At 44.9% G+C, this 279539-nt stretch overlaps 3 protein-coding genes across 7 annotated transcripts; 2 read left to right on the forward strand and 1 right to left on the reverse strand.

Moving 5' to 3' along the window:
• Window positions 1–48368: 48368 nt before the first annotated feature.
• On the forward strand, window positions 48369–97318 carry TOM1L1 (target of myb1 like 1 membrane trafficking protein). Of its 3 annotated transcripts, XM_044422060.1 has the most exons (15): window positions 48369–48746; window positions 51079–51163; window positions 57928–58006; window positions 74451–74600; window positions 76439–76558; window positions 81620–81688; window positions 83208–83324; window positions 84835–84968; window positions 88026–88086; window positions 88938–89058; window positions 92090–92189; window positions 92494–92554; window positions 94883–94961; window positions 95844–95925; window positions 96863–97318. In XM_044422060.1, exons 1-15 carry the CDS (start codon window positions 48689–48691, stop codon window positions 96927–96929), a joined length of 1383 nt encoding a protein of 460 aa, XP_044277995.1. In that variant the 5' UTR covers window positions 48369–48688; the 3' UTR covers window positions 96930–97318. The 3 variants fall into 3 exon arrangements, with proteins under 3 accessions (XP_044277995.1, XP_044277996.1, XP_044277997.1); XM_044422061.1 differs by lacking the exons at window positions 48369–48746; window positions 57928–58006; XM_044422062.1 differs by lacking the exons at window positions 48369–48746; window positions 51079–51163; window positions 57928–58006 and adding an exon at window positions 64788–64805.
• A 1996-nt stretch (window positions 97319–99314) lies between these two features.
• On the reverse strand, window positions 99315–106014 carry LOC123019279 (cytochrome c oxidase assembly protein COX11, mitochondrial). The gene is made up of 4 exons (XM_044422063.1): window positions 105725–106014; window positions 101625–101780; window positions 100470–100595; window positions 99315–99828 (listed from the first exon to the last, which is right to left on the reverse strand). Exons 1-4 carry the CDS (start codon window positions 105806–105808, stop codon window positions 99649–99651), a joined length of 546 nt encoding a protein of 181 aa, XP_044277998.1. The 5' UTR covers window positions 105809–106014; the 3' UTR covers window positions 99315–99648.
• A 92-nt stretch (window positions 106015–106106) lies between these two features.
• STXBP4 (syntaxin binding protein 4) lies at window positions 106107–242859 on the forward strand. Of its 3 annotated transcripts, none has more exons than XM_044422058.1 (21): window positions 106116–106193; window positions 110964–111108; window positions 111714–111783; window positions 113372–113446; window positions 116892–116977; window positions 118367–118499; window positions 120512–120644; window positions 125094–125200; window positions 126154–126337; window positions 129045–129123; window positions 134161–134255; window positions 139793–139889; window positions 143277–143389; window positions 144614–144703; window positions 148909–148974; window positions 160458–160634; window positions 167477–167593; window positions 170169–170218; window positions 174176–174309; window positions 210418–210475; window positions 240748–242859. In XM_044422058.1, the coding sequence occupies exons 4-21, from the start codon at window positions 113391–113393 to the stop codon at window positions 240860–240862; spliced, it is 1890 nt and encodes a 629-aa protein (XP_044277993.1). In that variant the 5' UTR covers window positions 106116–106193; window positions 110964–111108; window positions 111714–111783; window positions 113372–113390; the 3' UTR covers window positions 240863–242859. The 3 variants fall into 3 exon arrangements, with proteins under 3 accessions (XP_044277994.1, XP_044277993.1, XP_044277992.1); XM_044422057.1 differs by having other exon boundaries at window positions 110964–111059; XM_044422059.1 differs by lacking the exons at window positions 110964–111108; window positions 111714–111783; window positions 113372–113446 and having other exon boundaries at window positions 106107–106193.
• The last annotated feature ends 36680 nt before the right edge of the window (window positions 242860–279539 follow it).

The following is a 279539-nucleotide window of genomic DNA, read 5'->3' on the forward strand; positions in this document are numbered from 1 at the left end:
CTCCTCCTTATCTAGCCCTGCTTCCTTTATTATTAAGCACTTACTTCTCGTCTGCACTGCAGCCGGGCTGGGTGGATCAGGGGCACCTAATGACCTCCTTTCAGGAAAGTTGCCTGATTGTGACCTCTGTAGCTTGGCTGCTCCATAATGCTGTTGTGCCATGCCCGTTCTTCTGCGAGCGGGAATGATTATTTGAGGCCTTGAATGCTACAGTCGGGTCAAAAGCACTTGGAGGTGTACTGGCTGGCATTCGTTCTTACAAACAGCTGAGGATCTGCAGTGGCATGATCCTGCTCGCATATTAAAAATTATACCTGGTTAAAGAATCCCAGGAGGAGATGCAGGAGGATCCCATTGGTGTTTGCCAACCAGGTGATTGTGCCCTGTTTGTAACGGAGAGTGCAAGCTGGAAAGCTTTCTCTGGGAAAAGCTCACATTTTCTGGAACTCGAAAAATGTACTTCTTTAAAAAATGTGCATTCCCCCCCCCCGCCAAATGTACATTTTCCTGCTTTTTCTGTGGATTGGGGTAGGGGGAGTGCACTCCATTACACATTTTCTCTGCTTGAAATGCATCTGTTTCCGATTTTGACAAAATGAAAAGAGTGCAAGTTGAACATGGTGAACAAGGAAAGCCGAGCTTCAAGCCGGCGTTCCGAGAATATGAGCAACTGCAGAACCGCCTGTCCGCCCAACGCTAGCTACAGATGGGTGTGCTTCTGCATCTGCGGGATGCATAGAAACAGAATCCTTCTTGGGCATTTGACTCCTACATGCAAGTAGAAACATAGGCAAGGGAAGCATGCCAGCTCAACTCCCTCCTTCATTGCAAGTCAGAAGCTGATGCCTCCAATGAGAAGCCTGCCCTATTAGGGTCGCCTCCTTCCATGATTTGGACTCTGGTCTTCCAGAGCTCGAAAGCACACAGGGGGCCCGTGCAAGGGCAGCAGGTTCCCACGACGAACATCGCCCTCAACTCATGGAAGGCAGTGGCGACAGGAGCCAAGATGCCAACAGAGAAAGTGGACAGAGTGCATGGCTCCCTGCTCTCTCTTGCATGATTTTATGGGTGTGGAGGGAGGAGATTAGAATGCCCCAATGGTCCTTGCGGGCTGGGCATAATAGGAACTGAAGTACAACCAATCTGGAGGGCAACCAGTTGGGAAGTCTAGCATAGAAAAATACAAAAATTTGCTATTTAAGTGCAATGTGCAGCTGGCACTATGAAGTCCAGTATGCTTTGTTGGGGCGGAGTTTAAAGAGAAGACATCCACTCTCATATCTATGGAGACAGCAGCAGAAGTATTCGCAGTGATCCTGGGAGACCCGGCAAGCCCAGGCTGTGCTGTGATGCAGCTCTCTTGCTGTGGGAGCCCTGCCTACAGGGAGAGGCAGGAGGAGGCGGTGGCAGGGAAGCGTTTGCCGTTCTTTGCATAATTGTTTGAACAGAAGCTCAGTCTGTGTGTCCATCTTGGACATCCACAATAGGAAAGTTTTAAACTGAACTAGAGAGGAGTCATAAAGTCTTCTGGACAGCATTGTGCATTTGTCTTTGGTTGTTGACTTCATCAGTGTCACACAGCAAAGTGAATACTCTATTGACCATGTTCCCGTGATTGACAATGCCATTGGAATGGCTCTATCAGCAATTAAGTCAGTGTATCACGTGTCTTGCAGAGAGTTTTATTTTTCTAAAAATTGCCAAGCTGAATCATTAAACAAATCCAGAGATACTCTTGCAGAACCGGCTGTCTCAATGTTCCATAGTGCTATGGCTGACCCATACCAGCTTGGGATACTTTCTCTCTGCTGTAAGAATATAAGAGCATGAGGAAAGCCAGGCTGGATCTGACCCAAGGTCCACCCAGTCCAGCACTCTGCATGCACAGTGGCCAAGCAGCTGCCCACGGGATCTGCCAAGCTGGATGGGTGCCAGGCCTCCTCCTGCCCAGCCCCTCAGCAACTGGTGCGTGCAGGCAGGCAGGCCAGCTCTGGTCGAGGAGATGCACATAGCCAGCAAGGCCACTGAGAGTCCCTCCTCCATGCATTTGCCAAGCCACTTGCAAAGCAATCTGAATTGGTAGCCATCACCACTTCCTGTGGCAATAAAATCCATAGTTTAAATATGTGTGGTGCGAAGTAGTGCTTCCTTTTAGCCATCATAAGTCTCCCACCATTTAGATCCATGGGATGACTCCGGGTCCTGGTATTCTGGGAGAGGGAGCCAAATGTCTCCCTCTCCACTTTCCCCACACCATCAGACTTTTAAACACTTCTTTCATGCTGTCTTGCCCTGCTTCCTAAACTATGAGATCCCAGCTGTTGTAACTGCCCAAAGCCCTTCCGCATTTCCATTGCCCTTCTCTGCACTTTTCCCCAAGTCATCAGAGGTGGGGGGTTTTTGCCACTAAATGCATTGTTGTACCTCTGCTTACACTGAACCACATTTGCCATTTGATGCCCAGCTCCCAACTTGGAGCAATCCCTCTGGAGCGCCTCACAATCCCTCCTGGTTTTGACCATCCTAAATAGTTTAATGTCATCAGCAAACTCAGCCACTTCACTGCTTACTCCTAATTTCAAATCATTTATGAATTGGTTGAAAAGCTTTGCTGTAGATCCTGGCATTATTCATCTAAACAAGACTGTTGTCCTGAAAACAGTTAAGGCACCTTTTAAAAGATACTGAGTCAAATCTCAGAAGCCAAAACATTAGGTCCTGCCATTTGGAAAATATGTTACTTCAGGTTTAATACAGAAAGGCCCTATACAGTTGTACATTTAAAAGCCACCTGGTAAATAAGAAGATATAATGCCATTTCTTAGCATTATATAATAGCTAGAATAGCTATCACAAACACCCAGAGAGTTTCAAGTAGCAGGCAGTATAGAAGTTAATAACCAAATATTAATAAGCATAAAGTAAATAAGACATTGTACATATTGACCTCTGTCTTCTTTTCTCCCTGCTCCAGCAGAAATCCGCAGGAACTGTGTGCCGTTCCAGAAGTAACGGTGTCCCAGGGCTGCCTTGGATATTCCAGGGTGAATATCACTCATCCTTTCTTTTTTCTTTACTTAAAAAAATGAAATAATAGAACATCTGAAATTTAGGGGGAGCTGTCTAAATACGTACTTTGTTCCTGATGCTCACATGGTTATTTTTAATTATCCTTTAAAAGAAAAATTGGTGTTTATTTCCAAGTAAGTGTGCCTAGGGAGGAGGGAAGCAAACGTCATCTGATATCTAAAGTCATCAATTTATGGAAGCTTTAAAAATGCAAAACCAACTTGCTGAGAGTGCTACTTTCTTCATCAGGGTTTGCAAATGGCATTGCTGTCTCTTAAAATGATGTCGTAAGGCATAGAATGGTCGGGAGGGAAGGAAGGGGGAAAAAAGCTTACTTCTGTGCATCACAACTATTACATTATTTAGTACCTTTCCAATATTTGTATATGTATTATATTTCTATCCTGCCTTTTTCCTGTAAAGAATTCAAGCAGGTTACAGAATCCCCCTTCCTCTTCTTTCCTCCTCCTCCTCCTCTTGCTGCTGTTTATATTTCTATACCACCCCATTGCCAAAGCTCTCTGAGCAGTTAACAAAAAAATTATCCTTCTAACTGTCCTGTTCTCAGTTAAGAAAAATAAAATGACATTTTAAAACACGGATAACTTTATAAAATGCAATATTGGAAAGACTAAAATACAATATATGCTCAAATTATATACATGGACATCTAAAGCGGACCCCATAAAAACATCTAGTGCAAGGTCTGGCTATGCAACTTTTCTCTTTCTTTTTCTTTTATTTAGTTATTTATTTTTTGTGGTCATGGGAAGGCACATTTGCAAAACAGGGGATTAGGATTTGGGTTTAGATTAAGATGAACGTTTATCCTCTTCTGCATTTCTCTGTTTGAAAGGCCATCAGAGATTTCCTTCTATTTAGAAAGCATCTTCTGTTTAAAATTTATGTCCAGCTTATGGGCTGTCCGTAAAGTCCAAGATGAAGGACAATCAGAAGGAAGAGTCGAGTCCTGAAGCTGCCCACTGCCCAGCGAGTGCTCTGGGATGGCAGACTGAGCAGGTCAGCCCACACAGCTCATCTGGCCACCGTCCCCCGCCATATACTGAGATTTATTTTTATTATTATTGCTACCATTTTCATTTCTATACCACCAGTAGCCAATGTTCTCTGGGCAGTTTACCACAACATATAAAAATAATAAAATGCAATAGATAGACACATTAAACAAGATTTAAAATAATTTAAAATAGCATAAAAACATTAACATTGAACCATGTGTTGTGTTCTGTTTCAAACCATTCTAAATTTGCACCCCCTTATATACATTAGCGATGCAGGTGGCACAGTGGTTTAAACCGCTGTGCTGATGGCTGGTTGATCGAAAGGTCGCCGGTTCGAACCTGCACAATGGGGTGAGTTCCCATTGCTTCGTCCCAGCTCCTGCCAACCTTGCAGTTCAAAAGCATGCAAATGCAAGTAGATAAAAAGGTACCACTTCAGTGGGCAGGTAAAAGTGTTCTGTGCACTTCGGTGTTTAGTCATGCCGGCCACATGACCACGGAGACTGTCTGAGGACAAACGCTGGCTCCCTCAGCTAGGAAACAGAGATGAGCACCACCCCCTAGAATCAGGCATGACTGGACTTAACGTCAAGGGGAAACCTTTACCTTTACCTTTATATACATTAGCAGGTGCTAATTGTATACAGATTGCTCTCCTTTTTCTGTGATTCACAAGTGCCCACTCCAGTTCAGATATGGAGCCCTGGGAAAAGGGGTCATTGCTCCTTTGGAAAGCACTCTGTTCCAGTTCACAAGGGAAAGCCAGCTACGACAAGACCTGCATGAAAAGAGGGACATGGTTTCCCAGGCAAACTCTTTCATTAACGCAGCTGTCTTTAAAAGAGTCACCTCTTGGCCGGGCTGGGCTGACTGCCAGCTGCTTTCTAGACTTTGAAGAGGATGGAGGCTGAGGCAAGTGCCATGTGCCTTTGACATCTTCCCAGATGTTCATTTCACAGATTCATGAGGGTGGGCCACTCCTTCACCAAAGGAGAAGCAAAAGAGGACTCAGCCCTACGTAAAGAGTGCTACTGGGTGGTATAAAAATGTAATTAATCGATCCCCTGATGGATTAATCAGGAAAGTGTGCTTATGCTAATCTACAGGTATAGATGCAGATTCAGCAAAAATGGAAACAGAAGAGTAAGCGATGCCTCTTGCTATGACTGAAAAGTCTGTGATGGGGGGACTGGTACGGTTTCTCCATTGGCTTTCAACTCTTCAATCCGAATTCATCCCCTCATCTCCCCTTCTGTTTCCTTCCCTAGTACCTTCTGGTGCCAATATCACATCTTCAATCACCTGTGTTTGAAATCAATTAATCAGAAACTCAGGTCACCTCACTCCCATTCTCAATTATGACCTCTTTTTTCCCCAGCTCCAATGCAGAAAGTACATGGTTTGATTTGAATGTAATCAAAATGTAAGAATGCTTTGCCCACACAGCTTCAAGTATTTCTCCACCACTAGGCGGGCTAGAAACTTTTCACTGAAATGGAAGTGGAAGTTAGGAAAGAAAATTCCGTGCCTCATGCTACCTCCCTTGGCATTCCCACAGACCTGCAGCATCCATACATCCAGGTGTAAATATTTGGAATGTCACATCCAAACACACACACACCCTACACACACCCTACAAAACACACACCCTACAAAACACACACCCTACACAGCTCAAATTATTCTTCCCCCATCACATCTCTCATCCCACCCACCTCTGCATGCAAGTGAACGTTGACTGTGTCACGCAGAACAAACTTTGCTTCATGTGGCCAGCAACCTAGTTTGGTGTGTGTTATCCCCCCAAATTGGGTACGAGTGCAAAATAATGAGTTGGCTGGATGCACTGCCCTTTCTCCCTTCTGAATGGACTTCTAAATCAAGCCCAGATAGCACTGACTGAAAATCATTCAGGGGCTGACTGCTCAAAAGGTCACAGTATGAAATAGTGTAAGATAATTTTGCCCTAGTTTATAGAAGAACAGGCTCCATTACAAGGAGACCACAAGAAGAAGTGCCATTAAATTCAGCTTGTCCAACTGCTTCAGGGTCTGGGAAGGCAATGGGAGGAAGGGAAGCCAAGGAGGGCTGCCTCCAAGATGAATGTTTTGAATATAGACAGTAATGGCATATAAATATGCTTGGAGAAGGCTTGCCTCTCATGAAACTGTTCTTCAAACAAGCAAGCCGCATCCTTGAAGGTCTGCCAAGAATGTCTTAATTTGCTGGCAGTTGGGTTTTTGGACCATCCATTGACTCTCTGGAGGCCCAGGAGCTTGTGTGGGGGAATTTGGCCTGGTCCAGGAGCTTGTGTGGGGGAATTTGGCCTGCACTCCACTGAAACTTGTGTGTCCGCTCGTGGGGTTACAGAGGAGTTCAGGCCGGCTGGCTCTCCTGCCACATGTACTTGGCTCTTGTGTGCTCATTGACATTACCTGGCACCTTGGCTCAAGGAAATGGCATGTTCCAGAGGAAATCACAGAGCAGCAGGCATGGAAGCCTGCCACAACTCAGTGCCCAAGATGGTTGGACAGGGGCCAAAGTAATCATGCTTCTAGCCCTCCAGATGTTTTGGCCTGTAGATCCCATGCTTCCTCATCCACCATGGGCAAAACTGGCTTGGACCAATGGGCATGATAAACCAAAACCTGTGGAGGGCCACAAGTTGCCTTTCCTTGGATTAAAGGAAGTTGTTTCCATGAAATTATTGAAACCTGTGTATTATGGACATAGTGAAATTATGGAAACCTGACTGCTGAGTCACTGCCCAGCCACCTAGCCCTCAAGAGTGTCTTTAAATTGGCCAGTCCAGAGCCTTGAGAGGAAATATGGTCCAGCCCAGAAGTGTTCCCCCTTTGTTTTGATCCTGAACGATGCTTGATCTGCATAGTGCTGTCTCCACTCAGGCCTGCTGCCAGAGGCCTGCTAGCCTTCCTTGGCCACCACGGACCATAACATTCCCACCTATGGATACATTTATTTATTATTTATTTATTTATTAAAACATTTTTATGCCGCCCCATTCGCCGAAGCCTCGGGGTGGCTTACAAACAATAAATAAAGGCAATTATAAAATAAATTACAACACATATAAACATTAAAAATCCAAAAAATACAATATATAATAAGCCGCCCTGGCCAGATAAGATCAAATAATATTAACAGTTAAAATACATCTGGAAACTCAGTGCAGGCAGCATCCGTCAGTAGTTTTCAGTTCTCCATCTTACTTCCAGGGGTGCTGATTGTTGCTTCTCTCCAAGTGGGGTGGGTATTCCCAGACCCAATTCCGGCGGCAATCTGAGCTAGCTTCCTTAGCTATTTCTCCCTACGGCTGTTTCACAGCTTGTGGTTTGCTACATTCAGCACCAAGTCTGCAACTCTCCCAGCCTCTTGGGTGTGGAAAGGGCAGTGGCAGTGGTGATGACTCCACAACCAGTACCTGTACAAAGCCCCACACTGCTGGGATTTTTTGTGTATCCCCCGTTTCTTCTTACCCACACATGCCTATCTGTATGGATTTCCAGTCGGAAATTGTGCTTGCTTCCACATTTGTTCTGGGAGGGAAAAACCGGGTCATGCTGGATAAAAATGAGAGCCACCCCCTCTCCCCCACGTTGGGCCTGAGTCAAAAAAATCAGGGCCTGGATCTCTAGTCTCAGAAAGTACTAAGGCTTGCTTGGCATGCATAGAAATGCTGTCCTGGCATTACCTCTTGCTTCACTCACTAGGGGTTGTTTTCCAGAGGCCCTGGGAGAGAGGGCCCAAGGACTAAACACGTAGCTGCATTTGGCCTGGGATCCCACCTTATCAGGCCAGTTAATGAGCTTCTGCTTGGTGTTATGATTAGCTCAACGAGCTCATGCTTTGTTCTGCAGTCGGTTAATTGGCTTATGCTATGGTATGTTATGAGAATCCTGACTGACATTGATGGAGAGCCTCAGGTGCCATGACTTGTGGCTGGCTAAGAAGGATGGAAAACTGCAGCTCCCATACAGGCTGCCTTGAGCAGACCTGTGGGGCTTGCTGGAGAGATCAACAGGCCATTGCTGCTCCTTGATCCACAGCCAGCCGCTCCCCATGAGTGACCCTTTTCCCTTCGGTGGGATTGTTCAGACACTACACGCCCTCCAGGGTCATCTCTGACGGCCCATTCCAGCTGTTTGGAGTCTCTTAGCCATCAGGTTCACACTGAGCATTGTAAATGCCTTGTTTGCTAAGCACTGAGATGCCAGCCTTTTGGAGTAATTTGCTTGTCTTTTCAAAAAAGAAGAGAGCCACTTTGGCGTAGTGGTGAAGAGCGTGGGACTGGGACTCAGGCGATCTGGGTTCGAGTCCCCGCTCGGCCATGGAGCCCACTGGGTGACTTTGGGCCAGTCACAGACTCTCAGTCCAACCCACCTCACAGGGTTGTTGTTGTGGGGATAAGATGGAGGAGGAGAATGATGTAAGCTGCCTTGAGCCCTTGTAGGAAAAAGGCAGGATATAAATTTTTTAAAAAAGGCCTTCCTATGAGGAAATCTGAACTGAGCTAACTGAGTACTTGAGTTCACTCAAACCTGCAGCTCAAATTCGGGCCAAAATCCACCCCCCACCCACCCACCCACACACACACACACGCACACTTTGTCACCTGTCCCTATGTTGTGTTGATTTGATTGGGTTTACTGGTAAGGCCAGGGGAGTCTATCTAAATGGAGGTTTAGAGGAAATGCTGAAGCTAACAACAATAGCATCGTGACCCATGGTGCTTCTCACTAGCAGGACAGAAGACATTAAACGTCTCCCATCCTTAATTGCACAGGAACATTAGAAGCTGCCTTGTACTGCATTGGACCATTGTTTCATCCAGCCCAGTCTTGGGGTTTGGAGGCAGAGTGCTTTCCTCGCCCTCCCTGGAGATGCACAGGCAGAATCTGGGGCCTTCTGCAACGCAGATGCTCTCCTTCTGAGCTATGCCTTCCCCCTCATTTCCCCTAAGTCATGTGCCTAATAATATGGATGCAGTCCAGGGGATGCTAACTTACAGCTCAGAAGTAAAGGATCTTGCTGTCAGCCATTCTACATTATGATATTAAGTTCAGGATCTAAATCTGGCTTTTGTTCCAGTAGAGGGCTTAGGGGATTGTGGATAATTTCCAGCATATTTAGGAGAGTACACTGAGCCTTCCCTGAAGACCGATTCTGTTAATTGCTTGGGAGTGTGGCTGACCACATAATCCTGTCCTCAAATTACAGAGTGCTGAAGCTGAGCCATTTCCCCCATTTATGCAGAAGAGCGATGAAAACACCCTGATGGTGTTATTGACACAGTGTTCCTCTGCAAAGTTCAATGCCGTTGCAGAAAGGGATCTATTTATTATAATGTGAACATGCATTTGATCCCTGGGCTTCACCTTAATCTCAGTTAAATAGCAGTATTATTTCGTAAGTAATTCCAAGTACTGACGGAGTACTAACATCCCAGGGGGGAAACCAGGCCCGGGCATTGCCTAACATATTATGAAGCTAATATAAGAAGGATTTGCCACAATTAGGAGAAGAGATTAGAAGGGATACATGAGAAGTGTTTGACTGAGAATGTTTTTCTGGGCTTTTGTTTTGTTTTGTTTTGTTTGGGGGGGGGGGCTTTTTTGCAGATTCCAGCCATGCGAAGTAGCCATTTTGTTCCTTCTGGGCTGTTTCTGCTGTTCTCATTGTATGAGTAATACTACTAAGCATGTCCTCAGAGAAAAGCCAGAGTATTTTGAAATACACAAAATTTGTCAAAGAATTTATACTGAAATTTTGATTGTCTCTCTGGATTCAAATTCCAAATGCACTGTTTGTGTTTAAATTATAACTTTGAATGTAGAAGGCTGAGATTTGTGTGAAACAGAATTGGTGAGGTAAATTAGCCCCTGAACTTAATGGAAGGATGTATACATTTTGTTTACATTTATCTGTATTTCATGGATTTTCAGGCATCTCATTCTATAATCCACTCATTGGTGGAACTGGATTTTTCTCTTTCCCTTTGGAAAATTATGCAAAAACTTCCACCACAATTTATGCCACTTTTGCTGGCACATCACATTTTGTGCTTTTGTATTAGCTCAGTGTACAGTAAGCAGGGCACATAAAAAGAGTGCATCACAATGGAGGCTGAAGAGAGATCACCGTATATAGTATGTGTGCTTGTACATGTGAGTCATTAAAGTGGCACATATGTTCCAGTAACATAAGGCCATATCATTAAATTTATGTGCAATTCCACATAGCCAAATATCTGTGCAACTTGCAAGAAGACACTCAGCTGCAAAATCCACTGGTTGAATGGATAGAAATCCAACACCATTTGCATCCATCTCTGGCGTTCTCTGAGATTTCTATTTAGGCTACAATCCTATACTGATATCCAAATATGAGATGGGTGGATTTCATAAAGGAAGCCACGGCCTTGAATTTGCAAGAGCTGAGTAGGAATGTCATGGATAAGACATTCTGGAGGACTTCCATTAATAGAGTTGCCATATGTTGGAGACAACTTGATGGCATATAACAACCACCTATACGTCCTAAAGCCCCGTCCCCCCCAAAAAATCCCAGAATTCCCAATACTCTCCACACCAGCTGGGGAATGCTGGGAGATATGAAGCTTTTTTCTCTCTACATATGCACAGGATCCCATCCTTCATGGTCCTGCAGTGGTGCAAGGACTGCAGGCAGTTCAGAACTTCCGTTCCGAAAGCATCATTAACATTTCTCTATGCACCCATCCACCAGTCTGTGGTTTACAATTGCTTCTCTGTTCCACAGCAGCAAAACCATTTGTCAACTCTGATTTTTTAAAAATGCTCTGATCATGTACAGTTTAGCATATTAAACTCCCTCAAAGCATCTCACTGCAGACAGAAAGCAGTGTTTACACCCTCATCAGATGGGGAGTGCTCCTTTGAGGCCCTGGACCTTGGCCCCCATGCCCAGCCTTAGGTGCTCCACTAAACATAAACTTGTTCACACCTAGTTAGACGCAAATCCTCTTACATTCAATGATACTTACCCCCATGTAAGCATAGGATCGTGGCCCTAAACCTGCAGACATCTCCCGTGTTTTGACTTTGGCAGGTGTCAGGAGATGTAATCTGATAAACTGTCAGCCGCCAAAGACTGTCAGGTTTTTAATTTCATTGCATGTCAGCTACCAAGTAGTGGCATGTACTAATTGCCTGTCAATCAGCAAGTACAGTTAAATGCTGGCAAATGTCAAATACTGATTGAAGGCCTCAGACATAGCTATCAAATCTTTGGTGAAATAGACACTGCCAGGAGAATATTTGAAATCAAAAATCACACCAGAGAATTCAGGAAAGACATATTTTATTCAGCTCTCACTCTAAATGGGAAGGTTTTACTGGTTCTTTATTTCTTTATTTGTTGTTTAAAAGCTAAAAAGTGGCATCCTGCACTTTGTCAGCAAGCAATCCCAGAGCATTTTGCAATATAGACATGCAACAGAACACAACAAAATCACCATAGTATCAAAAACAAAATACAAAAGATGGGAGAGTCAGAAAAACTCAGAGTAATGTTACATTATTTGTAACAGGAGGAGGGCACAAACTTACAACAATGCAAAAGCCTAGCAACATAGAAAAAGTCCTGACTAGTTACCAGATGGCAATCAAGAAGCATTTCTAAGGACCTAGTCCTCAGTGAGACTGTACATCTGGACCTGAGTTATGTATGAAGAAATATTCTTATCAAGAGGCTTTCTTAGAAAGAATGTTCCTTTTTATAAAGATTTTTTAAATGCTGTGTGCACAGAGAAAACTGGCAGGAATGGAATATCACTGAGTTATAGAACAGGGAATTTTTCATCTGCAGAAACATTTCTCATACAACCCCCATGTGTAACATGTAGCTAAGGATCACCTCTTCTTTTTCTTCTTCTACTCTAGAGGAAGCAGGTATGGTGCTGATTCAGATCAGCACCATTGTGCATCGACCTTCCTCCACAACACATACACAGCCTTTGCTTGCTGAATCGTCACACACACGGACATGGGGTTGTTCTCTAAAAAGAAAAAAGAAAGGAACTCTATGGGTGTCCATGCAGTCTTTCCCCCCACTTTTTAAGCCCCTAAATTGGAAGGGAGATTTGGGGAAGCGAATCCTCCCACTGTGCAGTCATTCTGAGGCAAATCAAACCCACACATAACTGCAGAGTTGTTGTTGTTAAGGTCTCAGCTACATAGCAAACCATGAATGTGGATGCAGTTTGTCCCTTTGTCTGGTTTTATTCTCCTCCCAGCAATTCAGCTACCTGACATGCTGGAAGGTACAACAGACACACCCCAGGCCCCCAGCTGCCCAAGCCTCTGGACACCTGCAACCACACTGTGGCCTCTTTTGCACACTGGTGCCACGTGCCTGCTCCCTCCCATTGCTGGTGTGATTGCTCCTCCCCGGGGTCTCACCTCGGGAGATGACGTGTTTGGCATTCTGCTCCTGGCCCACAGGCTGCCTGATGTGTTTATCTCTGTGCATCATCTGTTAGGAATGAAAGAACCCAGTGGGGATGAATATGGTTCACCTGCCGCCGCACGGTGGGCTAGCAGATGGGAACAGCCGAAGAGTCTTCACCCTGTGCTGAATTCTAGCAAAGAATGGCAATTTTGCCTGTCTCCCTGCTCCTGCCCTCCATCCCAAGTTTCAATGCCCCCTGTGGCTTTAATCATGGGAGCGAACGTTTAACTATAAATTGATTGTTACAGCTGATAAGCAGTCGAGTGAAAGTCAAACTGTGACTACAGACCATCCTTGAGTGTTCTCTGTTCTAAAAAACCAGCCTTCATTTAAGCTTTAAAACCAGGCTGTCAATACAACCTGCTAGCTTGGAATAGGCCTCCCAAGGAAGGGACTTGAGGACCGGAGTCACACTCTTGACTGAAGCAAGCTGCACCAGAATTATGCAGGGCTCAGCAGACTGCAACCATGCTTTGGTGCAAATGTGAGGAAAACACAGATTTTTAAACAAGCCATCTCAAATGTGCACTTTGAAATGAGTGGGGGGTGGAAGGGTGAAGGTGCACTTCAGTCAGTGGAGGGGAAGTGCACACCTTTGAAAGGTGAACAGAGAACTATGCAGTTTTCTCAACTGTGATGGAAAGCAGAATGAAAATGCTAGTGGGAATGAGACAAAATGAACTTCAGTCTGAACTTCAGAATTTTGAGAAGTTTGAGAATTTTGAGAATTTTGAGAAGTTTGAATATTGGTTCTCCCATCCCTACATGTTAATCTTTCTGGTATGCAAATTTGTCCTTACTTTTTCCCTTCCTTCCTTCCTTCCTTCCTTCCTTCCTTCCTTCCTTCCTTCCTTCTATCTTGCTACATTTGTATCCCATCCATTGGCAAGGTTGCCTTTAAAAGTTGCAAAGTAGGCAGGATTTTAAAAAGTGCCGCATTTCCCAAGACAGAGATGCAGTGATGATAAAAGCCACTCTGGTGATGTTCTTGCCTCTTGTGCAATTTTTAATCATCACAAGAAGGCAAGATGCCCTGGAGAAGGCAATCATGCCAGGGAAAGTCAAAGGCAGAAGATGGAAGGGAAGACCAACTATGAGACGAATCCATTCCAGAAAGGAAGCACAGCATCCAATTTAGAATTTGGTTCAGGAGGGATGTCACCTACAGAACACTCTGGAGGGCTTTCACTGGTAGGGTCACCATAAGTCAGAGATTACTTGATGGCACATAATGATGATGACGATGACTGAATTTGGACAAGTGTTTTGTTTGGTTCACTTTTACTATAAACAGGAAAGAATGAACCTGAGGTGGTTGCAGGAAAAGGAGGTGGGAGAAACCGGAACTGACTCATTCATCCATCCCTTCATGGGGCATGACTTGATTCTTTATGACCCTTTGCAGTATCAGCTCTTCAGTCAGCCACTCCTCCTTCCTTTCCCTCTTCCACTCTCTCCCAATCTTCTCTCCCAATCACCAGAAGCACATGATGACACCACAGTGCAGGGAAAGTGTGACTCAGGCTGCAAGTAAACCCCACTGAGTGCAGTGGAACTTACTTCTGAGTAGACATACCTAGAATTGCACTGTGAATCCCACCTTCATGTTTGCAGGCTCTCACAGCTTCCAGCAGGGAACACTGAAAGTTCAGTATGTTGTGACTCGCTGGGATTTTCCAGTGGGACCATATAACCACTGAAGTTTGAAATAACTCAGCCTCAGCATCATAAAATTCCCACAGTGATAGCAGGTTGCAGGTTGCCCTGCATGATGAAGGGGTTGAGGTCTGTCTACTCTCACTGCAGGTCAGTGGAGCTAATGTGCACAGCTGATGTACCTGTGTCCAGATAGCAGAGTACTTTAGTTAGAACGTCTCACTAAAGTACATGTTGGGATCGGTCCTAATTCCACAAAATTTGGATGTTGCCCAAATTACTTGGGCAATGGTAAAGAATTTTTCCTCCCGCACCTCATTTTTTATTTCTACTGCAAAAGATTCCTTCACACCCTCCCTTTCTCACACGTGCACACAGCAAACTCTTCATTGCAAGCTGCACAATGAAGTGGGCATCACAGTGGGGAAGAATGTTCTTGCTCGGTATCAGTCCTCTGATCCGCTTTAAACAAAGGCCTGCCAATCCTTATGGTGACCTTTAATCTAAAGTTCAGCTGAGTTCTGCCTATGCCCCCTTATTCATTTGGAATGCAGCTCCGGACAGTCATGTTGGGGGATTTCCACTGGGAAAATGGCAGGGATGATTTTCCACCCCATCCTTTGGCGGACGGGATTTGTAGCTTTTATGCCTAAGGCAACACTGGGAGAGTTGATTGCTGCTCTCCCATGTTGTAGATTGGGTCCAGCTCTGTTGTTGCACCCCAGAATAGGTACTGGTGGCAAAATGGGACATCTCCATCCTTTCCTTTCCCTGCCCACCTAATCTGCTCCAAATGGTTAGGAGACCCTCCAGAGGAGAACTGGAGTGTGTGCTGGGGGTTATATGTGGGGGGAGGTCTTGGAAATCCTGTGCCCCCAGAGGTACTCATTCCATGGGTACAGCAACAACCTGGATTCAGCCCAATATCTAATTCAGTCCTTACCCTAACAATATTTTCCATATGAGCAAATGTAGTGTCAGAAAATGATTGTTTAGTAACTTGGAGAGCAAAAGCCATGTTGCAGTGAAAACAAGAACTCACTGCAAGAATTTTGCACTTTAAGAGTGGCTACATAGAAACATAGAAACAGAGCAAGTCAGAAGGGGTCTCCCGGGCCACCTAGTCTGACCTCCGGCACCAGCCGGCTCCGCTCACGACATGCCCACCATGTGGACGTCCAGTCTATCCTTCAACACCCGCACCGATGGGGCCTCAACGACCTCTCGACCATTCCACACCCTCAGGGTCCTGACTGTCAGGAAGTGCTTCCTGGCATCCAAATGGAACCTTGGCTCCCTGAGCTTTGCTGCATTGGAGTGTGTCCTGCCTTCCTCTGCAGGGGAGAACAGGTCTCTACCCATCTCCATGTGACACCCCCTCACATACCTGTATGTCACCAATATATCCCCCCTGAGTCTCCTCTTCTCCACGCTGAAGAGACCCAGTTCCCTCAGTCTCGCCTCATATCCCATCCCCTGCAAACCGGCCACCAACCTTGTGGCCCTATGCTGCACTGACTCCAACCTGGCTATATCCTTTCTGTAATGAGGGGCCCAAAACTGAGCACAATACTCCAGTTGCGGGCACACCAGAGTCGTGTAGAGTGGTAGTAATACGTCTCTCGATCTAGAAGCCACACTTCTGGCTATGCAACCAAGGGTGGCGTTCACCCTCTTGACCACCGCATCACACTGCTGACTCATGTTTAGCCTGCAGTCAACCAGCACCCTGAGGTCCCTTTCACAAGTGCTGCTCTCCAGCCGCTTATCACCTAACCTGTACTTATGCCAGCTATTCCTATGCCCCAAGTGCAAGACCTTGCACTTATCCACATTGAATGCCATCCTTTTGTCTCCTGCCCACTTCCATAGTCTGTCCAGATCCTTTTGGATCTGGAGTACCTGCTCCTCAGTTGTAGCCACTGCTCCAGTTTTAGTATCGTCTGCGAATTTGATCAGCAGACTGTTCACCCCTTCTTCCATGTCATTGATGAAAAGATTAAACAGGATCGGCCCCAGGACAGAGCCCTGGGGGACCCCGCTTGTCACTGGCCGCCATCCTGATGATTCGCCACTAGTGGTTACCCTCTGCTTTCGGTCAGTCAACCATGCCCTAATCCACCAGACAGTGCTTTGGTGTATCCCAAAACCCCTCAGTTTCTCCACCCGGATATCATGGGGCACTTTGTCAAAGGCCTTGCTGAAATCCAGGTATACCACATCCACTGCATCCCCTCCATCTAGCCGTCTCGAAACCTTGTCATAGAATTGCACAAGGTTTGTCTGGCTACCAAATGTATGAGGCCATAAACTCACATGGATTAGATCAGATCCTTCAGTATCAACATATACTTATGGGTGCTGAGAGAGAAATGTAAACTCTGAGGTCAAATGGAAATGAAATGCGAAGACACACAATTTGAGGCAATCGTGTTAAGACTAAAATGAACATGAAATAAACACAGCACCATTAGGTGGCCATGTGTCCTCTTGCAGAGGGGCTGCCAGAAGATCATTCCAGGTGTAAAGGGCTGCCAACCAACCACCAGACTGCTGTCCATCAACTGTGAGCACGGGAACCAAAATCTGAGCAGACCGGCACACAAGTCACCTGGTCGCGACCTTCCCCACTAAGATAAGAAGCACCATATTCCCATATAAAGTATAATAATAATTTCTTCATTTTATGCAAATCAATATCCTCTTTGGGGACAATTCAGAACAGTTGTGAATGGCCACTCAGGCACCAATATTTAAGCAGTTTGCTTCCTGTTTGATGTGCCCCAGAGGATATGTCTCCTGCCTGGAAACATGTTTCCTATCCTGATTCTCATGAAAATGGGGCACATACAGAACTTTGGTTTGCCTGCCCTAGAGCCTTTCCTCCCCTTTCTCCACCCTCGAGTGCCACCCCTCTTTTTCAGCACGTATTAAATGTTATGAAGGGCCTTTTCTGCAGTGGCCCCCTGACTCTGGATCAAGTTCCCTAGAGAGGTCCACCTGGCGCCTTCTTTATAGTCTTTTAGGCACCAAGCAAAAACCTTTTTACTTTGAGTGTTTTAGGTGCTAACTTGTTTTAAGTAGCATTTTAACTGCAGGTATGTCATTCCTGTGGTGCATCTTATATTGGTTTTAATGTTTTTAATTTGTAATTGTAGCTTTAGATTGTATTTTCATCTGTATTTTATTTTGTTTTGTTTTTTATTTTGTGTTTTATTGCTGTAACCCACCCAAGGAGCCACGGGGCATGTGAGAAATTTAAATAAATAGGTAAATCTAATTGAAGGAAGCAACTTCACCAGTACTGCCCCACCGTGTGTGTGTGCACACGTTTTGTTCTGCATGCACATGAGTGTGCACACACAGAAATAACGGCTGGTTTTTGTGTTTTTCTCTTTTTTTTAAGGATGTGATGGGGCAGTGACTGCAATTGAGCAGCTGCATGTCTTCCCTTGCCTGAAGGTTATCAGCTCTGACAGGAGGCTTGGATGTCCAGTGAACCATAAGCCTCACTCTGAGAGTACTTGGCGCTTTGCTGAGTTGTCTGCCAAGGCGATTCATGAGCAGTTTGCATGGGGAGAGCTAAGACAGCAGTGCCGAGGAGGGCACACGGCAATAAAAACCGGTATTAGGCAATGCAAACTCATCAAAATAGGCCATGAAACAGCCCATAAAAGAGATGAAACAATATGAGAGGCATCATAATGGAAATAAGTACAGTATCATTTGCACCTCTCAGGCATATCTCGTTGGCTGGCTCCCAGGCTGAGGATCTCTCCGCCAGTTCTCCAAGCATCCTCCAGTACAAATGGAGCATGACAGAACACGCGCTTGTCCCTGGCATCTCTCTCTCGTCGCAAGGGATACAGCAACGACGCCAGGCCCCGGGGAGAGCTGCCCCACTAAGCCAGCCCCAGCTTCTCCGCTCAGGGGCAAGGGAAGCATGGAGGCTGGAAGGGGTGCCTCCAGCCAGCCGCTGCTGTCCCTGACTGGGGACCGCTTAGACACAGGGAGCCCTGCCCTGGGAACGCCATGTCTTGACTCCGCTCTCATGCTGCAGGGGGGCCGCCCTCACGCGCCGTCTGGAAGCCGCAGGTGGCACAGAAAGCAGCAGGGCACTTGGTGCGAGGTGTGACTCATCGCTGCCGTGTGATCCCATCGTGACAGAATGATGCCCGTTTTCTTCCAAGCCAGAGCTGAGGTTTTGTTATGAACCTAAAAGTCCCTAAACCTAGGACCAGGGCACTTGGGCACAAAGAAAGTCATCCCTTATGCCTTATAAAGCCCTAAATGGCCTAGGGCCTGGGTATTTGAAGGAGTGTTTCCTTCCATACATACCTGCCTACCCCCTAAGATCTGGGTCAGGGGCCCTTCATTGGGAGCCCTCTCTGAAGGAGAGTGGCTACCTGAAGAAGGGCCTTCTCTGCAGTGGCACCCCAGTTACGGAGCATGCTCTCCAGAGAGGAGCACCTGGCACCGACACTTTTTTTATTTTGGCTCCAGGCCAAAATGTTTTTATTTTCCCAATATTTTAAGTGTCAAAGTGTTTTAAGGTGGGGTTTTATTTGAATTTTGTCCTCTGGAGCTGTACTTTTATTTCATTGTACTACCATCTTGGTTCTTTTTAGTGAAGGACAGTATACAAAAGTTTTAAATAAGTACATAAATAAATAAAAAATATACCTGCCCAGACAGTGCAGCCATCAACAGAAAGCCTCCTCGTTGTATCACAATTTGCATATGTCAGCCTCGCAACAACCAGGACGAAATGAGATGCCTGCCAACTCCTATCCAGTTCAAGCATATGCTAATGACTTTCTTACCCACCTTGACTTTGGATGACCCATCATGCCTTTTTGCTTGATTTTCTGCTTGTCCATTTTCTGATGGCTCCTGGCCATGCCTTGCTTATGTTGTATATTGGTATTTGTAAAGATGTGTTACATTAGTTATGTGTTACATGGCAGACGATGCAGAAATAGTTTAATAAAGAATTCGGAATGCATCTTGCAGTTGTTAACCAACACATCTAGTTGGCATCCAGTAGGTAAGGCTGTTCTAATCTGCCTGGAATGCAGAAGGAGGAGGACAGGAAGGAAGAGAACTTAATAGGAGTGTCAAGATGGACATAATGCACATGGCCACGTCAAGCTCCCACATTCACCAGCTGAATATGAGTCAGCAATGCAACATGACTGCAAAAAAGGGCAGATGTGATTTTATGCTGCATTAATACAAGTATCACACGCAAGATACTAGTTCCTCTTTACTCAGCACTGGGTAGGCCTCATTTGGAGCACTGTGCCCAGTTCTGGGCCTCACTGATGCAGACGAGCAGGGAAGGGTTCACAGGAGGCCAACAAGGATGATCTGGGACTGGAAGCAAAGCCCTGTGAGGAGAGATTGTGAGAACTGGACACTTTTAGCCTCAAGAAGAGAAGACTGAGGGGAGATGAGATCATACTCTGCAAGTCCGTGAAAGGCTGTCACGAAGAAGCAGGGCAGGTTCTCTTCAGAGTGCAGGACATGGACTAAGGGGCTCAAGTTACAGGAAGCCAGACTCTGGCTAGATATCAGGAGAAATTTCCTGTTTGAGCAGTATGACAATTACCCCAGGAGGCTGTGGGCTCTCACACCCTGGAGGCATTAAAGACGCAACTGGACAGCTATCTGAGAAGCATGGTTTAACTTGGAGTCCTGCCCTGAGCAGGGGATGGGACCTAATGGCCCTCTGGCCCCTTCCAACTCTACTCTTCTATGATTCTATCTGCTTCGCAAGAAAACCATTAAGGGCTGGTGCTAAAGTTTCCCAGGGGCACCACTGGTGTCAGCTGATTGGGGCCTGCAGGATTTGGACACGGGCATTCAGCAAATCCTCCTGACTAGAAAGGTGGGCATGTGCAAATCTGGGCTCCCCTCACCTTCTTGCACTCTCTGTGCAAAGCAAAATGAGAGTGGTGAGAGTCTTGGGGTGGTGGCCCCTTCGCCAGGCTTGAGACACGGGCAAACACCCCCACCGTCTGGAGACAGCCCTGTCGCTTGTCCCAAAGCATGGTTAACATCTTGCTAACATTTCAGGGGTTACACACTGCAGGGGCCATGCATTCTTATTCCTGTTTTCCATACACACGAGTGGAGGAGTGCTCTCTCTCTCTCTCTCTCGCTCTCTCTCTCTCTCTCTCTCTCTCTCTCGCATACACGCACACACACACACACACACACACACACACACACACACAGGAATCCATATTACCACCACTGTCTGCTGAGGGCATGACTGGTGGGACCTTTGACCCCGTAATGAGGCACAGCCCGGTCCGTGTGAGCCCTGCTGCATCACCTTGACCCTAACAATTAGCCTCTAGTTATTTCATAAGCCTTTATTGCTATTCACCAACATCCATTTAGCAAACTGCATTCCAGAATTCCTATCTTGATACAGATGGTGTTCATTCAGTCTGAATGCTGGTTAAAATCCAGCTGAACAGCCAGGCATACCAAGGATATCCCAAGGAGGGGATAGACCTGACCTTTCCTGGTAGTGTAGTTTATTTTGCCTGAGGATGTTTAGTGTCTTAATATACTAAGTACTCTAGAAAATCTCTAGATTTGTGAGGTTTTTTCTGTTTTTTCACTGTGGAAGTACAGTATCTTTCACTGGTTTGCACAATGAGCTTTTCTATATGAGGCATTTATTTGGCGTTTATCATTCCTTATTCACACTTGTTCACACATTCTTTACACCTGGAATTGTTTGAGCTCATTAAATTGTTTTAGGTTTTGTAGTTTGAATCTTTAGGCTGAATAGGCTGTGTCTGCTGTTTTGAATTCGATGAATTCTGCTCAGAGACCTTCAGCTACTGAGCTATAGAAAGGTGAAATAAATAAATAGGCAGATGATGTTTTGACCTTTCTGTTTCACATCTGGTGTGTGTCTGCTTTTTTTAAAGAAAACTTTCTTGCATCTTTTTAGATTAAGGTAAATGCAATATTATTTTTTAAAGACAAACAAAATGTGTTTCCTTGCTTGTATAATTGTGCTATTCCACTATACAACAGTGCACCCTAGACATCATGTTTCAGAAAAGCAGGGAGAGAAGAGTTCTTTGTTTCTTAGGATCAGGACTGCTCCAGAACCGGGACATTTACCTCAGTATTCACAGAATCATCCCAGGCCCAGCCTCATGGAGATTATCAGTGGGGAGCCTTGTGAGAAGAGCTAGATAGGAGCAAGTTATTCCCTTCAGAGTGGGCCTCAGCAGCACAGGTCTTCTTGGTTGCCACATCTTGCTGGACTCATGCCGTGTATTCAGTCTTGCCACGTTACTTCAGCAACACAGGTTTCTCTGCTAGCTGTGGGTCTGTTCCTACTTCTTTCCTTGCTGTGTCCTGCCTTGCTGTGAATCCTGCCTCACCGTGTTGCTTCAGTGATGCAGGTCCTCCTGCTAGCAGCGGTTCAGCTCCTGCCTCTTGCCTGGCCCTTGCTGTGTGCCCTGCCCTGCCCTGCCCTGCCCTGCCGCCTCATTGTGTCTTGCCATGCCTTGCCCCACCTCACCACTGTCAGGATCAGGGCCTGAATGACCCTGCAAGCGCTCACAGAACCAGCAGTGCCTCTGTGAGCACTTGCAAGGAACACCTGTGGGGCAATTATGCAGTGCAGCTGGAGACCCTGAAGACCAGCACAAAAGGCTTCCCTGCACGGCTGCTCCTTGCCACAGCGACGCAGGTGTCCCGGTGACTTCTTGTGCTCCGGCCCCTGCTTCGCTATGTCTTGTTCCAGTTCATCCCTGCCTCACTTCAGCCTGCACCCTTCCTGTCTTTCCTCTGAGTAGACCCTGCCTTGCTGCAGCCAGCTACAACCCTTGCAGCAATGTCTCTCGGGTAAACGGACTTTGGAACAGTGCTTTGACTCTCTGTGTGTGTACGCGCATGCGCGCACACCAGACTCTGAGTGCCCTCATTCTTGCCTTTGACCTGGGCCTGCTGCCTTGCCCCTAGTCTCTGGCCATAGTGAGCTCTGGACTCAGCTTGATTCTGCCCCCTTCTTGCTGCCACGCACGGCACGGCCCACACAACCACCTTGCTTGCCATAGTGTTGTTCCTCCTGAAGCCCGCTTGGTTCTCTTGTCTCAGGGCACCCACACCTCTGTCTGTCCTCCTGCCTCTCAACCCTTGCCTTGCTCACGATCATGTCTTTGTCCTGCTCTGATGTGCACTGCTGGTTCCTGACTTTGGCCTGTTCTGTGACTACAACTTGTCTTGTGATTGAGCCTTGCTACTGGACTGTTTATTTTGTCTATTTAATTTAAATTCGAACTGTTCGGACTCTGTCTTGTACTGTCTGTTGCCCTGTTCCCAATACCTCTGTCTTGTCTTCTGTCTTCACCTCCCAACCCCTGACATCGCACCGAGTCCAAGTCTCAATTCTGTGACAAAACCTAAAGTGTATTGAGGCAACGGCAGCCTTTTCTTTCCTTTATGAAGCTCTGTGTTGCATCCATTAGAATCGCATCCTTGCTCCAGCCCTTCTTCCAGGGAGCAGGCCATCCCCTTTTATCCCCACAGAATTGAGTGTTGAGTGTTAGTGACCGGCCCAAAGTGACCCTGTAGAGATCTTGACTGAGCAGGGCCTTGAACCAGGGCCCCTGCAGTTGAATATGAACACTCCAGCCCAATGGGAGGCAAACCGGCGCCTTCCAGATATTTAGGTCTGCGACTCAGACTGATCCCCTGGAGGACACCGGCTTGCCTTCCCTTGCCGGCTCCCACTCAATTGTCTACTGCTGTGAACCGAAGCAGAGTGAGTCCACGCATGCAGCCCCCTTTGCTGCTTCTGAACACCCATCCCTCTGCTCCCTGTCTGTGGAACTGATTGAGTGCACTTCTAGAGAAGGCTTTTGCCATGCAACTGCCCTGCCTCCTTCATGGAGGTTTGCCAGGGTGGGGGTAGGCAGTGCCAGTCTCCACTTACAGCCCTCCCTCAGTTTCCCGCTGCAACTTTGGGCTTTCTTCTTTGAGTTAAAAAATCTGTTCGGGAGGAAAAGAAGGAAGAGCTGCACAATGTCTTTTGGTCAACCATACTGGGAGTGGCTCCTTGGGGACTCCCCATATATATACACCAGAGAATAAAGTAGCAGAAAAAGCAGGGGTGATATTTTGAACATTACACCATATAAACAAACAAAGCCCTCCGCAAATAGTAAATGAGCCCTTCAGACATGGAAGTTTAGCACAAAAGCTTTCTCCCGGATGTGCTAGCTTACTAAATGCATGGAGCTTTCTGTATGGTTAAGGGGTGTGTGTGTGTGTGTGTGTGTAAATATTATTTATTTCATTCCTGTACTACCCAATATCTAAAGTTTTCTGAGGAGCTCTCTTATTCTCTCCCTCTCTTTTTTCTCCAACCTACAGCCTTTAGAGCTTATAGTCCAGAATTCTAGCACCTCATTCTGTCACTTCGTTCCTCATAACATGTAAAAGAATTGCTTTGTTTTCCCTCTCTCTCGACACAAGGGTCAGCGATCACACATTAGCAAACAAACATTCCTTAAAGATAAAAGAGAACTGCTGGTAGCACGAGTTACATTCATGTACAAGTTCTCTTCTTTTAAGGAGATAGATATTAAAGGATAAGAGAATTCTGGCTGAGTTGTAGCAGTATGGGTTATGAATAACAGAATGAATAAGTAAACATACCGCTATTTGGCTGGTTCAGATATGGACTGAATTCTTTCACAAATGGATAAATCAGAGGCCCAGATGAAACAAGAGATAGAGCTGGCCCTATTTTGCAAAAGAACTGCAGAAACAAAACATACATTTAAGCTATTAATTTTCTTCAGGCAATCCTGAGCCACCTCTGCTGTTCCAGATGATAAAAATGAGCAACAGCATTGTCATAGTGGTCCCTCAGGTACCGAACTCCATAATGCCTACTGGCAGCTCTTTCCCCACCGACTTCCCCAGTTGGCACCCAGTGCAGATGCTCAGGAGTTTTGGAAGGTGTGGTTCTAAAGCATTAGTGCATTCCTGCCTCCTCCAAAAAGGATGTATTTTCATCAATGAGATACAGTGAACTTTCTCCTGGCTGGCCTGGGAACAGCGTCCTTAAGGCTGCTTCAAAGGTCTCCCAAACCTCCCATCACTGCTCTCTAAAGGTTCCATTCCTCTTCAGAATCCCAGTCCTGCTGACCCTGAGATATCCAGCAAGAGTGGCAGTCAGCTTCACCCACTACACTCTGAACCTTCCTCAGACGAAGCACTCAGAGAAGAACCTCTGATGCCAGGTTCATGCCAGAAGAAGCCCTCCATGTGTAATATTGTTTAGTTTCAATTTGTATATCACTTCTTTCTGTGATGAATCATAGCCAAACTGCTGATAAAATAAAAATATTTAACCAGCACAAACAAATGAAAATACAATCCTGGCAATGAAAACAAGAGCAAAGAAACTCTATCACAGCAGTCATATAAATATGGGAAGCCACTGTATCCCAACTCAGATTGCTGGCCCATCTACCTTAAGCATCAGAAACCAAATCTAGATTCAAGTATAATCTGGGGCTTGAAGCCTATTTCCAAAACAGAAATACAATTCACACAACAAAAATAAGCCTGAAGACATATATACTTCTCAAAACTGCTTGCGAACATTGCATACCTTTCAAAATGCACACAGTTGATGCATTCACTGGGAGAAATGGCCATGGAGATGTGCATGGGGTTTTGTGAAAAATCCCCCAGCAATCCTTTTCGCTCAATAGGGATACCTCTCAGTGACTTCCCGCATGGAAACTGGAGAAAGCCAACAAGTTGTGTTCTGCAAGTACACATACCTCTGCCTGGGACCTTCTGGGTTACAAGCAGACACAGGCCATGTGAGATGTCTGCTAGGACATCCCACACAGAAAAGATGGGTGAGTTGACAGCCCATTGCCTTGGGGTAGTGGCTAGGGAGAAACAGGGGGCCTCAAGAATGAGGCTGCCACACACACGCGGAAGATCCTCACCATGCCTGACCACAGAACATTTGGAAAGAACTTGAAAAGGGAACTGTGCTGAACGATGCATACCACTGTGTGAATTGCTTGACGCCGCTGAGTCAGAGCATCTACGGAAAGGCTTTATGCACAGTCCTTTGGGAAATACTGACATGCTCAGGCACTGGTTCACTTGGACCTTGGTATGTCATGAAGGGGACACCTCCATAAATCTTCATTAAGACAATTCGGCTTGAATCTATTAGCCGCGACTGTTTGGAAATCACCCAGGCAACAGGCAACAGTACCAACCAGCAGCAGCAATGGCAAGGGACAGATCAAGTTGGAGAGTGTCTTGATGATGTGAACAATATCAGCCTCCACCTCTCCATGCGTGCTGATGGCTGATTCAGCTGTCACCATCTATCATGAGGTAGGAAGGAACCACAGCAAGCGACTAAGCTCTTTGGCTGTGCAAGAAATAGGAGGTTGTATCACTACAGAGCTGGGCTGTCAACAAAGTACTATACACGCTTTAGTCAAACCTTTGTTCACTTTAAGTTATCATATTTACAGTTGGTTAAATGTGTTGTCCTCTCCATTTAAAGTATTGTTGTTTAAGGTGTTACAGGGAGGTGGGGTACATTGCAGATTTTAACTTTTTATGTATGCTATATAAATATTAAAAATTCATATTTTTTATGAATGTGCCATCCATAAATTCTTTAAATAACAAATAATAAAGGAGGGGTGTGTCAAACCTGGATTTGGCCTTGCTGCACAACCCAAATTTCCACCCTTTGCAAGATTCCTAATGACATTTCTGTGCTTCCTATCACTTCTTGTGCATGTTGCTAATGCAAAAAAGTGAAGGGTTTTTTGGCTGGATGGAGTTATGGACACTGTTATGAAGCTATTTGAGTTTCCTGCAGATGGTATTTTCTCCTGCCCTCCTCCTGATTGTCAGGCCACTACCAAACATGTGGTAGGGGGAAGATCTGTTTGTGTAAATACGAGACTTCCATTTCTGAAATGGTGGCTCGAAGGACCTCCTCCCTCCCTCATGAGGGAGCCGGAATGGAGGGAAGAACAAGTGATCCATTTGGAGTTCTCACCTCAGAAGTCCAACATTCTCGGTGATCAAAAACAGTAGTATATACAAGGAGCCCTGCTGGACCAAAAGTCCCGTTCAGAATTCTGTTCCTACAGTGGCCAACCAGCTGCTCATAGGAAATCCACAAGCGTCACATGAGTACAGCAGTAGCCCCCTGCCTAAGCTCCCCAGCAACTGGTATACATAGCCACACTGTCTCTGATATTGGAGGCAGCATAAAGCCATCAGGACTAGTTAGCCTTAATCTCCATGAATTTGTCCAATCCCCTGTTAAAGTCACCCAAATTGGGGACCAAATTACATTTGTGAAGTCAATTCCATAGTTTAACGACATGCTGTGTGAAGAAGTACTTCACCCTCCAGCTTAGCTTCTGTATCTAAAGCATGCTTCAGGCAAATGTTGTTTGTTTACAGCAGAGAAAATCAGTATTTATTTGTAAAAGCTTTTTTCACTTAGATGTTTGCACTGTTCTGCTATGGCACAGTGCCACCTAGAGGTTTTCTAGCAGACATGCAAGAAAGAAATTTACATAGTGTTTGAATCTCAGTTTTACAACAAAAATGAAAATAGATAAAATGGATTATCAGGCTTATGTATCTAACTGTGAATAATCAGATGAATTAGAGCGTAATTCTCTTTGGGACTAAGAAGTGAATCATCTGCCTTTCTACTGTAAGCTACTTTGGGTGCCATTTTAGGCCAGGAACTGTGGTATAAATACTAATGAGTAGTAAAATGTGGAGTGGGAAAGACAAATGCCAAACTTCTCCTCTTTCTCTCACAGTGCCATTGTAAGTCACTTCAGCATAGCAGCCTGGTTGCCATGTTCTTCATTGATTTCTCATCTCGTGATGGGAATCGATTCTCATCTCGTATATGGATGTCCCTTCAACCAGTAGGGGAGTGACCCTCATCTCCAGACTCTCACGCTCTTGTACCAGGAAGGCCTCATTCAGCCTTCCCAGTTCTCCATGTACAGCTGCACTGTCAGAGGAGAGAAGAATTTTTCTACATGAGATATAATCTGTGTGTATATAATTTCTTACTCATATCTGTTTACAGTGACATTTGACAATGTTCTACCCTCCCCCCACCAGCTGTTTTAAAGAGCAGTTTCTTGGGGAGTTTTGGACCGAAGGAAAGGAGCTATTATTTCTGGAAATTAAAGAAAATGCTTTCCTTATTTATATAGTTGCTATATTCTACTATTCCACATTGCCACCTAGAGATGATGTAGCAGAAAAGCAGGAAGGAAACTCTCTTTGTGCAAAGTTCAGATTTCAATTCTGCAACAAAACCAAAAGTAGATTCAATGGAATAATACCCTCACGTAGAAAAGTTCTGAAAATAATATACAAGGGAAAGAATATTGATGTTTCTTCCCTTATTATGGGTTCTGTTTTTTTTTTTAGTTCACTCTCTGTAAGCTGCCCAGAGACTTTTTTTTAGTAATGGGACAGCATACAAAAACCATAAATAAATTTTAAAAAATTAATTATTTATTTCATTTCTATACCACCCCACAGCCAAAGCTCCCTGGGCGGTTACACTCCATTGCTACAGGTGGTACTACTGAGTTGTGGGAAGACAATAAAAACTCCCCATGATACAGCAAACTGCCCCAGGACAGGACAAAACAAAGGCAAAGCAAAAAAAGCCCACCTTCTCTCAAGCCATCCCACACATCGGTAGTAGTTAGTGTTCCTTCTGACCCAGGAACTCCAGCTTGCCTTCCACTCAACAAGGCAGAGTTGCAACCACAAACAAACCCTCAGTTCCGACTTTGGTTTATGTGTGAGGCGAGGATGAATAAGGCTTTTTCTGGCAGCACTAGCCTTTCATGTGCAGAATGAGGTTGCTATATCCAACCCAATGCATGTGAGTACCAAAATCCAGCTTTTCTAAGCACAAAGCTAGGGCTCAGGATTTTAAGATAGACCAATGGTCTGGCTCAGCATATGAAAGCAAATATGTTCACACAGGTGGGTGAACCTGCCAGTTATGTTTTCTTTCAAAATAACAAAATTATTATTTTTTGGTTCTTTCTTTCCTGAATATGTAAACTTGCGTGAATTTTCATACATTCTTATCAAAAGGAAATTGGAACAAAGTGCCCATCCATACCAGCCAAATTCAGCAGTGTGGAGAGGTCCACCATTGGAGAGGACCACCCTGTGTTATGTGGGTGTTGGGAATTGCTTTATGTTAAGTTTTTCTTATTGTCTTATGTTAGCTTTGTTTTTATTTTAGGTTAAGTTTATGATGTTTGTGTGTTTTTGACTTTTGTTAACCACCAAGAGAACCTTGGCTATTGGGCAGTATAAAAATAAAATAAGATAAAATAAAATAATGAGAAGGCTATTGGGGAAAATGAATGCATGCAGGAATTCAAACCCAGACTTAAAGACTTAACCCAGACTTATCCCTAACCCATACCCTGAGTCTAGATGGACACATTTGTCTATTTCAGTTTCTTCCACATTTGATTCTTTTAAATCTCAAGCCCTTTTGTCCTGAATATAGAGTACTTTGGGAATTTTAGTCAATTCTTTGCAAAACCAAGCAGAAACAAATTCCCCACCCTTCCCTTGTGCAATCAAATTAAAGCACCCACATGCTCTTCAGAGATGCGCCCCAGGCTTGTGATGGGCACTCCCGACCCACTAACCCTCCCTCCTTTAGTGCCCCCTCTATGCATGCTCCATGTCGTAAGCAAGCAGAAGGGTGGAAAATAACATTGGTGCTTCCATGAAAAGTACTTGCCTTTCCATTTGCAGCAACCATCTCAAAACATCTGTCTTTTTTTCCTTTAATAACTCCATAATTAAAATCCAGCTGGAAGATCTGTTGAGACTTCTGGGTAATTAGGATAGGACAGAGGCATGGAAATGCCAAGGCATTTGCCCAGAAGGAGAAACCATTGCTCAATGGGAGAGCGCATGCTTTGCGTACAAGGGATCCCGGGTTCTTTCTCTACTATCTGCACTTCAATAACCAGGGGGCTTGGTGTTGATCTTTAGCCTGGGAACAGCTAATAGGAAAGTCCCATCCCTGGCAGAGAGCCCAAACAGCAGTGGTCGGTCAGAGTCGGGCAGAGCTGGACCAGATGGAAAAATAACTGGATCCAGTAGAAAGCAGCTACTTATCCTTCAAGATGGTGGGGATGAACCTTGTTCATCTTAAGAGTGGGATTTGATTTCAGAGATGTTCTCAGGGGGCAGGGCAGAGGGCCAAAGGCAAAAATGAGAGGCCCAACTACCAAAAATTCCAGCCTCTTTTATCTTAAATCTCTTACTGCTAGGAAATAAGGCTGAGGAGGGCCATTTCAAGATTTCAGAATGGGGGAACTCCAAAAAAACTGGGCAAGCACCAAACAATCAGAAGTCCAAGCAAGTGGGCAAGGCCTGCTGGGGAGCACCAGAGGACTGGATTTGACCTCTGGGTCTGAGGTTCAGGTGCCTCAAATACTCATAATTCATGCCCAGTGCAATCCTATGTATGACTGCATGTCTACTTAGGAGAATGCCTTGTCATATTCAATTGGATTTACTTCTAAGATGGTAGCCCAAACTAAAGGGTGGAACAGCAGCTATTTCAGTCCTCGGGTATAAAACTCCAAACAGCTGTCCGCCTGAGATGATGACCACTCTCACGTACCGCTCGCATGTCATGTTCCTCCACAGGAGTAGGACGTTTTTGGGTGGAAGGGATGAGGGAACCAAGATCTGGGGAAACAGAAGAGAGCCTCTAATGGGGCAAGCGTGCCCCCACTTGCTTTCCTCATTCATCCCTCTGCCTGTTGTCAATGAATAGACTTTATCCCCACTTCCACTGAAAAAGGGACTGGTTTGAGAAAGCCCAGTTTAGAGCAAAAGGTAGCTGCGCCTTTCAGAGCAAACCAACCTGATCCCCACTCCCAGACAGAGCTTCAAGTTTTGCACCTCTCCAAATTTTGCAAAGCACTTCTTGGTTCAAAGATACACAGCAAAATAATCTAAGAATGCAAATTTTAGGATAAAATATATTTAGAAAGGCATACTTTGAGAGGAAGTGCATTTAGAAATGCATAGTTTGGAGAAATACATACAAAAATGCATGTTTAGGTATCACTTTAATGAGAAATTTTAAAAAATGTAGACTAATGCGGAAAAGGGATAAAAGATAGATATGACCATATGCAAAACTCACCTGTACTCAAAATAGACTGATTCCTTTATCCCTACTTGATGCCACCATGCCAAGCTTCTACCATATACATAAGTCATCTTACAGCTCAGTCCTAAACATGTTTACCCAGAAGTTAATCACATTAAGTTCTTATTCCTAGGTAGAGATGTCAGAGAAATCTTCAATGAATGCAAGTGAGTGTTGGCTTCTGTGTGTCTGACCTTCAGATTTCTTCAGTCATGTGGATTTCATGAACTTGCAAACTGGGTTTGTTTGTTTGTTTGTTTGTTTAACTTGGGGTGGAGAGCGTTTGCACAAGTGTGCACTTGTACAAATACAGATTAGTGCAAGTGTGCATTTGCAAACGAGAATGGCGTTCTCCTACATTCCTTTACAAGAACTGATTCTACCAATGAGCAGGTGATGACTCACTGTCTCACAAGACGCCTGACAATCTGTGAAGTTCATGCAGGGCAGATTAAACACATCTGCACATCTTTATCCCAGTTTAAGTATGTATTGGTTTGCAGCCTCTTGTCAGCTATCTGGTTCCACTTTGGAAGGAAGCTACGTTTTTTAAAAACATGGTCTATCATCATCTCCCAGGACTAAGGTATGGCCAGAGGCTTTTGCCTATATGAATGTATTCATGGCTTTGAGTCAAACAGGTGGCTGAACCTTTTGCATTTGGCAGTGTTGCCCTGCAAGGCTAGCAATCTCATTCTGAGAGATGTGAATTGCGAGCAAAAAAAAAAAACCGGCATCTTAAAAGCTGGCAGAAATATCATTGGCAACCAACGAAGTCAGTCCTTCAGCAGTAATCATGTCTCTGGAGACTGTTTTCTATCCTTGTGAATGAAGGAAGATGCTAAGTCAATCATACAAGCATTAAGCCAGCGGTTGTCTATGCACAAAAACTCTAGCAGCTTCTGTGGGCTTCCCGAGTCTCTGCTAAGCCAGCAATTCAAGGAGGCATGGACCAAAGGATGGACCACAGCCAGGCCAAGACATTTTGCTGCCTGAAGCAGAGTGGCAGATGGACTCCCCACCCTCCCAAGTCAAGGTGCAAATTCCCCAAAGCCAGGAAAATGATTTTGGTACCTGAGGCAGAAAAATTCCTCAAGCACCTCTTCCCATCTCTGCCCATAAAAGCAAAATGTAATAGCACCAAATTTATTTGGTTTTGTGCATGACACCCCAGGTCTGCTGCCTGAGATGGCTACCTTACTCACCCAATGGGAGGGCAGACCCTCCAAAACCTCACCCCAAGACTTTTCTTGTTATGCCAGGCTTCCACAGAACTGTCTGCACCAAGTTCTGTCCGGAGAGCTCGTCTCTGGCCAAGCATAACCCGTAATGAAATGTGTGCCTCTTATAACAGACTGCCTCTTTAAGCCTGCCCGTGAGCAGTGAGGAAATTTTTTACAGAGGTCAAGATGGGCAATAGCAGGGATTCCCTTTATAAATGTTTCATGGCATTGATAAGGAGATTAAACCACTCTTGTAAACAAAGCACAATCCATGTAATGAAGAATTCTGGGGAATTTCTAAGAGCAGCCCAATGGACTCCCTTTAGATGTGGAATGATCAAAGCTGGTTTTAAGGCTGGATGTGTTTCTGTTAAAGAATAAGAATGTCTTTGAAATGGTCAATTAATTGATTAATTTTAATAGTAGTAGCAGCAGCAGTAATAAACTATGATAAATACTGAGAAAATTTTCTGGAGAATAGCGCTGAACACAAAAATGCTCAGCTCCTGCACATTCATTGCAGTGGATACAATTGATAGCAGCTTTGGTGAGTTTATTCAAGGGCATCCAAAGGTCAATTAGCTGAGTATTTCATGACGTTTTTCTTTTAACCACTGGGCAGAGTGATAAAGGGCATCTTAGGCTGCCTCTGCTAGAGACACATTTTCCAACTGTCCCTGTTGGGAGACAACTTTTCCTAGCAGTGCAATCTTATGTCTGTCTGACCAGACGTAAGCCTCATTGAGTCCAATTGGACTTAATTCTCTTGTAAGTGGGCACAGTATTTGCAGCACAAACCACCTTTAAATCTTTCTGTAAAAACTACCAGAGTTCACCTGTCAGGGGTGTATCTGAGTTTGAAAGAAATGCAGTATCTTAGCAAATCAAAGGGAAATGCCTGCTGAAGCTATTTGAGGTTTGTGGACCTTTCTGGCCAGTGGCGTCTCACTTATGGAGCTGCCTGCCCAGACAGCCTTCCCAGCTGCTGCCTTTATGGTCTTTCTGAGTCCCATTCTGGGACTGGGGCAGGCAGGTGAAGACCTCTTTTATGGTCTAGAGCCCATGTTTTAAGGGCTGGGCCCCTTGGCTCTAAATATTTGTGTGTGTGTTTTCACTGTTTTCAGTTTTAAATTGTATTGTTCAAGATTGTGTTTTAACAGTTTTATTCGAGCTGCCCAGAGAATCTGTGCTATGGGGCAGTTTCACATCTTCAGTAAATTAATGATAGATAAATCTGAGTATTACCCTCGAAGGCAATAAGCATGTTCTCACATCATAGTAGTCCTAAAACACTTCGCTTACTTTATTTGCTGAGTTTCCTAGATTCTCAAGATCGGCTAAGCAGAGCCATGAGCAAATAAGCACAGTTCCTCTAAGCAGATTCTGAGTCCAGAGCTTCAGCTATTGGATGGTACAGAAATATTATTCTTCTTATTAATAATAATAACTGGAATGAACTGTGCTGCGCCACTTAAATCCTGGTTATTGCAAACGTTCTTCATTTCAGCAGCCTAATTTCGGTGGGAAACGTCATATTGTTTCTGCTATTTGTTACGCCACTGGGAGTCAGAAATCCTTGCTGATCTACAAAACCCTCCCAGAAATCTACCACTAGGTCCCGGTCTATTTTCCCCGTCCCTGTCCTGGGATTACACCAGCCCTAGTGAAAGCTTTTGGAGCGAAGCCCAGGGACTTTCATCTTCCTACGCTGAATCGAGATCTCTCCGCTGTGTTTCGCGATTCCATTCCAACATGGGCGAGACGCAGCTCTCCTCTGACCCCCCCAGCAGAGTACATGACTCGGCAGCTTTCTTGAATTGTTAGCCAACACTGCCCTCTGCTGCTCCGACCAGCAGCATCGATTTGATCACCTTTGCAGGGTGCGAGGGAGGGAGGGAGGGAGGGAACGCTCTGGCATTGAAAATTAAACACGCAGTTCATTAGAGCATGTGTGACTTTTAGTACACACATCAACACACTCCCAAAACCTGAGCGGGGCCCCGCAGAGCCTGGGTCCCAAAAGCAGTCAGACAAAGCCACCTCTTGTCCTGAAACATAATGAGCTAACGGGGATTATGCAGAAGGAATTTTCTCCAGACCTCTTTAGCTGTTTGTCAGAGTTCAGCTGCCAGCGCAGACCTGATCCAGCGCCTTGTCTAATGACCTGCAGAGAGATTCTGCTGATTTTGTCTTTGCAGCACAGGGATAATGAGCAAGAAGGAAATAGGACAGAGACAGACTTTCAATGAAGGCAGGCGGCCATAAACACAGCCCTCTGGGGGGGCGGGGGGGAGGCAGGGGAATATCTTGTTCCCCCCACCAAAGTCTATTTCCAAACTATCTAGAATGATCATTATACGACCTGTCTTTTGTCATCTGTGCCAGGAATGGCCACTCAAGCAGCATTTGGGCTTTTTACTCAGCTGTGGGCAGATGGATGGACATGCGCTGGAGGATTAAGTGTTACAAGGCTCTTCTTGCTAATTTATTTGAAAATGAGGGCTATAATACTTTGAACTTCTGTGTCAGCTCCTTTCACTCAGGAATATCAAAGCGTCTCACCAGGCAATTAGTTAATGAGTCAGCCAGCCTCACAGCACCTCTGGGGTATTAGAGTCAGGTTGGTTTCAAAACTGGAGAAGCAAAGGGGAGTGATGGGAGCAGAATCCACACAGGACAGCCTGGAGTGAGCCCTCCAGAGGGCAACCAGACTCGCTCCCAGGTCGGTGTGCATAGAAATGGAGCAGGACAGTCTGACCCAGTGGGTAGCTCCTGTCTATTAATATTCCAGACACTAGTGCAAGGAAGCAAACATCCCCTTTTGCACTAGAATAGACCCCCAATCCATTCTGCATAGCAAAAGCTGCCTCTGTTTCTGCCTCGGCCGTTCCTCCAAGGCCTCCTGTCGCTTGATTGTACGTGCTGAATAAGATGAGTTTTCCCTCTAGGACTGCAAAGGTGAGAAGGCAAGAAAAGAGGCACACAGCTTGGATCCAGACCCCAGGGGCAGTCTTACCACTGGTGATTTCTCCAGGAAAGTAGCCTCGGTTTGTTCCACAAGTGTTCCTGGATATTCCCCCACCCTCTCTTATCTCATTGGGAAGGCAAGTTTAAAAGGGCTGGAGAAGAGCTGCAAAGAACATGAGGGCCAGTGTGATGTAGTGGTTAAGAGTGTGAGAACTCAGGCAATCTGGGTTCGAGTCCCCGCTCAGCCATGGAGCCAGCTGGGTGACTTTGGGCCAGTCACAGACTCTCAGCCCAACCTGCCTCACAGGGTTGTTGTTGTGGGGATAAGATTGAAAGCCGGAGGAGGAGAAAGATGTAAGCTGCCTTGAGCGCTTTAAAAAAGAAAAAAAGTGGGCTATAAAGCTCACTGGATAACTTTGGGCCAGTTACTCATGCTCAGCCTAACCTACCTCATGGGGTTGTTGTTGTAGCTATGTAGGCTGCCTTGGGTTCCTCACAAGAGGTCAAAAGATGGGATATAAGTGCAAGATGATGATGATGATATCAGAAGAGACAAATACTTTCCTCAGGCAGTGGGGAAGAATCACTGCTCAATGGAAGAGCACATGATTGTCCTGAAGGGCTCAGGTTCACTGTCTGATATCTCCAGGCAGGCTCTGGCGGGTCACTGCTGGTCAGCATGAACAGCACTGAGCTCAATGGACCCATGGCCTTCCTCACGCAGCTTTGCATGGCCCCTGAAGCCGTTCCTGGGGGTAGGAAGGGGCCGGTAGGATGGAAGCTTCCCAAGTGAAAGGTGGCAAGTTCCACCACACTCTCAAGCCCTTCTCTTCCCTCTGGGCTTCTGGCAAAGCATCCTGGAAGGAAAACATGGACAAATAAATTGGTGAAGAGACGGCCAACCATTAGAGTGAAGAGTGAGGTCATATGTGGCCCCAGGCAGAGCAGTGAGACTTCTACAATAGATTATGTTGACGCATGCCTGTAAGTCGAATGTAAAACAGTTATGTGAATGAGGAATGGAACCTAGAGAGGTCATTAGCAACGTGTTTACATATCATGAGAAAGCTAGTTCTGCATCTGGGTGGCCAGACTTGCTCAACAGAAGAGCCACATACAGGAAATCTCAAATGTCTGAGAGCTGCACGAGGGTGTCCATGGGCAGCGGCAGTGAGTGGCAAACCGGAAGATTAATTCAAAGAACCTTGTGCAGTTCCCAAGCCTTGGTTTGGCCACCCCTGTTCTATCTAATACAGTTGTCACTGTATAGGGCAGGTGCTTTGGTCTTCAGTTTTCTTCAGACCCAGCCAACATGATGGGGACTGATGGATGTTGTACTTCAAACAGCTGAAGGGCACCAGGCTGGGGAAAGTGGTATGAAGTTTTTAAAGATGTAACAATTAAACAATGATCTACATCCATCCATGTTGTTGTGACTGATTGCATTCATGGGACATATCCCATGGGGAATTTCTTCTGCCAATGAATGAAATAAATTGCAAGGCAGAATAATAGTTTTCAGTAAGCTGCAAGTTGTAAACAGCCCTGAATTCACGACTGTAAGGGGTGTACATGTGTCACCTCTGAGCAAGAGTGGGGTCTTCTGGAAGAATGCCAGGAACATTATTAAGTGTACAGAACTTTTCTGGTGTCCAAAAGGCAGGATAGTTTCTTGGAGCCATGCCAAGGTCTAATGGCCTTCAGCTTGCTAGGAAGATCACCAGAAAAACTTGTCTTGGAGCTGCCTTCTCTGATCTTTCCATAGAGGAGGTCTGCTTTTGCTGGGAGAATGAAGCTGTGCCCTGCTGGAGCAGTTTTGCTTCCAGGAAGCGGGGAGGAGTTGTGAGTGCTCACTGAGAGACTCTTCAATAGTGGGAGAGGCAAACTTTATCAAATCCATGGCACGGAATCCGGGTACATTTACCCCATGAATGGTTCTAGCTCAGTATATCCAGGGGTTTGTCCTTAGCACCCCTCTAGGGGTGTTTTATGCCTACATGTCCCAGAACACTCTTCCTTATACTGTTCTTTGTGACTAAGAATTAGCCACAAACAAGCATCCAGACCTGCTATGTTCTGGGTGGTTTGCTGACATATCTGTTCCCAACCAAATTCCAGCCTACCAACTTGATGAAGGGCTGCAGCTGGACCTGCTACAGGTAAGGGATAGATCTGCTATCTGTGAAGCGCTCCACCCTAAATATTTCAAGAAGTGAGGAGGTGCGCTGCACACCTGATGTTTGTTCCATTGCTCAAATGAACTCTCTGAGGAAGTGACTCCCTGGAGGACTAATTAGCAGTGACTCTGGTGCATTGTTGTGCAGATTGCACCAGCCGTTCCAAAGAAATAGGAACACAGGCTCTGCGAACCCCCAGAAAGACAGCTTGCTCCCCCACATCCCTTCAGGAATGCAGAGATCAGACAAGTCCTCTCCCCCAGAACCTCTGAGCCTTCCGTTAGGACAGGGTGCAGCACTTCAAGCTCAGGAGCGAGATCCCACCTGCATGGGCTTCAGTCCTGCCCTCCAGAGCTTCCCAAAGTCCTTCTCTGGCCCTAACCATTTCCCCCCCCCCCATGATCAGTCACATGTGCAGCACCTGTGGGTGCGTGCGTGCACCTTTTTCCCTCCTCCGGCTTAACTACTGGCAATAAGTATTTTAAGCTAAAACATGCTGTTTTTAGTATTCAACCCCACTGGAACCCAAGAGCTTCTCTAAGTCTGAGTTCAGCCCATGAAATGAGAGAAGGTTCTGCCCTCCAGAATTAGGGCACTTAGACCAGACACTAACCACCCCCTGGCCATGCGGGGCAAGCTGCTGAAGCAACATTCCTTCTTCCTGCCATGTCAAGGCATGTGAAAAGATCACTGGTAGCCTCACACTGCTTCCTCCATCCATCAGCACCAGCCATGTGGGGTTGATTTATGTGCTGCAGTGGGGCAGTGTAGGCTTCTCCCGCAGGAATAAACCTCCTCAAGCTACTTGCAGATGAAAAAGGAAAGCGCAGCTCAGCTCCCGAACTTGACAGAGTAGCACAAAAACTTAGAACTGGTTTCATCAGTGGCTGCCCCAGGACTTAACTAGTGTCAAAATTTCACTTCCGTCTATCCACTTGTGTGATTATATTTGATTCTGTTTGGCAAAATGAGTGAATGCATTTTTTGATGATCAGCTCAGGCTGAAAGCACTTTTTAAAAAGCCCCCCTCCCCCTCTTCCATGTTATCTAGACAAATTTGTGAGATAGGAAAGGTTGGGACAAGTTCTTTGATGTGTTTCGTCTTGAAGTGGAGATTCGAGACTGGACCTCCTTAGCTTAGGGTGCTTCCATATCAGTGGTGGACAAAATGCGATTCACAGGCTGCCCTTCAAATGGGCACAAAATGTTTTTTTTGCAAGCTCCTTTTTTTACCCTTTGGGCGTTCTGCAGCACGACAGATGCCGCTGTTATCTTCTTTTCAGTGCTGCAGAGTGTACATTTGTCTGCATTGCCCATGAGAGATTTGAGGGCCTCCTGCAGTTGCCCACCCTGTTCCAGATGGACAACCCATAGTGCAGCCAATCCCAACATATGTACCAAGTTCATGTGTCACAGGGGTGGTAAATAAGTCATGGGGACTTATTAACCACCTACATGTGTGCTGACTGATTTCTCTCATTTCCTTTGCCGGGTTCATCTTGATGTCTGGACCTAACAAGGGTAAGTAGCTGGGGTAGTTTGCAAACCACAGAACCCACAGTTTGTTCCAGGCTTGTTGGGTGGTTTGTCAGCCACCTCAGCCACCTATCCTTGCTGGGTTTAGACATCACAACAACCTGTGCCCAGCCAGGAGAATTAGGGAAATCAGCTGGCATGTGATTGGCATATGCAGGGGTGATTAACTAGCCACCAAGCCATATTACCCACCTCATGTTGTGTGAGCTGGGCCGTTTTGCCTCCTCCCTTCTTAATGTGTGTGTTTTTTTTTTTTTTTTTTTTTTGTGCTTAGCAAAAAGGTAGAAAGAGCAGTGGGAAAACATGGGAAGATGTGTAATCTGGGCACCCCATATGCTTCTCTGTATAAGGAAGTGTGACTGTATGATAAAATTACTGATTGCCTCATCCAGAAGCAACTGTAGTCCAGCATGCAAATACTGGCTCTCCTTCCATTCTGCACCCTTCCTTCACCTCTGATGTCCTTCCCACTGTCAGCCTTTGGAAATGAAAGCTTCTCAGGAGCAGGATACTGCCTCTCTTGCTGAGCAAACTCTCAGCAACATGCATGCTGATAGCACTTCATAAACAAACGGCAACAATGAAGCCACCTTGCTGAAGCGAAACTGTCTCTGATGAGCACCCAGCCTCTTAGGGAACTGTCTACCAGGAATTACAGGTGAGTTCCTGCGGTGCTGTTGAGAAGGTGCATGGAATGCAAAAGCACATGGATTCCTTCCTGGCCAGCTGGATTCTTTGTCATCTCACAGGTTTTAGAATATAAATAAGTCTGTACAGGGCAACTCACCATTACCTGCTGTGAGCTTCCTGTCAGAAGAATGGAATATAATAAATACGCTTGTGTATACCTCATCTGTTTCTCCAGCCTGCCTGTAAATGTCAACCAGCAGATGGAGTCGCGGTGTTATGAAAAACACCTAAGTTCCCATGGGTAGGTCTGCCAAAGCCCTTGTAGGAAGCCAAGCTGCTTTTTCTTACTGCATGCCTTGGTGAGGATAAAGGGAAGGGCTGCAGTCCAGAGCTGAAAATAGGCCAAGCATCCCATCCTTCTCTTCTGTCTGTGCATGTGAAGAAATTCTTTCTGGCAGAATGAACTGGGAAGCTTCTGCAGTGGTGGGTTCTGAGAATCCAGCACACAATACCGACCCGTTGATTCGCAGCCATTTGTGTTGACATGTCTTTGATACGGAAACTGGGCTTTGGGTGAATCAAAGAGCTCTTTATTGCTGTGCATTCCTATACATGCCCATACATGAGTCGCACTGAATTCAGGGAGGCCTCTTTACAGGACAAATGAGCATTGGATTGCAGGCTGGTGGTTTAATTCTGATGCATGTTTTGTCTATATGCATTTCTGTACGTGCAATTGCATGAGGAATGTAGAGCTTTGGATGGGGGTAGCTTTACAGAGAGCTAGTAGTAAGACCAAAGAATGATGGCCAAAAGAGAGATTGGACGAAACTAATATCAAACAGTACATCTGTGACATCTTTTTACTCTAAAGTAGGTTCAGCAGCCTCAAAAGTTCTTCACTACCCTCATATTAGGGTTCTGATTTGGACTGGAGCCAAACACCTACTCTGGAATAAAAAGATATGGATGCCAGATAAAGGTTTAAAATAATGTTGGCTTTGGCCCTGAGCTCTAGATTCAGGGAGTCTCACCTCTGAACTGCACTTGAATTTACTGGTTAGCCTAAGGGTCTATTCCCTCAACCTTAGCTGCTCATCTACAGTATGGCAAAGACAATACTGTCCCACCTTACAGGGTCGTTGTATGATTTCAACAAGAGAATCACCCAAAAGGCTTTGAATGCTCTAGAAGCACAATGCAGACATGATGAACAATATTGTTTGTTTGGTCAGATCCTGAGGTAGCTTTGGGCTTGAATAAAGATTTGATGGTAGGGACAGGGTGGGGAGTAACGAGCCAGATAGGTGCAGTGGTTCTAATTACGCAGTTCCAGCCTTCTTAGGACTCAGACGTTCTCTGGTTGCTAAATGGCTAACATGCTCTTCAGCTCATTAGGTGAACCTGGCTGTCTTTTTAGAAAAGCTATTAGTGCTGAGAGCTCTCCAGGTTTCACTTGCTTCCAGATGCACTTCCTCCTTGCTGGCACAATCCACAAACCACCTCTTCAGGAGCTGATCCAAACTTCTGGGCTGCAGCAAGCAGAGATGGTCCAAGCAGCAGTTAAAGCAGAAGTGCCGCCCTCTTCTGACTGGAGGGTCAAATTCAGTTTTGAAGACGCTATCCAGAACCACATTCCAGTGCCAGATGCAATGCTGGCATATTTCAGCTTAAACTTCTTGAAACCAAGGCATTCCAATGTGTAAGAATGGGAGGATAATCCATGCAACAGCCAGGGCAGCACTCACGATCGGCAGGTGGAAAAAGAAGGTGGAGCACAGGGAGGTGGGTCCCCAGGAAACCCTGGAGGCCAGATTGGGGGCTTTTGGCTTCTCATCCTGGGGCTCTGCCCCTCTGAATCAAAGGCTCTCCGCAAGCAGCAGGAGTAGGGTGGAGCCTCTGAACTGACAGTGCCTGAGGCCAAAACAAGACTCTAAATTGTGCCCCCATGGTAGTAAAAGCACAGCCATAAACGAAATGGCTGTGGAAAACTGCTGCCTGGGGCAGGTTGCTTCACCCTGCTGCTGGATGGTTGGGCCAGCTTTAAACCCTTTCACAAATCCCTGGAGAACAGCAACCGGTCACGTAAGCCAGGCTGTGACAGATGAATCAGTAGCCCCAAGTACTAAACGGTAGTCACTGATGATTCTGGAAGGCAATGTTTGTCTTCCAAAACCGAGAACATTCCAAAGTCTGACACCACAAAGCAATTAACATGGCTTTTATAGGTAAACAGCTTTGTCTAATTGTCCACCCAATTACTCCATCGAGAAACCCTAAGATTACGGCTTGAAAGCCGCTGTTAAAAGAGGGACACTATTATTTGTCTGCACACAAAGCAGGCACACACAACAAGATGCAGTTGACCCAACCGGCCACTAAGCATCCAATCAGCATATGCTTACAGTGTAATTATAGATCACACCTGTTTTGACAGTGGGAGGAAAGTTGGAAGAGCTGCCCTACTGTGCAGTCCCACGGTGCCCCATATTCTTCCAGAAGAACAAGGAAGCCGAACAAGTCTCACATGCTGCATGGAAGGATAAAAAGGACAGGACAGCCTTCATTAAGTTTGGATCATCTCAAACATTTGGCCTTGAAGTGGTACATTCAGTCTTTGGATCCCTTGCTCTCGTTCAGATTTCTGTCCCACTGAACCCTTTTGGGGTGAATCCAGCCTCAGTTCTGCCAACAAGCTTTTTCAGTCTGAGGGCCAAAACAGATGTGACTTTCTTTACAAGTCTGCCTAACAGCGTAGTCATTTGCTTCTCTTTTTTCTGATTTGGTCTAGAAGAGTCGCAAGAGCCCCAATCCAGATGGTAAAAGCCATGCTCTTCCCCACCCTGGAGTCCTGATCTGGCTCTGAGTCCCTGAGCCTACTCCAGAGCAGGGGTCCTCAAACTTTTTCAACAGTGGGCCAGTTGACAGGTGCCAGCGGTGTGCGCGGGCCGCCAAGGCAGTGCCGGTGGGGGGGGGTGCGGGCAGGTAAGGGGGTGGGGTGCACACACGAGGTGAGGCGCCGACTTGCTTGCGAGGAGATCATTTTCTCCGAGCAAGTCATTTTCTGCGCACGTACATGGCTAGTGCAAAACCTCTAGGGCGGGACAGTTAAATGGGCATGGCAGGCCGAATCCAGCCCGTGGGCCTTAGTTGGAGGACCCATGTTCTAGAGGGAAAAATATTCTTTCTTGTATTAAAGGTGCAGTGGCAAGATATACATTGACGCCACTGCTGTTGCGGTAAAGGTTGACATGCAGGCACTCAGTGTGGCAATTCCCAAAGCCATTCCCCCCCCCCCCCGCAAGAAAAGTGCAAAATTGCCCATAGCTGTGTTGATCACATCAATAAACCAGCTCTAGCAGTTTTTAGTTCCTTTGGGAGCAAGTCTCTTTAAAAAAGAAAAGAAAAGGCACTTGTGGCTCCGCTAATAAAACAGTGCCAGCTCTGCATCCCTGCTAGCCTTGGCTTTTCTACACCACTGTTTTGGCCTCACGTGTGCAGAGCACTTCCCTAAGCCAGAACTATCCAGAGACGACAGACCACGGCTCCCATGACCTGGCTGGACTGAGGTTAACCTCTTCCTTGTGTTTGCGTCAGTGTGCAGAGATCCACACATTGGCTTGACTTACCCACCATGGTGATCATTCTTTCCCCCCATGAAAACCACTGCAAATCCGCCCCCCTTCTGAGCATCACCAACATTCAACACAGCCAAGCGCCTCACCAAGAAAATAAGCCCCTGGTCTCATACTGCACTTCAGAGGGATGGCGAGCACATCTGCAGCCGAGCACCACTTCTGGGATGTACCTCGCCTGTCTCCTGCCATGGGAGCCACAGGTTGAGATAAGGGGCTGCCTCTGACCTCAGGCTGCATCTTGGAAGTGCTCCGAGCCTCTCCAAAGCTCAGTGTGATGCAAGAACACCCACCCTTCTCTCACTGTGATATCGAGACAAGACTGCTTCCCTCCCTGTTTCAGGACCTCCCCCTGTTTCAGGACCTCCAGCTCTGCAGGACCACTTTAGGCCAGCGAGATGACAGATTGGACAAGGAAAGGAAGCCCAGGCAGGGGGAGGCAAGCCGTGTAGCAGTGAATGGAGGCTCTTAGACGTCACACGTCATGACAAGCCATCCCTGCCATGGCTTGCTGTCATGTGTGAATACAGCCGCTGACAAGCAACATTGGCTCTGCAGGACTTCCTAGACTGAGCTCTGCCTACTCCTGCCTGGAGATGTCAGAGTTTGCACCTGGGACCTTCTACATGCAAAACAGGTGCTGTGCCACTGAGCTGTGAGGCTCCTCCTCCCTTAGCTGGGTGAGGGGAAGGACACGCCGCCTTCCCAAAGACTGACGGCTTCCACACCCCAAGCTTCCCACACTATCTGCTGTAACATCAAGGAAGCATCTCATAAAAAGAAACTAATGTTCAGGATTTCCTGAACATCCCATGCCATTAATATTCAATCCTACCCCACTTCCACACAGAGGGAGACAGGATGGGGCTGGCACAGCCTAGCCAGCATTCAGAACAATATCAATGCCCTCAGTATGAGAAGCAGTGGAAGCTCCAATTTCTCAGACATCTGGTCCTTGGCGGACCTTCAAGCCTCTCCATCATTCAAAGAGGTGGAATGAGGAGTACAGAATACACTCTTTTTGGCTTTTTGAGACAGCATTCCAGAGACGGTACCCCTCTTTTTTGGTGCTAATTTTAGTGGCTTGGCAGATCCTATGGGTAACTTGCGTGGGTGGCAGACATGTTTGGGTCACGTATGGGGAGTCTCTAATTTCCCAAGGCAGGCTGGTCACATTCTCAAGTGCCATCAGGGTCAACTGGAGCGTTCCGCACAGCCAGGGACTGAGAAATCTCCCGCCAGAGCTCCCAGCCCAACGCCCAGGTAGCCCAGCCTCTCAGGTAAGCACAGGAACCCGCTGAATTCCCAAGCATCAATCAGCCCTCAGTGGAAATTTTAATCCAATAGGCAGCTGTCGGCACTGCCTTGTCAGCAAAGGTATAAAAGGCAACTCTGCCATGCACTCTGGGTGGATTGCCATTTTGCCGTGATCCAACTTATTCTTGAGAATAAGTCAGTTTTGCTGCTGTCATCCTTGTCATAATTAATTGGGTGGAATGTGCCAATTCCAGACTCCTTGTGTTCTTCAACCAAGTCACAGTCACACAGCTCCAGAAGCCTCACACTTTGGGAATGGTGCTAGTTCTGTGGGGCAGGGAAATGCCATGTTAACATTACATCAAGAGGTTGTATGTAATATTAGTCCTCCTAGAATAGAAATCAGTAAGGTTTAAGTTAGATTGATATTAGATACAAGCCCAGACTCTTAGGATCCAATGCAATGATAGAATAACTTACATCCCATGTAATTCCAAGGATCTAATTTCAGTGGGGCTAATATTGGATATAACCTTCTACCTTAAAAATCATCTTATTGTAGTAAGTTGTTTCTTGCTTGTATATCAGCCATGAGCACTTGGCTTGATGGCATATAAACCAAGATCAAGAATATGATCAAATCTTCACAGCCTTCAGGAAGGCCAGGCCTGTAAGGATGCAGGCAAATGGTGGGCACCCCATTTCTTAAAGTCATCTTGCCTCTTTCAACTTCAGGAAGGCCTGGCCTTCAATCATGCAAATCAAGCCATACAATATTGAAGCCCAAACATGTTTACTAACTTCCAAGTTTAACTGAATTGCTCCCTAGTACAGCCTCCCCTGCCCCAGATGTCTGGGACCTCAGCTCACAGAATTCCTAATTTTACCCATGCTGGCTGGATCTGATGTGAGCTAAGATGCAAAACTTTTACAGAGCACCAAGTTGGGGCCGGCTTTCCCCGTATCTGTGTATGAGATTGCAAGCTTAATGATCCTGTTTTTGGTTTTGTCCTTCACTTGTCCCACATATTAAATCTGTCCAAGCTACAGATTAAGTTGTGATTTAGTGACACCACAGTGTCTATCTGTCATGCCCACATCCAGCTGAAGAAGGCAATCACGCTTTATGGCACAAAGCTTCAGCAAGGTGAATAGCACTGTTCATAAGCATGGCTGGAGCTATTTCGTTAATAGCCTTCCTGAAATTCTGTAACAGCTGCTCAAATGGCAGCATATACACGTGCATGTTTACGTTAAATATAGTGCAGTTAATTGTAGCATGTCTGCTTGGGAAAATTCATGGCGATCATTTGTAGGATGATGGATGTATAGAATATAGCATATATCGATGGATGTATAGCATCCCTTGCCATAGTGTAGAATGAATCCAAGTTATGTTTTCTCTGGGGGCTGAAAAGGGCCAAACGTGGATCAGCAATGCTCGCCGCAGGTTTTGCACTACAACCTTTGCTGTGCAGATTACCATGATGGCTTGTCGTTATTCTGGAGTTAGAGAACATCATTTCTCATCATGGTTTAGCTGTGGGTACTACCACTGCAGTTTGGTGGAAGGTGATTGTTCATGTTCACTTACATATCTGGCCAGCTTCCCTCTTTTGCACCTTTGCACAATCACTGTTATAAACCATTAAGCAAGTCTGTATACTGCGGGAATGCCAAAAGCAAGACAAACCCCTTTGCTTTGCAAAAATGATGACTGCAGTATGCTACACACTGTTATAATGTACTATAGAAAATATCATTTTTAAATGGTTTGTGTTTTTCCTGAAATATATTCAACAACGGACCTTAATGTTGCTGAAATCTGAAGAGGTATTCCTGTGCTTTGTCCCAAACTGGTTGGGTACAATACTGCAGTTGCTTGCCCGGGCTCATCAAGGTCAAAGTCCTAAGTCTTGTATACAAAATAGCCTTATAACAGAGCCTTGAATGATGACTTAACTGTTGTCTAAGGGTTGTCATCTGGCTTGGAAGTGAACAACAACACTCCTGCCCTTTCTTCCCCTTTAGTAAAGGCATGATATGCATCTGATAGGCCTACATGTTCTTGCATCACATCACTCAGTGGAAAAGTGCTCAGTATTTATATCAGACCATAATTCCCCTTTGGGGAAAGCTGCAGCTGCTAAACAGCTGGGAAGGAGGGCCATCGCTTAGGGATAGAATATATGGCATTGCATGATAAAAGCTCCCAGGTCTGATCTTCTGGCTAGAAATTAGTGGGCAAACTGACCTGGTACAAAGCAGCTTCTTCTGTTGGTGTAAAACTGGAATTTGTCTGTAATGTAGATATCCTTTTTATCTCATCTTAGTTAGTTTCACCTGAGCATACTGATGTGAGACAATGATCAGGAGTTCAATGTTTGTTTTTAACTTTGTGTATTTTTTTTCCTGAAAAGCACAATGACTAATTCAAATGAGTCCCTTTTCGCCTTATGCCACCAGTCCTCACACTGGTCCCACAGCATTCACAGCTCAGATGGAACTGCTGAAAGCAAATGAAAACATCCAAGAATGTTGACATCCAAGGAAAAAGTGCTGGGCAGGGAAGGAAGGGCAGAAGCTGTGTTAAGAAGGCGTAACAGTCAACAAAAGAACACCAGATGGTTTCATCATATATTATCTCACATCTATTTTTCTTTCTACAGAACGACATAGTGGATGATTATAAGAATCAACAAATAGTCTAAGCTTCTCTCTCTCTCTCTAACAATAATGTCTCATGATAACACAGTGGTAAAATCAGACTAGTAGAACTGAGGTGCCATAATCCAGTTCTTGGTCTCAGTGTGACACAAGAAGGACACGGGCAGCCAGCAGAAAAACGGTTCTAGGTGACTCAAGAGCATTGGCAGAGCGAGTTGTTTCAAGGAGCTGAATATAAACATCAGGCCACATTCTAAAGGTCCTCCAGAGAGGAATTTAGGCTACAGTGCTACATACACTTACCTGGGACAAATTCCCATCAAGTGCAATTAGAATTACTCCTGAGTAGCCAGGTCCAGGATTCCAGCTTTAACCAGGAAGTGACAGATAAGCCATCAAGCTCTGACATACTGGAGGTTTCTCAGAGTCCTGCAAAGAACAATTTCCCTTGGCCACTAAATGGCAACTAATGTGGGTTTGTAAGTTGTCCTGAGATGCTGTCATGAAGGACAGGATAGAAATGTTTTAAATAAATAAATACTGCATGAAGATATTTGCAGTAAAAAATGGTTGTACAAAATCTTGACTAGTTTCTTGACTCCTTTTGCAGGAATTCTGCCTGTGTAAGAAATAATATCATATGGCCATTTCATAAACCATTTTTCATCCAGATGCACCAGTACCACAGCCTGTGTGATAGAAGCAGGGCAATCCAAAGACCAGGACTCTGCCATTATTTATTTAAATGAATTAAGAAAAATCCCATCCACACAATCCAAATTCTGTGCCCAGAATTTATACAACCTGTAATTTATACAGATTGAATTAATTATGCAACCTGTATAAATTATAGAAAGACGTATTATTTCTCTTGTTTTGAATACTTTATTATGTTTTTCGTTTTCTAATGGGCATAATCTTTATGGCTTTGAAAGAACTCAAGGGTCTAAGTGGGCCACCAATCCCATACCTGACTAACAGAAACTTTCTTTAGTGACCTCTGACTTTGGTGATTTTATTAGGCATTGCCTGCATACTCTCAGTTATTATCTCTGTGTCCATAAGGTCTAGAAACTTGGATTTTTTTTTCTTCATTCGTTTGTTCTAAAGTGGGGAAAGTAGAAAACGGCAAGTTTAGTTCTGTGCCAAAAGGACAGCATCCAATGCTAGGTCTACATACGGTAGACCCTCTGAAATTAATGAGTAATACTGGCTACCAGCCGATATCATATTCTGATCCTTCCCACACTGCTCTCACGACTACTGTGATAAGCTGCATTACGCGATGCACCGCGAATACGCAAAAGAAATGCAAGGCGGTTGCAACGCTTTTTTTTAACTCCCAAATGTCACTTGATTCAAATGGAGGAACGACAGTCCACGAAAAAGGAGCAAGCACCCGGTTCCACTCCGAAACATACGCACTTCGGGGGCAGTAAGGCGCACCACGCCCCTGAATTTTCCGGACTAACTTCCGAGTCAAACCTCTTTAGGATCGGATGGCTGTCCTAAGCCTGCCCGCCCCGTCAAGCCCCGCGTTTACTATGGAGATGAAGTCCCGCCTTTCTGAGCTCCACAGCGGACAACCCGCCCCCCGCTTCTTTTTTCGGAATACTTCGTATTGGCGCGGGTGCGCCCTGCGTCCCGGGGCTGGGAAGCCGCTGCGCTGCGGGAGCTGCAGCCGCGCCTCGCCACCGCAGGGGGACCGCTCAGAGAAGCCCAGCCCGGGGGTGCAGCAGGGCGCTCTGCCCCCCGCACGCCTCGGGAGGAGCAAAACCGCGGCGGCGGCGGCGGCTCTTTGTCCGCCGCGCCCGCGCACCGCTTTCGTTTCCACGCCGAGGAAGGTCTGTTAGATCGCGGCGCGGCAGCACGTGATCCCCGCCGAGGAGCCCGTGGGAGCACCTGGGAAGGCGCCGGGCTCCTCCTCTCCGGATCGGGAAGGTGGTTCAGAAGCAACAGGATAAGAGAGGTCGCCGCCGCTGCCCGAACCCCGGGGAAGTTTGGCCGCGCTCTGACCGACTGGGGCGGGCAAAGCGGAGACTCTGGGCCAAGCATGGCTTTTGGAAAGAGCCAGAAGGACCCCTTCGGGACGCCCCTGGGCCACCTCATAGGTAAGCGGTGCCCGCCGAGCGTCGCGTCCCCTGCCCTGGCGCTGCCAAGCGAAGCAAGAGTCGGGCCGTGGCTCAGTCGGTGTCCGAGCACGTGCTTCGCGTGCAGGCGGTGGGGGATTGCGAGGGAGGCCCACCCTGTCCGAGCCCCTGGTGCGCTGCTGCCGGTCAGTGTCTGGGAGACCGGAGTGAGCTGGGGGGGGTGTCAGTGACCCGAAGCGGTAGCTTCGGTGGGTGCATTTTGGCCTCTTCAAACCATAGGTTTAATGATGCCTTTAGACGGCACTGTGTATTGAAAATGTGGTAAGCCGCCTTTGCCGCTTTTTTGGGGGGGGGGTCTGAATGGAGCCTTGGCTGGCAGCCCCCTTTCTGTTAATACATGTGCATAGAGGCGCTCTCTTGGTTTTTCCTAGCACTTTCCAGGAAACTGGCACGTCTGGAGGGCAGTGATAATAAATTGTTTCCTGGGTTCATCAGGCTGGTGATAGAAACCTAACAGCAGCTGCAGCAACTATAGTTGCCATTCTGGAGGTTATGGTCACCTGTTTTGCTCTCAAGCAAGAGTGGCCATTTGCTATGAGGGCATCGTCAAGGGTTTTCAGTAACTCCTGCACTTTAAACAGCTGTCTCCTGAGCAAACATTAAATAGTTGCAGTGCTCTCCACCTTTCTTTCTTTTCTGCTGACACATTCTCAGTGACCTTGCCTGGGAAAGCTGGTACCCTTATCTCATTATTATTATTATTATTATTACATGGAATTTATATCCTGCCTATTTTTCCTCTTGGAAGGAACCCAAGGCAGCTTACATAGCTCCATTTTCTCCTCACAACAACAACCCTGTGAGGTAGGATGGACTGAGAGTCTGGTTGGCCCAATGGCTCCTAGTGAGCTTCATGCCCAAGTGGAGACTAGAACCTGGATCTCCCATGTCCCCAGTGCACCACTTACCCACCACAGTGGTTCTCTGTACACTTAGCACATGACTATGTGCCCAACCCATCTGGGGCTCACCAGAATGTGAAAGGCTGATGCAGGAAATCAAAGTTCATTACAAATAATTTTTTGAGCAGCCAAAGATCTGAAGGTCACTCTCTTTAGCAGTGCTGAATTTGGATCCTGCAGAACAAAGGCTTGGTTGCATTGCTCCAATTTGAGAGTGCAACATCAATGTTTCTTGCTCAATCCAGTCTCAGAATAATGATGTGCTTTTGGTCTGTGGTGCTTTTAGTGTGGAGTCTGAGCAATGTACCTGGTTTCTAGCAATTATTGCATGCAGTGCCCTTCCTTCAGAATCCCTCTTTCCTTTTCTGGTGTGTCCCAGTCCTGCAGCTTAGAACAGAATCAAGAACAAGGCGATCTGCTGTCTGCATACTTTAAAGATGACTTCTAGTTTATAGTCTGTTAAAGGTCAGGAGCCGTTTGCATTGAACTGGCAGTGGAGAGAAATGTCTCTGGAGTTAAGTGATTGTGGTCAGTTTGCAATTCCTCCAATACTCCATCATCACAAGTGACGGACCACAGGCAAGGCAAAGCAGAGAGGGTCAGTTCCTTCTGGATTTGTCCAAGAGAGGGAGTATCAGCAGCCACAGCTCTTCTTATCCTTGTCCTGAGAAACAGCACCTATAAAAAAAGAAAACTATCCTTTGCACAACCGTTATTAATAAAGCTATAGAAGTGTGGTCTTCCTTTGTTTTTGGTCACCCTAGTCCAGGGATGAGAGCCTCTGGCTGGCTGGAGTTCCCCTTTCATCTGGCCCACCCCCTTTCTTAGACCGCACCACTTTTCCCCAATCACCAGTTATTTCCCTGCTTGCCTGCCTTTTGTGCATGTTTCCCACCATTCTAAAAAGTTGAAATGCTTCTGCTGAGCCCCAGTTGCTAGCAGTAAGAGGTTTAAGCTAAACTATCCTGGCCTTGGCGGTCCCTCCCCTTTTGCCTTTGGCCCCACTATCACTGGAATGCCACCCCTTCTTCAAAACGAAATTCAGCGCTTGGGCTGAAAGAGATTCTGTATCTCTGCCTTAATCCCAGGTACTTGTTTGCTGAAAGCTAGTGATGTGCTAGCTTTCTAAAGTTTTATGGAGCCTTGGTGAGGATCTTGCCATTCCCTCTTGGTAACATCATGTTGCAACTCCATCAAATTCAGCCTTCTGCATCCAGTTGAATTTCTTAGGCTTAAACCTTTCATGACAGATGCCCATCTGATCCCCCACCTCAGAGTTTCTTTACAAAATGCCCTCTTGAATTATCTCAGTCATTCAAAGCTAGATCTCTGGTTGGTCCTTTGTTGTATGTGTGCAATACATACTTTAATTGACATCTTTTTTATTGCAGAAAAGGCTACTTTTGGAGCACTGCAGACAGAAGAGTGGGGCCAGTTTATGCACATTTGTGACCTTATCAACACTAGTGAGGATGGGTAAGCTGATTAACATTCTTTACAGAATCGTTTTCCATGGGACATGGTTTTCCTGCTAAGCCTTAAAAGCTGGAGTTTCTTTGAACTGAGATCAAGGCTTTCTTTTATGTAAACATTTTGGTATATCCTTATTTGCTGCTTTTGTACAGCTAATCTTACAGTTCAGTAATCAAGGAACCTTTATTTAAAGCACACCTGCTGCTACCCTTACACTGTGGGAAATTCCTGTTTCCACTGATGTTGGAGTTGCCAACTTTCAGCCGCCCACTTTGGCTGTGCCTGATAGCAAGCAAATAGCATGTGATACCATTTATCTACATGCTGGCAAAAGCTTGGTTTGTAAATTCCTTGTTAGAGTTGCTGCTGCAGAGCCTGGCTTTAAAAGTTGGCAACCATCTTGCACGCACATGAGCTACAGCCACTCCCAGCTTCTTTCCCCTCTGAAAACACGTCTTCATTGTGCATTTTTGTAGATTTCCACATAAATGTAAATGTGCGACTGTAAAACTTAACATGCAAAGCAACCCTGGAGAATATGGTTCATCATTGAGTACTGCAGGTCATGTGTTTTGAGTGGTTTCTGACACCTGAATGGCTTTAACAGGCTAAGGAATGTGGTTTATCCCTAAATATCGATGCAAACAATGTCTAAGGGCCCATCTGCAGGAGGCATTTACTGTGCACCTGTGACCTCTCCCTCATGGAGCTTTGTGGGGCCTTCCCATGATGTCATCCTCCTCCGGGGCCTCTCCCATTTCTGTGGCATTTTTTAGATTAAGGAGAGTCAGCTATTGAATTTCAATCCAGAACAAAAATGTATTTATGCATATTGTCATAAATATGCTTCCCTAAAACTGTATTGCTGTTGCAGTCTTCTGCTTGGTTAATAGAATATGTAGAAAGGCAGAGAAATAGAAACCTGTATTAAAATGCAAGAAAACCCAGGTAAAGGATGCTGTCTATCTCCTGCGGTGAAAATGGGAGAAGCAGCTTCAGTGAAGTGGGCATCTGATTCCCAGCTGGCCAATGGACTTGGCTTTGTAAAATCTGGATTCATCTTTGGTTTTCTGTGATGAAGCCTTCAAGCCAACTTACATAGCTGTTAGGGTTGAATATGTTTGCCTGTCCTGCTTGAGTGAAAGCATGACTATAACATACTTAGGCAAGGACTCTGCCATAGTGTATCCCTGTAACTCCCTAAGTTGGTGATGGTGAACCTTTTAGTGCCCAAACTGCAACCCAAAACCCTCTTATTTATCGCAAAGTGCCAACACTGCAATTAAACCTGAATATGATGCTGCAGATTCAAATATGCCAGGGGGACAGCACAACATTAAAAGATTCTCAGTCTCTTAATTAGAACATCTGCTTGCTAAATCTTAGATATTAATTTTCATTTTTTCATAAGAAAACTCAAAGCTAAAATCTTGTGTTAATAAAAATGAATGTATTAAAACTCACAGCCAGTCCAAGCATATATATATATATATATTTATATCCTTGGCAGAGCACTGACCGGCCATGCGAAAGCTCAGATGAGTCACAACTAATGATTCGCGGCTCGTGACATCATAGCCTGGCGCCACTACTCCTTTCTGAGCGTGTGCATGGCCCCTATGTTCACTGTTATCTGAAGCTCGCCTGCTGGGGTGATGCTGGGGCGACTTGGCTCGCGTGCCGACAGAGAGGGCTCTGCATGCCCACTGAGGCACGCGTGCCATAGTTTCACCACCGCTGCCCTAAGGGATGGTCTGCCCACTCTATTCTTCTGAGGAGACTGGGGTCAAATGTTTACCTTTGTTCCCTGGCCTACTACTTTTCCCTGACTTCAAACTATATCACTGATGCGTTGGTTCAGGAAGCCTTCCACTGGTGGCTGAAGATGTTACTGTGGGTTTGAACCACATCAACATATTTAAATTAATTAAAACTTTGTTGTTATATGCCATCAAGTTGTCTCTAACTTATGGCAAGCCTATGAACGAAAGTCCTCCAAAATTTCCTATTTATGAATTCAGCTCTTCCAAGTTCAAGGCTGTGGCTGCCTTTATTCAGTCTATCCCATTTTTGGTCTTCTCTTTTGTCTTCTGCCTTCAACTTTCCATAACGTAATTGTCTTCTTCAGGTAGTCTTGCCTTCTCATGATGAGTCCAACGTATGGCAGCTTCAGTTTTTGTCATCTTTGCTTCTAGAGAAAGCTCCGTCTTGATTTGATCTAGGACAAACGTGTTTATCTTTTTGTTGATCCAGGATATTCACAGAACTTTTCTCCAGCGTGATGCATCAGTTTTCATCCTGTTGTTTTTGTTTACTGTCCAGCGTTCATACCGTTACATTGCGTTCGGGAATACAGTGGCCTGGGTGACCTTGACCTTGGTCTCTAATGAAACATCCTTACATTTGATCTTTTCTAATTCCTTCATTGCTACTCTTCCTAGTATCATTCTTCTTTGGATTTCTTAGCTGCAGTCTCCTTTCAAGTTGATGACTCAGTCAAGGTATGCAAATTTTCCAGTTTCAGTTTCTTCATTATTAACAGTAAAGTGCTACAATTCTTCTGTGGACATGTTTTTTATTTTCTTAATATCCAGCTGCAGTTCTGCTTTTGTTTTTTCTTATCTCACTTTTATTAGGAGTTGTTTCATTACTGCTTTCTGCTGGTACTTGCATTTCTAAATATACATTACACTGTGATCCCAATGAGGTTTTAAGTCCAAAATAACCCCAAAGTGCACCCTGCAACCCCTAGTATGCATGCCATGTTTCTGGGGTCCAGATTTTTACAATTAAAAAAATTCCAGAATGATTGAGGAAAAACATTTCCCCAAAACTTGCAGAAAATAGCAATAATCCAGTTAAATGCAAGAATGATGCTTTTGCCATCAACACAGCCATGTTTAAATCTTTGTTCTAACAATTGATCTGCAACCATTTGATACTCTTTGAAACAATACTTAAGTCATTTATTGAGTAAATGATATTATCAAAGAGGAATTTCAGTTATTATTCTGAAAGAGAAAATGTTTTCTAAGATAGCCTTCTCCAGCCTAGGTCCCTCCATATGTTCAGGACTACAGCTCCCATCATGCCTTATCATTGGCCTTGATGCTGGGACTGACAGAAGTTCTAACAAAAATCTTGAGGAACCCAAGTTGGTGAAGATGGATCATGTTCCACTTTAGAGCCAGTGGCAGGAGCTCTATTGTGCTGACTATTCCAAGCTTTTTTAATGATTACAGATTTGTGAGCAGGAAAAGGAAAGGATTTGTTGTAGCTTTTGTTGCTGTAGACATGGGTTGGCAGAGTGGAACGGGGCTAGTGAGCCCTTTTCCACCTGAGTTTGTGAGTTAGCCCAGGGGAGCAGCCCATATGGCTAGCCCTTGCTCTTCTCAACCAAACCCTGTGAAAGGTTATTTTCAGTTCAGTTTCTGACATGGAATTGAAACCCACTTAGACCAGCCTTGGACTTCCTCCAAAAGATACCAGAAATGACACAGGTGATCCCATTGCAGCGACACTTGCCTTGCAGTTGACATAGCCGAGCACTTGTGTCTAAGTGGTTGGTGTGGCCAAACCACAGAAGGTGTTGTGCAAGCTTCCTGCTGGCCCAGAGAGCTCTCAGGCTTAGCCTCTTCCTCCAGGACTTAGAGCAGTTCAGTTCCAGGAAATCTGGAATCTGGTGCAGGATTTGGGCTTGCCTTTCATCTTCTTTATATATTACCAGGAAGTATGTGTCTTTTGCTACTCATAGCTACCCAGAAAGCCATTCATGTAGGGTAATGTTCCCCAGTCAGGTGCCCTCAGATCCTTGGGACTGCAGCTCCCATCAGCTCCAGCCAGCACAACCAAAAGTCAGGAATCCTGGGAGCTGCCATCCATAATATCTGAAGGACTTCAGGTTTGGAAAGCCTGAGCTCGGCTGTTGATTAAGCTGCAGAGCAGGCTCCAGTCCACAAAAGCATCAGCCACAATAATGACAGCAGGTTTTAAGGTCCTACAACACTCTTTGATGAGAACATACTTGACTCACACACAAAGAGACCCACCGGACCCCACTGATGGGAGGTCTGGCAGGGCGGACAGACTCATAGCGTACCTGCCCCCCACGTGCTACCTGAGAGCACTGGCCGCTGTTGAGGAGAAGATGCAGCTGATGCAGTTTGTTCAGCTGTTTGCACAAGAGACAAACTCTCCATGGACTGCAGTCAACTTCCAGTCGCTTAATAGCACGCCATGTATTTTCCTCTTCGACAGACTGAGCTAGAATGGCCCTGCTGCCTAGGAATGATGGGAGGTGTGGTACAGTCCCTCTGCAGGGTGCCAGGCTGAGGGGGGCTGGCACAGGCAATGGGAGGGTGGATGGGTGCATGGCAGGTACGATTTTGTTTTCTCAGCAGTGACAGAGTGCCTTTCTGCCAGGTCAGAGAAATGATGTAGCCAAAGGCTGGCCAATGTGCAGCAAAACCTCTGAGTTTGGGTGTTGCTTAATTGAGATGGGCAGCCAAGATTGCAACCACAAGCCACCAGCAGCCTCAGAACGGGCTGGTTTGAATTGCAGCGAAAAGCCAAAGCTCTCCCGTAGAGCATGGGCAGGGAATTCCACACCTGGGGCCAAAACCAGCCCCGCTTGGCTCCTGACTTGCCCTTCTGGGGGTTCTCAGATGGCCACCCCCCTTTCCGCAGCCTCTGATTATTTGGGATGTTCTGGCCTTGGTGCCATTTCGTCCCAGTATAAAAGGTTCCAGTGCCTTTCTTAAGGTGCATTTACTGGCCGCAAGACCTTTTAAATGCAAACAGGCTGGCTTTTTGTACTCTGTTCCCATGCCCTTTTCTTTTAGTCTTTGCCATGCCCCAACTACTGGACCGCAGCACCTGAGAGTGTCTCTGAAATTGCATTGCCTTAGAGCAATCTCAACCTTGCTAGCAGGGACTCCTTGTCACCAGGATGTTGTTCCTCTTCTCCACCTACCTGACCATCTGCAGCTCTTCCCACCTGCTCAGCTCAAGCTCCGCCCTGCTCAGCTCAAGCTGAATTGAGCCTTAATTTCCACTGTCATTGAAAAGGTGTTAGTCCGATCTAGGATACACAAACCATTCAAATGAATAGGACTTAAATTAGTCCTGCCTCAGATACACTCTTAATACCTCAAAATACCCAGCACTGGAGGCAGACATCAGGCAGATGCCACTGACCTGCCTATAGGCTTCCTGAAAAGCATGTGGCTACCTGTGGTTAATGAGAACACTGCTGGATTAGACTGCCATGTGATTTTTTCCAGAGCTGGAAAAACCAGAGAGAGGGAGTTGTGTGGGCTACGGCCCACTCCTTTGACTCAACATTTGCTTTTGTTGCACAACATTTTTTAAAAATAGGCTGCATATTCATGTGCTTAGCAATAAATAAATAACATATCCATGTATTTAGAAAATGTGCACTTCCTTTCCACTGTAAGATTCTTAAAGTGAAGAACAAAAGTTTCTCTTTGTTTCTACCACACCCTTTACAGAAGTATATAAATAAATGCAAAGTGTCCTTGGAAGAACATCCACCCTCCATCTCTGCAGCCATCTCCGAGGTGGAGTGCACTTGTTTGTCTGCTAGCATGCAGGGGAATTATCCAGATTGTCTTGAAGCATCCTGTAATTATACTGGAAGAGAGCCAGGATAATGATGTTAACACCCGAACCATTGTGTAACTTGCCACAAAATTTTTGATAGGGTTAATCAAATGTTGTCAGCATTTGGTCTTGGAGAGTGGGAGTGATAATTTAGGCAATGGTTCTTCTTGTAAACCCACTTGATCTGCTGTGAATGCAAAAGCAGAGATGAATATAATAAACTCATCTTCTTGGCGAGGGTGGTTCTTCCACGCAATACTTAAATACTCAGTGTTGCTACTGCTGAATTTACATGTAAATAGAACATGTTGAAGGGCTGCCTGTGGAAGAGAGCGCTTCTCGTTCTGCTGTGCAAGGCTCTACCAAGAGGCTTACAAGTTGCAAAAAAACAAGGCAAAAACACCGAACATAGATACATGACCTCTCACAATCTCCGTATTATTTGCATCAGGATAAGTTCATTCGCAGTGGTTCTGCCCTACTCCAGGATGACCAAGTGAGAGATTCCAGGGTTATTGGTTATGCTGATTAGGGGTTGAGCAGGCTGGATTTGCCAAGGTTTGGAAGGAATATGGGAGGTTTCTTAGCAAAGAGAGAAGGGTTAAAGCTCACCCCAGTGTGTCACTGGCTATATGGTCCTACTTTCTTCCATATAAATGCAATGGCTGCTTTCAGGCCTGTAGGGCAGAAGTGGCAATCCATGGCTCTGCAAATGTTGGACTTCAGTGCCCATCATCTTTGCCAATTGGTCACATTATTGATGAACTTTGGAGCCCAGGACATACAGAGGGTCGCACAGGTTCTCCTGCTGTAGGGAGAAGCATCCCTTTGTCGTTGGGGATATTACCGAGAGAATATCCTCACCTGACTGTGTGTGGCCTGCTCTTCAGAAGCGGGGATGCAGCGCACCCATCTACACAACTCCTTCCATGTGCACAATCCACCCATCATAATGATGGTAATCTTGCGCTACTATAATATAATGTAGTATTCCAGTCTTATTTAGATTTTCCTTTTCTGGGATTTCAGCAAGAAATGAACATAGTGACACATCTGATCCCATAGCTCTGGTTACTTTTCCCTACGTAAATAACATGTTAAATAATTAGTGTTCTCTGTTTGTTTGCTTTTCCTTATTATCACAGGCCCAAGGATGCCATTAGAGCATTACGAAAAAGGCTTTCCAAAAACTGCAATTGTGTCGAGATTCGTTTTACCCTGTCCGTAAGTACAGTGCTCTCAATCCTTACAGGAGAGTCCACACAGCACCTCTAGTGCCGAAGGGGATATTCAGGATTTTTTTTGGATCAGATCGTGGGGTACAGGGGGACCCTCTTTGAGAAGAAATGATCATAATGCATTTCTGGGACATCCAAGAGTAACTTCCTGGGATGGAGATAGCCTTTGCTGGATCATTTGGTGGAACTGGATCCTCACAGCTCTGGTAAACAGAGGTGGATAGAGGTCCACTCATAGACAGAGAGCAAAAGTATTACTTCTGCCTTCCATATCTTGGGAGTGGTAGTTGAAGAAGGGAAGCAGGTTCACATGCAGTGAAGTCATGAGGCAGAGCTTTTGGTCCTCTTTGAGTTTCCCCATTGGGCAGGCACTGCCAGGAGCTGTAGTAGGATCACTGTCCCTTACAAGGCAGAAACAATGAATTGCTGCAACCTGGGCAGGCCATTGTTGGGTCCTGGAAGCTTGTTCTGAATCTGGATGCCCTGCTGCATGGAATCATCACAGCCTCTGCATAATATGGTGCTTAACAACTTAGGAAAAAATTGCTCTCTCCCACACCCCACTTCTCACATTAATCTGTGACGATAAAGACTGGCAAGGAAGGGGCAGAGTGCCAGGTACTGTTGTGCCAAAGGGCATTTCTCCTGCATAGCCTTCCACTTAAAGAGTGCCATAGCATCATGCCTAGTGTGATCCATTGTCAGGAACTGCAAACAACAAATATTCTTAATGATGTCAAAGCACTGACAGCTGTGAACTGCAAATGCATAGGTCAAGGAGAGTGTGAAGTCATAATGGGAAGCTTCCCGAAGTATTAGATCTGTGATATGGCAGTAAAAAATGTAAAGCATTTGTAAATGTATCTCTATCCTGCCTTTTCACCAAACTCCAGGCAAAAAGGAGAAGTAGGGTGCAGGGAGAAATGCTGTATTAGGAAGCAGTGGATTAACGTTTTAGAGTACAATCCTGTGCATGTTTAGACAGAAAAGAAGCCCTACAGCTTTCAGTAGGCCTCAAGCAGCAGTGCACACTGCCTGTTCTTTGATCAACTTTTGTTAAAATGCTTGATGCAAGTTTTAGATTTGTATACATCTCTTCATCTGGTTGGTTATTCAAGTGAAATGAACTAAGAAAGATGTTTCCAAATCAGCTCATGGTATTTTGGCTATAATCCTATCTGGAGTATTGTATTGAAGGAACAAGTTGGGACAGACCCTTAATTAGATAGGGATTAAAATGGAACAAAACAAAATGTGCTGTCTGGGAATACCACCATCTCAAAAAGAATACAGGCAATCTCTGAGTTACAAACATCTGTAATTATGAACAAACTGCCATAAAGCCTATTAATAATTTCCAGCAGTATTTTAACAAATATATATCACCAGAGAGAGAGATCAAAGCGGGGCGGCGGGGGGGGCGCTCCAAAGCAGGCCTGCCTGCTTTGCCCATCCAGAGAGGAAAATTCCTCCAGCATTTCCTAGCTGTAAAAAGGAGGCACCAGTGAATTTGGGCTATGGGAGGCTGGAGATTTTTGTGTTTTTTCCACTTCCACCGGGATCCTGTGCCTAATTCCCAAAAGTGTGGAGGACGGACTATATGTGATCCAGCTTACTTACAAATTCAACTTAAAGATGAATTTCCAGTTTCTCAGGAGTGGAACTCATTCGTAACCTGGGGACTGCCTGTATAGGAAAGCAGAAGTGCAATTAAAAGAACCAAGGGGACAGATTGCATTTATCTTACCAGAAAAGGGTTGTATCTGATGCAGGTTACTGGCTAAAGGAATGGAAACTGTTGGTGGAATGCATTTCCCCATGCACACCATGAATCTGTTTTGGAGAGTTGGGGAGCCTTCCAGACCAGGGAAGAGGAGAGCAAGAGGATGTCCCACTGCACACGTGGAAGTCCACTTGCTGAGAGTCAGAACTGAAAGGATTTAACACAAAGAGCCCTCCATTGGTTTGTATAATAAGAGAATGCAGAGTAGAGCAAGGAAGTGTACAGAATAAAGAACAGTTGCTTGCTTTCAGAATGTAAGAACTGAAGATGATCTTCTGAAACAGCTCAAGGGTGCTTTTAAGAGCTGAGGGACAAATTTCATTATACAACAGGAAGTTAACCTGTATCATCCCATGCCTACCACATAGCACAACATCTAGGATGCTGTGATAAATAGCACACCGTTTTAAATACCATCTTGAGAGGCCCGTTTTCAGAGGCATGTTTGGTGCTGATGTGAGAGGGGACCCGTTGGTCGCTACTCCCAGGCTGTGGAACTCTCTCCAGCAGGCTGATTGCTCTTGCCACTGCTGTCCTTCCAGTGACTGGCACAGACCACCTCATTCAAGAAGGTTTTTGGCCTGCAAGGCGGTTTCCAGGTTGGGTTTTCAGTCTTAACTGTGAGATTTTTTTTTTGTTTTTAGTCTATTTTAGTGCTGTAGTCCATTTTAATTGTCTCTGTAAAATGTCTTGAGTGTCATTTTGGATGGAAAGTTGGGAATCTAAATAAAATAAAGATCTGCTACATGGCTAGTCATGGAGCACAAGCACACCGGTAGCCTTCTGAGCTAACAGTGCCAGCTGCAGGCCATCAGTCACATGGGGGGGAAATAATAAGAGATGGTGTTCACTGCCAGCTGTTGGTAATGAGCTCTTGCCCTGGAATAAGATGTCTGGCGCAGATGGATTGTTGTCCTTGTCCAGCATGCTTCTTTTTTATTTTTTGGTGAGTGTTTCCTGCCCTTCCTGCCCAGGTTCACAACTAGGCCAGTGCTGTCAAATGGTTTTATGGGATCAACAGTTTGGTGCAATGTGATCCAGCCCATCAGTTTAAAACTACATAACTGGAATGCTAGAAATGTGTGGCTCCTTTTGTTTTGCTTTGCTTTTAAAATGCGCAGACCCACAAGTTGTGGCCAAAATGACTTGTCAGTTCATTAATTGAACAAGGAGGTACCTCATTGTTCATAATCTGTTATGCTGCTGAATGGAATTTGTGGAATTTGTTTTGCAAAAGCAAGATTACCATACATTAGGAAGCAGTTTGGGCAACTTGGTGACTGACAGTATTCTGCGGTGAGAGAAGTTACAAGACTGAATTTGCCCCCTAGTTTTGGTGATCTGTTCTTCCAGAAGTTACAGAACTCAGTTGATTAATTGATGAACTGAGTCTGGCTCCAAATGAATGTATTGGTTAATTCTTGCTTTGCCAATTAATTCTTACACTTTCTGAAGGCATGTTAAGTTTTCAAGGAAGAGCTTAAAGTTCTTGCAGTCAGTAAATGCACCTTAAGAAAGGCACTGGAACCTTTTATACTGGGACAAAATGGCACCAAGGCCAGAACATCCCAAATAATCAGAGGTTGTGGAAAGGGGGGGTGGCCATCTGAGAACCCCCAGAAGGGCAAGTCAGGAGCCAAGCAGGGCTGGATTTGGCCCCAGGTGTGACATTCCCTTCCCCTGCTCTACGGGAGAGCTTTGGCTTTTTACTGCAATTCAAACCAGCCCGTTCTGAGGCTGCTGGTTTGAATTGGCTGCTGGTTGCAATCTTTGCTGCCCATCTCGCTAAGGAACACCCAGACTTTGCTGCTCAGTAGCTGCCTTTGGCTACATCATTTCTTTGACCTAGCAGAAAGGTGCTTTCTGCCATTGCTGAGAAAAAAGTATCACACCTGCTATCCACCCATCCGTCCATCCAACCCATGGCCTGAGCCAGCTCCCCGCAGCCTGGCACCCTGCAGAGGGACTGTACCACACCTCCCATCATTCCTAGGCAGCAGGGCCATTCTAGCTCAGTCTGTCGAAGAGGCAAATGCATGGTGTGCTGTTAAGCGACTGTGGAAGTTGACTGCGGTCCACGGAGAGTTGTAGTCGCACGGATCTGGAGGGTACCTGGTTGGGAAAAGCTGGCCTATACAAATAGCTTTCTTGGTAACTAAAAGGAACTGAAAACATGTTTCTTGGTAATAAGTGAAGAAGAAGAAGAACAAGAAAGGCCAAGCCCAAATTCTTTGCAGATTCCAGAATGCCTGTTACTACTCAGCTCTTTGCAGCTCTGAGTACTGTAGGAAGCAGGGTGAGTCCATTAACTCTCTGGGCCAGCAGAAGATTGCCCCGTGTGTTCTGCATTTTGGCAGCATCTGCCACTCAGATACAAACGCTATCTATGGCTTTGTCATTTGCCAAGCATGCAGGACTGCCGCTGCTCATTGCTTATTCTGTGTGGCTTCCGGAATCTTACTGAGCAAGGCCATTATCAAGAGCAGGAAGATAATTAAGGTTGGTCAACGTCCAGTTCCAATCAGGCATACATTTCAGTGCCCCAGTGTGACACACTGTTTTGGGGGCACATGTCAAGTTTCCTGAATACATCAATTACGTTTCTTCTTGCCTCACCCTCCTCTCAGTGATTCAGAGTTGTTTGTATAGATTTGTTTACATGTTTGCACAGAAGAACCTGTTCCGGCTTGGCTTCCGCTTGGCAAGCAGCCGCTGAATCCGCTTGGCTTTTGTTCTGTTTATCTTCCCTGCATCCAGTCGGTCAGAGTGGTGATAACAGGCCCTAGTGCATGGAGATGTTTTATCTGAGCATTTGTTGTGCAAACAAACTTAACCTTTTTCCACAGTGAGGTGTTTAGTGGGGAAAAGTCTCCGTGTATGCTTCCTCTTCTATGTGCTGAGGAGCTGGAAACAGCTTCTTTGGACTCCTGGCATAAGAGCAGAACCTGCTCTCTTCCGAGCTGTTGTTTTCCTTTTATATTTACATACGAGTATCATGGCTCTGTTGAAATGGAGAAACTGGGGCAGGCAGCTGGATTATATTCTTACTCCATTAGAGGAGGAGGCAAATTCTATGGCTGGGTGAGTGAAGACAAGGACTTAAGCCTGAGGAAACAGTTCTGTATCAGAACAAGACCTAGGAAAGGGAGAGGAAGGGGCAGTCCAGAGGCAGCCGAATGGAGGAAAGTCTCCTTCCATAGACCCACCCTTACAGATGGCCCTGGAGGAACTGGAGGTAGATTTCTAGCCTTCGCTGGCCAATGGAGTCTTCTAGTTTAAAGATCCCCTGACCTGGAGGGATTCCAGTCAAGGAAGAGGGAAGGCAAGAAGCCACAAAAGGCCAGTGATGGAAGTTTTTCTTGTACCATTGGACAGGGTTCTTCTGTGATACCACATGTGAGGTAGAAGTTGATCAAAATAATGACAGATCATCCAGTATAGACCAGGGCAGTCGTTAAAGAATCAGAGACCCTTTTCCAGATACTTCTGTCTTCAAAGGTGAAGGATATGATGAGATAGGATGGAGTCTTCCCAACAGTGGTGCCTTCTATTATGAGGTGCTTTGATCATCAGGATACTGGCAGGCAGTCTTCACTTTTACTTCTAAGAGATTGTAAGTTGCTCTTGCCCCTTTATAGAACATGGCTTTACTATTTGATTCCTTTAATGGGAGTATAAGTTCTTCTCATAGTTTTATATTCTCTCTGTCAGCTAATTTTGAGACATGTTTTATGTTTATTTTTTCCTTGCCTTGGAAATCCTCTTAAAAACCAGAAAGGAATGGTAAATATACTAAATAAAGGAAAATATACTAAGGAATGGTAAATATATTAAAGGAAAATATACTAAATAAATACCACCGTGTGATGATCACAGACAAGGGGTTTCTTCCTGGCAAGTACCATTGGCTGTCTCTGTCCTGGTCTAAACTAAGTTCTGGTGCTTTGCTAAGCAGACACAGGGACATATACAATATGGTGGTCAGTTTAGCAGGCAAATGGTCAAGCGCAATTTTACTAGGCACATGGTGGTTTTTCCAAAGCAGCCAGAATCAAAGCCAAGATATAAACCAAGTAAAAAGTCAGGTAGCCTCCCAGAGGTCAGTAGCATGGGAGTCCGAGCACATGACCACATCAGAGCTGAAGACCAGACATTGCTTCCAGAAGCTCTCAAGTTACAAGAGAGAGCTGATAATAGCTAGAGCTATTAGACACCCAGGGTTCAGATGTGTAATGCTGCAACCTTTCTCCCAAGGATTGCCTCGCTCCTGAAGAGCCCTTTCTGATAGCCAAGCACTTCTTCATAAAGAGCTCTCCCGACCTGCCTCTTCTAGCAATAATGTTCTCCAGGATTAGCATCCTTGTCTACCACAGAATCTGAGATTCCTGCCTTTTGAGGAGGCAGATCCGACGATCAGCCATGAAGGCCCAAGAGTACCTTGGGCAGGGCCAGGCACTGCTGAGGCAACCTGTTCCCTAGAGATATTTGTCTCTGAATATTCATGTTCATCCTCCGAAGAGGAATCCCCCAAGCATGGAAAAAGTCTGTGTACAGGGCATCATCATGTGTTGCTTTCACCTGTGACACTTTGCCATGAGGATATGTGGGTCTAGTCCTGTGGCTTGTCTTATCTGATATAATGTACAGTTACCACAGACTTATGGAGCCCTGCTGGATCAGACCAAGTGTCCATCTAGTCCAGCATTTTGTTCGAACAATAGCCAACAAACTGCCCAGAGGGTGTGAGCGCAGCAGCTTCATGTTCCCCAGCACTTGATGTACTTACGTTTACTTCAGTCTGTTGATACTGAAGACCACATGAAGTGAACTTCTGATGGCCTTCTCTATTTTTTTTTTTCTTTTTAGTTGTCCTTGGAAGCTCTCCAGCTTGGAGGACCATCGCTAAAACCTTTGGAAGTGATTTCCATAGTTTAACTAAGAGCTGTGTGAAGAAGTACCTCCTTTTATTTGAACTGAATCTCCCACCAATCAACTTCATAGGGTGATCTTCTTGTATTAGAACAGCAGGCGAAAAGGGTCTCCCTGGCCACTTTCTCCACCCCTTGTTTCATTTTGTACATTTCTGTGATGTCTCCCTCTTCTCACCTTTTTTCCACACTAAGCAATCCCAGATGTTGAAACCTTTCCTCAGAGAAAGGTTTCTGCAACCCTTGATCACTTGAGTTGTCTTTTCTGCACCTTTGTCAACTCAACAGTATCCTTTTAGTTAAGTGTGAAGACCACAACTCCGCACAGTATTTAAAGTGTGGTCTCACCATTTGGGAAGTACAATCTTTGTGGTTTTACTTTCAGTTCCTAAAATCTAATGATGCCTAACATGGAAATGTTGCTTGTTATAGCAGCTGTACACTGAGTTGACATCTGGAGGGTCACATGTTGCCTGTCTCTGATTTCAGGAATTGTCTCCTGAATTGCCTTTTAACAGTTTCTCCAGGCTCTGGAATGGTTTTATACCAAGTGGGAAGGAATGCAGCCTTCAGCAGACAGCCAAGATGGTACTAACCTCCTTTGGTATTAATTGACTCTGAGTGTGTTGAAACTGGTATCACCTATAAATAAAATGTCTGTTGGGTTTATTGGAGCTTTACAACTTATCTGGACCTTGGCCAGTGGCTTCGTACAATATCTGCTTGCAGTTGAAATGCAGGTTTTAATTAAAGGATTCTGGTGTTCCTGGACATCATAAAGATGTTTGTAGGAGTTAAGCATCTGCCCAAGCAGACCAAATTTCAGAGGTGCAGGTAGCAGAGATATTGCTGTTGACTTTCCCAAGAAAGATGATACAATTCCCATAATGAATGAGTAGGCTGGCCAAATTACGTGGATTTCTGTTTTAGAGCCACCAAGGCAGAATTGCAAATTAGGTTACTTGTAAATCTAAGTTCATCCCACTCTGGGGAGACTCAGAGTAGGGCTTAAAGTTGAAGGTACAGGATAAGCACAAATATCCACCAATAAACCTCATTGTCTTCTTTTTTATTAAGCAACATTTTACAGAACCCAGGCGTGCCTGGATTTTATCCGGACATAAGTTATGGGATCTAAGTAGCTTAGGAAGTAATGCTGTGGCCTAGGCATTGCCCAAGAAGCCATAACATAGGGCTTTTGGGATTCCCAGTTCTGAGATGGGAAGCAGTACTCCTACCTCAGAGCTGGGAATCAGAGCTCATCCCCTCACAGCTGGCGTGGACAGAACCGTACCACTGATCCCTGAGTTCGGAAAAGTAGGCTCAGAGAGGACTAAAAGAAGAGGGGAAGAGACTGGGGAGGCAAAGTATCCTGAATGTCTGCCTGTTTCCTTCAATCCCTCTGACTTCTCCCAGCAGGATGGACAAAAAGTTCATCCAGCAGCGATGCAGAGTGGCAGTATGGAGAGATGTAGGTTGCCTCTGCTGGTCCTCCTGCTCTGGATTGGATGTCTGCAAGCTTCTGAGTTTGGGGGCTTACAGGGACCCTGAGAAGTTCATTCCCTTTCCTTCATCAGTCTACTCCAGCTCTTAAATTCATTGGGCAGGTTTTGAGTGCTCCGTGAACTCTCCTCCCTCACGTCTCTCTCTGGTCCAGTTTACATGTAATGGGTTTTTTGTTTTTTTTTTTAAGCGTTTCCATAACACTCGAGCTCAGGAGGATGGATTCCAGCCTAGGCCAGCATCCTAACATTTTTATCCACCTATGAAGTGGGGCAGCAGGGAGGAATTTGCAGTATGGGGAATGTTGGTGTGTGCTGCTTAATCACTCCCGCTTTGCTCATCCTGCCAGTAGGAATAGTTAAACAAGTCCCGTACTGTCTAACCTTGATTTGTTCTGCATGATGTCCAAAATGGAATCCTGAAACTGAGGGTCTTTTTAGTAAGGAAATTCATAAGGCAGGATTTGTTCTTCCAGAATTCCTGCTGCAGGTGCCACACTGCAGAAACTCCAGGTGGAGAGTCCCAGGCACATTTAGCCCCTCCCCCTAGTGGGAGGAGCCATGAGGGAGAAGCTGAGCAGTGTGTGAGCATGCAAACTCTGCCCCCCTGGGCCCATTCACATAGGAAAGAGGTAGTATAGCAGCCTTTTTCCTGACTTCCTGCTTGCTATACACATTGATCTCCCCCTCCACCCTTCAAGGAAGAAAATCACTGGTTGCCTGAAGCACTCCAGTTCAGGGACAGCAGTTTTATCGCATGATCCGCTGTGTGGATTGATTGAGCTTGTGTCTTTGTTTCTTTGTTGACCTCCACCTTTTCTTGTGAGATGCTTTGGAATGGATGTTGCATCCACAGTACCAGCAAAGGGATATGTGGCATGTGCGGTGTTGCATCCCTGCAACAACCGCCACTTTCAGCTGGCAAGGGATAAAGGTATTTAGGGATCAGTATTCAAAGAGGCAGGAGGGCACGATGGGAATAATCTGCTGCCAGCCTCATGGTATCAGAGAGGCATTTCAGCCATTCTGGATCCTGTTCCATTGCGTCACCACTGGGTGCTTTAGAACAGTGCTTTGTAATAGGGAGCAGAGAAGGATAAGCAACCTATTTTCTAGGTAAATGAGATGACTTGACCCCTTCTATTTCCTATCTGACCAAGGGGTGCAGCATCTCTTGCCTGTGGACCAAGCCTGCCTGCCTGGATCCCATTCTGGCCTTTTGGGGTTTCCCAGAAGGCTGTGCCCTTTCCCTCAGCCAGCTAGCGTTCTAAACATTTGACATGCCTTTTCTGAGGCTTTGTTACTCGCCTGAAAAGCTTGAAGCTGAATATTCTGGCATTCTTGACCACATCTGTTTTGTCTTTGTCCCCCTCCATCACTGGAATGCGCCCCCCAAGAACATCTTCAAAATGGAAACCAGACTTTGGGCTGAAAGATGTTTAATAGTTCTGTTGAGAGCACAGTTCTTTTAATTCTTTGGAATACTGTCAGCATAGCAATACCGTCTAATAACCAAACAGGCAGGGGGCGAACCTTTGGATGGTCAGAACGGTGTACTTTAGTCTCCCAGGAAATGGCTACATTTGGTCAGCTCAGCTTGATGCACCGTGCTCTCATTTCTTGGACTGCTTTGTAATGCAACAGTATCCTTCCAGCGAGTTACTTCTCCCACACCTAATATTTTAATTAATAAATAAAAATGTATCAGCCATTAATTCTGTTTGCAATACATCACAGGTGGGGTGCTTTAGTTGGTCAACTGGCTCTGTTTTTATTTGAATATGTGAGACTTTTTGCATATGTTGTGAAACAAATGCAGTATGAATCAAAATGGGAATGCCACAAAACAGTTGGCCAAGGAACAGGTTGTCCCAGGAAGATGTGGACTTGCCTCCTTTGGTGGATGCAGTAATAAACCCACTGTTGGGTTTGACGTCAGCTAAATTGTGCAAATACAATAACTCGTGCCCCATTGCAAGCTCTTATTTATTAACCCAGCCAATTGCTTCTGACTTTTCTGAATTGTGGCAATGCAAGCCTAATTGCTTTTGCCTTTACATGTTGACCTGCAGGCAAAATGCTCTCCTGCTTTTCTGGCAATGGTAGATAGGCTTCCTCAGGTTTCAGCAAGTGGGTTGCATGTTTGCAGACTCTGCTTCCTTCCTGGTTGGTGGAGAATCTCCATTCCTCATAATCTGGGCTTTCATTTTGCCTACGGCACAGAAACTGCACCATTTCTTTCTAACTGCGCAAGATGCTGTTGCGCTATCCCTACGATACCGAGGGAAATGGGAGAATATTTACTTTAAAAGATGAGTTGTTTTGATAGCATGAGCAATTGCCATAACTTCAGTCAAGTATCTTGCTTTTTTGGCAAGGGATAAAGCAAAAATCAATAATTAGCCATGCCTACGTTTGCCATCTTTGGAATTCTTTCCCCCTTCTTTTCTTCCTTGATTTTACTAATGTTTTCTAAACAAAGAATGTACATGCACACCTATATATATATACACACACTAGATACACTAATGGCAAATGGATTCATCTTTGCATGGTGGGAAGAGCTGTTGTGTTGGTACAGTGAAGGCTGCATACACACTGATGATGCTGGCAGATTAGAAACAATTGTGTGCCAACCCATGCGCGTGCGCGTGTGCGCACACACACACACACCATCTTAGCAAAGCCAGACCTGCTGGCATACCAAGGCATAGCCCCTGCCAGGCATCCTTGTAGCCCTCTGAGGGAGGGATCTGTCTGCTCTATTCCCCTGAATGGGAGCTTTCCCACAGCAGCAGAGCGGGAGCAGAGCTATAACACAGCCCCTTAGCTTACTAATTTCCCCAGCCTTCAAACTGTATGGAATGCAAACCTTTGTGCTGCTTAGAGAATTCTGCTCTTAGTGGCTGAAGATGTTCTGCAGATGTACTTCATTTACAGGGACAATATGGAGGAGACAGTAAAATCAATGGGGGGGGGTTAACCCATGCGCGTGCTCGCTCGCACTCTCTCTCGCTGTCTCTCTCTCTCTCTCTCTCTCTCTCTCACACACACACACACACACACACACCATTAGACTTCCCTGAATATGCATGCCAAGTATCAGGCATCTATGTTTCACAGTCTTTGCACTCTGGCAATGGCAGATGGGCAGACAAACACACATCCTCTTCCAGTATTACAGAGTATTTAGATTTGAGCATTTTATGCTGCAGCTGACATTACCAGGACCCTTTGCATAAGCAGCACATACTGCTTCTCATGCACCTTGGTGGCCTTCTAATTTTTATCCCAACGTCCCAGCCACAGTCCCATGCCTTTCCAGAGGGTCTCTTAGTCCCAGGAGCCGCTTGGGAGGGGGGTTCAAGGCGATATGGCAAAAAGCGGAGATTGGAAAGTCCTGCTTTACCATTTGAATGCCACTCATTTTTCTGGGTCCCATCATCTTTATGTGGCCAAAGTTGTATTTACAAACACATATTAAGATGGTTGCCTAAAATTATGTCAGCTTCTAATGTTGCCTCAAAATTCTAGATAAACACCCTGGGATATGTTAATATGTTTTTGATATAATATTTGTCTGGACTTGTGGCACTGTTTGAAAACCTGGAAGACTTGAGAGTTCATTTATAACTTTTCCTTTTTATAGGCAAGTCTATGTATGCAGTTTGTGTGTTTCTTGCTTAATTACAATTCTAAAGGGGTTTGAAAGTTAGCATTGTTTTGAGTCATTGTCCAGGAAATGCCTGGAAAGAAGTGAATATAAATAACTCATGAATATATTTATTTCACAGATTTGGCCCTTAAGGAATAGTACCAACCAAAAAAGCTAAGCATACCTTATTCCTGAGTAATTAGTTGACAGCACTCACAGCTGGTTGTTGTTCTCTGTGATTTTCTGATGGAAGCAGTGGTGCTTTCCAGGCAGGGCTTTGGGTACTAGTTCAGCACCCCACTCAGCAGAACAAGCAGAAGAGACTCAAATGAAGCAGGGCTGGCTTAGCACATGGTAAAACAAGAGAAGCGTGACATATTACCATCTACAAAGGGTCCCCGGCCTTCCATAAGTCTAAAATTACCTACTTCACCACTGACAGGATCAGACTGTTTGTTCTAGATAGACCAAGGGTAGGACACATGCTCCCCACCATGGCTTTCAGGGGGGCTCCTACCATCCCTCCTGTGACCCCCAGAAGAGGCCAATTGCAGATGCTTGGTTTTACAGCTCTCAGAACTGAATTTGTGTCTGCGCAGATCACATGTCTCTTCTTCACAGCAAAAAGGTTATAAAATAAGCATCCAGAGTTGAGAAAAAGACCTTAATCCCATCGTTCCTTTGCAAATCTGTGTACATAGAATCAACCTCTTACTTCTTAAGTGCCAAGTTTCAAAAATTCAGTGAATAGAAGAAGATGGTTGGCAGTGGAATAGATTTGCACAAGAAGCTAAGTATGAGGAGGGAAGGGCAAGCAGTAAATATGAAAGTGAACCTTTCAGATCCAAATACTCCACAAATCTTTGGGTCTTTTTGTGTATAGCCTGAGGTTTATCATATTCTTTCTTTATTGAAGAAAACCTATAATGGCAGCAATCCATAAAAGAGACCTGGTTTGGGAATGTGTTAAAGTTTCTCTACCTATGGGTATGGCAGGCATGCTTGCAAATTATGTAAAAAGGCATGATTTAAATGTAGTCTGACTGACTGGGGATTTAAATCTATTTGATTTAAATCAAATTCATGGTGATATGTATAGTTGCCAGTTGGAAAAAAATCATTTAATTTATATTTAAAAAATACTCTTCAACACTGTGGCAAAGACCATGGCCTGCCTCCTCATTATGCTGTCCAGATGCTAACTCCTGCTGGGTACTGCTTTCCTTAAGTTTCGACCAGACAGCCCCTCAAACAGTGCTCTGTAAAGCAGGACACACCTGTGACCATCCAGCTGATGTCATATTTGAACTCTCATCAGCCTTGGCAAGCATGGTGGATGGTGGGAAATAATGGGAATTGAAGTCCGACATCATCTGGAAGGGTGCTTGCCTCCCTGCCCTTGATATACGAAAAACAGCTATCCCAAGTGGCAGCTGTATTTTAAGGGTGGGCGTCTTCTGCAAGCTGAAGAGCTGTCAGATGATAATGCTTGCGAGCAGCCCCCATTTTGGATGAAATTCTGCTCTGTGGCCGGCTCTGCATATTGGACAATCCAGCCCAGGCTGTAACAGTACACAGAGTGCTTTCCAAGGGCGCATAGAACAGTGTTCCACTGACTTGCTTGTCCTATGAAGGAGATTTTTATCCCAAGCGGGGGATCTCCGCCATCAGGCAGCCAGGCTGCTGCTGAAAGAGTGAATCCGTGTGTCTGGGTAGGCTTGGGAGTGGGGGCTTGAACCAGACAGGCACAATAAACATTTTTATTTCCCTTGAACTGAATGTGGCCCAGAGCCAACAGAAGCCTAATTGCAGCATTCTTCTGTAATCAAAATAATTGTTACCATGGGATTAACTTTCATCAGTTCAGTTATCAATGCCTTTTTGATAAAATAACAGTAATAATCAAACTGCTCCTTCTTGCTGATAGAACTCATTGAAATCAATGGGAGGGTTGCATTGCTGTAATTGAGTGTGAGGTCTGCCCCATTAACTGCAGCAGTTTTATTCAAAGGGGTAACTGATTGGCCCTTCCCATCTAGGGAAAGTGTGCTAATGGGAGATGCGTCTCTAATTCCTTCATGTAATCTGCAGAAAATGTGTTAGATACATGAAATCTCTCTGAAGCACTGTCTGCAGGCAAATGGGCTGGCTGATTAGCACGTCTTTCATGCAGTCTGGTTTTTACAAAGAGCCAAGGTTTTTTGGCAGCTGCGACTAGCTTGGCTTTTCACACAGCAGCCTGTCCCCTATTTATTTTCCAGTTTCTTTTGGAGAAGTTCTGCATCCTGTGAGTTGGGGTATATTTCTCATCATCATTGCTCCATTCTTCTTCCAAGATTCAATAGTTCGCAGAGCCTAAGCAAAGAGTGCAGCTTTTAAAATAGTCTTTCAAATGCTGCATGCAATCAAGCCTGAGTGGCCCAAGGATGTTTTGTTTTCCCTGAGTTCAAGCTTCTGCTACAGTGAATTCACCTGACATACCAATACCTCTTTGTAAATGATGATGATGATGATGATGATTGTTATTACTGATTTACAGATAAATAGGTACAACCATTGGTTAAACCATGCCTTCATTGACACACAGCTTGGCCAGAGAAAAACCCTCTTCTCTGGGAATCGGCATGTGCGTATCCTTGAAATGAACTTAACCAGGCACCATTCCAGAGAGGGCCCATTGGCTCTTGACAGATAAAAGCAGCACAAAGGGCAATTCATACCAGCTCACCTCATCCTCTGCCCCTCCTTCCCAGCATCTTCTTTCTGCTTTGGTGTGCAGGCAGGAAAGATCACACCAGTGCAACTTTTCACTTCCATAACCTGTTAGAAAGTGTTAGCTGTCTTACATGCAACCCTTTAATGATCAGTGTGTAAAAGGGCCATCTGAAGTCTGCTCAGGTGTGCCATAACTGGAACAATTCATTGACTGCTGGTTATTCTCAAAAATAAATCCTTTAAAAGAAAACCTTTCCCTGGTGTGTATTTTGGGAATTCGCACATCAGACCATGGATCATTTGGTCAACACTACTGTAATTATTACTATTAATATTTAATTAATTTCTATACCACCCAATAGCCAAAGCTTTTTGGGCCATTCCCAGATGGGGCCATCAGCTTTTTGGGCTGATGTCTTTTAATCATCTACACCAGGGGTCTCAAACTCGCGGCCCACAGGCCAATTGCCAGGCCAGACGGGGCACGGGGGAGGGGCCCTGTGGCCTTCAAAGCACCGGCAGCGCCCAGGCTGGCCGCGGGATGAGCGGCCCAACACCACCGCGGTGGTGGAATACTTGATGCGGCCCAGCCTCTCCCAGACTCTACTTCCAGCGGCCCCCAGGTCAGTTGAATTTGAGACCCCTGATCTACACTGTGGGCAAAGGTGGGCCTAGCTTAAGGGCACTGCCATAAGTGAGAATCAGACAAATCATTTTAAAACAAATCACATTTTGACAACAGCTACATTAGATCCACTGGCCTGTACTCCCTAAAAACTTGCAGCTCTTCCAGTCACTTTGATGAAGTAAAGTAGATGCATACGGGGGATCTGTTTGTTCAGGGATTGTCTTTCTGCTGTTCCATTTCAGTTCACAGCCTCACTGCTGCAGGGAGTAACCCTGCTGAATCTAGGCTACAGCGTTGTTATGAAACAGTGTGCAATATAATAGAAACTCACTATTGAGTTCCTATGACTCACATAGGAAAATGCCTCCAGGTCCAGAGGTTCCTGGTGCCTCCAGGTCCAGAGCTTCCCGAATAGCACTTGCTGGGGAACAACAGTGGGAGAAGGCCATTGCCTTACGTCCTCTGCTTTCTGTGGGAGACCGATTGTTGGCCTAGAGAGACCCTTGGTCTGATGCAGCAGAACCAAAAATACCAGTATAATTTGGTATTAGGCCCCTCCTGCTTGTTACAAAGCCTCATGTAGGACTTAACAGCCTTTACAGATGAGAGCAGGGGAGGTGCAAAAGCTGGAGACACAGTGAATAGTTGCAGTCAGGAGAAAGCGGAGGGTGGGGGGGGGGGGGAGAAGGGGCTAAGATGCAGAAAAATTAGAAAGGGTCCCCAGGAGGGTAACACAAATGATCCAGGGTTTGGAAGCACTGCCCTGTGAGGGGAGACTGAGAGAACTGGACATGTTCAGCCTTGAGAAGAGAAGACTGAGGGGGGACATGAGATTACTCTAAAAGTACCACAAAGGCTTTCACAGAGAAGAAGGTCAAGATCTCTTCTTGCTGATGCCAGAATTTAGGACATGGGATAATCAATTCAAGTAGCGACAACCTAGATTCAGACTTGACATCAGGAAAAGCTTGCTCACTGTCAGCAGTACGACTGGAACCAGCTGCCTAGAGAGGTGGTGGGTTCTCCCACACTGGGACATTCAAAAAAACTGGACAGCCATCTGAATGGGTTGGGGTAACTTGGCATCCTGCAACAAGAGGGGGTTCGACACAATGGCCTTCATAGCCCCTTCCAACTCTACTACTCTATGATTCTATGAATTGGGACTTTCATACTGAATGTTATAATGCCATCATAACAGAAAAACTGTCTTTTACAGCTTCTCGAAATGTGTATGCAGAACTGTGGCCCAAGCTTCCAGTCCCTGGTCGTGAAAAGGGATTTTTGCAAAGATAGACTAGTAAAGCTGCTGAATCCAAGGTTCAATCTACCAGTAGATATGCAAGAGAAAATCTTGACTTTCATCATGGTATGTTTGCCCACCCTACCCCTTTCCTCTCTGCATAAAGCAAGTATTATTAGTGTGGTAAACCACCCATGATAGCTGCCCTGTGGAGAATGTTTTGTGGGAGGCATAGGAGCCTCATTGCCTTTCTTCTTTGGTAAGCTGCAGATGGAGAATGGCAGGAACAGGTCTATGGAAAGGGGGGAAGCGGAGGGCAAAAACAGAACAACCAGGCTGGTTGTCAGCCTTGTTTTTAAAGCACACCTTTGATTGTATGCTTTATGCTTGTCTGTCTGTACTGAGGGGGAAAAGTATGGCATTTGCATAGCATCACTTATGCTAATTAGCTTATAGAGGGTTATATTAGCATATATGAAAGACAGACCAACTGACTGACAGTTAAGGTGTGGGGGGGGGCGGGGACAGGACTCGGTCCTGTCACTTAAGCAATGAGTGGCTGATTGTGCCTTTGCTTTGTGGGATAGCAAATCACCTTGGGAGGGCTTTTGCCCTGAAAGGCAGCCTAGAAAAAATGTTAATAACCCCAATGAGTGGTGCCACATACTCCTGAGGTCCTCTCTACTGTTGCTGGGAGCAGAGCATTAGAGAGTGTAGTGGCATCCACTATGTGGAATAATGTCTCTTCCCCCAGCCCTGCCAAACAAGACTTTGGTTGACTCTTCTTATCTTTAGGCCTATGTTGAGGTCTCATCTGTTCTTGCAAGCCTTCCCTGTGAAATTTAGCCTATTCTCTTATGCATATACAGATACAACATAGTTCGTGTATTGCTTTTATAGGCTGATGTTTTTATGATTTGTGTACACCACTTTGAAATCTAGAGAAGCAAGCCGTTTATAAGTTCTCATACTGAACAGCAACAGCACTGAGAGCTTAGGGTAATTTCTTCATGTACCTGTAAGCAGAAAGAAAAGAGTGTGCATGTTGTGTTTGTTGTCCCTGCTAACCCCTACTAGATATCGAGTGTAAAATAGTTCTGCAGTGATATTTTGTTCTCCTCCAGAGAGTCTAGGCTGATTCACACCAGGGTTTCTAAGGTGGGTGGGGGAGTAATCAGAAAGACTCCTTTGCAAACTGAAATGGTCTTATGAAAGTGCCTCCATGTGATAGGATAATTATTGAGCATGTCCTGGAACATGTTATGTGACTAGCATTTTTCATCATATGGTGAAATGCAGTCTTGCCATATATTGGAACCTATTGTGTCACGAGACATGAAGCTTTTGTTAGAGACTAAGACGAGCCATGCACTGCTCCTAAGGGTGGCAAGTCCAAGTTTCCAGGAGGCCCATGTGCAAGGCAGCAAGGGCCAAGCACAGACAGCATGCCAAGTCCTTGATATAAAGAGGTATAGTGCCTCTGACTATGAAGATCCGTCTGTCAGGGCTAGTCCTGCCAAAAGTCCTACTTCCTTTTTCAAGCTATGAAAGCCTTACACACCAACAACCTCCAAAAGTGCATTCCAAAGCAGGAATCAGTCTAAAATAATTTCTAGGCTACATTTAAGCCAACCAGTTTAGAGATTCTGTACCAGCTCCAGCTGCTCCAAATGGACTTGAGAAGCGTTCCAATGTGGCTGCATCTTAATTTATAGAGTCAGCATAATGTGGGCTCTTTCCTTCCTGATCAACACCATCTTTGTGGACTGTGTTGACATGGTCACCTAGCAGTTTACCTTGAGCCCAAGTAGTTCTCATGGATACTTCCGAACATGTCCATGGGGTCCTTTCACAAGACCAGTTCAGCTCATGGACATGGAAGGAATGGCTTTTTCACCTTAAAAAAAAATGGATGTTACGGTGCTGCAGACAAAACCTTATTCAGCTGTCTTTTTCACAAACAGACCTGGGCCCGAGGATTTCAGGGTGCTGTGGATGTGAGTGAAGTCAGAGAGGTTTACTTAGACCTTCTCAAGAAAGGAGTTGAATTTCCATCTCTCGAGACCAAGAAGGGAAGCACAAAGGTAGGGGCCGCTATGGTTTGGAAACAGAATAAGCCCATTGCAAAGTTCACACTCGCAGAGAAGGTGTGATGTTTACTTGAAAAATAATGTATGTTCTACACAGTGATCTCCATTGCTCAAGAAACCAGTCAAAAGTTTCTGCCTTAGAGCATTTAGAAATCCAAGAGGGGGAGAAATGCTTTTTTTAAACGACAAATGTAGATGTGGAGACTTTCAAAGCTGCCCACCAGATTGCAGATCCCAGTTTCTTCTTCAGATGAAGACAAATGTCCAGAATGCCTGTCAGGCTTTGCAAGCCTTTGCCAAATTTTAAACAAAACTGAACATGTTCAGGCAAAGCACAAGATGTCTTTTTGAAGTCCAGAAGGGAAGAGTGTAAAAGAAACATTTTTAAAAACTGGCAATGTGCTTTATTCCTTTCTTTCATTTGTTGCCTTGTGTTGAAACTCTCTTGGGTAACTTATACAGAACAAAACCCTCAACGGTACAATATTATACATAATATAAAACTTGTTTACACACAAATGGACAGTGCACACACATGCACAGAGTGAGAGAGAGGGAGAAGCAATTTTAAACAATCATCAACCAATCAAAACCAGAAGGGACTGTTTTTCCAGTCCCATGCTGGTTGTTCTATACTGGCTCTCTCACATATTTAATATTAATATTTAGTCAATATTAAATTATTGATACAGATGTAGGTTTGCAATCTAACCATTATCTAGCCATTTGCAATCTAACCATTGCGAGACTGAGGGAACTGGGTCTCTTCAGCCTGGAGAAGAGGAGACTCAGAGGGGATATGTTGGCAACATACAGGTATGTGAGGGGATGTCACACGGAGATGGGTAGAGACCTGTTCTCCCCTGCAGAGGAAGGCAGGACCCGCTCCAACGGAGCAAAGCTCAGGGAACCATGGTTCAATTTGGATGCCAGGAAGCACTTCCTGACAGTCAGGACCCCGAGGGTGTGGAAGGGGCTTCCCCAGGAGGTGGTTGAGGCCCCATCGGTGCGGGTGTTCAAGGATAGGCTGAACGTCCACATGGTGGGCATGTCGTGAGCAGAGCCGGCTGGTGCCAGAGGTCAGACTAGATGGCCCGGGAGGCCCCTTCTGACTCGCTCTGTTTTTCTATGTTTCTATTATATTGCATAATCATATGAAAAGATAGCTTTCTTCTCAACACATGTCATCTCCATTCACTAGCTACCCCTTTAGGTACTCACAGTGCTATGGGAGCCACTTCTCCATGGAAGGATCCTACCTGTGGTGAATGTGAGCACCACACGGTTAGGGCCAGTCATGTGAGTCTTTCTCATCTGATCCTTGCCCAGCCAGTAGGTGAGCAGTCATTTGGGTGAGAATCATGTGACTGGGGATTTTCTTACCTATTTATGACCTCTTTCTTAGCTGAGCAGTCATAACGGGCCTGCCCACGATGTCCTAGTATTCACACAGATAATATAGGTGTATGGGACCACATGATGGGAAAACAGCAATACTTCCAACTACAATTTATTTAGTTACTTATTTATTTAAAGCTTTTGTATGCCATTCTATTATACAAGATCTCAGGATGGCCTGCAATATTTAAAAAGATAATTAAAACAACAATTTCAGTAAATAATGAAACAGAACAAAACAATAAATCACAAAACAAACAGAGAGACTAAACTTAAAACCTACATATTAAAGTTTAAAATACTGTGTAAATAAAAAGGTTTTGGCCTGGCACCGAAAAAAGTATAAGTTTGGCACCAGGTGTACCTCTCTGGGGAGTACATTCTAGAGTCTGGGTGCCACAGCAGAGAAGGCCCTACTCCGAGTTGATGACCTTTTTACCTCTCTTAGGGTTCCCAGAGTAGGGCTTCTCCCATAGAACTTAAGGGACGTGAGGGCATATAAGGAAGGAGACGTTCCTTCAGGTATCCTGATCCCAAGCTGTTTAGGGCTTTATAGGTCAAAACCAGCACCTTGAATTAGGCCCAGACTTCAACTGGAAGCCAGTGGAGCTGGTAGAGGACCAGTGTTATGTGAGAGTAACGGCCAGTCCCCGTCAGCAGCCTGGCAGCTCTATTCTGTACCAGTTGCAGTATCTGGACCACACGTAGAGTGTGTTGCAGTAATCCAAGTGGGAAGTTACCAGAGCATGTATCATTGTTGCTAGGGAGTGCTCATCCAGATAAAGACGCAGCTGATGGATCAGTTGAAGTTGTAGGAAAGCACTCCTTGCCACCGCCGCCACCTGGAAATCCAGTGACAGCTCTGGGTCAAGGAGTACTCCCAAGCTGCAGAACCTGTCCTTCAGAGGGAGTGCTACCCCGTCCAGAACTGGGTCAAAATCACCTACTTGGAGACCCGCATTGCCCACCAACAGGACTTCTGTCTTATCTGGATTGAGGCCCAGTTCACTGGCCCTCATTCAGCCCATTACCTTGGCCAGGCACCAGTTCAGTACAGCCACCGCCTCACCTGGAGCAGATGTAAATGAGAGGTAGGACTGGGTGTCATCAGCATACTGATGACTCCGCAGCCCAAACCTCCTGACGACCTTTCCCAGCGGTTTCATGTAGATGTTAAATAGCATGGGGGACAAAATAGAGCCCTGCGGGACTCCATGGCAAAGCTGCCATGGCGCAGAGTCAAAGTCCCCCAGCACCACCTTCTGGAATCAGCCGGCCAGATAGGAGTGGAACCACTGCAAAGCAGTGCCTCCTACTCCCAAGTCAGCCAGCCTATCCAGGAGGATACCATGGTCGATGGTATTGAAAGCCCCTGAGAGGTCCAGGAGAGCCAACAGGGATGTACTCCCCATGTCCCTCTCCCTGCACAGGTCATCATACAGGGCGACCAAGGCAGATTCAGTACCATAACCGGGTCTGAAGCCAGACTGAAATGGGTCCAGATAATCAGTTTCATCCAAGAGTGTCTGGAGTTGTCCCATCACCACCTACTCTAACACCTTGCCCAAAAACGGAATATTGGTCACCAGTCTAAAGTTGGTGGCCACCTCTGGGTCCAGGGATGCCCTCTTCAGGATAGGCCAGATCACCACCTCCTTCAAGGACCCGGCCCTCCCTCAGTGAGCCATTAATAACCTCCTGAACCCAGGGACCAATCCCATAACTGGCCTCCTTAAGTAGCCCAGAAGGGCAAGGGTCCAAGAGACAGGTGGTGGGATGTACCATTCCAAGCACCTTGTCCACATCATCAGGCCACAATAACTGAAACTCATCCATTAAAGATGGACCAAATGGAGCTCTGGACACTTCCCATACTAGACTCCAGATCGCGGCGAATCTGAGCAATTTTTTCCTTTAAGTGCTGGGCAAAGTCAGTGGGCTGCCGAAGGTGCAACCACGTCATTTTCCTGGCCAGCATGTGTTAGGCCTCACACTATTCGGAAAAACTCCACCAGACGGCACTGTGAGGAAGCAGTGGAAGCGGAGAAGAACTGCCTCTTCACCGCCCTCACCACCACAGCATAGACTCGATAATGAGCACGTAAGTGTGTTCGGTCAGGTTCGTCCCGAGATTTCCTCCACCTGCGCTCTAATTGTCTCCCAGCCTGCTTCATCGTCCGCAACTCAGGCTTACACTATGGTGCTGAGCGGGCTCTGCTAGGTGGGAGAGGATGCTTAGGAGCGATCGTGTTGATTGCCCTGGTCATCTCCCTATTCCACAAATCGACCAGGATATCAACAGGAGCGCCAGCTTTATCAGCCGGAAAATTCCCCAGAGCCCTCAGGAATCCATCTGGATCCATCTTGCTCCAAGGGCGGACCATCTTAATAGGGCCCGCACCCTTCCAGAGGGAGGAATCAGCCCCGAGCACAAACCTCACGAGGCAGTATAATTAGGCAGGCTAGTATAATTATCCCCACACGACAGGAGAAGGGCTGAGAAGAAGGGATCTGCCTCAGACCATCCTCTTGAACCTAGAGCTCCTAGGTACTGGCGTAGGGGAGGGCACTCCAAAATGTGGGTACCGCTATGGAGAAGGCCCGCTGGCAGGTTGCCACCACATGGCAACGTAGAAGTCTCAGTAAACCAGTGAAGCTGGTGGTTCCCATGTAACCTGGTCCCAAGTCATTCCAGGCTTACTGTGCCAACAGCAAGATTTTGAGCTTGGCTTAGTGCCGAATAGGCGGCCCATGCAGTACGTGCATGGATGGTCTCCCCACACAGCATCCTGGCCACTGCAGTCTCCACCAGCTGCAACTTTCAGGTCAAACCCTGCTTTTCCACAGCACTGCATGCAGAGCCGCTCACAGAGCATCAGATACACAGTAGTAAGTATAACATTAAAAAAAAATAAACAGGGACTATAAATAACCATAGTGTCAGTAAGTAAATAATAAATATAGAACAGTAGAAATACATCCAAAATCCACTGCTGGACAATTTCTTTCTTAGGACCAACCAAAAAGTCACAATGATATGAAACCTTTTGAATTCTCCAGAATGCTTCATCAGACTTAGTGGCCCAAAAAGTATTTTCTCATTGCCTGGCACAGCTGTATTTTGGGATTTGGGGTGGTAAATCCACATAAATGTAATCCAGTAGTTTAAAAACAAAGAGAAGAGAGCTTAATATCAAAGTAAAATCACAGTACTACAAGGCCCAAGAGAGCTCTGTTCCACAAAGGTGAAATGGAGTTCTCCACACTTAGCCTGAACATTTCGCAGTGTTAGCAGCCACACCTCTCCCCTGTGGCGGCTGAGATGCTGCAGAAGCGATGCTTATTGTTTGAGGACAAGGTAAGCTTGCTGCATCCGCTAAAGTTCTTCCCACATGTGAAACATTTAGGGAATTTTTTCCCTCTTGAATGCTGAAAGAATAGTGGGGTTCTTGAGGAGGCTCTGGTTGCTTCTTAGATCCTCATGTCCAGAGAAAGCAAGAAGGGACTAGAACCTGGATCTCTTGAATCCCAGACAAACAGCCTTAACCACTGCACCACCCTGGCTCAGCAATGTTCTTGTCCCCTGTCTTGCTATCTGAAAATCTGGTTTACATTTTTCAAACACCTCTAATATGTATTTGCATTACATTTCCATAGCCTCCGACCTCGAAAAAGGCAACAAGGTCCCTCCCCACAGCTGCAATCATAACACTGATTCCTGAACAGGTACTGTGCAAGCTCCTTATAATATTAAACTGTGCATTGCCCTGCCTCACTGGCCTTGAAAATGATTTACTGCTAAGAGGAACTACTTTATGCTAAGTGTCTGCAGGTCTGCGGTCCTGACTGTTGGATGCATGGATTCTTCCTGCAAAAAACCTGTGACTGTGAATTCCATTTGTATGCATGTGTGTTTCTCCATATGTATGCCTCTGTAAATTAATTTAGTGCTCTTTGCCATCATTTTCATAAAGGCTGTGATATAATGAACTGTTTACCCTCTCCACTGATGCTAAATGTTAGTGAGGAAAAAAATGAGCAGTGGGACTGAGCTCCTTTTCATCCATTTGGAAAAATTGCAGCAAAATAATGCTGATTTTTTAAAAAGCAGGACACAGAGTAAAAGATGTGGAAACAAGCTTTTTTCAACATCATTTTTTTATCAAGCACTTTAAACTTGACTTGTTTCCCTATTTTTAAATAAGAATTTGGTCCACTGAAAGAAATCTTAATCACCCGTGTTGTGGTTGATTAATCAGTTTAAATATATATATAGACATAGTTAAAAGGCAGCAAGCATACAGTCCATATTTTTACACACAACATGGGTGTCTTGTTGGAAAGCAGCATTCCCTCCTTCGTGTGTGATAAGCCTTTCTCTTCTGCTTGAAATGGATGTGTTGGTTCAAAGTTACTTTCCATTCTCTCTTTTAAAGTGATTTATGGGCATTGCAGAAGTAGTGTAGTGCTTGTGGTTTGTTGTTTTTTGTTGTAACAGGAATCTATCCAGAGAATTAAAGCGCCACCTAAAGTACCCAGAAATTTTCAATAACATGGGCCCCTGTGAACTGGACAAATCTATTGAATGAGGCTGCTTAACATCTGGAATTTTAAAAACTGCTTGTTTTGTACCTCCCTCCCCCAATATATGGAAAAATGCTGCTTATTGAATTGGGGGGCCTTTGAGTTAATCAAGGGTTTTGTTTTTGTATTAAACTTGATTAATGCAACCAACAGTGGATAAACACTATAGCCCCTCTTTTGACAGCGTGCATTAACCCACTAAAATGTTGGGCTGATGCACGTATACTAAATCTCATCACTTGACGATGCTTTACTTGTTTCTTCTTAATTGAATGTGGGATTTGCCTCCACTTCTGCACTGAGGTTTTAGGGGAAGGAATGCGTTGAATTGACAGGCCAGTCCTAAGCATGTTTGCTCAGCAGGCCCAGAGAAGTAATGACTCTTACTCATTTTAAATAAGTGGGCGTGGGACTGTGGGCTTACAGTGTAATACTTGCACATGCTTATCCAAAAGGAAGCCCCATTGTCCCTGCCCCATGTGTTCAAGACCGCAATCTGAATTTGAGATTGAATCTTGGGCAAAGGCCTGGAAAGTCCCTGGAAAGCTAGCACCAGTTCAGTGTGGCTCTCTGATAAGAAGCCAGGCAACACTTTTGCAAACTGCAGCACACCTTTCTGCCTATTTGTCTTGTATTTTTGTTCTTTTGTTGTCTTGAATAGATTGGGAAGCTGTACAGCGAACTGGATATGGTGAAAATGAATGTGAGGGTTATGTCAGCGATACTGAAAGAAAATGTCCCTGGATCAGAAAATCCAGAAGATATGGAGCTTCTACAGGTACAGCAGCTAGGCTTCTTCATTTCAAATAGCACTGATAGGATTTTGGACTGCAATTCATTGGGTAGTATCCAGTGGCATCTCATCACTAGCCCTAATGATGTTGGATTAGCATAAGCCAATGTCTGCACAACGAAACTAGTGCAGTGGGGAGAGGTGGTGATTTGCGACCAGAATTTGGTGGTACTACCTGATTTCAGCACCAAGTTACTGCTTTTTTCCAATGCGCTGGGATATGCTGCTTAAGCATCAGTTAATACTAGCACAGCACCTTTAGAGATCTAAGGATTGTAAGATCTTAACATGTTGGGACTGATTACCAGAGACAAAGAGCAGAAGATGGCTCTCTTTGTTATGCACCACTTGCTCACCTTCCAAGGCCACTGCTGGGAGAGCGATTGCTGGATTAGATGGCTCCTTAGTCCGAGCTGGCATCAGTATCTTATGACAGCTTCCTTATTTAGCTTTCTTCAGTCTGTGGTTAATGTTGTATTCTTGCCTCTTTCTTTTGCCCACATCCTTTGCAAAGAAAAACAGTCTGCACTTGAAAGAATGCAAGAAGCTTACTTTGTAAATAAAGGTGTTGTTTCAGAGGAGGGAAAACTGAAAACTTTCGTATATGCAAGAGATAAAAATTCAGTTTTCATGTGGGGACCTGCTTCTTGAAAGGGTGGGTGGTATGTTAGGCTGAGAGTGCATATAGAGCACGATTTTCCGAACTTTGCCATAGCAATGGTACAGAAGGGTAACGGAAATAAAAAGTTAAAGGAGTGCCTTCCCTATGAGGACCAGTTTCCTGCATAAATAAACATTTATCACACTGAGAAAGACACACACATAGCTGAAACAATTTGAAACAATCAACAAGGAAAAGATTTGCATGATTAAAACGCGCTGTCAAAAGAAACATGCTGAGTGAAAAAGATGGCCTTAACCTGGTGCCAGAAAGACAGCACTGTTGGCAACAGATGAGCCTTGCCATAATGGGACCACTGGAAAGACGTCTCCCTTTTTGCTGCCTGCCAAGCTGCCCTCAGAGGAGGCACCTTGAGAAGGATATTCCACGATGAATGTAGAGCATGGGTAAGTGCAATTTGGGACAAGTGCTCTGCAGTGCAGGAAGTCCATCTGAAATGTTGTCAAGGGGGAATTAGAAGCGGAGCATTATTGTATTCTACACCCTGGGATGTAACTCTCTGCCCCACCTCCGCTGCATGTTGTTGTCTGAAGCAGGTGCTTTGCTATGCTGCGTGGGAAGGCCAGCCTTGTCTGTAATTGTCAGGAAGGAGAGAAGGCTGTACCTAGAAGTTGGTCAAGCTTTTCCAGCAAGACTCTTTAAAAAGGAAAAGGAAAAATGGCATTTTCCCCTTAAAAGATTGAAGAGAAAGTGACAAATTAAATGCAGTGTTGATTACATGTTTTTCAGGCAGTTGTGGTTGTGTCTTCAGCATCCATAGTTCTTACCATGCATATGCTAATAGGAGATCTTTTCTCTTTTGTCCCTTGGCAGAAGCTCTACAAGACATGCCGGGTCATGCAAGAGAGAATCATGGAACTGCTAGGGACTGTGCAGAATGAAGACGTAGTCGCCGAACTGATCCAAGTGAATGAAAATCTGAATAATGTCCTACTAGGACATGAAAGGTGAAACCGCTCATTATGTAGCATTAACTTACCATTGTATATACTCGGGCTGTTCCAGTTGAACTAATCAAGAGCTTTTTTGGATGCCAGTGAGATCTTCCTTCAGGAGAAGGCCTTGTACACTCTCTTCTCTGTCCTTTATATTTTGTAGGGAAATCCGAACCTGTGGTTTGCTGGATAAACATGGGATCTCCCCAAGAGTTTGGGAGGTGAACCACTCTCCTGGATCTCCCATTCTGTTGCTCAGTTCTCCAGTGGGGACCGTGTAGCCTGCTACTGATCTCACCTGAGGAACATAATATCTCAATTGGCCCCAAATCTCTCGAATAAGAATCCCTTGTATGATGCTTATTTTTCATGTACTGGGCATGCATCTGACCTTCCAGGAGAGATGTTTGAGTATGCAGCAGATTTCAGCCTACCTTGAGAAGTGTGTTTTAAGAAGCAGACAATGCTTGTAAGCAGAAGCTCTGCTTTGTACATATTGCTGGAAATAGGTGGGCTTATTGATCATACCACCTGCCTGCTTTGCTAGCTCATGGATAAAAAGAACCAGGAGCATGGTTTCAAGAGCTGCTCAAAGGGTGTGTGTTCTGCCTCCTTGGAGATTCTCTGTTCTTTGGCCATCGTGGGAATGCAGCAGACTTAGTGCCTGCACATGGCTTTTCTTGTAAATCAAGGTTTGACTCTCCTTTTCAGTATGGAGACATTCTAAACATATTCTGATCCCCTGTTAGAAGAGTGGGAAAGATATTTTAATACTCTTTCGTGTTACTGATGCCAATATCCTGTTCTGTTTTGTGTTCTCTAAAACTCCAGGTACAGGTGAACATTTGTAGTTTGTGAAAAGAACTTCAGCACTGTAGAAATTAAAACAGCTCTAAGAAACAATGATGGATTGAATTTACAGTTGAAGTTTAAATTGGAGCAATTGCATGGATTAAATTACATAGAATTCAGCCTTTTCTAAATAGAGGGAGATCAGTAGAGGGACCTGGCATTTATAACAAATGCTGGTTGTTACTTGGACATTTTCTCTTTGTAAATTTTGAGACCCATTTTTCAAACTGTCTACAAGTGTTTTCTTTTGGTCATTAACCACTTTAGAAACAGGTGTGTGCAGCTTGACTGCCTTTACACAGATTTTTCATTTGAAGTTCCTATTGGCCATGAATACAGAGAGAGTAAGCAAACTTTACTTGCTTTACTCATTTAAAAAGGCAATTTCCTACGAAAGTTCAAGCTGAAATGTGTCAGAAACAAAAGACGCTTGCTACACTTTGATGTAACAGTAAACTATGACTTGTTTTACAGACAGGCTTCATCAGCAGTCTCTTGCATTTGCCTCCGACTGGCTGGAAGGATTAGAGATTGGAATCTTTTCCTTTCATATTTAACTAACGTCAGCCCAAACCCAGATAAACTGTGGACAGTCTTTCTGATATCTCACCCTGTTGTTGGTATTGCCAGCCTGTTGCTACCATTTGAGAAAATGTCTTCTGTTATTCTGGTCCCAAAAATATACCAGGGGAACTTGGTTATTTTTGTTTAAGCTGACACCTCTCCTAGGTATGGATTTCATCCAAGCCACCCTGGATAACTGTTTCATCTTCTCATTGCATAACGGTAATGACATTTCACAGTCTCACCGCACCAAGTAAATTGTAAACTGGATTACACAGACAATACCTCACTCCTTTTCTCCTCAGGCCCCAGTTTTCAACTGGCATGACTTTTGACTGCCAGCTCCCCCAAGAACCCTCATGACTCATCCATTCTCAGGAAAGAAACCCAGACAGAATGAGGGTTTGTCATCAGTGCCATTGATCCCAACACTACATTTGCTTCCATTCTTCTTCCCTACATCTAACCTGACACTTTATATTTTCTTCAAATGAATAATTGGAAATTCAATAAAGCAGAATTGTCCTCTCTTTCCCCCAGGTCTTAAATCATGGTTTACTGACACTGTGATTTATGATGGTAGTTTGTTTCAGGAAACCATAGTTAGGATAAGGCACAATTTAGGGTTCAGATATGATAAACCTTGGCAAATGTAACACGGAGGGGAGAGCTTCTGATAGCTCCTAAAAGCTCTTCTGGAGGAACTCTGAAGGTTCCTTCACATAGTGATAAACTACAGCTTAACCTTACATTCAGATGCAGCCAGTGCCCAAAACTGTATTTTGCAGGGTGTGTATAAGTGTTCCGGGCAGTCTCTGCATTTCGAGCAGAATATCGCAGAGGTGGGCAAGCTGAAGCCCACATTTTGAGATAGTACAGCAAATGGCCCAGTGGAGGATCACAGATTGCCCACTTTACAGGTTCTCTTGTTTCTTCCAGGCACACTAAAATCCTTGCTACCTCTTGTGCTTTGGCCTCTCTGCTGCAAAATGCCCTCCTGTGTACCCCATTCTAGATCTTTTAGTGCACCCCAACTGATTTTTCACACACTACAAATTTCCAGTCTTCTATGTTTGTCTTTCTTCCTCTTCCACATGTAGAGTTGTGCTGTGTTGGGTTTGGGACAGAATAGCCCCACGTACAACTTCCCTTAACCCACAGGTCACTGTATGGTCAAGCAGCTAAGCTGCCAGGTGGGGTTCTGGATTCTATTTTATTCTATTTTATTTTATTTTGGGATCATACGCTAGTTGTAGGAACTTCCTTGGTTGCAGCTAGTCATGCCTATTACTTCTCAATAGAACAAAGATTTCCTTTGTTGCAGTGATAACTCTGTACTGTGTTTCCTTGTTACATCATCTGTGGCTTACAGATGATTAATCGTTGCCCTAGACTACATAAGAATAAAACAACAGAGATTGTTAACTGTGAATGAAAAGATATATCCTCCAAAAGTATTGAAGTACCTAGAAAGTTGCACTCTAGTCTCATCCAGTTTCTTGTTAAATAGGACTGGGTGGGGAGGCTAATTGTCTTTGAGTTCTTTTTTGTTCACAAGGGTGGTCTTTAGGAATTTTGAAGTAAGGATTACAAAATACTGCCTTTGTTCATCATATCTGCACAGCTTGGAACTGACAGTCATGTTTCATGCAGGTTCTCTCGGAACAGAGTGCGTTTCTTGGAGAATCAGAGGCTGCAAAACGAACACTCGGTGGTAAGAGATTAACAGCCAATGCTTCTGGTTTAGAATGGCCATTGCTTGCTAGGACAAGCATTCTAAAACAGTGATGGTATTATATTTTTTTGGACTCTGAACTCATTAGACGGCATTGACACCTTCCAAGTCTAGGTGTGTTAACTCAGCAGCGCGTGTTCACCGAGTTCAGTGGCCCTTACCCTAAGTAGATGTGCACTGAATGGCATTCTCCTCCTGTGACCCATTGTACAGTGTTCAGCAGAAGAGGAAGTATCAGTATCTGAGCTTTAACTGGGCAAGGAACCAAATAGGTTTGGAAGCAGGGAGGCAGAAATGGAGCACTGTTCTATTGGCTTTATAGGTGAACGTCAAATCTACTTCGAAGCATGATAGAAATAGAGAGCTGCTAGAAAAAGGGGTGATTATGAGTAAAGGAATATCCAAATTGCAACTGTTAAACTCTGTACTTCATGAAATTTCATCTTGCAAGAAATGATCAGTTCTGCATGCAGTAATTTGAACTGTGCAGTGCTCGCTGAATCTGCCCAAAGTTACTTGGTATTCCTTTTGTTTCTTGACCTGAAAACTTTTATTTGTGTACTTGTACACGTATGTGTGTGTGTGTGTGTGAGAGAGAGGGAGGGAGGCACGCACACATACATGTTTACACACATTTTAAAAAAAACCTCGGTGATTAACTGAATCCTATAATTAAAGCAGCCTACCTAACTAGATCCTTACTGCAGCCAAGAACTTCAAGTGGAGATTAATGAAACCCTTGCTGCTGTTGCTTGTTGCACACTGAATGATTGATTTGCACTTGGAGCCAGTCTTGGGGATAACCCTGGTTTGTTTGCTTTAATTTTAAGGTCAAGGGCAACCAGCCATCTGCTCCTTCTTGTGACTTGCTTGACCTCGGGTCGAATTTTCCAGCTTCTGTGCCACTGCTTGCGGGGGCCAGCTCTGTGGCTCTCCAACCTTCAGAATTAAGTATGTAAAAATTGCAAACTCATGAATGTTTTAATGGTGGGGGGAGATAGAAATTCATTCCTCTGGGTCTCAGATCTATAGATTTGGGTCAGGGAACTGTGATATGAAAGGCATTTCAGACAGAAAATGCACTTATTGTAGTCTTCCTTCTCACTGCTAGTTTTCTGGATCTTTTCTGGTGCATTTCAGACAAGAGAAAATACATTAACACAGGAGTGGCAAACACTTTATCTGTCAGGGCTCTCTGTCCCTGAGCAATCTGTTGAAGGCTGCAGGCTTACTTATTTACTTATTTATTAAAAGCGTTAGTATGCCGTCCTTTATATAACTATCTCAGGACGGCTTACAGGAATTTAAAACAATTTAAAACAACTCATAACATCATCCACAGAATTAAAACAGTGATACAGTATGAAACAATAAACAAACATCAAGTAAATCAAATTAAATCAAAATAGAACAAAGCAAAAGCGACTGGAGAATCATTAAAATTGTTGACTTTTAAAATGCTGCGGTTTTTAAATGAAAAAACAAAAAGTGCAGGGCTAGTTACAGCAACAAACCTTTTCCTACAGAGAACATCACCAGGTCTTCCCACCCTCCCCCTGCCCCTTAATTTGCCGAGAGTCTCTTAGCTGATTTTTCTTTTGCTATCTAGTCCGAGTAATTTTTGCCCATCTACTACAAGGTTCCTCTTTCCCTACATCAAAGCCCCTGTTTGCCTGGCGAGGCGGTGCGCATTCTGCAAGGCTGACAATGGGCTACTTGGATGGGGCCATTCCTTTTGTGTTTCCTCTTATTCTGCCACCCCCTTCTCCTTTTCTCTTTCCTTCTTCCTGGCCCGGCGAGTTGGCATGGAAGGGACCAATCTTTCAGAGTTAGGTTGAGGGCCAGATGAATGGAGACTGTGGTTGACCCATGCCTGCTCTTCTGCCCGTGATCTCGAAGCTGAGGGCACACTGGAAGAAGGCAAGTGGGGGACGTCCCTCCATCCATTACTTCAGATCGTGCCTTATTCCATTCCCCAGGAGCTCCTATTTTTGTGAGCAGCACTCTGGTTCTGCACACGGACTGTAAAACCAGGATGGGCAACCATTTTATTTATGAAAGGTGGCATGTGGCAGTGGGCAGAGTCTGCACATCCCTCTGCTCATCAATTTGCACACACACATCCCCCCCCCACTCACTGAGATCCCATCACACACTCCTTGCCCCTCTCCAGCAAAACACCCGACTGCAGCACTTTCAGCAATACGCAGTGACCATTAGGTGGACAGTGGGAGAGAAGCAGGTGGAGGGAGGAGTGCCCATGGCAATTGGCTGAGAGCCACCTGCAAGCCACAGACTGCCCATCTGTTATGCAAACCACTGAATAGACCTCTGTAGTGGCCTTCTGTATCACAGGAATGAACTATCAGATTACAACTTACTATTCAGTATAAAGCTTAGAAAGAAGTAGCTGACTGCCGCTCCTTTTTGCCCTCCCCTATTTAGTCTTGCCATGTACTATTGAACCTTGCGACAAATATTCTGCCCTACCCTCCTGATAATGCTGACGTCCTCGCCGCTCACACACCCTGTTCCGTGTGCAAAGCACTTGCCTTCTCTGTTACCTGTAGCTTACAGAATATCCTGTACACACACACTGAGCAACTGAACTTCACAACATTTAGTGGGAGCTACCTGTACAGATAGACCTGGAGAATAAAGGCACAAGGCTCCACTGCACAGCACTTCAAGGGAAAACACCTCTCTCTGCACCTGGCTTTCCGAGCAATGCTGTGAGCAAATTTCTTGAGCTGAAATCAGTGTAACCGTTGGTCATTTGTACTGCAAAAGCCATTATTTCCCCACCTCTGTGTGTGTCAGACAGACAGACAGACACACGCACGCACCAGAAAACTCTAATGCATGTGTCATGGGGCTGTAAAAGGATAAAAGAAAGATCTCTTTCCCTCTTTCTTTCCATGGGACTGTTTGTTTATATATCAAGAGTCAAAGCAGATGTGTGAGGGGCAGGCACAGATGTTTATTCACATCTGTGCTCCGTTCATTTAAAACAGGTGGGCAGTTTCTGGCCTTGCCGGAGTCTTCGCTTATTGCCCCCACCATTCTTCTCCATTGGCTGCACTGGCTAGGGCAGGTAGAAGGTGGAGGGGTCACAAGCTGCATGCCTCTGAGCCATAAAAGGAGAGCGGTGGCGGCGTAGCCTAAGCATCTGCTGAATTCTTCATCGCATTCTGTCCCACCTGCTGACGCTTCTGCTTGGCTCCAGCACGCAAGAGTGCACACTGGGAGGACCAGGCACGTGAGGACCGAATGAAAACGTTGTTGCTGCCAGGGCTGGTGCCAAGAGAAGGGCTGGTTGAAGACCTGCCAAGGGCCCACCTGGCAGCAGGGGCCCACTGGCAGGAGCCCCCCGTCATTGCTTACCTTACTCATGGCAACCTGCTTTTTTACCTGCCCCTTGCAGTGGTGGTGGTGGTCGTGGTTAAAAGGAGCGGGAGGTGCCATCGCTTACCTGCTCACTGCACGGTTATAACAGTCGCACTTATGGGGAAGAGAAGCAGTAACTTCTGACAGTGGCAATGAGAAGGAAAACTCGCTAAGGGGTCTGTGGAATGTGTCTATCCTGAAGGGCCCTTCAAAGCTGGAGCCATTCTCTGAAAATGAGCATTCTCTGGCCCTGATACTGAAGTTTGCTTTAATACTGTGTTAAGCTCTTACCTGCTGCTGTGTTGAAATATCTGTAGAAAAATCTTCCGAGTTTGATGCAGTGATTAAGAGTGCTGGACTGGGACGCCAAAGATCTGGGTTCTAGCACCAATTCAGTCATAAAGCTCACTAGGTGACTTCCAGCCAGTTGCTGAGACTCAGCCTGACCTACCTCACAGGGCTGTTGTTAGAGCAACACAGGGAGAACTATGTAAGCTACCTTGGGTTCCTTGCAAAAGAAAGAAAGCTGTGGTTATCAGTGACATGTAATGCAATGATAATCATAAAACCAACTGTCCCCCACTTTTTTTTTCAGACTGCCAGTCTCAAAGCACAGCTGTCCCAAGCTCTAATCCCACTCCGCCTCTTTACCCTCAGCTAAGTGCTTCCACTGCTACAAACGCTCTGCATGCCTCGTGAGTAGTGACCTTAAAGTCTGTTTAGATGAGTTTTGACGTTTGATCAACAAAGACAAGATCACAAAGTGTCCCATCATTGGAACTTCATCAAGTGGGATGGGCTCCTGTTAGGCTCCAATTCTCAGTCTATTTAATACGCTAATTTATAGAAAGCCAGTATGGACTGTGTGAACAGAGCGAGCTGACTGAATGAAGGGTGGGTTAACAGGGGAGAGAGATGTCCTGTGGTGGTCTTGGAGTGGAAGTCAGGAATTTCAGTTGTTCTTTCTTCGTGACTTCCACTGCCTTCTTTTCCTTTTAGGTTCCCAATGGAAGCACAAAACACAGGCCAAAGCTTTCCAGGTGGCCACACATATAATAATGTGAGTAGCAAACTATTTCTTCATCCTAGCTTAATAGCACATATCAGAGAGAGAGGACTTTCTCATCCTCAGCGTGTGTAGGTGAAATTTTTCTCAGAATGTCTTCCAATGTCTGCCAGTGCCTAAATACGAGTTGGGTGCAAGAAACATTACTGGTCACAGTTTGCTGTAGGTAATATCCTGATCCGTTCAGAGTATTAAGAGCATTATCAGTCCTAATGCTGAACTCATTCTCCGAGTGCCTGTCCTTAGGTAGTCAGAATATTTTGTGCCAAACATTTAAAAATAACTCTGTTGGTACAAATTCAAAAGCAGATGCAGTTCATTGTATCCAGCTTATAGGTTGGGCAGTATGAACTCCATTGTCTCCATACTGCAGGTTGGGGGAATATGGCCAGTGACACCCCTGCAGTGTAGTTCAGAGTAGTTCTGGTGTGTCCAGAAGTATGAAACCTCAATTGCAGGTTGGGTGTTGGGTTGAGGCTGACATTAACTTACTACAACCCAGAAGTGGTTATTGGCAGATGTGTGAATTTTCCATGGAACCCACTGATTTTATTTGTTTGTTTGTTTAAAATATTTATATGCCGTCCTAATCGCAAAAAGGCCTCAGGATGGCTTACAAATAGCATAAATAAAATTCCCGGCCCACTCATTTAACACTGCTCTCCATTTTTTGCTCTCCGTATTTTAAGGGAAAAGTTAAAAGTGTCTATAATGGTACCATCATGTAGCTAGCTCCCCCATCATCAGGTCACCTAAGCAGGGTATTTTAGGGTTCAGTTTAAGAGATAGCTCACTGCCTTGGAGTCTAAATGGATGTTTATTTAATGTCTGTAATTCATACAGTATGAAGTAGAAGCATGAAAATGTTACAGCCAAGGTATAATTTACCGTATTTTTCGCTCTATAAGATGCACCTGACCATAAGACGCACCTAGTTTTTAGAGGAGGAAAACAAGAAAAAAAATATTCTGAATCAAATGGTTTACTAAACTATTCAATAAACTATAACAGACTACAGTAATACCGTACTTCAACCTTGTAAAGTGAACAGCAGTCAACAGTGGCATTAAGAACCATCATCACTGTCATTAACAAAAGGGAGACTTTAAAGTTCGAGTACTCTTCTAGTTTTTGTTGAACCCATAGAACTCATCATCGCTAGAGTCAGAATTTATGAAGCTCTGTTGCTCACAATCACTGACATCACTTTCTTAGTCAGTAGTGGAATTATTGAAGGAATCCACAATCTACACCAGTTATACAAGAGCTGCTGCAGACAATTCAATAACAAATCTAAAAAAGCCAGTAATGTCCATGCTGCCCTACTAGTAAATAATAGAAAAAAAACTTCTGACAAAAAATGAGATATTGTACGGTAAATCAAACAGACAGCAGACTAAGTAGCCTTTGAAGAATAAACTTCATACACGAAGATAATGCTGTTCAAATATCCACTGATCCTAAAAAAAACATGTCTGATCAACTAACAGATAACTGATCCATGGAAAGCTTCCTGATAATCATAGGCACATTCTCCATCACTTCCCCATGGGCTTCATTAAAAGACGGGTTGCCATTTGAAAACACACACCGACCTGTGATTAACAGCTCTCACCTGTGCCAGAGGAGGGGGTGGGCAGAGCAGGGCGCGCCGAGCACATGCTGGCCAGGTGGTGCCACGTGGTGCAGCCGGGCCGGCAGCGTCCCGGGCATCAAGCACACACACATTCACTCTATTTGAGGGGGCAAAAAGTGCATCTTATAGAGCGAAAAATACGGTAGATAGTGTCTTCTGTATACATGGCTTTTTGTTATTAGAAAGAAAAGATCTGACAAGTCCCCGCCCTAAAGGCTTACAGAATAAAAACCAATATAAGGGAAACAAGGAGACGGGGGAATAAAATGGAGGCAGTGGAATGCAGGATGCACATTATCATAAATTCAGCTTCAAAAGTATATTGTTCAAGATCCCTGAAACCTGAGCCAAAGTGGTATTTAGATTCCAGCACCCTTGGATCTTAAGTTGATTTATATCCTACGCTTCCTCACAAGGGGCTTTTGAACAGCACCCTTCACCCCACATGCCTGTTGCATGGTAAATATGGTTGACTGGATCCTGCCAAGCTTTGCACTGGTTGAACTGCAGTATCAACAAACAAAAACAGGGTTAATATATTTCTTCCTGTACACACATGGCAATCCTTTGTTTTATGGCTTAATGTTATGAATACAAGAACTAGTATGGTAGGTTAAACCAGTTTTTTTTTTATATAACAAATGTATCTTCCTACATACCTGATTTAATTCACTTCATTTCCTTAGGTAAACACATATTTAAATATAGTGCCTTTGCATCCAGTAAGCCTTCAAAGTAATGGTTCAAAAGACACACAACCAGCAGGTAAATTTAAACGATTGCACTTGTACAGAACTTGTGGCTGCTTTCCTGTATGCATGACACTTTGATAAAGACCCTCCTTGGGTCTGAGGATATGTACAGGGTATGCATGGCAAAAAAGCAAGATCATACCAACCTATGGCATAATTCAAGCCTGTCGTAGTTGGAGTTTTAAAAAAGAAGTACTATGGAAGCATTTGCATGTGTGTGCCCCTTGTTTCTGGAGGCAAAACAGAAACACCCGGGAGGCAGATGGGGTCCTGCCCTTTGTATCCTTCACGCACCTGAAACTTCAACTGAGTCTTCTCAGTATAGAAGTTGAAGACAAAATTCTGCATAACCCCTACATTTACCGATCGTGCTGTGTTGTTCCACTGTAATATATTTTTCTGGTTGAACCTAAAAGTCTTTCCATTCTTGGTCTGTGGTACTTTTGCCTGTACAGCTGTGAGGAATTGCTGCTTAGAACTATCCCTTAGAAGTTAGGAGTAATCACTCCCACACCTATTAAATGTTTTTGTTTGCCTTTTGGCAGTGTGGCATAGTGGTGAAAGTCCTGGATTCAGGACTTGGGACTCAGGAGAGTTTGGTTCTAGTCCCTGCTTGGTCATGAAGTTCACTGGGTGACTTTGGGCCCATCAGAGTCTCCCAGCCTAACTTAAAGCCACAGGAATGTTGTTGTAAAGGATAAAATTAAGAGGAAAGAATATTAGCTAAGCTGTCTTCAGTTCCTTACAAGAGAAAGGAAGGTACGGTATACATGTAAAGTAATTAATAATAAAAATTACAATAGAAGGTAATAGTGATGAAGAGGACTTTGGTTTCTTAGTGTACTTCACCTGCATGTCAGCTTAAATTGTTCCCCTCTGGCTTTCCTTTTTCCAGGTAATTCAAAAAACATCACAACACCTCCTAATTATTATGAACTAATAGAATTTGATCCTTTGGCTCCCAGTGATAAAACAGAGTAAGTAATTTTGAGAATGACAAAGTTACTGCTTGTTTGCTTTTTGCGGCAGCCCAGACCTCTCCCTCTCCCTCTCCCCAAAGCCATTGCAGCAGTGTATTACGTTTCACACTTACAACACCCTTACCTTAGAGCCACATTACTTTCTTCCAGTTAGACTTAACATATAACTGTTCAGACTTAACATATAACTGTGCTCAATAACATTAGGTCAGTCCCTTCCTATCTGCAAAACAGGCATATGAAGGAATCACTTTTAGAAAGTGCTGTATAAACTTTTGCATTTCCTGGGTGTTTTTGAAAAAATAATTGGCTGGAAAAAATCAGATTACGTGAACTCATAGGGTTTGTTCCAGACTGTCCCTTCTGTTAATAGAAGTGACTGAGGTTTACTGGAGTCTCTTACTAGAGTGGAGAAGTAATTTTTGCTGACCGCCCCCCTTCCCCTAGTACCCTCAGCGTGCTACCTCCTGTTTTATTCTGGAGTTCCCCCATTCTATCAGAGCAGCTTTTCAGGAAAAGGCATGGAGAAAATCAGTCTCTTTCTCCAGTGCATGTATCCCATGGGTAGAATTCCATTCCCAAGAATTTAGGATTGAAGCCATAGTAAAGACAACTGTGGGATTGGATGCCAATTGATCTTTCTGGTGAGCAATAAGGGCATCAAATCCGTATGATAAATGTAATATTATTTTTGTCACTGTGAACAAACTTTGCCATCACTTTTAATGATGCCTTAAATGAAGTAGGGGCTAATTGGGGGTGGGGGGGAGGTAAAGTTATTTGAAAGGGTGAATGTAGCATGTTGCTTACCGGTTGATCATTACTTCTCCAAACTGGGGCACTGAAATAAGACAAGTTCTTTGCTCACCTGTCTGCTGTCATTGCTGCATGTATTTCATGCCATGAATGTGTTTATCTTGTGCTTTAATTTCAGAGCTATTTATGAAGAAATTGATGAACACCTCTTCAAGCGAAATGTTCAGAACAAAAGCAGCTGCTAGAAGCTGATGTCCAAGAGAACACATCACATTTATCAGTACCAGAGACTATTATGTTTGGGATAGGGAAATCTAGTTTTCGAAGATGATTTGAATTTATCAGACCATTCAAGTGAAGCCAGTTATGATCTAAGATGCCTATCCTGCATACTTTACCTAAAGTGCATTACATTAAGAGTAATCAATCCTGAAGAGTGCAAAGTTCTATTTGTACATGCTTTGGACCAAATTGTATGAAACTATGTATTTTTGTTATCCAAAAATGGATTCTTCCCGGAAGGATAATGCCATATTATAATAGGCATATCAAATGAGCTTGTGCTTAGATAAAAAGTACTTTATTTCACAGTGCATTCTGTTTGGTAATTAAAGTGAAATCTTTTCCTATGAAAGATCTGCACAATAGAATGGTCCTTATTAGTTGAGTGGTACGAGGAGCTGGATCAGGGTTCAACTCTTAGAGACAGCAGCGCCGAGACCCTTAAGTACTGGATAGTCCCTTATTTGCTATCCCACAGGTAAAAATAAAATCTGATGACCATGGCGATAGAATTTACTGACCGTCTACCTTGGAGGATCGTCATCACCCTGTCTCTTCCTCCTCAGTTGCTCAGAGTACAGATGTGGGGACTGCAGGTGGCGCAGTGGTTTAAACCGCTGTGCTGCTGGGCTGGTTGATCGAAAGGTCGCGGGTTCGAATCTGCACAACGGGGTGAGCTCCCATTGCTCCGTCCCAGCTCCTGCCAACCTTGCAGTTCGAAAGCATGCAAATGCAAGTAGATAAACAGGTACCACTTCGGTGGGCAGGTAACAGCGTTCCGTGCACTTCGGTGTTTACTCATGCCGGCCCCATGACCACAGAGACTGTCTGCGGACAAACGCTGGCTCCCTCGGCTAGGAAACGGAAATGAGCACCGCCCCCTAGAGTCAGGCATGACTGGACGGAACGTCAAGGGGAAACCTTTACCTTTTACCTTGGAGGATTGTCTCTTCCTCCTCAGTTGCTCACAGAGTACAGATGTGCTGACGCAAGGTTCCCTTGTCCTTCTGAGAATTCTTCACTACTGCTCTTATTTTGAAATATTTAATGTACAGTTTTACTGTGCACAAGAAAATGCGAAAATGTTAAAGCTTTAAAGGGGGCTTGTACCAATAGCTTGCCTTCTTCCATGACTTGCCTTTGTTGGAGTTAAATACTGAACAGAGAGCCCACACAGGGTCTAGGCTTTTTAGAACTCCACTGGAAACAACTACAGCGCAATACTATGTGCGCTGAGTACTAGGTGGAGGTCTCTGTGTGTGAGAGGCCTCTTCATCTTTGCTGCTGTTACTGCCGATGCTTTCCTCTTGTTTGCAGCAACTTGAGTTCTCTTTAAACAGTAATGGAGTTACATGGTAATAGGAATAATGGTAAAAAGATTTTAAAAAAGTGCGGTCTCCCTGATTAAAACATGTGCCATGCTTATATGTAGGTGCCGCCCTATGACCCCCATGAGCCCTCGATGCATGTAAGCTTCTGAAGTCAGGTGTGAAGTACTGCAGCAGCCTTCTATGAACATAGCTGCTGCACCTTATCCAGCTCAATGCTTTCACTCAGCCAGCCTCATCTTCAGCATGCCCCTTTTTGCTGTATCCAAAGGCAGCCAATATGGTTCTTACTGCACCAGCTGTGAGAGAAGCTGAGATTCTAAGGAATCCTCTGCATCCCACCTGCCCCACAATGCCGAATGTGTCAGAAACTTAAATGTGGTGTCGTTACAATTCATTGCTCTTACTTCAATGCTTGGCAGTGCAAACTGATACGTTTGCAGTCTGACTGCTCTGTACACATTATACAACTGCTGTATTTTTATACAATCCAAGTAAATGGAGATGGACAACTCTTAATGGATGGTTCCAGCGGATATATAAATCTATCATAGCATAAATGCTTAAAGTTACTATTTTGTGTATAATGCTTCCCAGCACATTTATTTATTGCCTTGTTTACTGTTATCATCGAACTCTGAGCTGACATTTCCACTAGATCTTCATCATATCTTTGGCATCTCATTTCTAATATTACTGTCAGTTCCAATCAAATACTTGGAAAATAGCAAAAGTTCAGTTACCTGCCCTGCCCCCTGCCCTATTTCCTGCCCCCAGCTACTGAAAAGAAGTTATTCAGTGACTAGAGCAGCTGAACTTCATCATAAATAATCTACTTTCATTTTAAAAAACCAAGAACTTTTACCAGACAAGGCTATTTCTGATATAATGCAGACAGGTTATATATTTACCCAACATACAGTAAATCCTGAAATCCTAGGCCATTTTCTCCCTTTGGCATCCCATCGCAATTTGTGGCAAAATGTTTTTGAAAACCATGTTAAAATAAAAGTCTTTAAGTTGCTTTTTAAGTTTTACTACCAATTCATAAATTATATTGATAAACAGACATTATTGGCAACATGACTGGTAGCCTGTGAGAGAGATGAAATGAATGTGGAATTTGAGTTACTACTGTGAATTTACAATCATGGTTGCGTACAAAATTAAATATTGTATTTCCAGATGAACTACAAATCTGTACATATTTAACACCTAAAACATGGTTTCTGCTTTGCAGTTTTTCATCATAGTCTTCCAGAAGTAAGGAATGTGCTTTTGCACAGTCTGTGATCATCAGTCTTGAATAGCAGAGCAAATCTCTAATGCAGAGTCCAGATACTACGTTGTTGTATTAATTATAACCTGGGAGTGGCAGTTTCTCTCCTTTTGCTTCAAAAAAGGTGTAAGAAAGAGTGATCAGGTCAACTTTGGCCATCTTTGGGTCTTCTGCAAATTCAGGATCAATGAAGAAAAATACTGGCATGTCAACTTCCTCATGGGGATTAAGTCGTTGTTCTTCAAAACAAAAGCACTGGATATTTGGGAAGAATGTTTTGTGGTACATTCAGTGTTATGTTGTACATTCAGTGCTAAACCAACCTTTATCTCTACAGTCTGTGTTGATGTTAATCTTCAGTAATTAGTTCAAGTGAGTTAGTGCAGCAATATTATAAAAAAAAACTTTTTATGATCAGTTCTACCTGCAAACAAATCCATGTACTATTCACTTTCCCACTGTCAAGCAACTATCTTGTGACAAGTATATCTGTCCAAATATGAAGTATTTAATGAAGAGCTAGTGCCCTAATTACCACTGATGGCAAATTAATTATTAGGGTTATGTCTCTTTTGGGAAATGCAAAATTTGAACTATTAAACAAATCATAGTAATATTCTATGTTTTAGAAGTGGTAACAGAACCACTGAAGGAAATAACTGCAGCTTCTTCAAAGAAGAAGATGAAGCTAGCTCCTGAATCAAAAGAATAGCATCCTCTTATGCCACTACAAAGGAAGACCATTCCCAAGGAGAATTACCATAGATGTATTCCTGGGTATGGCTGCTATTGTGGATTAGCACAGAATCAGGATCCAACTATAAGTTGGAGAAGTTGCAATATTATAGCAGCTTAGCAGTTCCAGCCCATTCTTGGGAGCATCATACTTCACTTACTTGTATCTTATTGAAATACTGTCCAGCTTCAAAAGGCACCACATTGTAGGTAGAGATTCCAATTATTGGCTTATCAGTAGGATTCCTTGCTTTGTAAAATGCTAGTGCAGTCTCTCCTGGAACAACCTATATATATAAAAAAAATCTGTAGCAATTTCTCTTGCTTCTCATCACTTAGGCTTCCTTCACTGACAAGTAACATGTACCTGGATTTTAGGTAACATGAAGTTTGTGCTTAGGATAATTGCAACTGACTTAAGTTACACTAAGCACTCACTCAGGTACACAAATCCTGTGCACCGAGGAACATGCTGAGCCAAAAATTTACAACATTCCAGTTCAAAGTAGATCCAAATCAAGATGTTACCTAGTATTCAGAGCAAAGGGAGTGTATCCCCATGCAGGTAGGAGGGAACAAACTTGCATAAGGAAGTAACTTCAGCAAACAAAAGTCTCTGGAGCATGTTACTTTACTGCGCCAACCCAGAAGACATGGAAGTGCACCATGGCTCGCCCAATGCTGCGGCATCATAGGGGTTATTTTCTTTCAAGAGTGTGCAGCTGAAAGGGCAATCACAGCAGGATGCTGCATTACCCTAGCTGTGAAAAGCTACAGCTGTGTGACAAACTGCCACATCTGCACTCTGAGCAAACTGTCAGTGGCTGTGGAACTGAGCCTGGTTTCCCGGAGACGATATTTATTTGCTATTGGCAACTACTTAATTACAAAGCTATGCTGTCAGAATGTAACCTAGCCAAAGCAAGGAGTATTTTCAAATACTGACAACTGGCTAGCACAGCAACTGCAACAATAGGGGATCTATTAAACAGCTTACTATTTACCTCATTTTCTCCTGCTTCGTAAAGGTTCATAATTAATTTGAAATGCAGGAGAATTCCAAATGAGCAACAAACATCGCACCAAGATCTTGTTCTTTTGAATGTAAATGTCCACCTGAACAGTTAAGTTCAGAGCAACCTGTAGACTGAATGCCTGACAGAAGTAAGAGAGGGGAATTTAAATACTACCAGTCCAGCATGCGTGACAAGTTTCCCAATATTTTTAAATGAGCAGGTTATTAGACCAATATTCACATCAGTGCATATGTGAGAAAGTCTGTACAAAACTCATTTACCAAATTGTAAATCACTCACATATACTTCAGTCTGCTGAGGTCTGAAATTCCACTGAAGACTTGCATGTACATCTGCATTGAAGGTAACCTTAATAATGCGATCTTTTATAGGCTCCATTGTTTCAAGCTGGTCTGAAGCATGACCTGCTACTGCTGACCCACCAAGTCCGGTAGCCTTGAAGGAAAATAAATTGTAATTAACAATGCCCTGGCTGGAAACAGAAGACTTAAACAGAATCAATCCCTTTACTGAAAGAAGCAACTATCAAAAATATATTAAACTTAGCCCAATAACATGTTGCAAGAAGCCAGATGCCTACAGAAAGCCCACAAGCAGAATGTTTTATTAACATTATATGCTGCTTATTAGTGACAGATTTTATTTTCTTGAGCTCCAAAATGAGTGCAGATGGGGACTGCACCAAGAAATTAAAAGACACTTGCTCCTGGGGAGGAAAGCTATGGCAAATCTGGACAGCATACTAAAAAGCAGAGATGTCACCCTGCTGACAAAAGTGCATATAGTCAAGGCTATGGTTTTCCCAGTTGCAATGTATGGCTGTGAAAGCTGAACCATAAAGAAGGCTGAGCACCAAGGAATTGAAGCCTTTGAATTGTGCTGCTGGAGGAGACTCCTGCCAGTCCCTTGGACCATGAGGCGAATAAACCGGTCAGTCTTAGAGGAGATCAACCCTGACTGCTCTTTAGAAGGCCAGATACTGAAGATGAAACTCAAATATTTTGGCCACCTAATGAGAAGGAAGGACTCCCTGGAGAAGAGCCTAATGCTGGGAACAATTGAGGGCAAAAGAAGAAGGGGACTGCAGAGGATGAGGTGGCTGGATGGAGTCACTGAAGCAGTTGGTGCGAGCTTAGGTGGACTTTGGGGGATGGTGGAGGACAGGAAGGCCTGGAGGAACGTTGTCCATGGGGTTGTGATGGGTCAGTTGCTCTTGACAAGCAGCTATCTAGGCTTCAGCACTTCACCTGAGTTCATTGTATTATCCATGTTTGAACAACACACAAGCCTAACAGTGGCTACTGAACCCTGCAACAAGCAATGGCTCATTGTATTGCCCATTCACCCAGTTTGAGAAAACTACTTTGGAGCTCTTAACTTTTTTTTTTTTTTGGTCTTTACTACTCTGAATTAGTTGGCGCTGTCAACTAATAAAGTGGAGAAAAGGACTATGTAAGCTGCCTTAAGAGTTTTGCAAGAAGAAAAAATGCAGCATATAAATCTAATAATTCAGAGTCATTCATAATAAGGAAACTTAGCATAATTGTTCCGCTATTTAAAAAAGGTAATTGTGCAGACCCAGAAACTATAGACCCATTAGTTTGATACCCCACAAAAATCTTTGCCAGATTTCTACACCAAAAACCAGAGGAGTGAGCCAATTAAAATGCTATTTTAGCAAAAGAGCTGGCTGGCTTTAGATAAGGAAGGTCTATTATTGATAACTGTTTTATCTTCTTCCATTTCATATGTACATGACAAAGGGCAGATACCCTTTTATTGGATCTATTGATTTAAGTGCTACCTTTGATTCAATAAATAAGACATCTTCTCTGGAAAAACTCACTAAAATAAACAATGATCAGAGACTCCTTTTTCTTATACAGTCTCTATACTGACACTATAGAACCAGGGGTAAATCAAGCTTTAAACAAGTGGGATTCCCACAAGTAAAGGAGGTCATCAGGGATGTATTTTTGTGTCAATCCTCTTTAACTTCTATATTAATGAATTTGTTCCCATGCTTCATAATCAAAATGTTCACATGCCAAAGGCTTTGGATAAACCAGTGAACATCCTCCTATACGTGGATGATGTCCCCTCCACCCCCACCCCCCCGGCTCAAGTTGGTTTGTGGAAGCTACTGAGAAAATTTAGTGCTTATTGTAGGGAAAATGATTTGTGATTAATAGCAAGAAATGAAAAGTGCTAATTTTTATTTATTTATTTATTTATTTAGAAAATGTCTATGCCGCCCCATTCGCCGAAGCCTCGGGGCGGCTCACAAAACATCAATTAAAATATAATACACTAAAAATATAAAACGAATTAACAATATAAAATAAGTCACCCTGGCCAAAGAATAAAATAAGCAAATAATATTAGCAATTAAAATGATGTTTGAATAAAAAGGTCTTCGCCTGGCGCCGACCTTTTGGTAAGAAAAAGAAGTGACATAAGTGGTTTTTGGACTCAAGTGATATTGAACAGGTGAACTCATATATTTACCTTGGCCTAAATATATTTCTACAGGATCCTGGGCATTGTAACTAAAGAAAAATGAGCTAAAAGCAACTGACTGTGCTCAATCTTTGAATAGTCTCATGAACTACAGACAACCTGGCTCTCTTGTCAGTCATCAAGGTATACAAGGCAAAAGTGTTGCCGGTACAAATTTATACTGTGGAAATCTGGGGAATTTCTAACAATAAGGAAATAAATAGGGTCCAAAATCGCTTTTTACATATGATTTTAGGGATGGTTCCAGCCTATGGGCTTAAAACTAAATTTGGAATCATAACCATTTCAGACTAAAAGCAACTTGGGGTATTCAATTATTGATTCAAGTTAGTTTGAGCAATGTCTAAAACCTTAGAAACTTCCTGGCTTCATAAATTCATAAAGATGTTGCCAAGCAATGGTTTTAGTATGGGGGCTATAAGCTTTCCTAGCACCAATATAAAAAATGCTGTCAAATTAAGGATTTCAGACTGATATAGCTGCAGTGTTAAACTCAAAAGTCATGAAATGACTATCCAAAACTACATTTCAATTTAGGGAAGAAAAATATCTGTTTTTTTAATATGAAATGGGACCAATGCATAGCCTTTACTAGCTTCTGATTTGAGATAATGGATACAATGATGCTACAGGGTAGATTCCAAGGTATTTCAATGAAAGAGAGATTATGTATCTGTGGTTACCCTGTAGAAGAAGAATTAACATATTATTAACTTGAATGTTGCTTAGATTCAGATTATAGAGAACATTATATATCCTTATTTCTTAAATACATGAGAAACTGGTCAGTGAAGGATAAATTCTTTTTTCCTCTTACAAGGTCCCAGCTTTTTGTGTTCCAGAGAGTTGCCCGTTTTGCTCTCAGAGCAGCCAGAATAAGGAAAAAAGAAATGGAAAAATGGACTAGCTAGCAGATTTGATTAAAAATTTTAATACATTGGGGTTGGTATATGATTGGTTTATCAGCTGTCAGTCACAAATTATATTGTTTATACATATTATATATTGTAATTCTTAAATCTTAATATGCTATTCTTAATTATAATATATGACTTTTAAATATTAATGCAAAGTTTTAGTTTAATGATTGCTTTTAATGTTCATTTGTTTCTGTTTGTTTGACATGTTTGAAAGACTTATTCAATAAAATTATTCATTCATTCATAAATTAAAAAGCACCAGTCACAATACAGAGTTTGGGGAGCCACTTCTTGTATTTTTGTATTGTGAAAATTGTCCCTTTTTACTCTCTACGTCCTGTTTTTTAACTAGTTAGCTATCATGAGAGGTTCTTTCTCCTGTTATCCAAGAACCACTACCTTCACCCAGGAACCTTTGTCAGGGACTATTTTGAAAGCATTTTAAAGTTTAAGCATATTGTGGCGACCAGATTCCTCTAATAATTTTCTGTATATAAAAGAAAACTTTATCAACAAACCATGGCCTAGAACACATAAATGTTAAGAAGCACATAAGTTACTTCCATTAGAGCTGCAGATTTAGGGTGCAATCTACTGAGAAGAAAGTCCCTTTGAATTTAATGCGACATTCACAGGAAAATGCGCACAGCAGAACAGCATCTTTTTTGGCTCAAAGATCACATCTGATGCTAGCTTGGGAAACAGGACACAAGCAAAAATAGATATACAAAGAGAGAATGCACACACCTCAGCAAGCCTTCCCCAAAAATGGTATTTCATCATTACTAACTGCTGCAAGGAAAAAAAAAACTAAGGATCTTTGGGGGATGAAATAAAGTGACGGGGGGGGGTGGTGTTGGGGGTGGTCCAGCCACTAAAGACCTGGGGGGCAGACTGTGCCCCCGGTAGTAGAGTCCACGACCCCAGAGTGGCTCTCACCTGGCAATAGAGACGGTAGAGCGGCACGGCAGCGTACGACAGCCCTGCCATGCCCACCACCCCGGCTGCCAAGTAGGTCAGCATCGTCTTGTTCCGGCGGCTCCTGTATTCCTCCTCCTGCTGCCGCCACCGTCGTTCCTGCTGCCAGCGATCCCCAGAGAGGGGCTCGGTGCTTTCGGCACGCCGCGCGCCATAAGCCGAGTTGCCGTGGAGACCGAGCCGCGTCCGCCACGGGCCCCATCCCCGAGCAGCAGAAGCCCCAAGGCAAAGACAGCCCCGCGCGCACGGCCCCATGACTTTTTCCGGTCACGTGGACGGGCTTCTCGCGGGGGCTCAGTCGGCAACTATCGCGCGAATGGAGGAGAGCGAGCGAGCGGGCGGGCGTGCCGCGGGTCAACGTAACGCGCGGTACTGTCGCTTTTGGTGCTGCTTGCAGCACGAGCACGGCTGACTACGGCGGCCGCGGGGGGTAAGTCCGCGTTCTCGTTACCTGCCGCTGCCGCCACCGCCTCCTCCTCCTCCTCCTAGCCCCGCCTCTCTGCGGTCGGAGCAGAAGTCGCTGCTTGCAGGCTCAGGCAGGAAAGGAAAAGCCATGCCCAAGGCTGAGTGTGGGGGACGTGCGTCCCATACATGCACGCCCCTGTGGTCGCGTCCGCACGCCTCTTCGCAACTGCGGAACGGAGCAGGGGCTCGCAGCGAAGCAGCAGCCCCGGCATGAGCTTGCTCGCGGGCATTCAGCTGGCCAGCTGCTGATAGGCGCAAGGCCTGGTTCCTGCGTCCAGCTGGCGCTCCTGCCCCGAGAAGATACCTTCTGGACGCACCGAACAGGACAGGAGCGCGATGCTCAGCCCTCCCTCCGGCTGTTGCGCCCCAGCAAGTGGCACGCAGCCACCCATTTCCTCGCCGCCTCCTGCTGCTCGCTGCTTCTGCTGCTGCCTGTTACCGGGTTCAGTAGAAACAAAAATCGCCGTCAAGGCATGGGGACAGGTGTACAAAAGCACCCTGAGGCACATTAAAAGAATAAGGGTGCGGCCTTGTGGATGTGGTTGGACTGCAATTCCCAGCATTCCTGACCATTGGTCTTGCTGACTGATGGGAGTTGGAGTACAGCAGTATCCAAACAGTCACGTGTGCCCCACCCCTGAAAGGGTTCGGTGGTATGGTCTCATGCTTCAAACATTTGCTACAACTTCTTTTTGCATTCATAAACCCTTCTAGGTTGTTCATCATCCCCCAGCACTGTTACCCATGCCCCATCACTCAGAAGGGGGGGATCTTGAGTGTGGGGGAAATAATGGTACTTTCTTCTAGCCCGATCAGATGCTGTTTAGCCATAAAAGGCAGAGATCTTTTCCATGTGTTTCATATATTTGCATACATGTCGACCAGGGCTGGAATTGGAGGTTTATGCACTGCTTCTTGCCAACCTGGGGTCTCAGTCAAGCCCTTCAGGGTTCCACAGATGGTCACATCCCCTTTCTGGGTCCCCAGCCCATTTCCCAGTTTGTGTGCACCCACCCCATTTTGGCTGGAGTATGCTGGCCCTTTTCTGCCTAAATTTGCATAGAATTCCTCAATCTAAAATGTGTGGGTATATTTTATATTTGGCTTCACCCCTTTTGCCTTTGGCTCCATCCCTGTTGCTTTCAGCCCTGCTCACTTGTGGCCTGGAAGTACTTCTCCAGGTAGAATTTGTCCTTCAGTCTAAAAGAGGTTCTGTGCTTCTGGCTTAGATACTGAGAGGGAGCAGGTGGTGGTTTTGAAGGAGTCAAGCTTAGAATTGCACTCTAGTAACTTTTCTCAGAGCAGCTTTGCATGATAATGGGGAAACCCTAGAACAAGCCATATGTTTTAGGGTGGCTTGTAAAATATCCTAACCACTCTCACCATGTTTGGATGGCACAACACCTGGCAGAGGTAATTTGGCAGATTCCAACTGGCATGCACAGACAGGGAAAAGAAGTCACAGTGGCTTTTTTTTCCTGACCACGATGAAGCCAGGCAAAGATTCTGTTCCTTTGAGAACAACAGATCCAAAAGGTTACCTACCTCTGGGGGATCTAATCTGGGAGTGTCCACCACTAACTGCATTGCTGCAAAAAGGATGTAGGGAAATGTATGAACATGGATGGTTATGAAACTAACAAGATTGTTCAGATTGCTTGTCAGTTTTCCTCTTGGAGGTGGAAAGATTATTTTAGACATTGCAAAGCACCATTGGGAATTTCCTTCCCAATACAAATAGCATTCAGGAGAGGGGACTTTTCATGGAAACTATCTCTCCCCCCCCCCCCCCGCCGCACAGTTCCAGTCCTGACTGCCCCCCCATTGCATTAGCCATTTGTGTCTGTAAGATCACTGAAGTTAACTGCAATAGAAAGAGAAGTAAAAATTGCTACTTTCTTTTGCTCAAGAAGCCTAAAAAATAAAATCCAAGTAAATTGCAGGATATTAGCATGAAGAGCCAGGAGGGCAATTCAGGCCTATCCAGTATAATCAGTTCAAGCAAAATGTTCTAAGAACCCGTGTTAACAGTCAAAGGCACTTCATATACTACAGTCATGTCATTGTTCTTATTTGTATTGGAGGCAGTGGCAGGTCAGGTGTTTGACTGTTTCACCTGAGCAGGTGCAGCAGATGTAACTATGGATATGGACCCAATAACAGAAGATCTGGAGAGCAGACACTGTTGCAGCTTCTTGAAATCAAATAAAAACCCAAATGGGATCACTGATGTGTTCCTGAGAATGCATAATGCATTCTGGTGGGCAGATTGCTTTAAATAGATAGTCTTTAAATTGTATTCTGCAAAAGGATCACAGAGGGCAAATTTTAGCATTCGCAAAAATAAGATGTTGCTTACTTGAAGTCTGTTAGATGGAAACATCAGACTAAAATTGAGGGGCAATGCAGGCAATCTTTGTACTGTTTCCAGTACGTGCCTACAACAGGGGCTTGATGGAACAGAGGCCTGAACTTTGCTGTCATAGGTGAATTATTCATGTGACATACCGGATTTTAGAGATTAACTAGAAAGAGAGACTCATTTCAGTCTGCTGAGATTTTTTTAGTAACACAAAGTGTGCCGGGTATAAGCTTTGCACTACTGAATATGAACCTTTTCAATGCCTTCTAGGACGGTGTTGCTTCATTTGTATTGATTTTCTGTTAAGAATGCGTCTTCTGTTGCCAGTGGAAGAAAGAGAACCAGAACATTTTGATGGGCTTTCTCTCTTATATTGGTATGCTAAGTGGTTAGATTTAGCTGTTCTAGCCTTCCAGAACTATTTGAAGTCTGTAATAGAAATTAAGCTATTTTCACCTTTGCTAAACTTAGAGGTTGCTAGAGGCTTCTTCTGTACCACAGTACTAATGTTGTGGAATTCCATCCCTGTGTTATTTAAAGAGTGATTTTGGTTGCTGAGTTGGTTTGCAATTTTTAATATGTCTGTTTTGGTTTTTGGTTTAGTGTTCTACCTTTTATTGTTATACATCTCCTTGGGTGCTTTATGCATCAGGGACAAAGAAATGACTCATTAAATAGTGGTAATATATCAATAATTGTGACTTATTTCTTCTACTGGTAGTTCCCTTCATCCTGCATCCCCATCTCCAAATGCTGCATTTTACACCAACAGTTACTTCATTTGGCTCACAGAAATGTAAACAGATCATGTACTTATTTGTGTCTCCCTGAACTCTGACTGAGTTTTTACCTTGACTGCTAATGTTGATTTTCAGTAGCCTTGCCTTCAACAGACAATTGCATATCTATTGGCTGTGCAATAGGAATGTCACAAAACATCAAACATTAAGACACAATCTTAAAGTTCAGCATTCACAGGAAAAAAATAGCAAAATGCAGCATAACATTTCTTGTTGCAGTGTTTAGCCCTTATTAGACAGTCATTTTCTGTTTGCAGATATTTACTGTTTATAATGTTGAGAATTACTCCATTGAAATGCATGGGGCTGCTCCAAACTCATTGGTTCATACCCTTGGGGCTCAATTTTACCTCAGCTGGAGCAAAAATGTATATTCTGTTCAGAATGTCATATTAGAGCAATGTCCTTTCAAGCTACCTGATAATTAGACATTTGCTTCATTGTCTGTGCCAAATAAATATTATTTTAGGTGACAAGGTTATGATCTGCCACGGGGCTGCCTCTGTGTTGCTTTCCCCTGTGTTTATTTGTTACCCTGACCTGGAAAAGGATAGAACATGCTTTGCTTGGGCAAAAACCCAGGCTGTCCACTTCCTTTGCCTTCTGCTTTAATGCCTGATGAAGAAGCCACGGAAGTATTAGCAGTATTGCAGGGTGGTTATGCAGCACAGAGCTGGGACAGCTGCCCTGACTTTAAGGCGAGATGACAAAGAGGGAGAAGATGATCTGCATCACTACTGAATGCTGTATTCTTGGCTCTAACTTCATGACATGTGCTTTAAATGTGCCCTAACAGCACTGCTGGGACTGATACTGCTATTGTAAATGGTACTTTATGCAGAATATATTGTCCAGAATCAGCGCAATAGTTCTTGCAAAGGTTGCATTTAATCCTTCGTTAATCTTTTGCTAGCTGCCTTGAGCTTTCTCTTGGGAAAAGAAAAGTGAGATATAGAAATAATAAATACATAAATAAAACAAATGCACCACGAACTGCCAGGTTGTAAAAGGGAAGCAAATGAAATTTCATCACTTTTTGGTAATATTTTATGATGGTGCTAAAATGGGAGGGTGTTTCCTACATTTCTAAGCAATAACTCCAGTTCTAGAAGCTGTCCTCATTTTTCTGATCTTGAGAGGCAAGATGCTGTTCCCTAATGTGTAATGCACTGCAACTTCTGACCTTTTTCCATTTTTTTTAAATTTATCTGTTCTGTCCACGAGTAATCCCCGTAAGAATTATACAAGTGAGCTTTCATACAGCGCAACTGCTCTGAAACCCGCCATTTCTGCTTTCCTTTTCAAAAGGACTATTATGGGCTCTCATGGAATCAATTGAGCTATCCATTGCTTTGCATTTTCAGACTGCCAAAACGGATTAGGTAATTAGATTACGCATTCAATTTACTCTTAAAAAAATGGGAGTGCTGTTGCTGTGCCCCTTCTGGGCACTTGCAGGCCGTTCTCCTCAACAGATAGGAGCTGAAATGCATAAAAATACTTAGTAGTAACCTCGGTATGTTCCATTGGGAAACAACTTGCTTATTTCTTGCTTCCTTTGCTTGCTGCACAGGCATTAAAATTATCAGAGGCTATGGCCAGCAATATGAAGAAGACTATGGAATTTTCATCTAGAGGATATTACCCGGGATTTTGGCTGCGGTAGACAGTAAATCATTACTTTTACTGGAATCTTGGTTCCTGACATTGGTACTAAAGTAACGATCACTTTGTGCACTAATTTTTACTGTACTTCCTCATGTACAACTAGATCTGATAAGAGATGATCAGGCATGAGACACTTGCTTTATTTGGATTGCAAACCATATGTAATTATAGTTGGTGAAAGGTTTCAGTGCCATACATTTGCAGGGAGTTCGGTACCATACTGTTGGGTCTTGATTCATTGCAATGACTGCTATCAAAGGAAAGGGTTGATAGGTGATAAGCTTGCTTCCTGCTGGCAAGTTGGAACAGTTGTTTTGTGATAGCTATGCCACAAAATTGAGTTCACACAATACTGCACTTTTCCTGACATAAATGCTCCAAGAAAAGCCAAAATGGCAGGTGGCACTCTCGTGTGATAATAATCCTATTTGTTTGCATAAATAGTGTGGATGGAATTATTCAGAAAGAAATTAATCCTATGGCTGTCAAGTTTATATTGCTGAGAGTGTACTGGAAGCATTATGGCATTATTTTGCAGGAAAAATGATAGAAAAGTTTTATATATGTTGGAACCAGTGGCCTACTTTTAGTACTGATTTTACTGCTAACTCATTTAGCCAATTTACCGTTCATTATTAGCTTCTTTCTTTTTAAGGTCGATTACTTATCGGAGACTTGATTTTAGAAGTCAATGGTAAAAACCTAAATGGTGTAACTAACGAAAGGTATGCTTTAGACATTTTAATTATAAAGACAGATCAGAATAGCAAGCACTTGCATTTGTCTGTTTGATATGAATATTCTGGTTCCAGTTAGTTATATGAATGTAGAAAGGTGCTGTCTGCAAACGCTAGGGCCACACAGTCAAATTGCTTACATGTAGAACTCAAGTATGAACCGTGACATCGGTGCCTGCATAAGCCCCGCTCCAGCATCGCTGGGAGCACAATGCTGAGTTAGACCTTCCTGCAGCTGAATGTGCTTACAAAGTTCCCATGATCAAAACCTCTGATAAGGCAGGGTTTGTGGCTGCAGGGGCTTTGTGAATGCATTTGACTGATTGTGCTGCACAGGCCTCTGCATGCCTTCCAAGTTAATGTGTAGAGTGGGTTCTGCTCACATGGGAGTATTGGAAATGGGGCTAAAGTTCCCCACCGCATTTTAGCCCTACACATGAGCCAGAGAATGCTTCCATGGGGCTTCAGAGGCGGACAATGTAACCCACTAGGTTTGTTTTTTTAGCCAAATCCTCATGTTCAGTTATTGCAAACATCAGTTCTTTAAAAGGACAAGATGGCCAAAGTTTTTGATACACGCAAGTTGTTGACCCCTACAGATAGACTTTGCCAAATCTTGCCTGTTTAAAATGTTTGGGATTTATTGGTTGTTAAGCCAACAAACAATAGAATATAACTTGGCTGTGAGTATTTATAGACTAGAAGAAGAAAGAATATATGATCTCTTAAAGCTCTTTGAAGGTAGTCCTGTGCCAATATATACAAAGTAGTGATGTGCATCTCTGGTATGGCTTTTGGGGTCTGAGTTGGTCCAGCAGTTTAAAAGAAACACTATTTGCATTCTCGGAACCACAAGTGGAGCTTCTCTTGTAGCGTGAGGCTTCCCAGCCTTTTATTTTCCACGTTCAGTGCATACTCCAAAATATAATTCAGTGGAGTTTTTCCAATGTTAGTCCTGTTTGAGCAGATCCATTAAAATGAAAGAAACAGAACTCAGACTAACATTAGGTAGAGCCCACTATTCTTCAGAGAGTTTCAGGGGTGTGTGTGTGAGAGAGAGAGGGGGGTGGAATGAATTGGTGGAAATCACAGAGCCCCATCCTTGAGTACATTGCCTTACCCATTGCATCCAAACCAGTTGTCTCAAAAGGTTTGCACAAGATAGAAGATGGAGAATTATTGACAGCTAGTCTACAGATTAGAAATTTGCCCACACAATATCTCTACAAGGCACACCTGGCATTTTCAGTTTAGAAACTTGAACCCATCTCTTTCCTGTCCAATCCCAAATTTTCCTAATACTAATGAATCATTAAAAGGTCATGCAAAATAATTTATTCCATATTCTATTGTTATAACATAAACGGGTTGCTTCATGACACTTCCAATTTAGATATATTTAGTTATTGACCATCATGGGATTTTCAGCGGAACATGCTTCCAAGCAAACCTTCTTAGAAACATGACTTTCTTGTGCCAAAAATATTTTTGCCATGTATGCATTGCTTTGTAGAGATGATAGCAGAGCCCCTGCAGCACCTTCTTGTAGCATTTAACTGTTGTTCCAGTCTTGCAGAGCTGTTGGCATACTGCGAATGGCATCAGCAACAAGTCACGTGTCCTTACTTGTTGCGAGGGACGAAGAAGCAAAGTAAGAAAATGCTAGATTTCTCCAAGCCTATAGAACAGCCTTCTCAAACTTGATGCTCCCCACATGAGTTTGGACCACATCTTCAGTCATTCCTGCACAGCGTGGCCAATTTGTGTGAGCAGGATGGGCACTTGCTTCTTCCTGTGCCTGCCAATTCCCCCTTCAAAAACCCTCCCCTTCAAAGCAGTTTTTCCTGTAGCCAAGCTTGGCTCCCCTTCTGAGATTCATTTCCTTTGAAGAAAATATTATTGGAAGCTAATTTCACAAACTAATTCATAGGCTACTTGGAGAAAACAATTGGAAAGATGGAAATGGAAGCTCCTGAGCATGTTGATCAAAGCAAAAAAATAGACCTGTGTTAAATGTGCAAGATTCATTTTGTGCATCAAGAAAATTAAACTACAATAGTGTATTTAAAATTTATGGAACACATTCAAGTGTTCTTATACTGCACATGTGTTTTCAACAAGTTTTATTCTGAACTTGCCATTACTGTCTTTGTAGAAATGTCACTTTGGAATTGAATTTTTTCCCTCAAATGTTGCCTTTGGAACAAGAAATATAAAAGTAAGCCATGGAAAATCATGGTGCTTATTGACAGTCTGGATCAGCCTTTGCCAACTGGGTGTCCAGATGTTTTGGACAACAATTTCCATCAGCCTGCATTTCCTATTATTATGTTATATTGTGGTTGAGTGAAAGGAAATGTGCTCTTTTAGAAAGTGCTGTATAGAGAAAGTTCTCTACATATTCTCCCTCTTTTACCCTCTAGCAGAACCATACAATCCGTTAAAATATTTCTGTCCTCCTTTCTCCCTGCATTTAAAGTTAGTTTAAAGTAAACCAACTGCATTAATCCACAGAAACCTAGAGAACAAGAATACCTAGGATGATTGAACAATCCAGTGTCTTCCAGATGTTTTGCTCCACAACTCCTGTTAGCACTAACCAGCACAGTCAAAGACGGGATGTTTTAGACTGGAACACTGCCTAATAACCTTTTGCAGAGTCTTTTGCAAGCACCTTCAAGTTTGGGCACTGGCAGGCTTGACTGGGTACCCCTTCCCACCATATTGGAGATGCCACCACTGGCTGTGTAATCCTGTGCATGCCTACTTACAACTCAGCACCCTTGAGTTCAGTGAAGCCTACTCCTTGGTAGAAGGAAGCGGGATTCCAGCTTCAGTCTCTGTCCTGCGATCATGTGGGCCCGACTTCCATGAAGGAAAGTGCACTGAGCAGGCTCTCCTTGGCTGATGTGGGTTGGGAGAGGGAGCCAGTAGCCAGGGCACATTGGGCAGCATTCGGAGATGTCAGCCTGCAAACTCCGCTCTGCTGAATCTTTCCATTGCACAAGTGATTGTGCATCACAGTCACAGAAAATGGTTGTGCAGGCAGTTTGTAAGACACAACTGGTGGCCCAGCAGCTTGCACACACAAAATATGGAGCCAGAACAAATTGTGCAAGTGTAATATACAATCACCTGCACAAATTAAACTTTGAATTCTCCTCTTGCATAGTTCTGAACCTGAGTTTTTGGTAGCCCAACATCATTTGTGTGGGCAGAATGACCCAGCTGGATGCTGCCTCTTGGGCTTTGTAAGTGTGGATTCAAGGCATTGAACAGCTTGGCTAGATTAAGAAAAGGTTTCCCCAGTGCAGTTTCTAAAACACCAAAGGCAAATTGTCGAGACAGAGTCTAATATTGTTCACTGCAAAAGTCTTGTGGAATGATGCAGAAGCTTATGGACTTTAATTATTCAAGATGGTTAGAGAAAACTAGGTCGGCATTCCTGGGCTGCAAGCAGAGCAGGAAAGCACCTCAGAGCTGTGCAGTAGGAAATCAGAGAAAACAACTTGCATATAAACAGCAATTACACCTTAGAAGGTGCACAGAAGCACAGAGTTGTGGGAATTATATGAGGAAATGAGCAGAATCTCCTTTTGATGCAGCTGGCTGCAAGCATTGTTTACTGCTTTGTCCTGATCAAGCAACAACAAGCTTAAGAGGCATTTTGGTGCAACCAGCCTTACAGGAATGCAGAAAACCAAACCTTTCATTTTCTCACCACCTTCTTGCATATCCACAAAAAGCCTGCAGTCTCTTGGATAGCACTGCTTTCTTGAGCAGCATCTGTTGGAAGGGGCAATTGTGCATCAGCTGCACACGACAGACCAGCTCATGCCTTTTGCTGCTTTACATTCACATGCATGTATGAATTAGCACTGGCTGCTTGCACTAGCTTTTGCAATGTCAGGCATCATAGTGCAGGGACTAAAGCGGGGATGAGGAATGTGTGGCCCTCAAGAAGTTGCTGGACTGCAATGCTCATCAGCCCTAGCTAACATCACCAGTGGAGAAGGATGATGGGGCTTGCAGTCCAGCACCTGGGGACCCAGACATTGCTCTTCTATACTTTCAGCCCCTGTGCACGTATCTCTGAAAATTTAGATCACGGTCTTTAGAATGTGTAGAAAGTTCAGCCCCAAGCAAATGGGAAGCTGCCCTTTCACTGTAGAGATGAAGGATTTTGAAAGCCTTTGTCAGGTTCACCTCTAGAGTGAAGGGCCTTCTGCAGATTCATGGTAGAAGAGAATGGGGGAAAGCTTTTCCGTTCATCAGTGCAGCCCTTGTGCCCAGTCTACCAGGCTTTTACAAAACCTTCTGCAGAATGTATTGCTTTGATGACAGGAACGTAAGGATTAGCCATGGGAAGAGGGAACAGCCAGCATGGACGGTGGATCGATGGGAATTTGTCTATGGGTGCCAGTGCAGATAGGAACAGAATTCCCAAGCTGATCTGGCCAGGGGCTCTGAAGAGCAGAGCAGCACTTGTAAGCCCCTGGTAAGTGTGGGAGCAGCACAGCTTCTAGGCCTGATTGAATGCCCTGCCAAGCTCACTTCCGAGTTGCCACTTGCAGGCCAAAAGGCCTTTCAGTGGGTCAGTGGCTTCAAGAACGCAAGCTATTTTACACTCCTGTTCAAGGTATGTGCTTCAAGGACTGGATCTGAGCAGATCTGACTCCTGCAGTTGAGGCCAGGCTACCTTATGTAATACGGAATCAGCCTGCACTGCAGGGAGGAGCAACTGCAAAACCCCAGCCATGATGCGTACGGCCTACACGGCTTCAGGAGGTGTTGTAGCAGTCTTCAACCTGATGCCTCCCAGATGTGTTGCACTACAATGCCAGCATCCCCAGTATATATGGAGTGTAGACCAACACATCTTGATAGTATTGCTATATACTACCAAGTTCCATCTTCCTAAAGTTTTTACTTCTACATCACCATTTCTAGTGGGCTGAGAGTAAGAGAAACATTGGTGCAGATGTCCACTGCAGTGGATCAGGCTGAGGAAAACAAGATTTTCCCCCAGCAGACAAGCCAGATGTTCCGGCCCTACTAAGTATATGTTTCACCTTCATCTTTTTGTTTTGTTTCAGGAAAGAATTTCTAGACCTGATGGAGAGGTGCAGCTCCCATAGTAACACAAGCTCTGCAAGAAATTCCCCAACACAGCTGCTAGCTGGTGAGCTGCTTGTTATATCTTCAGTATGCAGCGTAGCAGAATAGTAGAGGATGGTTGGTGGCCTGGTGGCCTCTATTAATATTTCAGGTTGGTAAAAAACTGCTTGCATGAATTGGAAGGTAGACCTTTAGCCCATATTCTATGTGTGGGCTGATGTTTGATGGACAGGAAGGACATCTCTGTTCAATCATATATATATTTCTTTATGGGGTTGAGCATGATAGAAGTGAGATATTGCCCCCTACAGGTTGATGCACACATTACAGAACAGAATTTTTTAAAAATTACTACATTGCAATTATACCTAGCAAGAGGAGGAAAACGCCTCGAAATCAACAGCTCAGAGCTATTTCAGTACCAGGAACCCTTTATGAATCATATAATTACCAGCTTGCACCAGGTCTGATCATCTATGCATGCATGTTACAGAAAATAGCTGTGGATATATTCCAGCTCTTCATTCTTTAGTTTCTGGAAGATCTCTCTCTCTCTCTCTCGTTAGACTTATATTTTTAAAAAAAAACAGCAATTTTTGGCCCCTTATGTATTTATTGTTGTTGGACTCTAGTCCCTTTAAAATACTGGGAAAGGTTGGAATTCCATCACAAAGGGCTGCTTCCTAGCTCACTGCTTTGGTGTACCTTGTCCAGGAGCTGGTAACATGACATAATTACCACGGGAACAACCATGCCTCACTGCATAAACAGAAAGGTCTTATAGCAGGCAGATACTAAGCAGTGAGAACAGCTAAGATACAGATAGTTTATGACTTTGTTGTCACAAGAATAATTCAGAAAGCAGGAGTGCTGTACTAGAACCCTAATATAAAAAAAACCCCACTTGGTGGGGTGCCAGAGGTCCAGCTGAATGCAGGCTGGCAGCCATTCTGTGCACAATAAAAGCAGTTCTGCATATAAATCCCAAATGTTGTATTTTTACAGACTGGTCCAAGGAGCTAGATTCAGGCTGCAGTCATTCTGATGGCATAAGTTTGAATCCTGTTGCTGGGAGGGAATACTCTGGAACAATCATGGTCAGAGTATTTGAGTAGGACTGGAGAGATCTGGGTTTAAATCCCAGCTTAGGCTCATGGGGTGACCTTCTTAGCTTGGCCAGGCTACCAGTCCTTTGACTTTTCACTACTATCAAGAAAAAGTTTCATGGTAGTGTGATCGAGAGAGCAACCAATGTTAAAGGAAACCAAAGCACAGAATAGGATAGCGTTGCTTTCAGATAATTACACTATAGCTGGTGAAAAAGATTTCCTGATCCTTCCTCTGTTACATACTTATATAATAGCTCTGCCAGCCCCAGAAACCAGGGCTTTATTAAGTGATTTGTCTTTTATGAAAAATGTAATTTGCTTGTCCGCCTCTTTCTTCCTCTGAGGCAAAGCTGCCGATGGCTCCTCTTCAGGATCGTCTTCCAGGTCACCAAGCCCTCAGCTGCTACATCCAATAGGCATGATTACAAAGCACCACGGAAAGAACTCCACAGCAACTTCCCTTCCAGCATCTGCAAAGTAACTTTCATAGATGTGTTTTTCAAGAGGGAAACAGCAGCACTGGAAGGGGCAAAGCACCCCAGGTGCCGTCATGTGGGAGGCAAATTTGTAGGTCTAGTGCAGTGCATTGCCAAAACTTGAAGAAAGTCACATCAAAGGAACTTTTGTTTACTTTCTTCTACTGTTTGCTACTTCTCCACAGATGCATACGGCTTTGAAAGTGAATTAGCTGTGGATAATATCACATGTTTCCTCTCCTCTGCCACCTGTTGTGTGTCCCCCCCCCCCCCGGTAAATGGACTGGATGCATTGCATGCCCCGCAGCAGCCTTTTCCAACCTGGTATCTACCAGAAGTGTTGGCCTACAACTTGCACCCTCCCGATCAGCATGTCCATTTAGCTCAGTATTATCTGCTCCCTGAGTGTTGGGTCTCTTTCAACCCAAGGACTACATTTCAATTTGGAAATGCTCTAATCTAGAGGTTGGCATTCCAGAGCCAAAAATACCCATCTCGTTCACCATAAAGGTCTTACAGCTCCTGGATCCAGCAAATAGGAGAGCTGTTTCAGCCTTTTGGAGTGTAGGAGAAAGCTGTGCAAAAGCTAGGAAATTGTGCAACAGTTGGTGATTGCTGGGAAAAGGGTGGGGCTAGAGGAAGGGCATGTAGCCATTGGGGAATATGAGAGCATATTTGGTGCCCTGAGGAGGGCTGAATTTAGCACCCAGATCTGAGGCTTTGCACCCCTGGTTTATTCTGAAGATCAGTGGCTCTCCAGGTTCTCAGGTATAGAGTAATTCACCTGGCCTGCTACCTAGCACTCTCCACTGGAGATGACAGAGATTGAACCTGGGACCTTCCACATGGTCTCTACCCTTGATCTGGGGTCCCTTCACTAAGGTCTCCCTTTACTTCTTTTATCTTAGCCTTCTCTTTTCTCTAAAGAAATGAATAATCTCTGAGCCAATCCTGAAGGCAGAATAGTATCAAGGTCCTGGCTTTTTAATGCTGCCACTGATGGGCGAGGATCTGCTCTGCCTATTTGACAGGCTGCTGAAGAGTTCCTAATATGATCACTGTTGCTTTGCCCTTCCACTTTTCCTTTCCTGGGCCCAAGCGAAATATCCTGGCCTTCCATGAGGATGTGCACCCCAGAGAATCCACAGCAGAAACACCCAGTCCACCCATCACTGGACCTTTCTGGAGAGACACATTAGATGTCCCATTTTCTCAGTGGAGAGCTGTCTCATACCCCTAAACATCTCTGCATTCTTTGGTGTTTGTACTGGTATCAGCTCTTAAAACCCATCTTTTATGTGCACAGGAGCAGAAAGTGCTCCCAAGAGAGGTTTTTATTGTGCACTTGTCCTACCTCAAACATGAAGTTTTATGGGAAGGAGCAGCATCCTCTTCCATTTATAAGCCCCTCATGTTTTCCTCACAGTTTCTTCTGTTGTTTCTTTACCTTAAGAACATCTGCTAAGGAGGGAAAGACAAAATAGCTGCACAATGTATGGTGAAGGGCCATCACTCGGGGTGTTGGGCATGCCTTACACCTGGATCAGACTTTCTCCAGAAAGGCTAGGGAAGGGGGAGGAAATCCTGCAGATCTCCTGCTTAGTCTTTGTCAGCAATACTGGACGAGATGGACAACACCATATAAGGCAGCTTCCTCTTGTTTGTACAATGCCTTTCGGTTGCTAGTCAAGGACCCCACCATCCGGAAGTACGCATACAAATGGGATTCCATGGCATCTTTCTTTGATGGCCAAAGGTAGCATTGTCACTTCATTCACCAAAGCAGATCTGTCTTTATGAAATTAAACCTGCATTAGGCTCCATCCCCAGTCTTCCTGGTTGGGCAGGACTGCTTCATTCAACTTCCCTCCTGCTTGTTGAGAGCCATGGGCACTCTGAGCATACTTCCAAGAAAGGAAGGGAGATGCCCACTGTAAGCCAGTCCTCGCACAGGCTCTCCCTTTCTCAGTCACTGACCTTTCGAAGCTAACTTTGCTTTCTCTTCATGTTTAGTGACAGCATGTTTCAGATTATCACCGTTTCCAAGGGAACAGGCCTCGGCTTGAACATTGTAGGAGGCACGAACAGGAGTGAAGGCCCCTTGGTGTACGTTCTGGAAGTTATTCCTGGAGGTGATTGTCATAAGGTAGATAACTGCCTGAGGGACTTGTTTGTGCTTCATTTTCCATGCAGTCCAGGCTGGTCTAGCAGAGGCAGGGCAGTGTGTGTGTGTGTGTGTGTGCGCGTGTGCGCGCTTACTCGTAGTATCTGTCCAACTATTGTAAGCACTTTTCAAACCCGTAGAATTTGATCTACGGTGCTTTGCAGTGGTAGAAAACCAGCAGGGATACATCACCAGGCTCCTCTCAGTCCTTTTTTCAGTGAAATGGTTACTATTTGCTGATATTGGCAGTGATGAGCACAGTTAGGGTTGCTGCGTCTTTGCTTCCAGTGCAATCACAGTTGTAAGAATTGAGTAAGACCAGAATGAAGACTTTATCTTCCTCCTCCTCCTCCTCCCCCCACTCCACTTGGAGGCAGGCAGAAAGCATTTGTAAGATTTGATTGGCTTTTTGCACACTGGCCAGGGTGAGCCAGGAGCCAGGTGCTGTGGGACCAGCCTGTTGTCCTTTGTGAATGGGTATGGCATTGCCCAGGAGCTAAAGAATATGTATTTTCCTAGCAAAAATGCCCTGAAGCATGAGAGCTAGATTTCCCATGGCCACTACCATCCTTTGACTCTGTGGCAAATCCTGTGGGCATGGAAGAGGACTCTCTGGCCTCCAGAGCCTCTGCGCACAACAGACAGCATCTTCCCCCGACTTGCATCTTCTCCCGCAGCAGTTAGGATGTTTGAAGCCTTCCATTGATTTCAGTGGGAAGTCCATTTCATTGTCGAGGTCAGGGGGAATCTGGACGAATTCTCAACGGAGGAAGAGAAGTCTAACCCTTCCTTCAACCTTGCAAAATCCCACCCCCTGGCACTGTAAGCCAATGGGAGATTTTTCTGTAGCCTACTTGCAGTGGGGGAGAAGTTCACAGCAGGAAGGGAAGATTCCTGTTGCAACTGCAGCTCTTCCGAAATTGCTTCCTGATGTTCCCCTTTGTGTGGGAAAGTGTCTTACTAGATGACAGGAGACTTTTCCAAACCTTAATACCTCTGTGGACACAAATCTCTGGGTGTGCACGTGTGTGTATGTGTGTGTGTGGGGGGGGGTCCCATCCCCTTTAGCTTTGATTCCACCCATGTTTGGCAGAGAAGCCCAGCCACCTGTGGCAGGAGGGCTCCAGAAGGTTCCCTGGAAGGGAATGAAATTCCCTGCATGGGAAAGGTTTCCCTTCCAGGAGGTTTTACCACCACTGGGTTCATCCCCATTGAGGAAGAGGAAGCGGGCAGCAGTGCCGATGACTGCTTTAGGCAAGAACTGAGAGCAAAGTGAGTCCTTACCAAGTCAGTTCTGAGCTTTGAAACTCTTGGGCCTGATTAAACGGGCTGCATTGGGAAAACTCTTACTTGAAACCTCCTTTCCCCCAAAACTAGCCACATCTATAGCTATAACACAAGTTATATTAAACTCCTTTGATATTGATATTTAGCTACTAGAGTGATAAGAATAATAAATTAATAATTGTGTGTGTGAGCACAATATTATATTATAACATGTCTGTTGGAGACATACTACTTCCAGGCCTGGTCTCGATGGTGGCATCTTCATGTCTGCGCGATCAGCTTGCCGTGACAGCCCCACGCTTGGTGCTGAGCTCAGTACACAGATGCACAGACTTCCCCATCTAGTCAATTTCAGTCTCCTCCCCACAAGCAGCACCACAGCTTTGTGTTAGCATCTGGCCTCACAAAGCAGTTGGGAAAACCTGCATATTTTGGTGATCATCCACACTGGTTTATCCTTCCTTTGCAAGTAGCTGTCCTTTCCATCAGGAAGAACAGCCCACGGTTCCTTAGGGAAACAGTCAGAAGAAATTTCAAAGGGAGAATGTGCTGCCTGCTGCCGCTGTCACCAGGGGTCAGCATTGCCACTTGCATCAGCATTCCTTCCTTCGGTAGAAAGAAGCATTTTGCTGCACTTCCAAATGAGTGCTCAAGAACAAATCAGATGCAATTGCTGAGAGGCAGAGTAGATGAAGTTCTAAATCAGCCTCTAAGAATGTAAGCCAATCTGCTTATGGAGCACAGAAACAGATGTCTGTGTTGGTTCCCCAGATATGCCAAACTACAGTTCCTATCACTCCCAGCCAGCATTGCCAATGGGGGGAGTTGTAGTCCAACATATCTGGAAGGCAATGTGTTAGGGAAGGCTGCTATATGATGTGGGGGATTTAATAGTAGTTTCTTTGTGTGCCTGATCCCATATCTGTTTAGCATCCCTTTCTAGATTAGAAAGTAAGAATTTAGTATGCATACTTCCCCCTGCTTTTCTTCCCCTTCCACCTCACTGCTCTCTTATCCAAACTCTCGGCTGCTTGAACCCTGGGTCCTTGCTGCAACCCACATCACTGACGCTGGCCTTCCAACCACCTCTCTTCCCCACTCCAAGTAGATTAGCTACTCTTATTTGCTTCATGTAGCTTGATTAGTGCATGCTCACAACCTTACATCTCCTTGAGACAGCCTTAGCTTACCAGAATGTCTTGCTTCTGGTGCAAAGTATCTTCATGGTGCCACCTTGAGAGAGAAGGGAAGAGCATTCCTTGTGTTGTCTCCCTGGTGACATTTTCTGTCCAGCCAGATGGAATTTGAAATATACCATAGAGTTCCAGTCCTGCCTGTACCAGAGACCATGACTGTTGGTCAGTTCTGTGTCAGTAAAAAGGGTATAGTTATGATCTCCAATATTGCACTACTTTAAAATACTCTGAACATTAAAAGTAGTCTAGGAATTTGGCAAGTCCAGAATTCTGATGATGGCAAGAATCCTAGTGGGCTGAATTTTCTGTCATTCTCACCTTATCTGTAAAGCCCACTCAAGACTTCAGGGAAACCAGGGTTCTAGGAAGGCACCCTTGAATTTGAAATGTAGAGCCTGGCAAAATGGAAATATTAGAAGCCTTTCCAGATGGTTCCTAACTGGTTTCAGCAGGCTGTGACTGCAATGGTTTTGGTCATATTCTCCCCCTCTGCAGCTACTCCCATTTGCTTGAAATGTGGCATGTGTTGTAAACAGAGATATCTGTTTGTCCATTCCTGATCTGAATGTTCACCCAGGTTGTATGTGTAGTGGTTGAAACCAGATCTCTTATCCCACCCCTCTGATACAAATTAATCCCTCTCAAAGCTGGATTAACTGGTACAGAAACTTCTTGCAGACTGTCTGTGGCTTAATTCTAAAACAAAACTACCATCTGTGTCCAATTTTATGCCCAGTAAAATTCCACTGTCATATCTGCTTAAAGAAACAGTTCTGGAGCAGCAAAACAGTTCACCTAGATATTAACGCAATCCTCATCTTGCCAGTGCATCCAGTCCTGCCTTATTCCTTCTTTTTCATCCTCTCGCTTCCTCAGGGTTGTCTTGTCTATTTCACTGCAACCCCTTTAGTCACAGACTTCATCGTTTTGATACAATGCACACGCAACTAACAAACAGCGGTGAAAAAAATATAGCTGTTACCTAAAACATGGCTTCTGTTCCATAGTTTGCATTTCCAATAAGCCTTTGCATGTAAGTAACAGGACTGATCTAGCTTGTAGCATGTGCCTAGAGCAGAATTGTCAGTTCACAGTAGATATTCAGGAAAACATAGTACATGGTACAGCTCCCCTGGGACTCTACCAGTTAAGAATGCCCATAGGGGAATCACATTTGCAGCCATCCCAGAAATATAGGACTCCCTGTACAGAGAGAACTTAACACATCAGGGAGAATGCTCGGCTAGAATTCCTCCTATGGATGTGCAGTCTGTCCACAAGGTAATTTGTAGGTGTATTCGAGCATGCTTGGACATTATGGTTCACAGGAGGGGTGCATTGCATCCCCCCCTCACACACACACGCACTTACTTTTCCTGTTCCATTCTCTTGCAAACACAATTAGTGCATATATTAAAAAGCAGGCACTTTTGTGGAGATGGGTGCTTGTTTGCAGCAAATCCCAGCTACCTGGAACTGATAAGTACTGGCTTGCTTGTGCAGCTTTTTATAAAAATATTGCTTCTATGATAGCTGTTCACAGTGGGTACATTATATAACCTGCAATCAGCATGTTCTGTATGCTGCAGGTCACTGCAAAGGGTTGCAATGTTTTGCAAAAAGCAGATCCCGCTTGGGGCAAATGCGTTGAGACAGCACCCTGTAGGGATGTGAGCGGGGAGGAGAACAAAGGGGCCAGAAGCCACCCTCTTGAGCAGTACAATGGTGTATGCCACCCTCTACCCTCTCTGTGTAAAGGCAGACTCCAGAGAACAAAGACTACATCTTCCACTCTAGCAAATTGATCTCAGCCAATCCCCGCTCACAAGGCATCTCCCTTCTAATTTGGCGGATTGAACGCCCCCACTATCCTTGAAAATCAAATATTTGTGTTGACCTCTTTGAACCAGTTGTGGCAACAGATACTAAGTGCTGTTGTTCTTGTTAGGATGGTCGACTGAGAGCCGGCGACCAGCTTGTATCCATTAACAAGGAAACATTGATTGGAGTCACCTATGAAGAGGCAAAAAGTTTAATAAACAGAACAAAACTGAGGTAACTAACTGTATTATGAGACGAGACCGCAAACCATTGCACCTGACATCCGTCTAGTTTCCTACTTTAGATGCAGTCATTTTGACTCTAGCTCTCATGACTGCAGAAGTAATTTTAGATGTGTGTTGATTAGAATGCTAAAAAAGGGTGTAAAGGAGCAGTTAAAAAAGAACTCCTTGCTTGTTGGCTTGATGTCCGTACAAAGGGCTCCTACCTGTAAATAGCTGTGTCAAATTACAAGCTGTCCCTGATGTTTGCGTTTGGGTAAGATGGAGCAGGGAGCAGTTTGGGAAGTAATCATGTAATCATTATGGCCCTCCCCAGATTTATACAGAGCTTACTTTGATCAACAGTTTACCATTTTCTGGAGGTAGCATATGTCTGTTTGGGGTCTGAACCATGCCAAAGGCTCTGGGGTACTGGTAGCACACTAACAACTTACAGCCCTAACAAATTTTAACATTTTCATCCCCTAGCCACTAAAAAATAAAAAGAACAAAGGCAGCCATGTTGGTCATAAGAAAAATCCTGAAGTCCATGTCATGTAATCTCTGTCAGGCCACATGAAGATTCCCAAAATGTGCCAGACTGCCAGATCTGACTTTATCTGGATGTTGACTGCAGGGTCCAATTAGCCTCCCCCTCCTCCCTGATTTCCTCACCACCATCGGCCTGCTTTTTGTAACGTCTTTCCTGATCTTGGAAGCTTGCACATGCTGGTGAACTTTCAGTTGGCTTATGAAAGGTATTCCACTTCACAGATTTTTAATTAAAACAGGTCTTTCTCTGCAGACAGCAACAAAAGCCGTTCCCCTGCATTTTATTTACTTGCTAAAATAAATTTTCCACTGGCAGTATTTAGATAGGGGAAATACTACAAAGATGTCTTTATTATTCCAGAAAGAATGCAGCATGTAATACCTGTATGGCAACCTTTTTTGTTCTTTTTACAGATCAAATTCTTGGGAGATCAGTTTCATTCGACATGAAACTGCTTCCAGTCAAGCAGAAAGTATGCAGCCCTGCTCTAGTCTGATAGCTCCGGCTGCGTGCACACAGCCGCCTTCTCCATCAGCGCTTCGTCAAGCTTTGTCTCCTAACGAGAACTTTGTTTCAAAGCTGTCCATTCAGAATGTGGTAAGCATCCCTTTTTACCCACCTCTAGAGGCATCAAGGAAGAGGTTCCATGTCCTTATGAAATGTCATTATTTAGGATATGGTCATTGTTAGCCTTCCTGATGGTGCAAAATAGACATTGAAAGCACAGAACGTTATGGTGTTTGTCATTCATACAAAAAATGTCTTCATGGATATAGGAATGATTCCTATTTTATTAAAAAATAAACAAAGTTGCGGGAAGTGATCTGCCCTAGACCGCACCTGGATTGGATTTCTGAAAACGGCTTGGTTTGCTTACTGCATTCATGTATGACTTCCTGCAAATGCTCATGAGGCAATTTGCTGTCTAAAGTAATGATGTATGCTCTCAAATAGACATGATACAAAAGCACAGAAGTGAGGAAGAAAGAGGAAAACGAAGCAATTCAAGTCTTAACACTTGTAAAACCATTTTTCCTGCTCAGCACTGCCAACCAGACAGCACCGGATTTCATGTTTAATGTAATGGCATTGCTATCCCTTCACATGTTTTTGTCAGGGGTTCCACTTAAAGCTCTTAACATTAGGTGTTATGGAAGGTCTGTAGACTGCCCACACTGTAGGTGAGGAGAATGAGAACAGCAAATGACCTGGTGAACTTGATCAGTTGTTCACATTCTGCTTAAAGTCACAGTACTATGGGTGTTAAGGCAGAAAATGGTGCAGCTTCCAGCATTCTTCAGCTAGGCACATTAGCCAGGAAATGCTGGGTGTTTTAGGACCATTTTCTCTCTTGGCATGCATAAGGTTGCACCTGAGGCTAATGAATAGGTAGCTTGTTGTTTTATTATTAAAAAAAAAAAATTCACACTCCGGGCTTATACATTTGCACTTCCCACAGAAAGAGACTATTTTTTGGATGGAGAAAGTGGCTGAAAATTGTCTGGATTGCCTGGGTGGTATCAGGGTTGTCTTTACACAGTTGTGCAGAGACACACAAGCACACCTTACTTTGGTTCATAAAAGCTTCAGCTCCTCCAGGGTCTCCCTTATGGCCCTCTTACAGTTAATTCCAACCTGGATGGCCATTCTAAGCACAATGGAATCATGCGGAATTAATCTCTGGTAAGCTTTCTTTGGAACTCTGGCCAGGGCTGGCCAGGGCGGCTTATTTTATATTGTATTGTTGTATTTTTAATTTAATATTTATATTTTAATTTATATTATAATTATTTTAACTTAGTGATGTGAGCCGCCCCGAGGCTTCGGCGAATGGGGCGGCATAAAAATGTTTTAATAAATAAATAAAATAAATAAAACTCAGAGAACAGACACAGGAGGGAACAAAACATCCTGGTGTGTGTAAAGAGGATGAGCGCCTGTGTTCCTGTCAACACCCCAGTTGTAAGTCCATGAAACCTGCACACCTGAAAATTGGGATGCATGCTCAGAGGACCTTACTGATGTGCCCCTCAGGTTCCTTTTGCTTTTAAATGTGTTAATTAACTTCAGTTCCTTTAAATGTGCCCGTATGGTTCAAACCTGCAGTAACTTCTTCAGTCACTCAGTGGCAGATTTCTTTAACCAGTGTATAACTTTGCAGCCCCTGCATTTTGAAACTGGAGAAGGTTGGTGGGCGAAGGGGCAGAGTTATCTGACTGGAGAATGGTGTGGACAGCCACTTCTCTCAGGAGGTTACTGGGATCCACTGTGGCCAGGTCCATGCTCAGGGCTGCTGTCAGGCTTCACTGTAGCTGGACAAGGACTATTCTAACCCATGCCAAAATGGCACCTTTGCTCATTCATTAATAAAGTTGGATTTGAGAAGCGTGCCTTAAGGGTTTGCAGAACCCACGTACGTACATGAAATAGACCGGCATGGTAATTTGGAAGGCAGAGTCCTTTGAAAGGCATGAACAGTGCAGTGGCTGGAAACAGTGGCATTCTCAGTGGGGATCTTTTTGTTAAAAGGAGCCAAGGAGATGGATACCTCTGGCAGGATGTGCAGTGCCCCATGTAAAATGCTCTCTGGGTCTTTGGGTAAAAAATGATGCCCAGTGTCTGTTCGGGATTTCCTGTACATGGGACCACCACTGCAGTAACTCTCAGTGCAAATCTGCAATGGAAATTGGATGTAAACTAAGCCAGGCTGGAGAGGATGAGAGATGGAGTTGGCAGATGTATATTACATCTACTAAAGATTCTTCTGGACTTGGAATCTGACAAGTTGCTAAGAGCAAATTCCTCATAGAGGCCCTGACTTGAGGATGTCCTATTATGAACCCTGTGGGGCCTGTCAAGCTTGCCCATGTATCTCTTGTAACACACTCTCCCCACTGTTTTTAGCTGCCAGTGTGGCTTGGTGAGGGGTTCTTGGGCCAGCCTGTAGAATGAGTTGCTCTCCGCCAGCAGGCTTGCTATGTAGCGCTCTCTCTGGGTGCCGTGAATGCCGTTCCTTCCAGCGTGGTCGCACCACCATGCTCAGTGAAGACAGGTCAGGGTAGAAGTGATCATGGGAGAAGCGACTGGAGCAGAACTGAAATGAACTTGGCAGGCATACTAATTATTCTGGTACAAGTTGAGAAATGATCGACGCAGTCCACTCTTCCAAAGGGCGCACTTTTTCTCCAGAATCAGCCAGTGTTTCTTGTGTTCATGAGTATTTTTTGATGACACATGTTTTGGGTCTGGCTGCTGACCTACTTTAGTAAATGGCACTTCCTAATGTTATGTTTTCCTTTCATAGACAAAAGCAGGATTCAAGAAGAGAGAACAATCTTCAACATTTACCGAAAACAACAATACCTCTGATGTGTCTGTTGGGGGTAAATGCTCATTTCTTTGCTTTTCTCAACATTGGAGGGGGGTGGCTGTTATTACTCTTTCATGTGAGTAACGTACAAAGGGCTTTCAAATTGAAGAAGGCTGTATATGGGCCATTCTTTCTAATGTGAATGAAAAACTAGAATGAATGACTGACCAGCAGTGTAGCAGCTCTTTGACCATTGTATGAGACAGCTGAATGAAGACAGAGTGCCCTTGCCTGTAACATTTGCTTACAAAGCCATAACAGTAAAATGGCATATGTGCTTCTCATTTGGGGCTGTAGGTCCCAAGACTTTGTCTAAACAAGGGGTGACCATTAAGTCAATCTCCAGTTGTTTTGGGCTTTACCTCTCAGCATTCCTGATCATTGGCTGCACTGCCAGGGGATTCAGGAAGTTGATGTCTTAAACATTGGGAGATTTATTTTCTGTTCACCCTTTTTCTAAACTTTAGCTTCAGAAAAGCTGCTGTATCATGCTCCTTTAGACCAGCCTTCTTCAATGTGAACTACAGCTCTCAACACCCCTAGCTTGGTCACAACACTGATGGAAGCAGTAGGCCAGAATATGTGGAGGGCACCATGTGGGAAGACTGCTTCAGACTCGGACAGCACATAATGCAGGAACCTTGCGAAGCCAAGCACATGTGGACATGGCTGGTGTGGATGGGAGACCATCTGGAAAGCTCAGGAGCACCACAAGGGTTCTATAATGAAGGAAACATGGTGTATGAATGGAATAAGTGAATACATCATTTTCCAAGTATGTTCCAGGGAATTTGGGACCTCCTGCAAATATCTGGCACAAACAAGCTTGCCCAACACCACAACACTGAGCACACATGTGTCCATATTCTGGGATGAAGCTGTAATTCCTGTGGTGAATCATCCAATCCAGTAGGCCCGGCTGAAGCCCTGAATGGGCCCATGGGGTATGCTCCAACAGTGTGATCTACCAGGGCCGTATAGCAGTCATGTTGAGGTTCCTCGACAGACAACTTGATGTGGAAAGGCTTCCCTGAACCTGCCAAGCATATAGTTTGAGTAATCAATGCACTGATATGACAGCGCTAAGTGAAGACTCTCATACATCAAGAACCAGTTGCTATGGAAACTAAGCTTTTTCAGAGCTATAGCATTCTGCACATAAATACATTTGGCACATGTCTGTTAGGGACAGAAATGTATATTAAAGGGCCTTGCATTTTGTTTTGACATTTTGCCAGAGTAAAAATAACAATTTGGGAAGGAGGCAGGGATTTGGCTCCTGACCACAGAGAGTAGTAAATCCTCATTTCACCTCCCAATCACTGCTCCAGCATATTTGGAAAGAGCACGTTCACAAGAGTGCAGGTCACATGCATTTTGTACTTGTGTGATGCACACCTAAGTACGAAGTGTCAAAGACCCACTGCATTTTGGTAATTAATCAGAAAACCCCCAGAGTTGTATGCTGCCTGCTGTGCTGAAATTGGAGATAGGCATGTTTCTCTGCAGGTTCCCTTTTTAAATCATAAGTTGTAGCCTGCCTTTGCTTATGCTGACTGCAATCCTGAAGAAATTTATGCTTGTCTGGGGAATATTCTGGAGGCAGATGGTTGATGGTTGAAGTTGTGATGGAAATTCAAAGTGTTCGTCTTATATTTCATTTCTTTCCTTTGCATTGATTTCATTTCTGCACTGCCCAAGAGCCTAAGCTCTTTGAGCAGTTAGCAACAACTGAGAGCCAGTGTGGCATAGTGGTTAAGGGTCCTGGATTAGGACTCCAAAGATCTGGGTTCTACTCCCTGCTCATGAAACTCATGGAGTGACTTTGGGCTAGACACACACAGGTTTTCATGAGGATAAAACTGAGAGAAGAACTGTGTAAGCCTCCTTGGGATCCTTGCAAGGGGAAGAAAGGCAGGGTATAAATGTTATGCAGTCTTTTTCATCATAAAATGTACAAAATTACAAAAGTATGATAGCATAACATTTCCATACAAAGCGTAAAATGAGGTTTTTAAAAAAAGCAACTGCAACAAATTTATGTGCTTCTCCCCTGAGACAGGGCCTGCCAAACTGCGGCTCCTGCCTTGCTTTTAAAGCCTCTGGGGTGGGGAGCAGGTGGAATGGCTCACCCTCGATGGGGCGACATGTCTCCTCCAAAGGGGAGCCTCATAAACCTGTATGACACATAATCAGAGCAGATAGTTGGTGCGTTTTTAAAAGACATTCTCCCGCTCACCAGATGCCCCTTACAATGCTGTGCTTTCCATGCCCTTGTTTTGGAAGCGAGATGGCATCCCTCTTCAGCAGTATGCCAATGGTGAATGCCAGCGAGTTCAGCTTGCACCCTAGCTTCCTGCTACACTCAAACTCCAGAGCACCCAGATAGGTTCTTGAATCACAGCCCCACTGGCGCTTCACACGCTGCAAGAAACTGGGGCAAGGTAGTGTGAGACTGACCTGCCACAGGAACTCTTCCTGTGTAGACCTGGGCCGCTTCTCTTATCCCAGAAGTGCAGGAGACAAAAGCACACATACCATCAGTGCAACATGCAAGGTCTGGTTATCTTTGCATCTGCTTCTCTATCCTTAGCTCTCTCTGAAAAAGCATATACATTGGAATATGTTTATAAAAATTAAGTACTGCGCAGCAGAAAGTCAAATTGCATTGCAAGTTTACTGCAACATCTGATGTTGGCACTTAATGGTTGCTGTGTTGGTTTTGAATAACTAAATCCCTGAAAAATTATGTGTAAGAGCATGGCGGCAGAGTTACACTTAATTTTCATTCAAAGTGCTTCCCAGTGAAAAATTTCCAGGGGGTGCACAATCATGTGAGTGTCAGGGAAGAAAGAATTTTGGGTGAGTTTTTCTGCACACTGTTGTTTACAGCTGGAGTGTATCAGGAGTTGGGGAAGAGACCAAAACACCTGTATAGTGTTAAGCAGGCTGTAAAACTGGGCCATTGATCAGCATCTGGCACTTCAGGAAATACTTTAAAATAGGGAAGGAGGCTTCTCCCCACCCTCTGCATTGACTGTTGGAAATATTAGAGCTGCACCCAAGACTGCAAGCACATCCAGTTTCCAAGAAGGTCACCTGCTCACCATTCTGCACCTTGGCCAGACAGTTTTGGTCCATGGGCTGGTTTACATGTCCAGAACAAGCCAAAGGTTGTAAACCAGACCATGGCCCATAGGGTGGGAATCTCCCATGGAGCCCTGCCCCCTCCCTTGACAGCTTCTGTCCCAGCACCTTTTTAAAGAGAACATTTCCTGAAGTCTGGCCACTCCTTCCTGTGCCACCCACGTCCCAATCAGGGTATGGGCAGTGGGGGAAGAGGGCTGGCTGGCACTTGCACTCAGCTAATGTGGGGGAATCTCCAGCTTATCGCCCACCTCTGCTCAAGGTAAGACGGAGGTTCCCCTTTGCACCATTCCCCTTCTAATGGGGATGCTTTTCCCCAGAGGAGTGTGTCCGTGGAAGGCACAAAGTGGGGCCCATGGAGGATGCTCAACCCTCCATAGGCCAGATCGGGGCTCAGCACAGGCTGGATTAGAGGTTGTCCTCTCCTGCCTTTCTGGGTTAATCCATTTTCTGCATTGGTTTCTTGTCTCTTGAGGCCAGTTCCCTTGTTACTCTCTGAATGAGGGACGCCCCTGCAATGATTGCTCCTGAGCCCCTGTGGGCCCCCAGCTCTGATTGCACAAGCAGCTGTCTTGGAAGAGCTTCCTGCCAGACTGTGCTGTTCCTGTTGTGCTGCATCCCTGCTGGCACAGCGAGCCAAGCTGGCTGCCCGCTCACCCTAGCAACCACGCCTCGCAAGAACAAAGCCGGCTGGCTCCATCTTTGCTGTGGTTGGTGAGGGTGGCTGTTGCCTGCAGGTAAGAGAGAGAAGAGCAGCACAGGCTGGCCTTTGCCAAAGATAACAAAGAAGGAACAGTGCCCGTGGGCTTCCCTGAGGACAAGAAAAATGGAAGTGCTGCTGCCAAGGTGAGAGAGCAGCAGCTTGGGACAAAAAGTTGGATCTGTAGCTAGGCCTGTGGGCAGGGAGGCCAGCACATGTCCTGCATGGAAAGGCTGCATCTACGTGTTTTGCCTCATCTCAGGGAAACCGGGTTGTCAGACTGGTCATGGAAATCTTCCATATCCGACAGCGTTGGATAACATATCTCTGACTGACCTGCATGCAACTTTCCCGTGTTGAGGCAGCAAATTCTCTTCCACCTGCCCACCTTCCTTTTCTCAGGACTCCTTGTTTAGCACTGCTTATAGCATCCAGTTCTCTGTCCAGTTGTTTTCCTCACCTATCCACAGCACTTTTCGGTCTTTCCATCCTTCTTTTACCTGTGGCTGCCTCTGTCTTAAAAGAACACACAACATGGCAGAGTGAGGGGGACCAACCCATGTTCCCATACACTGTGCGGTCCTCACCTACCCTTTGGACAAAACTTGGGGATGCACCAGTAAAAACAGTTTGGTGACTTGGCAGGAGGCTCTGTCCAAAATGAAATGCTCCCCGCAAGAAATGATTGGATACGTGTTGCTGAATCACAGCCTGAGACTTAACAAAGGACAAAGCATGTCAAAGGTATCTGTAAAGGCATCGATAATCCAGCCCCTCTCTGATTTCCTTTTAGGTGTCTTCTTGAAATGAGGTGTCACAGGTGTAAGCCATGTGCCTCAATTATAAAATGACCTTTGTGATTTCAGTAATTCCTATTTGTCCTGCAACACCTTTTACCAATTACGCTGGAGCTTTTTTGCTTTAGTTTAGTCACCTATCCTCTTGTATCTCAGTGGATGAGTACAAAGAGTTGCAACCAGTAGTTCAGCAGCATCTATGTTTCTGTTGGAGATCTTTAATAAACATTTTAATATTGTCTTGCTTAATATTTAGAGTGGGGGAAATAATAAACATTGGAGTTAATTCTAGCATTCAGATGATTAGCTCAAGTTGTTTGAACAGCAGGAGTTGAGAACACATCCTTCAGCAGAAAAAAAAAATCCAATTAGCTTTCCAATTAATATGCAACCTGTTGTCTCCTAGCTGTTGGCCCCACCTGGAGTGATGATTATGGACCACAAAGAAGGAAGATTTCTCTAAACCCCACAGTTCGTCTCAAAGCAGATAAATTAGAGATGGTAAATACCTCATCTATTTTTTTTTCTTCTTTCTGTATTTTGACAGCAGAGAGTTCTTATTTTATGTTACTTCAAAATAAAATTGTCATTCCTCTTGGGTAAATAGCTTACTCATCAAGCTTATGATATGCTGTGCTGAATCTGCAATGATGCTTGATGAAAGCGTTTAGTATAAACTTAATGTTGTAATAATAGCAAGAACAGCAGCAGCACTGACATCAGTAGTAATAAAATAAATTGAAATGGTCTGGTCAGATCAGTGGACAGTATCAAGTACTGGCCACTGCAATGTTTCTGTGCTGGAAGTGGTAGTGATAACATTTTAATACAGAGGATTTACTACCAACAGTGACAAACATCTAAATATTTATCTGCCCTTCCTCTCTAGGTCAGGAGCAGTATTTTCTAGTACTTTCTTGGGCTGTGAGCAAGTTCTACTTTCATATTTTGCTACCAAGAGTGTAGAGAGTGCAGAGCATCAGCCCTGAGGGCCAAATCCAGCTCACCTAAAATCCCAGTCTAGCCCTCCGTTCCCCGCATGGTCATGCCCCTTTCCCACCCCATCTGCCCAGCCGTCAGTCATCTGGTGCTTTTCTGATCTGGTTGAGTAATTTGAAAAAGCTGCAGTGCTTCTCCCAAGGCTTAGTTCCTGGCAGTGAGAGGTTTAGTCTAAAATATATGGATGTTCTTGGCCCTTCCTTTTGCCTTCAACCCCGCCCTCCACTGGAAGGAGGCCAGCGAACACTTCCCCAAAATAGAATTTGGCCCTGGGACTGCAGGAGGTCTTGCACGCCTGAGCTAGCACGATGTGTTCAGAGCCAGCCTTGGCCCCTGCCCAACCTGAGGTTGTTGCTGCAATTTTATTTCCGAGGATGAGCACTGCCTAATGGATTCTTTTGCAAACTGTGGAGGATATTAGCTTAAAACAGATCCCTCCCAAAAGCTCAAACCCAGTATGCCAAGAAACATTTTACACATGGAGACAAGTATCCCAGAGTGGAATGGATGTTTTCCTTTGACATTTTTGCTGCAGTGGTTCTTCCACCTGAAGAGGCAAGGTGCTTCTTACAGTGAAACAATGGCAGTCGCTCTGCCACAACAAGCGCCAGAATCTCCCGGGCAGGATGCCCGAGAGAGGCTGCAGGGAGATACACGTACCTCTTTTACACGGTCTCCGCTGTGAGAACAGGCAGTGACAAACTGGTGGGCTCTTTGGGAAATGCAGTAGCAAACTGGACGGGGATCTTTTTCTGAGCAGGAACGCTTGCAAGCGTTTCCTCATGCAGCCAGTCAGTGAAATCATCTTCCAGGAATCTGCGGTCATTTGAGCTTTGGACCAAGAGTTTCACATAACCAGGAGATCATTGTAAAAATCTATGAAGGCTTGCAGTGGATAGTGTCGTGGCAAATCACAACCACAAAGCAGTGTGGAAACAGCAGCTTCTAAGCTAACCACTGGGGGAATTATGTGTCTGCAAGGAAATGCCTTCTTACTGTACAGTCATATAAAAATAACTGTTGATTTGACAGAATTTACTTACTTTAAGCTAACGTGCGTACGTTCATTTGCTCGCTTACTTGTTCATTCATTCGTTTCAGTATCCTTCCCAAAATGTCAGCCAAGGCTGTAAAGAATATCCAAGTCTAGAAAATGGGTGTTGGTACATAGCGTTTCTGCACCCCTGCCTCATTTTTTGGGTGGTGGTATAAAGCAGTTTTGCAGCAATGGACCTGGGCTTGCCTTGTGTCTTCTTACATATGACCTTTTGGGAATAAATGTCACAGAAAAGGTCAGAATCTCTTGGTCAAAATGTAACTGTTTCTGCAAAATCCATAATCCTGCGAAATCCATATTTGCATAACCTTTACTATGCTAATTCAGGCATCAAAATTTTAAGCTCAGACCCATCTTGTGAGGTAGGGTATATGCAAAGAATGGGTCAGTCACCAAGTTAGATGGCTAAGTCGGGATTCAAGCTCTAGTATCTTTGTTATCAGTCCAGCAATTGCTTTGTATACTATAGACTACCAAAGTGTGTGTAAAACTTTGCCTAAATCTTTAAAAAAAACCAACTGTGCTTAAGTCCATTTAATTCAGTAGAACAGGTTGTAACTAATTTATATCCATGGGACTTGATGAGTTCAGTGGGACTTTCAGCCCTTGCTATTTTTTCTTATTTAAAAAATATAGAGCAGGCTGACTAACTTCTAATAAACTCTAAATATTCAGAAATATTTCTGTAGGTCTTCAGCCAAAGTAACTGGAAGATTCCCATTTTGGCCAGCAGCCGCAAACACTTAGTGGCTACAGTAATGAAATTGTTCTCTTTGTTCTTGTCGCCAAGCAAATGAATTTCAGCAAGGACTCCTTGGCCTCCAGTTGAGACCTCACAGAGAGTGAGAGAGGACCAAGAACAAAACAGGACTTTAGCAGCTAGTGTAACTGAAGGAACGGACTCGGCTTCTGGAGCCAGATGCAGCGCTGAAATGGCTGCAAGCATGTTCATGGTGGAAGCATCATCCAGCCATTTTTCCGGTGGTTTTCACAGGCTTCCTCTGTGCATCCCATCTACATGTGCACAGGATTGGCTTCTTGGGAGAGCTGACCGGAGCCCCACTTCTTCTTGGCATGCTACTCTTGGGCAGGGGTGTAGCAGCTACTACAGGCCTGACCAGAGTAGGCGGAGGGTCATATAAGAAAGGCCTCTGCTTGGAGTAAACCGATATGCCGGCCTCATTAGAGCAAGCCTGATCTGGATGCTGTTTGCCAAAGAAGAGGGCAGAATGGAAGGGGCTGGGGTTCTGCTTCGCCTCTGCGAGGAATCCCTGCACAATCTGACTTGGCTGTTCGGCTGAGAAGGGTTTTGTAAGGGGGACCTTCAGAAACAGCACCTGCCCTCAGGCTTAGAGTGAAAGGCATGCCATGAAAAGAAAAGCGCTTGGGAAGAAGGAGGAAAGAAGCAAACTCTGGCGCTAGTTTTTAGTTACAATGTTCTAATAAGTGTTGCTTGTGGCAGCAAGGGGTGGAGCAAATTTTGTGCAGCCGCTCCTTCTGTGGCTAACCTATAGAGCCAGCCTAGTCTCTCGTTTGCCGTGATGTTCTTCGCCAGATTCAGGATGCAGTTTCCCTGGGCCCCTGGTTCTCTGGTCGATGGATGAGGGCAGAGTCTGCAGTTCCAGGGTGACTCTCAGTTTAAGCTGAATGTTCATTCAGGCAAGCTGGGGTGAACCTGGCTCCCTGAGGCTGCTCTTATTAAAACGGACTTTCCTGAAACCCAAAATACACATTCAACTGTAGTCACATTTAGTTTTCTGGAAAATATGAATTCCAGTAGTACATGGCCACTTTCTCCCAAAGTTCTTGCTACTTCAATGTAATCTTCCCTCTTGGTCAGGATGCAGTCAAGGACAGCTGATCCCCTTGTCCCCTCCCCTACCTTCTGAGAGAGGAATTTGGTGGCCAGACATGTTAGGGGTTTTATGGAGATCTTGTACTTAGCCAAGACCGCTTCCCAACAAATATCAAGGTAATGGAAGTCTCCCATTGCTGCCACTCGTTGCTTCCCCAAAACATCTGCAATCTGAGTGGAAAGTGTTTGGATCTCATACAGTTTTTTTTCTCTTCAAGAGCTTTCATCAAGATGCTTTTAGCAGCAATTTCTCACTGCCATTTGCCTATGTCGCATGTGTTTTTTGAGATTTGTGCAAGAACAATTCATTTTTGTTTTCATGATACTTACTTCTTTTCACCCCTTTCAATGACAGTAAGTGTGAAATCTTTTTAAATAATATGAAAAATTGCTTTGGGCTGTGAGGGCCATCAGCTAAATAATTCCTATCACTTTGGCTATGATATCGAAAATTGGCTTTGGAATTTGCCCTTCTGTTTTGCCACATTTTTTATGACAGCCAAGTGCTAATGCAGTGCAAAGAGCTGTACTTCAAATTGCACATGCTGCTTTTAAAAGATTGTCTCTTAACTCTGTGTTCAGGTGCTGGTACACTGCTGGGAAATGGCTCTCTTGGTAATGTTGCAAGTACACTTTATCCCCCTTCTCATGATACTTTAATAGGTAGCCCCATCTGTCAAGTAAGAGCACAATCTACCCAGCACTGCCGCTCTGCATGGTTTTGTCTGTTTCAGTGGGAAGTTGCTGAAATGAGTGGAGGTCACTGAGCAGCTGGGTTTGGATTGCATCTAAAAGGCATACTTGCTCTCACTTGGATTCCTTGAATCTCTTGTTTGTCCTGCCTTGTGCTTTTTCTTGGCAGGCATGGCTACCCGCTGAAGCACAATGAGGAGGAGGAGTTCGGGAGAAAGGAAAGCATAGAAATGTTTACACTTATGTTGTACAGAGATTATGTAATGAACCACTGTGAGCACCCTCTGGGCTGCTCTAGCAGTGCCTTATTTTTTAAAGGTGCATTTAGCATCAAGTTTGCAGTTGATGCTAAATGCACTTCATAACTCATCAACAAGTATATAAAACTTTCTATTTTGATGGTACATAGGAGAAACAAATGTGTCCTATCTTTAGGTGATGGGGAGCAAGATGAGGAAATGATTTGGGGGAAGTCATTGGTCCATCCTCCTTGCTACCCTCTTTTTAGCAATTCAACAAAACAAAGGCGAGAGCAGGGCCAGTCTGCTAATCCATTGGAAAGTTTACTTCTCCCCTCACCTTTCCTTGGCCTGGTGTCTTGTTAGATTGTAAGCCTGCAGGGGCCACCTTATTTTACTGATTGTTCTTAAGCTGCTCCCATAATCTTTTTTTGCAGAGGAGTGGGATAAAAATACTTTACATAAATAAATAAATAGCGTTTCCCACATCTGTTGTCTGAATTCTAATGCCATGTGCTCTCCAGTTCCTGCGCATGTGTGCCGATCCAGTCGCTTCAGGAAGCTGAGCTTGTGGGAAAAGATGTGCCATCAAGATCAAGATCATGTGCACTGGGGGCCCCACTTATTCCCAGTGATGGTGCCAAGCTGGGAAATGAATGACTTGGGGTGATCAGCATATTAGATGAATGAGGAGAAAAGTCAGGCAGTAAAGCATTCCTTGCCTTCATCATGTCGGAGAGAAGGTGCTAGTCTTCTTCCTGACATGCCGCCTTTTACATGTAGGTATTGTGAGAACATTCAAGTGATCTGAAAGGGTGCAGTTCAGCAGTGCAACTTAAGATGGGTCCCAAGTTTTCTGCCTGTGGTTGTGGTACTTATGTGCCATTGCGTCCAACTTATGGTGACCCTATGAATACATGTCCTCCAAAATGTCTGGTCCTCGAGAGCTCAGCTCTTGTAAGCTCAAAGCTGTGGCTTTTTTCATGGCATGGAGCCATCTCAGGGTTGGTCTTCCTCCTCTTCTGTCCTCAGCTTTCTTTATCTTCTCTGGTGAGTCGTGCCGTCTCATAATGGTTAACGGTGGTGCTAAAAGGCAGTTCTTGTTTGCCATACACAGTTGTAAAGCAAGAGGTCAGGCTCATCCTTCTAAGAGAGAAAATGAATTCTTGGTGCTGCTTCTGTCTCCTCTTCCTAGGCTCTGAATTTTCTTGGGATTCAACCCACAAAAGAACAACAGGAGATCCTAAGACAACAGCTGCCAAAGGATTCTAAGGGAACAGTGGCTTTTGGAGGTAATCATTTGAAGAAAGTTCTAGCAACATGTAATCAGGAGTTATGCATTCTCTCTCTCTGCTCCTCGCTTTCTCCTCCTCTCCCTCCCCTCTCCCCCTGCCCCTGCCCCCAGTGTAAAAACTTTCCATGCAATGTTGATTGTCTTCTAATAAAAACACAGTTTAGGTTAAATTATCCAGTGTGACATTAGACTGGGTGCCTTTAGCCTAAGCTCTGCTTTGCCAGTCTGACAGTGGTCTTTTGTTTTGCTTTTGCATTGTGTGCCAAAACATTTTTTAAATTTTCAGCTACCGTGAAGTCAGACGTGTTTGAGGGTTTTTGGATTAAAACCTAGCTCCTCTTGCATTCTGATTCCACTGTCCTTGAAAAGCCAAAACAAATGCACAGAATGAATGAGAAGGGGGGTGTATTTAAACTATGGGTAGGATTTCTAAGGGAGGAACTGGTTGAGTAGGAGGTGCTATTGCTTACAGCCTTTCCAAAAGATTCTGGTTGGCCATTGTGGGAACAGAAAGTCGCACTCGTTTTGATGCAGAAAGACTCATCTTGTATTCGTATTGGTTACTATCCTTTTTTGCCAAGACGACAAAGTGAAACAAAACCAATGTAAAATAAATGCATAAAAAGGGGAAAAAATGAAAAAGGCCATTAAAACAATCACATACTAAAATAATTGTAAATATGAAGTTAAGAAAATGTGTCTTAACACTTTATCTGAAAGCCAAGGGAGGGGAATCATAATTCTGGAGAGAAAACATTCCACAATTTAGCAGTGACACAGGAGACACCCCTTTCTTGGATGCTGGCTAACCATCCCTAGCAAACAGTTTCCTTTGAGTATCTCAAAAATGAGATAGATTCATAAAGAAACAGGTAGTCCCCTAAATTGCTGGCCCTGGGCTATTTAGGGATTTAAAGATTAACACCAGCACCTTGAATTGAGCCTAGTTTTTTAGTGTTGGTGTAATAGCATCTCAACTTCATGCACCTATTAGCAGTCTAGCTGCTATATTTTGAACTAGCTGAAACGTCCAGACACTTTTGAAAGGTAGACATGTTTCAGTAATCAAGCAGAAAGTAACCAAGGCATGGATTCTTATGAAAAATTAAGGAGTCATGAGAAATTAAGGAATGGTCCTGCATAGCAGTACCTGTCCGAAACCAGAAGAGTTAACCTACCACATAGCAACATTCTTTTCATCTTGACTCTGCCTGTCTTTAAAGCTATACGGGACTGCCGCAGGAGGCCTACTTGGGTGTCAGCATTGTTTGCTTTGGAAGAGGCCACTGTTTTCTTTTGTTTTCACTATGAACCCATAGACCATCTCGAAAGTACACTGGAGAGTTTTATTAATTTATTTGTTACTGGCTTTTATATAGAGTGGTACCTCGGCTCATGAACTTAATCCATTCCATGACTCTGTTCATGACTCGAATTGGTTTAGAGCCAAGTCAAATTCCCCCATAAGGTTCAATGTAAATAAGGTTAATACAGTTTGCCCCTTATGAACAGGGTCACAAGTTGATTTGGGTCACGAACCAAGTCAAATTTCCACATAAGGTTCAATGTAAATAGGGTTCATCCATTCTGTAAACATTTTTTTAAATCACAAAAATTTGAAACAAAGTAACAAACAACAACAAAGTATAGTATAGTAGAGAACACTAACCTAGGTTGGGGGTGGGATTATTGTTTGGAGGGAGAGTCCAAAAGATAATCGTGCGATAGTGATCGTGCTCGGGGTGTGTGTGGGGTGGTGGAGATGGTCACGATTGTGGTTGTCACCCGATGCGGAGTTCGCAACCTGAGGCAAAATTTCTCCGAAATTTCTGTTCGCAACCTGATTTGGTCATGAACTGAGGCGTTTGTGAGCCAAGGTACCACTGTACTACCCTATTCCCATACATTCTGGTGAGTTTACAACAATTTAAAACCAACAACAATTCAAATTCAGATTAAGAACAGCATATTAAATAATAATAATCTGGGAAAGCCTGTCAAAAGGCACATATTAGTAGCTCCCCCTTGAAGGTACCTGTCTGGAATATCTCATGCAACTCTCCAGGCACACCATTCCATGTTTTGGGGCAACCAAGGATTATAGCTCAATGCATAGACTCACATACTTATTCTTTGGTCTTTCCCAGCCTCATTGTTCCAAATGTGTGGTTACTATTCTACCTTATTGTTAATTTGATATGTTTTCATGACTGAGGTGTGTTGTAGGAAGATGATTTGGGAAATCAAATATATGTAGCAGGTTCTTCTACTTCCCCACTTTTGCATGCTCAGATTTGATTTGTAACTTCTTACTTACAAATCTTACAGATTTGATTTGTAACTTCTTACTTATAAATTTGTTATCCATTGCATCTATACTGAAAATTATGCAGTATCTGTACTCCTCAAACCAGAATAGCTAACCAGGGTCATGCTATGGATTGTAATTCTAGTTTGGAGTGGCAAGCACAATTGCAGCTTGCCAGTTTTGATTTAATAGCAATCAAAGTGGAGGAATATTATTTAGAGATGGGCCATGTTTTGGTCAACATTCATCAGCCCTAGGAAGCATAGCAAGTAGTGGGGAATCATGGGATTTGTAGGCCAAAATATCTGAATTTGTTAAGATTCTGCGACCTTTTTGCATTTTCCAGATTTCACAGCATACCCTTTGAATCCAGTATAATTTAGGAAATGGATGATATAAAATGACAGGGTCAAAAATTAGAAACCTATCTGCAACAACTCTTAAATGTAATTTTAAAAACAGAAACCAGGGAAATTCGTATGTGCTGTTATTTCCCACTGCACGAAAGGCCTTTGACAGGAAAGAATGTATCTATCCGCACGAGATTCTCTTGAAATTTGGAATTTAAGTTTCCAATTGTATTCGGTTAACATGTATTGTCAGTTTGTGTTAATGGAGTAAAATCAGATGTTTTTCATTCTAAAAGAAGTACATACCAAGAATGCTTGAGTTAGTTCATTTTCTTTGGGAGAAACATTAATCCATATGTATTGCTGGTACAATTTATTGGTGTGTAAATATATATAAAGTTTATGTTGTATATGTTTGGTTAATATAATTATTAGAGATATATTTTCACAGGTTTAATATTTAGTTATATACTGTAATAATATAACTATAGTTATATGTGTATAGCTTGACTGAAGTTGTAGGATAATTTTGATAATTGTAGGTATTTTTAACCTAAATTACCTAAAAAGCCTAAAAAGAAAGAAAAACAGAAAGGCTTAAGAAAGAGAGAACCAAATTTCTGATGCAAATATTGACAAGCTGGCCATGGGAGGTTGGACAGGAATTGTAGCTTGATGCTTTTGCAGTTGATCTTGGAGATATGCACTAACAAAATGTCTATTTTAGATTTTGTTCAGGTGGCAAAAACTCTATTCTGTTTGCAGCTGGATGGGGCAGGTGAGACCCAAGGACCTACAGGGTTTACTACTGAGGAAGTTGCCACGTTACTAGATTCCCAGGTATATAATGTGACTCTTTACCAGAACTTGATTAACTATTGTAGCTATAAACCAAGGTTAATTTTTTAAGGTTGTTGTACTCTTGATTTATTTTAACTCATTTAAACACAGCTTCATCAAAACATCTTTGAAGGATTCTAGTCAGGTCCTTTCAAGCAACACACTGCACGATATTCTCAGAAATGCCAGTAAATTGGCATGCAAGTATTTCAGTTCCATAGATTGCTCCCAAATATGTGGCCAATGTGTTATTTTGCATATTCTGAATGTGATCCTAAATTAGAATCATTCTTCCAGTAGTGGGGTGCTTTTGGTGGCAACTCTGATAACCTGAAGCCCTTGAATGAGAGAGATCCATACAGCTGCCTTTCAGGGGTAGTGGAAACTTTTCTTTTTGAGAAAGATATCAGCAGATACCAAAGGCTATGTGCTATATCCAATAATTTGTATTGTTTACTGGTCTTTTCTCCTGCTAGTTTTTATTGTTTTTCATGTTCTTTTAAAATGTTTTGCAAATTTAATTCTGTAAAAGCACAATTCTGTGTACCTCTTAGCAAAAGTAAGTCCCACTGAGTTCAGTGGTCCTTACTCCTAAGTGTGCACAAGGTTGTAGCCACTGTATGATCTGGCTTAACATTTTAAGATGAAATTAAAGCAGCCTTATGAGCATCTTCTAAAAATTAGCCTGCCCTTTGATGATCAGTTAGGATATTGTTAAGAAAAATGTCTGTATAAATCTTGCTGATTTTTTGTTCTTCCATATCAGTTTTTGCAAGTTTAATTGAATTATTTGCAGAGGGAAAATTATAGGACTTTGAGCAACATCATATGACGCCAGTGTGCCGGTAGGAGCGAGATCTTGTGCAATAGGAAACTTGCAATTTTACAGACCACTCAGAACAAATGGAAAAGTTAGTTTCGGAAAGGGGGCACATCAGCAGAGCATGCAGAAGGGAGTTCTGCTGAATTTGTCCCAGTCTGGAAATGAACGTTTCTGGGGCTATTTTTTAGCACAATATGCCTGTTATGCAAGCAGTCACTCCCACTGGCGCAAGCAAAGCAGCAGAGATGACATGACAGCATTAGTTACTGTCCTTTATATTTACAAGACTGAGTTAGAAAGTTTAAACAATAAAGATTAAGTTTCTCAAATTACTTTATGATTAAATTCTTATGTCCATGTCCGTAATTCCCTTCCTTGCCTCCATACTTAAATGTATACAGTTTGTATCCTGTGCTTCTCCCGAAAGAGATGAGATGGAAGAACTTAGGAACGAAAGAAATGAAGCATTGAAAGAAATACGTAAATTGAAGGTAGTATTTTGCTTTATAATTTTAAACATCTCTTTGCCTGTTTTAAACAACTCTCTGAAATGTGTGCAGATACCACTGGACAGCAATGTGGGGTATAAATAGAAGGATTGAAACCTCAGTTCCATGTGTGGCTAGACAGAACCAAGCCCTACAGTTCTCACCATGCCTCCACCAGTATGGTTGCTTCCACCCTCCATAGGATGCCTGGAATCCTTCAGGTGCAGAGAATTCTGGGCAGTCCCACTGGATTGCACTGCCCGGCAAATAATCATATGCTTGATTGATTCAATCTGCAAGGGTTTGCATATGAATAAAACAATAATTTGGAAGGGAAAAACATGATCCAGTCTTTGAAAGTACATGCTCCAGGATATCCATGCTTCTCCTGAGAAGAAGCATTCTTTCCTATATGGAAGAAAAGTAGGAATGCCTCTTCCAAGGATTTTGAAACAATTAGCGCACTTGCAAGCCAGCACAATTATTTAGTGTTAGACTTGTACCATGAAGACTCCCTAGCTGCCCTGTAACTCATTGAGTGATGTAAGGACGATCATGCTTTCTCAGCCTAACCTAGGTCACAGGTTTGTTGTGAGAATAAATGGAGTAGAGAAAGCATTGCTGCTCTCCTGAGGGAAAGGCAGGATAAAACTGAAATACTTTTTTTGGGCCTACCCAGTTCAAGAACACCTTTTGAATGGGTCAAAATGTGTTTTGTTGATGAATCTAATCAATTAATCAGCTAAACGTTGCACCTCTAGTTTCATTCAGTTTTTATTCATTCATTCATTTCTCATTGTTAAGGCTCCTGGATTATTCCTTCTCCTTTCCTCTGTACATGCTTTAACTAGAATCTGAGAAATAAATGGAGTCCTCATTAACTGTCCTGTCTATAAAGCCAATTTCTTATAAATCACAAAGAAATGAGCTTCCTAGTAATAAGAAAAGTATAGATTTCTATTCTTATACAAGTGCTTTCTTTCTTTCTTTCTTTCTTTCTTTTTAAAGAACTCTTTTAAACTGTTACTTATTATAGGCATTCTCTAATTTTCTGCTGGCAGAAGGTTTCCCACTCCATAATTTATGTTTCAGTAACACTCTGCCAACTTCATGGAATAATCACCGTTCCTGTCTGGCTGCCTGCAATAAGGCTTAATTTGTTCAGTAATAAAGAACATTTCTGATTTTGTCCCTTGGACCAAAAAAAAAAAAAATCCTCTCTGCACTTCCACGTTTGAGTCCTTCATGCTGGTGCCCGGTGCTATTGCTACCCAGTTCAGTAGCAGCGCTCGCTTTCAATCTGCAGTCGCGTTGCTTTCTATCTGGTCATTTTTAATAGTTGCCTTTCCTGGATTCAGGTGCACGCCTTTGATTAGAAGGAATTCAGAGAGAGTATTTGGCCAGGCCATGCTGGCTGGACTTGATGGGTTTAAAAATCATGTATGGTCATTACATTACATTTCCTGTCCCATGAGGCTTCCGCCAACCTTGAGGCTAGGGTGCATCGGACAGGGAACAAGCTTTCTTGTTTTCCTTATGCCTCCAGCCTAGATGATTGATGTGGCTTGCGATGTCGCCAGACTAGCCCTCAACTGCTTTAAGAAGATGCCATTAAGGGGGAAATGGCAATAAAGAAATTTAGATCTGCTTCTGTGTGTGTGAGAATGAGAAAGTCAGCATATCCATATGTTTAGTACTTCATGTTTAGTATCCTCCATGCTTGATGCATCTAATTCTCCAAACCCAGAGACTTTTGTGCATCTAGGACATGATCCACAGTGTGGTAACAACAGCTTTCACCCCTCTGCTCCTCCCACCCTGCCCCTTTTTATTAATTTTATTTATTTATTTATTCAACGCTTTTCTATCCTGTCCCCTACAGAATGTCTTGGGATGGCTTACAATAAACAAATAGAATAGAACAGCCCCACAGCATCTGACCATTAATATACTAAAACCCCAATTAAAATAAATTAAACATTAAAATAACAGGAAAATAAAAAGGGGTTAGCTTGGTTTTGAAAAGAATAAAGTGACGGCACCAGGCGAACCTCTCTGGAGAGCGTATTCTACAGTTGGGACGCCACCACAGAGAAGGCCCTCCTCTGGGTACTCTCCCTCCTAATCTCCTTCAAGGAGGGCTCCTGGAGGAGGACCTCTGCCTCAAATGTCAAGGGGCGGGTGGGTGCATAGGGAAGAAGGCGCTCCTTCAGGTATCCCGGACCCAAGGTGGCCATTTTTGGCCCCCTAGATAAAGTGCTGCAGAGGGAGAGTCCTAAGCCATCAGCCCCACTTTCTGCCTCCCCCCACCCCCCAGCACACCCCGTTCCTCTTCTCCAAGGCAACTAAAGCAGTTCTTCTCTTGCTGACTGCATTGGGGCTGAGTAGTGGCCCTTCAGATAATCCCCGGAAGCTAACCCGAGGCTATCTATGGAAGCCGCCCCGAGGCTCATGCAAATGGGACGGCATACAAAAACTCCAAATAAATAAATAACCGTTCCTGCTGTTTGTTCCTGCGACAGCCTCACCCATCAGTGCAATGATGGGAAACACCAAGACCTGGAGAGCATTTTGCCCCAGAGACTGGCTGCGCAAGAGCAACAAATAGTGACTGGTCCTCCCAGAACTCTGAATGCTTGGCTGAATGTTACAAGCCAATTGGGTGAGTGACTGTCTCCCACTGCAGACAGGCAGGCGAGGCACACCTAACCCATTCTGGTCACCCCGTAGCTTGATTATTCTAGTAAATCTGCAGAGCCAATGATTGGCAAGCATTAGAGGTTTGGGCTAGATACGTAAGGTGCTGGGACCCTGATACTCCCATGAAATAGCAGCGACTAGGAGGGTTAAACTCCGCTTTGGAGCCAGTCCTCCAAGGCATTGCTTCTGTGCATGTGTGTTTCACATAGCTCTGGTGCCAGCAAGAACAAGGGGCAGCAGATGCCACAGCCCACCTGTTGGCAGCCTCTTTGCCTGTCAAGCAGGAATGCGGAGGAAGGAGCGGAGCAAGAGCACGGCCGTGGTGAGAAGGCAGGCTCACTGAGGGAGAGGGCCACCAGACTCCAAACCCTGCATGGAGTGCCAAGGATTAGGCCCTGGGATGCGCGAAGCCATACGACGGAGTGCCATTTCCTGGGGCACACGAAGAGTGCCGGGATCCCTCATGATGGCACAGCAAAGCAAACAAACCTTGGAAATGGAAGGAATACTTGCCGAGTAGGAGAAATAATAGATGCTGAATTGTGGCTGGTGTAGTGCTAATTTGATCTAGTGCAGTGATGCTTGAAAGTTAGAGCCACAGAATGGCCAGCAGCGTGCATTGTGGACTGAGGGCACCTTGTTAGTTGCTGCATGGAGTCAGGAGATGCCACTTTGCCAGGCTTTCTGCTGTCCCAGCAAAGCCATGATCTCTATAGAGCTCTCAGTTGCTGGCCCACTCATACACAGCAAGCCCTTTTTTAGACTGATGGACTCTACTGCATTGTGCAAACAGGGCCACTCTCAGTGGCCACTCAATTCTCTGGTCCATTCCTTGAGGCCTGGCAGGTAGATTTCCCTCCATGGAAACTCAGGTGCTACAGTAAAATTGTTATAACCAGTACTAAGCACTTCAGAGACCTGGATCGTATGCAGCATGAGGTCGACACACTTGTGATGACAACTAAGAAACAAATGGCTTCTCTAAGGGTTCCTTCAAGAAGTAGACAAGGAGGAGGCCTTCACCTTCCAAAAGGCACATGAGATAGAAGTGCTATCGAACATAGGTTAGCATACAGAGACATGCTGTTTTTCCTGTTCTTGCTTAACCCTCACCAGCCCAGAGTGCTGGGTTCACATGTCAAGACAGCAACTCACAAATGACCTGTCCTGGGTTGTTTCAGCAGGCTGAGTCAGAACAGAAGTGACAGGCAGGTGCTTAGACTTTTTCCACTCCCTCTCAAACATGCTGAGTCCTGGGTTACCCCAAGAATTGCCATTAGGGGAGAACCAGGTCAGTGATGTGGTATTGTTGTTCCACTAAACTTGCACACCAGAATGAACTCTGTATAATGGAATACCCCTTTCCTAGGCAACACAAATGATTTGTTGGCAGCTGTTTTAGCAATGATTGGCAATGCCAGTCAGATTTCCTTGACTCATGTTGATCAAAGGACAAAAAAGAGCCTCAGAAGTCATTGCTTAATTATTTTCCCCTTTCGTACTAACAGGAAGAATTGGCAGAGTCAGAGCGTGTGAGAAAGCAACTAGCTGAAGAGCTGCATACTACCAAACAGGTATGTGGAAAGTCTTTTGGGGAGGAGAAAAACTCTCATTGTCCTTCATTTTTGAGACATTCCTCACATCTTGCAAACTTACTAATGGCAGTAGTCTTCTCCCCTTTATAAAAACATTAAGTGCTGAAGATTAAATTGCACTCTTTTTTTGGCTTTATCCTTTGTCTTCTCCCTACAGTATGCAAGGTATATATTTCTGCATGATGTGCATGGACTCTATTTGCTTTTATCCTAAAATGACCTAATGGAGTAGGTTAGATCAAGATAATCTTCCCAGTCGAAACCCAGTACTTTATGCTACATTGGCTGTCCTTCTCTTCTCTCTTTGTATTTAGATTTGATTTTCAATAGATAGCCTAGAATTAGCTGTTTTACTTTTGCCATGTTTTTATATTGTTGTAGAGTTCAAGCGCTTCTGACTCTCTGATGAAAGGAAACCACATATGGAATTGTCATTTTCCATTGATCAGCCCTTAGTGTTGCATAGAATCGCAAGACTGGAAAGGATCCAAAGATCTCATCCCACCTTCCCTAAATGGCTGTATGCTAACCCACTGCACTCAGAGTGCTTATAGAAACCAGGGCCTATCCAGATGGCTTCAGCCATGGGATTTGCCTTGGCAGTTGTATCCCTGTGGCCCAAGAATGCAGTTGGCTTAGATTGCTCTGACTTCTAGCAAGGTGGTTCTGGCGTGATCCCTGTCGTTTGCTTGACAGGTTTTCTGTAATGAATGCAAGACAGTTTGGGCAGGAGCAAAATGCTTCCCTTTTTCTGAGTCATTTTTTACACTATATTGGAAGAATGTGTTGCAGGAAGGAAATTCCTCTGCTCACAATATAGCGCAGAGCTTGCAGAAGGAGAGGGAACCTTTCACCCTTCTGCAAGCTGAATTAGGCCCACAGACACAAGTTACTGATTCATGATGTGCAGCTCCTTAGTATTACGGTAGGAGAAGGCTCTCGGCCCTCAGGTACAGACCTCCTCTACTTAACTTCCTGTCTGCAGCTAGGCATCAGTGGCTGTCACAAGGAAAAATGTGGGTCGGGGAGAGAGGCTTACCTGTTCTTAAGGCAAATCAAACTCTCTTTCTCAACATATGATTGTATCATGTCAAAGCCCTCAATTTAAAACAGGCTGTCCAACTGACTGGCTTTGAGAATGAGGGTCCTTTTGCAAGGAAGAGGTGGAATCCATCCCGAGATCAGAAAACCCTGGCTGTGTTTGGCTTTACGGAATGCTGATTTATCAATCAAACTTCTGCTCAGTATTCAAAGATAATATCATTGCCATGCCCAATATTTTAATGCCAGTTTTACTGTAGTCAGTAGAAGGATAATAGAACAAAAGTTAATTACAAAACTGGGCGTGTTGGTTCCTAGTTGCTTTCTCTTCCCATGGGAAGACTCGAGTATTTATTTCTTCATCAGAATGGCCTGCACCCGGTTTTGAAGATGAATGTCACTGTTGGACTCCAGAGACTTTGCTGTTATACACTGTCAAGTTGCCTCTGACTTGTGGGGACCCAATGAATGGATGCCCCACAAAGCATCCTGTCCTTCATAGCCCTGCTCAGCTGTCCTGAGGCTAAAGACCAGGAATTTCCTGGGAGCATTGGATCAAATTCCTAATGCTGTATAGACCTTTAAAATCTGAGTGACCATGAGACGTGTGTGGTGGAGGGAACAGAGGGGATGGGCAGTGACCATGAATTTCAACCTATTGGAGTTAGAAGACACAGTGGAAAGGCGTGGAGTGCTTTCCATAGAAATGTTTAATAATCTGCATGAATTCATCAAATGTTGGTCCTTTATTATTGCCTTTAAAATATATTCCTCCCATATATTCTGTATTGTGATTAATTCTGGATTTAATGGCACGGAAAGCAGAACAGCTTGACTCATCTCAGCTTCATATAAATGTTTTGGGCACAGGCTTCCAAAGGATGCTAACATCATACTTGTGGACCAGCCTGGTGTGTTTCAGGCATATTTCAGCAATACAGAAGAGGGCATTTGGGGAAGTGTCCTGCAGTTGCGTGTTCACTCTTGCATTTTACTTTTGTGTGTGGTAAATGGGGAAGGAGGGTTGAGGTGCAACACAACTGTCTGTAGAATTGTGCAATTTTATTCAATATAAACAGGGAAAGGCATAAAGCTCTTGCAGCTCCCCTTTGCTGACCAGGCAAGTGGTCAAAGGAAAAAAAAGCAATACAAACAGGTCTAACAGAGGCAAGCTGGAATGAGCCAGTAGGAAACAGATGCACTACCCGAGTCAAAGCATGTCTACCCACGTTCACTGTCTACCTATGGCCATTTCCAGCATTGCGTGTGACTGGCATTTCTTCGCCTCAGATTTGCACACGGCACATCCTCAGGACAGGCAAGGCCAAGGTTAGCATTGATATCAGAGCAATTTTCACATGGCCGACTGAAGACCTAGTTGGACATCCTTCTGGTAAGGTGTTTGCCACTTCAGGAAGGCTGAGCCAAGCCATGGTCCCAGTGGGGCAAAACTGATAACTGGAAGTAGCTACAGCATCCACCAAACCATGTGGGCCGTGGTCCCAGGTCCAAGGCATGGAAATATCCCTTGCATGCAGGGGTAAGAACAGCAGCTTAGGTGACTACTCAGGACTGCCATGGCCCATCATCTGAGCCTTGCTGAAGCCTTCTGTTGAGGGTACAGGGGAGGAGGCACTCTTTAAATTCAGTGATTAGCGGAAGGCCCACAGGGGGACATGTGTGCGTCAGTGGGCACCTTCACTAAATGTGTGCTTTGGGTTAGCTAGTTCATTCATGAAATGGTGGCCTGTCTCAAAGCACTCCTTTAGCTGAAGGCAAGCTGGTGAGACTGAAAGAAAAGTTTCCCAAGAACCTAAATATAAGGCGGAGGTGGGATCCAGGGCCCATAATACAAAGCTACTCTTTTGCATCCAATAAAGTTGGAGTTGGAAGGTAGGAAATCCTTCTGCAGCATGTCAGTCTCCATTTTTTCAATGTAATTAAAACGATATCTTAAATAGAATAAAAATCGGGAAGACAGGAATCTTGCTGGGCAGCACAAGGGGTGTCTGTGGGCACCAAGCTGTAGATCCCAGGCTGAGTAGGGAAAAAGATGCAATATCTGGAAGGCCACAAGTTGCCCACCCTTGACATACGCATGACTGGGCTTGGTGGACCAGTGAGTGGCCTGAGTTAGGACAGAATGCCAAGAACAAAGTGAAGCAGAAGTGCCCTAAATGGTCAAATGCCGTAAGAATATGATAATACCACTAAGAACGGAGTTCAGACCATACGTATAAAGATCCGTAAACTGTAGAATGATACAAATTATGTTGGACAACTGTCTGGTGGTGCAAAAAAACCAGAAATACAAAAAAAAATATTGCAAAATCCAACGGTTCAAGAAGACTAATGGGTATCTGGTATAATACCATTTCACCTTTTTCTTTTTCTTTTTTTTTTTTTTTGTTTTCAAGAACCATACTAACAAATTATTGCCATATTGGAGCAATATCCAACTCTGAGATAGTTATTAAAGGTTCATGCAGAGGGTGGGGAGGAACCTAACCAAAACCAAAACAAAAGCCATGCATGACTTCCTCTCTGACTGTTTTTTATGTTTGTGCGAAGTCTTTAACTCTCTAATTTTATGATTGTAAGCCTCCTTGGGAAGCCTTCTGCTTTGAAAGGTGAACTAGGAATGTGTGAGATCCTATAGTGTTTAGACAGTGTCAAGAGGGCCAGAGGATACGTTGGATTCCCGGTTCCAAGGCAGGAAAACAGCTCCAACCCCTGAGCTGGGATTCCATGCTTGGACTCCACCAGCTACTTCTCTGAGCTCATACCAACCTCAGAGAAGTAAGAAGCAGGCATTCTGGTGGAGGAGGAGGAGGAGAGGAGCAGACTGGGTCCATTAAGATACGAGGTGTCCTGGCAGTGCCCCAGTCTCATTCCCTCCCTCTCCAAAGCACCACAGCTGGACGGGTGATTCACAGGGCGGGAGGAGCAAGGAGGTGAAAATCATAATCCTCTGCGTGTGGAGGAAATGTAATCCTACTGTCCTCAGCCTTGTTCAAAGGGTAGTAAATATTTAGCAAGGCATGCTTGATGCTAAAAGAAACACCTTTCATCTTTCATTTGCCTTAACCTTTTATTAAGCTTGCTGCTGCTTTTTTCAATATTTTTATGGTTGTTAAAAGTGCAGTATTATAATGACCTTCAGGCAATCCTAAATCACGGCAATTAGAAAGCAGCTTAACCTGCCCCAGCCAGATGCTGCCCTTGAGAAAGAGACAAAAATATTTTGCCGGGCAACTTGAAAGGTACAGCCAAGCAGGTAACCGAAACTGAAGGTGTAGGTGTGGAGTGTCTGCTATATCTAACATTTTAGAAAATAACCGAGTAATTAGAAAACTGGACAGTGTGTGCATGTATGTCCCCATCCTTGCATGCATGTTTAGCGGAACCCTTCCTTTTGCCAACACTCATTAAAATACTTGAACCATTGCATTCGCCCCATCATCACCTTTTGTTCCTTTTTAGTAAGCTTGACTGATTTATAAATTGCTGCCATCCAAAAATATTAATCAGTGGTTAAAGGGTAAACATGAAGCTTTCAAAAATATTTAGCTGTTCAGGGGAACTAGCAATACAGTACTTTAAAGGGGAGAAAACAGAGTTCTTGTCTTCCAGGGACAGTTTTCAGTGATCCAGCCATCATATACCCTCTTCCCTGGGAAGTAAGCTCCTTCAAACCCAATTGGGTTTACTTCTGAGCTTACCATTGTGCTGTAACTGGTATTAAATCAGCTAACACCTTTATGCACCAGTTTCCTTCAGGAATGTGAAGCCATCTGGAACCTGAGTAAAGAAACAGGATTGCTACAGAATGTACCCCTCTAAATACTCATACAGACTTGCACATGTTCCCAAAATAAACATTTGTAAAAGGATTTTCTTCTTAAAAAATTGACAGCTCTACATTATTGGCAGTGTGGAACCTAGTAATCCATGGGAATTTGTTAAACACAAGGTCTTAAAAGTGTGTACACATTACTTTGGGGGAAGTAACTTGTTAGAGTAATTCTAGTTCAAATACAAGCATGCCTGCCAACAAGAACTTTCAGAGAGGACTGGATTTGGGGGGAATTAGCTAATTTATCTGGCGGTTCCAGAGCTTAAATGAGGTTGCAGACATGTGCTGACTGTCTTGTTGACCAAGGATGGGCTTGTCAAAGTGAGAGGTTTTAGAAGTAGGGATTAACACTCTTGCATAAAGAAAAGACAGATTAAGTGAGAAGAAAGAGAAGGAATTTAGGGAAGTTTGGGCTAACAAGAGGTGTTTTGGTTAGGTTAGTTGTGAAAACATAACTGACATACTGAGTCAGACCCAAGGTCTCTCTAACCCAGCGTTCTGTTCACACAGTGGCCAGTCCTCATAGGAAAAACACAAGCAGGACTTGAGTACAACAGCAGGGATATAAGGACACACTGCTCTGCTGCTAGAGACAGCATGTAGCCAACAGGGCTAGCGGCCTTCTCCTCCTCCTTGAATTTGTCCCCTTTTAAAGCCATCCAAAGTGGCCATCACAATATCTTGTAGAAATGAATTCCGTAGTTTAACTGTGTGATGAAGTCCATCCTTTTATCTCTCCTGAATCTCCCACCAATCAGCTTTGGATTCTAGTATTACGAGAGAGTGAGGAAAGGTCCCCCTGGCCACTTTCTCCCCTGATGTATGGTCACAGTTACAAGAAGGGATGAGGAAAAGAGGGTGTTTACGTCTCAAAATTCATCTACCCCAATTTATAGCAGTTGTGCATATGATGAACTTGCTACTCTCCATGCTTGTTCCTTTATGGTTTTTGCCACCATGTATTACTCTAAAACCAAGGTTAATCACGAGGAAACAAACAGCAGAAGCGTCCTGACCACAGTATTTGTCCCTGGGACAATAGGAAAAGCTGCACAAAGTGGCAGGGGCTCTGGCCAAATGCAGTTCAAAATTAGACCAAAGCATCCATGCTGCATCCTGAAGAAAGCACTGCTAAAATGGACTAACATTTCAAAAATATCTTGCCCTCGTCCAGTCTGGCCTATTCCAGAAGCTGAAGAATGGGGCATGTTGAAACCCCGGAGTGTCTACAGCAAAGGAAAAGGATGTCCTTTTAAATTGCGCTTTTGCAGACCTTCACCTGTGGCATGGCATGGCATGGCAAGGCAAGGACCCAAGTCCAGATTTAACCCTCAACTCCAGATAAGGCTGGAAAAGCCGGTTCTTATGTTTACGTTTCATTTGCAAAAACGGCAGCGACAAAAAGTTGAGGAGGGAGAAAAGAGGTGAGGAAAGGGTTTAACACTTCCCTTTCAAATATGTACATTATTAAAAGTAAACCGTATATCTAAATAAGCATCCGTACAAAACTGATGATTGCAGGAGACAAGTCCAAAGGTAGCAAAAGTAATTAAATCTTCAGTCCACCAAATGATCAGTGTCGGGTGTTCATCCTTTGAGGCACACTGTATGAATGAATCCCTTTTTGCTCAGTATGCACTTTTGCTATCTATCCGTTAACTCCCACATTACAGGGATGTAACTTAAACATTTCTGGACATCCACTATTATCACAAGTTTTTCAAGAACAGCAATTATGAAAGCAAAGGCTTCCATCCAAAAGGAAGCCAGTGCAAGATATGCTAACTGGCTATGAGGCATTGTCCTCTGTACATTGCCGGCATCCAACAAAGTTCTCCACCTTCTTCTCTGTGGTGTCTGATAGATGCAAGACATCAGTTGAATTGACTCAGACTCTATTTTAAATCTACGGAAACTGTATATTTAGAAGTTCAGACAACTTTCCATTGTATAGAGCATTCCAAATCATCATTCTGTATACCTCTGACTTTCTGAATACCTGTATGCCAAAAGACACTTTGGTGGGGTTAACCATCTGTAAAGAACTGGTTTTGCCAACAGTGTAGGAAGCACCGAAGCACTCTGATGAGACTTCTAAGCATTCTTGCAAATGCTGCCACTGAATGTACTGCCAACTAGCAATAACCAGTCTAGCCAGTAACACCAGCCAGTAGTGCCAGCTAGCATTTATTTGTTTGTTTGTTATATTTGCATGCTGCACCATAGCCCAAGCACTCTCTGGGCAGCTCACGAGTAGTGTTTTGGGCAGACTAATTTACCTTTGTAACCTCTTCTAGGTCAATCGTGGGGAAGGGGAGCCAAGGACAAGTTTCTTGAATTGCCAAATGTACCCATGGCCCCATGTCTGCCTTTGCTATACCAGAACCACATGGGTTTTTGTCTTCTTTCCCAGTCAATTCATGCTTAGGTGGAAAAGTTGCTCAAAGCTGGTCCAGGTGGTTCCAGTATACACTTACTGCAGTATAGGATCATTCAATGCTGCAAAGCTCAGAAGTTTTCGAGCCAGGAAATCCATAAAATCAAAAAGGGTAAAATATTATGCTGTAATCCTATTTCACAGCCCTGCCTGGAGATCCTGGGGCTTGAACCCAGGACCTTCTGCATGCAGAGCAGGTATTCCACCACTGCGTTACAGCCCCTCTAGACTTCGCTACCCAAGCAGTCTAATCTACCTGATGTAAAGGATAAATCCCACCATCAGCCCTGCTGTTCCACACAAAAGGCCATCTCTGTGTTTTTAACACCAGGTACTTCCGTAAACTTAATTCAGTGTGAAAATAGGAATCAAACGGCAAGTGACGAGACATCGCATCCCAGCTTTTTCTCACTGCTAAAATGGTCAGTGGAAACTTTCCTTTCTTTTTGAAAAATACCTGGATACTGATACCTTCCAGCCAAAAGAGGCTCCTGACACTCTGTACAGCCACTGCTGCCAGCCAGTGCCATCAACACTGGGCTGGCTAGACCAAGGGTCAGACACAGCATAAGCAAGCTTGTTCTATGCCTAGGAAAGAAATACTCAGTTGGAGCAGCTGCTGCCTTTGGAAAAGCTTCATCTCCATTCGGCCGGTACATGGCTTCCCGTTCTAACACACAAGACACTTTTTTCTCAGGAAAGCTGCACTTCATTAAGTATTTTTAAAATAGCATTAAAGTGATGGAAGAGGCATTCTTCTTTTATATTGGTGTGATTCCCCTCTCTTCAGATGAATAGTCATAATCCATTTCTACCTACAAGATACACAAGGAAATATTTGTCACATTTTAGGTCACATTTTAAGGTCATGTTTGCAATCTTGTTAGAAGAACATCTTTGTTGTACAAGGAAGCACCTTCAGTCATGTCTTTGGTAACTGGAGATTTGCGGAGAATAATTTAGCAATCACTTAAGAAGATTATCTGCAGCGGAAATGGATTGTGATGTATAAACAGTGCTACAGGTCCATTTCATTTTTCTCTCTCTTCTTGGCCCTTTTCAACATAGGAACACTAGAAACTGCCAAATGATGCAGAGTCAGAATATTGGCCCACCTAGCTTAATATTGCCTGCACTGGCTGGCAGCGGCCTTTCACAGCCCTGCCTGGAGATGCTGGGGCTTGAACCCAGGACCTTCTGCATGCAGAGCAAGTGCTCCACCACCGCACTGCAGCCTCTGCTGTCATCTCTACTCAAGCGATCTAATCTACCTAACCATTGCAGTCTCTCTCCCACAGTTTCAAGTTAGACACTTGAGAACATGTTGGATCAGAGGAAAGGCCCATCTAGTTTGGTACCTTGTACGCACGACAGCAAACCAGTGGCCCACAGATCCCTCAAATAGGATGGGTGCCAGACCTCTGCCTGCCCAAGCTTGTCAGTATCTGGGATACACAAGCAGGCCGCGTCTGGTAAAGGAGGAAGCACATGGCCCACAAGGCTAGTAGCCTCCCCCTCATGAACCTCTCCTGCCCTTTTTAAGTGATCCAGATTGTTGGCATCACTATCCCGTTGAAGCGAATTCCATAGTTTAACTGTATCTTGCATGAAGAAGTACTTCCTCTTAGCTCTCTTAGACCTCCCATTAATCAGTTTAATGGGATGACCCTGTGTTCCAGTGTGATGGGAGAAGGAGAAAATTCTCCGCCTCTCCGCTTTCTCCGTAGCATGCATTATTTTAAACCCCTCTGCTATGTCTCTTCTTACGTTGGCAGCTGCGTTTCCCCCTTATTTCCTTTCAAACAACCGACAGTCATTTTTCTTAAGAGCTCTTTGTTTCCAATAGACAGCTGTAGCCACCAGAACAGAGTGATTTATTGGACCCAAACTGGAAGCTGTTTCCAAGCACCCTCCTTTTCCGTACCCTGGGCTCCATCCCTCTGGGGCTGCCCATCTGGAGAAGGGCTAGCCTCCTAGAGTTATGCAGGCCCTCTAAGTGGGTAGCCAGGCTCCTCCTGCTCTCCCATCCCCCCCCCCCACACTTCCAACCATGGTCTATCCAAACCCCTGGGGACAGCAGCTCTGAGATAAGCTCTCCTTCCTCCACCACCTCTACGTCCACACTCCTCGTTTCCCAGCCCTCACAATCCTCATCCAAAGAGTTGGTGCCAAGCAAAACTGCCTTTTCATTCTCAACACTTATTCACCTTTTTTCTAAGCTAAACAGTCCTACACAGGAGGACTGCTCCAGCCCTCTGATCCTTTTTGTTGCCCTTCTCTGTACTCCTTCCAGCTCAGTGATGTCCTTTTCCAGGTAAGGCAGCTAGAACTGAACACAATATTCCAAGTGCACTTGCACGAAATATTTGCGTAAGGAAAGTAAGATCTTGTACTGTTTTCTGTTCTGTTCCGTTCCGAACTACACCTAGCATGGCATTTGCCTTCTTCACAGCAGGTGCACGCTGGGCCAACGTTTCCCTCAAGCTGTCCACTGCTACCCCAAGATCCCTTCGTTGCTCAGTCACTGCCAGCTCCAATCCCATCAACATATACTTGAAGGTGGGATGTTTTGCCCCAACGGGCATTGCTTTTATACTTGCTTACCCTGAGCTGCCTTTGCCATTTTAATTCCCATTCTTCCAGCCTGGGAAGATCTGCTTGGAACTCCTTGCATCCTTTTTTGGTTTCCCCATCAATGACAATGGGAGGGAAAGAACTTAAAAAGCAGTGTGGAGGGCTGGAGACCTACTGGAAAACGTGGGCACAGGATCCAGCCCTTCATTGTGCATTCGAAACAACGAGGGGTTTCCAGAAGATTCAAAGCCCATTCAGGTTTTATAAGGGAATTACCACTATTCAGAGCTCTGCTTTTCAAAAGTATAATTCACTGATGAAAGTGTAAATTAATAATATAGCTGCCTTGATTTTCAAGTTGACCACAAAGGGTATTTTGTTCTTCTAGTTATAGTCACTGTTATATCAGTCAGTCTATATAAAACTTGCCTTTTAGCCCCTGCCTTCTGTCCCTACAGAATAAATAGTCAGTGACTGAAGCTTGACAAAAATTGAATTTCTTTAGAAATGCTTAATTTTTTCAGAATGCCCAGATTTTATTTATTATTCTATTACACATTTACTCTCCCATCTTCCTTCTGCAAGGGACCTCAGTGAATTTAGGCTTCCTGGCTAGTTTCCTTTCCAGGCATTGACCAGGCCCAGAAATCTTACCTTCAGCATGGTAGTCATATTGAATGCCTTTGTGCCACACTAGCAGAAAATTACTAATTCTGTCAATAGAAAAAACTATGTAGAATGAGTAATTTTTGTAGAGCTGCATAAGGAAACCAGGCATATGCATACATACATATGGGAGGCATATTAGGTTTGTGTATAGGTCCAAACTGACAATCTCTCCCAGTGTTGCATGTATAGCACAGATAAAATGTGTGCACACCTGTAGATTTCCCCTAAACGGCTCTTGATAGACCTTCTGATACGGTTCCAGAGGCCCAAGGTGTATTTCCCAAGGCCAAGGAACTGGAGAGATAGAGACCAGCTTGTTAGGTTTTTAACTTGGATCATTCTCTCCATCGCTTGGTGCTCATTAAGTACATTCTCTGCCCAGTGTACTAGCTATGTTATAAGCATGCTCATGTTGAAACTCATCCCTTTTCCATGTTTTTCCTCTCTTGCCATAAGTTGTCATGGGTATGTACTTAGTTTTAAGCATCAACTTAACATACAGTGGGCTTTTAGCAGAATCTCTGGCAACCTCATCATTAGAGGAAAAGAAAATTGGTCCTGACTCAGAATGCTGACACAGAGCCAGCTGAGGGGTGGGGGCTTGAGGCTTTCCATATTCTTTTTATGGGAGCCAGTCATCCAAAGTATCCATATTCTTTTTATGGGAGTCAGTCATCCAAAACAATTCAAAGGAGGGCAGACTAAAGTAAGTGGTAGTGCACAAAGACACAAAATTTGAACTTCTCCTAAAAGATAGCATAAAGGTTTGTTTTCAATAACGTTTCTCATTCAGAATCAGAATGGGGATCTCTTTCCCCCAAAGTTGCCCCCTCTCAAATTAGTTTGGACAATACGTTTTTTAAAACAGAATTTGGTTCCGTTTAGGAAGCCAAGGCATCTGTGGAGGAGACGAGAGCCCTACGAAGCCGAATCCATCTTGCAGAAGCTGCACAAAAGCAAGCACATGGAATAGAAATGGACTACGAGGAAGTAATCCACCTGTTAGAGGTAGAGATCGCTGAGATGAAGGCTCAGCTCGCCGATCATTGTGGCCAAAATAAAGTAAGCACCTCCATAGTCTCTCATTGGATTGCCATGGTTTCCTTGCTGTTCTTATGTCTCCTGTTTTCCATTTTTCTTCCATTTGTTCTCCTAAAGTAGGTCACAGTTTGCCTTGTATTATTCAGTAGCTGTGTGTCGTGTAGTGTGTGTGTGTGTGTGCGTGCACAGGGCAGGGAGGGGGCACAACCTGAACGTTCTGAACCTCCTTTTCTTGAGAGAGCTTTCTCGGTTGGGAAGACATGAACCGGAATGCTGTTCGGGTCATTGGCCAATGTAGCACAGCCCGAGCATAAATATTATAGAACACCGAAGATATTTAACTTCTCTTCTGTTTCCATTTGAACTAATTTATTGCATAAAAACTGTCTTGGATTGAACAGAGCATTCCAAGAAGTGGGAAATTAAACCCGCAATCCTGTACCTAGTGGGCCTTACTTCTAGATAGAAATGGATAGGTTTCTTTTTCAAGGGTTTCTAGATACCTTCACATTTACTACACCAATATTATGTTTTGATTTTTTCTTGAAGTTAGGGTGAAGGCACTATTGATGTATTACATTTCTATACTGCCTAGCAGCCAAAGATGCTGGATTTTGCTCTGTTCAATGGTTTTCTCATGTTTCTTAAAGATCCACGCATAGAAGACAGAAGCATAAAATACAAATTAACCAAATAACTTTAGATAGGTTTTTCTTTGAAAGATACAAGATATTCATATGACCTCAAAAGAGTGTTTTGAACTGTGCAGCCTTCAGCAAAATGTGGGGACAGGAACTAAAAGTGCCTGAAGGTTTTTATAATAATTTACTTTGAGTTTCAAAACCCATGTGGTGTTTTGGTTAAGAGCATCGGACTGAGGTGCAGGCAATCTGGGTTCCAGTCCCTACTTAACTATGAAGCCCAGTGGGTGAGTTTGTCACAGACAAGTCTGTGACAGATTCTCAGCCCAGCCTACCTCAGAGGGTCGTTGTTGTGAGGATAAGATTGCAAGAAGGAGAATTATGCGAGCCACCTTGAGTTCCTTGAAAGGAAAAAAAGGTGGCATATAACTAATAAATAAGATTATTAGAAAGGTTTCTCAAAGCTCATGTGCATGGAAATTTGAGTTATAGATGCTAATTCATTCATTGTTTTTTCAGTTATTTTAATTTTAATAACTATAGAATAAATTGAAAAACATGAGCGATTACACCACAGATTTGAAAATATGTATGTTCCTTTTATGTATAATACTCGTTTTCTTCCTGTCATGGGTTAGTATCCAAATGTGTAATCCCATTAATGAAGAATTAATCCCAGAAATGAAGTTGCACTAGTAGAAGGGACTTTTGGTGCAATGCCAAGTGCTAGTGTGTGCAGTGGGATTTCCAGGCAATCCCATCATGCCGGCTAATATTATTGGCGTTCATGCTAGAAGTCCTTAAACTAGTGCAACATCCTTTGCAGCAATGGAATGCCATATTTGGCTCTTTATCTTTGTGGTTTTCATATGTATTACATACAGTTATCCAAGTGAAAATAATTAATGACTCTTGAGATTATAGATATTTCATACCAGCTTTGGAGCATAAATGGAACTGCAGGTTTTCAGAAAAGATGAGATTGTAAGGTCCCTAGCTTCTGGAAATCTGATTCAGAGGCTGCCTCATCCTCCAAATATTTGGAGATGAAGCCATCTAACTGCCATATATTCAGATTTTCTGATATCTTAACTCAACATTTTCCTAGGTTCCAATGACTGCTAGAGTACAGGTGCAGAAGACACTTCTTCATGTGTCTGTATAAGCTTTGAACTGTCTCTTCTTTTAATTTATGCAACCATCAGCTTACATAAAATTATTTTGCCTTTCTTGATCTTTAAATTAATGGGCACAGGAAAGAGCTGTGCTCCACTTTTGCCTTGTGATTAAGATCTTCAGGGCAGCGACAAAGGGAAATAATTGATGCTCAGAAAAACAGCAGTAGCTTGTTGTCTGTTTTATAAAACCTGTTCCTAAACAGGCTTAGAATTTTCCTTTGGGTAGAGGAAGCTTTCCAATCAGACAGACTTACTGACGTTAAGAACAGTGGTCGATCTGCCAAAGAAAACCGCAGGTTGAACATGCATTTATATTTCCTGGTTTTCAGTAGAACATATATATATATATTGAACAATAAAGCTTTTTAACGTCTCTCAGTTCAGCTCTACTAAAACGATGAACTTTAAGTATGGTTTTTGCAGCGCGAAGTGGGGCCGGCCAACGGAAGCATAGCACTTAACATGGCTAATGTTCCCTTCCACAATCACGCACACACTAATCCCAACATAGCTCATTTCTGCATCTCCTACTTAACTAGCAGACTGGAAGAGTAAATTCTGGCTTTTGCATTCCCTCAGCTCAGCTTCAGTGGTCCCCCTTGGGTACTAGAATGCCCATCCATCCCTGCCTTCATTAAGCTCTAGGAGGAGAAATAATCATTCAGTGGCCTCTCTACTTTAAATAGAAAGGCTGATTTTGAAAACTGAGCTTGACAATCCTTATGAACTCTAATGATTTTCATCAAATTAGTGGCTTTTATTTACTAGGGAAATGTCCATCAATAGGGTCAGCAATGTCTATTTTTGCCCACAAAAATCAGAGGGTGCCATTTATTTCTATGGGTCAAAGTCCAGCAGCTGCAGTTTCAGGTGCGGCCATCACTTCTGGGGAGAACTTATAGCCTCACCTGAATGGGTGCTTCTTGTAGGAACTATACTTTCTCCCCCTACCCAGAATCAAATGGATGCCATGGACTGGGAGTGGACAATTTGTGCTCCTCCAGATCTTTTGGACTACAAATTCCAGCAGCCTGAGCTGGTATAGTCAAGGCGAGTTTAGTGTAGCAAGCACAGGCAGCAGTTCACTGTTTTGTAACTGGGAGGAGCTGGGCTTGAGGAGGGAGGGATCAGGTACACACGTGCCTAAGTCCATTGGCTGCCCCACTTGATCCCAAGAAGATTTCGTAAGGGTCGCCTTACATGTGAATCAACCCATCATGTTGTAGGCGTATGCCCTTGACTTAGTGACTATAGAAGGAACGATGGAGCAGATCGATAGAAATGTAGAAATATTTATGCAATATTTGAAAGCCTTAAAACTCTTGAAAAGAACCTCTGTGGCTAAAATTACCATGCGTTGTGGGAGAATGAGTCACCTTTAATAATTCCTGTATTGTGCTGACAATAGTTTCTGCAGGGGGTGGCGCCATTGATTAAAGTCTTGACAGGATGCAGGGAACAAAAGTAAACTATCCTTGCCAAAAAAAAAAAATTAAAAATCCTTCCACTTACGTTCAAAGGAAGAGCGAATGGCACCCCCCTCCGTAATGAACCACAGTTTGTCACATTACCTTCCCAGGCAGCTCTGTGGCTCCTTTCCAAAGGGGGGAGTTAGAGATTATATGAAGAAGAAATGCAGCTGCAGTGCCGTCCTGCAATACAGAATCTCTGGGAGAAACGATTGCCTGCCTGCATGTCACTACTCTGGCACTGATTTTGCCTCCTCTGCAATGGGTATTCTCCTTGTCCAGGCATTGTGCCTTCCCCCACCAGCTGGGCAGCCAGTAGTGTCAAGTGGGAGCAAGCACACATGGCAACATCTGGACATCCTCAGCATCATTAAAGTGTTTTTACCCCACTGCTTGGTTTTAAAAGATATCATGGTGGTTTATAAAGACAATACATCAATGCCTGCCATTAAGTTTACAGTCTACAGGACCGGACAGAAAAGAGAGGACGAAAACAAAGGATCCAGGCACTGGATCTGCTGATTCTGAGAAGTGTTCTTTCTGGCAGGCAGGGAGAGGCCATTGCCCTGCAGCTGCTCCTTCTCTGGCCCATGGATGGGGCCAGACTGGTCTTCCCTTTGCCATGATGTTCTTCCTGGGATGCAGCAGGAGCAGCCTCCCGGTGGCCCTGGTCCCCTGGCTGATGGAGAGGCCCTGGTGTGTGGCCCTTCTGCTCTGCAAGTCCCAAGGCAACATGGCGCCAGTCTCATTGCAGCAAAGGAGACAACTTAACCAGGGGCTTGTATGGGAGAGAATTTCTGACCGCATTCCTGTGTCTCCTGTAACATATTTATAGTTCTGCCCTCACTGGTTTACACGTAGACACCCTCCCCCTCCCCCCTCCCCCTCCCCCTCCCCCTCCCCATATATGTACATGTGTGCATGTATGTACTTTAAGCTTCACCGAGGGTTGTTTCAAACGCTGCTTGTCTCCTTAAGGAGTCCCAGCCTCATCTCTGTGTGCATTCAGATGGATAAATGCAACATGTGAATGAGGCAGTCCCTACGGATATAAGCTGCATTCATGGAATCGGATATCGATATTTGCATGTGACCATACAAGTGCATAAAAACAGAGAGTAGTAATCTGCATATGGCAAGTCCAGTTTAAAAATAAAGAACCATTAGAGAGACAAGCCGGCCCTTAAAGTTGCACTTGGATATGGCTTGGGCGGGCAGGCAAACATACAGGTCACATTAAGAAGTGCTATGCCTCAGTTTAGCTTATAAATCTTCTGGACCCACAAGATGTGAATAACTATAGATCAGTGGCCAATATTCCCTTTCTGGACAAGGTATTTGAGGGGGTGATGGCTGAACAGCTCCAGGCCCTCTTGGGTGAAATGGATCATCTAGATGCATTTAAATCAGGTTTCAGGCCTGGTTTTGAACGCCATGTGGGGTGAGACAGGGGAGTGTGGCTCTGTTTATTCTCCTGGACCTCTCAGTGCCGTTTGACACCATCGACCTTGGCATCCTTCTGGATAAGGCTGGCTAGGCTAGGTGTAGGAGGCATTGCATTGCAGGGGTTCTGCTCCGACTTGACTGGCTGATTCCAGAAGGTGGAGCTGGGGATTATTGGTCTGTGCCATGGCAGTTAAGCCATGGAGTCCTGCAGGGCTCCATCCTGCCCCCTACATCTTCATGAAACTGCTGGGAGAGGTTATCCAGAGGTGTGGGCTTCAGTGTCATCAATATGTCGACGGCACTCAGCTCAGCCTATCCTTTTCAGCTAATCCAGGTGAGGCAGTAGCCACCCTGAACCAGTGTTTGGGCTTGGCAATGGACTAGAGGAGGGCCAACAAACTGAGGCTCAGTCCTGGCACGAGCCAGGCGCCTCTTCCCAACAAAAGCAATCACTCCAGCAGATGCTACAAACGTCTTTATTCCAAACAGCTACAAAAGGATCTTGAAACCAAAAGCTACACAGTACTCACCGTCACTAACACACACAGGATAGAAAGTTGACCTCTCGCTCTGACTAACGTCACCCCACACTTTGCTTATGAACCCGCCAAGGGCGCACGCCCTGAGGCAGGGCGCTCTGAACACGCGTTTGTTGCCATGCTTCTGATCGAGACTCCAACTGTCCCAGCTTGCGAGTGCCCCTGCGGGAACAAGCATCCTCAGCCTCAAGCACCCCCTCAGCCTGTTCCTTATCAGCTTTGTTCTTACAATTCATATCAGTACCCAGCCCGTATGGGCCCTCGAAAAGTCTTGGTCCTGCACCCCAGCCTCGACCTCTGGCTATAAAACACCATCTGTTTTGACGCTAGTCAAAACATCTGGAGAAGGAGGGTGAGAGATTTGTACTGTTGTTGGGACAATGATTAACTCCTCTTCTCCTCCTTCTCCGGAGCTCTGGTTCTCATGAGAACCTCCACCCCCTTGTGCGCATGCAAGAGACTCTTCTGAGTGCGCGCACACGACAAGTCCCAACAATACGAAGATGCTGTTGGTAGTGGGTTGCTTGTCCAGCTGGGAGATATTCAAGCTGTCCTGGCCGAGGTTGCACTCCCCGTAAAGGGCAAGGTTCACAGTTTGGGGGTGCTCCTGGATCCAGAACTGTTGCTTGAGCTACAAGTGGACCCGGTGGCACAGAGCACCATCTATCAGCGTAGCCTCATATACCAAATGCGACCTGCCTGGACAGACAGAGCCTGGCGACACTGCCCCATGCGCTGGTAACCTCTCGCTTGGGGTACTGTAACGTACTCTGTGTGGGGCTGCCTTGGAAAATGGTCTGGAAACTCCAGCTGATCCAGAATAGGGCAGCATGGCTGTTAACAGGGACTGGCCTATGCGATCATATCTTGCCAGGCTTCTTTCAGGGGCACCGGCTGCCTGTCGAAGTCCAAGCCTGATCCAAAGTGCTAGTGTTAACATTTAAAGCTCTAAATGGCTTGGGGCCAGGCTCTATGAAGGAACACTTCGTCTCTTACATACCTGCCCTGGCCCTAAGATAATCTTTTGGGGCCCTTTTCAGGGAGCACCCTCTAACAGAAGTAAAGAGGGTGGCAACCAGGAGAAGGGCCTTCTCTGTGGAGGCACCCCTTTTATGAAATGAGCTCCCCAAAGTGGTACACCTGGTGGCTACTCTTTTTTTCTTTTCAGTACCAGGTGAAAACCTTTTTATTTGCCAGGTATTTTAATAAGTGACTGTGGCCACTGCAGTTAATCTAATGCTGTTTCTTGGTTTTATTGAAGCATTGCTTTTTGTTGTTGTTGGTTTGTTTATCGTCGCTGTTTCTTTTAAATTTTGCTAACTACCCAGAGAGCCTTTTGGCTATTGGGCAGTATATAAGTGTAATCATAAATAAAAGAATAATGATTTCTAGATTTACAGCTATTCATAGAAATAAGCATATGCACATTTTATGCAAGTCTGTGTCCCTTTGTCCTCTTTTTTAACAATTCATGAGTGGCCACCCTAGCAATCTTTCCACTTTTTCAAGTGGGAACTGAAAGCTCCTTGCCCCAACTTTTAAGTTCCCCTGTCTCCAGCTTCATGGTCAAACTGCATTTCTCTTTCCCAGGACAGCATCCAAGACTTAAGGAAGAGGATAACTGTGCTGGACTGCCAGTTGAGAAAATCTGAAACAGCCAAGAAAGGATTTGAGGTGGCAACTGAAAAGTTACTGCGGTTTGTTGAGGTACAGGCATTTTACCGCAACATTCTCCTTTTGAAAGGATCAAGGTCTGGTTAATTATATTATGTTGCACCAAGGAGTTGCACTGAAGGCATGTGAGGGCTGGAGCCAAACCGAATAAGTGAGTCCATTAGCTGTGATATACAGTATATCACAGAAGTGAGTACAGCCCTCACATTTTGTAAATATTTTATTATATCTTTTCCTGTGACAACCCTGAAGAAATGACACTTTGCTACAATGTAAAGTAGCGAGTATACAGCTTGTATAACAGTGTAAATTTGCTGTCCCCTCAAAATAACTCAACACACAGCCATCAATGTCTAATCCACTGGCAACAAAAGTGAGTACACCCCTAAGTGAAACTGTCCACATTGGGCCCAAAGTGTCAATATTTTGTGTGGCCACCATTATTTTCCAGCACTGCCTTAACCCTCTTGGGCATGGAGTTCACCAGGGCTTCACAGGTTGCCACTGGAGTCCTCTTCCACTCCTCCATGACGACATCACGGAGCTGGTGGATGTTAGAGACCTTGCGCTCCTTCACCTTCCATTTCAGGATGCCCCACAGCTGCTCGATAGGGTTTAGGTCTGGAGACATGCATGGCCAGTACTCACTTTGGTTGCCAGCGGTTTAGACATTCATGGCTGTGTGTTGAGTTATTTTGAGGGGACAGCAAATTCACACTGTTATACAAGCTGTATACTCACTACTTTGCATTGTAGCAAAGTGTCATTTCTTCAGGGTTGCCACAGGAAAAGATATAATAAAATATTTACAAAATGTGAGGGCTGTACTCACTTCTGTGATATACTGCATATCACAGCTAATGGACTCACTTATTCGGTTTGGCTCCAGCCCTCACAGATTTAAGCAAACTGCAACCACAAGGAAGCCCATGCCCAAAATTTTTGCAGGACCTAAGGGGTGAGTTGGAGGGACAAGAAATAACTGAGGGCCAGTTAGGGCATAATATAGGTAGTCTTCATGTTTACATATATCTAATTATATTTAAGATTACTCTGTCAATTTAAATTTTAAAACTGTTAAAATAAGAGCTTAACTGCAACACCTTTGTATTTACTAGACAGGCCAGCAGAGACCAGGATCAGATCTATTTTTCTCTTTTCTCTCACTGAACATTAAGTAGAATGCCATTGTAACAATTTTCCTGCTCTGTCCACAAGTAAAAGTCTTAGAAACTTCTATATGTATTAATAAAAACTGACCATTGAATGAAAGGCTCTGGAATTCCCCGGGAGCAGCCAGGTCCCCTGTGGCAGCTGGTCAGCAACTGAAATTGTGCTCGTATTATAGTGGGCCACTTATCCGGTGAGGTGGTGGGTGCAGTACCAGTGCTTTTTAATTAGCTCCCATCATCGGTCAGCTCTCTTGGACCTCCCTGCTCCCTCTGAGTTTAACTTCAATCCTCACAGTAGATGGGATGAAATGGATTTTCCTAGCAACCATATATTGTTCCCTGTTGAAAGGCAAAGTAATTTGCAGTGGCTTGCTCTTGCACGGGCAATTAAAACCCAAAACCTCTTCTAGTGGAGAGGGAAACAGCTAGAATGATGTGTCAGTCTAGATGCTCCCTAATTTTAGAGAACTTTCTTTGGGGTCATGGCTATAGGGACTGTCATAACCAGCATCTGCACTTCAGTTACCACTGCTCTGTCATGACAGCCCCCCTTCACTAGCCCAGTCTGCACAAGCATAGCTATAGAAATAAGCTGCAGAGACATATTTCCCCCACTGCCTGTGCTGGTCAGGAATCAGGATTAGCATGATTAGCCTTGCCTTGTACCAGGGCTAACAAGTCACCCAAGGGCCCTACAACAGTCCTCGGGTTCTGGGTGTCTTGTTAATCACAGTAAGAAGCCCCCTTTCTGGGTTCACATGACTTAGTTGGCTGTGCTCCAAGGATGGTTATGTTCACCCCACCTGCCCCCCTCCCTGCAGAGGGTGGTTAACAAGCTACCATATTAATAATTACCCTGAAACTGTGTGAACCAGGTCAGTGTCAGGTCATAGAGGTCTTCCTTATGTGAGCATGATACGACAAATAAGATGTAGTTAGAAAGTATGTGCATGAGCAGCAGGGTGGAGAAAGAATGCCATCTTGCCAGTATCCCCTTCCTGGCTTAGCTCGTGGGCAACAGTGCAGGCACATGTTTGTTTTGACTGCAAAACACGAGTAGCCTGGGCTATAGACACTGGCTGCTATGGAGCATAACATGCCAGCTATAAGGTGGTTAGTGACTAGTTGGAATTACTCCTTGTAATGGCCAATGGAATCACAGCCCTCCATAGGCACTCAGAGGTTCAATCTGTCAGTCCCTGGGAAGGCAACTGGAAAATTCAACAGCCCTTAAGATGAACACTAGCTTTGCAGCTTATTATAGCAGCATATGAACTGGAGCTGATGGGGTCACGTTCCTGTAAGTGCGAGATAGACAGATCTGTATGCTCTGTCAACTGGAGTCTAGGTTTAGGGCGAAAAGAGAAGAACATGCTGTACCAAGTATTTGCTGTACCAAATGTTCAACTTACTTCTCTTTGATAATTTGCCAATAGGTTCTACCTGAACTGCTGTCAGATAACTCCACTTCCCTGACCAATCTAAGGTAGGGAAATCTAAGACATTCAAATAAGTGCTTTCAAAGTTAATTTGATGAAATCATTATGAATGAATCGAGAAACAGTGATAAGATGGGTAAATCCAAGCAACTGATTCTTAACTTTTGGCATCATATTTTTACTGTTTGTATGGCTTAGTCCCTTGTAGTACTTCTGATCTGCAGAAAGTTTTATCATCTTTATGGTATTACTATTCAAAAAGTCCTACCTTGCTAGGATAATTAGTCCTGTTTCTTGCCCACAGAGAACAAAGGCTGAGGGAGGGTAACTTGCCCATGGCCACAGAGTGGCATCTGCAGCAAGGGTAGGGCTTGAACCTGGTTGTCTAAGGTTCAGTTACAGCTGTCTACAGCATCACAGTTGCTCCTGATGAACACTAACTTGGGGGATATTGAGAACATGAAGTTAAACATCCCATTAATGACCCTTTTCTATACACATTACCTTGCAGAAGTATGCAGCCCCTTTGACTATTACACATTTTGTGGAGTTACGGCCAGGAATTCAAATGGATTCAATTGACATTGTTACCTCTTGATGTACACAAGATACTGGACACTGTGAAGATGCACAACATTTGTATTGTGGTGCAAAAGTTACGTAACCAAAAACAGACTTGAACTTGCTGGTTGTGTAAGCGTTCATCCTCTTTGCTGTGACATGCCTGAATAAGCTTTGGTGCAATTCACTGATCCTGTGCTCAGTGAAATGAAGTCCACCTGTGTGCTATTCCAGTGGCACCTGATCTCAGATGAATTACACCTTTTTTCTGGAAGGCCCAAATCTTCTGGGAGAGCATGTCTAAACAAACAGTGCCATGAAGACCAAAACAACCATGCAATAAAATTGTGCAGAAGCACTAATCAGGGTTGGGTTATTTAAAAAAAACTATATATAAACCTCTCCCAGAGAGTGGTTAAATCCATTAATACAAATGGGAAAAGTCTGGCTTAACCAGGACTGCCTTGCTACCATATGCTGTGTGTGGTACAAAGGTAACGGTGCTCATTGCTGTGAGAACACCATTTCTAATGAGAAGCTTGGTGGTGGCAGCACCATGTTGTGGTCATCCTTTTCCTTGCGAGGACCAGGAAACCAGACAGGATGGAGGGCAAAATGGATGCAGCCTAATATAGAGGGATTCTAGAAGAAAAGCCTGCAAGGGGCCTGGGACTGAGGCAAAGGTATACCTTCCAGTAGGACCATGCATTGAGAGCTAGGTTTCCTTCCTTTGCACATTCAAAGCCACGGCCTTTCTTGCAAAATGTCCTTATTGACCAAAGAAGTAAAAACACACCCAGAATGAGTCTCTGAGCATGCACAGAGTAGTTGGTTGAGCCCAATCTGGTACTTACTTTTAGGAATTTTCCTTATGTTTGATGTTTGAGGGGCCTTTTGGAAGTGAGGCCCGCCTCCTTTCTGCATGCTGATCCTTTGATTGGGCTGCTCTCCTCTGCTGGCAGTGGGCTGCTGACGTTTGATTGGGCTGCTGTCCTTTGCTGACACTGTGTCATGGGGTCAAGAGCCATATCCACCTCAACAGTCTTTGAAAAACTCCCCTGTTCCAAGCCTCAGCTATTCATCTTGGTTATTCTCAGAAGCTGTCTGTGCAACTGGGGTGTCTGGCCTTGAGATAAGCACCTCTGCTTCTTTCATCTCAACATCTGGGATTGGCCCTCCTTTCCTCCTCCTCCTTTTTCTCTGAGTCCTAGAAAGGAGGCCTTGGGAATGCACACCAAGAGCAGCAGTCCTTCTCATTCCCAACACAATGACCCGCAACACACCACCAAGACAAGAATGTCTTAGCCCAGTCAAAGCTCAGACTTCACCCTATTCAGAATCCATGGCAAGACTTATTTCTTTATTTAAAACTTTTTAGACCATCCCTAACCATGGTCTTGGGATAGTTTAACAATAAGGCAAAATGAAATAAAACACAGCATTCTAGAATCTACAATAAAAACCATATTAGAACAGTCAAACCTTAAAGACTTAAGGTTTTAGCCTTAAAAAAATGTTTTAGCCTGGTGCCAAAAAGAAAAAAAAGCATTGGTGCCAGGCAAACCTCTCTGGGGAGTGTATTCAACAATTGGGGTGCCACTGCAGAAAAGGCCCTTCTCCAGGAAGTCACCCTCCTAATCTCCTTCAAGGAGGGCTCCTGGAGAAGGGCCTTTGCCCCAGGTCTTAAGGGGCGGGCAGGCGGGCAGGCACATATGGAAGGAGACACTGCTTCAGGTAACCAGGCAGTTACGCCTGACTGAAAGTCATTGTTCAAAGGTCCCCCATCCAACCTGACAAAGCTGGAACAATTTTGCCTGGAAGAATGGCCAAACATGACAAGATCCAGGTGCTCGAAGCTGATAGAGACTTACCCAAGAAGACTCGCACCTGTGCTGGCTGCCAAAGGTGTTTCTACCAAGTGCTCCTGACTCAACCAGTGAAGACTTGTGCCACCAACAAGTACCAGTTTGGTTTTGTCCACTTTACTTTTGAGCCTCAGCACAAATGCTTTGCACCTGCAATATTGAGTGTCTTGTGTGCCTCAAGTGGAAACAATTCCAATTAAATCCATGTCACTCCCAGGTTGCAACAAAATGTGGACAAGTTAAAGGGAAGTGAACACTTCTGGAAGGTGCTATATATATAATAGATGTATATTTTTCTTTATTTAAGCATTCATTTATCCCAAACATTTTCCCCACTCTTCAGTCAAGGCTCCCAGAGTGCCTTACAAAGGTCAGAAACAAGACAGACCGTGCCTGCAAACTTAAGATCTAGGAGGCACAACAGAAAAGGAAATGGGATTGAGAAAGATAAGGAAGAAAGTAAATTCTGCTTAGTTGCAGAGTTCAGCAGAGCATGGAGCTGGACCTAAACGTTATAGAAGGGCTGATGCCTTTTAACTAGAGGAGCCTCCTCCTTTCCATACACCCTACCAGCATTTTCCCAGATGAAAATCAAAATAAGCAGCCCTAACTTCTATTGAACAGGGGCTCACTGTTGGGGTCACACTCCCCCTAAGGGACACGGTCCGTAGACTGGATGCGGGTTTGTCCCTGGAATAGCAGGTAAACTCAGTGTCCTGGAGTGCTTTTCTTCAGCTGTGGTGGGTTTACCAACTTCGTCCATACCTAGACAGACAGAGCCTGAAAACACACTGGTATCTAAAATAGTTCACTGCAACGCACTCTACGTGGGGCTGCCCTTTCCAGAATCGGGCTGCTCAGTTAGTGATGGGAGCTCCTAGAGCGGCCTATATAATACCTGTATTGAAAGATCCACATTGGTTATGAATTGTGGGTTGGGCCCAATTCAAGGGGCTTGTGTTAACATATAAAGCCCTGAATGGCTTAGGCCCCAGTTACCTCAAGGAGCACCTACACCCGTATATGTCTACCCGGTCTTTGAGATCTGTGCAGGGGATCCTTCTGCGTGAGCCACCCCTATAGAAGTGAGAGGGGTGGCTGCTTGGAAGAGGGCATTTTCTGCAGCTGCTCCCCATATTTGGAATGCTCTCCCCAAGATAATTAGCCTGGTGCCTTCTTTATATTCCTTTCAGTGCCAGACAAAGACCTGCCTTTAAAACAGATTAATAGTTGATGCCACTAAACCTCTGTTTTTGAATTTTATCTGTATTTTATTCCTATTGTATTTTTAAATTGTTGTGTTTAAATTTTATTATGGTTTTTATCTTATGATTATGAGCCACCCAGAGGTGCTATGGCACAATAGGCGGCATACAAATGTTTTAAATAATAATAATAAAACAACAACAACAGTGTGGCTTGTCTGGAACAGACTGGCCTTCTAGGTTCCTCCCTTGAGGTACCATTGTGACATGGGCATAACTGTAACTGAAAACGAATATGGATTTGGTGTCATGCACAAGAGTGCTGCCCAATTACAAATAAAACATTTTGGCCTTTTCCATGTGCCCCATTCAGTGATAGAAAAGCCACCTTCTCTTCCAAAACACTCCTTGCCCGGCTAGGAAGGAATGGCCGCACAGTCACAGCATCCGTTGCAGCAGAGGCAAAAGAACTCACTCGATCTGTCCGCGCCATTCTGGAGGCAGATTGTGAGTATTATATGATTTTCCCTTTCTTTTTCCTATTTTTGTTTGACAATTCAAAGAGGAATGTTGTTTGGTTAATTGTGGGTTGTGTCCTGAATCCAGCATGTGGTTTGTCAAAGAAAGAAAAACAGCAATCACTGAAATGTTCAGATGGCAACAATAAATGCAGTAATCCATATAATTCTAGCATTTATACTTTGGAACTATGAATTCAGTCATTGAAATAGAAAAATGCTGGTATGTGCAAACATTCTTGTTTGATAATTGCACCTATTCTAGGATGTAGGATTGTTTAACTTCAGACATGCAAAGCAGATTAAAGGCAAAGGTTGAAAAAAGCTGCCTGTGATTCAAATAGAAGGAACATCCAGATCGTATGCTACTTATCCCAAGCGGTTTTCCTACCTATAAGATGATACGCTAAGAACTACTTAGTGCACACCACCATCAAAAGGCGATTCTGAAACTTCCAGTAACAAGGCAGCGGTTGTCCTTTCTATGATAAAAAGTATGCTGAGGCCACTTAGAGTGATCCTGAAGTTGCTCCCCAAGTGACCAGATATCGACATAATGTCATAATGATTTCATAAAATCTGGTACATAACACCTAATAACTACTCACAGTGATTAAATTTTAACATCAAATGATAGTCACAAATTAAAAGCAGCCTCAATAATTTACGCATACAGTTTTTATGCCTGAACAGACATTAATTCATCCCCAGTAAAGAAAAGTGTTTTAATTGTTCCTGAGCTTTTTCATTTTATAAATAATAAAAACTCATTTTTTCTATAAAGAGGGGCTTGGTTATCTCTCTTCTTCAGCTATTAGCATGTTCATCAATGAGACAACACAAAAAAAATTAAAAGTGGGTTAACTTTCCAAGCTCAATCTGATGGCCAGTCAGAATGCTATTAAGAGATATAGCACCATTTTAATGTTCTCATGAGTAACTGTGCTCTCAAAATATACCAAAAGAACCCCCCAACCCCTCCCCAAAACACCCTTATTCATGTGTTTTTAAAAAGTACATTTCCTCAAATGGAACCGACCTCATTCAGCACTGAGGATCATAACCATTGGCCATGTCCAAAAGATAACTACTGTTTGCTCTTCAAATATGAATCCTCAGTATGCTTGCAGAGCCTGTTAAATCTAGCCACTGATACTCTCTGAATATAAACCTTTTCTATGCATAATCCGTTTTCTGGGTGATCTTCCCAATCTGCTCCCATATCGGCTGCTCACTGTTCCTTCCAAACGCCTTTTCCCATTTGAGCTAATGACTTTTTCTTTACTTCCTGTTTAGCCAGGCTTGCTTTAATGTTCCCCTGGGTGAATGGCCTGTAATGATCATTTCAAATTTAGGATTTAGTTCCAAGAAACCATATTTAGGGGGGCAATCCTTGTGCCCTCCATGTTTATATGGCTCTCACCCTGGAGAATCTCAGGCATCCACCATAGAGCAGTTTGTACTTAAGTCTGATTCCTAGTGAAAGGTGTGACTCTAATCTTATCCAGATTCTCTTTTCTGCAAAACCAAACAGTATCTTAAATATAGATTGATATTTTATGCTGTTCTATATTTGTCCTCTTATCCAGTATGAAACATGTTTTTAGTAAAATCAACATGAATCTGTATAATATTTAATACATGGGAATGCTATGCCACCTATATTATGCAGTGTTGTATTTGGGGAATTACTCTAGTGAGTTTGTTGCTCAGAAGAAATGTTGGTTTTTTTGCCATTTAATAATAAACAATGAACTACTCTGTAACAGCTTGTTTAAAAATAGAAAGAATAATCCTGGTAGAATAGTCATTTTGGTAATGAATATGCATCCAATCCAGGATATTTATAGGTGTTTCCAACTTTCAAAATCTTAGTGGACTTTTTCTATAATTTATTTTTGTGGAACAAGATATTATTTTTGGGACAAGTGTGGCTCTCTATCGTCCCAAATATTTAACTGTGTAATCTGTTCATGTGTTCCTTATAAATTCTTCTCCCCTTTTCCTCCAAATTTAAACCAGCTTACATACATACCCTGAATTTTTCCACTATTTTCTACCAGATCTAGCATTTTCCTGAATCACTCAGCTGATTTTTTTTTTAAACTGGTGGTATGTCACTGGCTTAAAGATTACCTTTCCACTCCTTTTGCCCAAATTCTACCCCTTCTCCTGCCAGTCAGTCTTGAAATTTTAACAACAAAAGGAGTCCATTGTATATTCTACCTCCAAATTTGAATGTGCTTCTGCTATCATTTGTGAATGGATAAGGGTGTGCTTTGACATTTGCATCTGAGGACCGCTGCTTTGTTTTAAAAACTGTGGGCTGCTCTGTTTTCCTATATATTTTCTTCCGTGTCTAAATTAAGAGCCTGTTACTCAGTCAGCTGGATGATTGGTGCTACTTTATTCTATGAGCTTATCTTCTCTTTCTGGCAAATCTCAGAAAGATATTCAATATTAGTCTGTTGCAGCAAAAAAACAAAAAACAAAGAGGCCTCATTTGGACATCACACTTAATCATGGCAGGCGCTAAGAGTTTGGGAGCTTTCACTTCTGGTTAATATTAACCACAATATATCATGTTATCCAAAACTGGCATATTGTAGTTAATTTAGGTACGAATTGTTTAAAATAGACCAACTTCAATCCATGAGTTATGTAGCTGGCTTATTTCAAGAATTATAGTTAGTATTAACTACAGTTTATGGTTCAGAGGACACACTAAACTGAGGTTGATTGAAATAAAAAGTTTCTGAATGCCTTTCCGTGGCTGCAGTGCAGGAAGAGAAAGGGGAGTGTATGTACCTGAAGTTTGCTCTGGCTATGGTTTACCGTAGTATCCTAATTCCGCCAGATTCTCCAAACACTGGAGCAGCAATAAGAGGCAGGCCAGAGGTATAACTAAACCCAGGGAAGGATTTGTTAACGTAATTGCTCATAGCTACGTGACGGTAACTCTCCTGCCCTTATTGGGCTCTCAAAAATCTGAAAAGTTGCTAATTAGTAGTTCTCTGAAATATGAAGAAAGGATACACAAAATGGCTAGTATCTGATTTTCTTGTGTACTAGCAAGACCAACCATTAACGCATCAGGAAGCTAGTGGAACGGCCAGGAACAAGTGGCAGTCTCATTTCTGAAATGAGGCAGGTCAGTGGAGCTCGCAGAAGGAGCCGCTGTTCTGCTGTCCTGCCCTGACTGGGAAATGAGCATCGCCCCTTGTTTCCAAGCTTGCTTTAGAACTGCTACCTTTCTAGTGGGCCCTTCTTGTGCAACAGATGGAGCAGGAGGAACTCAGTGGCACTATTGGATACTACCCAATCTTAGCAGAGTATGCACTAAATAATAAACATTCTTTTACTTAGCAACTGCCTAAAAATAAAGCATCCTTTGCTATCACCCTTTTGTACTGAAGAACATACTATATTTACACAGACAGTCAGAAGGAAAACAGTGCAGATTGTATGATGGTTTTAACTGATTTTTTAGAGAAAAACCCTGTTCTGCTGGGGGGGAAATCTACCCTTCTAAAATCTCTACCCTACCAAAAAGTAAAGCTAGAGAATATTCAGGGTAGGCCTCCTATTAAAAAGCAACTCTGCCATCTATTATGGATGACATTCTGAGAAGTGCTGAATAGACTTGCTTTGAGCTGTTCAGGAGTTGCTCAGTATTTCAGGCAGGGATGGTGCGGCCACATTTCCAGGAAGAAACATGTATAATTGGCATTTCTGTTCATTTACACGCCGCACCATGCATGCACACACGCACACCCTTGCAACGGGACAGGAGTGTGCCATTTCCAGCTCTACAGATGTTTTGGACTACAACTGCCATCAATCATAATGAGCACAGACAAGGGTATGGATAATGGGACCTGTGGGCCAAATCAAGTTGCTCATTCCTGTTATAATAGGAATGATCCATTTTCGTTATGTTTGGAGGCTATGAGTAATTGCATTCATCATATTCTTGACTCCGCTGAGAAACATAATAGTTGACCTTGTTTATGTAGGCTAAATGAATTTTCCGACTCACTGAAGGTCATATAATCTATCATAGCAAAGGTTTTAATACTGATAATTTTGCCAGAGAGATAAATTCCATGTAATACAATCTGTAACCACTGTGAATGTTTTGATTCAAAACTCGGTCAAAGCAGGATGTAGGCCAAGTGGTACTTCCATAAGATAATGGCACGGATGATTCCTGCAACTTAAGTCAGATTCTCATGTTCCTGTTCATCATGGCTGTCACTACAAGGCAGTAGTTTCTTTGTGGTGACACAGAGCATCCGACTGCATTGGACCGGCACCCCTAGTCCATTTGGAAGTGGGCTCATGGTTGAAAATGCTCCCCATGGAACGTAGCTTATGATCAGGCTAAGCTTCAAATTAGTCACTTACCTTGTCAGATTTGGGTTATTTCCTTACCTTCTATATACAGGACTGCATAAAAATGTACCCAATATTCAAATGTTGTCAAGGTTGCATAACATAACAGTCGATTTTGGATCAGAGATTCATTATGACAAGCTAATTCAATTTGATAACAGTTTCTGATCCCTGATATATATATATATAGATAGATAGATATCAACATGTTGCAGCTTTGGAAGTAATGCATAATGCTCTAAAAATAATAGCTAAGCCCTGTTTTCTGGCAAAGGTTCTCTTTTCTGGATGAGGAGGGCTGTGGAGGGAGTGTGGATGGAAATGTTCTGTCGCATTAAATTACTTCCAGCAGACTGCGCGAGAAGTCGAGCAAGAGAAACCTTTAGTCCTAAATGCAGCTGAAGCCTCACATCTGGTTGTGTCAACTGTAATAGGTAGAAATTGGTCTGAAAGCACTCGAGCTACAGTATGGCTCCATTTGTGAACCTGAAAGTTAAAAATAGGTTGCATGGAGGATTTCAAGACTGAACACCATCCCTCTGTGTTCATTTGGACTTGGAGGAAACAGCCTGTGTATATATGCAAACTCAAGTTGAGCCTGAGTCTGAGATTAAAGAATAAAGAATTCCAAGGTATCTGGTGGGGCAAATAACAATGAAGCAAAGTTAATAGTCAAACATTTCTGCCCTCAAATCAGTCACAGCATATGACTCTTATGTATCCATCATATGATGGTCATCTTGTGTTTCGCTTCATTTTCAACATTGTTTCCTATTTGGTATTCCCTTTTCTCTTCAAAAAGACCTTACTCGTTCATTGGGGACAGTTTCTTGTGTCCTCATCTCAGTGACTGCCATCTCACAGATCTGAGTGGAAGTTGATGCATGGTTCATGGCAGAATTTGCAATCTGGCAAGGTGCTTTTCTGAGAGTCTCAGCTTTCTTTTAAAGGGAAAAAGGTGTAGAGCTTTCAGTGATATGCAGAAAGGGTCTAAAATTCAGTGCCTGTTGAAATTTCAGTGACCAGAAAGTCTTAAGACGGAATACCGAATTTCTTTGATCACCTATTCCCTGTGTAATCTGCTCATGGGAATGCCATATTAGTTTGATAACCTATCCCCTCCATAGTCTGCACAAGTGGTTTTTCAGCTTCATTGCAGGAGGCATTTTAATGTGTAAAATGCAGGGGAAATTCCCTCTCCAACCATCCCCTGCATGTATACCAGCCCTCATGAAGTACCCCCATATCAGACACAGGACAATACTTCTTGTCTGTAGGAAAGCAAATGATCAATAGTTTCCCTATTGCCAAGTAATGTCCAATGTTTTAATATCTTCTGTGTACTTTATGTCTGGTTGGGAGGCTTTGCTGCCTTTTTGAAATTAAAAGCAAATAATCACAAGTGTCCAGTGGCAAAGGAAGTTCAGGCCAGGACGCTGGTGAAAAGGACCAGGATCTTTTCAGAAAAAGGTGGGGGCCAGGAAGTTTGCTTCTGATCATGGTAATTAGGTGAGGTGCACAGTGGCCAATTCTAAAAGACATGTAAAAGGGAAACATATAAAGAATAAGCTTCTGCAAAATGCTTCGGCTAGCACATTGGCCAAGCAGTTGTTGCTTGTGTTGTCACTTCCATTGTGACCATCATTTTCTTGGGTGATAATTCCATCCCACAACAAGAATGACAATTATTCTGTGGGAAAAAAGGTATACTCAAACCTGAGTAGGAAAGAATGAACCACTAGTGAAAAGGGAGTGAGTTTTTAATCAAACAAAAGTTGATGTCAGGTATCTTGTAAGAAGATTTTCAGAATTAGAATCAAATGGGCCTTAGGAAGTCTGAGCAACAACAAAGCTAGTGGAGGTGACAGTATTCCAGCTGAGCTATTCAAAATCTTAAAAGACGATGCAGTAAAAGTGCTACACTCAATATGCCAGCAAACTTGGAAAACTCAACAGTGGCCGCAGGATTGGAAAAGGTCAGTTTACATTTCGATCCCAAAGAAGGGCAATGCCAAAGAATGTTCAAACTACCGCACCATTGCACTCATTTCACATGCTAGCAAAGTTATGCTCAAAATCCTACAAGCTAGGCTCCAGCAGTATGTGGACCGAGAACTACCAGAAGTACAGGCAGGATTTCAAAGAGGGAGAGGAACTAGAGATCAAATTGCCAACATACGCTGGATCATGGAGAAAGCTAGGGAGTTCCAGAAAAACATCTACTTCTGCTTCATTGACTATGCTAAAGCCTTTGATTGTGTGGATCACAACAAATTGTGGCAAGTTCTTAAAGAGATGGGAGTGCCTGACCCATCTTACTTGTCTCTTGAGAAACCTATATGTGGGTCAAGAAGCAACAGTGAGAACTGGACACGGAACCACTGATTGTTTCAAAATTGAGAAAGGAGTTTGGCAAGGCTGTATACTGTCTCCCTGCCTATTTAACTTTTATGCAGAGCACATCATGAGAAAGGTGGGGCTAGATGAATCACCAGTTGGAATTAAGATTGCTGGGAGAAATATCAACAACCTCAGATATGCAGATGATGCCATTCTCATGGCAGAAAGTGAAGAGGAACTAAAGAGCCTCTTGATGCAGGTGAAGGAGGAGAGTGCAAAAGTTGGCTTGAAACTCAACATTAAGAAAACTAAGATCATGGCATCCATTCCTCTCACTTCCTGGCAAATAGATGGGGAAGAATTAGAGGTAGTGACAGATTTTATTTTCCTGGGCTCCAAGATCACTGCAGATGGGGACTGCAGCCAAGAAATTAAAAGACACTTGTTCTGGGGAGGAAAGCTATGGCCAATCTAGACAACATACTAAAAAGCAGAGACATCACCCTGCCGACAAAAGTGCGTATAGTCAAGGATATGGTTTTCCCAGTTGCAATGTATGGCTGTGAAAGCTGGACCGTAAGGAAGGCTGAGCGCTGAAGAATTGAGGCCTTTGAATTGTGGTGCTGCAGGAGACTTCTGCGAGCCCCTTGGACTGCAAGGCAATCGAACCAGTCAGTCTTAGAGGAGATCAACCCTGACTGCTCCTTAGAAGGCCAGACACTGAAGATGAAACTCAAATACTTTGGCCACCTAATGAGAAGGAAGGACTCCCTGGAGAAGGGCCTAATGCTGGGAACAATAGGTGGCAAAAGAAGAAGGGGACGGCAGAGAATGAGGTGGCTAGATGGAGTCACTGAAGCAGTCGGCGTGAGCTTAAGTGGACTCTGGGGGATGGTGGAGGACAGGAAGGCCTGGAGGAATGTTGTCAATGGGGTCACGATGGGTCAGACACGACTTCGCGACTAACAACAAAGTAGGTAAGAATAGAGAAGCATGTGCTAAGTCCTATATTATTGCCTGTAGATTGTGTTGAGAATATAAAGTGGAAGCAAAGAAGTTCTCAGAAGAAAGGTACTGTACCAGTTATACATGATGTGTGAAAGCTGATGGAGAAGAGCATGTATTAGAAAGAATGGTGAATCCCCACAAATCAGAGTTCAACAGGCAATGGTGCTGCACTGGGAGAAGGCAGTGAAAAACCTCCACTGCTGCAACTACTGAAGGTACACACAGCAGAAAATCTCAAAACTCCTGGTCACTTTGACCGATGATGTATACAAGTGATTGCCTTTAGGAGACTATCAGGGGGTTCACACAACATGGTCAGCCACGATGGCTCATAAGCCAAGGGAAGCTGGATTTAGACAACACATCACCCCAGCATATAAGCCACCATGAGTTATTGTGTTGTGTGAATCCAGCCGGGGTTGAGTATGTATGGGCATCCAGATCCTTCACTGCCCTTGCACTTCATGTGCCATATGCCTGAGGGAGGACCTAATGCTAAGCCACCAGTGTTCAGTCCTGTTGCCTCTGACCTACACCTCAGGGTTCCTGTTTATTACAGAGAAATGTTAGAGCAGATGCCAGCAAAGGAAAAAGAATAAGAATAACATTTGATGACTGTGTGGTACTTGGAACTCAGATTGATGGCAGTATCAGCAAACAAGTGGAAGATAACAAATTTATTAGTTGTAGTACTGAAGTGTCAAATGGAAGTCTGAAAACTATTTTCTGCTAATGCACTTGCCAGAGCAGAATAGAGCAAAAAGTTTCTTTGAAGGAGTGAATGAAAATAGGTGGTTCTGATGTGAAGAAATTTGGCAGATGTCAGATTAGCAAAAACAAGGAAGACCTCTAGTCTCTCTCTGGAAATGTCTTAGTGACCAATATGATACATTTTGACTTTTTGAAGTTGTGCACAGCAATCAGATCTGGCTGCAGAGTCTATCATTGCTTCTGTTCTGGAAGTGAAGATTTGGAAGGCTTTCCTGTGAGCTTTAAACACCCATTTCTACCCTTCAACGAATCAAGCAAGGCTGCTACTTCTTTATTCCTGATGCGTGAGTGACCACAATGCCATGCAGTCAGCCCCACCTCACTGACAGAGGGCTGTACAACAGGCCTGGCCGACAGAACGCATGGAAAATCTCAGGAAGATGGAACACAGAAGACGGTGACGCCCTCAGTCTTCTAAGAACATGGGTGACGAGCAAATTTGGCTAGCAGAACTTACGGGAAATGTCTTGGATGTACTTCAGGTTCCCCAGAAGAAATGCTGTGGGTTTCCCCTTCTTGGCACATCTGGCTGCAGCGATCCCACAATCAGAAAGCCACAGCTAAGGAAGGAAGCACCTTTCCCTGGGAAATGTGCATGAAAATCCAAATTTAACAGCAGCAGTCCCTGCAGAGAGAGGACCTGTGTCTCACTCATTGCATGCTGTCCAGACAGGTTTGTTGAAGGAGGAGGAGGAAGAGGAGGGGCAGACAAACCCTGAAGTTCTCAGGCAGAGCGTGAGAATTGACTTGCTTTGAGAGGGGTGAGAGGCTTTTCAGAATGGGAGGGAGAGCATCTGTGAGACCCAGTCCTTGACTCAGTTAGGAGGGACAGGAGAAACCAGCTGCCCCATTAGAGGGTCCTCGGCATTCCCACTGCCAGGCCCTCAGGCAGGAAGAGCCACCTGAGGGTGGAGCCAGAAGCTTTCTGGGGGGGGGGGGGCGGGGGGGGGGGGGTTCCAGTTTGGATCCAGCTCTTCACATGGGCAGATGCTTCTCCCACATCTTGGGTAGAAGATTAATTAGAGTTCATACTGTTCTGTAATCTGCTAGGTTTCATTAAAAGAATTGCACCTCAAAAGATTCTCTTAAGTTTGACAAACTGAAGGAAAGCGACCAGCTCACAACAGTCCCACTGAAAATAACTAGCCTGTTACAAGCACTTGTAGATGATTCATGTGCTGAGTGTGCAAGCAGCCAATTTATTTATCATCACGAGGAGGTCTTCAGACCAGCTAGGACACCATACGGTCCGCTATCAAAGATCCGCTGCCAGCGCTCACACAACTGGCGAGGACGGGCTTGGCATTGTGTGCCGTTGCCTTCCCGGGGAAGATGGCGTGCTTGCAGGTGACGCAGGCGGCCAGCGATCGCGGGTGCCCCATGCCCACCCCCGTGCCTGGGCATCTTCACCAGCTGCTGCCCGTACCAGTGTGGGAGGCGCTGGCACAATTGCCACTCTCCCGCCGTGTCCGGTGCAGCCGCCCTGGAGCGGCTGGCACCCAAGCGAGCAGGAGCCCAGGCAGCCAGTGCAGGCCCCACAGGGCCCAGATGGCGTTGCCACGGCTGTCGTGATCCCTGCCTGCTGCTGCCCATTTGCTTTCCGGCAGAGCAGAGACAACATCCACCTGCTCCAGTGAATTATGCTGAGCAGGAATTTGTTTAAAAAAATCTTTGACATTCTAGACATTTAATTTCAATTTTAAGTGCCATGTTTCTTTAAATTGCAATCATTTACTATTAAAATGCATGCTCTGTGACATTTCTTTATTGAAATAACAGTGTTTAATTATTGAAAATGAAGATTAAAGATGCTGTTTCACATGATTTTTAAGTGCCCTTTTAAATTAATTCCCTCACCCCAATGAACAATCCTTAAAAAAAAAAAAAGCATTGCTGCTTTTTTCATCTTTCCAGTCATTGCAAACATGTTTTTAGTCCCCTGAAATCTTTTGGCAGCCACTTCTCCTGCCAGCAAAATCACACAGCAATGGATCCAACCTTGAATTGTAAGCAGAAGGCATTCTGTTTGTGTTTTGGGAGGGAGGGAAGGAGGGGAACCTCCATTTTTGTCCCTTGCCCCGTCCTGCTGCCATCCAGTTCCAAGGGCACCCTTAGAAGTAGATTGGTGGAGTGGGGACTGGGGCTTGCAGAACAAAGAGGAGGCAGGAAACCCATGTCCCATTTTCTCCCGCCTCTTCTCCCATAGTCATCAGCCGTTCTGTCCTTTCTGTGCAGCAGAAATACATGCACTAGAGCAGATGTGAGAGATGTGTGTTCCCCCAGGCGTTGTTGAACACCAGCTTTCATCAGCTGTAGCCAGCATGTCCAATGGTTAGGCAGGACGGGTGCTGTACTTTGCTGCTGCTGTAGCAGAGAAAGTGCTTCTTACTGGTGAGGCTAGTGCTCCGCATTTTGACTCACTCACCTCCTGCAGTTCTGCAAAAACATCCTAAGTCACCACATGGCCACCCCAAGAAGAATACTTTCTGCTCATTTGCAGATGGTACCTAGTTTGATTACAGCAGTTAAAGACAGTTCCAAAACCACAGAGTATTGAAAGCAACTAGCATCACTTTGTCATCAAGCATTATTAGAGTCATCGTATTGCACTTCTGGAGGCCACCTGTTCATGTATTTCTAACGGGCAGATCGTTGTTGTCCACACTTGTTCTCCTCGCACAGTAGCAAGTAATCTTGGCACTGGTGGCACTGAAAAAAAAACCCTTCATGTTCCTTGCTATTTAAAATACTCGTGAACAACAAAAGGTGTGAGAAGATTCTGCTAATGAGCAACCAGGATCATTAAGCATTGGTGGGGATGTATCACCCACATAGCTTTGTTCCCTTAGTTTTGTTGTAGTATTCCTTGCCTTGACTCTGCTCAAGAACAGATTCCTGTTTAAGTTACGTAGGTAAAAAGTATGTGTGTGAGTGCTCTGGAGTGTCAGATTGCCCTGAAACATTTTTGCATTTATCCTCTGGTTGATGTGTAATCCAGAGTTCATTTTTCTGAAAGATGTAGTTTTCCAGTGTTCAAAGCTTCCTGTCAGTCCATATTTCTTTATTGCATAATTTGTGATGGTGATAGTGATGGTCCCCTGCAGTGAGTCCAATGACTCGGGTGCTCCAAGGTACAGGGATACACTTTCATAAATGGAGCAGACATCCACATGGGTGCAAATTATTTTTTTCAAGCTTGGTGATGGGCTGTATTATAGGCAACGGCCTCATTTCAAGCTTGATGAATGCAGCAGGATTTATGAGTCCCGTATATCTAAAATCTGTTCTCCTGTGCAGGCTAGCAAACTTCCGCTAAAGCTTAAATGGTACCCTCAGGCAGAGTTGCCACAACTAGACTGAAGAAAAAGGAACTGACCAGCCTACTCTTGCTTGCAGGAGAGTTTTGACATGAAGAATTTAGCTGTTGGAGCTTTGATGGTGTACAGAGTCAGGGTTATCCCCTACTCATGTTAGAGATCAGACCTCTCTTAAAGGTACAGATTCTACATGAACAACCCTGCAAAATGACAACCACATAGTACATTAAGTGCAGAAAAGCTGGGGGAGAAAGGTGTTGAGGGTTGAGATCCCGGGTGCTCCATGACCAAAGCGATTCTCTGTACTGAGCAACTTGTTTTCTAAATATTATATTTATATTGTAAATGATGCTCAGCATGGAATAGTTAATTTATTTTATTCTGAAATAATGTTGTAAGCCATCCAGAGAGGACAGTAATGGACGTCATACGATTTTTTTAAAAATCACATGCTTGCATTTTTTCAAGTGTGCTGAATATCATGCCCAGTCCTAAGGGCTAACAACACACTTAATCTTAATTTTAAATTTTAATGTATTTCCTTCTTATGGGGAAATAAATTCATTGAGGTAAATGAGTAAAGTTGAGTAAAGTTGCAGAGACACCTGCTGTGGATCTAACAAAATTCCTCTTTTTACCAAAGCAAGGACATCTGTTCTTACCTGATACAGAAAGGCTCTGCTAATAAGGGCCAGGAACATCACTAGGGTAGCTGAGCTATTTGTCCCTGTTACCAGACATCTGGATGATGCCAAATAGCCAGCTTTGCCGACTGATACAGGCCTTTCACTGTGAACCAGATGTGTAAGGAGTATACTATGAGAACAAAGTCCTTAACAAAGTGTGTGGTCCAGGTTGTTTCGTTTTTTAAGAGAAATATAAGTAATGGAGAAAGGCTTCAGGAGGTTAGTGGTTTGCCAGTGTCAGAATCTGTAAGCATCACTGTGCGTTTCTTAAAAACATAGTATGTTTTCCACAAATGTTTGCAATCTGTATAAAAGCGGAACCATGGAGTGAACATCCACACATTCCACACCAGCTACTGATTCTTCTTAATCCAAAGCCACTTAATGCATTGGAGGTACTACAGACTTTGATCTAGTATGCTTCAACCTAGATTCTACATTCCCGAAGCCAGCCTGGTTTTTATTATTTTTAATGATAATCTGCTTTCTCAAATTGCTGTGTAGGTGCTTAAAATAGCATGACAGTGCAGCTGCTATAATAATAGAGCTCAGTGTGGCCTTTTGCAGCGATGCCCAACCTGGTGCCTTCCAGATGTGCTGGACTGCAAGTCCCGCTATGTCTGGTCAGCCTGGTCATTGATCGGAAAAGCCAAGACAGAACAGGAAATTAGGATAAAAGGAAGTGCTTTGCACGGAGGCCTGGGGCATCCGCCGGCCTACTCTGCGGCAAAAAGGCTGAGCCTAGGTGATCTGTCTTGGCTGTTTGGAAGAAAGGCGTGCATGTGCGAAAGGCTGTGAAGCCACAGAGACAGGCCTTACAGGTGTCTCATTCCTTAAAGGTGTCTCAGGGATTCGCATTACAGTGTCTCGGGGAAAACTGAATGCTGGAAACACCATATCCAGGTTACCTTGATGTGATGCCATATGGATTTAGCTATTTCTACTAGTGACAGCCAGTGGTGGGGGTGGTGACTCTCATGGATCATGATGATTATTATGGGCTATATCCGTGTGCTGGCAAGTCAGTATCGTTTTATCTAAGCAGGTCCTTTGACATTTAAGCATGTTTGTTGCTATGGTGCTTTTTATTGTGTTGTTGTTGCATTTTAACGGTGTTTTAGTCCATTTGTTTCATTATTGTTTTAATCAGAGTTTCATATATCTGTGATCACAAGCCACCATGAGTGCTAGTTTCTTGAAAGGCAGGTACAACTCAAACAAATATTTATTAAATTGATGCATTGCTTCCCACCACAGCAGGTGGTCTCAAAGTAACTTACATGCACAGTATGGAAAGCCATGACTAACCTAACATAAAAACAAACCCCCTTGAAAATCAAAATAAACCATGATCAGCACAATAATACAAATAAATATCAAAAAAACATAATGTAAAAACAGTACAGTGCAGAAGTGTTCATCTAGAGAACACATACCTTTTCTCCGCACACAACTTAGAATGAACATCACAAAAACAGCCCACAGCAGTTGCACTGTAACCCAGCCATGCCGTTGGGTTATCTTGCTTGCAGAGGATAATTAATGTCCAAATGCCTGTGAAAATGAGTGTGTCTGCCTGGCACAAAGAGGAAGATCACAACATTGACATCAGACGAGCTTCCTTGGGGAGAGCATTCCACAAACATGAAACGAGGACAGAAAAGGACTGCACTCAAACTGGATCCCTTGATCTTCTCTCTGAGTGGGTGCACAGAGGAGGCCTTTGTAGTTAGCCTTGGAGACCAGATGAGGCTCCTGCCAGGAGAATTTGCTCTTGAGATACTGGCATCATGATCCATAACAGTCTTTATAGATTAAAACCTGCCCTTCCAACCAGCCTGGACACAATTTGGCAGCCAGTGCAGGTGATCTACAAATGTTTGCTTCATCTCGTCCTGGTAAACAACCTGGCCCCCAAATTCTGCACTATCTGCAGTCCTGAAACTGTCTTTGATAGCAGCCCAATGGCCAATCCCCGTCAGTGATCTAACCTAGAAATTACCAGAGCACAGGCCAGTGCAATCTCCATCCAGGTGGGGCACAGCTGGACTCCCGGCTGAAGCTTGGAGAAGACACCACATACCACAGAGGACACCTGAGCCCCCCATGGTGGATCCAGGAGAACTCCCAAGCTGTGCATCTTCTCCTTCAGAGGCCCTGTGATGCCATCCAGAGCTCCTTTCAACGGAGCCTCCTCCTGGTCTGAGCTGGGCCTCAGTTTGTTGGCTTGGCGTGAGAAAACTCATGCCGTGAGGACGTGCATATACATGGGTAGGCATGCCTATGTATGATAGGGTGGAGGGGGTAGCAGCTGAACATGGGCTGCTTTCAGCAGCTTCCCAGGTCCTTTCAATTAGTATTCTTGACTTAAATGCGCTTGCATTGGTTTTCCCACTCAAAAGTGGGAAAGATCAAAGGATAGCCTGACTGCAGCTCTTGTACCCTCATGAGAGGTTCTACCACTCTTGCTGAAGGAACAAAGAGACACTCCTGGGCACCTGAAGGAGCCCACTTCACCAGATAATGACCAAGCCATGGTGAGACTCTTCTTCAGGATCAGTGGTGAAAGATACACTCCCTTTCAAACCACGATCAGATCTTTGCAGTGACTATGTCCTCCTTTGTTGTCTGAGTGCAGTGAGGTAGTGAAAGAAACTAAAGCTGGAAGTAAGTGAAAATGCAGAGCTTTTCTTATTTCATGCCCATACAAACCCGCCCTCCACCATGGAGCAGCAAGTAATGGTCGGATGGTTATGAGAAGAGAATTGGGACCCTTGTGCTCAGGAAATGTGGGCGGTGTTGAATTTCTGCCTTGAATTGAAAGGAATAACGTTATTTATAAAAGCTGCCTTCACCGCCCACTCCAGTGCTTAAGGCACCGAACAGCATAATAGCAATAGCAAACAATGTAGAAGGAGCAAAAACAAAACAAAGCACACAAATAACCCGTAGAGGGAGAACCAGAAGGAAAAGTCGATCCCGTTTTTGTTCCGCTATCATACAGAACACAAAACCATGGAGACCATCCAGATGGAAATCTGTTTTGTTCTCCCTAGTTCAGGAAGTCTTTATAGTATGATAGTTGGGCATGTGTTTCAGTCAGGACATTCATGGTGACAATGGGCGGGTAGGTGGGCGCCGGGTGGAGAGAGAGTTGTTTCTGTCACCCTTTCATGGATTTTGTAATGGCCAGGATGTGTTTCAGCAGAGAGATGCCTTGGAAGGCTTTGCAGGGACAGCCCTGGCCTGTGCATAGACACAGAAGGCAGGGCGGGAGGGAACATGAATAGGGGTTTCCATTGCCTTCCGCAACCAGCATAGCCACAGAATGTGGGGCTGAGGTGGGGCGGCTGCACCTCGTTCTCGTTCAAGCTCTAGAAGCAGCAGGCGTTGCTGCTGTCGGTTGTGGTCACACCGTTGCCTCGTGGATTCTGCAGTGGCACCACTGAGTCATAGTCCTCATGTATTCCTGACATGAAGTGGTGTGAATGCAAAGGCAAGGGGAAACCTACATCTCTGGGTGCAGGAAGGGCTCTTCCCTCACTGAACCAGGGAAGAATGATGTCTGGCACACTTGTAGCATTGCATGCTGGGTCCCTGTCGGCCCAGCGATTCTGAGGAATGCTGGGAGCCGGGCCATCTCATACCAAACACTTCTGCTCTGGTCCCCAGAGAGGTTTTGAGGGCATGGCATGCCCCCCTACCCCTGCACATCAGCGATGTTCCTTGTCAAGTAGAGAGGGCACGCTTATTAACATTAACTGTTTTTCTAATATAGTGTCATGGACAACTTAAACCTCTTATTTCTATTCACTCTGGAAGTCTTGATTATGTCGATATCATGGGGAGAATATGTAATGACACCAACAAAATTTCGCATGCTGTTCTGGGAGAGCTTGCTTGAAACTGGACCCCTCTGCTACTAATTTATGCAAATAATTCTTAACCTGTTGGCAAGAAATGTTTAATGCGTGCTGCAAAAACCTGCTTCGGGTGACTTTTCTGCCCTGTCTAACCTGAGCAGACCGAGGGCACGATCCTGTGCATGTTTAGACAGAGAAATGCTGCTTGGAAACCCCCCGCATGCTCCAACCAGCCATGCTGGGAGTTGTTGACCTTTCTTCTGTCTAAACATTCCAAAATCCACTTTGAATTAGAAACATTGTCCTAAGCAGTCCTTAGCAGGAAGTGCTAAGTGTTCCTTTAATAAAGAGTTTCCTTGAAATGTCTTGGGAACTATTTCTGTTGTGCAGCCGGACACTTTTTTGTTCTTGGATCGATTTATTTATTTATGTTGTGGGGCAGTTATGGATCCACTCATAGTTTGTGTTTTTACTGTCTCACCCATCACTCAAGGCCATGAGCCAGATGCCTCATGCCTAGGTCCATACCTATGTACAATTGGTTTGCTGTTATCTTTCCACCCCTCCTGTTATGAATGGCCTCACCAAGCAGACATTTCTTAACATTCCTTTAGCACGTGCAGCTTTTACATTGACACAGCTCACACAACATGGCAGCCCCTGTGGCTTAATGTACCTCCAGGGGCTACTGCATCATACCAGTTTGATGGTGCCCAAGGACACCTGGCTTCCCACAGTTTATTGTCTCCTGCAAGTTCATGAAGTCGAGCTTCTTGGAGGGTTAGACAACCCTCAGATAACTCATGGTTTCTTTCAGGGTTATTTGAAGGTTGCCTGCCCTCAAAAAATCCTTGCTGCCTGGGTTCACATGACAGAAGAAGCCACAACAAGCTGAGTTCCTGTAGATGCAGGGCAAATACCCTCTTCCTCTGCCTTATAGGTTTATTTGAAATATTTGTATACACTGCTCTTCTACTAAAAGATAACATCCAAAGTGATTTACAGCAATAAAACATGTTCAATCTATTCAGCATAACTCTTAATCTTTCATGAAGGACTTGGAGAAGTCTTCCCTTGATTATAAAAGCATAGGAAAGCCAGTCCACAACCAGGGCGCCACCCCTTAAAAGGCCTCTCCCAGTTCAGCACCTGCATAACCTCTGAAGGTCGATGATATCCAACAAAGACCTTAAATTCCAGGTAGGTTCATGTGAGAGAAGACTGACCTTTAAGAAGAACACTCCTCAGTGTGGTTACCCATCCAAGACTGACCATATGCAGATTCTCAAGCCTATTTTGGGAAGATGATTGAGGTTCATCTCTGAAAGCTAAAGGCCAAATTCAGGCTTCATTTGGGGTGAATTTCCCATCACATGCTGCACCATAATACTTGCTTCAATGGCGTATGGAAAAGTTGGAGATGGTGTAAAAAGAATACACTGCTCTGTACTTTTTTATGTTTGACAGCTGCTGGTTGGGGATGTTGATGAGATGGCATGAAACACATTTGTTCCAGCATTTGATAAACCTGATCATGCATGCATGGCTTGCGTTCACAAGCAAGGAGCTTGTATAAATCATGCCCCCTCCCTGGTTAGTATTGGATATGCAAACTCTGGAAAAGGGCATCTGCTAAATAAGTGAAGGTTACTGGTTTAAGCATTCATGTTCTGGCAATCAGCTGCCCTTTAAATGTGACACTAGATCAGGCCAAAGAGCAGTTTCTCAGAATAACTCTCAGCATTTTCTCCAGGCTTTTCCATGGATGAGTTCTCTTCACAGGATTGCCCTGGGACACCAGAACCCAAATGCTGAAAAACCCAGAGATCTCTTAGAGTGTCTACTCTCCTTTAAGCAGGAACTCCCAACAGACCAACTTCTCCCCATTTTCACAGTGCATTTGCCAGACTGGTTAGTAAACTGAATGCAGATGCAGTTGTTTCTTCCCCCTCCTCACCCTTTGTGCTTCTGGTAGGCTGCCTCTTTTAAGATTTATTAATGTGCAGCTCACACATTCATTCTGGAGCATGTTTCTCCCCATAATTGCAGTACAACGTACAGCATGTATAGTGGTTACACGGATTGCAGTATGTACGCATGCACTCGAAGCTGGAAAACTGCTGTGGGGGCCAGAACCACTATGGGGCCCTCAGGACAGGAAGCTGTCACAGGAAGACAGCCAGTCAGCGCCGTGCCCAGCCACTTTGACCATGAACAATGAAAATGGGTTTTCTCAGAGACAGCGATGCTCTGATCCAAGTGTGTTTTCCTGTCCTTTTTCTTTTGGCCGGAACAATATAAGAATGGGCGGCTTGTAGCCTCCTTTACTTTGTCTCCTTTCTCAACCAGTCAAATGAGGAGTTCAAAATAAGGAAATGCAAGTCCCTTCCCTCCTGCAGCAGGATCATGTGGACTTGGGGCTAGAGATGCAAGAAAATGTTGTATCCATTCACAAATAATGCTAACACATCCCATTTGCAGCCCTTAACACAAGCAGGAACTTAATTCTCAAGAAATGTTCACTTTGCATTTGTGTTTGAACACATGGATTTCTGCAAGTGCGTGCATGCAAATTCCCCTCTACCTGCATTTTCACTGGAAAAATGCACATTTTTCACAATCGAAGATACACTTCTTTTCCGAATTGGAAAAAAGAGTTCACATTCAGAAATACAAACAAATCAAAGTGAGCTTCAAAGAGGAATTTGAAGAGCCTCTGCAAGCTTGCACTTAACATATTCACCCATCCTTACGTGTGGCCTCCTCCCAAAGATCCTGGCTGATTTTGCCCTTTCCCCAGTGGATGAGAAGGGTAGGGGACGCGGGATGCTGGCAAAGAGAGAGCAGCTGCAGCCAGCATTATGCACCAGCTGGATGTTTCCTAGTAAAGACTCCAGCAGATCCCAGGGATGTTGGGAAGTCTGGCAGCAAATCTATTGCAAGCCAAGAAAGTAGAAAACTGCCTTGTGCAGTCCTAAGCCATTGGTCCAGCCAGCCCCTTGTGGTGGGTTTCAGGCTTTCCCAGACCTATGTGAAGATGCTGGAGATTGATTCTGGGACCTTGTGCAAGCAAGCCTGTGCTGGCACCAAGCTACATCCCTTCTGCATGAAGTGGAAACAGTGACCTCTCGCTACTTGTGCCCTCTAGTCTACAGGGCTAATGCTTCCTGGGCTTTGGTCCAGAAGAACCTCTTTATGCTTTTCCACCACTTTCCCAGTTAATATAATAAATAAAGAATATAATTACCTTTACTGAACCACATTTGGGTTCAAAAGTCAACGGTAGTTCTAAAGACAGCTTCTGCTAGAAAATGCCCAGGTTTCACGGATTAGCCATGTTTGTGCAGTGGCCTGGATATGGTGCAGGGTAGACCTCAGATCTCATATTCCATTCGCTCATTTCCAGCCATATCTGTTCCAGGTAACGATGAGTAAATCTCTGAATCTGGGGTTATTGCCATTTCCTTTTTTTTCCTTTTCTTTTCTTTTTCTAACTTTCAGTTCAGCCTGTCCCCACCTCCACATCAGCTTGCAATTCCTTTTAAAGGCCATGCTGGAGATTTCTCAGGATTGGTGCATGTATGCCTCCTAACACAAGCGTAGAGAGAGGGCCCAGCGCTTGCACATTGCATCCTACTCGGATCCACCTGATTCTGAGGAGGCAAAAGAGCGAGGGGTGCGGTGGACAAGGACTTGACAGCTTCATGGTTACCCAGTGAGGTGTCTCAGGTTACGTGTGAGAGCCAGCCTCCCTTGGAAAGGGAGGAAAACGTTTCAGAGCTGGAGGGGGAGGCCACAGAAATTGAGCTCCTTGATCCAGTCAGCAGGTGAAGTGAGGAGACCATGTATGAAGTGTCTGGCATTTCTGCAGTCTAGCCATGAAAGCATCAAGCAGCAGGAGCCTCTCTGAGGGCAGAGTCCAAAGAAAGGAAAGGAAGGAGGGAAAGTTTGAGTTTGGATTCAACTCTTTACAGGGACAGGTGGTTTCCCCACATCTCTAAGGGAACGCTGCTCTGCTTTAGACTCTTCTGTGTCCAGTTAAGTTTCAGATAAAGAGCTGTGCTTCTAAAGTTTCATCTGGCTCTGTCAAAGAAAAGAGGGAGGAAGTGACCTACTCATGACGATATGCATCCTTGTACACATTTCCCCCAGTAGACATATTTACATGAGAATTTACTATCCCATCTTCTTTTGCTGATGCATGTATTTTTGCTTGCACTCTCCCCTGCCTAAGAGGCATATTTTTGTGTGCACAAATGTCCTCACTTTTTATTTGGAGAACTGCACCACAAAATCTAAAGAAGTTCAAATTCCAAACAGCGTTCCAGTTTGCTTATGAATTTGGGCAGTGCCAATTCGGTATGTTCCTATCCAATTAAAAGTGGACAGAATTCTCCCCATCCTTAATTGCAGCTTGCTGACTTAAAGGAGAAGCATCAAGGGCAATAAAGCAATGGCTGGTTATCTCTTCTGAAGGAGACTGTACAGCTTATTCAATTACTGTCAGTGAAAAATGTGCATTCACTGGTTCAAAGGTGATATACAGGAAATAAATGGTTTCCTGGCATTTCTGCAGAAAAGTCCAGCTAATACACCAAGGACAAAGCTATCAGCACTAAGAAGAGTACCTGGTTTCAGGAGCAAGAAGAAACTTCCTACATGTTTCTGAGATACACACATGAATGAATTCTCCCATAGTTCTTATGTGAGATATTTATTGGACCAGCACTCAGAAACCTGGAAAAGATGATACCTTAGAGAGAGAGAGAGAGAGAGAGAGAGAGAGAGAGAGAGAGAGAGAGAGAATGAATGAATGAATGAATGAATGAATGAATACCAGATGGCTAAATAGTCATAGCATGAGGCTCCTCCCTGTGTTTGCAGAGGCCAGGGACTATCGGGCCATAACATTTTATTTCAAGTTTGGTCCTGCAGAACACAGCCAATTGATTCCTAATTCTAAGTGTACATGCGCCCATTGGATTTTTAGCAATAAACAATTGCAACACATTAAACGTATATGTAAAAGCCACATGCTTCGGCAAGCAATATAAAATGACATTGGTGGAAGTGGGTGGGAAAGAGAGGTTCCACCACTTCTCTTGGCACCCATTATACCCACTCCCAAGGCAAAGATGGCAATCAAAATGCTGAGGTGCACAGCTTTCATAAAATAATGATCTGAGGGTGAGGGCATAATGATTAACTATATATTCTGTTTCCCTAGTAACAGATTGACAATGCATTTCTGTAAATGTTTACCGAGAAGCAACCCCCATTAAGTTTAGTAGGACGTATTCCCAGGTTAGTGACTGTTGGGTTGCAGGCTCTTGGACTGGTCTAGCGCCTCCTTTTCATTTATGTTTTGAAACCTTTATTTCTCACATGGTCTGCAGTGCACTAGGCTTCACTTCCGCAGGGCCATCCCCCCTGGGTGTCATGGCCAGATTAATTTTGCAGGGGGCAACATTGCGAGAAGCTTCCTGGAAATGCCCAATGATCCCTGACAGGGTGGAAGGGAAGTGGCAGATGTTGCAAGCAGATGCTGCAACCCCACCTCTAGAACACACCGTCTCCCTTTTTCTCTGACAGCTTCCCCACCTTTCTCAGGGAACTGGGTTACAGAGGGAAGGCTGTAAGCATCCTTCACCAACCTGGTGATTTCCACATGTTTTTGACTATAACTCCCATTATCATGCAGCAGTTTGGAATGATGCTCTATGATACAAGGACAGGCATACCTGAGTTGCTGGGTACGGTGGGAAGATTGATTGATAGATGGATAGATTTCATTTCTGTGCAGCCCAGTAGCTGAAGATCTTTGAGCAATGAACAACAGTAATAGATGCAATAAAATAGAAGATAGAATAAAAGAACAATAAACCATCATAAAAAATAAAACATCATAAAATTACATTAAAACATTTAAAGTCACGTTTTTACAACTAAGCAGCTAACTTCAGTCCATCCTGCTAGGCCTGCTGGAACACAGCTTCCATCATCATCCCCATGTGCTGTTTGGAGTAGGTAAATGCCTCAGCAAAGAGGGTAGTCTCAACCTGGCACTGAAAAGATAGGCTGATGCCAGGTGGCCCTTGGTGGCAAGATGATTCCATAATTTGGGGGCTACTACAAAGAAGGCCCTCCCCTTTGATGCCACCAGCCAAGTTGGCATTCAGAGGAAGGCCTTAGTGTCCAGGTACACTGTGGTTGGAAGTGATGTTCTGTAGCAATTCTGGTCCCAAGCCATGTAAGACTTTGTAGGTTAAAGCCAGCACCTTGAATTGAGCTTGAGGCCCAAAGGCACCAATGCAAGTGGGCCAGAATGCGGATTATATTTCCATCATCTAACTACTTTCCTGGGCTGACAGAGGAAGCAGCTTCTAGCTCTGGTGATGTGCCATTGCATTGCTCAAGGGCTAGATGGCACAGATATTGGACACTTAATTGGTCCACTTGCCTCGCCTGCCATCTTCGGACAGAGTCAAGGATCCTCTCCTGCATCCACTCCCCACCCAGCTCTGAAATGTCACCTTCTTTTCCAAGGCAGGTTGGTTCTCCTGCTCTGTCTGACTGTATTCACTAAGTAACCTTAAAGCTGCAAGGTCATCTGTCCACCTCTGTCTCTCCGCCTCCTCCTCTGAGTCTGAAAAATCCATCTGGGAAGACTGGAACTTGAGAGAGCCGGGCCCCCTCACTGCAGGTGATGGACAAAACGGGAGGTACCAGAGCTGACGCTTGCCTGGACACAATGGCCATTGGCATATTGGAGAATCTGCACCAGCTCCAAATGTGTCTGATTTCTGTGAATCTGACTTGCAATTCGCACAGCAGGCTGGCTTTTTCTGAGTCATGCAGCCTTGCAGACCTGTTTTGTTTTGTTTTGTTTTGTTTTGTTTTGTTTTGTTTTGCTGCAAGGGGGCAGGGTTGCACAAATACACCCTAGCACAAGTACATTTTCATGCTAATGTGCATACCTGTTCATTATACTTGCATATGTGTGCATTTATGCAAGTCCACCCTTGAGTAAATGGAGCCAAATCCTCACAGATCCCTAAAACAATCTGACTCCTGTCTTGAGTGGTCAGTGGAATGAGAGAAGCCTCATTTGGAAAGCGCAGAAGGGATGTAACAAAATGCTTGCATCCCTAAATGCCCTCTGCCTTGTAATCCTTGCTTCCTAAATCCGTTTGTGTACAGGCTGGTTATACCATGGCACCTCAGCTCACAAACGCCTCAGTTCACGACCAGATCGGGTTGCTGACAGAAATTTCATAAAAATTTTGACTCCGGTCGCGAACTCTGCATCGGGTGATGATTGCGAGCGCTCCCGCCTTCCCTGCATGGGCGTGATCACGGTCATGCTGGTGGGGGGGGGGGGGGGGAGATGGCCGCAATTGCGCCTGTGTTCCCTGCCCGAGCACACCTGTGCCCGCCTCCCCCCCCCACCGGCACCCACAATCACACCCTTCTCCCCTCAACCCCCCACACAATCGCTGGCGGGGGGGAGAGATGGCTGCGATCTTTGTTCTTTGTCACTTTGCTTCAATTTTTTGTGAGTAAAAAAAATAGTTGCAGAATGGATTAACCTTATTTACATTGAAATTTATGGGGAGATTTGACTTGGCGGATTAAGTTCGTGAGCTGAGGTGTCTGTGTACTTAGTGCAGGTAGGTCACTTCATTTGTACTCAGATGGATCCATGTGTTCCACGGCTGAGCCCTCTCACTTTTTCTGGGACTCAGCCCCAGTGAGTAAGTGCCTCACATTAAACTCTAGATCTTTTCCCTTCTCTCTCCCTCTCTGGGGTGTGGGAGAAACTTTTCTTTAATCCCTGGAGATGGAATGCAGAATGATCGACAAAGAGCTGTGATGCTTCCACCAGCAACACCAGTTGAGTCATGAAACTTAGATCAGTGTTGTACAGTATGAGACCATGGGAATGGCCTCTGGAGGGCCTAACGAATAGGAAGAAAGACCCACCATATTAATATTAATATTAACATTGTGTATTAAAATGGTGTGAGAGCAGAGACCTTGGGAATAATAAATATTGGCCCACCAAGAGAGTGACACTGGCCAAATCCCTATTCCATGCTCGTCAGCGAATGTGCGTATTCGGACTGCTTAATGGCAAGCACAGATGTATGTACATATTAGAGGCTTTGTTGGTTTCAGCTAGCTGAGTACAACAATTGCTGGTGTTTGATTGCCATCAGCAGAGCACACAAAGGTGTTTCATTGCTTTGTTCTGGGCCGTGTGCTCATTTCTTCCAGTATTAAGCTCCTGCTTGGCTTAAAAATTAGTCTCAGCTGGGTTTTCCCTTCTGATTTTAATAACCATCCAGCTCCATGGAGGTTGCTCTGTTTTTTGAATTGTCCCTATTGTTTGACAAGGACATGCTGCTGTATTTCCAGTAGTTTTGAGAAGGAGTGAGATTTTATAGTTAGGCCTGGAATGATAACAACCATTTCTTTCTTTTTAAATGTTTTATTTGTTTCCAGGGTAGCAAGCGAAAGCAACAAGATTTATACACATTTTAATACTCATTGATTTGTTCTTCACACACATTTTTACCATTTGTAATGTGGCAAGCAATATTTCGGTGTGTCATGCGGATAATGGCAAATGGGTGTGTGAGATACATTTAAAGGAAACTGCTGCTTGTGTGCATTCATGTGGTATTTCCTTGAGTTCATATAGCTTTGGATGCAGGGAACCCTAACATAGGACTGAACATAAGGCCCTCTTTGCCCTTTAAGTCAGCACTAGTCCCAAGTGTAAGGCCTGTTGGGGTCATGTCTTGCCCCAGCACCGTACATTTTGAAATCAGACTGGATTTACTTGATGTCTCTGTTTTGCTGTCTGAACCAGCAACAACAACAACAAACAAGAAGATCCACTGCTTAAAATGGAATCTGCAATGCAGGCAGAAAGAACGGAATGTCCCTTTAGCAAAGCCTTATTAAGATGGAAACTACATATTTATTTATTAAGAAAAATAACCTAAGGAATAGGGAGGCATGTTTGCTGAAGGTATGTGCTTAGTTTGTAAAATTTACTTCTTGAATTTCCTCTCATATCCTTCAGTGGCAAGAAGCACCCATGGTCTTATATAACTTGTCTTGGAGATTAAGAAAGAGGGAGGAGCAATTGATGCAACCCTTTTTAATATGGAAAGGAAGGACATGTAAAAGGATTGCAATACACAGCCCTTTTTGACCTGAGTCCCAGCCTGTGTGTTCCTGAGAAACATGGAGACAAACACAGTGATCAGTGAAACGGGCGGAGATGGGAGCTCAGCTGCTCATTTGTTAAGGTGGCATTGGACTGGATCCATAGCAAGGCAGAGCCCTCTATTCCCCACTCCATTATGGAATTGTGTCCTCCATTATGGAATTGTGGGGTCTTGCATTGTGCCCCCACATGCTGCACCCCCAAGTTACAGGATGGGTGAAAAATATCCATCTGCACTGCTGATGGGTAAGGGTGCATGAAAAATATGTTTCGGTTTGTATTTTAACAGGATTTACTCTCTTTAGTAAAGAGAAACTAAAGAGCGTCTTGATGAGGGTAAAGGAGGAGAGCGCAAAAGTTGGCTTGAAACTCAACATTAAGAAAACTAAGATCATGGCATCCGGTCCTCTCACTTCCTGGCAAATAGATGGGGAAGAAATGGAGGTAGTGACAGATTTTATTTTCCTGGGCTCCAAGATCACCGCAGATGGGGACTGCAGCCAAGAAATTAAAAGACACTTGCTCCTGGGGAGGAAAGCTATGGCCAATCTAGACAGCATAGTAAAAAGCAGAGACATCACCCTGCCAACAAAAGTGTGTATAGTCAAGGCTATGGTTTTCCCAGTTGCAATGTATGGCTGTGAAAGCTGAGCTGAGCGCCGAAAGATTGAGGCCTTTGAATTGTGGTGCTGGAGGAGACTCCTGCGAGTCCCTTGGACTGCAAGGAGATCAGACTGGTCAGTCCTAGAGGAGATCAACCCTGACTGCTCTTTAGAAGGACAGCCTCTGAAGATGAAACTCAAATACTTTGGCCACCTAATGAGAAGGAAGGACTCCCTGGAGAAGAGCCTAATGCTGGGAACAATTGAGGGCAAAAGAAGAAGGGGACGGCAGAGGATGACGTGGCTGTATGTAGTCACTGAAGCAGTTGGTGTGAACTTAAGTGGACTCCGGGGGATGGTGGAGGACAGGAAGGCCTGGAGGAATGTTGTCCATGGGGTTGCGATGGGTCTGACACGACTTCGCGACTAACAACAACAACTCTTTTCACATCTCCCAGACTGGATATGTTCTCAGGCACAATCTGCCGTTATAATCCATATATTTCTAAAAATTGTTATGGATAAAAAAAAGTTTGAAACAGTATAGGTATATTTGAGAAATGCACATGAAAAAGTGTACATTCAGAAAATGTACACATTAATCAACTGGATAAGAATATGTACATTTGAACGATGTGCACAACCAGCTCATGCATTTGGAAAATATGCATGAGCATGCACTATTTTTTGTGTGAAAAGAAAGCCAGCAAAGCTGCAAGCAAAGCTCATACTCTGCTGTGGACACAAGGTGGAAACTGGAGAACTCTGCGCTCAGGTTTTGCTTGGAGGCATCCTTAGTGGTGGGTCCAAGATTCCTGCCATTAATGTTATTCCAGCACCTGAGCTGGGATGCTGGGTTTGGCCTGCAATCAGGCTGCCTGGTAACCATTCTCTTGCCCTGCACCACACCAAATTCTGTGGACAGTAACTGGGGTTGGATGTTAAATTTGCTGCATTCACATTTCAGTGCAAACCTATCAAATTCATATTTCCACAACCTAAATACAAATTAGAAAGCAGCTTGGCTTCCAAATCTGTGCATTTCTGGAGCTTATAATGCAGTTCAGGAAAAAAACATACAGCTCAAAAAATATACCTATTCCTTCCCCACCCCCCACCAAAAAAAAAATCAAAATATGAGGCTATTACAAGAAAAATGAGCACACTTGGGAAAATGTATACATAAAAATGCATGCCATGCAGATGAAAACACTTCACAATCTGATGTGAAATTGGCACAAAACAAGTTTAAAACTTGAAATATTGTAAACCTTAGCATAATGAAACTTGACAGATTCTCCCATCCCTCACTAAAATCAAGAACAAATTGTGGGCATCTTAAACCCAGTTCAGCCTATGATTGGTTATTGCTCCTACATCTTGCCCTCCTTCATTTTGCTGGTACAAATGTAGCTCAGGACGGAGTGAAGCATCACAGCCCTGTTCCTCCCCCTTCTGATCCTGCCAATTGTGGCAAGATGTCATCTGATGCCAGAGAGGCTTCCCAGTTTCTGGAATTGTCAACAATGGGATTGTCTGATTAACCTCATCCATGTAGAAGAATTTTCAGAGCAACAGTAGGAAAAGAAAGAAAGCTCTTCCTGTAGGCACCAGAATCTGAATTTCAGTTGTGGAGGAAACACAAACATAACAAGAAGAGATGGCTTGAAAGTGCAACAAGGGATGAATGTGAGGAAATGACGTTTTGTCTGCTTTCATCATCTAGAGGGGAAAACTAAAGAATGAAGCCCAAGAACTCATGGAATAGGTGGGTTTGAGGAGGAACCTGAGCAAGGCGTGGTGCCACTACACAATGTCCCTGGAGGGAGTTCCAGATATGGGAGTCAGAAAAGGAAACTGAGCAATGCAATTTGGAACAGCTGAAGGCGCAAAGGAGGGTGGTTGAATCGGACGGCCAGAAAACGCCTTGTCTTTAAGCACTAGACTGGTCTCCAGAGGTGGCAAGCAGTTGCATATAGGCAGATGAGCCGATGGCAGGCGGGATGGGGTGCCCTGCAGCCAAGGAAGCTCCCTCGTGCAAGAGGGGTGGATGGAGAAGTCCGCCACTCCTCTGCCAGGTCCCCAGCAGACTAGTAAAGAGGTTTGCAAGTTAGTAACTTTGGCAGGCTTCTGGACAAGGCTAAGCAAAGGGTATGGGTAGGAAACCAAGGCAGAATCAGCCTTTAGAGAGCCATAACAGTGCAGAGAAGTGTAATGGGGTCTGAGCATCTAGGAAAGAGAGCCCCCATAGCCTTGCTTTGGCATTTGAATGCCAAGTGCCCAAAGCAAGGAAAGAAAATACTTGGAAAGACACCTCTGTCCCCTTAGGTGAACTTATCCCAATTCCTGCTGTGGTACCAGCATGTGCTTTGCCCAGGGTACATGCAAATCCTTCTTGACTTGAGTCAGTCCTCTATTTTTAGGGCTGCTAGAGAACTGTCCTCTTTTGCAGAGACGTCTGCTATCAGAGCCTGTCTGGTCCATGTTCATTTTAAAGATAGCCATAAGGAGGGTGAGCTGGGCCCATCAGCAGCATCTGGGCAGTCGGCTAAACAGGGAGGAAGGGAGATAAGTCCCTTGAGCACAGCCTTCCACTCAATAGTGAGGTGCAATGTACTTTGTACTAATTCTAATAGTTCTAAATTCTCATTTGCACATATAAATTAGCATATGTAAATCACATACACACTGGTATTCTCTCTTCTTCCTCTCCAACCCCCCCCCCCCAATTCAGATGTGACTGCCTAGCAAGATTGTACTTGGGAGCCCCTACATACATACGCAAAAGATACTGTCCTTTCCTTGCCATGGGGGAGCTATGAAAAAGGGAGGCTGTCAGTTTTCCTGAAGCCAGCAAGGGTGAGCACCTGCCGTTCTCGCTAGGAGGGACCCCGGTGGACTCTGGGTTACATCAGAGAGGACCTTGGTCACTTGCGTCTACCAAGGTGTCCACCCTCAGAGCCTCTCTGGGAATGGGCAAGTGGATTCTAGGGGGAAAGTTGCTTCCTTGGGGTTGCTTAGGCAGCCATTGTGAGGATCTTGGTGAGAAAACAGAGCTGCTCCGAGAGACACCTGCGGAATAGATCAATGGCTTAGATAAGGGCTGTCTAAATTATTTGGTGAGAATCTCACAAGAGAACAGGTCAGAATGTCTTCTGTAAAAAAGATAATGGCTGCAGCACTTGTTATTCTAGCTCCCTCTAAACACTGTTGCTGAAACCCCCTAAGAACTGTCTTGAATTGCTTCTGACTTTGCACAAACAGCCTCAACACTGCTTTGAGCATGATTAAACAGATGGCCCCATCTTACAGTGAATCAAGACCAAGCATGCAAATGTCACAAAATCCAGTGCAGTAACCACACAGAATGGGATGTGAGGATGCGGCTTGCCCGTGTCTGCTTCTCTGACCCCCACCCCCCACATCCTAGCATTTAGCACAACAGAACACACGATGTGGCATCATTCTGCATGTTCCCCTCCTCCCAGTGACTAATTGCACAAGGTGGGGGCAGAGGTTGGAGGCATCAGACCACGCATTGTTCTCCATTCCGGACATTGTGAAGAATGAGGAAAGGAACACAGCATAGTTGCAGCCCGTGTTCCTTGAAACTCAAGTGTCTTCGTTTTGATTGCTTTCACACAAGCATCCATACAGCAGTTGTGGGCCTTGCATGTAACTGCTCCGAAGGGATCTTCATTTGGCTTGCTCGTGCCTGGAACCATTCCCACTCATTGCTGTGCAACTGTGCGTCTGTCGGCAGCTAACAGCCATGGGTGTTTTGGTCTCCCTCCATTTTTCTGTATGCAGGGATGGGATTGCTTTTTGTTACGGGGAACATTGTATATATAGTTTAGTAAGACCACCCCGTTGCTGTCTGAAGCGGTAGCATCTGTCTAACAGAGTCGTGCCATGCGAAATGAGAACGCTCATGAAGTCTGGTGCCGATTCACAATCTCCTGCTTATAAACTGTTAGGCTCTTTCAGTCCTCATGCTGCGATTTGGTGCCCACTTCTCAGGGAGAATCCGATGAATTCTGCGCTTCTATGCTGGGTATGAGGCTGCCTCATTTCAACCCCTGTTCCAGCCCATCTTTGTCACAGCTTTGTTCCCCTTCCCTGTAACATGGGACGGCTTATGCACAGTCACATACCGGACTGTTTTTCAATGAGTATTAAATGTATTTGTTTTATTTTTGTTACTGCATGGCTACCATTTCACAGCAAGAGCTGAAGTTCTCTGGGTGGCTCACAAAAATTAAAAACCCCGAGCACATAGCATCTAACTTGTAAAAGTGTCAGGACTTTTCAGATGCAAAGAAAGGCTGTCCAGTGTGGGTAACACCCTGTCTCCTGGTTCTTTACTTGCGTCAACTTGGAAGCTAGCTCAAAGCACAGTTATCTCAGAAATGAAAGCGACCCTTGAGATACAGAGGTCAACCATTCCTGCTGTGTATCAATGTTCAAGGAGGTGCATATATTGGGGGGGGATGATTTGGGGGGAGGCCACGGCTGGTGAGAGAAGACGCACCACCCCGCCTACGGAAAATCACAGTCATGTGGCCAACAGGCTTTTCGTGATTGGTTGTTGTTGTTTTTTTAAAGTGTTCCTCGGTGCAAGTGGAAACGTGCTATTTTTGGGGGGAAAGCAAGTGGGGAGAGATGGGGAAAAAGAGATTTCCCCAGAGGGAAACTGGGAAGCTTCTCTGTCAGCAAAAGGAAAGTTTCCCCATCCCTGAATTAAATCATGACTAACAGACATTCCTTGTTAAGAGTCGCCAGTGGGAAGGACAGTTTGAAACTTCTGTGGGGGCAAATGAGAAGGGATTCAACATCCTAACCATCTTTAAAAAAAATCAATTGTATTTAATTTTTTGACATTTTCTCTTCCTGTTATCTCCTTTCCTCATTTTACTTGGGAGGCAGAAGATCTTCTGTTATTGAGCCATGGCTGCCTTTGGGATACAGAGTGCTGTGCTTCTAAATAAATACAAGTTACATAGGAATTGCCATTTCTTATTTTGCTTCAACATTCTCAAAACAACTAGAATTGTGGTTTTCATCTTATACTCACTTACCTAGGAGTAAGCCGCTTTGAATTCATTGAGACTTATGCTATTATATTGTAATTTTTTTAGTGTTTTAATCTTTGTAAACTGCCCAGAGACATTCAGCTTTGGGACTGTATAAAAATATGAAATGTAATGAAACTAACTGGTAAGTAGACATGCATAGAATAGTGCTATCAAATTGTTTTTAAAATTGAACAACCCTCCTTTTCCTTAATGCATGCACTAGTAAGAAGTCTGTGCAATTTCATAATTTATGAGAGTATATATAATATGTGAGAGAGCTGATAGATGATTGATAGATTTTTATTTTATTTTGATTTTTATGTTCTGCCCCATTCCTTTAGGATCGGAGCAGTTTGCAACAATGATTAAAATTTGAATAAAAAGAAGCACCTTAAACCAACCTGGGAACTAATCTGGGAAGGCCTATCGGGGGAGATACATCTTTAAGTCCCTCTTGAAAGTAGCAATCTGGGATATCTGATGCGTCTCTCCTGGCAGACCATTGCACAGTTTAGAGACAATCACGAAGAAAGTTATCTGGGTTAAACAGGACAGAGGAACAAATGTTGGAGAATGTAAATGTAGCTATAATGTTAAAACATAATGAGGAAAGTTAGAGTCTTCCGCTGGTCCCAGAAGAAGCACTTTCTCAGTGCCCAACTCTGACCTACTGCTTTCGAGAGGGGAACACAACCAAGAAAGCCAAGCAGCAGCCAAGAGCAATGGAATCAATATTGGCAAGCCAAGAAGAAACGGACAGGCAGCTTTCTGGCAGCCAACATGTCAGTGATTAGCCGTTCAAGCAGGCAGAGAAGCAAGTGGGTCAATGGAACAAAGACGCGGGATTCCAAAGCACCGGTCCACCAACTGGGTGTTGAGGAGAACACAGCTGGGGGGGGGGGGGAATGGAGCACACTGCTTCCTGAAGTGGGAAATGGGAATCCAATGTGTGTGCAGTGACTGGGGCAGCCGAGTGCCCTTCGCGTTTCCACAGAGGGAAAAGAAACAGGGAGCCATCCAGCCCTTTGTTGCACCAGCTGCTTTGGGTCTCTTGCGCTGCATGCAGGTCCCAATAAGCTGAGCTCCCAAGTATGAAAGGAACTGGACTTCCTTGCATGGAGGTCACTTGCATTCCTTCCTTCCTTCCTTTCCAGCTGCATTGTTGGCGGCATGGAGGGAAAGCATATTGTGCCGGTATAAAGATCTTCCATAACACTGCAGGAGGAAGCTATGGGAACGGTGCCTGTGTTGCTTGCAACACCTTCCTGTGCCAGCAAAGGCATTCCTGGCCCAGCCCTCACTTTTAGGTGACTGCAGGGCTTTCTCTAAAGTTACAGCTTTCAGATTGTCTACCTTCGGAAAGCACTGTCACATCACGGTAGCTGAGCACCTGCCTGAACCTAGGCATGCAGAGGATTTGGGGCACCCACTCAGTTCATGTGGGGCACTGATGAAGCTATTGGGCCTCCTCGCTGCCTGGCATGAACTCTGAGAATTTCCTAAGAAACCCGCCTCCATAATTGCAGAGCAGGCAAGCAATGGGAAGAAATCAGCTGCCTTTCAGAAGTAGCTGCTCCTTCTGATCTTCTCTTCCTGGAACCTCCATTAAGCTTCTGGGGAACTGCAGAGTTTCTTGGAGAAGGAACATTCTTGGAAAGCAGCTGTTCTTCACGGCTGTGAGCTACTGCAACTTTCCCCTGGCGGAATTTAGGAGCAGATGGAATCTATCCATTATGAGTGGGTAGGTGGGGGATTAATAGCATGAAAATATAACAATTCCACAAGCAATTCAGTGCCAGAACTTTGGCCACAGGTGTGCAGTCCAAATGTATTCACTTGCTCGCTTGCTGATATGATATATTTATATGGCTGCTAGATAGAATATGACATTGCAAGGCAGTGATCAACAGATCAGACAAGCAGTGAAATTCTTAAAGTCCACAAGAGCCGCTGAAAAGCTACAGTAGTTTAAGGGAGCTTGCTGGAAGAGCATCTATTTTGGGACTAAGGAAAGGGGGCCGAAAGTGCCCAAACTTGAGTGCATAGGGCAGAACAGGGCAGACTCTGGGAATCCAGCCTGATGTGAGATTGAGCTATAAAGGCAGGAAGCATTTGGGCAGGAGTCAGCAGATAAACTCCACCCAGCCTGGCCCCTCCATCTCCATCCTTCAGTCTTCCCCCTTCGCTTGATTTCCTTGACCCTTGGCGGGTCTGAGCAGAACGCCTGCATTGCCTTGTTGAAAATCGCTCTGCTTGAGATGAGAGGAGAAGCGTTTGACATGGCAGAACTCCTTCAGGCCAGTGAGTCACTGCTTGGCAGTACGGTCAGCAGGCGATGGACCTGCCCACATGAGCCAGGGCAAGGAGTGGCAGTGGGGAGCCAGAGTGGCAAGACAGTAACATAGACCGTTTGCCCTGGGTGCAGCCTTGAGAGGAGCACGAAAGAGGGATCTACGCCAGCACGGGATTATTGCTTATTGTTTAGGGTTATTTTCTTATTTGGCTTCTTCTTCAACTGAGAAAGGCTAGATCTCAGCTTGTTCAGAGGCTTAGTAGGGGCAGTCAGCCAGGCGCCAGTTGCACAACTCCTCCTCGATTCCACACCAACAACTTAACACTGTAATGTGCTTTCACCGTGCAATCCTACGTATACCTTCTCAGAAGTAAGCTCAGTTGTTTCAGCAGAGCCTGGGGGAATGTGCATAGAACACCAGTCTCATTTGCTGAATACTGTCAGCAGGGGAGGAGAATGCTTGGAAGTTCCACAGCAGTTCACAACCATCTGTGACTCTTGCCCCAGATTGTACTGGTAACTCTCAGTGAGAATGCCGGGCCAGGCCCTGTGGAGATGGCAGAGAACTAGGAAACTGCTCCTGGCTTAGAAGGGACTGCTTACAGCACATTTTGTGGAGATTGCCGTGCCGTGCCTTGCCCTGCCCTGCCTCTGCTTGGTGGTGATGTCTCCCACTGGCAAGTAGAGTCTTCCACTCTCTGGCCCTCGTCCCATCCCATCATGCATGGGCACTGAAAGCACCTAAGCTTGAACACGCTTGCATTTTCTTTAAAGCCGTGGTTTGCATCCCTTTTCTACTCTAAGCTAACTTCCTTGAAAGTATCTGCATTGCTTGGCTGATTACAGTCCCCAGCAATTGCCCAGTGAAATCAAGCTCCTTTCTGCAGACAGGCAATCCATCAGGGTTGGAATAAATTACGGCAAATTCTCTTTTGAAATTGACACTGGGGCACAAACCTAGAAATTACGCTCTGCACTTGTACCTCTTCCTGCGTCGTGTGCTTCAGAACCAGGAGCCTGCAGAGGCTTTCAGAGCCGCTTTTCAGGGTGGAGACTAACAGCAAAACAAGGGAAGAGCATTGTTTGCTGTTCACATGCTTTGTATAAGCTGCCAGTCTGTAAATGTAGTATTCTACCGAATGAATAGCAAGCTCTCAAGAAGTCAAGGTCTGCATCTGTGTACATCAAATAAAACACGTAAGTGCATGAGTGTAGCACGATGAGCAATTTCCTAACTTCTTATTCAGTGCAGGAGGAGATTCAGTGCTGTCTGCAGGCAAACGGGCTGAGTTAGGTGCTTCCGGTTCCCATCCTAGCCTTGGGAGCATTGCCAGGGCCAGAGGTAGCAGAACCAGGCACAGGCCAAGCCGCACATCCCAGCTGCTGCCAGCCCTCCGAGTCCCTTTGCGCTGCTGCTCTTCTTCCTTCTTGTCACAGCCTGTCTGGCTGCCTTCTCGGCGTGAGCGAGCAAGTGAGGCTTGGCAGGAAGGAGCAGTGGCCCAGCTTGTCTCCCTCGTTCCCTCAGCCGGGGGCCAGAGGATACATGCAAGCAAGTGGACGGTCGGTCACAGTGAACAAACCTTGCCCAGACCTGCATTTTTTGGAAGCACATCACCCAGAATTAGGTCTTGGGCACATCTGGACTATACATTTGAGCTCTTTCCAGGCATGGGTATGTAAGTGGCATGCCTACACACATATTTCACAGAAGAACTAGGAATCCAAAGTAAATTTAGAGAGGGAGACAGCATGGGGAGCGGTTAGGTCTATCAAACCATGAGCAATCCTGGGAGAGCAAACAGATGTTCGTTACATTCCTGCAAACACCCGCATTCCTGAAGTCTGATGAGCAGACAGACAAAAGGTCTTTGCGCAACACAAAATTAACTCAAGCAATTCTCTGCCCCAGTCCCCTTTAAACAAAAAGGAAGCACAGTATAAGTTTATAGCCCTCAATATCTTAAGGATGCTAGATACAAATGTACAGAATTCATATTGTTGCCATCTGTTTCACATTTCTTTAACCATAGCTCCAATCTTTGATATGTTTAGGAAGCAGTCCTTTAACTCTTCAGGGAATGCTTACAGTTTTATCCTTACAAGCATTGCTTTCAGCAAGTGCCTGATTTGGAAATAATGGGCAGAATCATGCATTTTCTGCTCATTTCTGTATATGCCAATGCCTGGCTGTTTAATATGCAGTTATGTGAACGATTGCATGTGTAATTTTGATCATATCAGAAATTTTGCTGATGGGGCAGTAATTATGAGTGTTGAAGAAAGTCACCATGGATGCCAGTTTAGTAAAGCATGGAGGTCAGTTTGAGCATGGTTGAAAAATGTGAGTAAAATATTGTTGATTTACTGGTAATTTTTTAAATGGAACTCTATACCTTTAAGGGCTGTGATTCCAAAATGTGCATTCATTGTGTTTGAAAAATTGTGAGTGACTCATGGCATGTTTTTCTTGGTTTTTATCCTCTCTTACTCCCTTGCACAATTTTCCTAGGTCTGCCTTATGGATGGGAAGAAGCATACACCGCAGATGGAATCAAATACTTCATCAAGTGAGTATGTTACAACTATCCGAAGGAAGTAATTAACACAAAAACAACAGACCAGAAGTTTTCTTGAGCAAAATAGAAAGGCTTGAAATCTCCTGGGTGCTATAATGAAGCACCCTAACAGTCATCCCCCGCTCTCCCATTTTCTAAAACATCATAATTATATGTAGTTATAAGATTTAGGTGCTGTAAGGAAATGTAGCTCCTTTTTGGAACTGCTAGTCCCATCCATGGGACTCTGACATTCATGAATGGTAAGGAAGGTAGCTACAACATCTTCCTTGGAGTCTCAGGCTAAGTTGCTCAAATTATACCTGTCCTTAATTCTGTGCTGAAGGGATGTGTGTGATCAATTTCCATTAAATCGATTATTTCCTGACTCCGCTTCCCACTTTCCAAGGCTTGCTCATATGTTGCCAGGCAGCCAGGCTTCAGCCCCGCAATACAAAGGAGAAAAGGGGTGTGTGACAGACGCATCCCTGCAACTCTTTTGTCCCCAGGAACACCGAGGAAGCCTCCCCACCACCACCCCGCTCCCAAAACTAACTCTGGCCTCTTTTAGCAAGGACTGTGTGGTGTTGCCTCCCAATCACCCCACCCCGTAGTCCCACTTCTCCACCAAGATGTGCCAAGAGAAAACCTGAGACAAAACATCTTAGTGCTGATTCTGCCCTCGTGGTGGTAAAAATACGGATTGAAATTGAAATTGCATCTTTGTGGCCACACTGTTGCTTTTCCCCTTCCTTTGTTTTGCTGAAATTGTACTACAAGAAAGGGGTAATTATAAGAAGTAGATAAAATATAATAATATAAATGATGGGAGGTTTGGAAAAGGTAAAAGGAAACACTTTTTTGCACAGCGCATGGAATTATGGAATTCACTGCCACCAGAAGTGGTAATGGCTGCCCTTCTGGGTAGCTTTCAAAGGGGGCTGGACAGACTCCGGGAGGAGGAGGCTCTCGGTGGCTGCTAGCCTGGCTGGCTGGGTGCTCCCTTCTTCAGCAGAGGTGGCCTGCCTGCCTGCACACACCAGTTGCGGAGGAGATTGGTCTGCCACCCATCCTGCTTGAGGGACCCCATGGGCAGCTGGCTTGCCACCGGAGGTACAGAGTGCTGGACTGGATGGACTTCTGGTCTGGTCCAGCATGGTGGCTCTTGTGTTCGTACGAAACTAAGATGGTTTGCTAACCTCTCCTCAGCAAAGCTCTGCCATATGTGGAAGTCCACCCCACCCCCCTGCTTAATACTGGGCCTTGGTTTTGGGCAAGGGGCAGTCGCATTCTAATGGAGCAGACATGAAGCACAGGACTCCTAGTTAGTCCTATTTTAAAAACAGTGCTAGCTGAAGACATTCTGCTGCCTGAAGTGAAAACTGTGTGTGTGCATGTGCCAGAAAGAGAGAGAGAAAATTTACTTGCACACACAAGTCTATACTATAGTAGAACTCTAAAAAGTTTGCTGCCTTTGAAGAGGGCTATAAAAGATACTCCTGCAATGTGCCCAAACAGTGCTGGGAAACTGCTGCAGCAGCTACATTGTCATCATCGCCTTGACGCTTGGCTCAGACAACACTTTAACGCCTTCTTCTAATGCATGGATGGGGAAGGTGTGGACCTCCCGTTGTTGCTGGACTGAAACTGCCATCAGCCCTAGCCACCGTGGCCGCTGGAGAGCTGCAGTCCACAGATCTTTGGAGGCCCACGTGTGTGTGCCTGTCTCCCAGCCGGCGCACACAGCAATGCACCTGCAAGGCAGATGAGGTCCACACCTTCCCCACTGCACGGCAGGTCCATCCCCTCCTTGAAAGGTTTCCTGCAAATAAAGCCTTGGCCGTCAAAGCTATCAAGATGTTCAGTTGTGCTTGGAGCTCTTCCCTGGACACAGCCCTGAAACTAGCCATCAGCTCCTGGGCCCTTCTGTGTGTTTGTTCCTCTAAGTTCCTGCTGTGGCCTCCTACATCCTGTGCTTACACTGAGTTGGTAGAAAATATATTTCCAGGAAGTTTGGTGTGGGGAGGGAGCAGGGCTCTGTTCTGATTGCTCCTCTGTTAGTGTGTATATGCCCGTTCTTTATGGTAATCAGTACCGAGTCATCCCTTCCAAATGTGCAGTGAGCTCCTTGTTGTAATAGCGAATTTAGATCATCAAAGCAAAATATGCATGTATGAAATGTCATCTGCCTTTGACAAAAAGCAAGACAAACTGTGCAAACAAATGACTTTAAAAGATCTCTCCCGAGAGTTTCAGCAGGTGACATTGAGAAGCTGTTACAGGAGTTCACCATCTAAACACAATGTCAGATTTCACAAAAAACATGAAAAGGGATAATCCTCTGGAGTTTAGACCGAAGTGGGGGAAAGATACAAAGGAATAGGATCATTCCCGTTTCCCCATTTGTTCTTTAGGCCTCCAATAATTAAAAGATTTCCTTAGTCACTTTCCTCTTGGACGGATCGATCCTCAAAGAAGTCCACAGATGCAAGCCCTCTTGAAGTGAGCACCATGGGCTTAAAAGAGATTTGGCAGCTGTTGGAGGATCGCAAAGTTAAGTGCTCCAAGCACACTCTTGAAAAAGGCTGAGTGTCTTCTGTGCAGGGTGGCATCTTGGAAATAATGGGGAAGGGATGCTATCCGGAGCGCTGCAAGTGCTGCGGTGTTAGGGAGGGCTCTGCATGAACATGTTGCATACAGGCTCATGCCAGCAACCCTACGGAAGAAGGAGCTACTCTGTCAGATTGTGCATAGGCAAGTCAGAGGTTCTGTGAGAGGGGGTGGGGAGCAGCAGCCTAGAACATCTGTACTTCCCAGAGTGTAGATTCGTGAGAAGATCTAAACTGGCCTGGCTCATGATTTAGCCTGAAGCACGTCTGTCTTGCTTCGGCTGATGCTCCTCCTCTCATTTCTCATGGACCTTTTGTTTTCTCTGCATCTGTATGATGGACAGCAGCATGGCAAACAGAGTGCTAGAGGAGCTGGTGCTGCCTCCCCCATTAATTCTGTCCTTTGCTGAGTAAAAGAGGGTTGATACGTCCTAGGCCAGCCTTACCCACCCTGTGTCCTCCAGATGTTTTGAACTACAGCTCTTCTCATCCTTCATCTTGGGCTACACTGGTTGGGGCTGAGAGGAGGCATAGTCTAAAACATCTGGAGGGCACAAAGTTGGGGAAGGCTGCATCAGACAATATAAAACTAAGCAGCGTACAATAGGAAACAGAAGTTAGGGTGGCTGTGAGGTGCATTCTCAGCTGTGGCAGAAAGGGACTTGGCATTCGCTTGAGTGGCATCACCACTTGGGTCATTGTAGGCTCTGGACTTAGTGGTGTTACTGGAGGCCCCCTTCTTTAGAAGGACGTGTGTATCACTCCACAACACAATGTAATAAGCCCTCCCTGCCACGTTTGGGGTCTCTGCTGTTCGTTCGGCTAAGTGGGACTTCTGCCCCAAAGCCAAGTCCTCCTAGCGCTGCTGCGAGCACTCGGTGCTTGTGCCTGCACAGAATGCAGATGGGCAGTGGCCGTCTTGAGAACCACCCGAGGCAGAGCCCAAGCGGTATCCCCTCGCTGTGCTCAGGGCAGCATTTTAGAAAGCATTGCTGTGCTGTCCAGAGACCGATTCCTGCCTTCTCCCATCCATCCCGCCACACCTGGAGCTGTCCTCTGAACCTCAGGCCAGGGCAGGCTCTGCCACAGCCTCTCCCAAAAGGAAAGCCCCACATAAGAATGGATGGTCCTGTCTTCACCAAAGAGGATAAACCGTTTCTCCCCAAGAAAGGTGTAAGATTATAGCGTTTAAGGCCTGCGGGACATGGATGGTTTAACCTGGAGTCCTGCGCTGATCAGGGACTTGCACCCCAGTGGGCTCATCAGCCCCTTCAAATTCCACCCCCTGGCTTCCAGTCCTCCCAGCAGCTGAGCCACCAAGCACGCTCAGTCCTTACTGGGCTGCTTCGGGTGGTTCCAGCCCCTCACCCCACTCCTCTTGCAAAAGCCTTTTATGCTTCTGTGCGCCAAGCCAGCCGGTCTTGCTCTCCCTCGTGTGTGGAAGGGTGCCATGTTGGGTCCATGTGGATGCACGCATGCAGAATGAACTTGCTTCTGTTTTTGTTGTTCGCTTTTTGCTTTTCTGTTACCAATAAGCAAATGTGGCCTCTGAGAGTTATTTTGCTCCCTGGGCAAAATGCTAGTTGTACCGAAGCAGATTCTTTTAAGAGCCACACTGAGAAACTGGTTTTCTCAAAGGGGCAGGAAGAGGGTGATCTGAGGGTGAGGAATTTATGTCTGACTCCCCTGTCGTGGTCAGATCACTTCCTGGTGAGGTTTGAGCTCGATGCCGGCCTTTCCCTCTGTAAGGGTGCAGACCCTATTGTGTTGGTCTGCCCTCAGAGCTGGATGGATCCGGATGGATTCCTGAAAGCTCTGGGGGAGTTTCCGGTTGATAAAGCTGACGCTCCTGTTGATGCTCTGTTCGAACTGTGGAATGGGGAAATGACCAGAGCTATTGACACAATCGCTCCTAAGCGTCCTCTCCCATCTGGCAGAGCCCGTTCATCCCCTTGGTATACACCTGAATTATGGGCAATGAAGTGGGTTGGGAGACATCTAGAGCGTAGGTGGAGGAAATCACGGGATGAATCTGACCGAACACAGGAGCTCATTATCGGGCCTATGCCGTGGCGGTGAGGGCGGTGAAGAAGAAATTCTTCTCCACTTCCATTGCCTCCTTTCGGATGGTACAGGGGCTGGTGCTTCCAGGCCCTAAGAAGGATCTTGTACCACCCTCGATGGCCCGCTGTGATGACTGTGCCCAGCACTTTAAGGAGAAAATCGCTCAGATTCGTCACAAGCTGGACTCCACTAGTGATTCAGATCCTCTAGGGGAGGTGCCATTGTATCCATCTGGTCAGATATTATTGGATGAATTTCATTTATTGCGACCTGATGATGTGGACAAGGTGCTTGGATAGGTATGTACCACCACCTGTTTACTTAACCCTTGCCCCTTTGTGGCTACTGACCAAAGCCAAACACGGGATTGGTGCCTGAATCCAGGAGGTCATCGACGCCTCTCTGAGGGACGGCCGGGTGCCTGCCCCTCTAAAGGAGGCGGTAGTCAGGCCAGTCCTAAAGAAGGCGTCCCTGGATCCTGAGATGGCTGCCTATTATAGACCTGTTTTTGGGCAAGGTGTTGGAACAGGTGGTGGCGGGACAACTCCAACCACTCTTGGATGAGACTGACTATCTGGACCCATTTTAGTCCAGCTTCAGACCTGGGTGTGGTACTGAATCTGCCCTGGTTGCCCTGTATGATGACCTGTGCAGGGAGAGAGACAGGGGGAGTGCATCCCTATTGGTTCTCCTGGACCTCTCAGCAGCTTTCGATACCATCAACCCAACCTTCCGGATAGGCTGTTGGGACTGGGAGTAGGAGGCACTGCTTGGCAGTGGTCCCGCTCCTACCTTGCCGGCCGATTCCAGAAGGTGGTGCTGGGGGACTTTGGCTCTGCGCCATGGCAGCTATGCCATGGAGTACCACAGGGCTCCATTTTGTCCCCCTTGCTATTCAACATCTTCATGAAACTGCTGGGAGAGGTCCTCAGGAGGTGTGGGCTGCGGAATCATCAGTATGCTGTTGATACCCAGCTCTACCTCTCTTTTTCAACTGATCCAGGTGAGGCAGTGGCTGTACTGAACCGGTGCCTGGCTGAGGTAATGGGCTGGATGAGGGCCATTAAACTGAAACTCAATCCAGACAAGACGGAGGTCCTGTTGGTGGGTGGTTCAAGCTCCTGGGTAGGTGACTTGGACCTTGTGCTGAATGGGGTTGCACTCCCTCTAAAGGACAGGGTCCACAGCCTGGGAGTGCTCCTCGACCCAGAGCTGTCTTTGGAAGCTCAAGTGACTGCAGTGGCGAGGAGCGCTTTCCTTCAGCTTCGGCTAATCCATCAGCTGCGTCCCTACCTGGAGGACAATTGCCTGGCAACAGTGACACATGCATTGGTTACTTCCCGATTGGATTTCTGTAACGCGCTCTACGTGAGGCTGCCCTTGAAGACAGTCCGGATACTTCAGATGGTGCAAAATAGAGCAGCCAGGTTGCGGATGGGCACTGGGCATTATTCTCACATAACCCCAGTCCTCTACCAGCTTCACTGGCTTCCCATCAAAGTCCGGGCTCAATTCAAGGTGCTGGTTATCACCTATAAAGCCCTTAACAGCTTGGGACCTGGATACCTAAAGGAACGCCTGCGTCCATATTTGCCCTCCTGCCCCTTGAGATCAGCAGCAGAGGCCCTCCTCTGGGAACCCTCCGTGAAAGACATTAGGAGGCTAAATACCCGGAGGAGGGCTTTCTCTGCGGTGGCGCCCCACCTATGGAATGTGCTCCCCGGAGAGGTCCACCTGGCGCCATCGTTATTTGTTTATCGCCGCCAGGCTAAGACCTTTGTATTTAAACAGTATTTTAACAACTTTTAATATCATCCATAGGTTTTAATTTGCAGCCAGGGTGAATCTGGATTTTATTTGCACTATTTGTATTATGTTTGTTTATTTTATGTAAGCCGTCCCGAGGATCAGGTGATGGGACGGCATACAAAAATTCTAAATAAATAAACAAACAACTGCACTCTGGTATTAAGAAGCATGGTAACAAATAAATATAATTTTTCATTGTGGCAATTTGCAAAATCATCTTTTTTACAGTTCCATAACTGGGCCAATGCCCAATGAAATAAGTGCAGTGGAACCTGTTTTTTTTCCCACAATGACTGTCCATGCTAGCTACATAATAAACAATGTTCAAGATTTCATAAAATATGTCATAGGCCTCAGCTAATTGGTATCTGTGATTCCATATGAACGTGTGCAATTTCTTTCAACAAAGTAGATTCCAAACTAGCATTACAGTTGTTACACTGTTGTAAACCGTCCCAAGACATCTAAGTATGGGATGCTATAGAAAAGTTTTAAATACATACATACATACATACATACATACATACATATTGTAGAATACAAGTAATATATGGCTATACAGTTGTTCCCTTTATTGCCTTTATTTTAGAAATGATTCTAAAAACTTGTCAGGCCCTGAAACAAATCAGCAATTGGCATTATAAATCATAGGAGTTGAAATGCAATGAATTTTATTGTTGATTCACACATTTCATTACATTATTCAATACCTCATCACTCAATGAATTTCATCCTGAACATGTGAACTGCCTTTGTTCAAAACACATTTTGTGTTTGAGGTGGCATCCAATTATCTCAAAGCTCTATTTGGGATATTCGATCCGTGAAGGTTACTTCATGGACCATTTGAGGTCTTTGTCAGTGAATGATGAACTAGACCTAACTTGTACCCGATCTTTCAACATTTTCACATTTCTTTCTGCAATCATGAGAGCTAGAGCCATACATTTGCAGTGAAAGGTGGCATTCCCAAAGTTATTAGGCTTCAGAGATGAAGGGTGATGCTTCATGCTTCCATAGAAGGCATCATACTTTTGCAGGATAAATATTTATTTATTTTAGCCACTGACTCAAAGGGAACTGGCAAAGTATGATCAATGAAAGCCGCCATATCTTGTGAAAATTGTAAAGTTATTGGGTGAGGTTCAGAAAAGCTCTCCTGTGCATGGAGATGAGTGTGCATGCATGGAAAGGGTAGCTTACAGCAGGGATGTGAGATGTGTGGGCCTCCAGATGTTGGTAGACTGCAACTCCCATAGACCCTCACCACCTAGCTAGGGCTAATGGGAGCTGCAATCAGGCAACATCTGGAGGGCCCCTCCCACAGTTCCTGACTGAGAGTGCCTTTTCTGTGATTAGCCCCCTGGCAATTATGGGCCGAATGAGTCAAGACACCATATGTGCCATTAGAAATAGTATGAATGGCACGTGTAACAAGTCAATGCAGGATTTAAGCCCTGATTGCAGGGGAGGGGGTACAGGGACTCCAGGCTGTCGCTTCCTGCTGCGGTGCTACTCTAGATGTGGGGCACCCACACCCCTTATTTCCACTGGAAGAGAAACTCGTTGAGATACGCGGAGTCTTTCCTTCTAGGGCAGTAGCAAGTACAGCACCCACCCTGCCCTTGCTGAGCGGAACTGCCGCAGCCGAGAGCAAATGGTTCACGCCTCCCCGATCCATACTTAGTTTTTAAAAAGCTATGGATGCAATTGCTGAATGTGGGAGTGGCGTCTCGGTTCGGTCCACCCTCTGTTCAGGCTGTGCTGCATGGGCTGCCCATGCAGAAAGCCAGAACCTCCACAGCGTGGATCCGTATTCAAGGGATGGGGTCACACTGTTAGCCCATCCTGTGACCCCTTAAGGACAAGCCCTTTTATTATGGCACCAGCTTTTGTAGCCTGCAACCCATCAGAGGCTAGGGTGCCTTTTGCTGATGGGTTTATTTTGTGCCTGCCTTTCTGTGTGGAGCACAAGTCAAACCGGTGGCACTCAAGGGAGGTGTGTGTCTCTATGGATCTGCGCTTGCGGTAGAAGCAAATGGCTCCAAGGCAGCTTGGAGGGGAACACAGGGGGAAGACTGCAGATGCAGAGGTGGCACCTGGGGCGGAACCTGGCCTTTGGGTCGCTGCTGTGGGGCCTGGTGCTTCTGCTGAGCAGCTTCTTTAGGTTAGCAGACAGTCTCTTTGCACAGTGACAGACCTACCACTTTACACCCATGAAAAGGTGCTATCATAGTCCCAGATGGGCTGCAGCTAAGAAGATAAGAAAAACCATGCTGGCTCAGACCAATGGTACATCCACCCCTGCACTCTGTTCTCCCAGTGGCCAAGCAGCTGCCCATGGGATCCCCCAAGCAGGACAGATGCCAGACCTCCTCCTGCCCAGCCCCTCAGCAACTGGTACATGCGAGCAGGCCAGGCCACCCATTGTTACTAATAATTTTGCCAGCTTGTTTTGTTGCTGCTGTGTGTTGCTTCTAATAGTTTTATGTTCTCTTGTAAAGCATCTTGAGTCTTGGAAAGGCAATAGAGAAATAGGCAAAGTTGATATAAATAAATGGGGAGTACTCCATACAAAGATGCTATATACAGGCTGGGTATGCGCAACACACAACCCACCAGGCTGAACATGGCTCACCAGCCATGGAGGGGTTGCTTTCCAGGAGCTTGAGAGCTCCCACATGTTTGCGATCCCAATCAAAACATTTAGCAAATCCATCAACACGACTGTGAGTGTGTGTGTATGTTGCAGGGAGGGGCCTATTTTCAGCTTGAATGGGCCACAAGCAGTACACGTCTGGTATGGGCTTTAGTTGAGTGTACCATGAAACTTCCACTCAGTGGCAACATTAATTGGGAACCTTTGCACCCTTCCACATTTCCTCTGTTCAGCTGAGCCTGCCGATCAACCGTGTTGATTTTGTGGTTTTGTCGAATCGGTTCCTAGCTTGTGGGGCGGTCTCAGGATGGTGCCCTCCATCTGCCCTGTCTCCTCCCATCATGGACTTGCCTGATACTTGGGCTGGGCCTTGGTTAGACACCTAAGCCAATCTGAGAATCAGAAGCTGCAGTATGAAGCTAGGAGCAAAGGCCACCTTCAAGCAAAGGGCAAGTCCTAGGAAGCAAGACTTGGGAGAACGTCTGATGTCGTGAGTGAAGAGCAACAAAAGGTTGCAGGAATGTCCCTGCTGGCCCCACCCCGACTCCATCCGCTCTTAGACTGTGCATCCTGAATGCAAATTCATGCCGTGCAAAATAAAAGGAATCTTGGCGGCATGTTCAGAATCTGTGCCTGTTGGCGCACGTGTGCACAGTGCGTGTGTGGAGGGCGTGGAAATCAGCGGCTGTGATTCTGTCCCCAGACAAGTTCGTTTCTATACGAACAGGGCTAAACTTGCCAAAGCGAGGCATTACATGGGTTGGCGGCAGTCCCTCACCGCCGGTCAGTGGTGACCCAGATTTTGAAAGAAAACTGTTGTCCAGTGACAAAGGTGTCCTTCTTTCTGGAGGAGAACATGCTTGGAAGTACGTCTAAATCAGATGATCCCATTCAGGAGGTTTTAATATAACTGTTGTGTGTTTAAGTAGGGATTAGTGGACGGGTTGGTACTTAACAGCACTATTGCTAATACTGTAACCTTCTTGCATTGCCTGGCTGTGACTTTCAATCTGTTCTTTCACACTCTGGTATTTGGAATCACAGCAGCCATGAGGGGCTCAGAACTATTTCGCCACTGGTCTCTCTCCAAAGAACAAAATTAGATACAGAACATGTCTTAGTTGTCATGACAGTTATAATCCCCCCCCCCTCCCCAATGTGCTGCCATTAACCTACTGCATCTGAACCTTGCAACCTCCTTTGGTTCAGAGCTGGGCTCTGGATTGCAGGGGAGCTGGAGATGAAGGCATGGATTAATTAGAAGGTGATGGCATCCCAAAATGGACCCTGTGGTTTGTGGAGGTAGCAAGATCTTCAGCATTTCAGGTGCATTAACTGAGTAGCCAGTAGCTTGATTGAATCCATTAACTGGGACGAGAGTTAACTGAATGCAATCATTCTCCCGGAGTATGATATCCCACCATTATAGAGCAGAATATTGTTGGATTTCTAGAAGTATCTCTGAAGTAAGGTGGCACAGCAGTTCTGCCTGAAAAATCAGAGCTTAGAAGATATTGAACTGAGTGCTTTGCATTGCATACTGCAGTAGAACACACTTCCACAAGTATCAAGCAAGAATGAGACATTTTTGCTGGGGCAGCCTGATGAGGAAAACACACCTGGCCTATGTGAGCTGGAGCTGATGAAACAAAACATGGCAGAGGGTTGTTAAGTCATCTCTCCCGATTTATGGGTTGTCTCCTGTAGTCGGATGATATGCAGATTTGATCACTGCCTCTTCTGGATGTTCTGTGGAGCCCTCCTCTGAGGGGAGCCACACAGTGGCTGGCAAGAAGGCTTCAGTGGGCTGCTTGAAAGCAGCTCAGCTGGGGTGGAGATGATATCCACATGGTTCAGGCCAATGTCGTTGCAAGCAGCTCTACGGAGCAATAGTGCAAGTATTAAGCAGCTGGTCTGGGGCTACAAGCAACAGGGACACGATGCGATTACAGGCACCATGAGCCTCTAACACACAGCTCCTAGTTTGGATCCACTTAACAGGATAGACCAGCCTTCCCCAGGCTGGTGCCCTCCAGACATTGTGGACTTCCCCTCCCATCCGCCTTAGCCCGCTTTGCCAGTGGTCAGGAATCCTGGGAGCATTCATCTGGAAGGCTGGCACAGGCAGTCATCCTTTATTGTATTTCAGGTGGCTGTGGAAACATAGCTTGTATAATGGACTTGGGTGCTCACGGCATCTTGGCAGTAATATAGCTCCAGAATTTCAACCTGCACCGATTCCCCTTTCAGTCTCTCCAGACACTCTTCTTAGGGGCAGAGTTGCAAGATTTGCATAAGCAAAATGGTTGCATGGCTATACTCTGACTGGATGCATCTGGTTCTCTCAGTGCCGGAGTCCATCTCCACATGGACTAGAATGAGGAAGCAACAATTTTAGCATTTGACTTCTGTAGTTTCACAGCTTCTCCCCTGTCAGAGAGGAGAGAATAAGCAGTCTACCATTTAGAAAGAACACAGACTAAGGTATGGCATTAGGATATTCAACTTTTGAATTCAGTCCCAAACAGAGCTTCTCGAGGTGATTAATCAAAACACTGCTCCAAAAATCTTTGAAATGAATTTTAGGAGTGCTTTCTGCTCCGGTAAAACTGGTACAATCCTTCTGAGGTAACTAATTTTGGTACTGCATAGCGCAGAGCTTTAACTTTTGCTGTAGTCCCTAGGTGGATAAAGTCAGCAAAAGAAATGCAGAACAAGTCATTTTCCATGCAAACATTTATGTTCTTGTATCTCATTTATGACCATCTGCCATTTGTCTGGCACCTCGCTTCCAAATTCAGCTGAAGCAGATGATTTACCCGATAGAAATTGCCCCATTAAAGCAGGTCAAAGAGCAGTCGTTGTTGTCAGAAACCTATTTTCCTCTTATTCTTGCCATGAACATAAACAACTGTACCACCATTGCTGCACCATTGTATGAGCTGCAGTAAGGTAATTGTTCATTGCTTAAATTGGCTCTCCAAACTGTGTTTTGGAGATGGCTCTAGCCAATCTGTTTGTATGGGATGGTACTTCAGCTAGGGAGGCACAAAGTAATGGCCATGTTCCATCTGAAATCAAGCATCCGTTGGTGCTGTTGATTCATGGGGAATAGCACATATGCTTGCCTTTCCCCTGTTTGAAATCCATGCGAGTGTGCATTATGCAAAGCGAACAAAGTGTGCCCCATTCATACACAGCACAGGATTTGGCTTTTCTCGGGGCAGAATTTTGAACTGCCATCATGGAAATGTTGTAGAAAGCACACAGTATGCCTGGTCTTGAATGGACTTCCCAGATGATTGCACAGGCAGAATAGAACAGTCACATCAGCGAAGTTCCAAAACTCCCCACCCCAAGCAGGCTCTTCTGTCTCCCACCACATCCAGGTTTGCCACACTGCAGCACAAAATCATGAGGCTGATTCCCCAAGCTAGGTAAGGTCTTGCTCTCCTCCCACTTCTGCCCACTTGCTTGCATGTGTGTACAATTTCAGAGGATTGTGCCCCATCAGATCTATTTTGCTCTCTGCCTTATCAAACGATCAAGCTCTGGCTCTTTCAGATACATTCTGCAGAATGTAAGGAGTGAGGGAGTCGTGTTCTAATTTAAGAGTGTTCCTGGAAGGCACCGTGCAGATTCACAGTTTTTGTGATCTGGAAACTTCTCCAAAATTGAGGTTCTTCTTCCCCTTAGAAAATGGAAGTAAAGTCTTCTAATTCATCCAGTCACCACTATCTAAAGAGTTCTTTGTTCTGTTTTTCTGCACTGCAAATGTGCAAGCTGCACATGAACACACACCCAGAGAGAGAGAGAGAGAGAGAGAGAGAGAGAGAGAGAGAGAGAGAGAGAGAGACATATGCACAGAGTTATACTTAGTTATTTAAATAATTCTATGCCATCTTTCTACCACAAGGTGGTATTCAAAGTGGCTTTACAAGAAGTAATTAAAGCTGCAATCCTACGCACAGTAACCTAGGAGTAGCTCACACTGGGACTTACTTCTCTGTAAACATGCACAGGATTGGGCTGTAAAACTACAAGCAGAATAACATATAGCATCCATAAAAAAGAAGAAGAAACAATTTCACCATATAATATGACAGCAAATAAAGCAGCTCAGAGCAATTGCAGTACCCACTGAGCAGAACAAAAGCAACCACGGAAAAGCAAAATTAATAAGCCTGGGTGAACAAGAGTGTGTGGTTCCTAAAAGACAGCAATGAAGGTATCATGAGGAGACCCAGAGGAGTTACACAAACCAGCCAGCCCCTGTCAATAGCCCAGCCACCCTATTCTGGCCTAAGTTCTTGAAGACTTTTCAAAGGCAGAGAGCCCCATTTACAACACAGCACTTCCAACCTGAAAGGTAAGAAAGCACAGGGGGCTGCTGGCCATCATGACCCCAGCTTGGGTTGTCCACACCCGGGTGGCAGAATGGCAGCTCGCTCACTCGCTCTCTCTTTCTTAAGAAAACTTTTCTCCATGTGGTGCTCATGTGGTTAGCTGTCTTACTTTACAGAGAATAGTCCTGTGTTTGCAGGTCTGCCCAGTTCATGCCCCATTTAAAAATAGCAGGAACAATAAGAAGGATGTCAACAAGGGCCTTGAGGTTGCCCATCCGCAGTTAAATCTGATACTTGAATCTTGGTTTGCTGCCCTAGAGAACACTCTTCCGTTCCTACAGCACCCAGTTCTTCCTTGGTTCCCTGCTTTCCCAGAAGAGCCCAGGTACTTGCACCAAAGTGAAGACCCTGATGACCAGGGGAGCCCCCAAGGGGCTTCTTCATCCCCAAGAGGTGTGTCTTTTTTTAAATCCAGTGTTTTCTACTGGCTTTTGGGCAATGGATTGTCAAACAAAGGTTACTAAAAGAAATGTTTCCATCAAAGGTCAAACCATGTGGTTTGGATTGTAAAAATAAGTTATTTCCCAAGCTGTTGGCATGTTCTGGGTCCCTTTAGATTGCCTCTGCCAACTGCTCCTGAGAAAGATTTATTGTGCTAGTTTCAGTTTTTTGTTCTTCTGCTTTCTTTGGATCATCCCTCCCCTGCAGAAAACATGAAAAGCAGAAACATTACGATTAAGGCAAGAGCAGTTTCATCTTATGAAAGATCACAACACTGGCATTTCGTGCATTTCAAGAAAACAATACTGGGTTTGTTTATTACTCTTGGATCTCACCCTTTTTGGCAAGGAGCATAGAGAGAGGCATTTTGCAAGTACACCAAAGAACAGTGACAACCACCCCATGAGATAGGGGTGGATGAGAATGATTTGCCTGGCACCCCCCCCCCCATTTACCCTCCCATGAATAAGCAGGAGATTTAAACCACTCACCCCCAAATGCAGCACCGAGCCACCAGGCTGTTCTGATTTCCTATAATACTGTGTACAAGTACCCAGGGCTTTTTTTTGTCATAGAACGTACCGGAATGGCATTCCAGCACCTTTTTTGGATTTTTCCAAGGGATTTTTCCAAGTGATTTTGAATCACCCTGTCAGGTGTAGCAGATCAGCAGCAAAAATAATTAAAATAGTGCATGCAGGCTGCTTGTGTGTCGGCGCTGATTGTGAGTGCGCTGCTCGGCTTGGGACGCTGCTCGGCTTGGGATTGGTGTGTGTGGTCGCGCACTGAGCGCGTACTGCCGGCGGCGACCATTATGTTTATGTGTGTGTAGAGTGACTGGCTACATGCAAAAGGTAAATAAGTTCTTTATTTCAAAAAAAGTTGGCGAATTAAAAATCTTTTTTAGTGTAAAAGTGTGACCCCAAGATGCGAGTTCTGGCACTTTTTTTTTTTTTTTACAAAAAAAGCACTGCAAGTACCCATGAGAAGAACATAAGAGCAGTGCTGGATCCAGTCAGAAGTCCATCTAGTCCAGCGTGCTGTTCTCCAGAGTGGCTAGCCTCATGCTTATGGGAGGGCCTCAAGTCGGACAGGGGATTAATAGCACTCCTGTTCACTTCCCCTCCAGCAGCTGCTAATTCAGAAGCAGGCTGCCTCTGATTCTGGTGGTTCTATCTAGCCTTCATGCCTAGTGGCCATTGATAGCCCTCCTTCCACGAATGTGCCTAAATGCCTTTCAGAGTCATTCAAAGAGGTGGCTACCGCTACATCTTGTGGTAGCAAATTCCAGCTGAAATACCCATCAAGCATGTGGCTAAATCTTTCATACTGAAATCTGTAGGGCTTAGAAGCCTTTAATGTAAGCTGGAATGTGGCCTGTTTCTATGGCACTTTCCCCCAGTGAGTGTCACGTGCGTTTGTTCAGTAACCATTATTACTGGATATTATGATCCCCATATTTCAGGGGAAAGATACACATGCAAAACTATTTTAAGGCTACTCAGTGAGTTTATGGCCGAGCTGATACTTCAGCCTGGGTCTTCTGGTTCAGAGTTCGACCTCTTAACCACTCCACCACTTCAGCTTGGCAGTTTGTAGAGGTACCACATGCTCCCAGTTTTCAAAGTGTGAACTCAAACTGAGATAAACAGCATTGTGATGTACCCCTGTTTGGAGAGAAGCCTGCCTGAAACGTATATCAAACCATCTAAGACAAGAAGAAGTTGGGAGAGGGCTGTCCCAATGGCCACAGTGGTGGCCATCGTTTGTCATTCTCCTTGTGAGCATCACAGTTGGCGACCTGTGGCAACAGATGCAGATTCTCTAGACAAAGGCACTACACGATTCACATCCTGCACACTACATGTGTACGCCAATTCACCCCCTAAAGCAAGCCGAATATAAGACAACATTTCATCTGCTCCATACGCAACAAAATGAAGTAGTTTCCCGACCTGTTTCCGTTCATCTCCAGGCTTGGATGATGCACTATGCATCCATACCCTTGTGACTGTGGGGTGAGTTTTCTGCCAGATATTATAAAAGATAGATGGTGGGAGTAAAACGCTAGGGAAATCTATCAGCGCATCAAAAGCTATTCTGGCTGTCATATGCAGTATGCATGAGCTCCTGGCACTGCGGTTAGATCTCCCAATCTGCAGCATCACATGGGCAACCCTTGCTGAACCAGTTTGCATTGGATTGCAGGGGGTACAGCGCATGTTGGAAGACCTCCTCGCCTCTGAAAAGCAAGCATTTTATGCAGAAGAGTCGTCTCCCTGAGTGGCTACGATTTCCAGAGGCTGTGTTATTCTCACAGCAAACACTAGCCCCTCGCCCCAAAAAAGGAGACTGGTGGCACCTTAAAGGCTAATAAATTAATCCTGGCATGTGTTTTCATGGACACGGCCGCATCATCAGGTGCATGAAGTGCATAATGCATTGGATGATGTGGAGAATGTCCGCAAAAGACTATACGAGAATATAAATGCAGCCCAGCTTGCTCTGGGTCACATGATTCCTTTGTGTAGCTTGATCCTAATACTTTTGGGCCGTGTGATTTTGCAGCCTTGTGTCTCTGCTTGAGGGCAGCTTCATCCTCTATCATACTCTACTATTATGATGGAAGAGGTTCTCTGAGATACAGATCAATGAGCAGTTTGGCAAGCACGAGTACATTTAAGCTCTGTGGTTCCTTGTTGCTAGCAAAGCAGTGTGAAGCTTTCAGGAGGTTAATAGCAAAAGACTATTGCTGAATCGAGTGAATGTCAGGACATGCAAGTTGGGAAAAGTAAAATAGTTCCACTTGTAGCTGCTCTTCACTTATTCTGCAAAGGACATTATCCTTTGAATATTTGTGCTGGGCGGATGTGGGGAGTCCTACAGCATAGGATTGGACCTTAAATTAATTAAATTCTAGCAGGAAACCTATGCAATCTTGTCTTACTCCTTTGGCCCCAGGCAAAGCTAAATACCTTCGCACAAATGACCAAACAGACATTGCACAAATCTAGAGAATATCCTTTAAATGGATTCTGATGTTTGCTTTTCTTGTTGTAAAATCCCTGTGCTGCAGTTCTTCTGCACATGGAGCATTCCTTCCGAATTTACAGTGTAACGTAGAACTGTCTCACCGTAAAACGCCACTGGTTTCCTTTGACCAGGTCTTTGTGCACCTCTGCCAGACACTTTGATTCTTGGTATTAGGATGCCTGATGTGGGTGGGTATTTCTTTGAGGCAAGACTGAGGGAACTGGGTCTTTTCAGCCTGGAGAAGAGGAGACTCAGAGGGGATCTCTTGGCGACATACAGTACAGTTACGTGAGGGGGTGCCACACGGAGGTGGATATAGACCTGTTCTTCCCTGCAGAGGAGGGCAGGACGCGCTCCAACAGAGTGAAGCTCAGGGAACCTGGGTTCAATTTGAATGCCAGGAAGTACTTCCTGACAGTTAGGACCCTGAGGGTATGGAATGGACTTCTACAGGAGGTGGTTGAAGCCCCATTGGTGAGGGTGCTCAAGGATAGGCCAGACATGCACATGGTAGGCATGTCATGAGCGGAGCTGGCTGGAGCTGGGGGCCAGACTAGATGACCCGGGAGGCCCCTTCTTACTCTTTTTCTATGTTTCAGTAGACAGTGTAGGGCTCATGGGGTGCAGCATGGGGTACACCGCTCTCTCCCCCACCACACACACACACTATCTCTTTTGCAATCACTCAGATTATGGACCTTGAGGCTGCAAATTAGACACCAGAGGAATGAGATTTTCCAATGGATGGATGCAAAAGCACATCACACAAAAAGCCTGTGCTCTCCAAAAGGGGGGGGGGTCTGCTTTCTTGGGGTGACAAATCCAGCCCCTGATGGCCACACCTCCTCCTCCTTTCCCCCGGCACCACTAGTTTGGTGGCTTCCCAGCTTATCTGCAGTCTTCCCCATTTTTAGCAGTTGAAATGCCTCAGCAGCTGTATTACTGCCAGGAATTTGGGGGGGGGGGGACCTTTGGGATTGTTTGGCTTTACCTTTTTGCCTTAGACCCCACCTTTGCTTTGGGAGAGTCCCAGACTAAGAATGTTGGAGCAATCCGCATCAGATTCTAATAAGTTTGGAGTTTTGTGAATGAAACCCACAGATTCCAAAGCAGACCAGCTTGTTTCGAGTCACTGATTCTTGAGACATGTAAACCAGGTTTTGCTTTCCAGAATGTTAAGCAAATTTCATTTTAGAAAAGCAGGCAAACTAGTCATAAAAATAATTGCCCAAAATAATTGCACTCTTCCCCCCACGCCGTAGGCTAAAGTGCAGTAATGCAAATTTTGCAGGCATTTGCACATCTTAGGAAATGTCGTTTTTTACAAGTGCAAGTTTGGGAAATTGAAATAAAAATCCAGTTTCATCAATGAGGGGATGGTAGAACAAAAGGCACCTGGCATCTGGGAAAGGCAGGCAGAATATATTTAAGAAAATCCATCTGTCTATACTTTACCCTATCTGAGAATCAGAATTCCTGCAGCATTTGTTCACTTTCCATCTTAAGACTGTAACCAGAAGCAGACTCCATGACGTGAACATCAGCTGTATTTTCCTTCTCCCCAACCCATGGCTTGTTATTTCGCTTTGTTTACCATCTTGCTTGAAGAGTCCTGGGAAAGTATTTCTTCTCTATGGATTTTGTAATTTAGCACCATGTTTAGGTTAGCCCTGAGAACCTTGGCGAGCCGCCTTCAATTGATACGGACCACAGTGTGGCAGGTGGACCAGTGATACCTCAGGGTGAGGCTGATGCCTACTTTGGTAAAACAGACTCTCCCACTAAATGGGATCTTCGAGGGAGGGTTTGGATGCCCCCTGCCCCACCGTAGTGGTGTTCCTCCGATTCGAATCAGAGAGGATGCATTTCCAATATGAGAATGTTCCACAAAACAGTAAATCTAGGATTATCTCATCGGACTGATTATGTCAAAGCTCTTTAGCTACAGCACGCTCAGAGGGCTATAAATAAGTGGCAAGGCAGAACATAATCATTCTGTGCGTAAATCGTTCGTGTGCGTTGTGCTCATGGGTCCATGACGAGGTGTGGACTTAGGGCGTTTATTTATAGGCATCTGGTTTTTAATTAGGGGGCAAGGTCAAAGTTGATGAGAGAAGGACCCCAGTCCACAAAGCATCCCAGCACACATGTCGCTCAGCGTGAACAAGAGTTGCTGATGCATCGGCCTCTGGCTGTGCCTTGCTCCTGGTACAGAACTTCCTCCCATATTACGCATCAAAGCTACTGCATTTAATAGTGAGGTCTGCAGAGTGGGGGAAACAAGGCAAATCACAGAGTATAATATTGATCCTGCCATACAGAGGAGCCCTAGAGGTAGCTGCATTTTTGCTTTCAAACAGACCTCTTGCTGAAAAGAATGGTGAATCAGGGCTTAATTAACCCTTTGAGTAATAAAGGATGATTAGGGATGTTGAAGAAATCCACAACAGATTCAAATGAGGTTGGGTTTTTCTAAATCTGATCTGTGTATTCCTCAGTGGACTGCTTTTGGCCAAGTCGTGCAGACTCCATAGACTTGCAGACTGGTTTCTTTAACTGTTAAAAAAAAAAAAACCTGTTGCGTGCAATGTGCATTAGCAAAAGTTGCATTAATGTGAATGAAAACATGTGCGAGTGGAGCACAATTCTCAAGCATCCATTAAACAATCAAATTATGTCAACAAACAGAAGACAAAATGCGAGTAGTCTGACGGTCGGTGAAACACAAGTTGAATAGATTTAACAAAATCTGTACATCCCCAATTCTGGAGGGGAGGCAGAGTGGGAGAATTCATTATTCAAGCAATCAGTGCCTTCAGAGTAGGTAGATAGGAGGCAACAGCCACGCCCCCTTCTTCCTTTGCCACTTTGCACCTTCTCCTTCCCTCTTGGAAGTGAGGAGAAAGGGGAAGGGACTGCTGCTCCAGCTGCATAATGAATCCTTGCAGCTACAGCTCTGGTGAGGAAGCACAAGCGCCTTGCTTGCTCAGACTGGTCTCCTCCAGCCAGGCAAACGTGGTTGCTGCCTGAAGCCATGAGTCACTCCTGGTTTCAGAAGTCCCCTGGAGCTGGGGAGGCTGGGTTGGCGTTGGGGGACAGCAGCTTGCACCTTCTGTTCTGTTCGGGAGCAGCCAGCCCCAAAGAGGGCTTTCTTGCACCAGTTGCCTGCTCCAGCTGCTGGTGGATGGGGCTCCTTCACTGAAATCTGTAACACAGAAGTGGAGGATTCTGGATTCTGATTATGTCTCTAAGAGGAGCGGGAATAGCCAAACAAAGTCTCTTCTTTTGTCCTGTAGCACAAATGTGAAATGGAGCACAGACCACACAGATCAAAGGCTTGGGAAATGTTAGGGCTAGCCTCAAAGCCCACTGCATATCCTGAGCCACACAAAGATGCAATCTGATACTGCGACATACCATAATGCACCAGTTCTGCTAGCTGAAATTATTTTGCCTTCGGCTGGTATGCTGTGTCAAGTCGCTGCTCGTGTTTCCTAGCATCTTGACTGAAATCAGTTGGTGGGAGAGTTCCTCTAATTATTAACTTTTTGGTCAGCTGCTTTAATTTTTTTTAACCTGAAAGTGAGAAAAAGTGTTTTCAAATAAAGAAAGACAGTTAAATAGGATGATGCCTTAGACGAGTCCCTAAGTGAAGGCAGCCATTACATTCTGAGTGTGGTTCAAGACACGTCTTTGCATGTAACTCTAAACCTGGGTAGTATTCAGCCACCCTTCCGATCATTTGGCGTACAGCTCCCACAATTCCTGAGCATGGGTCATTCTGGGTGGGGCTGTTGGGATCTGTAGTCCTACTCCTTTGTAAATCATAGTTTGACATTATAAGAATGATTCACATCACGCTTGAGTTTCTGTGCTCCCCACTCCAGCCTGACTGTGAAGAGGCCTCTTCCATTGCAGATGAACTGCAGCTTATTGTGATATTTGGGTAGTCAGTACTGGAAAGAAAGCAACTATAAACCATAGTTAATGAAGCTGCCTCATTTTCACTAACCATAATTAAGATTAACCACAGTTTGGGATTTGGACATAATACTAAACTGTGGTTAATCCAAAATGATAGTGTGGATGACTCTGTTCTCTTCACATGAGTGCTGGAGGAGGAGAAAGGAGAGCATGTGAGTCCAAGGTAACATTAAACCATGGTTATGGGTAAGCTGGACTAATTGCTCATGCTAAGTTGTGTGCTGTTTTTGTGGCAGACCACAGAAGTGTAAGCCACTTCTGCCACATTCAGAATGCCTGTCTCCCGATGTCCTTACATAGTTCCATCTGGCCCTTGAGTGTTTGCTCTGGTGGTGATGGATTTCCAGGCTCTTGCATGTGATCTTCAAGATCCTGCAATCTGAGACTGACTCAGTGGAAGATGCAGAGAATGGAACCTGGAATTGTCTGCCTACAAAGCGTAGGCTCTACCAGCGAATGAGTCCTCCAAGCACAAATTGTCTAGAGGCCATAAGCCCTTAGCATAGCTAAAGACAGTATTTGGGAAAAAAAACACCTCATCTGCTTTCCATGATGGACCCAAAATTAGACCATACTCCTAGTTTGATTTATTATTACTATTATTATCATCATCATCATCATCATCATCATCTTTTATTTAAAACATTTCTATGCTGCCCCCATCGCAACAAAGCCTCGGGGTGGCTCACAAAGAATTTAAGCTCCTGTTCCTTCTTGAAATACCTTTCATGCAAAAATCCCTTTATAAAATGTGTTTTAATAACTCTGTATTTTAGTTATGTATTTAATCCTGCTTAGTAATTGCTAGGAAAGTCTCTCCAGTTTTAATGCCAAGGACACTAGTATGTTTTAATTTTCCTTTAATAAATAGGCTGTTGTTATTTTAGAAGTGTTGTTATTATCAGCACTGCTCCAGCATGATCACAGCAATAGTATTAGAAACTTAATGGTTTCCCCAGTTTATGAAATAGGTAACTTTGCAATGGTCACACTGGTTCCAGAAGAACCAAATACCTGGCTTAAAAGCTGACTAAAGTTACTTTACCCCAGTCCTAAGCCCTCTCACAGTACAATCTACTCAAAATCTACAATCTACACATGTTTACTCAAAAGTAATTCCCACTGAGTTCAATGAGACTCACTCCCAGGTAAGAGTGTATAGGTTGGTAGGCTTAATTTGTACTTTCTTCTACTCTCCCTGCCCTCCTGCATTCAAAATTGAGAGTACAGGCTCAGTGAAGCAGGGATCTGCCTTTTTGTTTATGTTCTCTTGTAAAGCGCCATGTAAATCAGTAATGCTGTTATCTGAATAACAGCAGCAACAATAGTAGTAAGAAATACATCCTGATGTCTAATAAGTGCATTTGGTTAAAAGTAAAGGTCAGTTTAGGCAAGGTCTACTTTATGCGTGTCTGCTGCCCACCCACCTCTGAGTCTGTGCATACATGGGCAAAGGCGGCGTGCAAACAAAATGACCTTGGGTATATTGTTTTATCTATCTGTCTGTTTATTTCAAAGCCATATAGGAGAATTTCACAGGCGAAGGCTGGCTCGGTAGTACAAAAAAGCACTGCAGAGATTGATAAGAAAAGTTAGATTACTGGCCATTAGGAAAATGCAGCTTAATGATAGTATGGGGCAGTAGTTAGAGTTTTGGACGAGACTCAGGAGATCTAGGTGCTAGTTGCTGGCTCTTAGCCAAACTTCTGTCAGAGGCTGTTGTTGTAAGGATAAAATGGAGCTATATAAGCCACTTGGGTTTCCTTGCAAGAGTTAAAAAGGCAGGATATACATGCAAAATAATAATATTGTTTGTAATTCCAAGCAATTGCTTGGGGCATCTGCTCCTTCGCAGCAGATCTGTCCCTCTAACCTGAAGTAATATTTTCAGATTAATGATGCAGTTCTACCTCCTTCCATATCAGTTTTCTCACGAAACTTTCCCACAGAACTGGAAACTGTCCGCTTCTCAGGAATGGCCTGGCTTAATCTCTGGGTTGATCAGCTTTGGCATTTCAGCTTGGCATTCTGGCCCCTCTTCTTTCTCTGACTTAGAATTTATTTCTTTACAACTTTTGTAGGCATTTTTGTAGGAGGAGTGGGCCCACCCCTTTTGAGGCAGCTTCCAAACAAATGCATCCAACCACCTGCCCTTGCCCTTCATGGTTACTTACCAGAGCCAGACACGGGATTGGTTCCTGGATCCAGGAGCTTATTAACGCCTCACTGAGGGAGGGCCGGGTCCCCGCTTCTTTAAAGGAGGCGGTGATCAGGCCTGTCCTAAAGAAGGCATCCCTGGATCCAGAGATGGCCGCCAATTATAGACCAACATCCCGTTCCTGGGCAAGGTGTTGGAGCAGGTGGTGGCGGGACAACTCCAGGCACTCTTGTATGAAACTGATTATCTGGACCCATTTCAGTCCGGTTTTAGACCCAGTTACGGTACTGAATCTGCCTTGGTCGCCCTGTACGATGACCTGTGCAGGGAGAAGGACAGGGGGAGTGCGTCCCTGTTGGTTCTCCTGGACCTCTCAGCGGCTTTCGATACCATCGACCATGGTATCCTTCCGGATAGGCTGTTGGGACTGAGAGTAGGAGGCACTGCTTGGCAGTGGTCCCACTCCTACCTTGCCAGCCGATTCCAGAAGGTGGTGCTGGGGGACTTTGGTTCTGCGCCATGGCAACTCTGCCATGGAGTACCACAGGGGTCCATTTTGTCCCCCTTGCTATTTAGCAGTTACATGAAACCGCTGGGAGAGGTCATCAGGAGGTTTGGGCTGCGGAGTCACCAGTATGCTGATGACACCCAGCCCTACATACCTCTCCTTTCCAATTAATCCAGGTGAGGCAGTGGCTGTACTGAACCGGTGCCTGGCTGAGGTAATGGGCTGGATGAGGGCCAATAAACTGAAGCTCAATCCAGATAAGACGGAAATCCTGTTGGTAGGTGATTTGAGTTCCTGGGTAAGTGGCTTGGGCCCTGCCCTGGATGGGGTTGCACTCCCTCTAAAGGACAGGGTCTGCAGCTTAGGAGTGCTCCTTGACCCGGAACTGTCCCTGCAAGCCCAGGTGACAGCGGTGGCGAGGAGCACTTTCCTTCAGCTCCGGCTGATCCATCAGCTGCATCCTTACCTGGAGGAGAACTGCCTGGCAACAGTGACATGTGCACTGGTTACCTCCCGTTTGGACTGCTGTAACACACTCTACTGTCCTTGAAGATGGTCCAGATACTTCAAATGGTGCAAAATAGAGCTGCCAGGAAGCTGTCGGGGACTGGGCATTATTCTCTTATAACCCCAGTCCTCTATCAGCATCATTGGCCTCCCATTGAAGTCCGGGCTCAATTCAAGGTGCTGGTTATTACCTATAAAGCCCTAAACGGCTTGGGATCAGGATACCTAAAGGAACGCCTTTTTACCTATATGCTCTCCCACCCCCTAAGATTGGCAGCAGAGGCCCTCCTCCGGGAACCCTCTTTGAAAGAGGTCAGGAGACAGAGTACTCGGAGGAGAGCTTTCTCTGCGGTGGAGCCCCAAATATGGAATGCGCTCCCTAGAGAGGTCCGCCTCATTATATGCTTTTTGGCGCCAGGTCAAGACCATTTTATTTAACCAATATTTTAAAGTTAGTTAATTTTAATGCTATATTTATTCATTTACTTCATTTTAACCATGTTATTTTCTACTCAGTCATGGTGTAGTCAATCTATTTGTTTAGGATTGGATATTGTATTTGGGGTTTTAATGTTTGTAAACCACCCAGAGAGCCCTCTGGGCTATTGGGGTGGTATATAAATGCAATCAATCAATCAATAACCAATATTTTGTCAGTCGATGGAATCAGTGACCTAGGGAGGCTGTGGCCTATCCCATGCTGGAGGCATTCAAGAGGCAGCTGGACAGCCCTTGGGGAGGGATGCTTAACCTGGGGCAGGGGGCTGGACTCGATGGCCTTCGTGGTCCCCTCCCAACCTGTCTCTTCTATGATTCCAGGATGGTCTATCTTCAGAACTGGCATTGGCTCTGACCAGGATCCAGAAAGTTGCACAGCATTCGTTCCTCCCCCACCCCCAGTTTCCTTTTCCCAGAGAACCCAGAACTGCTTTTCAATTTCCAGAGTTTAAAGAAAGCAAACACACATGAGAGCAAAGCAAACACACACGAGAGCTGTTCACGAGAGCTGAAATGTTCCCCCATCTCTACTGCCAAGTGTTGCCTTTTGCTTTCATGGCTACCAGCCACTGCAAAAGGGAGCCCGGCCCAATCGGGGGTCTTTCAGAGGTGCTGGACTACAACTCCAGCATGGTGGAAGTTGCCCAGTACCTCTAAAAGGGTTCCAGGGTACGGAAGGATAGCAAATAGCAAGATCCAGTGAAGAAGCTCTGCCCATGTGCTGGAATCTGCTAGGGCAGAGAGCAAGGGGCTTTTTCCATGGAGGTCCACTCTCTTCCTTATACATCTCCCATGGTTCCAGCTTGCGAACATTTGTACTGGTTTGCCTGGCAATTATTAAGTTATAAAAGGCTTTCAAAGTGCTGTGAGAACAGTACTAATAGCATTCCTTTTCTAGTTTATGAAAGCTCCCTTGCTTTCCTTGCTTGATCATCTTGATGAAAGTTTACTTTCCATTAACAACTAGCTGAGTGGCCAAAATGCAAAGACTGTCTGCTTTCGAGAAGCAAGCAGGTCTTGTATTAGCCTTGTAAAATGATGCTACTCATACTTTTCAGCTTTCTCAAGTTCCAAGTCCTTGGTGAGTAGTTTGTCACAAAGGAGCAATGCTTCAAAGCTCCTGTTGTTTGCATGATGTAGAATGAACCATTTGGGACTAATTAATTAGATACTAATTCTAGTTTCCAACTGTTGATGCTGTGGTTATTTTAGCATGCTTTACTAACACGACAGTTTTCAATGTTTTATTGGTTGTACTGAATTTGGTTTATGAATGGGATATGCTGTGAATTCTTAATGGAGAAAAAAGTGGAACTGAAATGAAAAACTAGCAGTAGTGATAGAAAAGTTAGCAAATAAATGTGAGCACCTTTACTGTGTGATTATCATAGTTTTCAGCGAATGCACATAATTTATTCTGAGCACGCCTATGGAACCCGCAAGCATTTGAGACTGCAGTAAGGTGGAACGACGGACCTCAGCCACCCATAGTTGTCCTACTGATCTCATCTAATCGCCATTCAGATAGTGAGCCTTGCAAAAGCTTCAGCCCTGACTGTAGTGCTAAGATATATTTGCTCAAGAGATGGGCTGATTTAATTAAGGCAGATCAGGTTGATGAACAGATATTCCTTGCTCTGGATTCACACAGAGCGCTTGGTTATGGCAAGATGACCGCCACACACCTCACTATCCATCATGCTCAATGTAACACTAGGCTGGTGTCACAATTCACTCATCCTCCTCAGAACATAGTGATCCCTCCACAGCAGTACGTCAGGGCTGTAGTTCAGTGATGCAACAGCTCACCTTCAGCCATGGCTGTGGAAAAGACGATTGTCTTTCCATTGGTGTCAATGGACAGGCTGTGCATGAGAGCAATGGGGCAAACGATGCACCTGGTTTTGTGTTCTTTTGCAATGATCACTCACTTGTGTTGCCTTCCGTTGGTCTTTCGGTAATGCCACCATGTGAACTGTTTTTAGGCAGGGGCTGCGCTTGCTGTGCTCATCCGGTGCTTGCTGAAGTGCACAGACACGCCAGGATGCATTTCCAGTCCACTGGAGGAATGCAGGCAATCCCAGGCTGTGCTGAGATGATTTTGCGCTGCAGTGGAGCACAGCTGCCTGATCACTGGCCACGGTGGCTGGGGCTGAGGGGAGGCAGGCCCCATATGGACTCCACTCCTGGCCAACACCACATCGTCATATGCATCTTTGTGGAATGGCCTCTTGCACTTCTGTTTGTGTTCACATTACACACAAACACACACACACACGGAACCAAATCTGGGGCATGGGAAGATCCCTTGGGAAGAGCCAGTGTAGTACAGCAGTGAAAGTGTTGGACTGGGATCCAGGAGACTCAAATTCGAGTCCCCACTTGGTCATGGAGCTCACTTGGTGGCTTTGTGCCCATCATTAACTCTCAGCATGATCTACTTCAGAGGATTGTTGTGAGGAACAGGTTGAGAGGTGGTGGAGCATTATGGAAGAGACCTTGAGTCCCTTGGACTATGTCCTATCAATATTGTAATTAATAAAGCTATAAGAATAATCTCATGCCAGTACTGCCGACAAAAGTGCTTATACTCAAGGCTATGGTTTTCCCAGTTGCAATGTATGGCTGTGAAAGTTGGACCATAAGGAAGGCTGAGCACAGAAGAATTGAGGCCCTTGAATTGTGGTGCTGGAGGAGACTCCTGTGAGTCCCTTGGACCACAAGGAGATCAAACCAGTCTGTCTTAGAGGAGATCAACTCTGACTGCTCTTGGCCAGATACTGAAGATGAAACTTTGGCCACCTAATGAGAAGGAAGGACTTACTGGAGAAGAACCTAATGCTGGGAACAGTAGATGGCAAAAGAAAAAGGGGACAGCAGAGGATGAGGTGGCTGGATGGAGTCACTGAAGCAGTTGGTGTGAGCCTACGTGGACTCCGGGGGATGGTGGAGGACAGGAAGGCCTGGAGGAATGTTGTCCATGGGGTCGCGATGGGTCGGACACAACTTTGCGACTAACAGCAACCACAACACGCCAGTACACCCTGAAAGCATCTTCATGCAGCACGTGAGAGGCCCTGTACCCTATAGCTAGTCACCTGCTGCATCTCCTGCTTCAGCAGCAGCTGGATGCTTGTCTTTATCAGGCAGACGGCCCTGCTGCCACACAGAACAGGAACTGGTGTGAGTGGTGCTGGGGGACTGGAGGGCAGAGCTGGTGGGTCTGTGCGGGCTGCCCTTGTCACTGTGCCCTCATCTGCCAGGGGAGGTCGGTAGAGGATGCCATCTTGGCTGCCCGGCTCTAACCCTATGGCACTGCAGAAGAGCTGCAGCAGCTTCTGCAGATGGATGGCAGGAAAGCACCACTGACCGTTTTTGCTTCAGGCTGCCGAGTGGCTTGGGCACACCCTTCCATCAGGGCTGCCAGCACGGGCCTTGACGAGCGGCCGCGTCTGACTCAAGCATGTGCTGTCTTTTATTATCCCCTTGTTGTTTATTGATATATTTGGACAGTAGGAATTTTACTGACTTAAATGCTTAGCAGTTTTATATTGTTTATTCGTTGCATGGTTAATTACCCTCCCAACTGTGCACATGGCATTAGATTAAAATGTTACTTATAGGTGGCCATAGCCATTTCCCCCAGATTGTTTGTTTCAGCGTTATTGTCCTTGCTGTGGTATGTTATCGTTAATCGTTTTGAAAGAAAAGTGGAACACAAACATTGCAGTGGAATGGAACTCAAATGAAAGCCTGAGGCGGCCTCCCTCAGGAGGCATGCATGGCTGTTCAGAGGAAGGGAGGCCTTCCCAGAATGCCTCTGTGCAGGCTCTTACGGCAGTTGCGGGTGATCCGTGGGAGAGCGGTCCCCTCTTTACCTAATTTCCACAAGGGTGACTTGCATTCATGTTTCCCTAGCTTACTTCCTGACTGCCCATTTTTATTCAGATAGGCAAAAGGGGATAAGGCAAAAGGACTTTGCCTTCGGGGTTCCTGGCTCATCCCAAGCAGCCATGCTTGTGGGAACTCCAGCCCAGGGCAAAGAACAGCCAGCAGGCCTTATTATCACCTGCGCCTGATCCCCACAAAGCGGAGAAAACCATCTTTTGTCCTGCCCCCAAGAATGAATGCACCCAATGAGTTCGTCCGTTCTGTGTAAGCGAAGCACATGAAGAGAGAGGCGCTTCCCGAGGGAGGGCTCCTAGAGATGCCAGTCAGAGGTTCCTGTGCAGCTCCTCCATCTTTTCATTCTAACAGATTGTCTCTAGTAAGAAGTGTAGGAAAACACACATAAATGCACAGAAGACTGCATTTGCATTGTCCTGTAACCTTTGGCAAATGTGATGGGGCAATGGCAGGAAAATGGCCTCCTCTTGAAGTGCTCAGTGTTTATTCTGTGTCTTGAACTGTCAGTCAGCACAGCTGTACTGGACCGGCATCTGATGAGTGTTTGCAGCAGCACAATTAAATACACCGGATTGGCCCCCATGTAAATCTCGTGTCTTTAAAATTATTTCTGATCAATAAATTGCTAAGCAGTGTGCAGCCAGAGCTACTAAATCAAATCAAGAGAAACCTTTCTGGGTTGCTTCTCCCCACAGCCCTCATTATTTGCATATATGAAGCAGTTGTATAATCCAGAGATTCCCGTCTTGACAATCATGTCGTCCTTTAGCATACCCAGGCTCAGTTTTATAAGCTTAGGGTGCAATCCTAGGCATGTTTTGGCAGGGGAAAAGGCCTACGGTTCCCAGTATGCCCAACCCAGCCGACCTGAAGTGAGGTGACTAAAGAGTTGCGCCTTCAGTCAGCTTGTTTAAGGTCACATTGCCAGGCGTGATCTTATACACACTGCTCTTAACTCAGTGAGTAACCATGTGCCTGATTGTGCTGTGTACAATGAGCAGGTAACTGAGATCTTCCCTGACCTCTTGCCTAATTTGATTTGGTAGACTAGGGAGATATAAAGGGTGCTTCATTTTTGCGTGGCCCAAATGTTCACAGTTAAAAAACAAGATTTAACATACAGAACCCACGGTCAGGAGAAACAAAAGAACCAAGCTGGCTATGATCGCTGGCCCATTGTAACACTTTGTAGGGCGATTTAAAAGGTGGCCCAACTGTATATCCATGTGGTGAAAGCCTGGTATGGATTTTCCAGTGTTCTCAATGGTGTCTCCACAAATGCAGGAGGGTCCCTTCTTCAGAAAGCCACCCTGCACAGATAGAGGGAGACAGAGATGGGTGAGGAAGGGTGTGAAGCTGGATCAGCCACACTCTTCGTGCATTTAGTGGACACAGCTGCCCAACCCTTGAACAGGGCCAAGGAATAGGGCTTAGATCAGACCCACTGCCTTGTTTCTCTAGATTGGCTGGTTGCCCTCAACAGACACTAGTCCCAAGTGTCTGTGGGGCTGTGCTTCCCCTCCTCTCCCCTCCCCTCCTCTCCCCTCCCCAGGTCTGTCACAGAGGAGGGGGCCTCCATCTTGACAGATTGCTCCTCAGGCAGGACTGCCCCGCCTGCCAGACAGGACCATGTGATCTGTTGTATTGTTGGGGACAGTCTGGAGTTGTTCCCTCAGTTTAATTCTGTATTGTTCTTTTCCAGTCATGTGACACAGACTACATCCTGGATCCATCCTGTCACCAATGTCCTTGCCTTGTCACCCTCTGAAGAGAATGAGGACAATGGCTTCAGAGAGCTCCCGGATCCCAAAAGCTGAGAGCGTTGCCCATGGGTGGAAGACGGGCGCCAGTTTGCTTCAGCCCAGTGGTTGAAAGATGGCCCACTTGAAGAGTCTAGTGTTGGTGAAATAATTAGAGGCTACTGGTTGGTCCTGAGCTCCCAGACTAAATAACCTCCCTCACAGTATCCGTCTGTTATGAATGGCTTTTTTCTGGCAAGTGATTTGAGCCCAGCCTCGCAGACCGAGCACTCGTGTGGATGTGCATTGCACCTGCAGCGTTGCTGGTTCATCTGCTTTAGGAAACAGAAACTGACACACCTGCCTCTGCCCTTCGTATCCGTTGGACCTTTGCACATCTCTAAGCCTGTAGGCTTGAAAGCCAATCTGCCCATCCCATTGTGCTTTAGAGGAGGGGTGGGCAACTTGCAGCCCTCCAGATGTTGTGGCCTACAACTCACATCATCCTGCTGCATCACTGGCTATGCTGACTGTGGCTAAGGGGAGTTGTGGCCCTCCAGTTTTTTCACCTACGAATCGCCCACCCTTGCTCTAGAGCACTGTCCCCAACCTGGGTCTCCCCAGATGGTTTGGACACCTCCCATCCTCTCTGACCACTGGCCTTGCTGCTGAGGCAGATGGGGGCTGTAGTCTAGAGTGCCTAGAAGGACCCAAGGAGAGGCAGAAAAGAGCACCCAAACTGGCGCTGTGGAGACAGAAGCAGAGAGCAGATTTACTTCCACTGCCTAATAGTGCTTGTTCCACCACCTTCCTTTCTCCCATATAAGTGAACGGATCTCATTCTGGCAGGATAACCTGTGAGCCTGAGAAGTGTGTCAGCTGCAGCACTCATAAGTGAATGCACGGCATTTGTTGGCAACATCACAGTATGACCAAAAATTGCCCAGGCTTTTGTGACAGGGGTCTGTTAAAGAGGCTTATTCTACAGGGGTCCTTGCAATATAATTTTCCTTTCACCCCTACTCTATTTGTGATAGTTGCAGTCATCTTGCGAGGGGAAGGGACAAATTCCATGTACTTGAAGTAACTGGTGGGCTGTTTTTTGAGCAACAGAGAGCCAAAGGCTTGCCTGCACTACAAACAGAAGTGATGTTACTGAGTGGTTACTGTTTGCTCCTCTCCAGGGATCCAAGGAGAGCTGTCGGTCTGTGAGGGTCAGAGATCTTTTGACAGGGAATTCTCAGCCAGATCCCAGACGAGCCACGAAAGCTAAACAGGTTTAAAGCAGAGCAAATTGCATTGCCCCTAAAGATTTAGACCTCACCAGCATCATGATTACGGCTTTATTTGGAAACTTTCTGGTAAAGGAGACAAGAGCAGTACAGACAGGGCTTATTCTGGCAAGTGATTGATGTATTTTCCCCAGCCCAATTGTTCAGTTTCATAGCCTTTCTAACGAATAATTAGGTCAACACTTTTATCCTACTGATGGTCATAGTTACAATCTTGGCCTTCATCCAGTAGCATTTCAGCAACCTGGAGTTGCTTCTCTTTCTTTCTCTACTAATTAATGGTTTTTGAGAAATAGGTTGCTATGTCCATTGTGCATCTCCTTTATCCTAGCATTGCTTAGCTGGTCAGCTAAGCTGCCATTTTTTACTTGCCATGTTATGTTGCTGGTGTGTGTGTGTGTGTGTAAATGTACACACAGAGAGCGGTTAAATGCATGTTTTTCTAATCCTGCTTTACTTTCTGCTTTCAGTCACAAGGTAAATTTCATATGCAGAGAACTGTAAATAGAAAATGTAGATTGAGCATATAATGCCTTTTAAAGTTTGTAGAAAGCATAAGAGAATAACGTTCTTACACATTTTTATAACAAAGTACATTGACCTAACCTTTACCTTGAACTCTTGAATCTTCTGTGTAGTTCATTTTTATTGTACTCCCATTTGCAGGCTCTCTTCCTCCCTCCCACCCCAGCTTCCTGCACATAATAGGCTGCAGAAAAAATGTATTATCCTTACATTCAGCCACGTTATGTGAATAAATGAGGTTTGTCCACATTTTGGAAATTTGGGGGGAAATATGTATTATTCTTGTTTCTCAGAGTTGACTATGTAGTTAACAAAGTAGTTAACTATGGCCTAAAGATCATGTTCTTCTTCTACAGCTCATGGCAAGTCTCTGTGTGAGCAACCTTTGGTACATACCATGTGGGTAGACTCAGTGTGCTTCCTTTTCCATGTTCACAGATGGCCCTCTAAGTCAGTGGAGAGCCCACTGGGGAAGAGAGATTTTCATGTGCTCACCAGATCTCTTAGGTCTGGAAGAAATTGCTTCCCGCTGTCTCTGATTCTGCACATCTGAGCTGCCTCGAACATAAATCACAAGCCAGAACCAACAGAAGGCCATACAGGGAAATGATTTTCACTGCCCCCTGTCTCTGCACTTTCATCCGTTTGTTCCTTCATGATATATTGGACTGGTGGGATTAGCACATTACCATTCACATAGCATTTGCTGGCATATGAAGCATTGTGGACCCCGGGATACCTTTGGGTAGCGGACCTATATACACTTAGTGGGAAGCCAGTCCCACTGAGCATGACAGAACTGACTTCTAATGAGAAGTTTGCACAGTGCACTGCCCTTGGTCTTGCTTTTGCTGGTGAGAAGAATTGCCAGTGATTCCTGGAAGATCTGTTCAGCCGGCTCCCATTAATTCCCCCATCCCAAATGAAGTAAATCAGCCCTGTAATTCCTTCCAAGCAAGCTGCTCAATGGCTCCCAAATGAGTGATCTGTTATTGTGCGTTACCTCAGCATCAGGCATGCAGACAGGGAATATGTCACAATGGTCACGAGGCTGGAAAAAATAAAGGCGGGGGAGCATCTGTTGGAAGGCAGCTAGTGTTGGCTCAACCGCACGCCGTTAAAAAACAAAAGTTTTCTTAGGACAGCAGCACTAGCTGGATCTATTCACTGGGCCACCCACATGGTCCTCCTTGAGCACTCTTGTAGAATAACATGAAGAATTAGGACATGAGCCATTGGAAAGATCTCCTGCCCAAGCTGTATAGGAATGACTTGGAACCAGTTTCAGCCAGGTTGCTGCAGAAGAATGGTCTGGTGGTTTTGTTTACACTCTTCCCCTTTTCCCCGTGGTTTGCCCCTACCTGAAGCCCATCCCCATCAGCTCCTCCATTCATCTAGTTCGGATGGAATCTGTTTACAAGAACTGCATGACCCACCCATTTTGAATAAACAATGCTCAGATAACTAGGGCTGGCCATTTGTCTATAAGACTTGGCCTGTGTTGCTCTTGCCCAGGAACAAGGCTTCTTCCACACATCTCCAGCCCTTTCATAGCTGGGGAAGGTCAGCTGTTTGCTGCTCATTTAGAATGCTTCTGCAATCTCCCCTCAGAGGGCTGCTTCTGAATTGCCAAAAAAAAGAGAGAAGAAATCTGCATAAGATTTGCATATGTTAATTTATATGGCAAGGTGCCTATTTAGACATTATTACTTTAATTTTAATGTAAATACGGTGCATTTCTATCACAGTCTGGAAGACTGCGGCCAGATGGCCCGTGTGCCTTGCTTGCTTTGCTTTCCCTGTCCATGAGCTGCTGATAGGCAACTTCAAAGCCCAGCTCTTCTTTCTGATGGGTTCTTAACGTTAGATCAAACTTGGACAGGACAGCCTTTCAACCAGGCAGCCTCTCTGTGAAAGAGGACACATGACCATGTGTGAATATCCCAGGCACCATGCATATCGGATTCCGTGAAAACTGTGTGGCTCAGCAGTGGCTGCCTCTTTCCTTTCCACCCTCATATTCTTTTGAAATCATTGCATTGTCTCACAGTGCAGATGCCAAGTCTTCCATGGGTTGTTCTGGGTGCTTCCAGACAATGTCTGTATTGTCCCAGTTGCTCCACTGCAATTCATGAAACTTTTCACAGGCATCATCATCATCATCAAAACTAGTATCATATTAAGAAAATCAGAAGCCCTAAGCCAAGTGGCTGAGAAGGGCTATGGTTAAAATAAACATCATCATCATCATCATCATCATCATCATCATCATCATCATTATTATATTTCTATGCTGCCCCTTGCCGAAACCTCGGGGCGGCTTAGGAGACTGCTTTCAGGTATTGCCTAAGTGATGATGAATAAGAAGGTATTTCAGCAGGCTCCTAAAGCTAGTGCTTCTGCCAACTTTTGCCAAGTAATGCACAGCCAATCTGTCTCTGAAGACTTTCAGTTCCAAGGAGAAAAGATGAAACATGATGAACTTAAGCTCTGTCAAGTCTATCATCCCGCTATTAAATCCTTCCATTTTTCCTGCTTAGAAATGGTTTTAGGGCTGCCTTAAAAGAGTGAAGGCAATTCTAACCAACTACAATCTTATACATCAGCCTTTTCAAACCTAGTGCCTTCCAGTTGGGTTGGACTACAACTTTATCCCTGGCCAACACTGATTTTGAAATTATGAGTCTTAACACCCCTGGAGCGTGGAAAGCTGGCGAAGTCTGATCTACATTCTTATTTGGAGGTCAAATGCCAATGGGCTTAATTGTAAACATACTGGCTTGGTTCCAAGTACATGACAAGCCATGATGTCAGGGTTCTTTTTTACCATTGTTCATCTGCTGTGTTGTCTGAAATCACTCATGGATTTCACCATAAATTTGGTCTTCAAAAACCATGATAAGAAACAACACTTTGTTCTATGGTTTCTCTGTAACAACATAGTTTGCTGTGTTGCTTGAATCATAGTTTCCACAGAGTCCTCCAGAAAGAGTGGCAATTCCAGGACCCATTCTAGCCATCCAACCTCTATGAGTAGGCCAATGAGGAAGTGGCAGATGATGTAACCAGAGAATAAGGCATCTTTGGTTTCAATTTTAGGCATGGTGGCTGATGGGATACACGTCAACAGTGGGAGGACAGAGCAGGGAGAATGGAAACCATGATAAAGCAGAAGCCACCTGATAATCAGGTAGATCATGGTAAAAAAAACACCCTGCAAAGCATGGTAACCATACAGGGTAGCTTGTCAAGTTGTGTGAATGCAGGCACTGTTCACTAGATTTCACTGTTAGTCTGAAGTCCTAAAGCTACTTAGGGTGTGGTCCATTCCTCATGTTGGCTTTCAATCAGTGTTGCTGTTGTTTTAAGATTTAAGTTAGTTTACCATGGTGATTTGCTTTTGTTTTAGCATGGTTTTACATCCATTTGGACAGAGAAATGGCCTGTATGCCTGAAATGTGTACAATAGAGTTTCAGGTTACCCAGGACAGAGTCTGTTACTGGGCTAAGCAAACTTTTATCCACTGAGTGTCACCAGCTGGAGTCCAAAGGGGCTGGGTCCCTCCTTTCCCTTTCCACCAACTCCTTCTCTTGCTCTCTCTGCCTCCTTCCATTTCTCCCTTGTTCTTTTTCTTCCCATCTGATGAGCTATCAGGAAAGGGCAGCTTACTCATGCCTGAGGTCTGAAATGATTGCCTGCTGTTTGTATGTGTGAGCTTTTAAATTAGGCTGAAGGATGCGTGCAATTAAGCACAGGGTCACATGTAGCTATTCGAGGCCACAAACTGCATGGCCCCGGTCTATTATCTTCCCCTCCTGTCCCTGTTCTTCCTGCTTGCGCCAACAGTGATTAGAAGCACATTAGATGGGCATTCACAGAGGTATGGAACAGAACACTATTCTCTAACACGCTCCCTTTTCTATTCCGGATTTATGTGATTTCAGTTCAGTCCAAGCATTTACATCCAAATGGTTCCCCCTTCCTTCTCCTGCATCATTTTTTAAAATCTCGATCATCATTTAGTGACACCCACAGCAGGAGGAGGAAGGAGGGAGCAAAGTCATAAAACTTGATCGACAAGTGCAGCGGGAGGACTAGGAGGTGAGAGGTCACAAGTACCGCCATGTTCCAAGGCTGTAATTGCTCTGATTGGGAGGGACACTTATCTGTGGAGAAGCACGTCAGGTGAGCCATCAGGTACGTCACTCCACACAAGTCCAGCTATGCTCTGGTGTTTGTTTCTCTGCTTGGAGTGGGTGTTAGTCAGTCACAACCTGACTTCTGTGTTTGGTCACACACAGGATGGTAATCAACCACACAATGGTCCAACGTCAATCGGACCGGAAAGGTAAAGCCAGCCTACTTTTTTGCCAGAAACGAGGGCAGGTCTGCCTACAGAAACTCTGCCAACACCTCCTGGTCAGTCATGTGATAATTATGCCTGTGAAGAAGGAGAAGAGATGCACTCTTGAGATGCAGTGATGTCACCATGTTGCCACCTTGAAACTCTGGGATATATTTTTAAGTTTCATCGGCTGAGCGCATGGGGCAGCTCAGGACTGCTCTGAAAGTCCTGCTGCTGCATCCAATATGGTTATTAGACTCTGGAGGTTATTTTGGAGGAGCAAAATGTCGCTTGATGGGTTGGTCATACATGACGCTGCCTTCTCCCACTCGGTGGATTATTTCTGGCCACTGCATCCAACATTGTCTTGGCCAGCTAGCAGCCACTCTCTGGCCTCTCAGGCAGAAGCCATTCCCACCACCATGTTAGCTGAGGATGATGAGGTCTGAACTGGGCAGCTTCTGCCTGCCAGTCAGCGAATTCATGTCCCTCCTCTGGATCAATATGATGAAGCAACCAGCAAGCAATATCCATAACAGGTCCCCCAAATGCAAACATTCAGATGAATCCCCGATGGGAAACACATTTTCTCTTACTTTGTGGGAAGGATGGGTGCTGGAGGAGGAAAGGGCCTGTCTTAGAATGGGCACCATGCAATCCTCAGCCTAATTTCATGTAACCCTTGGCCTAATTTCAGAAGCTATCTGCAAGCAAGCACCTTAGACCTCTAGCAGGAACAAGCAGTCCCTCCCACAGCAGCCTGCAGGGTGGGGAGGAAGATGGAAAGAGAAGTGGAAGAGAGTGGGTGGCGCAGAGAGAGAGAAGGGCATGACAGAGAGAGAAAGGGTGTTTGCAGAAAGGAGAATGAGAAGGGAAAGGGTGTCTTGAGCCTGACCCTTCCTTTACACTGTGGATCTTTATTGGTGCTTCACCACTAACAAGACAATACAGCTCTAAAACCCCCTAACAAGTGGAATGATATAGCCTCTGTGCATGTAAAGAGTGAGTGAGGGCTGAACCCTAACTGGAACCTTCTCCCCAGTCCTTCCCTTTCATTCAGGCTGCAGGCAGCACCCTCAGAGCTGTTCCTCCTGGTGGACAGTCAGCTGGTGAGACAAATGCAAGCCCTTCCACTGATGCCTTGTCAAGGGGTCAGGGACCAGGCAAGGCAGCAGCTCTCCTGCCTCTCTTGAGTCCCCTCCCATCTCTTTAAATACATGTCTGGCCTGGGAAACTGTGGGCAACGATCCTGATGGGGCTTCAGAAGCTCCTGCCCCCCTTTGATCCTGCCCTCCCATTGCCTCTTCCATGGTGTCGTCCCCTTCAGAATCTGGTAGCACAGGCCCTTGGAAAGTCAGAGAAGAGAGGGTGGCCTGGTCCACTCACTGCAAAGGGGTAAGAGAACAAGAAAAGGGGGGGGGGGGACTCTCCCACGCACTGTTGGCATGTCACTTCCAACAGAGTACCCTGAGGGTGTGCAGCCCTTGACCCCTGCCCCTTCCCACAAGGGTCCCAACAACCAGATGACACAGCTCTGCCTTCTCCACGCCTCGAGTTCTGCCCACGTTGCTCCTGAGGCTGAACTGAGTTATGGCATCTCATGATCTCTCACATGCCAGCTTCACGTCAACTGTGCGCCATCAATGCTTTCAGTCTTTCTCAGTGCCCTGGTTTGCTTCTGCACGGTTAGAGTCCAGCCCTGTGAAAGTGGCATTTGCTAAAGGAGGTTAGAAAAAAAATCCATTTGACCGCCTCATCTAGGATACACCCAAAGGGCTCTTGAACTATTCTGGGCATCATAATGCAGTCTTTGGAGAGCTTCCAATGGATCATAAGGCTTCAGCAATGTATGGAGTAGCCACATTCAGTTATTGCTCAGAGAAAGCCAAATATTGTTTCATGTGATGATGCTCAAAGAGTGGCAGCTGTGTAAAGGATTCATTCTGTCTCCTGCTGAGCTCCCCCCTCCCCTTGGCTGCAAACCTCTTGTCTCATGTCCTTTGTCAAGCTCAGCATCTGTCAGGATCAAGCCTGTGGAACCAGGGCAAGGCTGGCCATTGTTCATGCAGAACCTTTCCACAAATCTCAAGAAACAGAAAGTCCCATCAGCTGGCAAAAGTCCCATCAGCTGGCAAAAGAAGGCCATGGAAATGGACTGAGCTTGAACAAGAGAGCGGTCTGAGGACCGAACTTCAGCCAAAGCAGGACAGCCTCTCAGGCAGCTCATTAGGTAAGGAGGATTTAAGCTCCTGCAGAGTTGTTTACAAATGCACACTTGGCAGCCCCAGCACAGCTCCAGGAGCGCCTTCTCAGGAGGAGAACTTCAAAGCCACAAGAGTGTAATGCATTTCATTTATGTATATCACTTTTAGATGAAACACACTAACTAGAATCAATTAATTACACCACTCAGAATTCAATCTGCAATTCTGAGGTTTACGTATATGCATGCTCTCTCTCTCCCTCTCTCCCTCCTGGAAATAAAAGCAACATCATAAACTCAGAGGAAGAAATCTGGGAATCCCTAACTTTCAGAGCTGGATCAATGGGACAAGCAAGGGAATATTTGTATAAGGAAGCAACTGAGTTTTTCTTGTGGGCAATGATGCAGCAAAGATCTGTCATCTGGCCGACTGCACAACTGTGCCAAAGCAAGACAAGAAATGTTGGCTAGATTCACACAACATGACAAGCAACCTGCATAGTTACCATGGTTTTACCCTGATCTACCAGACAGGCAATCAAAAGCTTTTTACTTTAGCATGGCTGCCATCCTCCTGCCCAGTCCTCCCACTGTTGACATGCATTCCTTCAGTCACTGAGCCTGAAACTCGATCCCAAGGTGTATCGCTCCCCGCCTACGTTTTCCTTGTTGATCCACACAGAGATGCTAGATAACCGGGGCAGCTCTCACAGTTGCCACTCTTTCCAGAGGACACTGTGGTATACCATTGCTATGGAATACCATGATCCTGAGTTCAGGCAACAGGAGAAAGCATGATGGTATTGAGGAACCGCAGAACAAAGTGTTGTTTCTTACCATGGTTTCTATAGACCAGACTTAGTATGGTGAAATACCATGACTGGGTTCAGACAACATGGCAGATCAAAACACACACACACACACACACCCCTCCATGACATCTCATGTTGTCTGACACCAGCCATTGTATGGCTTTCTGTGGAACCTGAAATGACAGGAATACAAAAGGTAAGAAAGGGGTAAGCTGTCAAATTCTTAAGTTCATATCAGCCTACAAGGTGCCTGAGGCTTAAGAATAAGTACCAACTGGATGGAGCAAACCAAGAAGTTCTGTGTGTACTATTAGGAGCCTCTTGGACTAAAACCAAGAACCCACAGCTCAAGCTGCAGTAGCTGCAAACGTGCCCCACGCCCTTGCCAGCTGGTCCCAGGCTCTCCCAGGCAGGAATGGCTGGAACACCTTCCTGTCCTTGTAAAGCTGCCTGGCTAACAGCAGTCTCCTGCACAGAGGCCAATTCTTGCTTAAACACTGCACTTAAAGAACCGGGTAAGTAACCCGAACAATGGCAACTTATACTGGAAGCAGATCTGTATCACTTCCCTGTTAGACTCACAAAAAGTGCCACCGGTGCTTAGGGAACTGCCAAGTTACCTTTTCTGTCATGGTTCTGCTACTGCTGATTTCTGGCTTTAAAGGTGCACAGCAATAAACAGAGTTCACACAAACACGTGTGCTCACATGCGGGTGTGCACATGCACACCTCTCTTTTTCAGCACCTTACTACCACCCTTAGATGTCAGCTAGCCTTCCCCAGCTTGGCGCCCTCCAGATGTGCTGAACTGCTGGGGGAATGTTGGGAGTGTTCGTCCAACTTCTGCTGGGCGCTAGATTTGGGAAGCCTGGCTTAAGCATGCAAGGTAGTTTCAGAGTGGGAAAGGGAGGGATGAAAGAGTGCCTGAGCCTGGAAATCTCCTTAAAAGCCCTTTATCTTGCACCAAGACCCTGAGCTAAGCTGGAGGCAGGAGCAGCACCACATGCTGAAAATATAAGGAGCAGCATTTGCAAAGATATCCACAGATAACTTTAGAAGAAAATGAGATTCTGAGAAGCTCATGAGGCATAGCAACACACTCTAGTTGTCTTTTGCCAGGCACAGATGGCATTTCCGGTGCCGGAAGCTGCTCCCATGTTTGGAGGGGAGGGTGCTGAGGCACAGTCAGTAGCCACCAGAGTTTGTTTAGGAGCCACATCGAGAGCCACTGTGAAACCTTCATTGGATTTGGCAGAGTTAAATGCGTTAAGCAGGAACATTTGTGCCGTCACTGATATAAATAACCTTCTGCATCCAGGGAATATAGGTTACCATGCTGTACCATAATAAGGTTTGCTCTGCTACTCTGCAAAAGCTTTGCCTCTTTGGAGGCTGCTTCCCATTTTTAGAACTGGACAGTCAGATTGGGTCCTTCAAAAAGCACAGGCCATTTCTGGATGCCCCAATAAATATCCACACTTTCAAATATTCAGGGTTACAGGACATGCAGTTAATAATGTGATTAACAATGCAAATTCCACCCGATTTGTTGATATTGTAAAGCTCTAGTGTTTCTGCATGCAGACATGTGTATCCTTTGCCAAGCGGTACTCTTCAGATGTGTTGGAATGCAGCTCAATTGTTCCCAGCTACAATATCCAAAGGGGGAAAATGTTAGGAGTGGTAGTCCAAAAAACTGGGACAAATCTGAAGAATGCTGGTGGATGTCCAACATTTCAAGAGGCCCTGAATAAAAATAAAGCACATGGGTAAAGCAATCTGTTTTCCATTTAGCAGCACCTTATCATTCAGAAACTTTTTTCTTTGGCATCCTTTTTTAATAAGTTATTTGAGGAAAGCACACTTCCCGTCTTCAGGGCAAAAGTAGGCACTTCCTCTCGTGTGAAGAAAGCATATTTTATTCTCCCCTGCCTACACACACGCTGCCAATTTTAAGGGACTCTGTGGGGTACTGCACTAGTGACAGAGAGTCGAGACTAACACGACTATATTGTTAATGGTACAAATCTTCTCTCTGGGAAAAAAATGGACTGCCCATTGAATGTGCAGCTTGGTCCAAATATATTATTTGGGAAGGCCTATGTGAATCATTTGAAAATAAGCATTAATTCTAGCAAATAATTAAAATAGGAACAACCCTCATTGACCCAAAGCCTAACCTGCAGTTCAAGCACGCTGTAGGGCAGAGGATCTTGCCTTGTCTTACGTACATCTTGCCCCTCGTTTCAGCTCGCATACAGCGCATCTTGCACACAGAGCGCCTCTCTCCAAAGCTCTGAGCGATGCAGGTACATTCCATGCTCCGCGTGACATTCTAGAGTGCAGGCGTGATCCATATTCGGCCACATGCACATGCTAGTGAGCCAAACGCCACATTGGTTGTAGGGTCAAGAGTGGAAGGACACATCTGGCCTCAGGGCAGACCCAAAACATTTTGATCTTCGAGGAAAAAAGGCAAGATGGTACTTCTTCCCATTCCATGAAGTGAAATGCAGGCTGAAGGATGCTCTTACTTGAAAGCCGCAGGTGCTCAGTGTCCTGCACAAGGACAACAGACCAACTTGGCAGGCGGAAGGCAGGCCGCATGGGCACGCAGCCTGCTCGGCAATAGCTCGTCACCATCCTCGTCCCCTAAGCACCTGTCCCCTAAGGTGCTTCTGCCCAGTAGCAGGATCAGCCACCTGAGTAGTCAACACAGCCATTGCTTTCTTATTCCTCACTAAGGTCTACTGCTTCTCTCTCTTGCTCATCCTCTCCCCCCCCCCACAAAAAAATCCAGCAATCATAAGCAAAACGTGCCACAGTCCTGGAGCAAGTGTGTCATTTCATCCCACTCTGTCCTTAAGGATGTAATAAGGACATAAGAGAGAGCCAGGCCGGCTCTCATGCAGCATTCTGTGTGCGCAGTGGCAACCAGCTGCCCACAGGAAACCCCCAAGCAGGGCACGGGTGCAGTGGCACTGCCTGTCCCATCCTTCCCAGCATCTGGAGCATATCTGCTTCTGCCACTGGAGGCAGCCGAGAGCATCAGGGCTGGTAGCAATGGACAGCCTTCTCCTCCGTGAATCTGCCCAATTTCCTATTGAATCTATCCAAATTCCTCTTGTGGAAATGAATCCCATAGTCAGTCCTTCCTTTCATCTGTCCTGAATCTTCCAGCCATCAACTTCAGGGTGAAAGATGCAGGACGGATAAAAGGACAGTATTATGTGGGGGAGAAAAATCTCTCCCTGTCCAGTTTCTCTGTAATTTTGAACACCTTGACCATGCCTCCCCCTTTCTCACCTTTTTTCTAAAGTTGAGCTTTCCTGCGTTTTATTTTTTCCAGCTCTGTCCTTTTGAGGAGAAATGACCCAAACTGTGCACATTATTAGCAGTGTGATCACACCACAGATTGGTAAAAGGGCAGTACAAAGTTGGCAGTTTTATTTCCATTTCTTTCTGCGTTATGCCTGATATGAAGTCTGCCTTTTTCCCAGCAGTGGCACACTGGATTGACGTCTTCATCAAACCATCCACCACAACCCCAAGAGCTCTTTCTTGTCCTTCTTGGCAGACAAAGCACATTTGTCTAAAACTTTCAAAATGTGGACTGAAATTTCTGCTGGGGGAAAGGAAGAGTTTGAAAGCTGCCCTGCTGGGTGCCTGGTTTTTCTGCTATTCCATTGCTCTCAGGCATCCCTGTGATCACCTACAGCCAGGTTGCAAAAGCTCTTCCCCTGTGGTCCATAGGACAGAGCAAGTCTTCCTCCTGGTGTCTCACACAGGAACATGAGAGGCTTTGTCAGCAAACTGTACTGTGGAGGTGGCAACATTTGGCACTCCACCAGTTCTGGCCTGGGACTCCCATCAAAGCCAATGGAATTGTAGGCCAAAACTTTCAGAGGGCCACAAATTGTCCTCGCTTAGTCAAGAGGTGGGCAGCACTTAACCCATGGGACATTTCTGCACCCCAACATCCCTTTCCAGTTATAACCCTTGTTGTCCACCCCCAGATTTGGTTTTTTGACATCTTTTAAAAATGGCCTGAAGAAGTTCTTTGCGCATCAGTTGTGACCCTTTAGCCAGTCTGTTGCTGCTGTGGATGCCATTTCTTTTTAAAGGAGCCTGAAGAGGTATAAAACTCTCAGTAGGGAGCAGTGGATGAACATAGGCATAGGCAGCTGCATAGGCATCCCAGCTGTATCTAAGCTGCATGCATGAGGAAGGAGGCCAGGGACTAAGGTGCCCTCTCTGCCCTGCATCCCTCCTCGTTTTCAACGTGTGGAAGGCGACTATATGGAGGCTTGCCCTGAGATGTGGGATCCTCGCTTTCCAGAGTTCTAGATCTTGGGGAGAATCTCCAGCAATCTGTGTACACACAGCTACCCAACATATGTAGAAGGCAGTGGCGATGGGGAGTGGGTCTAGAATCCGCATGCTCAGCCTTGCTCCCCATTCTCACAGATGGAGCAGAAATGAATTTAGAATGCCCGCGTAGGGCATAAACCTGCCCTAAAACCAGCACTGAAAGCAGAGCTAACCTGGTGTAGTGGTGACCGTGTTGGAGTGGAACATGGGAGATCCAGGTTCTAGTCCCCCTTTGGTCCCATCTTGGTCACTGGGTGACTTTAGGCCAGTTGTAGTCTCTCAGTTTAACCTACCTCACAGCGGTGTTGTGAGGATAAAATGGAGATGAGGAGGACCATGTATGTGTCATGAACAGGTCTTTCCCTTCCTCTTTTCCTCTTCAGCAGATTCTGACTAGATTTCAGAAGCACAGTCCTTTTATCAGAGCTTAACAGGTTACAGAACAATATAAATCAGAGTAGGGCTTTCTTTCAGATGCAGGAGAAGCATCTGCCCACATCAAGAGTTGGATCCAGGAAGAAGTATGGCGTTGGAATGATACAGACATGATTAACAAACCTCCGTTATCACGCTGGTAAATGCCGTGGGGGCCTAATCTAAGCTCTGTAGTGGCTTAGAGAGATTGCTTGGTGAATCCCCCATAGGATGTGGAATGGCTATTCCACATTTAGTGGGAGGAAATCAAGCTTTTTTCAGCCGGGCAAGACCAGAGGGAGTGCTGCCCTCTTTAAGTTCTCGACATACAATTTTTTTTAGCTTTTGTTTTAGCTTTTGTGAACACACCAGATCTATTGGAACGTTTTTTAGTTTTTTTGTTTTTTCTGCAATGATACCCATGGAATAAGCTGGGTTTTTTTTGCTAATTAAAAAGCCCTTTGGATGGTGGGGGAATGAAACCTCCCCCCTCCCCCCACACGGAGTTGAAAAGCGGCAAATTGCATAATGGAGAGAAAGACAGAACTATTTGTAAGTAAGGAAAAGATTTATCTTCTTTAATCTCTCCAAGGGTGAATAATTGTGCTGTGGAATTGAGTAATAGAGGATCTTTCTCTGATTGGTCTGTGTTGGACTGCTGCCAAGAAGTAGCGGCCATTTTTCTCTTTGTTCCGGGACCCTTGGACACCCGTCAAGCCTTGATAATTTACTGCTAGCATGGAGGGAATACAGAAATCATTCCTGGAAATACGATCTTCTCTAATAGCTGTGCAATTATCCCAGCAGGCGATAATAATGCGTCAGAAAACTGTTTTAGAGAGACTTGATTGTTTTTTAACTGAAGAAAAAAGTGGCTTTGATAAATTCGATATTGCTTTTAATTTCGCTTTCGACAAGCAACCTGCATCTGAACAGAATATGCAAAATATCCAACAAGCAGAAGGAAAATCTGAAAATGGAAATTAAATAAGTCTAACCGAGCTCTGTGTCAGGCTGGAGAAAGAGAAGACAGCTTGGCCACAGTTTAAGACACATGATTTATTGCAGACATTAAGAAGCAAGCTTCCATGGGATCTGCTTGTCATCTTAGAGGAGGGCAATTTAGCTGATCATTTGAAAGAGGTTATGTTTATGTGGATGCAATTGGAGACTCCATTACAGACAGAAGGAAAATCGGAAACTGGAAAGAAAATAAATGCAACTGATTTATGTGGTATGCTGGAGAGGGAGAAGATAGCTTGGCCACAATTCAAGATATATGATTTATTCCAGACATTACGAAGCAAATTTCCATGGGATCTGCGTGTCATCTTAGAGAAGGACAATTCAGCTGATCATCTGAAAGAGGCTATGTTTATGTGGCTGCAACTGAAGACTCCATTACAGACACTATGGTGGTTTAATGGAAAAAAACAGAAAGGTCTGGTAGAGGGGTAAAGAAAAAGAAAAAATAAACATGGCAGGTGTGTAAAGGGAAGATAAGGGAAATGTCTTTCTTTCTATTCAAAAACAAATTAAAAAAATAAAAGGGTGATTCATATAGCTTGATATGCTCACATGTGAGATAGAAAGGTTAAGCTATCATTGCTGGTGAAACAGTAGCAATTTAGCTTAGTGAAATCTTGTTTAAAAGGTATTATTGTTAAATGGATATCTTTGACTGTATTTTTAATAAGCTATTGATGTTGATGATATATGTTAAAGACTATAAACAGCTGGGCTTTTATATGGAACTAGCCATATTTGATTAAATGGTGTTTGAATGAGATGAAACACTAGTAATTTAGCCTAAAGAAAAATGTTCTAAAAGATATTATAAGTATTACTTATTATCAAGTAGAGTAGGTAAGAAATTGTAGGGACATTAAATGGATATTTTTTATGTTTATATGTAATTGTGGTTGAGGAAGTTATTTGCTATTAGAAAATTGAAAAGATTTTGAATTGTCCAGAAACGTTTAGATCAAACTTACCACTGAAGGAGAAAGAAAATACTGCAGTTTCATTTAACTTGGAGATGTTTTTCCTTTGACACTGTCTAAGAGAAACAGGACTTTGTAGGAAATGATGAATTTGGTTTCATGGATGAAGAAGAGGAAGATAGTGACTTCTATCCAATTCAGATTATTATTATTATTATTATTTTATTGGCTGGAGAAACGGGACTTGGTTTTGATCTAATGATGCTTTCAAGTTATTATAAATGGATTCCAGTAGGATCATAAAATGTTAAAAGATAGGTAGTAGGGGGCTGATCCAGTAAATCTGGTGTGTGCGATGACTGTTGTTTGTAGTTTTTAAAATCTTAATAAAATTTTCAAAAAAAAAAAAGAGTTGGATCCAAACAGAAACTTCCGCTCTGTCCCTTTCTTCCAGAAAGAGTCTGGCTCCACCCTCAGGGACACTTGGCAAATGGCCCACTCGCTCCGCCTGGCATCCCTTGGCTGGCTCAAGGAGCTCCCCCTGCATCTTCTCCCCTCCAGCTCTGACGTTTCCCTCCTTTTCCAAGGCGGGGTGGTCCTCACGCTCTGCCTGAGAATCCTCACGAGGTAACCTGGAAATGGTCAAGTCACCTGCCCCCCTCTGGCCCTCCTCCTCCTCCTCCTCAACAGACAAATCTGAGCAGAAACCTGGACACCCCCCCCCACATCGAGCTGCTCTGAAGGTAAAAAGGCTGGAGTAATAATATAATAAATTAATAAATAATGCCATTGGAGTGAAAGAGCAGTAAGGCCCTTCTCACTAAGGGGAAGAGAAGTAGCTGTGGCACTGGAATTCTGTTAGCTTCTAGTCACTAAATACCCAGCATCCCCAAAGGATTAGTGTACCTTTTCTTGGGAATTTGGCCTAGAGGAGAAAAGTGGGATGAAATAAGATGAGTTTGAATCTCCCTCTACCCCCTCAGATCAAAACACACCCATTTGCTTAACCCAGGAGCTAATTTATTAACAAAATACAATGAACACAGAATTGCATTTAAGGAAGTCACATGTTAAAAAATGAGCAACTTGTTCAAGCTTCACATACTCCTTCCACTTGTTGGTATAACTGGCCCCAACTACATAACTGGAAAGGCCCAGACAAAAGGAAGTCATTCTGAGAAAGAAATCCAACACTTTCTCTTTCCTTTTGACACTAAATGCTCCATGGAATCCAGGCAAGATGGGCCACACAAGCACCCAGCAAAAGATCTTGCAGGAACGGTTCTCCTGATGGGACAGATGTGTTGAACATCTTTCCACCCAAGGGCCAAATTCCATTTCAGAGGAGCTCTCAGGGGCTGCATCCTAGTAATGGGTGGGCCAAAGGCAAATAGGGCAGAACCAATGAAAAAGGGATAGGACCAAACATCCCCACATATTTTAGCTTAAACTCTTTAGTGTCAGTAACTAAGCCTTGGGAGAGGCGTTTCAACCCTTTAGAAGGAGGGGGAAATGGCACAAAAGCTGGTAAATCGCTGAATGATAGCAGGGAGAAGAAAAGGGGAAGTGAGGTTTAACTAGGGCTCCTCACTCTTGATCTAGGCCATTGGTGGTGAATTGATGGCACGCAGAGCCCTCTCTGTTGGCACGCGAGCCAAGTCGCCCCAGCATCGCCCCAGCAGCCGAGCATCGGATAACAGCGCTCACAGGGGCCATGCGCATGCTCGGAAAGGAGTAGCAGTGCCAGGGGATGACGTCACGAGCCGCAACTCATTAGCTGTGACTCATCTGTGAGTGGCTGTGAGTTGTTTTTTCTAAACTAAAACCTCAGTTTTCAGGTTTTATTGCAGTGTTGGCACTTCGTGATAAATAAGTGGGTTCTGGGTTGCAGTTTGGGGACTCGGTCTCTAAAAGGTTTGCCATCACTGGTCTAGGGTATATAGCAAGATGCATCCAAGCTTGTCCTACCCACTGCATGGTGTCTGGTGTGAAACAAACGCAACCTCACCCTCAAGGTGACCAGAGGCAGCTGACCCATTTGGACACAGACAAATAGCAATTGCTGTGCCACTCCTGGCATCAAACATGTTCTATTCATATCTCCGTGTGATGGTCCCCAGTGGTTAAAGTGTTTTTACATGCAGCTAGATCGCTTTTGGTCTAAAAAGTACAGTAGAACCTGTTTCAAACCACACCATAAGCCCAGAGATGCTGACGCTCACAACAGGAACATCTGGAAGGAATTACCTAAATTCCGTTCTCGCTCTTTTTTGAGAAATAAGAGGAAAAAGATCAAAATATTTCTAATACAAGTCAGCCAGAGCAACATCCAGAGAGAACGCAAAATTATCCTGGCTGGGCCTGCCCTGTGGTTTGCGCCTTCTTACAAGCCCAGCGAATGCAGCTATTTACACACTGGCACACCAGGACAAGGAAGTTAAACACAGGCCTGCTCTAAGCATCCTGGGTACTTGGGAAACTGCTGGGGACCCTGTGCCTGGGCAGGCCCACTGGAACTGACACCCTCTGAGTGGCCAGGTCTGAAAAGCCCCCGCTTAAAATGCCCAAAGTGTCTTGCAGTCGCAATGCTAGATGGGGCTCCCAAAGGCATTGTGGGAAATTTCTCACATACAGCCAGCCGCTATGTAAGCCTGCAGCTGGCTGGGGGGGGGGGGGGGGGGTCCACTAACCTGAGGAGGGTGGGTGAGATGGAATGTGGGCCTGTTTACATGTGCTTACATCAAAACTGGACTGACTCATTGCATCTGGTATTAATTCAGGAAAGAGCTGCCTGGACATGTCACATGTATGTTAGAAGCAAGGAACAGGGTGCAGTCCAGCCAGATCTAAGTACTTTTGATTCCCATTTATTTCACTCTTCTTTATTTATTGTCTTCTTCTTACCTTGGCATTCCACCGCTGGCACTAAAGGAATGTGGAATAACAGAGGCGTCCATTTTCCATTTTGACTGAACAAACGCAACACTGGAAAACATGCACACAACCTGATGGGAATTCACTGAGAGAACCATCCAACAGCTTGTAATGGGAGTATGAAAAGATTATAAACAGCCCACCTCAGTGGAAAGGATGTGGCTCAGTGACAGAGCATTTGTGTTGCATGACCAATTCTCAGGTGCAATCTGCCATCTCAAGGCACGGGGGAGAAAAACAACCCTGGGAAGTTGCTATCATCTCTGTGGACAACACTGAGGTAGATGGACCCAAGTCCGGGTCAGCATGAGGAGTCTTCCTGCGTTCCCATCAAAGCACGGGCAATATTTTCAACCACAGTGGTTTCCATTCCAAAAGTCTGTGGGTAAATGCCAATGTTCCGTTCCCCCAACATATGCACAGTCCTTTGCCTGCCTAAATGTATTTGTACAATCACTGCACACTGACTCATTGCCTTGTGTGCCAAACCTTCCCACACCATCCCACAAGAGTTGGTTTGTTATGAGAGGGTGGGGTGGGACGGGACGGGGTGGGGCGACGGGGGAGAGAGCGAGCACACACCACTCGCACGCTTCCCCAAGAAGCAGTGCTAACAAAGTATCACCTCAGCCTGCTCCCTGTCTTTCATTGTATCAGTTCAGCAGAATGTCGGGTTATCTTGCAAGGATGCGAGACTTTAAAAAGAAGGAGGGGAAAATGAGGGGTGGGAGAGAAACCTGCTTCCCACCTACTCACAGTCAAAAGGCCACCTTCTCCCTTACAAGCTTGCCTGGATTTTAAGGTGTTTTATGGGGGGGGGGGCGGTGCCATTCTAGTCTCACTCTGGCCAGAGGCACCTTTGGTGGGATGTGGGAGAGGCCTTCTCACTGGTGGAGTCGGTCTCCTCTCTATTATCCTTCCACAGGTAGGCAAAGCCATTCTTATTCAGGCAGGCCTTGGAAATGTAAGCTGGACTGGTGGAAGAGTTTTTAATGGGTTGCCATCAACCCAGCCGGCAGCTGCGACTGGGACTTCCACTGGGAAGAGGCACCGGAGAATAGTAACTGTGCTTCAGGGCTCATGCCAACACCTCGGGCAGCTGTGCAGTAGGACCTGGGTAAAGAGCAGGGACCACCCCCTGTGGTGTGTTCCTGCACAGCAGGGCAGGCATGGGCTGCTCTTGTGCTACTGGAAAAAGCATCATGGCTGATTTTTCCACCCAATAGCAACAAGGCACCTATTTTCTTCCAACCATCTATACTAAAATGCCTTAGTTCCAATACACTGTACTATCAACACCCTGGTCTGGTTGTTGCACCAGCTTGCCCCATGTCAACAATGGAAGTGTCCCCCACAGTGGGCTTGGGATCCCGTGGTCCTCCAGGTGTTGTTGGATTCCAGCTCCCAAATGGTCAGGGATGATGGGAGCTAGTATTCAGTGATATCTGGAGGACCACAGGATCCCCAGCCTTGGTGGATACAGTCCATTATCCTGTTCCCCTCAGTGGTGAATCACATGCATGTAGGAAGACCAGAAGCACGGTTTAGAAGTTTCAGCTCCACGTGGGATGCAGTGGGCCTCTGAAATACTCTGCAACAAAATGGTCAGTGTTTGGAGAAGGCTCCCCACTGCTGCACTGGGTGATGGTGGTTCCATCCAATGCAGACTTGCACTCCCTGAGCCAGGGTGGAGCCAGGGTGCGCAGGCCCCAAATCTATTTCACAGTGCTGCCACTCAGAAAGCACTCATTCAGAAAGCACGGGTGGGCAGGCTCTCTTGAGACAGTTATTTCCCATGGCACAGTTTGAAGACTTCTCAGACTCAGCAACGAAGGGTGCCTCCAGTTTCATTGCAGAGAGAAACAGCAGTGCACTTCTGCAATTAGAAACCGGAGAAACACTGAAATCGAGTATGTGGAAACCCCTGTGCTGATTCAACTGTAACTGCAATGGATCCTTGTCGCAGTGTTGCGTGCTCATTACAACTCATCAGAGTAAATTAAAAGGCAGTGCTTCATGTTCCTATCTGGCTTTTCCACCAGGAAAGAGAGATATTTGTAAATTCTATATAATCAGGAGAAAATATCATCATATTTCTTTAAGGAAAGTATGTTTGCTTTGTACACAGTTAATTGGACTCAAATTAGGCTTCAAAAAAACCCCTAATTTAAATCCTGATTAGTAATTTTGGCAAACCACCACCTAAAAAATCTTCTATTCATGCCTTTGCTCGGGATTTGGAGCAGTGTAAGTGGCAGCGGCAGAGTTTCATTGGGAGAATGACAGCCTGATTTCCTATGCCTACCAAAACAGGGTGCTCCAAAGGTCAATGCTGTTGTGAATGGTGTGTTAGGTTCAGATCATATCATCATCATCATCATCCTCGGACATGCATATCACTCTTGATGCAAAGGACCGAATCACAGAGCAGTGACTCTTCCGAGGACACATCAGGCAGCCTCCTGCAGGGGAAGAGCATTCTGGCACGCCCTTGTATCAGGATGACCGAATGATCCAGCTGTACCTGACAAAGCGATGTATCAGGGCAACCCACCAGCAGCGGATGCCTACAAGTGGTGCCGCATGCAGGGAAGCCCTGGCAGCTTCCCTTGAGGGCCGGTTCACGAATGCAGCTCACGCATGGTCCAAATGCACCTGACACGAAGTAGAAGGGACTGTAACTCAGTCGTGGAGCACTTGCTTTGCACAATCTGACTTCAGTCCCAGTATCCCTGTAAGAGCTCCAGAAGTTACCCTCTACATATTTCAAGAATGACGGGTAAGGGCTGGGATATGCAGGCTGGCTGATCCATCAAGGGGATTGCTTGGCCTGGACCCAGGGTGTGCAAGCCCCAAATCTATTTCACAGTGCTGCACATCGCAGAGGCCTGCCATTCATTGGTACCCAGGGATTATTTACCCTCTCAGCTTAATTGTGATTTTCAAGGGCAATTGCAGCTGGAGAGGAAAGGGGCAACTCCTCCCCACATGCTATCACATTCCCCCATCCCCAATTTTCCCCTGTATGGCTGTTACAATTATGGGAGAAATAACTTTCTTGGGTTTGGGATGATCTAAGGTATGATGCAACTTAACTGGAGAGTTTACTTTTATTTGAGATTCTTTAGATGAGAAATTAATTGGCTGGCTTTGCTTCCAGTGAAATGTAAATGAAGCTTTGTAATTCTTTTGCATATAGGGAAATCAGCAAATGCAGAATTCGTGTAGATTTGTGTCCAGTGAGCCCAGAATCTTTACACATCTAGGAACATCCTTGCTGCTCACCCACCAGCTCCATCCAGATGGTCTGAAGCGGGGTCTCTAACATGCTCAGCTGAATGTGTGTATGCTCAGCTGTGTGATCAGGAACTTCAGTTAATGGTTCCCCTTTGCAGGTTCCCCTTTGGACCTTCCACCCAACACACGGAGTTTGGCGGTGGAGCTGGCAGGTGAGGGCAGGCCAGTGCATGCAACCCCCTATGTGGAGGGTAACTTCTGAACCGGGGTTACATAGAGTGGGATTGATTCCAGGAAGACCCTGCCGGTTGGGACGGAAAGGCAGCCTTTCCCACCCTGGTGCCCTCAGGCTGCTGTGAAAGGTTGGTACAGACACAGCTTGCCTAGAGGGATCAATGGTTCTGGTGCCACCTCAGTCAGCTTGCTATGTTCACCAATGGCCCTGCATTTCTGTCCCTCAGAAGAGGCCATTTCCTGGGGGTTTGGGGCCCCCAAGGACAGGACCAGATGCTTGCATAGCATTTGACATGACTGAAGAAACTAGAGAGACCTTGGAGACTGGGACAGTTCTCTTGGGAGCCACTTTCCTGGGGACGGGGCAGCCTTCCCTAACCTGGTGTCCTACGAGAGTTTTGGACTACAATTCCCAGCACCCCAGTCAGCATAGCCAATAAACAGTAGGGAGTCATGGTCCAAAGCCACAAGCTGGAATAGGCTAGGACAGTTTAATGGGAGTAATGGTAAGTTAGATATTATCTCCTATTAAACAGTATTAAATTAGTAATATTTATTTATCATAAATAATAAATTAAGAAATACATATACGTTATTACTATTAATAGTATTCTGAAGGAGTATGTGGCACACTAGAATTATATGGGATGCCCAAACATTTGTGTGGGACCTCTTAGCTACTGGTGTTTGAATACTGACTAAATTGAAGAGCATGGGTGGCTAAAACGGGTTGGAACTGGCCCAGTGGATTCATTAAGATTTACCCCCGCTGCTTTTTCCCCATCATTTGATCTCTGGAAAACATTCATGTGGGTGTAGGACTTGGTCTTTTCCCTAGTGACTGCTCTCAGAGGCGATGTTTATTCGAAATGACTTCAGTTCCCCCAACCTTTGACATGATCTAGTTCCTGTTCCAATTTCAAAGGGGCCCAGTGCAGTCCTTGCCATCACAGAGCACAAAGCCCTTTTGCCACTCATGTGGCAAATATTTTGTTCTCCGTGTGATGGGGAACAGTAAGTGCGGAGCATGAATGCTTACTGGCTTGCTGGCTTATTCAATCTGTTTCACAGATAGCTCCATTTCAGAGACTCTGAACAACTTCCAGACTGCCAGGAAAGGGGGAAAAATAAGCAGAAGAGTTGAACCAAGGAAGGTGAATAAGACTGCAATTCTATGCACACCTACCTGCGAAGGAAGCCCCCTTGGCCATAGTATTTGCTTCTAGTCAACTTGCACAGGACTGAACTGCATGGTGAGGACACATTTGTGGTGGTGGTGAGAACGGAGTAGGCTACCACCAGTAGCTCTTCACACTATTGTAGCAAGCTGGCTTAGAAACAGAGCAGAAAATCAAGGAGTCCCTGGTTCACATCTCACTTCTGTCATGAGCTTAGGACTTCACTATGAAACAGAGATCCTCCACAGACACAAGAGGCTCTCCTCCCCAGACACCACCCTCCACAAGTTGAAGGTGGCAGATGCGACCCATGGCTGCTCCAGAGTCTTCTGTAGTAGACTCTTGGCCCCACATATGGGGAGGGCTGCAGGGGCGCTTCTCTGGCCGTCATGTAGAGAAGAAGGCAGACTCTCCTCAAGGAAATACCTTCGGGCCTTGTGTTGATCACCCTCCTAGGCTTGCCATGCCTTCCTTATGGGAAGAAAAAGTATCAAGATCTTCCCATTCCAGTTGGCCCTTGCTTGAACGACATGGTCTTCTTGCATTCTTCTGCAGTTCTGTATCCTTTGGTTTCTCTCCTGGTTTTTCCTCTTGTCCACACATCCTTTTGTGCCCTGGCTTTTGATTCCTGGATGACCTCAGACTGCTGCCCACGGTCCAGCCCTGATGCCGGAGGCAGAGAGTTATTGTGACCCCATCCTTTGGAGAAGCCCTGTCCAACTCGGGGTCTGGATCTGACAGGTCCCAACACCTTTGCACATCCATGTTACGGAGACTGAGCTTCCAGCTGAAAGGAAGTGGCTTGCCTGCCAGGACTCCAGCCCAGCAGTAGCCATGCTTTGCTGCAACCTGAATTCCCAAATGAAGATGGGCATCATCCCCACATGCATTTCAAACAGGCATCCAGTGAGCACAGGGATCCTTCTCACTGGGTCAGGGAAGCATTCTTTGGTGCTGGGAGCTCCGTCTTTGGATCCCAGACACTGGCTCCAGGTACCATGTTCCTGGCCTAGCAACATTTACCTAATTCCTCCTCAGTGAGGACCCTGGTGATTAATCAGTGTCCTTCCTCTTCTTTCAGCCCCCTCCATTAGCGCACAGCTTTGGGCATCCTGCCCACCATGGAGTACCTCCAAAGGGCCTCTCCAAAACTGAGCTACTCTGCATAACGACTCTCTCGGTTCAAACAAGGTCAGTCACCCATGAAAGTACATGCACTCGTCTCACTGTTGTCTCAAGTCCGACTGTAAACTCTGGCAAGAGGGAGAAGAAAAAACCCTATTAATCTTTCAGCCCACAGGCCCTTAAGTGATGACTAACAATACCTATTTTTCTGAGAACTGGAATGCAGCTTGGAACCACCCCAGGGTTTTTTGAGAGCTGCTCTTGCCATCAGCCCAAAAGCAGTTCCAAACCTGCCTCTCCCAGCTTCAATTACTCCGAAAGACAGGCCGGGCGATGCATGGCAGGGATGGGGGAGAACGCTGTTCATTCAACGTTTTTTCTCCTCTTGGGAGAGCTTATGTTGGTTTCCTCTGTCCAAAGCCAAGTGGAAAAAACATAGTTACAATTCAAACAGAATTCAAGGTCACGCATAACAAATGTTTACTACCAAAGTTAGGCTGTGTCTATTATTGCTAGGGGTAGGTGGAGAAATTAATCCAGGTTGCATTTTAGTGCAAACATACCAAATCTCACACTTTCAGATCAGTAAGTGAACTGAAATGCAGCTGCCCTTCAAACTCCCCCAAACTTTGCAACAGAGGTCTTCAATTAAAAAATATGTGTATCAGGGAACATGCTGGCAAATATATCCATATGAGTGAAAATGATGTCCAGCAATGCAATTTACTAAGAGCATTGCTTGCAAAAATCTGTGTATTAGGCAAGTATTATGTAATTAAATATATGTATTAAGAGAAATGCAAACCAAAATAGGCTAAACCAAATGTAAGAATGAAGAAATGAGAGAGTGAGAGAAACTAAAAATGACAGATTCATCCAACTCCTGCATTATCACTAGGAATTTTTCCTGTGACAGGTGTCAGAATCCCGGAATCTCAATTTGAGAAGAGGGAATAAAATTCAGGTTTGTGGGAAAGACCAAGCATCCAGACCATCTGAGGCTTTATTGTATTTACCCCAAGGTTCCCGTGGTACTCACGATAATGCATGCATTACCGGGCAGGCAGAGCTGCCAAGCTTCAACACAACTAGAGAGTTTTTATACACTCCCAGTCACATACAGGTACAGGGCAATTGATGACAGAATGTAGACATTACAATAAGGTTCTGAGGTCATCACATACAGAACAGATAAAGGAATGCCAGTCAATCATACTGTAACAATGAGATTACAATATTTCTAATTGCATTGTATTGACACTTTAGTTGAGTAACTTGAACCCATTTCCAGGTCTGCTCAGACATGCGAATTCAAGCTACTAGAAACTATTCATGATAAGCTCAGACTCTTATCTTGACTCTAAACATTCTGCATGATCAGGGCACATGAAGCCCTCTGGGCTATCAAAAGATTATTGTAAACTGAATTCCAACAATGACTATTTACAATGTATATTTGAACTAAATGGTCTGTCTACTGTAGCTTACAGCTAAAGGTGAGAGAAAGGAGCGGGGAATGCCGTTTTAAACAGTGACCGCTTGGTTTTGAGAAGGAAGACAGGATTTGATCCCACAATGCAACAGCACGCAGAAGTAATGTTTTTCTGACAGGATTTATTCAAATTTTCCCAACACAGGAAGCCTGGCTTACATGTGCACCAGCAGGAAAGGCTAGGCACAGCTAAGCTTTTCCAGATGAGCCCATATTGTCTCTTGCATGTGGCAAGCCTCTACAGATTTTTTCAGTGCTTACACACAGACACAGACACACGGGGGGGGGGGGGGAGGAAGGAGGAGAGAAAAAGAGTCTTGTGGCACCTTAAATTTCTTAAATTTGTAAGAAAAATATTCAACAACAGCTTCATTGGTACTACAATTGTTTGAACTGATTATTCATCTTCAGATTCGGGGATCCTGGAAAAACTTTAACATCCATGCTAGAAGCAGTATGTTCGCATCATTAGGATCTTTGAACTGATCCAAGCAACACTAGTGAAAACAAAGCTCTGTCTATGAAAGCTAGAAATGCACACATGCAACCATGCAACTTACGTTTTGCTTTTGTGCGTATACTCAGCCTCCAATTTTCCAAGTCAAAGTAATGACTGAATGGTTGATTAGTATGCAAGGATCCTTATGACAACCCAATATAAAATGAGTTCGGCGCCAGGTAAAGACCTTTTTATTTAAACATCATTTTAATTGTTAAAACATATGATCTGGCCAGGGCAACTTCTTCTTCCTTCTCTTTCTCCTCCTATATTTTTATTTACTTAATTTGTACTGATAATGTTAATCTTATATTTGTAAATCAATGTATTTTTTGTATTTTTGTATTTAATGGTAATTTATTATGTGCTATTGTATTTCAATGTATTTTATCGTGTTGTAAGCCGCCCCGAGGTTTCGGCAAGGGGCGGCATAGAAATGTTATAATAATAATAACAACAACAACAACAACAACAATGTATATTATTTAATAACAAATTGCTTTACTCAAGGGACTTCTGTATACAGCAACCATATTTCAATTGGTTGCCATAAATTTGCCATAAATTTACTGCAAGAACTCAGCCTGTGTTACAGATATTAAAAATGTGAGCCTGCCAGCAGGATTGATTGTAGTATAAACTTTCAAGGACTAGAGCAGAGTCAGGGAACCTGGGCTCCCCACGCCTGGACTAGAGTCACTTCATCAGATGCAGAGATGTTATCCCCAGTTGGTAAACATACACACACAGACAATCCTGATGCATTACAACTCTAAATAATGCAAACAGAGGGGTGGGGGGAGGCCACCCAGTGCAAGAGGTACTGCCTGAAACTTTTCTGTGCAAAACCCAAACGCAGACCATCTTCCCAGTTTTGCTAGGCTGATATAAAAGCTTTACCAGGAGTGTAGAACCTCAGGCCTGGAGAGCAAATTGAGCCCTTCAGGGATGCCACATTTCCTTCCCTTGCCCCTCCAAGTGTTTGGTGCAGCCCCCCCCCCCCACTATACAAGGTGGAAATGCCTCTCTGAAGACTTAATGACTGGCAGTAAGAGCTTCACACTGCAATATGCTGTCATTTGTGTATTTTGACCCTATTTTGCCTTTCATCCTTGCCTTTTTGCCTTTGGCCCCACCAACACTGGGATATGGCCCCACAAAGTGTCTCTGAAATGGAATTCGGAAAAAAGAAAGAGAGTCGAAATCTCTGACGTGTAGCTTCCTAGGATATGTACCTAAATTCCTGAGGCAGAGCATCTGTGAAATGTCCAAGAACACAAACATTGGCAATGTGGTTGTGCTTTAGTCTTCAGAGGCCAGGTTGTTCAGGGGAAGCACTTCCTTTTGATGCAAAGCACCTTCTCTTGATGATTCCCATCAGCAGAGTTCTCCCTTGAGTGCTGTAGGTGTGCGCAAGCACACACAGGCACATGCGCACGCCCTCGATATGATCCAATACCGTACACCCTTCGTCTGAATTAGGAGGTGGATATCTGGTGTTGGAGAGCTGCCATTGGGTACAGTTAGTCTAAATCCATCATGGGTGAGGCAGAGGAGGCGGTGTGTTGGTGCTGGGTTGTTTATACTCTCCACTGAATTTAGTGGGTGACTTCATTTTCTCCTACCTTTCCACTGGAACAAATTGGTGTCCTCGATAATAAAATCAAGTTTAACACGAACTTAATTAAAACATAGCCTGAAGCACAATCAAATACGTGGCACTAAAAGAAATAAACAACTGCAGTAATTAACCCCTCTCCCACCACCCCTTGAGCAACACACTGGCTTACCATGCCCAAGGACTGCTTGAATGACGATGCCCTCGCCTGCCTGGACAATAGCAAGGGGCCAACCGACCTGCCCTCTGAGGGGACCTGCAGAGCCTGTGAGCCACTACCAAGAAGGTCTCTTGTGTCGCCACCAGAGTTCTGATGCCACCACGAATGAGAGGATGCTTCCCGGATCTTAAAACCCGAAGTGAAAAGAAGGGATCGGAGAGCCAGTGTGGTGCAGTGCTTAAGAGCAGGGACCAGGACTTGGGCAACCCGGGTTCTAATCCTGCTTGGCCATGGAGCCAGTGGGTGACTTTGGGCTGGTTGCAGACTCTCAGCCCAACCCCCCTCACAGGGTTGTTGTTGTGAGGAGAAGATTGAAAGCAGCAGGAGGAAAATCATGCAAGCCACTTTGAGTTCTATGTAAGAAAAAAAAGGCAGGGTATAAATCTAATTAATAAATCCCAGATAGGTCCCTATGGAAGAAGGCAGTCATTTAGCTTACCCCTCTGCTGGCACAAAATGTCATCAGCATTCAGGACGGGGTTAAGGACTGAGCCATATAGCACTTAACGTACCTCTGCTCCTTCTCAGTCCCATCAGCATCCTGTCAATGGCTCCATCGCACTCCTCTGCCAGCCGTGTACATGCATCCTTGTAGCACTGTGTCTGCCTTCAGTCTGCGGCAGAAGTCTGTCTAAAGTCCTAATAACAATGGGGCATCCACCATAGGTTTGAGCCTTCCGGGGGTGGAGCAGGTGAGTGCAGGATTGTGTCTTTCTGATCATCCAGTTTCACAAAATATGTTCGGGCACTAGATCAGCATTCATCCACACGTCGGACACACTGATCCGGTTCATGTGCCCACTGCAGCACTCCGTGGTGCATTTGAGCCCCAAGGATTTGTGGGCTGTGGGCGCAAAGTTCTCTCTTCAAGCCCCAGCTGCAGCTCACCATGTCATCAGAGTCTTGAGTGGCATGGGCTGTTTGAGACTTAAGTTGCTCTCAAATAGAGCCAGTGTGGTGCAGTGGTTAAGAGCATAGGACTGGGACTCGGACGACCTGGGTTCTATTCCCCGCTCGGCCATGGAGCCAACTGGGTGACTTTGGGCCAGTCACAGACTCTCAGCCCAACCTCCCTCACAGGGTTGTTGTTGTGGGGATAAGATGGAAGAGAATGATGTAAGCTGCCTTGAGCCCTTTGTAGGAAAAAGGCAGGATATAAATTGAAAAAAAAAAAATAGCCCCTGCTTTGGATGTTACAACAAGCCATGGCAGCCCGCCACTGCGTAATGAATATTCAAATGGGCTGCCTCCCTGCACCCCAGCAAACTGTGGTGATTGTGTGAACAAACCCTTTGCGTGCAAATCCCAATTTGATATTTTTGTCAGTGTAAGATTTAAAGCAAGATTTCAGTATAGTGTGTAATATTTGTGAACGTTATTAGGATAGTGTTACTGTTAGAAAAACATAGGCCACAGTCTCTGCCTAATGGCACTTGAAATGCTGTTAGGTATATGAAACAACATAAAAGCATTAATGGATACAACCCTGAAATGTGTGTGTGTGTGTGTGGGGGGGGGGGCTTTAAAAGCCTCCTGGAGGAAAAATAACATCCATTCTTCAGCAATAGGCTAAAAACAGTCTGTGTAAAATACTTTCTGGTTTCAGGCTTTGGACTCCCTTTCCTAGGAGTAAAACGTACTGTGCTCAACAAAGCTGCAAGCAAATATCTTTAAGACTGTGCTGTAAGAAAAAGAAATTTCCTCATCTGTTGCTGAGAGGAGAGAGGTGAAACCGATGGAGAAATCATAACATTTTCGGAAGAAACTCTGCCTGTTTTCCTGACTAGCTGGCACTTGCATCTTATGTGAGATGTAACCTGTTATTTCTCTCAAACAGCATGAAGAGTTTGGCCTCTCTTTATCATTCCAGTTCACTGCAACATGGGAGACCATGAGGGCTTTTCACTAACATGCCTCCCTTCCGACTTTCACCATCTTATTGCCTACAAAATTAATTTATGATATTTATATGCTGCCTTATATGTAGCAAACTGTTCTCATGCAATACATCATACTTGGATCTTTAAGTCTTCCTTTGGAGTTGTATTAGTGTCTATGGCTTTGGAGGGGGAGTCCAAAAATCCTGTGGTTTGCAGGATGTTCTACAAGGACCATAGGATTGCTCTCTAAAGTTCCAAGTGGCTTGGGAACAGAGCATCTAATGAAAGATCTCCTCCTGAATGCACCTTCTGGGACTTGTAAGGTTGTAGCTACACAAGAGAGGATCTTCTCAACTGTGGTGCCCCATTTATTGCATGCTTTTCCCAATAAGGAGTGCCTGGCACCCAATGGGCTGGAAACCGGTGTGGCAGGCATCACCCGATCACAATTATCTGTCCCACATAGTAGCCTAGTGACTGCATTGCCAACTACCTGAAGTTTCCAAACTGTATAAGGTAGACTGCAGTAATCCCAACTGGGAGATCAGAGTGTAGAGACTTGGCTCTCTCTGTTCAAACAAAGAAACTCTGAGTCACCAAGACCTCAAATGATGATGATGATGGATCCAGGAACATCCTCAGCCTGCACACTGATCCTTCAGAGGAAATGGAACGCCCTCCAGAACAGGCTGAAAGCCCCAGTTGGGCAGATGACTCAGCTACTAACAGTAGATCTGTCTTGCTTGCATTGAATCTCAGTTGTTGGCCCTCATCCAGCCATTCCCCGCACAGGAAATAATTCACGACTTCTATTGCCTCCAATGAAAAGAAGTAGAGCGGGGTGTCATCAGCATTCTGATGACGGATTACCTTCCCCAGCACTTCCAGATCTTGTCCTCTATTCAACACCCCAGTCTTTCTCATCCCTGGAAGGCTCTCTGAAAATTTTGTTTGCTCTTCCACTTTTTTTCCCCTTTTCAGAAAAATCTCAGAAGGTTTTGTTTGCCCTTCTCTTCTTAATCTTTACTTTTGTTTTCTTTGATTTTTCATCAAGTTTGATAAAAAGTAGGGCATAGTCCAGCTAAAGTAAGCACTTTGTGTATGCAAAAGCAAGTGCTTCTAAGATTCTGCCAGTTTCAGCAAAACCGTGTGGTTAACTCTCCTGTCGAGTTCAACAGAATTCAGAATGACATCCCAGAAGGAGCCCAAGAAAGGGGAGGCTGGGGGAGGAAGAATTAACCCTGGCCTATGGCAAATATGTTCATACAAAATATTTCTCTTTCTTGTCGCCAGGCCACATGGGCTGAGGTCAGTAAACTGCTAGCTCTAGAAGTTGTCTCCACACAATGAGCCAATTGTGTGCAGGGGTCGAAGTGTGTGTGTTTGAGGGGGAGGATTTTCTTCACCCCACTGCAATCTTTTTAGGGTGGAGGTTTGCAGTATCATGGGAAAAAACGCCAATCCAGGTCACTCCCTGCATGCTGAAAGGGCTTGTCCTATGGAGAGACCATTTGTGTTTCTCCGTTTCTCTGCTTGTTCCTTACCACAAGAGCTACATATCAAGACTTCCTCTTCTGCATATCTTCTACCCAGCTCTTAAAGCTAGTTCGTAACACAGGCTACTTCATAGTCTTGTGTTGCACCCCTGAAGAAGTACGAGAAAAGGAAAGAGAAGGAAATGGAGGCAATTCCTCATGTCAAAATCTTGTGCAACAGTTGCTCATTCGGACAACTGTCATCTTGCTCAAATCCACATCTGCCACTACCCTTTAGACTTCCTTCTACAAGACCAGCATATATCTTGTCAAATTTAAATTTGTCAAGTACGCAGCACAGAATCCATGCATCTAATACTTCTGGGCTTAAACCGCAGGTTTTCATGTTTTATCATTTCCAGTGAAAGCCGCTTGCTTTCCAAACAGGATTTTATTATACAAACCCGCTATAGCCTGCTGATGTTTTCCCAATGCTACTCTTTCCCTTTTCTTTACACACATGAGCACAGGCACACGCATCTCAGGGAGGAAAAGACAGCAGCACAACAGCTGAAGCTTTTATTCTGCAATCGCACTGTCTCCTTTATGAAATTTTATGGAGTCCAGACATCTTCCATTTGTAGCCTTCCCAAATTTTCCCAGTCCCTTCCAGCCGTTTTCTTTCCACAAAAGGGAAAAAAAGAAATCCCAGAAGGAGGCAAATTCAGAAAATCTGCATAATGCCTTTTAATTGTTGGGCCCAGAATCCTCTATCTGGCAGCACCAGGTTTCTTGAAAAATATCTATGGAATGATACACGTTCACATAGATTTAGACACTTTTTCTGAAAGAAACTGAAATCACCACCAGATCTCCCCTGAGATATCTATGCAGTCTGACATCCATTTCCATATTAAGCTTGTTCTTTTTTCATAGAAAACAAGGACAAGACAGGCCTTTGGAGCCCCTGACCTTTGTGTCTTGACTTGGAAGAAAGCCATGCTTAAATCAATGGGATATGCTCCCAAGCCACTGTAGTTGGGAGCAGAGGGTTCATCCAAAAAATGGTTATCTTGGAACGGGCTCGCAGATAGCCTAACCCATCAAAACATCGCCTCTCCACGCTGCTCCCTGCCCAGGAAACGCCTCCCCCGCCCAACCCGCGCCCCGAATAGCCCCGTTCGTTTCCTCATGCACAGCGAGCCCCTACTGCCCTCCTCCACCGCGATAGCCCCGCCCTCTTTCCTTCTATCCAATCCCCTCCTCGCGTTCCGGGCGAAGACTCCGCCCTCCCGCTGCCAATCTCCCTTTCACAACTCTCCTCCCGTTCTGAACTGACAGACGAAGGATCCCGCTAGCAGGGGGCGGCGACGGATGCGAGGAGGGGAACTCGCGCGGACAATCTCTCCGCGGGACTGCTTGCTATTGGCTCAAAGTAGGTCACCCCCCCATTCTCTCACGTGACCCGGACTGTCAGCGCCTCCACCTGAGAACGGACGGGGGGCCTTTCAACGTGGGAGCACAGCTGAGTGGGCGGGACTAGCCAAGGCGGAGCGCAATTCTTGGGTTCCTCGGCTATCGCAGGAATGAAACGCTGTGCGGACGGGCAGAAGAGACGTGAGGGGCAGGCCCAGATTTGTGCTTTTCGGTCCCTTACTTTTTATTTCGTTTGCCTTCCGGGCTGCTGGGCTTGCCGTGGGATAACCTTAGATGCTGGAGCAAGTGTGGATAAGAGGGGCTTTTTGCCATCGCCTTTGCATCCAAGTTAAGATACTCTGCATGTGTGTGTGTGGGGAGGGGGGGTCTTAATGACTCCCTCTTACCCACACTGTCCTAAAAAAATCTTACGAACATGGTGGGGAATCATTATTTTATCTTGCAAGCATTGTGAACCATGAAGCAGCCAATGTAGGGAACTGAGGTCTATTCACATCTAGCGACCTTGTTAATGGAATAAAACCTCTCTATCCAGTAGCAGTATACCTCTGATTTCCATAACCTGCAGGGGAGGAGAGCAAGAAAAAAGGGGTAGCTAACGTTACCCTGCTGTGCTTGCAAACTTCCCAGGAGCTTTTGAGTTTTGGGGGTCCCTCCAGAATCTGTCAGGCTTTCAATCAGCAATCACGCACCCTTATTCAGAGAATTTTGCAGGAGACCTGACCAGTGCCATCTTCCATTTGTAACCCTCCTGTATTTTCTAGGTGTTTTTCACCGCTGCTTCGTTCTTTCTTTTTCCTACCAATAAAAATCCATTATGGAGGAAAAGTCGAAATTACTGCTTAGCATCTTTTGATTGGCAGCTCTGGCTAGAAGCTCTCCTGTGCCTCAATCAGATCCACTGCAGTTTGTTTGCATGGATTACAAGTGTCTCAAATATTCTTTATGGAGGGATGCTTAGCTCTGATTTTCATATTGTTGTTTTTAACCTTTTTTCATAGGCTTGTCTGGAAAAGAATACCATATGGTCAACACACTGTTAGAAAGGAATATGGCTAATAGTTTGGGTTTGTTTGTTGGCAAGGGGCGCATACACCTTTCAGGTTACTTACCTCCTCTTCACCCCCAGCACATGCTGCATCACAGTCTTGGGTTTTTTGCCAAAATAAATAAATAAATAAATCCTCCTACTCATCCATCTTTATGCAAAGCTGTGGGGGTTGGGGGAGTGAGAGACAGAGGATTTCTGCAGGAGGCCACTAATTACTGTATCTACATGTAGTTTCTTGGCAGAATTGCAATCTGAGCTCTATGCCATTTTTCCTTTCCCCTTTTCAGCTTTATAACCTCTAGGTGGCACTATGCTATAGCAGAATAGTGCAAAGATGTGAGTAGGAGACTACCTTTTCTTTAGCTTTCACAAATACTATCCCATTTCCCCTGCTCAAAGAAAAGCTGGGAAAGTATTTTTAAGAAGCAAATCTGGGGCATCACAATATCATCTATGACCCATAAAAGGACAGGGGGAGCGGAGAGTTTCTAACAATGTGAAACTTATTCTCTGGGCTGCATTTTACTTCCAAGAGGTGTCTTGATTGATGACTTAGAATTTGCACAGGCCCTGAATGAGTTGCTTCATATAGTGACAACCTGAGTTCCATGCAAGCCATGATTAGCCATGTTTTCTGCTTAATTATATGCTGGAAATACGTTTGGTGGTAGTCGCTTGACTGGCCATCATAAGGATAAATTGTCATTCAGCACTGCATGGAACGCCCTACAGTCCGTTGTTCTGCTTGTCATTTTTCCATCGGGCCTCTTGCGCCTTTGCTAGTGAAATGACGTGTCCAAATCAGAAGATGAACTTTCCTCCCTACCACTGAATGGCCAGGGCAGGAAAACGCCCAAATGGGGGGGGGGGGGAGCAAGAAATCCTACTTGCCACCCTATGAATTGGGCCGGCAGCAGGGAGAAGCTGAAGTAGGATGCGATTGCACTTCAAATGTGTACTCGTTCCTCCAATGCCATATTGGCAGAACGGGGGAGCATTTGCTTCTGGAGCAGTCTCCTGCTGTGCATCGCTCTCCCAGCCCCGAGCAACGAGGCTCGCGGTTGCGGCAAGCACGGCACCCCGCGCCATCTCCGTGATTGCCTGGCAACCGGGTTCCGTCGAGCACGCGGAAGGGTTGGCTGCTGCTCCGCGCCGCGGGTCACATGTTCCCCAGACAGGTTTTCTGGGCTGCCGCTTGCCAAGCTTCGACCCGCTCTGGAAGAAAAGCTTTGCAATCGTAATGTGCGGACTGCCAGCTTCCCTGTCCTTTAGTCATAAATCTGCTTCCTCCTAAGCTCATTTGCTAGGCTCGGGTGACTAATTTGTGTGAGAATCAATTTGTCTATCCAATAAGGGTGAAAACCTAGAAGGCAAATTAAAAGTCAGGCAAAAACAAAACTTGATATATCAGAAGTGCGGACAATAAAAAGACTTGTGCCATTGCCAAGACCATAAATGTGTCCTGCATGAGCTTTTGTCCATCTCTGCCAGGCTTCCCCAACCTCGTGCCCCCAAGATGCATCAGACTTCTGTCAGCCGCTGCCAACATGGCCAGTGGTGAGAGACAATGGGAAATACACCTGGGCAGTACCAAGCTACCAAAGACTGCTCTGTGCTGACAATAATACTTAAATTTTTGCATCATTTGCAGGCAGTCCCCGAGTTACGAATTCCCAAGTTACAAGCAACCCAGACTTATGAATTAACTGCCATCAAGCCAATTAATATTTACAAATTACTGCAGAACATCATCATCAAAATAGAGTGGAAATGAAAGGGGGAAAGAGGAAGGCCTCCAAAGCATGCCTTCCTGCCCTGCCCATCCAGGGAGGAAAATCTCTCCAGCCATTTCCTTGCTGCAAAGAGGAGGACTGGTGAGTTTGGGTAGGGAGAGACCCTGGAGATAGTCACAGTTTTCCCACTTTTGTTGGAGTCCTGCATCCTTAACCCCCACAGATCTGTCAGGTTGACTGAACATGATCCAACTTATGTACAAATGGGACTCAAAAACAAATTTCCATTTTCTCAGGAATGGAACTTGTTCATTACGTGGGGACTACACATTTAATCAAGAGTTCAGAGTGTTCCCCATGCATTATTTGTGACGGCCGTGTAAGGCAGGGAGGAGCTCTTATTCTCTCCCTGTTGCAAATGGTGGGGGGTGGAGATGACGCAAAGAGAATAGTGCCCTGTTGTGAGTTTGCAGCTGAGATGAAGTTTGCACTCAGTGTCATCTGCCTTCACACACTACGTAGTTCAGCATGCCACACTGGCCCTGATGGCACTGGTGGTTGTTATTATTATTATTAGAACATTTCTATGCCGCCCCTTGCCGAAGCCTCGGGGCGGCTTACAACACAATAAAATACAATACAATATAAAAATAACAATATAAAATTAAATTAATAATATAAAATAAATAAAAAATATAAACGATATAAAAGAAGTTATAAAAGAAAAGAAGTCGCCCTGGCCAGATAAATAAGTAAATATTGTTAACAATTAAAATGACGTTTAAATAAAAAGGTCTTCACCTGGCGCCGAAAAACAAATAACGACGGTGCCAGGTGGTTCTAGCTGAAGCCATCCTGTAGCAGCACAACCAGTAGCCAGGCCTGAAACTGGTCGGGAACGGTACGCTGCTGTGTTTCCTGATTTCCATGCTTCACTGCTAGCTCTACTGCTACTGCGAATCTAGCTACATGTGTTGCTTCCCCGCAGTTTGTCTGTATTCAAGGCTGCTGCCTTTCTTTCACGATTGCTGCTGACTTGGCTCAGTACGGTCAGCACGGTTAGTGTGACCAATATTGACCAGCGTTGACTATTTGAGGTATGGTGGTGAAAGTGCTGGACCAGGGACCTGAGAGATCTGGATTCTAGTCCATACTCAGCCGTGAAATTCTTTGGGTGACTTTGGGCCAATTACTCACTTTCAGCCTAACCTACTTCACAGGGTTGTTGTTATGAAGATAAAATGGGGGGGGGGAGGACTATGTAAGCTGCCTTGGGTACCTTGCAAGAGGAAATAAGCATGATATAAATGTAATATAATGATGATGACAGAATAGTGGTTTTCATATTCTTGGCTTATCATATTAAGAGTGCAATCCTATAGCGATGGCCATGTGCCCCTGAATTTGGAGGCATCCAGTGCAGAGCAGGAAGAGTGGTGGAGGCAATCTTAGTCTCCAGCCTCTTGCCCTGTATTTTCAGCACATCCCCTTCCCTTTAACTGAGGTCACGTTCCTGCCTTTGAGGAGCAGCTGGCATGGTTCTTGCTGCACTGGCTGCGGCTGGAGGGAGCACCAAAGTTGCACGCCTAGTCCCCACGTTGGAGCGCTGCCTCTGACCTTCAGTCTGGAAACTGGAACTCTCCTGGGACCCCTTGGATGCTGCATAGGAGACACGGGATTGGAGATTCCAAGATGGCGTCGGAACGAGACGGATGTGATTAACGGAGTTCATTTATCACGCCGGTATTACTCGGCAGCGAGTCGTGGGAGACTCATCTAAGCCCTGTCGGGGTGAAGACAGATTGCCTGGGCATGCCTTTGGCTTGATGTGAGATGGCAATCTCATATCTGCTGAGAGCAATTCAGGTACTTCTCAACCGAGTAACCCCGGTTGAGAAGTACCTTCAAGTTCTCGTTCTCGACATCTTAGAAGATTAGCTTAGGATTTTTATTAGCTAGATAAGCATTGGAACTGTTGAGTAAATATTTTTTACTTCTTTCACAATATTACCTGTGGAAAAGCTGCATTTGTTTATAATTTGGCATTAAGAAAAGAAAAACCCTCCGGATATTTAGGCGGTGACTGAGATGAAAGAGTGCTGAGGCTTTTGTCCAAGTTGAAGCTGAAGAAAAAGACTTTTTCCTCTAACCTCTCTAAGGGTATAAAATTAGTTTAAATTTTTAAGGTGCAGTTACATGATAGGAGTTCAAAGCTTTGACCAATCATTTTGGATATCTGTTTGGACTTCTGCCAAGATCAACTGGACACTCGTCAGGATATTTTTCATATTGTCGGATGTTTTCTTCTTTAATGTGACGACTGTTTGGGTGAGCATTCTTATTTTCCCTTTGCAATACTACTTGTGGAAAAACTATATCTGTTGTTAATTGGCATTAAAAAAAAAGAGAAAAGGGAGAAAAGAGGGAGGATATAAGGATCTCCATTTCCTCTCCTGCATTTCTGGGATCTCTGCCAAAGTATTTGGCAACATGCCAACCTTCTGACCACTAGTGATCTAGAGAAAAGTGGAACTGATCTTGGCTGCCACTTTGTGGCTATTGGAATTATTGCAACGATGGTAGAGCTGAAGAGATTTTTTTGGAAATACAAGAATCTTTAACAACTTTACAAATATCCCAAGAGGTGATGTTGAGACAACAGGAAATCTTCTCAATTGTACAAAAAAAGTGCTTTGATAAGCTTGATGCTTCTTTTAAGGAGATGGTGATTGATGT

This window comes from Varanus komodoensis, unplaced genomic scaffold (genome assembly GCF_004798865.1).
Source record: "Varanus komodoensis strain SLA01 unplaced genomic scaffold, ASM479886v1 scaffold12, whole genome shotgun sequence".
NCBI classification, from domain to species: Eukaryota; Metazoa; Chordata; class Lepidosauria; order Squamata; family Varanidae; genus Varanus; species Varanus komodoensis.

What these genes read in the sequence shown, in the direction of transcription:
- TOM1L1 (XM_044422060.1), top strand. Translation starts at nt 48,689, where the DNA reads ATGGCTTTTGGAAAGAGCCAGAAGGACCCCTTCGGGACGCCCCTGGGC. An exon ending in TCTCCAACCTTCAGAATTAA is followed by an intron (nt 89,059 to 92,089) that starts GTATGTAAAAAT and finishes TTTTTTTTTCAG; the next exon opens with ACTGCCAGTCTCAAAGCACA. An exon ending in ACAAACGCTCTGCATGCCTC is followed by an intron (nt 92,190 to 92,493) that starts GTGAGTAGTGAC and finishes TTTTCCTTTTAG; the next exon opens with GTTCCCAATGGAAGCACAAA.
- LOC123019279 (XM_044422063.1), bottom strand. Translation starts at nt 105,808, where the DNA reads ATGCTGACCTACTTGGCAGCCGGGGTGGTGGGCATGGCAGGGCTGTCG. An exon ending in TCTACCGTCTCTATTGCCAG is followed by an intron (nt 101,781 to 105,724) that starts GTGAGAGCCACT and finishes TTTTCCTTCAAG; the next exon opens with GCTACCGGACTTGGTGGGTC. An exon ending in AGTATTTCAATAAGATACAA is followed by an intron (nt 99,829 to 100,469) that starts GTAAGTGAAGTA and finishes CCAAATATCCAG; the next exon opens with TGCTTTTGTTTTGAAGAACA.
- STXBP4 (XM_044422058.1), top strand. Translation starts at nt 113,391, where the DNA reads ATGGCATCAGCAACAAGTCACGTGTCCTTACTTGTTGCGAGGGACGAA. An exon ending in ATAAACAGAACAAAACTGAG is followed by an intron (nt 125,201 to 126,153) that starts GTAACTAACTGT and finishes TTCTTTTTACAG; the next exon opens with ATCAAATTCTTGGGAGATCA. An exon ending in AAGAAATACGTAAATTGAAG is followed by an intron (nt 144,704 to 148,908) that starts GTAGTATTTTGC and finishes TCGTACTAACAG; the next exon opens with GAAGAATTGGCAGAGTCAGA.